The sequence below is a fragment of the Myotis myotis genome, unplaced genomic scaffold, assembly GCF_014108235.1.
Source record: "Myotis myotis isolate mMyoMyo1 unplaced genomic scaffold, mMyoMyo1.p scaffold_m19_p_3, whole genome shotgun sequence".
Lineage (NCBI taxonomy): Eukaryota > Metazoa > Chordata > Mammalia > Chiroptera > Vespertilionidae > Myotis > Myotis myotis.
The window spans coordinates 146,588,220-146,864,309 of NW_023416335.1; the positions used below are offsets into that span (position 1 = coordinate 146,588,220).

General features: G+C 41.7%; 5 protein-coding genes and 1 long non-coding RNA gene across 15 annotated transcripts; 2 read left to right on the forward strand and 4 right to left on the reverse strand.

Moving 5' to 3' along the window:
* The first annotated feature begins 296 nt into the window (after nt 1–296).
* BEST3 (bestrophin 3) lies at nt 297–38,291 on the forward strand. Its single transcript, XM_036301145.1, has 10 exons — nt 297–544; nt 2,402–2,569; nt 6,013–6,107; nt 6,570–6,803; nt 16,402–16,556; nt 18,211–18,288; nt 18,392–18,544; nt 21,939–22,019; nt 25,165–25,316; nt 37,373–38,291. Exons 2-10 carry the CDS (start codon nt 2,418–2,420, stop codon nt 38,289–38,291), a joined length of 2,019 nt encoding a protein of 672 aa, XP_036157038.1. The 5' UTR covers nt 297–544; nt 2,402–2,417.
* A 19,119-nt stretch (nt 38,292–57,410) lies between these two features.
* On the forward strand, nt 57,411–73,829 carry LRRC10 (leucine rich repeat containing 10). The gene is made up of 2 exons (XM_036298080.1): nt 57,411–58,448; nt 73,763–73,829. The coding sequence occupies exon 1, from the start codon at nt 57,411–57,413 to the stop codon at nt 58,239–58,241; it is 831 nt and encodes a 276-aa protein (XP_036153973.1). The 3' UTR covers nt 58,242–58,448; nt 73,763–73,829.
* Nucleotides 63,943–86,038, reverse strand: CCT2 (chaperonin containing TCP1 subunit 2). Its single transcript, XM_036298069.1, is given in 17 exon segments — nt 63,943–64,224; nt 67,416–67,557; nt 68,455–68,554; nt 71,748–71,851; nt 72,036–72,164; nt 72,536–72,655; nt 75,429–75,532; nt 78,261–78,388; nt 78,581–78,681; nt 80,584–80,706; nt 80,709–80,785; nt 82,151–82,263; nt 82,397–82,473; nt 82,974–83,085; nt 83,784–83,849; nt 83,948–84,022; nt 85,883–86,038. Coding segments are annotated over 17 exon segments (1,605 nt in total). The 5' UTR covers nt 85,886–86,038; the 3' UTR covers nt 63,943–64,193.
* A 2,655-nt stretch (nt 86,039–88,693) lies between these two features.
* On the reverse strand, nt 88,694–206,562 carry FRS2 (fibroblast growth factor receptor substrate 2). Of its 9 annotated transcripts, none has more exons than XM_036298072.1 (11): nt 206,412–206,562; nt 145,776–145,870; nt 144,259–144,300; nt 122,571–122,672; nt 122,281–122,338; nt 109,933–110,027; nt 99,152–99,244; nt 97,985–98,171; nt 97,047–97,205; nt 96,001–96,164; nt 88,694–93,803 (listed from the first exon to the last, which is right to left on the reverse strand). In XM_036298072.1, the coding sequence occupies exons 7-11, from the start codon at nt 99,215–99,217 to the stop codon at nt 92,853–92,855; spliced, it is 1,527 nt and encodes a 508-aa protein (XP_036153965.1). In that variant the 5' UTR covers nt 99,218–99,244; nt 109,933–110,027; nt 122,281–122,338; nt 122,571–122,672; nt 144,259–144,300; nt 145,776–145,870; nt 206,412–206,562; the 3' UTR covers nt 88,694–92,852. The 9 variants fall into 9 exon arrangements, with proteins under 9 accessions (XP_036153965.1, XP_036153967.1, XP_036153964.1 ...); XM_036298074.1 differs by lacking the exons at nt 122,281–122,338; nt 206,412–206,562 and adding exons at nt 182,661–182,694; nt 183,605–183,640; XM_036298071.1 differs by lacking the exon at nt 122,281–122,338.
* An 8,178-nt stretch (nt 206,563–214,740) lies between these two features.
* On the reverse strand, nt 214,741–230,450 carry LOC118650147. The gene is made up of 3 exons (XR_004965883.1): nt 230,400–230,450; nt 219,706–219,766; nt 214,741–214,865 (listed from the first exon to the last, which is right to left on the reverse strand). It is a non-coding gene; the product is annotated as an uncharacterized LOC118650147 (long non-coding RNA).
* Nucleotides 230,451–267,195: 36,745 nt separating this feature from the next.
* Nucleotides 267,196–270,524, reverse strand: LOC118650137 (kinesin-like protein KIF18B). 2 transcript variants are annotated; one of them, XM_036298060.1, is made up of 2 exons: nt 268,026–270,524; nt 267,196–267,795 (listed from the first exon to the last, which is right to left on the reverse strand). In XM_036298060.1, the coding sequence occupies exons 1-2, from the start codon at nt 270,484–270,486 to the stop codon at nt 267,689–267,691; spliced, it is 2,568 nt and encodes an 855-aa protein (XP_036153953.1). In that variant the 5' UTR covers nt 270,487–270,524; the 3' UTR covers nt 267,196–267,688. The 2 variants fall into 2 exon arrangements, with proteins under 2 accessions (XP_036153953.1, XP_036153952.1); XM_036298059.1 differs by having other exon boundaries at nt 267,196–270,524.
* Between the last annotated feature and the right edge of the window lie 5,566 nt (nt 270,525–276,090).

Below are 276,090 nucleotides of genomic sequence, written 5' to 3' on the forward strand. Positions count from 1 at the left end.
AATCCTGTTTATATTCTTGTCTGCCCCAGTTTATGGCTTCAGGAGAATTCACTCTGTGTTCTGAGCACACGCAGCCTGTCCTAATTCCCTTTTTTGGCCGGGGGAGCCTCCTCAGAGCTCTTTAGGGGGAAAATGGCTCTTTCTTCCTTGATCCCAGGGCAAAGTCAAAATGAAAATAACAGACCTAACCGGCCCGTCCTCCTTCACGTCACCTCCGACTTCTCATTCAAAGGGGTACTTGGGGCGGCAGGTGGAGTTATAATTATAGATGAGAAAAAAGCCACCTCAGCAGCTGCTGCTTCTGTTTGTTCCCGGCTATAACTGTCATCATTGGGCAAATTGGCATAAACAGGCCTCCACAAGTGGAAAATCATTTAACCCCTGAGCTTGTCTGGGTGCTCTCAGTGGCCACAAAACAGAAAGAAAACCTGACTGTGCACCAGCAAAGGGTGAAACGGAGAGTGCCTCGCCGACCGGGAGGGCCCTGGTCAGGGGGCGCCTGAAGATTTTCTTTCCTGTCGGAGACTCCAAATCACATAAATAGGTTAGTGCCCGGAGAGTACCCCTCTGCGTTTTCATTCTGCCCTCTCCTCTATCTGGTCTTTGTTTTTCTGGCAGAGCTTAACGACAAGGCTGAACTGTTCCATGAAGGAGTTATCTGAGGACTGTTCTTTCAAAAGGACTGTAATCATTTTGAAATGGGCTGAATTTATTACGGTCCTCTCCCAATTTGGGCTGTATTCACGCAGACAAATAGACAAGGTAAAGGTGGAAATATGAAACCGGCGCTGTGGCATGAGTCCCATCCTTTCGTAATGCCACTCGCTCATGCCAAAAGGCCCCGGGTTGTTGTTTTAATTGAAATCGGGAATATTGAAGGCTTAAGTTTGTGATTACCAAAACAAAAAAGTAATCCCGTGAAGAGAGTCCCAGAGTTTTATTTCCTCAGGGAAACAGGCAAATTAGAATTGGATTATTTTCCCAGCTCTAAATAAAAGCAGAACTTTTTCTTGTTTATAGTAAGATGTGTGCTATAGGCTACTTTATACAAGAAATTGGCTATAGGATTTATTTCTTGTGTCTTGCACAATTCTGCCTAAAAGATCTATAATTTCAGTCTAAGTGGCTCCCTAAGACTTTCCTCATGGATCCCTTTGAGAAAATCAAAAGGTTTCAAAGAAATCTCATTTTATCTGTGTTCCATGGAAGAGAGTAGTTGAGCAGGAATTTCATAGATTTGCTTTGGGCCATCTTCCCAAAACCTGAATGTTTAGTCTCTTGGTGAAACGCCATGGAATTCCAAAGAACTCACTGAAAACTGAGTTTTGGGGCCCAGTGCTCTTCCTACCCACACCCCTGGAACAGCTCCAAGTGGAAAGAGTCCTGAATAATGGCCTCAATTTTTTTAGCTCCAAACAGAAAGCGAGCCATCCCTACGAGATTTGTGCTACATTTTTCAACGGGGAAGTGCACCTTTGTTAGTATCACTGCGGCGCAACATTTTGTCTATCTTTTAAAGTACCTAGAGTGCCAGCTATGCACTTGGAGCTCTATTAGAGAGACACCCACATCCAATTAAAACCAGCACAAGTAATCCAGTAATCAACTTCCCACAAGGGCTTGCTTCTTTTTTTGTTTCTTTTTAAAAAAAATATTTTTATTGATTTCAGAGAGGAAGGGAGAGGGAGAGAAAGACAGAAGCATCAGTGATGAGAGAGAATCATTGGTCGGCTGCCTCCTGCACACCTCACACTGGATCAAGCCCGCAACCCGGGCATGTGCCCTGATTGGGAATTGAGCCGTGACCTCTCAGTTCATAGGTCGATGCTCAACCACTGAGCCACACTGGTGGTGTGGGGCTTGCTTCTTTCTAACAATGTCTCCTGATTTCTAAAAAGAGAGCCATACTTCCCCTTTGGAGGTTTGAGGGTAAAATAAATGAATACCTCTGTACATACTTTGGCAAACGAAGGCCGAAAGAATAAGTCTGGTCACTGCTTTTGAAGATGTCAATCAATATAACATATGAATACCCCAAATCTTCCTGTGGGTTAAGAAAGTATATGATAGGTAACATGACAACCTACCTCATATATTTCATTTATTTATTCAAATATTTAGGGAGGAATGGCTATGTAATCTAAAAATAATACTTAGCAATTAAGGCAAGCTTACAATTGCTGATATTATTCTTTCCAGAGATGATTTCCCTCCTTTTTCTACTAAGCACTTTAGCACCAAGATGGTGGTTATGTCCAAATTCCAAATTGTGCCAACTGAGAAAGGCAAAAAGAGGGGGAGTGGGCCGACTGGTCGAGGGTGTGGGTTTCCTTTGAGATGCAGCCTTTCGCTTGGTCTTCAATGTGCTTCTTACTTGTATTTTGTCTTCTTGCTCTTCTAGGAAAAAACTGTTCACGATGACTGTCACTTACTCCAGCAAAGTAGCCAACGCGACCTTTTTTGGATTTCACAGGCTTCTCCTCAAGTGGAGAGGCAGCATCTACAAACTGCTGTACAGGGAGTTTATTGTTTTTGCTGTTTTTTACACAGCGATAAGTTTGGTGTACAGGTACTTGCCTTTGCATGTCTCCCTCGGTGGCCATCAGGTATCACGTGAGAATACAGTCTCAAAAACCTGAGCCCTGCCGTGGCTGCTGACTTTGGCGTATGTAATGATTCTCCTTTGCATGATTCTCTCTGTTGCCTTCTCCCCGGGACAGGGTATTTTAATCCACACCAACGGTTTTTAGGATGGTAAATAGACTCGCACTGTCATGTTCCGCTGGTTCTCACTCCAGCCCCACATGAAGTGATCGTGACGAGGCATTAGTTGCGTGTCAAGAATGTTGCTAGAGGCACAGAATGGAAGAGTTATACTTACTAGTAGATCCTCGCTACGTAATGATTTTGAATGGCAAAGCCCACAAATGAATAATTTCTGGTGCCTCTCTCAACTATGCCGCTCATAGTTTGAATTTGTGAGTTGAGGGCCGATAGCAACTACCATGGTAATGAACGTGTTTGTGGCTGGTGTCTATCAGGCATATAGACCTAATCTAGGAAATTCCCTTCCTTTTGCCTGGAGCCCACCAACCTCCCCAATATTTCAATTAAAGAAAAGGCCAGAAAACTCACTGATTGTCTTTATATCTTCTGAGCTCAGGCCGTGCTATATTTACAAAAGGGGGTGTTTCTTCCTTATCATTTCACAACCTGTGCCTGTCAGATGGACAGGAAATGTGAGCAATATTATGTCCAAAAAATACGTTTATGACTAAAAATTAGTCTTAATGCAATTTTACCAGTATTATAAAATAGACGCTTTTTTAGCTTTTTAAAATTAAAATTGGTTGCGTACATTTCTTCTCTGGGGGGAATTAAAACAAAATAGAAAAGCTAAAGGTTTTTGAGGCTGTATTTCCACCTTTTCTATGTACATCCGTTTGTTATTTTTCTTCTGCATACAAATGAACACATTTGTATAGCATTGCTCTCACCTACATTCTTCCTTGCAGCAATAGGACCCCACTTGAACAAGAGGGATATTGGTTGGCTGATAATTTTCAAAAGTAAAATAGGAAGACCTATGTAGCTAAATATCAAAATCACTATTTCAATAAACGTATATATTGGTATACATTTTGGCCAAATGTCTTTAAATGGAATGTTGTATTAAAAACCTCTAATAATTCTTCAGATATCTCTTGTAATAGTATTTTGACAACTTATTTATGTCTTACCTAATCCTTCAGAATATGAGATGATGAAAGACACATGACATGGATTGTCTCAGTTTATTTTTACTAATGTGAATTTATTGCTGCTACTGCTGCTTAGAATAGAATAGCCCTTAGAATGGTTGCATTGTAGCCAGAAATGCTCCATGGAGCTTTAACTCTTGCTCCAATATCTTATTTACACCCCACAAAATTATATGCATATATTTTTTCTAAAAACCAAAGAGTGCTTACACTTATAACAATAACCATTAGTTCAAGTCATTCTTCATTCTTTGAAGTCCAATTGTAAAAGCTTGTTAAAATAGATCCTTATATCTTGATCAAAGGTACACCAAGAACTATAGGCTGAATTTGTCAAGAATGTCAAGTATACATGTAGAAAGATATAGACATAGTTTTCTTCCCGTGTCTACTAATGACCCTAAGTTTTTTTTATCCTATTAAAAGCAAATAAATATACTTAGCAAAAGTCATAAGACAGTGCCAGAATTCATTAATTTGATTACATCTCTTCCTAATTTTGTACGGATTTGACAAAATCACCGCTGTAGTACTTTCTAACTAGTAAAATTTCTATACGTGTCTATTAGTTAAATATTTTTTCCTTTGGCCAATTATTAATAACTAGAGGCCCGGTGCATGACATTCGTGCACTTGGGGGAAGGTGGTCCCTCAGCCCAGCCTGCGCCTCTCGCAGTCTGGGAGCCCTCGGGGGTGAGCCCAGCTCAGGGCTTCTGGCTGAGCGGTGCTCCTCCTATGGGAGCGCACTGACCACCAGGGGGCAGCTCCTGCATTGAGCGTCTGCCCCCTGGTGGTCAGTGTGCATCATAGCAACCTGTCATTCCTCTGTTAGGTTGATTTGCATATTAGCCTTTTATTATATAGGATAACAATCATTTTGTTATTAAGTACAACACCATGTGTTACGTTGTTTTATATATTATTTAATCCTCATAACATCCCTGATGCATAGTTATTATTATCCCCATTTACTAGTACACATGAGAAAATAGAGGCTCAGAGAGATTTTAAAATATGCTCAAAGTTCAAATCTGTAAGTGGCAGATCTGGAATTCAAACCCAGCTTCCCCTGACCCTATGGCCTGTGCTTTCCACAATTCAATCCTCTTTGACCATTTCTATTGGAGTATCCGAAACCATTCTGGCTGTAACTTTCCATCAGCATGACCTGATGGGCTCTGCAGAGAGGTGATGCCTCTCTTGTCAGCTTCTCCTGACTCCAGAATTTCTGACACCTCTTCCAAAGCTGAGGCCAGAACTCCAAGCCCACCCCACGCCCCATACCCCACGCCCTGCTTTGTCAGTGCCGCTCCCATTTCTTCATCTGTGATCTGATTGCTGGCTCACTGTTCCCTCATTATCCCTCTACTTCCTTTATCAAAGTTCTACTGACCCAAACAGGCCTCTGAAGCATGTTAACATGGGCCTCTCCGAGGGCTTCCCTTCTCCTTTGGAACAGCTACACTCATTCCCTGAGGCAAACCATCTCTGTTGCTTCTCTTTCCAGATTTTGATCATTATTAACCTGGAGACATTCCTTCTGACTCTGCATCTCCTCCCTGCAGCACAAATATTAATAATAATTCCATTAAATGAATTTATGTCTAATAGTATCATGAAGTGAATTTGGGTCAGATCTATAATATAAATATAACATATTTATATTATGTTAATATAAACCCACCAAATGTAATAATAAAAATTTCCACTTCTAATTGTTAAATCTGTTATTTTATATTTTAAATAATTGCAGCCTTTAAAATAAAGTTATAATATCCCTTGAAATACAACACAGAAAATCAAGAATGTGCTGAGTAGTATATTCAGGAGAAAGCAAGATCAAGGTGTTAAAATCAGGGTGATTATTCAATAATAACTTAATAACTGTAATCCTCTTAATCAAGATTTTTTTCTCTTTGAGTATACCTGATGAATGATTGAAAAAGAAACTATTTTATGAGGTATTGTGCTCCAAATCCAATGCATTAATCATATAAAAGTTTAAAATATAAAGTCTTTAAAAATAAAATGTTTAATAAATCTAATGGCCAATAACATTTATGTACTAAAAACATTCGTACTTGAAAGATTCAGCTTTTGAGATACATCAGCTTAGGTGGAAAAGAAAAAGTTATTGCTCCTTGAAAAAAATTTTAAGATTATTTGTGCTTAATTGTTTGCACTGAATATCACTTGCAAAGCAGGTGCAGAAGTATAATATAAAGGGCTGTGCATTTTATTTTTGCTCCAGATTGTTACTTACAGGAGCCCAAAAACGTTACTTTGAAAAATTATCAATTTACTGTGACAGATATGCTGAACAAATTCCAGTAACCTTTGTGCTTGGTAAGTATAGGTCACACGCAGAATGCAGCCACACAACTGTCTCCGTTAGGATGACACCGATGACTGCATGGGAGTGTTTCTGAGCTGCAAGGCATGCCTGAAAAGCCACCGCTTGCAACAGAACCAGAATCATCCATAAGGTTCACCCTCAGGGCCGCTTCCGCTACATTAATCCCAAACAAGTGTGAGGTAATGATCTGCTATTGGGCAATGAAGCTTTCTCTTCACTAACCCTCCATTTTTGCTGTCAATTTTTGAGTTCTAATACCCACTTACTGGGTGCTATGGCATTGCCAGGCACAAATGATGTTTTTTTTTTTTCTGGAGGGCAACATCATAAGGTCTGGATAACAACGTATTTTTATACCCCAAACCGTAAAAAGGCTAAAATTCTGCTAAACGCATCAATGTTGAGGTGTCTGCTCCCAGAAAGTGCTTTATCGTTTTCCTGCTATTCTACAGGGTTTTATGTTACTCTGGTCGTGAACCGATGGTGGAACCAGTTTGTGAACCTGCCCTGGCCAGACAGGCTGATGTTCCTCATCTCCAGCAGCGTGCACGGCAGGGACGAGCGCGGGCGCCTGCTCCGGAGGACACTGATGCGCTACGTCAACCTCACATCCCTGCTCATCTTCCGCTCGGTGAGCACCGCTGTGTACAAAAGGTTTCCAACGATGGACCACGTGGTGGAAGCAGGTATTGTGAATGGCTTTTCCTCCCATGGGCTCCTCTCAATCTAGATGGGAACCTTCAAAATTCCTTTGAAAATCCCGTTTATTCATTCATTCATTCACGAAATATTTATTGATTAACTACTATGTGCTAGAAACAGTCTTCAGAGGGGAAAATGATAAGACATGGCTCCTGCCCTCAAAAAGTTTACTCGAGGGTTTGGAGGAGAAGAAGCAGCAGTCACATGGCCTTTAGGTAAATATGATCATTATTATCATCTTTATTTAAACCAGCGGTTCTCAACCTGTGGATCGCCACCCCTTTGGGAGTCGAACGACCCTTTCACAGGGGTTGCCTAAGACCATCGGAAAACACATATATAATTACATATTGTTTTTGTGATTAATCACTATGCTTTAATTATGTTCAGTTTGTAACAATGAAATTGGGTGTCACCACAACATGAGGAACTGTATTAAAGGGTCGCGACATTAGGAAGGTTGAGAACCACTGATTTAAACCATCCAGCCCCAGTTGGTTTGGCTCAGTGGAGAGAGCGTCGGCCTGGGGAATGAAGAGTCCCAGGTCCGATTCTGGTCAAGGGCACAGGCCCAGGTTGCAGGCTCAATCCCCAGTAGGGGGTGTGCAGGAGGCAGTTGATGGATGATTCCCTCTCATCATTGATGTTTCTATCTCTCTTTCCCTCTTCCTTTCTCTCTGAAATCAATAAAAATATATAAACCATCTATAATATTACCTTACATTTTCTACCACTTTACAATTAATCCATTTTCATAAATATTATTTTCCTTGGACTTTAAAAAAAAAACGAGAAAGTAGGAAACAGTCTCAGAGAGGTTATGACCTGCCCTGGATCACACAGCGCACAGTTGTAATCCAGGCTCAGAACTCCTAAATTAATGCTTTTCCCAAAACATTAGGAGATTCTGGTAGGAACCAGCAGTGTGGGTTTTATCTAGGCTGACCCAGAGAGCTGCAGTAAAAGACCACTTCGGTGTGGGTCTATTGTCTTGTTATTTCTCAAAGCAGATGCAATTATCCTACCTGGGCTCCTAAATACACTACGCTGAGTAAAACTTATGTTGGAAGATGGTTCTCTTTGGTGTGTTAATATTTAGAGAAGAAGCTGTGAGTTAAACCAGCCTTCAATGGGATGAGGATTAAATGAGATGAGTGTTGGCATATGCTGAATACATATTGGTTGTTGTGCTGGATTCTTGTTAATAGATGGAAGTGTTTGTTGGAATGGATTAACCAATGTGTACCAGACAAAAAGAATCATGAGATGATTCCATTTTTATATTGAGTATACTCTCAAATTAGGTTGCCGTGTCTATTCTTCTCTAAAATGTCCTTGAAAATACATTTTTTTAAAGGATACTATTTTTGGTTTGTTTTTGGAGGGTTTTTTTGGGGGGGCGGGGGGGCTTTGGTTTGGTTTGGCTTTGCCTTGTTAGATGGGCAATATAGATAGTGACTAAAAACACAGACTAAGAGTTCAAATTCTTCCTCCACCACTTACTAGCTACATGACTTTGTGTGCATTTCTTAACCTTTCTATGCTTCAGTTTCCTCATCCATAAAATGAGTTTATGGTAATTTATAATACCACCTATCTCATATACCTCATTGGCTTCTTGTGAGGATTAATCAAGTTAACATTTGCAAAGTGTCTACAGCACTATCTGGCACATGGTAGATGTTACAGGAGTTCTTGCTAGTAATAATGAAATCACCTAGTACAACAGCATAACATGGCTCTTTGGCCACTTTAGAAGACTTGTTTGATGTGGCATCCTCGGTCTTCTTGAACTAAAGGACCAGGTGGTTGAGAAAGTCAAGGCAGAAATCAATAAGGAGGGGTGCAGAGGATGTTGTTGGGGTTACAGATGTGAGAAAGTTATAATGGCTTAGCAAATGCACAGATATATTAAGATGTAAAACCAGTAGAAACTTTTAAAAATTAACTGCCACACCCCCTCCAAATGCAAGAGGTGAATAGTGCTTCAGAATGACCAAGTTGCAAACGCTACTTGATAACTTAATTTTCTTACCCCAACATCTATAGCAGTGGTTCTCAACCTTGGCTGCACATTAGAATCACTTGGGAATCTTTTTAAAATCCTGATTTCTGGGCCTCATCCTCCGGAAATTCTGTTTCTTTGTTGCTGATGTTGTGGCCCCACCCCATAACAAAGAAACAGAATTTCCGGAGGACGAGGCCCAGAAATCAGGATTTTAAAAAGATTCCCAAGTGATTCTAATGTGCAGCCAAGGTTGAGAACCACTGCTCTATAGGATCAAGTGCAGCAAGAATTACCACATCTGAAGAAAGACCTAAAAATAAATGAGAAAGGTTTGACCCATTCCACACTGATGAGTGAGAGCTAAAGTTGACTCGGATGGATAAAGGTGATCTTTCTCTACTCATGATGCATCCCTGAAATGAAGAGAATGCACTCTGACAGGAACCAGACACCAGGCGCAATTCTCAAAGCAAATCTCCTCCTCTCAGCGTCATCTCCATATTAAAAGCAAATCAGGAGGAAGCCAGGATGACTGGGGATGGAGAGGTTTGGGGGCCTCTGGGCAGACTTGAGCTCAAGAAGGCTGAGTTGTACCCCTGCCGGGTTGCTCAGTTGGTTGGAGTGCAGCTGTAAGCAAGAACAGATATGGCCCATGTCCTCAAAGATCAGTAAAAATTATTACAAATCTTTTCTTACATGAATCTTTTTCAGAGACAATCACAAGTACAGCTAAATTTCATATCTCTATGATGTGTTTCTCTAAAGTAATTTCCTTCTGTGCCCATAAGAATGGTGAGAAGAGAGTAAAATTTGAGGAAAGGGCACTCTACTTTTCTTAAAGCCCTGGAATCTTTATATGAAGTTTCTTGAGCTTCTTCTACGACTAGAAAGAGCTTAATGAGAGCCCTAGGGAATTTCGTTCAATGCTGATCGTTAACAGACATTAATACAACTAAGCAAGCTCCCAATTGTCAAGTGGCCAGTGAGATAAAGATTCTAACTTTAGATGCACTGGCTGGAAGGCGAGCCCCATTGGAGTTGCTAGAATAATTTAGATAATTTAATCTGTGATCTTCTCTCACTAAGTAAAACCAAATGGATTTTGTGTTACATTGACTTTCTGCCCTGTGGTCTCCTGTTCACGTTTCCCTGGCGCATTGCATGGCTCTGGGGCTCCTTGGTCTCTGAAATCTCCAACTGCTCTGCGTTACAGGAGAGATGATCAAGGGACAGTGGTATTCACAGCTGTGCCAGTTTCCCCTCTATTGGCTGAACTTCTACAGGCTGAGTCAGTTTCCTTACAGCCTCACATGATGAGCCCAGACAGACAGAATGTCATCCTGCGAGTGAAACCTGACGCACCCGTGTGCACTGGCATTACCCAGGGGAGAGAGTGCACAGGAGAGCTAGCCCTCCTTGAGTCAGTGCCACGCACGGGCAGTCTCGGCTGGTCACTGTCTGAAGGCTCCCCACAGCTCTCTTTCAGGAGTTAAAGCAAGGCTACCCATTCAGTGTTTCTCAAACTGTCAGTGTGACCATGCTCATTGAATTATCAGAGGTACTTATTTCAATGGCAGGTTCCCAGGCAATGGACGGAATCAGAATCTCTGGGGTTTATGAGCTAGGAATCCGCATTTTTAACAAGCTCCCCAGCAGCACTGCAGGATCTGACCCGGACAAAAATGCTGACATGGCCAGCTTGCCATGCTCAGGGTCCTTGTGCTAGTTGGAATCACTAGAGATCTTCTAAAAATACTGGTGTCTGACTCTCCCTCCCAGGAATTAGGTTCAATAGGAATAGGGTGCATCAGTGGTTTTTAAAGCTCCCAAACCATTCTAATGTGTAGCAAACTTTAGGAACCATTGCACTAGACTAGGCACATCTATTAACTCCTCAACTTTATCTGCAAATCGTCTCAAATCTATTCACAGAGGGCTAATGAAATTCTTGGCTACCTGGGCAGGTGAGGAGGTAAGAGCACTGACTTGTGTGTGATAGTTCCTGTGTGTCATGTGTGCAAGGCAGTGAATTACTGATTCACATAGGATACTGATTGAGGGGTGGGGAGATGGCTGACTCATATAGGGAACACAGAGGAGTTTCTCTGTCTTTGTTCAGCATAGCTGTTCCAGAAACTGATATTACTCAACCATTTCCTATTTTGAGCTGCTTAAACTGTGAGTTGTAACTTAGTATTGGGTTCTTAAGTCATTTTTTAAAAAATATATTTTATTGATTTTTTACAGAGAGAAAGGGAGAGGGATAGAGAGTCAGAAACATCGATGAGAGAGAAACATCGATCAGCTGCCTCCTGCACACCCCCCACTGGGGATGTGCCCGCAACCAAGGGACATGCCCTTGACCGGAATCAAACCTGGGACCCTTCAGTCCGCAGGCCGACGCTCTATCCACCGAGCCAAACCGGCTAGGGCTTAAGTCATTTTAATGGCATGGCTTACAACCAGCATTTTAAATGGAATGGAATGGGATGGAAAACATCGGGTAGAAGAGCCAATCATTGTTTTGTGAACCACACATGTGTTACTGTGGTTCGTGGTATAAAGTGTCTGACAGACAGCCCCACACAATGCCTTCACAACGTGACTCCATCTCAGTCTCATTTCGCCTCCCCTTGATTTTCCCACTTGGCAGGGATTTCTAAACCTCCACCATTGAATTTAGAGGACAGCTGTAGTTGAATCTGGTGGCTTCCTGCCATTCATATGGGAAATACAAAGATGAAAATGAGCCAGGCACTTTGCAATGTTCCTGAAAAAGTCATCTCTCTGAGAAGGGCTCAGTTGCTGAATCACAACTTTCTCTTTCAGAAAGAACTGGCAACAAACCCATCCTGCCTTCAGGTTCTCAGATGCAGAGCTTGTAGCTCTTCTGGTAATAGAGCCTCATTTGCACACTCTGCTTTAAAGGCAAGACATCTGCCTCAGCTGCTACCGAGGAAAAATAGATCAATTGTACAGACAAAATCTATGACAACTGGAATACTGTTTGCCAGTGGACTGAATTAGTCCTTTGACTTGAGGGCAATAAAATTTGCCTTGAAGTAGCAAAACTTGCTCCATCAAACCACAATTCAAGTTGCAAGCAAATACAAACATATGTGCGTGTGTGCGTGCGTGTGTGTGTGTGTGTGTGTGTGTGTGTAGATTTTTATTTACTTTGACCTGAAATACTAAGGAGGGTTCTTTGGGATAAGCAGTAGGAAAATTGCTGAGCAGAGCTATACCAGCCAGAAAGCCAGAAGGAAAGGTATAACAAGAGAAACTCCAGGCAGGTGCAATGGCGAGATAAAATAGCAATGTCAGGAGTATGGATAGGGCCCCGGGAGCATGGCGTGAAGACTGACGAGTGAAGGAGACAAAGATTGTGAGGACTAGCCAACTGATGCTGCTGCCAAACGGTAGGAAATCAATACCTGTGGTTAACTTAGCCTTAGAGATGCGGATGAAGACCACATTCTGAACAAGATCACCGGTTTCTGGTTAAAACGGCCTGAAGTACTGACGAGGCTAACACGTCCTTTGATAGCAAATGCTCTTTGAATTGATTTGATCAGCAATCTAGAGATTTTCTTCCAATTGATCGGAAACTTGATTTCCAGAGACAGGGTTACTTTGGCTAAGATGTGTGACCCCGCAGGGAATAACAAAAATTATTCTGCCTGTGCACTCTTGGCGGACATATTAATGTCTGGTTAATCATCTTTCAATATATTTGGGCTAAAATTAAAAACCACCAGCTTTCCTTGCTTTGCATGACCGCTTCCAGTCAGTGGTAAGTGTGCTACATGGTGGGGAGGTGGGGGAGGCCTGACTTCAGCTTTGGCGTTTGCACTAAATAAACCCTCACTCTTTTTTAATGCTGTTGTGAATCCTCATCTGAGGATATTTTTTTCATTTATTTTTAGAGAAAGTGGAGGGAGGGAGATAGAGAAACATAGATGTGAGAGAACACATCAATTGGTTGCCTTCCACACGAGCCCTGACTGAGGCTCAGGACTGAACCTGCAAACCATGTCTGTACCCTTGACCAGGAATCGAACCCTCAACCCTTCAGTGAGAGGGCTGGTGCTCTAACCACTGAGAACACTGGTCAGTGCTAAACCCTCACTCTTCATATTTGCTTTCGGCTAAGAAGCCAAGAAAGGACTTGCCAGCAGAATTTGATCCATATTCCTGAATAAAAAATAACTAAAAGTAAAGTTATTTCTTGGTCAAATGACAAAGATTGCAGCCAGTATACAAATGGCGATTTTTTTGAAAATTGCACTGTAATCCCAAGAATATAACTGAGAAGTAATTGATATGAAATGTCTGAGAATAGGTTTCCAGGTAAAGGATGATGCATAGAACCAAGACAGGTCAAGTTCATCTATTACATTCTTTCTTTTAAAAAAATGGTTTTTGGGGGGTTTTTTTAGGGAGAGAAGAAGGGAGAGATAGAAACATTGATTGAGTGCCTCCTGCATGCCCCGTACTGGGAATTGAGCCTGAAATCCACGCATGTGCCCTGACCAGGAATTGAACCTTGACCTCCTATTGCACGGGACAATGCTCAATCCACACAGGCCAGGCCATCTATTAACTTCTTGTAATAAGAATCAATCATGCTCTGCGAGTTCTGGGCGGGGTGGGGAGGAAAGCATAGTTATCTGGCTCGTGCAACGGCTTTGAGATGCACTGAGAAATGAGAACAGAATTATCAGGCTCATTTTGATTTCTGAACTCCGAAGAGAGTCCAATTTCCCAGGCATGAGCAGAACCCTTCTAAGCTAATATAAATAATCTATTACCTAAAACTAGTCTCCTGTTAGTAAATATTGGCTTTGTAGTTGTTACTCTGTTTGTTTCAAATATGAATAAACAGAATCTTCTGTCGGTGGGGCAGTGATTTTCAAACACTGCTATAGGTCAGTGTCAGATTTTCCTGTAGAGCTTGGCAAACATGCAACTTCCTGAGCCCAGTTCCATGAAATCACCCAGGAAGACTGAAAAGCATGCTGATGCCTGGACCTCACTCGAGAATCAGGCTCTAGAATCAGGCTCTGGGGGTAAGGCCAATACATTGGTATTTTCTAAAAGTATCCACGTGAGACTCTGCGCTATGGAGTGCGTTAGTGGGTGAGGCTGGGGCCCAGCTCCCTCCAAGTACAGGTATCACAGGTGCTTTCGATACCCTTGATCCCTGGATCTTATTCTCAAACACACTGGCCTAGATCATATCAAAAATCTAGGTAACTCCAAAGCTCAATGAATTGGTGACTCTCAAAATGGCCAAGTCTCACTTTTCCCTTGACTTCTTTGTGCTACAGCAACACCTCTTAAGTAAAATTCAGCCTTCGTGTTTGGGAGGGAGGATTACTTTAAACAGGATGGCCAGATTCATACACGGATTGAGATGCTCAAGGATAAAACTGTGTTACATTGGGGCAAAAGTAAATTTTTATCTAAATGTGTTATCAGAATTTCATAAGTAAATGGTTGCATCATTGAGACAAAAGTAACTGGAAAATTATTATTTCACAAATAATCAGTTTTTGAAATAAACTTTAATTCAGAAAATATTATTTATACTAAATCATAATGAACATTTAAAAGTCCACTTAAAAAACCAAAGGGGTGCCTGGCCAGCGTGACTCAGTGGTTGAGCCTTGACCTATGAACCAGGAGGTCAAGGTTTGATTCCCCGTCAGGGCACATGCCTGGGTTGTGGGTTCCATCCCCAGTTGGGGGCGTGCAGGAAGCAGCTGATGGATGATTCTCTCTCATCATTAACGTTTCTATCTCTTTCTCCCTCCCCTTTCCTTTCTGATATCAATAAAAATATATATTTTTAAAAGTCAAAGGGTTAAGTACAAGGATAGTCATGGCAGCATTAACTTTAATAACAAAAATTTTAAAACTACTTCAAGTCTATTCAAAAGAGGACTCATTAAACAAGTATTGTATACAATTAACTAGGATGCAGCCATTAAAAATAAGGACACTGCTCTCTATATATTAATAAATAATATCTTCAAGATATAACTGAAAATAGAAGCAAACAATAGATATGTGTGTCATATAAATCCATTTGTGTTTTTAAAAATTAGGGCTATGTGAAATTCATGATATTTTTCTGGAAACTATGTGGCTGGGAAAATGAGACTCACTTTCCCCATTAATATTCCTTTGGCCCTTTGGGGTTTTTGCACCATTTGAATTATTCCTTTTTTAAAAAATAAAAGGTTAAGTGTAAACTGTAAGCTTTTAGTGTGAATCTTTGTATGAACAAACCCTGGTCCATAGTAGACATTCAATAAATGTTTGTTTATCAAATAAACCTGCTACGTTATTCCTCCTACTATTCAAATCTCTCCTTTCCTTGGTGTGTAGATGGGAGGGGGTGAGTAGCTAAAGTTTCACATAGTACATTATGCTTCAGCTCTTACTGAGTGCTAAGTGTGTGCTAAGCATTGTCAGCCTCTTGGCACGTGTTCATCATCTCAGGTAATTCTACATCTCAGTGAAGTACATATTATCATCCCTCTTTTACACATAAGAAAACCGAGGCTTAGAGAGTTCTCTGCAAACTCAAGCAAATTGTGTTACACACACACACACACACACACACACACTTAAAGAAGCACCTTTCAAGTAGATGCAAAATGTTGTGAGAATGATGAAAATAATATGCTCTTGTCCTTCCCAAGGAGCTCTGCAGGGGAAGCATTTCTGTGTAACATGCCATGATGCACGGCAAGAGAGAGCCGGTGGTGGGAGCGCCGAAGCGGAGAAAGTCGGGGAGGGAGGCTTCACAGATGAGGATGATTAATTAAGACTGGGAAGGGAGTGGTCAGGGGAAGAGTCATGTGGCCATGTTTCCACACTACACTAAATGCTTTGTATACATCATCACCTTTTATTCTTTTAATCCTAGCAATTCTAAGTATTCTCATTCCCAATTGTGGATGAGTAAATCAAAACCTAAAGAAGAAACCTTCCCCAGATGCTTGGGCCACAGTCAATATGGCCTTACTCCCTACTGGCCATCTCTGTCAAGGATTGCCAACATGCATTGCCTCATGTAGTGAAGCATAAGTTGTGTGTTCATGCACCGTGTGTGTGTGTGTGTGTGTGTGTGTGTGTGTGTGTGTGTGCGCTTATGCATACACATTCCTTATCTCTAACACAAGTATAAAGTACTTGTGACAGGAACCTCAATATTTCTTTAATATTCCTCCATTAGCCCGGGCTGGTTTGGCTCAGTGGATAGAGCATCAGCCTGTGGACTGAGGAGTCCCTGGTTTGATTCCTGTCAAGAGCACATGCCTGGGTTGCAGGCTTGATCCCCAGTAGGGGGCATGCAAGAGGCAGCTGATCGATGATTCTCTCATCATTGATGTTTCTCTCTCTCTCTCCCTCTCCCTTCCTCTCTGAAGTCAATAAAATATATATATATTTTAAAAAAATATTCCTCCATTATACACTCACATAATAGACACTGAAATACTTATGGCAATGTATTAGTGCTAAACTAAGTCTGTATAATCCAGCTATTTTTATTTTGTACAAAGGTTTTATGACAACAGATGAAAGAAAATTATTTGACCACCTCAAGTCTCCACATTTGAAATATTGGGTTCCATTCATCTGGTTTGGAAATCTGGCAGCGAAAGCCCGGAAGGAAGGTAGAATCAGAGACAGTGTTGATCTGCAATCATTGATGACTGTAAGTACATCATAACCTGTCACACACACACACACACACACACACACACACATACACACACACACGATGCTAATCAGAGACCAAGAGGGAGCTGGATGTGACAGGTTGGACCAGGGCGAATCTGCTTTGCTTAATTCAGAACCCTCAGCATGCAGGACAGGACAGCACACAGGCTCTAACTCAGGTTGATTGGCATTTGGTTGCTTGGAAACTCTGTGCTAACAGTATTGGGCTTGCATTGTGCTCTGTAGGAAAGTGTCCCTTGATTGATTGGCAATGTCTGCCAAGGGTTCTGCAGGATCTGGTGCCCACACAGCATATTTGCATCCCTGGCTCCAGGACCACCCCAGTCAGTTTCCCAAATTGGAATAGTTCAAGGTTAAGCCAACTTTTCAGATGCTCCAGGAAACAAAATTGTGTTTTTATTCAACAAAATAACCCTGAATTCACCTGAAGAACAAATTAATGTAAGAGCTAGATAGATTTGTGCCATGACAGTCTCCTGCCTGGATTAGGCTAAGAGGAGTGAATGATTTAAAAATAGCTTCTGAATGAAAGTGAACTCTTCTTTCCAGTCTCAGATAATAATTTATGTGCAATTGGGGGTTGGGGGTGGGGGGGGTGGGGAGGGAGTCAATGGATCCCAGTCCTTCCTGCTTCAAAGAAAGATAGATTTTCTGTCAATATAAGCAACCTTATTTGGCAGGGATGGAGGGTTAGGATAGATTTATTTCTTTTTTCTAAGATCTATGGTAAGCATGTTTTAAAAACAGAAAAACAAACAAAAATGTCTCCACATAATATACCAAAATGGCTAGAAATGACTTATCCTATATAATAAAAGCCTAATATGCTAAGTGTCCAGTCAACCAGTCGGCTGTTCAACCAATCAAAGCGTAATATGCTAATGATATGCTAAGGCCACTCAACTGCTAACTATGACATGCACTGACCACCAGGGGGCAACCAGTCAACCAGTTGCTATGACGTGAACTGATCACCAGGGGGCAGATGCTCCAACCAGTAGGTTAGCTTGCTGCTGGGGTCCCGCCAGTCGAGACTGAGCAAGACAGACTGAGCATGCCCTGGAGCCCTCCTGCAGTCCCTTCCCAGCTGGCCAACCTCCCGCATCCCTCCCCGGCCCCAATTGCACACTGGTGGGGTCCCTCGGCCTGGTCTTCACCCTCTCAAAATCGGGGACCCCATGGGGGATGTCAGAGAGCCAGTTTCAGCCCGATCCCATAGGCCAGGACGAGGAACCCCACTGGTGCACGAATTCATGCATTGGGCCTCTAGTTTAAAATATTAACCACTGCCTTCCCATCACCACTTTGGACCAACATCATTTTGGAAATTATGGATTCAATAGAGTAGGAGATATTTCTATAAAGTCCTAATTTATCTGAATATTTAATATATATATATATATATTCAAATGTACTTCTTTTTGTACATTGTTGAATGATGTTCATGGCTTGTTATTTTTGGAATTTTCCTTGTGGGGTGGTGTTCAGAACCAACTTATTAGCTTTGCAAAGTCCCCTTGTTTCACAGATATAGTCATAAAAGACATGGCCACATTCCTAATCCTACTGAATATTGATTACCACACCCGTCATTTTAGTAAATCATGTTTCATCTGTTTCTGACTTAGGAAATGAACCGATACCGCTCTTGGTGCAGCCTCTTATTCGGTTATGACTGGGTTGGGATCCCGCTGGTTTACACCCAGGTATCAAATGCCGTGCACGTGACTTTTATTTCTGCTTGCTCCCTCTGGCACTGGCTGTGGGCCACCAGCGCTGTGCTCTCACTTGGGTTTCTCTCTATTCCAGGTTGTCACTCTGGCTGTCTACACCTTCTTTTTTGCGTGCCTGATTGGACGCCAGTTTTTGGATCCCACCGAAGGCTACGCTGGGCATGACTTAGATCTTTACATTCCAATCTTTACTCTCCTACAATTCTTCTTCTATGCCGGATGGCTCAAGGTAGTCAACGGTCTCAGAGTCGTGAGACCCACTCTGTAATCTCTCTCATGTGCCAAACTCTGCATGCTGATCCTTCAGTGAGTCTCTAGCCAGTCATTCCTGCGTGAGTCCAAGATAGATTTAACATTTAATGGCTCAGAGATGTTATTCCCTTTCATCCAGGGATTAAAGTGTCAGGGATGTGGTGAGTACCTATTGCAGCAACTGAAGCATCTCCTTTATGCAAAGAGCTTACAAGAAGACTCTTTATGGCTATTGATTTTTTAAGTCTTTTTGTGCTCCCACTAGGATTACAATAATGTAAGTAAAGCAGTCACTGTATCTTCATTGTACTGTGAAAAGCAACTACACAGTAGAAGAGAGTAAATAAGAAGCTTTGTATCTTGGTTCTGCTCGACTCTGCAAATAGTTCGCTGTGATTCCCTAAAATCCCACTAGCTGTCTCACAATATTAAGTGCACCCCATTTTCAAAACCAGAATTGAGACTCAGAGAAGAATTCATCGAAATCAAAACCAGAAACACAAGAACTCATGACAACATCTGGTTTGCCAGTGAATTGAAAACAGGTTAGGACAGTGAGGACGACTTGTCTAGTCATCAGTGTCAAGTTTTCACTGTTCCCACCAGCACCTCCTCCTACTCCTCCTGGAGGTATGGGTAGATATCAGAGTTCTGATCCTTCCATCTCTTTGGGGAACGTCCAAAATAGAAGTACAGTACGTGATGAAAAAAGAAATTGGAGTCTTTGGCTGCATTAGGTTAATTGAAATCTAATGACAGTTTGAAGATGGTGTTAATAACATAGACTTTCCAGGTGTCTGACTTTCCAAACAGCCGCTTGTTGGAGGGCATCGGTGAGGTCTTCCAGGCTGTGGCAGCATTTTCCCTGCAGGTGCCTTTACTTTCATTGGTTTAAATCTTAACCAGAAAAACAATAAATTATGTTGGCTTTCAAATTATACTCCAAAGAGTAAAGGCATATTCTTTACAAATGGCAAAAACATTTTTAACCAGATGACAGATTCCTTTTTTTAAAAAAACTTGTACACATTTTATTACACTGCAGGGCTAACACATGTTACCCTCCTGACAAGATGCTTAAAAAGTACTAGTTGACTTACATGTATTTCTCAAATTTTCTTCAAAATACAAAAATTGCCAAAATGATGAATTTTATCCCATTGGGAGCTTTGATATATTCAAAAGTCCCCATACATATATAAATATAGATAGATAGATAGATAGATAGATAGATAGATAGATAGATAGATAGATAGAGATGTGAGAGAGAAACATCTGTCAGTTGCCTCTTATACTGGCCCCAACTGGGGAATGAACCCAGAATCTAGGTATGTGCCCTGACTGGGAATTGAACCCCCAACCTTTTGGTGTACAGATGATGCTCCAACCAACTGAGCTATCCGGCCAGGGCTAGACTCTATTTTTATAAACAGAAAAATCACCAAAATTGGCCCAAATGTTTAATCATTCTGTTCTTTCCCCTGAGTAGTGCTGAGATTTGTAGTCTTGCTTTGTGTCCATGCGAGGTGTTTGGCCAGCCTATAAGAAACAGTTAGTTCCTGCCTTCTCACAGTCTCTCTAAAATATTAATGTTTTTTTCTTTTACAATATTTTTCAATATATTTTTATTGATTTCAGAGAGGAAATGAGGAGAGAGAAAAAGAAACATCAATGATGAGAGAGAATCATTGATCAACTGCCTCCTGCACGCCCCCTACTGGGGATCGACCCTGCAACCTGGGCATGTGCCCTGACCGGGGATCAAACTGTGACCTCCTGGGTTAATAAGTCAGCGCTCAACCACTGAGCCACACCAGCTGGGCTCTTTTATAAAATATTTTTAAAGAAAAATATGAGCCAGGCCGGCATGGCTCAGTGGTTGAGCATCAACCTAGGAACCAGGAGGTGACAGTTCAATTCCCAGTCAAAGCACATGCCTGGGTTGTAGGCTTGATCCCTAGTGTGGGGTGTGCATGAAGCAGTCGATCAATGATTCTCTCTCATCACTGATGTTTCTATCTCTCTCTCCCTCTCCCCTCCTCTCTGAAATCAATGAAAATACATTTTTAAATAAATAATTGATTCTTTATTTTAAAATATATATACATATGAAAAGCCAATCTTAGCTCCATTAAGAGAGAGGCAGCCCTAAGAGAAGTGAGTTTTCTCACCACAGATTTTATCTCAATTTCTAAACAGCTGTTTTATCTACACCATTCTAATACTTATCACTCTTTTCACAGTGTAGAAAATTCATCTAACCTTATGAACAGATATTATTCAGTTATTTGCTGGAAATGGAGCCTTGGGGGCTTTACCCAACACTGAGGCCTGGGTTCAACCTCTCACCCATTAAATGAGAATTTGGGGGGGAGGGGACCCAGGCATCACTCATTTAAAAGCTCCTCAGGTGATTTTTGATGTTCAGCCAAGGCTGACAACAACTGCTCTAAGTGCTTAGACTTAAATCCTAAAATATAAGTAGGTAGATTTTCTACCAAATAGCCTCAGAATCTAGAAACTACTAATCAATGGTGCCTTTATTTTATACACTTGTAAATTTTTCCCATTTAGGCCCAACGAAAAATCACTCACACACCCAGATAATAAAAATCAAAGGGAATTACTCAAAAATGAGACTAACAGGTGAATCATATTTGGCATCTAAATCTCTCATCAAGAAGGCTATTCAATTCAGGAGCATGGTAAGAACATATAATATTGACCAACTATTGTAAGATATATAAGAAGCTCCTAAACTGTTCCCAGTGGGAAAACTAACTCACTAAATCCTTTAGGGTAAAACTAAGTAAGACAAATTCCAGTTTTATGACTTACTAGCTCTTGGACTCATTCATTTAACAGTTATATCCAATAATTATAAAGCTCCTTGTACTATTTTCATTCATTGTGATTTGTCTTTCTCTGCTGTTTGAACCTTCCCCATGTTTACATTTTGTCTCGACACCTGGTCCTTCATAAATTCCTTAAGAGCACAGGCTGTGCACCCCTCAAAGTGCCTGGTGCAGTGCCTCGCACACTGTCAGGGCTCCTTCCATAGTCAGTGGTTTGATTTGTACCTGAAAATCGATTATAGGCCTTCTAACAGCCCTGGCTTCTCTGCACAGGCCTGCAGTGCCACCGGGTAAATAGATCCGCTGAGGACCTGCCCATGCAGGTGCGTCATTCCAGGTCTGAGAGTCGGTCTCGTTTGTTGGTAAATATCTGCATCTATACAGCAACCCACTCCCCTCTAGGCTTCATCTGATGGAAGGGACAACAGAAAGCAGAGTGTGAAACAGGCATCCTCTTCAACTTCACTCTGAGTCCTCACAGCATCGTGGCTGACTTGGTCTGTGTTCTTACTGCAGGTGGCTGAGCAGCTCATCAACCCTTTTGGAGAAGATGATGATGATTTTGAAACGAACTGGTGCATTGACAGAAATTTGCAGGTAAGATGAGCTTTCCTTTCCTTTCCTTTTATATATAAATATATATATATATATATATATTAGAGGCCCGGTGCACAAAATTTGTGCATGGGGGTTGTCCCTCAGCCCAGCCTGCACCCTCTCCAATCTGGGACCCCTCGGCAGATGTTCGACTGCCAGACATCCCTCTCACAATCCGGGACTGCTGGCTCCTAACTGCTCACCTGCCTGCCTGCCTGATTGTCCCCTAACCACTCCCCTGCCAACCTGATTGACACCTAACTGTTCCCCTGACGGCCCGATGACCCCTAACTGCCCTCCCCTGCCAGCCTGGTCACCCCCAACTGCCCTCCCCTGCCGGCCTGATCGCCCCCAACTGCCCTCCCCTGCCGGCCTGATCTTGCTCCCTACTGCCCTCCCCTGCCGGCCACCTTGTGGAGGCCATCTTGTGATGACGTGAGGGCAGCCATCTTGTGGTGGCCAACTTGTGGCAGCCATCTTGTGATGATGTCACATGTGATGCCATCTAGGCTTTTATTATATAGGATAGTCATCTCTATATATAAAAGGCTAAGTGACCATCCGACCGGTAGCTATGACAAGCACTGACCACCAGGAGGCAGATACTCAATGCAGGAACTGCCCTCTGGTGGTCAGTGTGCTCCACAGCAGGAGTGATGCTCAGCTGACCTACAGGCACCAGACACCAGGCTCACAGCTGGCAAGCACTGCTGCTGCAGTGGCGCAAGCCTCTCCCATCTCCGTGGCAGCACTACCAAGTAGCGGCAGCAGCAGGTGTAGCAGGGGCCGGGATGAGTGGGAGTAGCACCCAGCCCTGGCTCGGGCTCTTCCCTGGTTGCCTTTTGCTTCACGCACTGCTACATCCCTTGGGAGATGTCAGACTGCCAGTTTCGGCCCGGCCTGCAGGGATTGGGCTGAAACCGGCAGTCCAACATCCCCTGAGGGGTCCTGGATTGCGAGAAGGCACAGGCCAGGCTGAGGGACCCCCCCACCAGTGCACAAATCCATGCACCGGGCCTTTAGTTAATAGTAAATTACTTGTGCCATTTTAAATCCAAACAGATCCTGAATGTAGGCCCTTGAACTTTGGCCCAACCATTAGCCACAAATAAAAGGAGTTTGGCCCTTTGGTATGTTGCCCGAGGACCTTCTGAAACCTCACAGCTCCTGAATCTCAGTTCCAGAGAAATGTAGCCCCTTTTAAGTAGAATTTCAAGCCAGTTTTCTTTTTTAAGTTTTATTATTAACTAGAGGCCCAGTGCACAAAATTCGTGCATGGGTAGGGTCCCTAGCGGCTGCCAGCTGCCGGCCGCCTGCTGGAGCCTTCCTTCATTCTGCACTGCCCCCTGGTGGTCAGCACATATCATAGCAAGCAATTGAACTCCCGGTCAGTTAACTCCCAAGGGGACACTTTGCATATTAGGCTTATATATATATAGATGTTATACAGCCTCTTCCACCTCAGAACAAAACAATATATTAATGCATTCTTTAATCTGTTTTCCATTGCCACCCAGAGAAGTTAACAGTGACATAATGGCAGCCAGACGCAATCTGATGTGAGTTCCCAAACTCACATCACGTAGGTCCCTGCCATTGGATGTCCATCAGCTGGACACTGGGAGCCTGGACCACACTGGCCCATATCTCAGATCCGCCTGTATCGCACCAAGGGGACCTCGGCCCCTTCCCTGAAGCATTATCCCACAGAGGTTTTCCATGAAGAGCCAGCATAAGATAAGGAGAATGGTCTCCTCAGACCATTCTCTCCCCTGAGAACCACAGCCTGTGGAAGGCCTTCAACTCATCTATTTGTTTTGAGCCCTTACTCAGCTCTTAACCAGGTTCAAACATTTCACCATCAGTCACTGTTGGCTCACAAACTGGCCCCCGTACAGGGAGGGCAAGGAGAGACTGGAGGAAGAGGCAGGCCACTCCAGATTGGCGGGCAGCAGGTTTAATAAGCAATGGGTCACTTACATACATACGAGGCTTGCCTTGGGTGATCACCAGATCAGCATATGTTCTCACCCACCTGGCAGAAGCTTCAAAGTTTATCCAGAGGCCTTAACTGGCTGGGTGCCATCACGTATATTGTTCTGATGGTCTCAACAACACATTGCTCTCTCCAGCCTGCATCCCTAAGAGCAGCTCCACTGTGACCAGGACATTCATTCCAAGGACAGGACAGTCAGGTGAGGAGCCTCCAACTGCCCAGGTCCAGCTCCTGGGTCACCTGGTGGTCACATCGTCTCCATCGCCTCCCTCAATAATCACACTGTCAGTCTGCTAGGGAGGAAGCATAAGCCACTCACTCTGTAAAACTTGGATTCCCAGAGGGTTAATAAGTCACTCATGCATCAGATTGTCAAAGAGGAGAGACCACTATAGCCCCAAGCAGGATAGGGTGTTGATACACTTTTCCAAACAAACAAACAAAGTTCAAGGCATATAAGAAATTATATCTATACTAATAAAAGCCTATGTGGTCGTCACGCCCTCACGCTGTGATGCCCCCATGCCGTAACAGTCCATCACCAGGAGGCTGCGTGCGGGTCCCGGCAGCTTCGCTCAGTGCCGAGGCAAGACCCCCGGCTCCGGCTGACCTCTTTGGGGCCATCCATCAAGGAGCCCCGGATGGGTGGGTGGGGCCTACCTCTTATGGGAGATGGATCGTGGGGCTCCCGCACTGTGAGGGGGCACAGGCCAGGCTGGGGAACCCCTCCCTCCCCCAAGTGCACGAATTTCATGCACCGGGCCTCTAGTCAAGTATAAAGGTGTTTATGAAATCCACAGAGTGGGATATTGAGGATCTTCGGCTTCCTGCAATATCTGGGAATTGTGGGTGCTGTCAGGAGAGGCAGTGTGGTAACTCTGAGCAAAGAAGACGGTACCTCTCATTCCTCCAGGTTAGAAGCAGCTCCACTCGGAGACATGTGGCTTGATGAGCCCCGTCTGGGCAGTTTCGCAGCCCCACTCTCTGCAGCGGCCCTGGTTGCAGCAAATACGAACCACAGACATTTGTATTTTCACTCACTGGGTTGTGCTCCATCCCACTCCAACTCCCATCCACCCTCCGAAACGTCTTCTCTTTCTTTCTACAGTTCACATCTGGATGATTCTAACACTGCAACAATGCTTTCAGGTCTCTCTTTTAGCTGTGGATGAAATGCACATGAGCTTACCCAAGATGAAGAAAGACATCTACTGGGACGACTCTGCTGCTCGCCCCCCATATACACTGGCAGCTGCTGACTACTGCATACCCTCATTTCTGGGGTCAACAGTCCAAATGGCGTAAGTGCATTTTTAAAAAAGTCATCATTGTTTAGAAAATAAGTGATAATTTTTTTGCCATGTTCTTGACGTTACTTTCATTACAACTTTTAGTTAACAGTATCCTATAAATTTTATATATAATTAATATATCCAAGGGAGTTAAACAGTAAAGAGATGTAGTTTCTGGTTTAAATATGGTGTGTGTGTGTGTGTGTGTGTGTGTTTGGGGGCAATTTGCATTTTTACATTGCTTTTGTACCACAGCAAACTTTTCCAATAGTTGTGAAACTATCCTTTTTTTTCCCCCGTGCAATTTGAAGATAGTTTAATTATGTAGTCTTTTATTACTTAACTCTATCATAATTAAATGCATTAATAAATGTTTATTGAGCATGTACCATGTGCAGGCACTGTGTTAGACTACTTGGAGACAAGTAAATCTTAAAGAATTAAATGAGTTTTATCAAAAGTTTTCCCTAAGATTATAATTCAACCTACCCTGGTCAGCTAGCTTAGTTGGTTGGAGCATCATCCTGTACACCAAAAAGTTTCCAGTTCGATTCCCAGTCAGGGCACATACCTCGGTTTTGGGTTTGATCCCTGGCGGGGGCACATGCAGTAGGTAACCAATGGATGTTTCTCTCTCACATCCATGTTTCTCCCTCTCTCTTTTTCTCTTCCTCTCTCTAAAATCTATAAACATATCCTTGGGTAAGGATTTTTTTTAAAAAGATTATAATTCAACCCAACTGTGTTTAGTATATAGTAAATCAATCTCTGTTCCCTGGTTTTAACAAAACAATCTGTCCTTATATACAAGCTTTAAATAAATGGGCTGAGGCCTGAAGTAAATCATGCACAGTTCTTGAATAATTTTATTAAATCGGATAATGTATTTGATTTTTAAGAAATGTGTGAATAGTGGGGAAGTTTAAGTATTTTTGCTGAAGGCAGATGCCACAGTTTCCCAGTAACTTAAAAAGAATATGGACAAATTTAGAAAAGTAAAGAGCCTTCCCAAACATTACAGAAAAAGGAAAAAAAACTTGTGGAATTTTTCTTGTAACTTTTGGACAAAGTGTGGCTTGTTGTTCCCCGAGGGAACAGACTTGGGTTTGCATTTTGTAGTTGCCACTTGTGACCTTCATTCCCCTCCCTCCAGTTTTTAGCCCTCCTCTTTCCCTATCATTTAAAAAGCAAAATTCAACTGAGCACATTTTAAAGATCCTATTGGCTTTACTCAGTGATTCATGAATTAGGCAACGTTCAATCTAACAGGTAGAAAGGAGCCCCGAGGAGCTGACTTTATAGACAGAGGGAGCAGGACCAAGGAAGTCCTTGCTCTAGGCAGCTGAGCAGGTTGGTTGTTGTGACATTTCCTTCAGGGGGTAGCAGGGGCGTAGCAGGCAGATTATCTAACGAGTGCTCTCCTGGTGAGTCCAGATGGATTGGTTGAAGATCCCATCTCTGCAAGAGCTAGAACTACATGTAAGGCTCCATTTGGTGATGTGGGCTTAGCATAAGTAACTTGAAGCTTGTTGTCTTGTTTTTATTTCTTTTATTTCTTTTTTATTAAATTTATTGAGGTGACATTGGTTGATAAAATTATATAGGTTTCCGATGCACAATTCTATAATATATCATCTGTATACTGTATTGTGGGTTTACTACCCCAACTCAAGTCTCCTGCCATCACTATTGATCCCCTATACTCTCGTCTACCTCCTCCACCACCACCCCTTTGTCTTGTTTTTAACACTGTATCAGGATATCTCACTTCAGTCCTATTTCTGTAAGGCTTTCCTCTTAGCCGAGTGTCTCCTGACCCCATAAGCTGTGATTTGTATGCTCCTCCCAAGGAGCCTCTGAGGCTGAAAGCCCTTCAAGACCCAGAGGAAAGGATGACGAAGCGGAAAGCCAGGTGCTGTGGTATATGTATAATAAGACCATTCAGGAGCCAGGAGATTTGCCCTTTCCTCAAGAACACCTTAGCGAAAGATGCCTACGCTAGACTAGCTCCTGCCTCCAGAGAGACTGCTGAGCCTGGACTCTGCTGTCCAGAGCTCCTTCCAGGCCAGAGAGCTCTTCCCCACCCCAGCCAGTTGCTCAGTCTCCTGGGATAGAAATGTCCTGTTGTTTGCACTACTCAGCATTTTTAATGCATTCTGCAGTGGCAGTTTCATGGATGTCTGGCAACCTTTGCAGTTTTGAAAATTAATAGATGCTCTTCTGTGAGTTTGTTTTTAGGTCATTAAATATGCTCTAACCTTCCCCTCCACTCCCATCATTGATTAACGCAAAGTATTTGAAGAACTAATGTGTAAATAAGAGAACCCAGCCCCACTGGCGGGCAGGGGGTTCTTGGGGGGCCTCTGGTTAGTCTGTAGGTGCTACCAGTGCTCCAGTTCAAGTGTCTACTTAGTTGTTTTTCCCTGACAGTTAAAAAGATTTTTTTTGGTCTCATGAAGTCAAGGGCGGTGGTATGTTTTTTAGTGGTTTTATAACACTTCAGGGTGGGAAAGGGGAAGCTGCCTCCTCCACCCTGCCACTGTTCCTTACAATTGCCTTATGCCTTGTTTGAACAGATCCATAAAGACTCCTTATGCTATTTACTGTAGGACTGTCCACTTTATAACTTAGCAGACCTTTCATCGGGGAAAAATTATCTCAGACATCAGGGGGCAAGAAGAGAGCTTTGCCTCTTCTGGGCAACCTTCCACTATTTGTTACAGACTCTGAGTTTTATCGTTGATGATGGTCTCCTTTTCCTTTGGCTGCTGACAGCTGAAAAGCAAATTTGTAGCCCACCTTTAGAAAGTCTGTGAGGCTTGGGGGCTGCTTTCCTAGGTGCTGTGTCTCATCTTGCCATTGTTCCTTATTCTAGCTCTCCTATCATAGCCTAACTTCATACATTATTGCATTGTATGTGTTTTTATAAGCCACTTCAAGTCCTTTATAAGATGAAGCAAGATGTAATAAAGAAACAAAATGATAAATATTCTTGCTCTGGAAAAAAGACAGGCTGAGCAAAAGGAATCCACTGGAGAATAAGGAATTCACAGGAGACAGAGGTTGACAGAGCAAGGTCCTAGAGAAAACACAGGAAGGCAGGGGCGGGCTGGTCCCAGGAGGGGGCCGGGGCACCTGAGCGGGAGGGAAGGAGCTGAAGCCGGATGTGGTGAGGGGGCTGGGAGATGGTGCCTGTGTAGCTAGTGAAGCAGGAACCTGTGTGCTCACCACAGCCGATCTCCATCATGTCTTAATCCAAAGGAAGTGTTAGCAAGGCCCATCTTTCTCTGTCCAATCTGAGGCCAAAAAGCTTGTTTTAAAACTATATTTTATAATTTCTAACACAATATGAATGCTGAACTTCTATCTCCCAATCTTTGTATGGGGCATATTAAAAGTCAACTTCAGAATGACCACTTTCAGTGAAAAAAAGGCCAGTTGAAAATATGAACAGAGCACCCAAAATAGAAATTATAATCACAAAAATATTAATTTTCATAAATACACCTGTCTTGAGCATCTAATAAACAGTGTTGATTATTCTCTGGCCAGTACTGTCCACTTAATAAACCATGTTATGAATTAACTGAGCAATGAAAAGAAGTCTTTCTGGTTGATCTCTTTTTCCATTACACAGCTGAGATGATATCATTTGAATCTGATTAGTATATTCTTTTGTCATAATGTAAAACACTTTCTGATCTGCTGTTTTAATTAAGGCATCTTTTCATTAGCTTAGCTATGGAGACCCTATTAACCAAGATTTTAAAAATGCCTGAAAACAATCAAAAGAAGAGTTGTTCATAAAATACACCCAAGTTCTAAAATGAAAATGGGTCTTCTTTTACAACAAAACAATTATATAGTAGATCAGAAGTATTATTAAGGATATTAGTTCAAATATACCAAATATACCAGAAGCAAACACTTCTGTTTCATGGACCTCACTTCACCAAAACAAACTTAGAATGCTTAAACTCAAGCCAGCATTGCTGAAAGTAAATTTCTGTTTAAAACAAACAACAAAAAATAAGGTGCAGGCCTAGCCTACCACACAGCTGGCTTGGGGTAGAATGCTTGTCCTCAATTATACAGCCACGAGTTGCTCCAAAATTCTTATCATTTTTTAAATGCTTGGGATTATCCATTAGCACAACTTGTTAAGTCTCTGAGGAATGGAATATATGGAAATTAAAAACTTGAAGTCTCATAACTCCCTTTAATCCTGTCTTGAAAAATCAAAATGACCAACAGTGTAGAAGCAATAATTTCTTAAAGGCATTGGTAAACCCTAATAAAATGCCCAACCATAGCAACTAAAGGATTCAAAATCCTGGAGAAGGCTGTCGCTGATTATGAAATGGATCGCTCACGGGTGTCATGAGGATATGAGGTGTACACCTGGGGCTGTGCTCACTCTGTCTGAATCTAAAAGCACTCGCTCTGCCTGTGAACCTTAGACTGCTGACTGCAATCCTGTTTAAAGAAGTCTGTTCTATTCGGCTTTCTGCCATGACTCAAACATGTCAACATCTCATACTTATAGTGATCTTAAGCAATGTGTCCATGAAGCCAATTAAGGATCCACTTAGTAAAGAGGAAAAATATTCAAATTTTTGTGGAAATTTATTCCTATTTGGGAGTTGAGGAATTTAAGATTTATGTGTTACTGTGAAACTGTAAACACTTACCCAGAAATAATGACTTCTACTTCTCTATATTCATTCCAAAATTCTAAGAATATGTAGCAACAATACAATTACCTTTTTGCAATTATACAAATATGTACAGAGCATTTAGAATTATATAGTAGATCAGAAGTATTCTTAATGATATTAGTTCAAATATACCAAAATATGTATTTTAGCAAAGAAAGACTTTATTAAAGTACTAGATGCCCAGTGCACAAAATTCCTGCACTGGCAGGGTCCCTAGTGGCTGCCACCAGACGGGTCCTCCCTCTCTTCCCCCGGCTGGCCCCACGCCCTAGTCGATCTCCCGGACAACTCCCAGTCAGAGGGGACAATTTGCATACTACGCTTTTATTATATAGGATGATTGAGTATATTTCCAGATGGATGCTTTATTGGGTAATCTTTTCTTAGCCAACTGTTTTAAAATTTTTCACTTTACAAGGAAAAACATAATATTGCATCAGTGTATCACAAACAACCAAGAATATCTTGAATTCTGAATTACTAACTTGAACAGAAATGTATTCTTGGAACATTGATTTGCACTTAATGCACCAGAGAGAAAGGAGAGACAGAACCTCCCAAGGACATGAACATGCATTAAGCTTATAATTTTATAAATAACTCAGGGGCTCTCTCATATGCCGACATGGGGGCCACCATTGGTGCTCTAACTTCCTAAATGACACGAGAGGTACAGATGGCTTAATTTTCTTCTCTAACAAAACTATAGAGCACAATGGTATTGAAAGGTGGGGGCCATTAGGTGAACCTCTATTTGGGGCCATTATTTCTCTTTGCATCAGCCAGTGGAGGTCAGAGGAGCATAGCCAGAGTTGTAATGCAGGGCAGGCATGATATGTTTATGCTTTAACCAGATTTGCCATAATGCTTGGTCCCCTGACTTTGGGGACACTAGCAATTGGCAAACAATAAATCTGCAGTGAGAAGAACTCATATTAAGTATCATTTTCCTAAATTTCTCATTTTGCGAGCTCCAAGGTGCAGTAACATTTTTTAAAGAACACGCTTGAAGGAGAAAAGAAAGAGACCTTGAAGCAGAGGTAACGGAGAGGCAGCGGTAGGGTTGCGAGCCCTGTTGGCAGCTTTCTGAGCTAAGCGTTCCTCTCACGATGCTCCACTGGCTTGAAAGTGTCCCCAGCAGGGGAGCGGAGAGGGGGGCTGGGAAGATACACCCTTCCCTTCCGTCCACTGGACTGTCCCCACAATGCTCAGCCCCACCCCTCCCAGCTCCGTGTGAGGGTTACCTTGCCGTCTTACAAATCCTTGGCTACAGCTTTGAGGTGACTCTGCGGTGCAGAAGGTTAAAAATAACAGCTTGGCCTCTAATGGGTTTGAAGAGGACATTCCCCCTTGCCGGTGAATAAACGCTCCTCCGCACGCTGTGCCTTTTTGTCCGGACAGATTTTCAGACAAATGATCGGCTCCCTCCAACGCAGTCGCCTGACTTTGGGGACTCTAGCAATTGGCAAATAATAAATCCGAAGTGAGAAGTATCATTTTCCTAAATTTCTCATTTTGATTCTTTTAAAATGACCTCCTATTATTAGAATTTAAATTGTCAAAACACCGCTTTCACAGTGGCACAGAGAAGAAAAATTAAGCGTCATCCAGTTTTATCCCTCCGTCTTTTGAAGCTTATATTTCCCTAATCACTCTAGGACGAGGGTTGCGTGACAGAAAGCTTGCTTTGAAAAAAATGCATTCGCTCTGTGAGTGTCATCCGCACTGTTTTTGGTCTTTCCATGTGAGACACCCAGGCAGTCTGAAAAGGGGCTGCCTGTCTCCTGCCTCTTCTTTGCTGTGGCCACAGGAGGCACACAGTGTTCTGCACCCCTCACCAGCCCAAGCACCTTTGCAAGAGGCCTTCATTAAACTGCTGCTGCTGCTGCTGCTGCTCTCAGAGATCTGTCATTGGCAAAGACTGTGGGGCTTATGGTTTTGTAGGTGCTCAATAGAGATTTTTTTTAAATTGGGTGGCTGTTTTTTTGATACTTGAAATTAAAGTAAGAACGCAGACACCAATCCAAACAATGATCTGACCTATAGAAATAAGTGACGCTTTCCCTCCTTCTAGCCTGACAAGCTTAACATCACCTCTTCTTTCTCCTGCACCCAGCCTTCTTGTCCCTTTCAAAAATAGCCCAGTCTGGCCCATGTGGCTCAATGGTTGAGCATTAACCCAGGAACCAAGAGGTTGCCGGTTCGATTCCCGGTCAGGGCACATGCTCAGGTTGTGGATTCGATCCCCAATAGGGACAGTGCAGGAGGCAGTTCATCGATGATGAGGCAGCTGATCAATGATGTTCCTCTCTCATAGATGTTTTATCTCTCTATCCGTCTCCATTCCTCCTTCTAAAAATCAATAAAAACGTATTTTTAAAAATAGCACCATACATGGCACAACCTTTCCCATGCTCACTTTTTCTATATTTCAGTGTGGATGATTAATATTGTGCAACAAATGTGTGCTGCAGGGTTTGGCAATGGCTGCAAATGGCACAAAACACAACATTGAGAGGCAAAGTTAGGGCAGTCCCACCTGACTGGTTCTATCTCCCTTCCCTCAAATAGTCCAGCTTCCTCTCATCCTTGTATTTCCTCTTCATTTCCCCAGTGCCCAGTGCCTTAGTCTTACTATTAAATGACTGTTATGGTCATCCCTTCTAATGTGTTCATTGTTAGATGGCAGCTCCAAGGTGTAGTAACATCTTTTAAAGAACACGCTTGAAGGAGAAAAGGAAGTGACCTTGAAGCAGACGCTATCATTTCCTCCAATCACATGCAAGATGTCAATGATGATTCGAAAACCGCCTCTGAAGGTTTGCCAGTCATTGAAAGAGCTCCTTTTATACCCATCCTACTCTTCAAAGCTTTTCCACATACAGATGACTCCCAAACAACCTGCAAGGCCGGTAGAGTAAGGTAAACCTGTCACCAGATTACCAAAGTCACAGAGAGGTTCAGTGGGCCTCCCAAGGTCACACAGCCTGGACAACAGCAATCCTGGATCTGCAAGGTCCCAAAATAAATCGTTTTTCTTACCAGAGAGGCAGTTCTCAAATTCCACCTCTGGGCACTAATGGCTGCACGGTACTTTCCATGAATGTCCCCCTATCTCTAATTACCTGCCTACCTCAGTCCAAGTGGTAGTGAATTCCAGAATGTAAGACCCAGCTTTTTGAGCTGGCCTTCTCTAATAGATAGCAATATAATGAGGGTTCTGACATTCTATCATATAATATTTCTGCTATAATTGTTTGGGGGTATTTTAAGTGGTACTGTATTTGGGCCTCAGAACTGTATTAACCCTATACTACGGGTACACATTAAAAATCAAATACGGGGAAGTAGAAAGTCTAAATGGACCTAAAAAATACACCCAAGCCTCCCAACTGGGAAATAAAAAAATATTTTCAAGTACAGCAGGTCCTTGAAGAATGTCATCTTGTTCAACATCATTTTATTATAAAGTTTATGAGATGCTGTGGGAACTTAACTCTTGTTTCTATCAATTAGCCTATAGGAAAATTGGTTTCCTTGTCATTTCACTTAAAGTTATAGGACCTATTGATGGTGTTAAGTTACATGCTATTCTCTATGCTCTAAGCCTTAAACTCTTTTGCTCTTAAGCCACAGTTTCTGCTGTCCTGTTGGGAACCTTGGCTATTAGACACAGGAGAGGGGCATAGTGTGTGGGCAGTGAACCCTTTGTGGAAGGTGTCATTTAGAAGAAGGTTCGTTCGATTCATCATGGGAGGGGGTCACACTGCTCTTTGGTAGCAGAGAGCCTGGAGGGCTGCCCTCATCACTTCAGCATGAGATTCATAAAACTGCCCCCCAGATCACAGACCACTACGTGTCCTTCTGAAGACCCATTTTCTGACTAACAGTTTGGAAAGTTCCCCAGTCATGTTTCTTATTCAAAACATGTCTGTTTGACAACTCTCATTCATGCTGTTTTCCACGTAGCTGTTCCTGCTTGGACACTGCTACCAAATGACACACTCTAGCTCTGCTGTCCATTCTCAAAGATGATCCAAGCTCTCCACTGCCTCCTCCAAATCCCTCTCCCTGTCATGTAAGACCCTTCATATCACAGCCCGAGGCGACCTTTCTACCTCTATGCTGACACTATCCTGTGTGCTTCACACAAACTCAAGTATTTCCTGTTCCTCACAAACACCCCAAGCCAGTGATGGCGAACCTATGACACGCGTGTCAGAGGTGACACGCGAACTCATTTTTTTGGTTGATTTTTCTTTGTTAAATGGCATTTAAATATATAAAATAAATATCAAAAATATAAATCTTTGCTTTACTATGGTTGCAAACATCAAAAAATTTCTATATGTGACACGGCACCAGAGTTAAGTTAGGGTTTTTCAAAATGCTGACACGCCGAGCTCAAAAGGTTCGCCATCACTGCCCTAAACTGTCCTGCTACCCTGTTTGCCCAGTCGCTTCTTTCACCTGGAGTACTCCGTCCTTTCTCTGCCTATCTGATTCCTACTCAGTATCAAAAGTCCAGCTCAAACACTTTCTTTGCTCCAAATTCAGTTATTTATATGCAATTAGCCCTGGAACAACACATGTTTGAACTGCATGGGTCCACTTATATGGGGACTTTTATTCAGTAAACGTTATTTTCCTTATAATTTTCTTAATAACATTTTCTTTCTTCTAGCTTACTGTATTGTTAGAAGATAATATGTAATTCATGTAACATACAAAACATGTGTTAATTGGGTGTTTGTTACCGATAAGGCTTCTGGTCAACAGTGGGCCATTAGCAGTTAAGTTTTTGGAGAGTCCAAAGTTATAGGTAGATTTTCAGTGCCCTTAACCCCCACGCTGTTCGAGGGCCAGCTGCACATGCCTTCGCCGTCCTTTTAAATAGTGTTATACAGGACTTAATGCAACAAATTGGTTCCTGGTAGGTGCTCAATAAATTTGGCTGGGTAAGTGGCTAGATCTCACGTGTCCACACCACTGTTTCACGAGGCAGGAAGGTGCAATAGGTCTCAATGTCGGTTGGTAAATCAGTAGATCATTAGCAAGAGCAGTGGCCTTTTTGCAGTTTGCTTTTTCCATCCGGTGTATTTTTCTCCACTTTGTGACCCAGGGCCTTAATCGTTTTGCCTCAGTTGAATGTGCATATCCACCACATCAATGCAGAGTAAGAAAGTTTGGGTGTAGAAGATTTTGTCATTCTTACAAGGCTGTGTGGTTTAGAAGGCGCTAAGGCAAACAAATCCTGAACAAAAAGTTCAGGTCCCAAATGGAGGGTAGAGGCCTGTCCACCTCGATTCCCAGAGCCCATCCATCCAGCGAGGCGATCTTAGTGAACAACTGCGCTTGTCGCTCCTCTGAACTCCCTGATGACGGGCTCCTGAAGTGTGACTGGAGATACGACCCAATGAAACCCAACCAGCCGGGTCACCGGGGCTGCTGAAGCATGAGTCTGCATTTCTCAAGTCAATGTAACAGAACCTGAGCCACGCAGAGTGGAGAGCGGGCCAGAGGCTATCTGGTAGCCAAGGGCACTGCTGGGGCTTTAGAATAACAGCGTGAGGCTGTAATCGGATGCCATCCCAGGACATTTAGCCAGTTAATCATCTCAATCACCCATTCGTTATTCATCAACACGAGAAACCAAGTTTTCTTTTGGCTGCCCTTTTGCCCTTTCGGGTTACACCAATATTACGCTGTCCTTACCTTTTCCTTGTGTCGCATAAAATGCACCTGGCATAGTAAAGCATCTTGTCACCATGGATGTCACTGTGAACACTGGCCTGGGACGGCCCAACACAAGCGCTGGCAGTTTAAGGGCACGGCTTTCAGTAGTTCTTCAAACCTCATTAAGACTGTAAATCCACAGAGACGTGAGACCAACAGCCATGTAGCCTGAGGCAGGAGAGGGCTTACAACCCTATAGCCCTTACTGTTGTCTCAGTTATCCATTTTATTGCAGCCTTGGAGGAGAAGATTAAAGAGGGCAAGGCTTTTTGTGTCTTCAATGTTAAAAATTCTCAACAATAGCAAATCTATCAATCTAATCACATGAGGAGCCCAACCTCAGTGTGAGTCCTTCCACAGGCCCACACTGCCTCTTCAGGCTTTGTGTCAAGGGGAGTAAAGACAAGGATTTTGGAGTCAGACTTCCGGGTCTGGCCCTCTCTACTACATCGCCTTAACGATTCTCTCTGGGCCGGCTCCCTCATCTGTAAAGTGTGAGTGGCAATAACACCGCCAACCCACATGATTCCTGTGATAATTAATTACCACATGGGAGGTCAGTAAATGTTAGCTCTTATTTGCACTGTCTTGAATTTAGCTATGATCCATTGTTTGGGGAGTTTTATGGGTCCTGGGAAAATATGACCTTTGTTCATCTGTAATAAGGGAGAAAGAACACATACTATATCTTTTTGTTTAATGTTCAAATCTCTACATCAGTGATTCTCAAAGTGTGTTCTGGGGACTCCTGCAGATGCCCAGCACCCCAGTCCTTAAATTGATATACATCACTGTATAAGTTTAAAACACACAGCATGATGGTTTGATTTATACAGATACAATAAAGAGAAAAAAAAAATAAGAAAAAAAGGACAAACTTTTCTCCTTGCGATGAGAACTCTTAGGATTTACTCTCTTAACAACTTCCCTATATATCCTACAGCACTGCCAGCTCTTGCAAAACCGCCTTTGTAATAGTAAAATGTTATTTGCCTTTTTCACTCTCATGAGTGTGGAGTGCAATTTTCCAGAGGCTACATGCTAGGTGATGATGTTATCACTTAACAGGTGATGGAATGTGTGCTTGTATATTCTTGCCTGTGGTGTGTTGTTGTTGTTGTTGTTGTTTTGTTTTTATCCCTCAACTCTTTCTAATGGAGTAAATAGCAATAGCTATAACCCACATAAACAAATCTCTTGGGGGTGCTCAATCATTTGTTTTGTTTTTATTTTTTTATTTCAGAAAGGAAGGGAAAGGGGGAGAGAGAAACATCAGTGATGAGAGAGAATCATTGATCGGCTGCCTCCTGCACGCCTCACACTGGGGATCGAGCCCGCCATGCCCTGACCTGGAATGGAACCGTGACCTCCTGGTTCATAGGTCCCCGCTCAACCACTGAGCCACGCGGGCTGGGCCAGTTTATAAGAGTTTAAAAAAGATCCCGTGGCCAAAAACTGAGACCCTCCGCTAGACTATTTCAAGTCAAAGTCACCCTCCCGACCACCTCCAAATCCGTAACGCAAAAATGCCAACGCGTCCTCCGCTTTGAGACTCTGCCCCGGGACAGGCCCCAGAGGCACTCTGCCCACCTCTGCCCTCCTGTCTTTCAGGCTGTCTGGGTCCGACTTGCCCGGCGAGGAGTGGCTGGACTACGAGAAGCACGGCCATCGCCACTCCATGATCAGGAGGGTCAAACGGTTCCTGAGCGCCCACGAGCACCCGGGCAGCACGCGCGGCCGGCGCTATGCCCGACAGGCCAGCGAGAGCTCCGCCTTCCTCCCGCCCGGCGACCTCAGCCCCCCCAGGGACCTGCTGGACGTGCCCTCCCGGGGCGCCCGCCGCGCCCGGCAGCACCTGGCCCCCGAGGGGAGCCCCGCGCTGCACTCCAGCCTGGGGGAGCTGTCCACCATCAGGGAGACCAGCCGCACCAGCACCTTGCAGAGCCTGACTCCGCAGCCCAGCCTGAGGGCCTCCCCCGTCAAAATGCCGCAGGTCCCCGAGGTGCGGATCACCGCCCCGGGGCCCGTGGCCGAGGACCTGGGGGACTCCACCGCCTCCATCCAGAGCTTCGAGTTCACCGGGGTGCCGCCCATGGGCCCCGGGGTGCCCGGGGACCCCCTGAGGCTGATGGTGTTCCCCTCGGGGGAGGGGACGCCTCCCCGAAGCCCCAGTCCCCAGAATGTCTTAGCCCCAGCTGAGCAGGACCTGTTCCCGTTCGCCCCCGAGGAAGACCCTTTTGCGAACGACGCGTTCCCCAAAAGGTGGAGCCTCCCGGGGTTCCTGGAGTCCAGCCACACCTCCCTGGAGGGCCGAGTGCCGGAGCCCGCCAACCCCGAGCCGCCTCCGTTGCTCGACCCGGAAACGTCCTCCGAGACCAGTGGCATCAACTTCGTGGCTGGCCCGCGAGCCTCCTCCGACCTGCTGTATTTGATGGAAACTCTGGACACCAAGGAAACGGACATCGTAGAATTTAACAACGAGTGCACGGACGGGTCGCCCGGAGGAAAGCCAGCGAGCGCCAGGACCTAGTGCTCGTCTCCATCCTTCCCTTCCCGGAGGTTCAGCATGAGTTGCAGGACATGCCAAGGACTGGTCAGTTTCTAAACAGCAATCACACTGTATAAGCTATTTAAAACTCTGAAGGGCATTATGATCCGGACGTTTTCAACTAAGAAAATCCAGCACATCTGCATCATCCACCACCGCGGGGCTTCCGTGGACGCTACCCTGACCGCAGTGATGTATCTTAACCAAATAAGGAGCCTTGAATACATACATGATTTATAAACCCATAGATTGTCAGCTTTGGGAAGCACCTTAGAGATCATAACACAATCCCCTGGCTTTGCCAAATAGGAAGACAAAGAACTCCCTATTTGTTTCCTTTTCTTCTTCTTTTCTTCAATTATAAAGACAGGGAGGTGGCTCTTAAAATGCCTCAAACGCTGCCTTCTAATGACGAGCTTTTGTTTGAGGCTTTCCTACACTTCACTCCCACCTTCTAACCTATTATCATCGCTTCCATGTTCTTAAGCTCCAGCTTCATCTCCCATTTCCTCTTCTCCTTTCCCCGCTTCATTTTTCTCTGTTCCCACTTTATTCTCCCGTCTTTCTCTAGTTCCCTTCTTCCTAGTCTTCCTCCTTCCCTAATACTCCACTCTGACCCACCTTGCAGGTTATAGTATTTGCTCCTGCCAACTCGGCTGCTTACTTTTTGCCGTGATTTTCCAAATGTGAGGCACTGGCAACGCCTCCCACAGAATAACCGAAGATGTCAACAAATCCACTTGACACACTTCCAGCCCCTCTGCGGAGAGGGTGGGAGTCCATGGAACCCCGCACCCTGGGCAGCCATGGCCGTTTCTCTCCGCCTCCACTCTGAGGCCTGGAACACTGGACAAAACTGAAGTCAAGATGGGCATGAGACTTAAATAACAACAGGCTATGGAACCAAAGAATACCAAAGCTTGAACGTGTTTAACTCGAACTCTTAAAGCCAAAATCCCAACCTTGTCACAGCATGGGACCAGTTACTGTGTCTGCCAGGTTGTTTGGGATGAGGTAGGACGTTGGAGCTGGGAGGTTTAGGGGGTCCAGGACTGCACCATGGGGATGGGACTGGGACTCACTCACTCCAAGGAGCTCTTGGGGTGGCTGCCAGTGGGGGGCTCCCAATTTTGTCTGGAAAGCCATGTCTTATGAGTGCTGCTCTCACTATTTCTGTCATGTGATGAAGCTTGACTACATAAGGTTTAAGAAATAAAATAACCCTAATAGCCACCATGTACTGAGTGCTCACAGTGTTCCAGGCAGCAGCACAGAAAGTTCACAGATGACCTCACTAATCCTCACAGGAATCTTATGAACTGATATACTGTCGTCTCCATTTTCAAGATGAAGATACCAGAGGCTTTGGAGAGGTAAAATAATTTGACTAAAACCACATAGCCAGGAAGTACAGGGCTCAGATTCAAACCCAGGTTTCTGACTCACAAGCCCATACTCTTAGCCGGTGAGCTCCCTCCCTGTGCTGTGCCGTCTGCAAGGCCCTGAATCTGCCAGCAATTTGCCCAGAATGCCGGAGGGAGGGTGCCCTGAGAGAACCATGCCTGTGTTTCTCCAGCCTTGGAGGCCTCCTTCGGTCCTCCCTGCAGAAGTCTACCTGCATCTTTTTTTTTAAATATATTTTTTTATTGATTTCAGAGAGGGAGGGAGAGAGAGATAGAAACATCAGTGATGAGAGAGAATCATTGATCGGCTGCCTCCTGCACTCCCCACACTGCAGACTGAAACCCGGGCATGTGCCCTGACCGAGAATTGAACCGTGCCCTCCTGGTTCATAGGTCGACTCTCAACCACTGAGCCAAGCCAGCCGGGCTACCTGCATCTTTAATACATGCATACAAGAGGGCATTGCTCCATGTTGGAGGCCCGGCCATGGTCCTCTTCATTTTCCTGAAAGAAGAAAGTTGGCAACCCCGCCCCCCTCCCCCCGCACCTCCACCCCCTCCCTTGCCCTCCCACCCCCCCTCCCCTTCCCAACTCCTCCTGATATGCAATGCTATCATTAGCACATTTTCACAAGGCATTGCAGCATCCCAATGACCACCCCAGCTGCACGACAGCAATGGCATTTACCTTACCTGGCCTTTCTCCAAGGACTAAAAGCAAATGCTATTGGAAGAAATGCTATACATGGATGGTTTTCTATGTTGGTTGACAGTGTTACTACCTGGGAAGGCACTGATATCCAAAGCATTACACAGACTACGGGATCAAGCCCCAATATAACACTTGTAAAATGCAGAAACCTTGCCCTAGCTGGTTTGGCTCAGTGACTGGAGCATTAGGTCCCGACTAAAGGGTCCTGGGACCTATTCCAGTCAAGGGCATGTACCTTGGCTGTAGGTGCGTGCAGGAGGCAACCAACTGATGTGTCTCTTTCACATCGATGTTTCTCTCTCTGTGTCTCTCCCCCTCCTTTCCACTCTCTCTAAAAATCAATGTAGATGCCAAAACCGGTTTGGCTCAGTGGATAGAGTGTGGCCTGCAGACTGAAGGGTCCCAGGTTTGATTCCGGTCAAGGGCATATACCTTGGTTGCGGGCACATCCCCAGTAGGAGGTGTGCAGGAGGCAGCTGGTCGATGTTTCTCTCTCATCGATGTTTCTAACTCTCTATCCCTCTCCCTTCCTCTCTGTAAAAAAAAAAAAAATCAATGTAGAAAATATCCCCCAGTGAGGATTAACCAACAAAATAAAATAAAATAAAAATTTAAAGGCAGGAACCTTAACCTTCTCTTAATACTCTTCTCTTTAATGTTTCAACTGAAGTCCCTCTACTCTCTTCTCTTTGGCTTTATCTGTTGTTCAAATGCAAATGTTTGTACTTAGCTGCTTTTAAAATATAATTAATTTTTGTCCCTAAATGCAAATGATAAATTACACACAAATAGAATCATGCATTTTGTGTTCGTTTATCTCTGCTTCCATCCATCTCTCATGCACCTTTGTGCAGGGAATTAATGTCCTTGATATTTCATCAAAATCTGTGGTGGCCTCCCCTTTCCTCCATGCACCAAAAAATGAACAATGATTCGTTCAACAAGCCTATCACCTAGACTGCTGGTTTTCAGTTAAACAAATGTAAAGTGACATGTAACTACTGTTTAATTGGCACTTACTTGCCAATTACACATCACTAGTTACTGTGTAGTATGATAGTTATCTGATTTACTAAGGATATTTAGCATCCCTTCATATACTCCTTAATCCTCATGGGACTCCTATTTTAAAAATTGCCTTTTCAAGTTCTTTTATCTATATTTCTCCTGTTGGTTTCCAGGAGTTCCTTCTATATTTTAGAATGATAATAGGCCTCTGTTGGTTTTGGACATCACAACAGTCTTTTCCAATCCTTTGTGTGTCTGTTAAAAGTGTCAGTGGTGTTCACTGTTGAATAGAAAGCCTTACTTTTGGTATAATCAAGTTCATCAAATTTTTTTGTTTTATTCTTTTGAAGTTTTGGGGGAGAAAGTCTTTCCCCACCCGTGTCATAATTATTCTCCTACAATTTTTTCTATTATCTTTATAACATTAGGTAGGGATCCAGTTTTCTTTTTCTCCATAGAATGAGCTGGTTTCCCTACAACCCCTCCAATTAAAAGACCAGTTATAAGTTCCACGTATTTCTTGCAAATCAGATGCACTGGTATGAAACAAAAGAGCATCTGATAGAACTAAAAGATAGGGTGGTATCTATATATATAAAAGCCTAAGCAACCATTTGACCGACTGGTGCTATGATGCACACTGACCACCAGGGGGCAGATGCTCAATGCACAGGCATGGAAACATAGAACAGACTGATGAATCTCAGAGGGAAGGAGAGACGGGGGAGGTCAGGAAGAGATTAACCAAAGATCTTATATGCATACTAAAGGCCTAGTATGCAGATTCATGCACCCGTGGGGTCCCTCGGCCTGCCTGCAGAGATTGGGCTGAAACCAGCAGTCCAACATCCCCTGAGGGGTCCTGGATTATGAGAGGGCACAGGCCTCTAATGAATGAATAAAAGAAAGCTGAATCTTAACCACATAAAATTCTACCTCCTCCCCACTGAATACAAACTTTCTCCAAATGCATCTCCTCTCTTGTCTTCCAACTGGTGCTTTTCCTCCTTTCGGTGCCTGGAGTGTGTAAACTTGTTACCTTCCTCTATGCAAAAACCCACTAAAAACAGGCCTGTCTGTGATCAGGCTGAGCCTAAACTGCAGGAGTAAAGCCTGGTACATACGGAGCTCTTGCTAAAGAACAGTGATGGTGTTGCAGGACCCTTCAACACTCAGAAGAGGGCAGGATGGAATCCAGACAGCTGGAGCCCACCATTAAACTATATTTAGGGCCCGGGATCAGCAGAGGTGGGGGCAGCACACCAGGAGGCCAGCATCTCTTGTTCTTGTGGCTGAGACCTGCCCTGTGTCTCTGGGACTTTCCCATTGTCTCCGTCTTTGCGCTCCTGGAACAGGCTGTGCTCAAAGATGGGTGGATGTTGGGTGTTTACTGCCACACCTGGGACACTTGCAGATGGTTTCAGAAGAGAACTTAATCTCATCTGCTCTTTATTGGTTGATATTTGGCTCTGTTGACTAATGAGTTTGCCGACTACTGACCTAATCCAAGACCCCAACCTCTCTCCACGTGGCCTGTCAGAGCCAGCAACAGTGAACAGAGAGCATCCGCCTCTCCTCCACCCCCACCGCCCCCCCAAGCAGCAGAGACCTCGGGCTCACTCACCTTCCCCTTCTCGATCCCTCATCCCTGGGAGGCCACACACACACACACACACACACACACACACACCCCGTCCCATCCTGAGGAGAGAATGCCTGCCCTCCTTACCGGTAGGAACTCCAGAGGAAAGATCAAATGTGCATTCCTGGGAGCAACAAGATCAGCTTCTCCTATTGCTGGAGAAAGTCAGCCACTTCCAACTCTAAAGCTCATTTCTTTCTCAGCGCCCGGCTGGAAACTTAGGCGTCAGCATGCAAGGAAGGGGCATTTCTGTGCCGTCCCCTCACACCCGGCTACCTCGGAGGGCACAATACGGAATCCTGGTGTCCGAGGAAGGGCGGACGCCCTGGCCGGGAGTGCTCTCTGCCGGTCATAGTAACCGATGCTCATGAGGACAGCACCACTGTGAGCATTTATCATGAACCAGATTGTAATAAAAACTTCACCCAGAGCCGAACCCGTTTGGCTCAGTGGATAGAGCGTCGGCCTGCGAACTCAAGGGTCCCAGGTTCGATTCCGGTCAAGGGCATGTACCTTGGTTGCGGGCACATCCCCACTGGGGGGCGTGCAGGAGGCAGCTGATCGATGTTTCTCTCTCATCGATGTTTCTAGCTCTCTATCCCTCTCCCTTCTTCTCTGTAAAAAATCAATAAAATATATTAAAAAAAAAAAACTTCACCCAGATTATCCCATCTCATGCTCATCCTAACTGTACAAAGTCCCACTGCTCTGCTATTTCCCATTTTACAAATGAGGATCCTAACCTGATCAAAGCAGTTAGGTGACTTACTCAGAATGACAAAGGAGAGAGGAGATCAGCTGGTCTCCTCCTGGTCATCTACCCCTTCTAACTCCTCAGGACAGACAAGAGCCATCCCAGAAGGAAAGGGGGAATTTAAACATATATGTTTTTCATTATAAAAGTAAACCTTTTGAAAAAATGGGAAGAAAAATAAACTACCTGTTATCAAAACCCCTGTTAGCATTTTAAAATTGCTTCCTTCCAATCTTTTTTATCCTTTCTATCTTTTTTTCATAATTGCAATCTAGTTATAATATAAAGTCTTCATAGAGGAATATTTTTTATTTTTTTTAATCCTTACCCGAGCATATGTTTCTATTCATTTTTAAAGAGAGAAGAAGGACTAGAGAGAAAGAGAGAGAGAGAAACATGAATGTGAGAGAGAAATATGGTTCAGTTGCCTCCCATACGCACCCCAACTAGGGATCAAACCCACAATTTAGGATGTGCCCTGAACAGGAATCAAACCCACTACCTTTTGGTGTATGAGACAATGCTCCAACCAACTGAGCCACCAGGGGAAGAATATTCCTAAAGATGTTTTTCCTTTAAGAATTTTCTATTCTTAGACGTGATTTCCACCCTTTTAAAATTAAAACAACAGGAATTTGCTTTGGGGACATCCAGGAAGAAAGAGTGTGACCCATAGATCCATGCCGGGAGTTCTTAAAATCTCAGTCTGCTCTGTGCTTCCAGGAGAGCCAGGGTTGCTATGGAGACCGAGTGTGAAGTGAAGCCTCAGGACAGGCAGGTCCCTGGAGAGCACTGCCTTCGGGGCGGGTCCCAGAGGGCACGTTTGGGAACTGGTGGCTGACTCGCTTCCAACAGAGGTTAGCACAGAGGTCCAGGTGTGGGGAGCCCCAGGCAGTCAGCACAGGGCCCGGGGTTCTTGGGAAGGTCCCTGTGGCTGCTGGAGGGACAGGACTATGTGGCAGCGCTCTCCGTGGGCTGTTTCCCGTTTCCTGCTCTCTCCCGGGACAGGGCCTCCCTGCTGAAGCCTCTGTCCCTCTACCTGAGCCCTAAGATACTCCCCACCCATGTGGTGCCGGCGGGTGGGGGGGGGGGGGGCTGCGGCCTCTGAATCACACCCCCAACTCTGCCTCTTAGGAGCCCGTGGCCTGGCACCCCTTAATCTCTCAGACCCGATTTCTCATCAGCAAGCACAGTATAGACGTTGTTCATGCTCAGAGTTGTTAGGAGAGGTAAATGGACATTTGGCCGAGTACTGAGCACATGGTAAGAACTCAGAAATGGTGGCCGTTGTTCTAGAAACTGTCTCTACATAGACGGCTCGTGAAGAAAGGTGAAGAGCAGCTGTCCGTGCAGCAGGTAGCGGGAGACCATGTGTAAACAGCTCCTGCCTCCTCTTAGTTCTGAGCAGGTGCCGCTGCTCCCGGCACCACCCCTGCTCCTCCTCGCCTCCCCCCTCTCCCCTGTGCCATTTCCCAAGAACACAGGAAGGACTGTACTGGGGGAATACTCGAAGTGCAGTATGTAAAGACTCAGGCTGAAGCGATCCATGAGCCGTAGTGCTAACACAGGGCGTGGAGCCTCCTGTTGCATCAGGTGTGACCACCTTAGTTCCTGGGTCGTGGGGAGGTCAGAGGTCCCATGATTGGGGCAGGGGAGCTGGGGTAGTGAAGAGAGTGCCCAGCAGGCTCTGGGCAAGGGTTCTTGACCAACTGATACGGAAGTATGTTGACATTTTAAAATCAATATGGCCAAACCACCAGGTACCTATGGATTTATCACCAGTTGAGACCCCGAGAAAGTCACCGTGGGACCACCATGAAGAATGCAGGGGACCACAGACTGGATTAAGCCCATTCGGTCCTTGCAGGGTGAGTGAGTCGGGGAGAAGGGCTTTAGAGCTCAGGAGGCTACTCAAGGGTTAAATCATCCCTATCCACTGCCTGCCTTGCTGATGCAATAGGAGAAAGGGGCCCAGAAGATGGACAATCCCAAGTTAAACAGCATGGGGAATTCCTGAGGTTAGGGCCGATGCTGATAAAGCCACAGTCCTGGGCTCGGAAGAAGAATACACCGAACCCAATGTTGCAGCCCAACACCAGCCTTTCATGGCCGGTCATTGAGCCATTCATTCCACTCACTAATATTTGTTAAGCCCACATAGCTGCCAGGGGCGGTCCCGTGGGCTGTGCATACAACAGTGAGCAAGGCCCATAGGGTCTCTCCACACATTGGCTCAGTGCAGTAGAGAAGCCAAACATAAAATTACAATAAAGGGTGATAAGAGCTGTGGTGGGAAAAGACAGGGTGCTAAGAGGTCAAAAGGGGGCACCTAACCCAGAAGTCTCATTGCTGGAAGTAGTGTCTAAGCAAAGAACCGAAGGCTGAGTGTGAGCGGGTCCGATGGAGAGGTGGAAGAAGTGTAGAGCAACATATGCAAAGACCAGAGGTTGGCTGAGCCATCAGAAGAACAAAACAGTTGACATGAACTTTAACACAGTCATTTTGATATGTCAAATGTGAAGTGCAGTTAATACTAACGCATAGGCCTGCCTCCTTGCCTATTTAGAGAATGGCTTGGAGAGACTATAACCCCGTAAATCTAAATTTCCAAGCCCAAGGTGCAGGTTGGCAGGGAGAACAAGTTAGAAGGCAGTGTCACAAGGGGCTAACGGTTGGACTTGGGTATCACATAAATTCAGGTTCAAGTCCCAACTCTACCTCTTCGGAATCGGGTGACCTTGGGTAGGTCAATTCGACCTCTCTGAGCTGTAATTTTCTTATCTAAAAATGGATAATAATGCTGGAATCTACTCTGCAGCATAGTAGTGATATTCCAATCAAACAGCATACAAAGTCCTCAGCACAGTAAATGGCAGGGGTTCAACTCTTATTAAAAATAAATTCGTGGCCCTGGCCAGTTTGGCTTAGTGGAGCATCAGCCTAAGGACTGAAAGGTTCCGGGTTCAATTCCAGTCAAGGGTTCATGCTAAGGTTGTGGGCTTGATCCCCAGTAGGGGGCATGCAGGAGGCAGCCAAGCAATCATTCTCTCTCATTGATGTTTCTATCTCTGAAGTAAATAAAAAATATATTTAAAAATATATAAATAAATAAATATTCCTTCCTTAAAAAAAAAGTAAATAAATAAAAGTAAATTTGTGGAATCCACCCCCAACCTAAACATCATTTGGTGCCCAAGAATTTCAAATGTTTTTTAGAAAAGAAATCCAACCTACTCCAAACACCATAGCTAAGGTATATGGAGAATTCACACTCCCCGTCGGTCCTACATGCCATACATGAGTTACTTTATTAAATTCTCACGACCGCAATGGAGGGGCCACTGTTTTCCAGCTTTCACAAACTAGGCAACCAAGGCAGAGAGGTTTGGTGACTTGCCTCAGGCCATCAAAAACTAAGAGGAAGCAAACACCGTCTTCAGAAATCCAGAACGCTGACACCACCAACCACTGGGGAGGATGTGGAGCAACAGGAGCTCCCATTCCTCGCTGGGGGCGCTGCAAAAGGGGGCGGCCACGTTGGAAGACAGTTTTTTACAAAACTACACGTGCTCTTCCCAAATGATCCAACAGTCGTGCTCCTTTGTATTCACCCAAAGGAGTTTAAAACTGAATGCCCACACAAAAGCCTGAGCACAGGTATTTATAACAGCTTTATTCGTAGTTGCCCAAACCTGGAAACAGCCAAGATGCCCGTCGGCACATGAATGGATAAACTGCAGTACATCCAGGCAATGGAATATTAGTCAGCGCTAAAAAGGAAATCAGCCATTACGCTATGGAAAGACATGGAGGAAACACACATGCACTTTACTACGTGAAAGGAGCCCACTTGAAAAGGCTACACACTGTGTGATTCCAACGTTATGACACTCTGGCGGGACACTATGGAGACAGGTGAAAGATCGGAGGTCGCCTGTCAGGGGAAGGGAGAGATGATTAGGCAGAGCCGGGGGCTTTCGGGCAGGGAAATTACTCTGTGTAGTACTACGGCAGGGGTACATGTCATTACACACTTGTTCACGCTCATGGGATGTATAGCACCAGGAGTGAACCCCAAAGTAAGCCATGGACTGTGGGAGATAATGATGGGTCCGTGCAGGTTTGATTGTAACGAATGTACAGCTGTGAATGACGGTAGTAGGTGAGGTTGTGTGTGTGGCGGGGAGGGGAAGGGGTATATGGGAACTCCCTGCTCTATTTTTCTGTGAACGTAAAACTTCTCTAAAAAAAATAAAATATATTAGTTAAAAAAAAAAAAAAAAAAGCACAGGCTTTTAACCCAGGAAGTTTGGCTTCAGAGCACACCCCTTTAACCACTATGCTATACTATCCCCGAACTTCTAATGGAAGGAGAAATCCAACTTTTAATAGAAGTAAAAAAGAAAAAAGTATGCCCGTGCAAAGTGAAGCAAGGAGATTGCTGGGTTTGGAATGTGCTTACAGCTAAGGTTCCCAGCCTCCCTAATCCGTTCTAGAGCCAGGAAGACTTCAAGGCTGATTAAGCCGCCTCCGCCTCCTGGGCAGTGTTTGATGAAAAGCACTTGACGGGTGGGTGGCGTGAGGCCAGCAGCCCCAGGGTCCTCTGGTCTGGAAAACAGCTGTGAGGAATCTGGGGCGCGTGGAGCAGAAGGCTTTATCAGCTGGCTGTCCCAAGGCTGTCGGGGAGACTATCTGCTGGTGCAGCTATGCCTCTAACTGCCCTATTTTTAGAGAAAGGCGTTCTTTCCAAGGCCCTGCTTCTGACCAAGGAGCCAGCCAGCTCTGTCCCCAGGTACAGCCTGCGAACATCTAGTCACTCCACTCATTTTCTGCGGGTTTGTGGACCAACATTCAAAGCATTTGACCAAAGGATTTATAAAATGATAGCTCGTTCCCCAGCTGGGGTACCCAGTGTGGTATTGCTTTCTGCCCCAGGAAGGAAGACATAAGACATTGTCCTGCTCAAACAAAAGCATGTAGCCAGCATGTCAAAGAGGACCCCTCATGGTCAGTAAAAAAGCCTTTTTGTTGTAAGAAGCAAATACCACCACACGATTAAGTTCTGATATAATACATCATGGTGGGAGGAGGCATTGGGACAGTGACCCAAAAGGATATAGCGTTGGCCTGGTCTGTGTTAGACCCTCCCAAACCCAAACCAGGAGGCCAGATGGGCCCCAGGAATTGAGAGAAACAGCCCAGAGCTGGCTCGGGGCGCAACTCACTTGCACATCCATTAAAACTCCCTGGAATACGCCGAAACCGGTTTGGCTCAGTGGATAGAGCGTCGGCCTGTGGACTGAGGGGTCCCAGGTTCGATTCCGGTCAAGGGCATGTACCTGGGTTGCGGGCACATCCCCAGTAGGAGGTGTGCAGGAGGCAGCTGATCGATGTTTCTCTCTCATCGATGTTTCTAACTCTCTATCTCTCTCCCTTCCTCTCTGTAAAAAATCAATAAAATATATTTAAAAAAAAAAAAAAAACTCCCTGGAATAATCCCAGCCCAATAGCTAATAATAACATTAATAACAAAAAGAACAATAATAGCAACCATTTTTCAAGCACGTTTTGCATGCAAGATACTTTAAGCACGTTATCTTACAGACCTCAGGACAACCCATGCAGTGGGTGTTATTATTGCAATTTTGCAGATAGTGAACTGAGGCTCAGGGAAATTGTTAAACTTGCCCTAGTAAACGGCAGAGCTGATAAAAGCTCAAACTTCTCGAACTCCAAAGCCCATGTATTCTCTTTCCATTTGTCATGCTGGCCGCTCTGAGTGTCTTTGGGAGGGGTGAGGGAGTTACACAAAAGGAAGGCAGGGTCAAGGTCCTTTGCCAACTTAGTGTTCCAGAATTCAAACTAAAAAAACCCACGTTTTTCTCAAGCACAGCCCCCTCCCCATTTGCCTCACCCCTAACATACATTTGCAGCTGAGTGACACAGAGTCACACAGTGGGAGGTCCTTGCTGCCTAGCTTGATGGGAATCCCAGGGACCACCTAGTCCCGTGGTCGGCAAACTCATTAGTCAACAGAGCCAAATATCAACAGTACAACGATTGAAATTTCTTTTGAGAGCCAAATTTTTTAAACTTAAACTATATAGGTAGGTACATTGTTATTAACTTAATTAGGGTACTCCTAAGCCTTAGGAAGAGCCACACTCAAGGGGCCAAAGAGCCGCATGTGGCTCGTGAGCCGCAGTTTGCCGACCACGGATCCTAGTCCAACCCTCTCGTCTCCAGATGAGGAAAAGGAGAGCCGGAGAAGTTAAACAACAGGCCCAAGTTCCCACCGCAATTAGAGAAATTCAAACAGATCTTGAGAGTCTCAGTCTGGGACTCTTCCCACAGCACCATCCCACCCCATCAATATGACTCCATCTGGGCAAGATTCAGCGAAGTGTTCAGACTGAGACCTGCTGTCGGAAAGGCACCTGCAATAAGGCAACATCAAACCAATGCCACTCCTTCTCCCAAAGGAGATGGGAGAAACTTCCCAACCAGAGAGACACACAGACCATCCTGGACCCCTGGGGAGTCAGTGGTTTGCAGCTTTTCCAAGCCAGATCCACATGCTACTCACATCATCACGTAGCTGCTCATTGGTCATTCTCTCCTATACACGCACTTCCTGGGGGGAGCATCACAGCTGTCGGCCAGCAAACCTGCAGCTGGAGGTCTTTCCCAAACTCCTCCAGGGTCCCTGCTTCTCCAAGCTGAGGCCTGCTGGCCTGAACTTCGCTTAAAGAAACTCTGAAAGGCTAGAGAGGGATGAATGAGCGAGCGTGTGGCGTCAGTCCATCCCAACTGTCAATTCATCTCATTCCACTATCAGCTCAGAGGCGGGTGGGGAATGAGAGGCGACGTCAAGGAGAGATGACGTCACCACCGGGCTGTGGCACGGTTCCCTTAGCTCAGTGGTTCTCAACCTTCTGGCCCTTTAAATACAGTTCCTCATGTTGTGACCCAACCATAACATTATTTTCGTTGCTACTTCATAACTGTAATGTTGCTACTGTTATGAATCGTCATGTAAATATCTGATATGCAGGATGGTCTCAGGCGACCCCTGTGAACGGGTGGGTCGTTCGACCCCCAAAGGGGTCGCGACCCACAGGTTGAGAACCGCTGCTAGCTCTTCATGCCACCAGGACCTGAAGGCACACCCGAGTCACCAAGGTAAGCCTCACTGTCCTTGTCCAGTGGCCACTCACTACTCACCGGGCTTTGTGATGGCTCATTAGTCTCCAAAGTTATGAGGCTGCTCCCTCAATTCCAGGAGGTTCTACGTTGCCAGTTAGTGGCCTGTCTGGGCAACTATTGACATTTCTTAAAGACATGGGGTGGTTTCAGGCAAGTATTGATGAGCGAACGTTTACAATGGGAGGGGAAAGCTGACATGTATTCAGCTCCTACTGTGTTCCGGGCATTTACTGTCATTTAATCCTCACCGTGACATTGTTAATTATCTTCATTTGACAAATGTCGAAGGACTTCCCAAGAAGTTCAGCAACCTCACCAAGGCCATACAGGCAGGAAATAGTGGAACTAAAATGCCACCTCAGGTCACCACCTGCCAAGCTGCACCCACCAGATGTTCCCATGGCAGAAACCGCTGGTTTTCTATGGAACCTCTCCTTTCTTCCTTGCTGCTAGGACCCTGGTTGCACTGAGACAGCAACATGCCCAGCTCCAGGTGGCCGCAGTTTAGTAGTAGCTACCATCTGCTGAAATCACCTCCAGCTACTAGGCCTGCTGCTCGAGCTGCAGCTCAGATTTATCTTGTTGAACCCATCTTACACACAGCAGTCAGCAAGACAGCAATTGCTGTTATTACTGTGCTTCTGCTGTCCTACAGTTATGCCAACTCCTGTGGATTAACCCAGGATACCACCATTTATAGCATTGTTTCCACTGGAAAATGCATTATAAGATCCACCCACCCCCTGCGGCCTCCCCTCCCCCAACAAAACCAACAACTTAGAAGAGACTTAATGAGTCCTTTATAAGATTTATAGTCCATTCAAATTTCACAGGTCTAGTCCTGGCTGGTTTTCTCAGCAGTTAAGCATCAGTCCATGAACTGAAGGGTCCCAGGTTCAGAATCAATTCCAGTCAAGGGCACGTGCCTTGGTTGCAGGCTCAATCCCCACCCGTGGTCAGGCACGTGGGAAGGCAACCAATCGATTTGTCTCTCTCACATCAATGTTTCTCTCTGTGTGTCTCTCCCCCTCCCTTCCACTCTCTCTGAAAATCAATGGGAAAATATCCTTAGGTGAGGATTAACAAAAAAAAATTATTTTTCACAGGTCCAGACCCAAAGCTGCATTTACATTATCAACCCTTTACTTGCCTAGGAGATCTGGGAAAATCAAGAATGCCAAAGCGCTGAAAAGTATAGTTAATATGAGGTATTTCTCTACTATCCAACCCACTTTATCAAATTAAAGGAAAATTTTCCCTATGGGCTTAGAAGTTTATTTCGTTTAGGGGGAAATAACATTATGACTACTCCCCTTTCCCCAATGAAAGACAACTTTTATGTGTGAAACTACCCATATACTACTAGTATATCTCACATTATATGTACAATCATATATGTAAAACTAGGTTTTTGCCCGGGGTACTATCTGTAGCAGTACTAACGAGGGACAATAAATGTGTGGTTTTCCTGTTTCTGAAGCTATCCTTAAGTATTTAAAAATAATTTTCTGTGTGTAAATAAATGCCTGCTTCACTAGCCAATTAGCATCAGCCCCTTTATTCCTGCTGGCTGAGGACCTATGGGGAGCCAGGCACTGAGGCAGAGAACCAACGACCCGACCCAACGGAGGGTGTCCCAAAGGAGGGCATCCCAGCTGACCTTGGCCTCCTGGAGGCGACAGTCCCGTGGAGGATGGGCAGCCAGCAAATGTGTACAGAGAAGTACTGACTGCACATTGTAACGTCACTAACTCCGTCTGAGGGCCAGGAAGTGACCTGAGGGGGGACAGCACAGATGAGCCATAGGAGAGAGAGGGTGGCGAGTGGGGAGAGCATCCAGGCGGGGGTGGGAGGGGGTGGGGGAGGGGGCTGCATGTGGGAAGCCCTGAGGAGGAAGGTTGGCCTGTGGGACCCAGCAGGAGCCAGCCAGAGGAGGAAGCCCATAGTCCCCGGTGCACAGGGCCAGGTCCTGGAGGGTCCTGTAAGCCTCGCTGAGGAGCCTGGGCTCCGTTCTCCCTTCTTCGGGAATCAGAGGCCCTGCCCCGGCTAGAGGTGGGAGTGACGAAGCTTTGTGTGGCCCCAGAGGCCCCGGGAGGAGGCGTGAAGCTGACAAGTGAGAAATGAATAGAGTGGGGGCAGCGGGAGCACAATGAAGAGGCCAGGGCTCTTTTTAAGAAAATTATTGTTATTTTTTATTATATTTTTATTGATTTCAAAGAGGAAGGGAGAGGGAGAGAGAGAAAAACATCAGTAATGAGAGAGATTGATCGGCTGCCTCCTGCACGCCACCCACTGGGGCTCACGTCTGCAACCAGGCATGTGCCCTGACCAGGAATCCAACCGTGACCTCCTGGTTCATAGGTCAACGCGCAACCATTGAGCCGCACCGTTTGGGCTGAGGCCAGGGCTCTTTTCCTGAAGCCTCAAGGTCTCAACCCAGGAGCCACGAGCAACGGGGGCGGGATCTCCGCCTTTCACACTCGCTGGTTTTCCTTAGTGTCTGCCCACACGTAGGGGCTGTCGGGAAAGTGCCGAGGGACAGGTCAGGGTGTGAGGGCAAAGCCTGTCAACTGGTGTGACCAGGAGGAGCGCCCACCACACACCCGCGTGCTCTCGTAGAATCGCACACGCTGTGAGATCAGGTGCTGCCTGTCGTCTTGGCCACCAGACTCCCTGCATCTGGAACTTAGTGGGGCTCAGTACATGCCTGATGTGAGTATTAAACCTCTCTGGGCCTCAGTTTTTCATCTGAAAGTGGGGGATGAAAACACTTCTCTGGCAGGGGTTGTGAGAAGCAGTATATGTAAAGCGCCCGGCACAGTGCTCGGTTTCACAGATTAGTTACCGATAATGAGCACGAATCGTTATCATTGTTATCATTTCTAGAGATGACAGCGGGGCAGCTGCTTCATGACCATTTGTGGTCACTACTGGCCACACTAAATATAGAGGCGAAGCACAGTACCTGTTGAGAGAGGCTGGTTATTACAGCACAAATCAACAAGCAGGGAGAGGACTCAAGATAAAAGCCCTTGACATTCAACGTGGAAAGTCCAAGGGCACCGGCTTCAGGGTGACTGAGTAGGACACTCACCCCCAAGTACTCTGCAGGACGGCCATCCCGTGGGGTGGTCCTCATCGCTCTGTTCAGTAAAGGAGCCCAGGAGGTGAATGGGTGTGCCAAGCCTCCCCCCCAAACTCGGACACTATCCAGACCAGAGGGTAGGCAGACTAATGGATTGTTTCTTGGGGACTACAGCTTTAAATTTAAGGGGATGTATGTCTATAGTTTTTTAAAAAATCAAACAGTACAAGAGAAAATAGAAAAGTCAGCCTTTCTATCATCCCCAAACCGTAAGGCAGATTCCCCAGAGATAATCACTGTTATTTTTTAGATAACTTTATGCATATACAAGAATATATGCCTATTTTTTACAGATGGGATTATAAAAAACTGTTCTGAAACTCACTCCCCCCCCATTTTATCCTGAATATCTTTGCATATCAAAATATGTAGTTTTACCTACTTATTTTTAATAACTGCTCTATTACGATGCGATAAGCCCCCAGATCTGGAGGGCTTAACATCATTGAAGTTTATTTCTCATTTACCTAAATCCAAGTGGTGGTAGGAGTGTTTGGGGAGGCAGGAGGTGTCCTGATCCTGGCATTTATTCAGGGGTCCAGGATGACTAAGGCCCTGCCAACTTCCACATACTTGGTGGCTCCTAAGGTCACCCTGGGTGTTGAAGCTCAGCTAGCAGATGGGGACCGTGCGGAGGAAGGTGAGGTCTGTTTTAAATGAGCCAGGCCCTGAAGTGACATATATCACTTCTGCCCACATTCCAGGGCCAGAATTAGACTCCCTCCCTGCCCTAGGCGGGTGCTAGAAAATGTCCCAGCTGGCCAGCTGCTTCCGACAACCCCGCACCACGGCCGGGCGCACGAGCCTTTGATGAGCAGTGAGCCACACCTGCCGCAGAGGCACTGTCGGACTATGTTCTCAGTTACGTAAGCTGGGGGAGGCTGGCGCTCTTTCCTCCTCTTTTTCCTGCTTTCCTACTTGTCTTTTGTCATAGGCATTTTTTTAACCTTTTAGAACTATGTCTTTACTAGTCATTTACTTTGTTATAAAAGTAAAAATACTCTCTGTTATACAGGTTTTGTTGAAACACAGCAGGGAGCAGAGACTAAGGGTAGGGGAAAACAATACAGACTTACCTCATTCAAATAAAAGCAACACGGTATTCCACAGATGAATTGTCATTTAGTCAACCATCCCCCTACTAATAGTCAGGTGTGTTCTAGTTTGTTTATTATTGTAACCATAATGAAATAAGCAAATATATATATATATATATATATATATATATATATATATATATATATATATATATATGCTGGTATTTTTATTTTTATAAGTCTCCAAAGTGGAATTTCCAAGTCAACATGTAAGGAAGTGTTGTGTGTGTGTTTTATTTTTATTTATTATTTTAATTTTTATTGGATTTATTGAAGTGACATTGCTTAATAAAAGTATATAAGTTTCAGGTGTCAAAGGCAAATTTTTAAAGTGTGGAAAACTATTACCTGGTAAGAGTAAAGAATAACAAAATGGACACCTGTAGAGTATGAACAATGGTCAGACTTGCCGGGGTAGGGAGGAGACACCATCAATGAGAAACCTTAAGAGGATACATGTCTTTGACCCAGAAACACTTGTAAGGATCTTTCTTAAAGAAATGAGTGGATTACTGCTCACATTTTACTTATGAGGATATTTATAACAGTAACACACTGTAAGCAACCTAGATACCCAATGATAGAGACCTGTCTAAATTACAGTGCATCCACATTGGGACCCATGTGGCTCAATGGTTGAGTGTCGACCCATGAACCAGGAGTTCACTCCAGTTCAATTCCAAGCCAGGGCACATGCCTGGGTTGCAGGTTTGATCCCCAGTAGGGGACATGCAGGAGGATGATTCTCTCTTATCACTGATGTTTCTCTCTCTCTCTCTCTCTCTCTCTCTCTCTCTCTCTCTCTCTCTCTCTCCACTTCTCCCTTCCTCTCTGAAGTCAATAAAAACATATCCTATATAATACAAGCATAGTATGCAAATTGCCTCCTCAACTGGGAGTTCGTCTAGGAGTTCAACCAGGTGATGGGGACAGCCAGGGGAAGGGAGGGATGCCCTGGCTGGCTGTGGCAGGCAGCTGAGGGAAGGGAGGGAGTACCCGGCCAGCAGCCGGCAGCTATTAGGGACCCTACCAGTGTACAAATTTCATGCACTGGGCCTCTAGTATATATATATAATTTAAATTACATCCATATATATATTTTTTTAATATATTTTTTATTGATTAAGATATTACATATGTGTCCTTGTCCCCACGTTACCCTCTACCCCCCACCCCCCCACCCCCGCTCATGCCCTCACCCCCCCGTTGTCCATGTCCATTGATTAGGCCTATATGCTTGCATGTAAGTCCTTTGGTTGATCTTTCCCCCTTACCCCCACCCTCCCCTACCTTCCCTCCAAGTCCCGACAGTCCAATCAATGCCTCTCCGTCTCTGGATCAGTCCTTGTTCATCAGCTTATGTTGTTCATTATATTCCACAAATGAGTGAGATCATGTGGTATTTATCCGCTCTCCAGTTCCATCCATGCTGTGGCAAATGGTAAGAGTTCCTTTTTCTTCTTCCTCTTCTTAAAGAATACCTTTCAGCATTTCATATAATGCTGGTTTGGTGGTGATGAACTCCTTTAGCTTTTTCTTATCCGTGATACATCCATATATTTTTTAAATGTACATCCATATGATGGACTCTGCAGGTGTTTATAATTGTATAGATACCTGCAAACATAAATATATGTCCACATGTTATGATAAAACATAATACTCCTGAACAGGATAATTTTTTTAAAACAAATTGATTACTTGTGAGAAAAAGACTGGAGGACAATTATTGTTTACAGTATTTATCCTTGAGTCGTATGACTATGGGTGTTTTCCACTTTCCTCTTTTACAACCTTTATGTAATGCCTCACTGTTTTTATCATTAGAAAAAAACAGTGCAGCTATTTTCAGCTTGAAACAAACAAATAAAAAAATGCAGATAAAGGAGATGGGGGTTTAAGGGACTGAAAGCAAGTATGTGAGGCAGACCTGGGCTCCTGGACCTGGCCTGCTATTGGGCCTGTCACCCGACACTCAGGCTGCTATCAGAAGCACTTTCCTCTGTTGAAGTGACTGGCTGCTGTCACGCCACCACCCCCCTCGGTTATAATGGGAGGGGAGGACAGGCCTCCAAGCAGTGGGCAGCAGCCCCATCGGTTGGTGGGCCGGGCTCACCATGCCTCCAGCCTCCGCATGGGGAACACCATCAGGGCCCTCGTGGCCTTCATCCCTGCTGACCGCTGCCAGAACTTCGTGGTCAGAGACCTCCGGGAGATGCCGCTGGACAAGATGGTGGATCTGAGTGGGAGCCAGCTCCGCCGCCTGCCCGTGCACGTGTGCTCCTTCCGGGAGCTGGTCAAGCTCTACCTGAGTGACAACCACCTCAGCAGCCTGCCTCTGGAGCTGGGGCAGCTACAGAACCTGCAGATCCTGGCCCTGGATTTCAACAACTTCAAGGCACTGCCCCAGGTGGTGTGTACTCTGAAACAGCTCTGCATCCTCTACCTGGGCAACAACAAACTCTGCGATCTCCCCAATGAACTGAGCCTGCTCCAGAACCTGCGGACCCTGTGGGTCGAGGCCAACTGCCTCACCCAGCTGCCAGATGTGGTGTGTGAGCTCAGTCTCCTGAAGACTCTGCACGCCGGCTCTAACGCCCTGCGTCTACTGCCAGGCCAGCTGCGGCGACTCCGGGAGCTGAGAACCATCTGGCTCTCAGGCAACCTGCTGACCGACTTCCCCCCTGTGTTGCTTCACATGCCCTTCCTGGAGGTGATCGACGTGGACCGGAACAACATCTGCTACTTCCCCAGCCTGGCCCACCTGTCAAGTCTGAAGCTGGTTATCTACGACCACAACCCTTGCAGGAATGCCCCCAAGGTGGCCAAAGGCGTGCGCCGCGTGGGAAGATGGGCAGAGGAGACACCAGAGCCTGACCACAGAAAAGCCAGGCGCTATGCTTTGGCCGAGGGAAGCCAGGAGGCACCTGCCCCACCTCCTCCACTTCCTCCTACCAACTCCTGAGGAGCTTCGGCGGTAGGTCAATGCCAGGAGCCCAGCTGGCATCTCCGGAGACCTCTCCAGTGCTCTGGGACAGTTAGGGCATCTCCGCCAGCAGGAGCCAGTGGAGTCGGATGAAATCCCTAAATCACACCAAGAAGAAAAGTCTGGCAAATCTCTCTCCCAAAGGGCAGCATGACAACTTCCTTGCCAGAAAACCAGTCTTTCCAAGTAGGTATTTTGAAACAGTGAAGAGCAAGGACTGGGGCTCTGTGGCCTCCTCCACTCTCCAGAGTGGCTGGTCAGGAGGCCGTGAGCACCTCAAATAAGGACTTTGTAAAGAACTTACCGAAAAAGACTGTCTCCAGCCCTTTGCAAATGTATTTTCTTACTATGAGTGACCACAAATGGTATGAAAATATGACTAATTCAGGCCTCTTTAAAAGGACATTTCTACCCAGTCAGTCACTCACAGAAAGACCGTGCTGTTGCAAAGGCTGCCACCTTAAACTTGACAGTGGTTCGTGCTGACTTGGCTCATTTTTCCTAAAAGGTTTGACCCAAGGTCTGCTCTGAACTGTTTCCTTCGCTGACAATGCTAGAAGTCATGTCGGAAGTGGAACCTCTCCATGGCAATGTGGTCTCATTCATCCAGCCTTGTGGTAACCCTGGCTGCCTGTGGAGAGGCCCCACTGTTTCCCTGCCATGGAGGGAAACCACGTTTCCAGAATCTACCAGGTTAAAGGGAGTAGGTGGGGGATCTGTTCACTTGAAACAAGCACTTGGAAATTTGGATTGCAGGTTGTGGTATAGAGGCAGCTTTTGCCTCTTTAGCCTCAAGTACCTCTGATTTGATTTGATTTTTGTAGGTAGGGTCCTTTTGATGATCAGTGTATAAACGTAGGAATTTTGGACATTTTTAAAAGTATGTAAATTGTGACCTTCTTCCCATGGATACTTTAAAGAAACTGCTCATTTCATTCATTTGAAACAGGGGGAAGTTGTTCTATTGGTGTTTGTACAGACCAGTTTTAGTCAGTAACGTATCTCAATTTTAATGACTCCTTGCTGTTGGACGAAAGCTCATGAGAGTAAAATGTTCCTTTGCTACTTGGGGGGCAGCAGGGAAAGAAGCTGCTGTCAGTGGGTGATTTGAGAACACAATTCTTTATGTAAAAAGAATGACAGAAATTCTTTAAACCTTTTTCAGCAATCAAGGACACTAAAATGTCATCTTAACTAAAACATACTATTAGCTTTTTGCCATAAAAGCATCTTAACCCATCAAAGTTTGGTTCTCAAATGACATTACACAGCAGGCTGTTTTCATGTTTTCCTACCACGGATATTTCTTGGTAAACCAGACGAAGTTTCATATCACAGTCTTCCTGTCACCACTCCCAATCTGTAGAGTACCTGCAACCCACTGATTAAACTTTAATCATTAAATGTAATAGGTTGCCAAACATTTAACTCCTTTAGTAATGAGCCCAGATTTCTATTAGACAGGCAGTATTTATAGTCTATTTACTCATTCCTAATGATTGAAACTAAACTATACTCAGTTCATGCTAGAAACTTTCTGCCCACAGGCAGCCTTATGATGAAAGTTTTGACTTTTTAAAAATATGGTTTTATTGATTTCAGAGAAAGGGAGAGGAAGTTAGCAACATCAATGATGAGAGAGAACCACTGATCGGCCACCTCCTGTACACCCCACCCCCTACTGTGAACAAGCCCGAAACCTGGGCATGTGCCCTGACTGGGATTCAAACTGTCATGGGTCATACGTTGACGCTCAATCAGAGCTACACCAGTCAGACTTGACTTTAATGCTCACCTGAGAGAGAAACCAATGTGAGAACATCCATTGGCTTTCTCCTTTACTTGGCCTTACCAAGAATCAAACCCAAAACCTTTTGGTGTACAGGATGACGCCCCTTGTTTTGGCTTTGACTTTCTTTTGACCCTGTCTTCCCCCTCCTAAGACTAACAACCCACCTTTTCCAGTGTGGCCCCATGACCTACGGCTACAAGCCATAAGGCAAAGTGAAACCACATGAGCTACACAGAGTTCCCATATAATGAGCTACCCAGTCTGAATCAAATGTTAAATTATAAACATTTGCACACAAACCTTTTTCTTTTAAAATAATACATAATAAACATTTCTCAAACAATATGATTAAGAAATCACCACTGATTTTGCTATACAAAATATTTACACTATAGGGTTTCAATCAATTTTAATATAGTAACTATGTAAATGCCTATTTCCACTTCCATTACTCTTTTTCTTGAAATTCTGACACAATTAGAAAGTTAAAAAGCAGAAAATGTTGAAGCACCAAATGTAACTTTACTTATGATTTTAAAAGTCCGGAACCTTAAAGTGTTATGCATCAGAGGAAAATCTCTTCCAGAAGTTTGTACAGAATTTTAGCTTCCATAAATGAGTGATGCCAACCAAAATACTTTAATATGCATTCTATGGAAATAAGCCAATTTTTTTTTTTTTTTTTGGTCCTAACATGTAACATGTAATTTCACATTTAAAAAGTGGGCATGTGGCATAACAGTCATGTAGACTCAAATTTTAACTAAAAGCGCAGTGTGGTATGATGATTAAGAGCCTGGCCTTCAAACTACCTGAGGTCAAATCCCATGTTTGGCATTTACTGGTTACCATCTGTGTACCTCAGTTTTCTCATCAGTAAATGGTTAAGTTCCTACCTCTCAAGTACTACAAGGATTAAACTAATACTGTGTATAAAGAGCACAGAAAAGTGCCTGGCAGGCGACAGTTGATGTTTACATACCACATTCTTATGCCATGCAGCACAATACTTATATTTACCCTACTATTAGTATAGTTCCTTGCTTGAAGGAAAAAACATAAATGCCATAGAAAAAACTTTTCCGTTTTCAATAAAATTTTCAACAACAGTATCTAGTCTTGAATAGGAGAAATAACTGCCATGTGGTCAAATGCTTCTGGCTTATCTAAATAGGAAAACACAGACATAATACTAAAGACTTCACTTTTAAATTTCTAAATGAATAGACTTTGCCCTTTCCCTATGTATTCTAGAATCAACAATATCACCAAGTACAGTTAAGTCCTCACTTAGCATTGAGAGGTTCTACAACTTTAAGCAAAAGGACATATAAAACCAATTTTACCATAGGCTGATATAAACAGGAGTTAAGTTCCTACAGCATCTTATCCACGTCATGAAAAATTGAAAAGAGCATGAGGAACTGCTGTACTTGAAAACATGAGGCTATTCCTTGGCACTAAACCCTTGTGAGTCCTGAGGGGCAGGAGGCCTCGGACTAAAGACATGGGTGTGTATCTGCTAGACACTTTACTCTCTGGCCTTTATCACTATAAAAAAAATGCATACACCTTTATAATCTCACTACCATAGAACGGGTATTAACACTGTTAAAAAAACAACTAAGTTTATGTTTTTCCCTTCTGGACTACTTCTGAACAGGAAACAAGTGATATTTATCTGTGAATCTCCAGTGCCTAGTACAATTCTACCAAGTTACCTGAATTTTGGAGATTTTATCAGGCACCCAGCCCAGGCATGGTATGTGTACTATCCTCAGGGTCTTGCGTAAGTCAATTCATATAACCTTTTCAATACCTGTATGTACTGTATAGCTCACAATTTAAAAATGAAGTTGTGAAATCACGTTTGCCGTATTCTTCCTATTGAGAAGCTGGAATGTTCTATAGTAATTCTAATTTTATTTATTTTTTAATATATTTTTGATTTCAGAGAGGAAGGGAGAAACATCAATGATGAGAGATGCCTCCTGCACACCCCCTACTGGGGATTGAGACCGCAACTCGGGCATGTGCCCTTGACCAAAATCAAACCCGGGACCAACACTCTATCCACTGACCCAAATAGGCCAGGGCAATAATTCTAATTTTAAAAACATTAAGTCCTCTTTACACTTGTTCTATGAATGTTCTACTACACTAGTCTAGGCAGACTTTAGGAAATAATTCTATACAAAGAGTATTCTGTTAACTTTTATCAGTCAGGTTCCTGGCAAAAAAATTCATTCACATCCCCCCCCCACACTCCCACCCCTGCCCCATACGGTTTACACGGGGAGACTTTAATACAGGAACTATTACTGAACAGGATTGAGGGAGGGAAAAACCAGTACTGAGGTGGTAATACTGATACACAGAAACCAGAACAGCAGCAGCTGTCATGACCTATATGGCTAACTGAAAAGGTAACAGAAATGTTACCCAAATCCAATAAGAGCTGAGAGCCATAAGAGGGGCTGCCCTGTGAAGCAACTATTGGTACGTCTCACAGGGATACAGCCACTTCCACAAGGAGTGAAAACAGGGGGAAATAGTGATTCCTTCTCCTACCATTGCCTCCTGAGTTAAATCACAGGAAACAAGCACACAAAGAATTGTGAAGCAGTCATACAGGGAAAGCCTCAAGGTGTCCAAGCAGGCCAAGAACAGACCTTGGCTTGAGGAGAGCTCAAGAGAGTAATCAGCACACATTCTCCTGCAAATAAAACCCTGAAGGCTACTAGAAGAAATTTTAAAATCCTGAGCATTTAGACTATTTTCTATGCAGTGATTATTAATGTACATTCCAAATCTCTATTTCCATGTTACAGAAGTCTTGTGAAAATAAAGATCACTGCTTCCATATTTTGTTTTTGAGTTAACAAAAACTCTATTCTAAAACTCACAGAAATTAGAAGGGCCTACGTTAGAACTTCACCTCCTTGTTAACTTGGGCCCTAACTGGTTTGGCTTAGTGCACCCGTTCTCAACCTGTGGGTCGCGACCCCTTTGGCAGTCGAACAACCCTTTCACAGGGGTCGCCTAAGACCATCCTGCATATCAGATATTTACATTACGATTCATAACAGTAGCAACGTTAGTTATGAAGTAGCAACGAAAATAATTTTATGGTTGGGTCACACCATGAGGAACTGTATTTAAAGGGCCAGAAGGTTGAGAACCACTGGCTTAGTGGATAGAGCTTCGGCTGCAGACGAAAGGCTCCCAGGTTTGATTCCGGCCAAGGGAATGTACCTTGGTTGTGGGCTCAATCCCCAGTAGGGGTTGTGCAGGAGGCAGTTGATTGATGTTTCTAACACTCCATCTCTTTCCCTTCCTCTCTGTAAAATCAATAAAAACATATTTTTTAAAAATTTTGTTAACTTGGAGTATTCTAGGGCAATGACAATAAAATCTGTAAGGGCTTCAAGGTTCCTGAGATCAGTCCCCAGTGTGGGGCGTGCAGGAGGCAGCCAATAGATGATTCTCTCATCGCTGATGTTTCTCTCTCTCTCTCCCTTGCTCTCTGAAATCAATAAAAATATTTATATTTTTAAAATGACTCTTTCCCACTTGAAGTAACAAAAACCATCATAAATTTTCCTACATAAGAGAGCGCGCTTAGGCTATACAAAATTAAATGAGTACTGAAGACTAGGTATTTTCACTAAATAAAAATAAATGGTTAGTTAATAAAGGTTATGTATAACTGAGAACCAAAAAATTTGTGTATGTGTATCACATTTGACTTGGACGTATGTTAACCAAGATCATTATTTCATTAATGTTTAAGGTCAATCAGTAGTTAAGTTGAAACAACTCTATACTGAAAGTACAATCATCCATACCCACTAAGTGACAAGTAACAAATCACTAAAAAAGGTAAGATGTAGTAATTGTTCAAATTTTTATTTTGATGCACAGTATGAGAAATGTACTTTTAAAACAACTGAATTTTATGGAGCATGAACAGCAAATAAGTTAGACCCATGTTAAAATGAAAGGTCAGCTAAATGTCTAAATTTAAGGATATAAGAACCACAGATCAATTTCGATTCCATAGTCTTCTTTAAGAAGTCGAAGTCTTTCAAACAACTTTGCTATGAACTGGTCCAGAGCATAACAGCATATAGGAATGCTTAACAAGGGTGGTGATCAGGGACACGTTTCCTGCAAGGATTATACAACATACACTTTAGAAAAAAGTCAATGTGAGAATGAAAAGCATGATTGTAACCTAAAGTTTATATTATTAAGACCATTATAATCCAATTCTCTACAAGATGTTTTTACCTAACATCCCTCAATTATCATTTTATTAAGAAGACTTTATATATCTATGAAATATGGTCTATAGTAATTTAGCAGTTCTTAACTTCTTGTCCAAACAACCTACTTAAACAAATACGTCATTTTCCAGAAAATGATTAATATGTATTTTCCAAAAAATGGTTAATTCATGTTTGCAACTACTATGTGTTAGGGAATTTTACTAAAATAGTCAAAGACAGTTACTCTTAACCAGAAACTGTAAAATGACAAGGCGTAGGAACCTCCAGATGAAAATCTCTGGATCACTATTCTAACTGAAGGAAAAAAAAAAAAATCCAACAGGTAAGGTGGTGATGGGGTCGAGTAACTCGCCAATAGTACCTCTTACATGTTAAACTTTTATTCTCTTGTAACCATATAGTGAATGGCTCAGGAAGGTGGCATGGTAGGGGTACTAGTGAAATTATTTACTTAATGCCTGTTCAAGAAGCTAGGACTTGAGAAACACTGCTTCTAATAAACACAACAGTTACTAGGAAGAGAAGCAGAAAAGCATGAATACAGACTCAAGGAGAATAGACAGCATACTGGAATCATATAAAGAGATAAATCATAATTGCATTTAGTCATCTTTGGTGGCACTACTTCCAAAAAAAACTTTCTGTCATCTTCTCCTTCTTACCAATTTTCTATTTCAAAATATGGGAACTGGTGAGGGAAGTGCTCCTCATTATCCTATCTTCCTAGGACCAGAAGCAGGGAATCTCTAGATTTTTCATTCCAGTCCTCTTTCTACTACATCACAGACTTAAATACCATTTCATCTGTTCTCTCTACATCCAAATCACTATTCTCTACTCTTTCCTTCCTCTAATAGTATTATGATAGTTGCCTCTCACAGAAGTCAATGAAATGAATAATGCAGGGTTCTGCACAAAAAAAGTCATTTGTAACTTTGGGCTTTTAAGGTACAATTTCCTATAGCATTCCAACTTCCTTCCTATTACTCCAGATTAACTCCTTGTGCTCCTGTCTAAAACCAACTCCTGCTCTTATTCTCTGATCTCCCATTCACAGAACTCCTCAAAAAAGCAGTCTATATACACTTTCTCCAATTCCTCTTTTCCCACCCCCCTCCATTCCACTAAAACTATTTGTCAAGATTACCAATGGCCTGTGATTAAACAATTTTTTTCTAATATTTTTTAATTGATTTTAGTGAGAGGAAGGAGGGATAGAGAGAGAGAACCATCAATGAGAACTATCAATCGGCTGCCCCTACTGGGGAACGAGCCTACAACCTGGGCTTGTGTCCTGACCAGGAATCGAATCATGACCTCCTGGTTCATGGGCCAACACTCAACCACTAAGCAATACCAGCTGGGCATTAAATCCAATTTTTAAGGTCAATTATCAGTCCTTATTTTACTTGACCTATTTGCATCATTTTGACAGTTGATCACTCCTCCTTCCTAAATCCTTTCTTCACTTGGCTTCTGGATACTCATTCTCTTGATTTTTCCTCCCACTGTAGTAGCAACCCCCCGCTATTCCCACCTTTTGTATTATGAAAAATCTCAAATATAAAAGCAGAGGTTATACCATGAATCCAGTTTGAATCTTTCCAAACTGGAATTCTTCAGTGTTCAGTCCTTAAAACTGCTTTCCTTTTTTAACTACATTCATTCCCTTGGGGATTGGGCCAGTCTAATGGCTCTAAATAACACACATAGGCTGACAACTCCTACATTTATAACTATAGCTCCAACTTTCTCCTAAACTACAAAGTCAACTACCCAACTCAACTATCAAGACATCTCAAATTCCCCAATTGAAATCCCCTTCTTCCTTCCCAAAGCCATCTTAGATAAGAGAAATTCTATTTCTCCCTACAAAAACCTTGAATTAGCCACAATTCCCTTTCCTCTCACTTCTTGCATCCAACCCATAATCAAATCCTACCTTCAAAGTATGTATCTTTTACCAACCACTTCTCACCATCACCTTCACTTCTACCTCCTGGTCCATGCCACCATTCCCTCACATCTCCCTGAACCATCACTAACAGGTAAAAAGAAATGATTTTGGTAACTATTAATAAGAGTAACTAAAATTATTAACTGAATATTCAAAAGTTAAAATTTTCTTGCCATTTAATCATTTTAATGTGAATGACTTTTAAAAGAATTTGACATCTTAGAAAAGCTGATATAGGAACATGCAAGAAACTCTGCTCATTATGTGCTTAAGAATGTCGGTATGGCCCTAGCCAGTTTGGCTCAGTGGATAGAGTGTCGGCCTGTGGATAGAAGGATCCCGGGTTCAAGTCTGGTCAAGGGGACATGCCTGGGTTATGGGCTCAACCCCAGTAGGGGGCATACAGGAGGCAGCCAATCAATGATTCTCTCTCGTCATTGATGTTTCTATCTCTTTCTCCCTCTCCCTTTCTCTCTCAAATCTATAAAAATATATTAAAAAAAAAAAAAAAAGAATGTCAGTATAGCTCTAGCGGGTTTTGCTCAGTGGATAGAGTGTCGGCCTGCAGACTGAAAGGTCAAGGGCACATGCCCAGGTTGTGGGCTCGATCCCCAGTGGGGGGCATGAAGGAGGCAGCCGATCAATGATTCTCTCTCATCATTGATGTTTCTCTCTCTCTCTCTCCCTTCCTCTTTGAAATTAATAAAATAAAGGAACTACAGGAAACTCATCGTTCTAAAAAAGAAAAATAAAATAATGTCAGTATGGAAAAGTGTGCCCAGGACAGGAAATGAGTGGAGCTGATCCATTATAAGATATCAGCTCTTCCCCTGCCCCCAAGCTCTCTGGTTCTTGACCTTTCCAAACCTGGCTTTTTATGTGCCGTTCAATCCTGAGAGCTACCCTGTGTCACCATACCCTACACCCCTAAGCTTTTCTGGCTTAAATCTAAGAGTTGTGATTACATATTTTAAATAACTTGCGTAATACTTTTATCTAGGCAAAAATGGCTACACTTTCTATCAACTACCATATCAAATATATGCAGCTACCTGTTTGTTCCCATGTCAATAATTTTTTTCTAAGAAATGTTTTATAAAGTGCTCCAATACCTTGGTGCTGCTTTGATGATATTATCCACACGCAGAATCACCTCTGCTGCTTCGGCTGCACTCAGAAGAACTTGCCGTTTCACTTGGAAACTTTCTGTTATGCCCAGTATTGCCATATCGCCAATAGTACCTTCCTTCATATCTGGAAAGAAAAAGTTTATACTAAACAAACTATGGTTTTAACAAGTATCAAAACATCACTAATGACTTTTAAGAAATGAAATTAATCCTGTCACAAATAATAAAATTACAGCACCCAATGACTCGTCTATGACTCAAGAAAAGCCTTTTAAAAAATCAAAACATCAACTACTGATTATTTGTATTAATGGAAAACTCCTAAGTCAAATAATGAATATTTTATACAAAATTTTATACTAGATCACCTACCTATCTTGAACATATATATAAAATTATTATAGAAAATTTGCTCACTAATTATCATAATTCTTAAGCACTAGAACAGAGAATTTAGAAATCAAATAGGTTTCTTCTTGTGAGAATCCTAACCTCATCTTCATACAGATCATTATTCATCAGCTCTCTTGTCCAATGGCCAGATTACTTACCCTCTAAGACTGTTTCTATAACATCCTGAGTAGTTTGTTGGGATATTTTTCTATCTGAATTAAATTTGCCTTTTTGGCCACTTTTATCTATGTGTCAGAGATCTGCATTCAAGAATGTGTCAGAATAAGTCTACTGTGAGATTAGGAATTGATACTGATTTTATTACAATAGGTATAGCGAAGTTTACACTTATTTCAGAATGTAAGTACTGTTTATGTACTTAAATTCTATAGTCATAATATAACAAACTAGTTACAAGTCTTTTAACTAGATTTATGCCTTTTATGGAGTAACAAAGTTTGGCAGTGTTGAGAATATGAAGTAAAACATTTTCCTAGATTATGTAATGCTTACAAAAGGGCCACAGGAGTCTTTTATATGGTTACCATGATAATTCATTTTTTTAAAAAGGTAAAGAACTTGGTAAAAGTTACTCTTAACTACTACAAGGTCCCAATTGATTTCTTACCCAGTCCAGCAGTTGTATTGCCTTCACTATGGGCAGCTCGGAGCTGTGCCACCAGATCTGCACTGTCATAGCCTGCGTTGTCAGCTATAATAGTAGGCAACTATGAAGTAGAGAAGACAAATGGTTATTATCTATTCTAGTATAATTCATTTACGCTTGCCCTGGCCGGTGTTGTCCAGTGGTTAGTATCAGCCCAAGCACCAAAGGGTCGAGGGTTCAATTCCTGATCAAGGGCATGTGCCTGGGTTGTAGGTTAGATCGCTGGCCCCGGTTGGGGCAAAAAATATCCTTGGGTGAAGATTAACAACAACAAAAAAAAACATTTATGCCTAACTAGGATAGCTTTTTTTTTTTTTTAAATATATTTTATTGATTTTTTACAGAGAGGAAGGGAGAGAGATAGAGTTAGAAACATCGATGAGAGAGAAACATCGATCAGCCGCCTCCTGCACATCTCCTACTGGGGATGTGCCCGCAACCCAGGTACATGCCCTTGACCGGAATCGAACCTAGGACCTTTCAGTCCGCAGGCCGACGCTCTATCCACTGAGCCAAACCGGTTTCGGCTAGGGTAGTTTTTTAAAAATACATTAACACTGTAAAATCTGCTTCCCTTTAATCACTACTCAAAGAGGATAAACTCCAGAATCAAATTTGTTTTTTTTAATCCCCACTTGAGGATATTTTCCCATTGATTTTTAGAGAGTGAAAGGGAGAGGGAGAGACAGAGAGAAACACCGATGTTAGAAGAGACACATCGATTGCTTGCCCTCCACATGCCCTTGACCAGGAACAGAGCGTGCAACCGAGGTACATGCCCTTGACTGGAATTGAACCCAGAACCCTTCAGTCCGCAGGCCTACGCTCTATCCACTGAGCCAAACCAGCTAGGGCCAGAATCAAATTTTTTTGTTTTGTCAATCCTCATCCAAGTATATTTTTCTATTGGTGTTTAGAGAGTGAAGGGGGGGAAGGGGAGAGAAAAAGAAACATCAATGTGAAAAAGAGACATCAATTGGTTGCCTCTAGCACAAGCCCTGACCGTGTGCAGGGTGATGCTCTAACCACTAAACACACCAGCCAGGGCCAGAATCAAATGTAAAAGTAGTGTGAACCAGTTCTTTTTCTTAAAGGCAAGAAAATAAACATTTTGTGTCCAAGTTAAAAAATACTAGTGCCCTATTGCACGGATTTGTGCACATTAAAAGGAAATTACATAGGTGACTGGCGGGGTGGGACTGGGTGAGACAGACGGGACATGCCCTGGAGCCAACCTCCCATGGTCCCTCCCTGGCGAGCCACACCTCAAAGGGCGTCTGCAGAGTGAGCGGGGTCCCTCTGGCAGGTGGGGTCCCTTGGCCTGGCCTGCGGGGATCAGGCTGAAACCAGCTCTCTGACATCCGCCAAGGGGTCCTGGATTGCCAGAGGGCAGTTCTCGGGTGTCGCACCCCAGAATGGGCTTCCTCCTCTCTGGTGCCAGGGTGCGTCACCCAAGAACCGCAGCTGCCCAGTCACCACAGCTGCCAAGTCACCGCAGCTTGGCAGCTCCTGCGTTGAGCGTCTGCCCGGTGGTCATCGGGTGTCATAGCTAACGATCAGATGGTCAGATGGTTGCTTAGCCTTTTATATATATAGACTAGAGGCCTGGTGCACAAAAATTTGTGCACTCGGGGGGGGAGGGGGGTCCCTCAGCCCGGCCTGTGCCCTCTCACAGTCTGGGACACCTCAGGAGATAACGCCCTGATGGCTCAGGCCTGCTCCCGGGTGGCAGAGGGCAGGCCCAATCCCTAGGTGCAGCCCCTGGTCGGGCTCAGAGCAGGGCCGGTTGGGGGGTTGGGGCACCGCCCCGTCACACTCAAGGCAGGGTCGATGGGAAGGTTGTGGCGCCACCCCGTCACGCACAGAGCAGGGCCAATCAGGGGGTTGGGGCGCTGCCCCGTCACTCACAGAGCAGGGCCCATCAGGGGGGTTGGGGCTCCGTACCCTGTCATGCACAGAGCAGGGTCGATCAGGGGGTTTGGGAGCTCCCCCCTGTCATGCACAGAGCCGGGCCCATCAGGGGGTTGAGGAGCTCCCCCCTGTCACGCTCAGAGCAGGGCTGATCAGGGGGTTGAGGAGCTTCCCCCGTCATACACAGAGCAGGGCCCATCGGGATTGAGGAGCTCCCCCGTCACTCAGAGTAGGGCCGATAGGGGAGTAGGGGCACCGTCCCCTGTCACACACAGAGCAGGGTTGATCAGGGGGTTGGGGCGCCGCCCTCTATCACCCACAGAGCAGGGTCGATCAGGGGGTTGGGGCGCCACCGCTCTCACACTCAGGGCAGGGCCAATGGGGAGGTTATGGCTCTACCCCGTCACACACAGAGCAGGGCCTGTGGGGTGGGGGGGGTTGGGCGCCGCACCCTGTCACATACAGAGCCGCAGGGGGATCAGGGGGTTGAGGAGCTCCCCCCATCAGGCACAGAGCAGGGCTGATCAGGGGGTTGGGGCACCTTCCCCTGTCACGAAAAGAGCAGGGCTGATAGGGAGGTTGTGGCCCTGCCCCCTGTCACACGCAGAGCCGCAGGGCTATCAGGTGGTTGGGGCGCCGCCCTCTGTCACGCTGATCCAGGTGCTGGGAGGCCTCGCGGCTCTGCTGATCCCGGTGCTGGGAGGCATATTACCCTTTTACTATATAGCATAGAGGCCTGGTGCACGGGTGGGGGCTGGCTGGTTTGCCCTGAAGGGTGTCCTGGATCAGGGTGGGAGTCCCCACTGGGGTGCCTGGCCAGCCTGGATGAGAGGATGAGGGCTGTTTTCAGGCTGGCGGGTGACTGAAGCTCCCAACCACTCCTTTTTTTCTTTTTATTCTGGGCCAGCTTTAGCTCTGGCTCCAGCTCTTAGGCCTCCACTCCTGAAAGCAGGTATCTGGTTTGTTTGGGTTCTATAATCGAGACACTGTATCAACTCCAGCTCTGAGATCCCGGCTAGCTGAAAGCAGGTTTCTGGGGTTTTGTTTAGCTTCTATATTTGTAACAATGTTTCAAACTGCAAGCTCAAAGGCCGGCAAGGCAGGCGGGGAACGTTGGAGTCCTCCATCACTGAAGCAAGCAAGCCTCATGTTCGCTTCAAGCTGCCTGGCTGCCGGCCGCCATCTTGGCTGGCAGTTAATTTGCGTATCGCCGTGATTAGCCAATGGGAAGGGTAGCGGACGTACAGCTAATGACCATGTTTCTCTTTTATTAGCTAGGATATTTAATTAAAAACCATCAAAACCAACATAATTTAAGTTCAGATCTCTTATTTTTAACTTACCATTCTCAGTGCTTTAGCATAAGACTCCATTGCAACAGCTTCTTTACCTGGTGTTTTATTGGCAAGCTGTGACACAGCATGAGCCATCAGCATCTCTGAACAGCCTATGGATTAAAAATTAAATAAAATACTATTATGCTTAGTTGTCTCGAAGACACTAAATTACTGACTTCCCTTAGATATATCAAGCATTTGAAAATTAAGTGCAAAGGCAATATATAGTTTCTATAAGAACCATTAAAAACCACTTACAATTTATACTATACTTTAAGAAATAAAATGTTTTACCTCCTCCATAAACTGTTCTAGAATCCTTCACAGTTTGTGCAAGAACACAAAGAGCATCATGCAAAGATCTTTCTGCTTCATCTAAAATTTGTTGAGTGGCACCACGAAGAACAATAGTGCAAGCCTCACCTAATGTTAAAAAATAATATGTCACAATGAGCATTTAATTATAAAACATAAAAATTTGCCTTCTATCATTTATGTAAGTGTTGGTTATATTACTTTGTTTTGAAACTGCTATGTCTTCCACTGTTACACATTCTCTACCAGCAACCCTTGTTCATAACAGTTCTAAATTACCTAAAAAAACAAGTATGTTGAAAATGCACTGTTCCCAAAGATAAGAATATAAGGCTGACCTCAAAAGAGATTACTTCACAAGAATTAAGACACATCATATTCTAGTAACTATATAACTGTTTTTTGTGTTTGTTTTTTTCATTTCAACAGAGCCTAGCAAAGATTTAGGAACCTAAACCAGGATCTACATGATCACTCACCAAGGGCTACCCCAGAAAAGTGAATGAGCGTGTCTTCTCCAATCATGACTTCCTCAATAAGCTTGCAACTTCCAAGCTTCACAAGTTCTGGGTGGTCAAAGGTAGAGGCAATTTCACCACCTATGAACATAATTAAATACAAAACAGGTTTAAAACTTGTTTTTTAACAAGCAGTAATGGACAGATAACATTTTAAAAAATTGATTACTTATTATATGCCAACCACTGTTTGAAGCACCTATGAATTGGTTTAGACTTTATAACAAACCTAATGAGATAGGTTCCATTATCATTTAGAAATGATAAAATTAAGGCAAAGAGATGTTTCGTTTCTTATCCAAGGCTACACAGCTTGAACAAATAAGGTAAAGCTAGGTAGGATCCAAGTCCAAGCAGTCTGGCCTCAGACCTATATACACATACTGTATACTACAACCCACACCCTGAAAGGTTAAACTGAAACTTCAACATTTACCTTTAAGTCAGAATTTAAATACAGATTCTCTTCTGAATCTAGTCTAGAAGACCAGTACTCCTATGACCCAATTTCTCAAAACAACAATGAAAATATTTGACTAGTCCTATTATGTCAACAGTATTATGAGAACAGATGTACAAATTTTGGAACCAGCTTAAATAGTGAGCACTTGATATGTGCTAATTATCACAATAATTGAAATGTCTGAGAGTTCCTGTAATGCCTCGAAAAGGGGGAAATATATAGAGAATTTCCAAGAGCAAACTTAATTGAGGTGTCAACAAAATAAACTGTTTTCTAGACTTGAGACCATATCCCAAAAATGAAACTAATTTGACTTTTGAAAATTTTCACTTATCCTACACTCATTCATCTACATCTGCTTACAAGGTACTTGACATTTGTAAGAACCAATTTCACACACTTTGACAACATACAAGCTAATAGAATGGGAGTCACCCTGGGGTCAAATTCAGTTGGTGTGCTTAGTGCAGCAAATTTTTTTCTGAGTATGTGTCTCAATTTCATGTATAGGATCAACTTATGATATCAACTTATCCCATGAATGTGCTGTCATTCACATTTCTTATGTCTTTAATTTTGTTGCAATAAAGGAGCAATTACATAAACATGAGCACCTCAAGTTTAATCACCTTAAGCATCAAGTGTGCAATGGCTTTAGAGAACTTTAATTAGAATAGGTAAATCCACTTCAAAGCAATTAATAAAAGAAAAATGCTTCTTTTTAGGTCAAAAGATTATGCTTCCCAGATTATTAAAAATGGCTGAAGAAAGGAAACAAAACAACAACAAAGGGAAAAAAAAAATGGCTGAAGAAACAACAAAAAGAGGAAAAAAAATGGCTGAAGAATTCTGAGACTAATTCTACTCTACATTAATTAGTACCCTTTACTTATTTCTAATACTCATGGCAGTTCCAAACTTAATTCAACATTCCTGGTGGCTTTACCTCCCAAACCCCAATCTCCTCAATTCTCACTGCCAGATCCCAACTTTCCAACCTATTCATTCATTTTCAAGAACATGAAAATTCAAATAGAGGTTTTTAATACTTAACCTTATCTGTAAACACAATTTCTATTTCACACAACTGGGATATCACTCATAACTGATGTTGGAATATACTAACTTTTCATCATACATTGCCGAACTGTTTCACACTTATTTCAACATTTATTGCTTTCAGAAATGTTTAAAAATAATAAAAACAATGTTTAAATTCTTGACCCACTCTCTGGTATATTGTTAAGTGTTCAGTAACTATTCTATCATAATTGTACCACCATGCAGGGCACAAAGCATTAAACTATTCACTTAGCACTAGAAATAAATACGTTAATAAACTAGATTAAGACATATCCTTTTTTGAAGCTCCAGCTTATATATAGACTTTATGTTTAGAACAGTGGTCCTGTGAGTTTGAGAAATAATGTAGTATGAATCTTTAAAACAATACAACAAAAAGAAATCTATACCAACAGTAAGCCTGACATGTAATTTAATTTCTGTAATAAATAAAAGCATAATACGCTAATTAGACTGGATGGCCTTCCGGACGAGGGCTGCGAGGGAAGGCTGGGTCCAGATGCCAGAGGGAAGCTGGTGCCGGCAGCCAGGGCTAAAAAGGCCTAGTCTTGCACAAATTTCATGCCTCGGGCCTCTAGTGTTAAATATAATGTGTTGACCAGCATGGCTCAGTGATTGAGCGTCGACCTATGAACCAGGAGGTCATGGTTCGATTTCTGGTCGATCAGGGCACATGCCCAGGTTACTCAATCCCCAGTGGGGGGGTGTGCAGGAGGCAGCAGATCAATGATTCTCTCTCCTCATTAATGTTTCTCTCTCTCTCCCTCTCCCTTCCTCTCTGAAGTCAATAAAAATATATTTTAAAAATAATAATGGGGGTGGGAGCAGGTGGGTAGAGGTCAATGGGGGGAAAAGGAGACATATGTAAAACTTTCAACAACAATTTTAAAATAAATAAATAAACAAACAATGTAACTAAAGATATCCAAAAAGTTTAAATCAGGTTTCAGAATAACAGTTTATATTCCAAACTCCTTAAAGGGATTTCTTTGTACTCTCAGCAATGAGTTATATAGTTGACCCTTGAACAATAGTGTTTGAACTGCATGGGTCCACTTATGAGTGAACTTAAAAAACTGGATACGTGCAGTTCAAACCCATGTTATTCAAGGGTCAACTTTTTCCATTGCAGTTGGGTGCTAACTATTATGTTTTTGTGAACTTAAGTTATATGGGATTTTTGACTGTCCGGGGTTGGGAGTTGACTCCCCTAACCTGCCCTGTGTTGTTTGAGCCAACTGTACTAAAACTCAATAAATCCAAGAATGATTATTATGTCTGAAAGAAATTAATGACTTTTTCCCATACCTGTGACAAGAGCCAGGCGTTCTACACCTGCAAAATCTGCATGTTCAATAGCCATAACACCAGCAGCACCAAAGAGCTGTTCAGGATAATTATAAATTAATTGCCTATAAATAAAACACATAAATACATTGTTACTTCACAAGATAAAATACATTAAACTAAAAAAAAAAAAAAAAAAAAAATTTATTTACCGCAACAGAAATCAAAGAAATTAGAAAATACCATTAAAAAAATTAGAAAATTAGAAAATACCATTTCTCAGCTATACAATAATTTATAAACTGTAATACATCCCGGCTAGTATTAAAAACAGGTGTTCCTTTACACCAGTGGTTCTCAACCTTCCTAATGCCGTGACCCTTTAATACAGTTCCTCATGTTGTGGTGACCCCCCCAATTTCATTGTTACAAATTGAACATAATTAAAGCATGGTGATTAGTCACAAAAACAATATGTAATTATATATGTGTTTTCCGATGGTCTTAGGCGACCCCTGTGAAAGGGTCATTCGACCCCCAAAGGGGTCGCGACCCACAGGTTGAGAACTGCTGCTTTACAGTCAAACTTCAGTTCTTGAATGTCTTCCATCTTGAAAAATTTGATTCTGGACTAAGTTGTTCAGGGAAAAAATGTGTTAAGTAGTCAAGCCAAGCTTCTTGTTGAGGAACCAAACTTTAGAACTGACAACCCTTTCAGCATGACAAAAAAGGTCTCAGGTAACCAAGGAGAGAATGCTTTTGATGCTGGGTAAGTCTATGATTAGCACAATTTTAAAACATAAAGAGGCCATTAAGAGTGCTAATGTTGCTAAGGGTGAGAAAGAAACGGTGACAGGTAATTGAAGAGGTAGAAAAACTGTTGATTTGGATAGCAGTTAGCCAGTGACAGCATTTCAGAGGCAGCCATATATGAAAAAGCGAAGATGCCTCATACTGACTTCCTGAAACTCCTGGAATGAGTGCTAAAAGTTATTCATGTAAGGCAAGAAGGGGCTGCTTAGATAAATTTTTTTTAAGAAAAGTGATTATATATTAAACAATACATTAGACATGTACTATATAAAACAAAGGTTAAAAAGGAATCATTTGAGAATCTGGAACTAAGGATTAATTCAATTTACATTATTTCTAATGGGAAAAAATGATTTCGTTTTTGGAAAAATCACTTTCCAAACAGCCTTCCAGAATGAATTAAGTTTAAGAACCAAGGTTCCACTGTATTGCTACTGGTAGTATAAACTGGAAAGCAATTTAACAGTAATGCAACAAAACCATGTCAATATTCATATGCGTTAATTCCACTCCTAAGAATCTACAACAAGAAAATTTGGTATTAAAGCATGTAATGAAGATATTGTAATAATTTTTACATAGAATAACAAAATTTGCCAGTGATGCAATGTCCACTAGGAGAGAGCTTGTATAAATCACAATTTACAAATTACAGAAAGTCTGTAATTCTAAGTAAAAACATATAGATTTAAAAAGTGAGGTATAATGCCCTAACCGGTTTGGCTCAGTGGATAGAGCATCAGCCTGCGGACTCAAGGGTCCCAGGTTCGATTCCGGTCACGGCCATGTACCTTGGTTGCCGGCACATACCCAGTAGGGAGGTGTGCAGGAGGCAGCTGATCGATGTTTTTCTCTCATCGATGTTTCTAACTCTCTATCCCTCTCCCTTGCTCTCTGTAAAAAATCAATAAAATATATTAAAAAAAAAAAGTGAGGTACAAGTTTACAGCTTATGAAATTAGACTACCACACCTACAGACATACACAAAAGTCAACTTTTGTAAAGGAAAGACTTTCTGACTAAGACCCTAGATTATTACTTCTTTATACTTTTCTATTTTCCAAAATGAGCATATGTTACTTTTACAACAGGAGTAAAAAGAACATCGGTTTAAAAGTTTGTAAGTTTTTTAAAAAGCCCAATTATAATTAGTATACAGTAATGTACTGCTAGGCAAAATGTCTTATCAGATTCACAGATTACATAGTTTAGAAACTTACTTTTAAAAAGCCCACATTTAGCCTAAAATAATTATTTTTCATTAAACATTATCTCTCAAAGTTAACTGCAGCCATTTCACTGAAATGTGATGTTCCTCTTGGTATTTTCCCCATTCAAAATAATCCATAAAAGCTTTCATTACTGACAATTAAGAATACATGAAAAAGGTTTACTTATATTTTTTCATTCAAATTAAAAGAAAAGCCCTGCCCTAGCTGGTTTGGCTCAGTGGATAGAGCATCAGACTGCAGACTGAAGGGTCCTACGATTACTGTTCTACGATTCCAGTCAAGAGCACATGCCCAGGTTGCAGGCTCGATCCCCTGTAGGGGGTATGCAGAAGGCAGCCGATCAATGATTCTCTCATCATTGATGTTTCTCTCCCTCTCTCCCTTCCTCTCTGAAATCAGTAAAAATAATTTTTTTTAAAAAAGCCCTAGAAATTCTTAATATTTTCATCTCTTCATTGTTTTATCTCTATGCTTTTAGTTTTTTGCTACTTCAAACTCCCATCATTTAATACGAAATTAACTTTCTCCTCCAAATGTATGTATATTATAGCCAAAACTATAGCATATCTGCCAAACAGAAAATTGTTACTGTTAACATAAAAAGGGTTAGTAAAGTATAATCATTAAATATCACTAAAATCATTGTAATGCAAATGCCTTGTGTACAATTATATTTCTATCTAGGAAAAAAAAGCAGTTCCTAAATAAATCAATAATTCCATATAAAGGATTTCCATAAGTCTTTTTAGGAAAAAAAAATCCTTTCCTAGATCGTTACAAATATTGTTGGCACAAGAATGCACAGACCTGTTAATAAAGCAATTTATCCCATGCTTAAGAATACGTTCAACTTTCTCCTTCATTTTTTCCTTTTCTGCTTGTTCTATTTCAGCAACCTTTGCTGTAGAATCAACTCTTACACGGGAACCAAATATCTAAGAGGAAAGCAGAAAAATAGCATCACTTTCATTACTCTTCAGAGTTCTGTAGCATATACATTTTTATGTTAACACACCAAAAAACGTGCATGTGCATATATTCATATATATTCTAACCTCTATGGTATAATGGATTCCCAGCCCAAGTTTATAGCAGCTAGCAACTAGTTTCAAGAAATGTAAACATACCTTTATTTTGTCTGTATCCATACCAGTATTTGCAATAAGAATTTTAGCATTTTCAATTCGCTTTGGTTGATTTACTCCAATTTTTTTATCCAATAGAAAGCCTACAATGTAAGGATAGTAAAATACTTCAAGGTTGAATTAATAACTCTTACGAAGTTGTTGCTTTATCAAATTACTTTCAAAGAATGCATTTAAATCTAAGACTTTAATGCTTAGACTAGATCCTATAAAGCAGTGGTTCTCAACCTTGGCTGCACATTAGAATCACCTGGGAATCTTTTTAAAATCCTGACTTCTGGGCCTCATCCTCCAGAAATTCTGTTTCTTTGTTATAGGGTGAGGCCACAACATTAGTAACAAAGAAACAGAATTTCCGGAGGATGAGGTCCAGAAATCAGGATTTTAAAAAGATTCCCAGGTGATTCTAATGTGTAGCCAAGGTTGTTGATTTTTATCACTGTTCTAGTGGAATGCTTTATAGCAGTGGTTCTCAACCTTGGCTACACATTAGTGTAATGTGTAATTACACACGGACAACGGAGTCTGACAAACCTGGCCCCAATCATACCCCTGCTGCATATAGGCTATGTATGCAACCTTAGACAACTTATTCAACCTTAGTTACTCATCTGTACACGGGAATATAACCAGTGGCATAGATTATTAGTTACCAGCATAGGACCCTACTGATTTAGAACTATCATAAGAACACAGTCTCTCTCTTCAGGCTTCTTTCAGATGCATATGTAACTTTTATTTTATTAATCCACTAGAGGCCCTGTGCATGAAAATTCATGCACTTGGAGGGTGGGAGGGGTAGGTCCCTCAGCCGGGCATGCACCCTCTCGCAGACCAGGAGCCCTTGGGGGGGATGTCTGACTGACGGCTTAGTCTGGCCTCCCTCTGCAGGAGGCGGCCAAAGGGCGGATCAGGGGACTGCAGCAGCTGGTGAGTGGCCAGCCCTGCCCTCCCCCATCACCCCTCCACCACTGCCTGCCACCACCACCCCGATCGCCGTCCCCTCCCTCTGCCCACTGGCATCCGCCTGCTTGCCAGCCCCACCCCCTGCCAACCAGTCATTCTGCCGTTCAGTCGATTTGCATAGTAGGGTTTTATTATATAGGATTATCATCTTGAGTTTTCTGCTCTATTAAGCTAAACCTAATTCTCACTATCGTAAGGAATGAGATTTTAAGTAAAATTCCTATGAGAATGCCTGGCACAGAGCAGACATTCAAAGAATGGTAGCTATCCTTGTTTTATCTTTCCCTACCACCAGCCCCTATTAGAAATGATAGAGCCCTTGCACATAAATTCAACCAAGAATATTTTCATAATTATTACTCCCTTTGGAAGATAAAAATGACATGCAGCAATCAATACCTGGAAGCTAAATCACTGAAAGCAGAAATTGGAAAGCACAACTTATTCTTTTTTCCTTCTCTATAAAAGACAATGCCTACTCCACTTTCTACAGGCCAGCTTATGAAGTAAACACAATGGTAAAGGTACTTGGAAAATTCCTACTTTATGAACAAAATACATCAGTATAGGGAAATAGCACTTGCTAAGACTCATTTATCACTCTGAGAACACCAAGAACTATATCCTCAACACCTGCCAACTAAAAATGATCTGACATATTAACCCAGACCCTTCCTGAGAACCCAAGTAATCCTGGAAAATGCACCATTTGAAAACAGCTGATTTTAGTAAAACTGTAATTTCTCTTTACTAGAGACTGAAAATATCTTCATGGTGTAAAGTAAAATCTGGATATTATCAAAGAATGCTGAGATGGTGTGAGGTGAAGGACACTGTCAATTTAACAAATGGATTGAAATGACAAAAATGGTTGCAATATAATTTTTGTCCTTAAAGACAGGTTTTCTGGCTTTGAACAGTCACTTGTCCCGACTCGCTAAAAACAGGATTCACAGTATTTAGCCTTCAACCTCCCATCAAAGCTTGTTTTCCCACATTCAACATATATACATACATACCTTCATCTAAATAGGAATCCACCAGACTTCCTCCTAGCTTCTTGATGACATGAATTGCCTCCAGATTACCAGAGCCCTTCAATCAGAGAACAGCTTCTACAGCTAACTTTGTAGAGTGATCTTGTGATGAGTAAGAAGTTTTAAGGATAATGTTGTTCCTGCAATGTTCATTAAATCTTGGCAGGATTTATCTTCATCAGAACTATAAAACCACCAAACAAAAAAATCATGACTTTTCTCAATGAAATGCTCAAGTTGCTTCTTCATTCTTAAATGCTTCTTCCGAGGTACCAACCCTAATTTACTTTGCAAAATTTATCAGGATACATGTCAGTCAATTTCATCCCAGTCAGGACTCACGTGATAAGAATTAAACCACACCAATAAGCAAGAAATGCAAATTAAAGAATACTATTTTCCCCACTAAACTGGCAAACTACTAAAAAAGAAACACAAGCACACAAAAGCATACCAAATGTTGTCAAGAACATGGGAAAAAAAGGCACCGTTACACAGGCAGTGAAAGGGTAAACTTTTTCCTGGACAATTACTTGTAATGTAAATTAAAGCATGCACATTTGCCCAGCTAATGTTGCTCAGTAGTTGAGCATCGACCCATGAACCAGGTCAGGGTTAAACTCCTAATCAGGACACATGCCCCGGTTTCAGGCTCAATCCCCAGTAGGGGGTGTGAAGGAGGCAGTCAATCGACGATTCTCTCTCATCATTGTTTCTCTTTCTCTCCCTCTCCCTTCTTCTCTGAAGTTAATAAAAACATATTAAAAGAAAAACAAAACAAAACAAAAACCACATGTTATCTTTGAATGCAGCAATACTTCTTGAAATATTTTCTGAGTAACAAGTTTGCCACAACATAAAAGTTAACACTGCATGGGTCAATCAATAACCTCTTAAACTGATAATGGGTAAATATCCTGGATGGCTATTTGGCAGTATCCATTCACATTTTTCCAATGCACACACCCAAGCAAACCTTGGTATCTACTCCTAAACTCCAACTACAGATAGGTAAATTACACTGTAATGATATAATCAAATGCATACCTCGTTTAAAAATGTTGTACAGATACCCACAAATCTGGTTGTTATTCAACTGTGTTAAAGAGGCTCATACCCCTCTACACAATGCTATCATTTGTTTTACTTATGATTAGGCAAAAAATAAAAACCCAAACTTTAACTTTAATGGCTATCTCTGGAGCAGTGGTCGGCAAACTCATTAGTCAACAGAGCCAAATATCAACAGTACGATAGAAATTTCTTTTGAGAGCCAAATTTTTTAAACTTAAACTATATAGGTAGGTACATTGTTATTAACTTAATTAGGGTGCTCCTAAGGCTTAGGAAGAGCCACACTCAAGGGGCCAAAGAGCCGCAGTTTGCCGACCATGGCTCTAGAGGGTATATGTGGGGTTTTAGGCTGGGGCAAGATGAAGCAGCAGGATCATGTTTGTGTATGTTTTTCTTGTTCTCTAGACTTCGTGCATGGAGCATACTTTGGACAGAATGTCGACTGTTTAAAACAGTACTATTTTGGTATACCAACCCATGATCAACTGCAGAATCCAACAAAGACTGTCTTGCTGCCTTTGTGGCTTCTCTCCAACCGGCAATGATGGTCTGAGGATGAATCTTTTTTGCAATTAAAGATTCTGCTTCCTATTAATAAACAGTGGAAAATACTTGTCAATAGTAAAAACGTAGGATGTAAGGACTTGATTATTTCTGACATTCAAAACCACAGAAGCAAAAAACAATTAAAATGACATTAAAGTTGCTCAGATAGTCTTACCCTTAGTAATTCTGCTGCTAAAACAGTAACAGAGGTAGTGCCATCACCAACTTCATCATCCTGAACCCGTGACATATCTAGAAAAAAAAGTTATTAACTCACTTATATTTGATTCTGCCTTTTAAATTACTTCTCTGTAGCTTAGCTAATCCTCCAAAAATACCCACTACCAATCCAAGTCTCACTTAACTAAGTCTCCTCACCTGATAAATTCTTTGGAACTCTTCAGTCTGAAATGCAATACTTTTACTATCAATAATTAATGGCACTCCAGAAGCTTGCATTTTAATAATGACAATAATTAAAAAGTGGACAACAGTTCATTAAAAGTACAATTGGTCAACACAGCCTATTTAAAATTTATTTCAAGCCCTGGCCAGGTAGCTCAGTTGGTTAGAGCATCATCCCTATACAGCAAGGTTGCAGGTTCAATCCACGGTCAGTGCACATACAAGAATCAACGAATGAATGCAACAGTAAGTAGAACAACAAATTGATGTTTATCTCTCTAAAACAAATAAAAGTAAAAAAAAAAAGTTTCAAAATGTTAACAAATCAGAATCATCTTCAGACTCACCAACTAAAACTTTAGCTGCTGGATTATCAACACCAATGTTTTTTAGAATAGTTGCGCCATCATTGGTCACCATAAGAGAGGCATCTCGTCCACTGCTTAAAAGAATTTTATCCTAAAAGGAACATATTTGGCTCAAGTTAAGATCTAATTACAACTTGAACCCTACATGGGTCAATCAATACCCTCATATACTGCTAATGGGTAAATCTCCTGGATAGCTATTTGTCAGTATCCACTCAAATTTTTTCAGTGCATTCACCCCACAAGCAAACCTTGGTCTCTACCCCTAGAAACACTAGAAGAACAAGGGAGATAGGAACAAGGTTATTTCAGCATTGTAATAGCCAAAACAATGGAAACAAACTATCACTCAACACAGTCATAAATGTAACCTATAAACGAATCAAGATGCTGAATACTATTTGACACTTAAAAGAGGCAGAATTTTAACAAAGCAAGCTGCAGAAAAACTACATATGAATAATATCTACGATAAAACAAAGTATTACCTTGCGAGTATAAGAAAATACACGATATGTAGGATACACATGTATTTACCGAAATGAACAAAAATACTGGGAAGATTTACATCCTAGTGGTAAAAGGGGTGGGGGGTAGGAACGAATGGGACTTCAGCCATATGACTACTGTTTTGATTTTTAGTAAGAAAAGTATATCCATGTCTTACCTGTATAATTAAGAGTTAAATTTGAAAGATTAAAAAGCATTTAAAAATGTTATTTACTATGTATGTTTCCATTAAGGGCTCTAAAACAATATCAAAACATAAAAATTCCCCATTTTTCTCACCATGCCTTTGGGTCCCAAGGTGCTCTTTACCAAGTCTCCAATAGCAATGGCACCAATAAAAGAAGACTGGAATAAAGATCAAAGAGATTGTAAAAATCAATTCTAGTCTTAAAATTGTAAAAGTACAACTTTATCTTTAAATGAATGAGGAAAACAAGGTTTACCAGACGAGCTGTCTCTGCTCTCTCTTCATCAGCGCCAGCCTTGAAGATGTTGACAGGTGCAAGAGAAAGGGACGCCTAAAAAGAAAAATCAAAAATCAGTTTGAACACCAATAATCTTTTAAAATATTTTTAATTTCATCTTTTATATTTCAACTAGTGGCCCGGTGCATGAATTCGTGCACATTAGAAGGAAATTAATTAGAAGAAACATTTTAATATTGCTATTCGCCCTTTCTCTACAATAGAAGAGTCAACCAAATTCACAATCAACAATGACAGATCGAAACACACGTGTGCGATTGGCACCAGTGAGAGCTTTTATGTATCGCATATGTGAGAGTCAACTTAGCCCAGTGGTTCTCGACCTTGGCTGCACATTAGAATCACCTGGGAATCTTTTTAAAATCCTGATTCCTAGACCCCATCCTCCAAAAATTCTGTTTGTTATGGGGTGAGGCCACAACATTAGTAACAAAAAAACAGAATTTCCGGAGGATGAGGCCCAGAAACCAGGATTTTAAAAAGATTCCCAGGTGATTCTAATGTGCAGCCAAGGTTGAGAACCACTGACTTAGCCTTTTATAGTATATAGAATAAACTTGCTTAGTTAGACCTGCTTTCTGATTTAGCTAAACTTTTCCCAGCTCAGTGAAGCACCCCAACTTCTCTTTCAGGTAATTGTCAGCAACACAGCAGTAAATACCAACACAAAGCAGATTATTATTGTAGATCATGCAGGGAGAACAAAGGGTGAAATATTTAACTGCAGCAGTGTTTGACTATATTCTGCACAGTGAGAAAACTGAAGTCATTTTCAAGGTCCACCATTTCTTACTTCTTTTCAGCCGGATCAAGTTTCTAAGCTTTCTAAATCTCCGTTTTCTGGCTAATGAGAAAATAGGATTCTACAGAGTCTCCTATCTATCTACTCCAGGACTTCTGTGAGGATCAAATGAGATGAGGCACGGGAAAATGCTTCACAGACATTCGGTTCAAGTGTGAAATGTTTGCACCTGGCTACAGAGCAAGTGCGGTCCTGGGCTGAAGAAACTGCAAGGAGGCTAGTCGCTAGGGAGAGGAAGCCAGGTGTTGCTATGTGACGTCATTACCAGGAGGAACACTTAGGGTATTAGCCTTTTATACAGAGTTGACAGTATTATTTTACATTAGTTTCAAGTGTCCAGCATAGTGGTTAGACATTTATAGAATTTAGAAAGCGATCCACGGGTTAAGTCTAGTACCCACCCGAAAGCCAATATTCGTTAATACATATACTTAGATGTCTTCCGTTAGACTTACAAGAAAGTAGACAAGAAAAAATTAATTAACAGGACTGTACTTTTTCAAACAAATGGAAGTTCCTCATCATCCAGGCAGTCATTTATTAAAGGGGGAGGCGGGAGGGACTTCTAAAAGCTGCATAAGGAAGGCGACCTTTTATTTTGGATACACAACTGCTCCAGGAATAAAAATTACACACTGAAGAGACTGTCAAGAACAGCAAGGCTAAGGATGATTTTAATCTAAGAATAAATCAGGCAGGGCTGTAGGCCGCTAACGGACCCAGCGCCAGGCGAGGAGGGGCCGCTCCCTCCCCGCTGCTCCGGCTCCGCCCGAGGAAGGTGGGGCCCGTCTCGCCCACCCGGGCCCTAGAAATTTCTCCGCGGGAGGTGCGCCCCTGGCCTCGGAGTTCCGGGGCTGTGGAGAGGCCGTGTCAGAGTAGGCCGCCGGCCGGGAGGCCCACCCCAGCCGCTGGCCCCCACGGAGGGCTTCACCGGCGGAAGGGGCGCAGGCCACACGCCACAGCCCGCACCACGTGCGGCGGTTCCGGGGCACTGAAACAGGGAACCGACAGCGCTGGAAGGACAAAGGGGGGCAGCGGGGCAGCAGGGCACGGCGGGGAATGGAAGGGCAGGCCAGTGAGGCCAGGCTCACCATGGTTCCGAAGAGGTGGCCACTCACGCTACTCCCTCACACCTCGCGGCCGGAATCCGAGGGGGAGAGAAGCCGGATGTGACGCCACACGCTCTGCCGCAGGGGGCGGAGCCTCTTCCGGCGTGCCGCTCCGGCTGCGCGCCGCTCGCGGCGGAAGGGAAGGGAGCTGGGACGTAAACCTGCTCTTCACACTGGGGGGCGGGGCCCCGGCTCCGCCCCGCCCCCTGCGGCTCCAACGGCTCGTGTTGAGGAAGGGGCGGGCCTGACGCTGTGGGGGGCGGGGCGGACTGGGAGTAGAAGCGCCGAGGAGACAGCCGCTGCGCCCCAGGGTTTGCCGCAGTAACGGAGTTCCTGCTGGCAAGTTTTTCTTAATCTTTAAAAATTTGACTGAAATTACCACGTATACATATTAAAGTGTTATATACTAATAATGAATAACCTAACTCACCAACCTCACTTCCTCGCCCCAGAGGCCACCACCCTCAACTTTGTCAACTTTGTTTGGGGGGGGGGGGGGTTCCTTACCATCAAATACCTAAATAAGATTGTTATTGCTATTTTAATTTTAATATTACTGAGCATTAGGGAGGGAGACTTATGTTGCTTTACTGAATTTTAAAATGCCGTTTTTAATTGGGCGTTGACTGTCCAGGACTAGGCTCTCTGAGCGCGGCGGAGACATTAGCTTTGCCCCGCTGGCGCAGGCAGGAGGTTTGGCATTTCCCTGGTCCCCCTGCCCCTTCTAGAGATGACTGATACAGACCCGCGGTGTCTTGGTAGAAATCAAGAGCAATCCCAAACATTTCAGTTTATCAAAACCAGTTTTGTACTTTCTCTAAATTGGCCCTTAAAAAAATTCGTTTTCTATCTCCTGATACCCTTTTCTCCCTTTGATTAACCAAACAATGAGCAAGCTCTTGGATGCTTGGCAGTTATCGACAGATATTTTCCATTTTTAACTGATTCTACCCAGTTAGTTTACACTAGGGATTGACAAACTATGGGGAGCCGAATCCCTCCTGCCTACCACCTTTTTGTTTGACAAGAGTAAAGAATGAGTTTTACATTTTTAAATGGTTGGAAAAAAGTTGATTCTTTCGTGATACATTAAAATTATATGCAACATATTTTGGTGTCCATACTTGGTTGGAACACGAGCGTACTCATTCATTTTTTATCCTGTGCAGTGCAATGGTTATACAGTGGCAGAGCGGAGTAATTGTGACTGACTGTATAACCCATAAAGACTAACGTATTTATGGTCTTACCCTTTATAGAAAAAGTTTGCTGACCCTGGTTTACACTATTCCCAAGGCCTATGAAAAGGGGTGTTCAGACTGGATATCAACTTGTTCCACTTATTTATGCATTCATTGGTTGATTCTTGTATGTGCCCTGACCAGGCATCAAATCCAAAATCTTGGTGTATCTGGACAACACTCATTACTAGCATAGCACCCAGTTCAGTGATGCGAACCTTTTGAGCTCGGCATGTCAGCACTTTGAAAAACCCTAACTTAACTCTGGTGCCGTGTCACACATAGAAATTTTTTAATATTTGCAACCATAGTAAAACAAAGACTTATATTTTTGAAAATTATTTTATATATTTAAATGCCATTTAACAAAGAAAAATCAACCAAAAAAATGAGTTCGCGTGTCACCTCTGACACGCGTGTGTCATAGGTTCGCCATCACTGACCTAGTTCATGCTCATTCATTACATAAAAACATGTGAATAGCTATTGTCTTCTAAGGAACTCAAAGAAAAAATACATGAATAATCCAAAGTTCTTAACTTCTGAGAACAAATACCTACACTTCCCAATATTTGGTTTCTGCCACATCTTTACCAATTATGTGTTCCATGGTGTCTGGCACATAGTAAGCACCCAATCGTGTGTGGACTTGTCTTTCCCTCTCGTTGTGTAAATGAATTCCATCTGGAGTGTATCAAACGGGCTTTGCAGTGTCACTCAGTGACTAAAAAACAGGTTTGGAGACGCAGAGCTGAGAACTACTAGTTTGAATGACCACACATTTAAAACTGTGAGTCTGTCAAATACTTAAAAAATTTCATTTCACTTTGATGAAACATAAACCTTAACCCATTATATGTTCACTTTGAAACGGAGGCCGTGGTATGAGACAAAGAAATAAAACCTCTTATCATAGTTTCAAGAAATGTGTGAAAAATACAGTAAAACTATAAGTAGGTATCCAAGCTTTTATTGGGGCTTTATTGCAATCTACTTTCATCAGTAAGAGGAAAGTAACCATAAGAACTCCAACCAGACTTCATTCAACAAAGCAGTTTTTCATGAATGCTTAAGGTCAGTGTATAGTCAGCTCAGCTTCCAGTATCAACTTGAGTAACTCATCATGGAAATTTAGGCCAGAATGACAACAGTAAGCCATCACAAGATCCTAAATCCTCTAAGATTAAACCATATTGTACATTTAATTTTGGGACAGTATACTAATACTCTATAATAAGTAAAGATTTAAAAAAAAAATTTTAAAAATGTGTTGCTTAGCCCTTGTTGAACTAAATTCAATTATTAGCATACTCTTTAAGTACTGCAGTTACTAAAGGTTTGATTGTACTTCAAGAACTCTGACTTTTCCAAAGATTAAAAAATTAGTTATTTGTTATGACAAAAATTAAGCTTAAAAGCACATTCACACTTGTCCTTAAAAGCATGTTTACATCATACGAGATAACTTCTCATGCCTGGAGACATGGTTCATATGGCAAAAACCAGAGGGTAATTCTCCCATCTCCACATCCTCCAAAAAGCCACACTCGGCCTCAGTGTAAAAGTTATATTTTATTGCCATGCTACAAAATGTATGAAGTTGGCACTGATAGGGAGAAACAGAGAACAAAGGATGGGGAGGAAGAGAGAGCAAAAGATGTTGTTACATATACAGCAAGGTTTTAATCAACAGTGGTAAATTTTGCCAATATTAAAAATGCAAACCAAATTTAAAATGCTGTTATGAAACAGCATTAAAATACAATTTATGCATAGTACAGTATCACTTATGTCTTTTATTAGAGAAATGTGGAATGTTTATAAAGAAATTAACCATAGGGGGTAAAATTCATATTTCATATACAATTTGGCAACGGTAGTCCCACTGTTAGACAATTTTATATAAAAGAAAAAAATTAAAAATCTAATAAGCTACCTTTATACAAAGTTGCTATATTTATGCCTTTATGTAGGAAAAAAAAACATTTATAATGCAAATTAGGACATACAATAATCTTACAATATTATACAATGTAATGAAAATAAAAACATAACACAAAATTTGTCCTTTATAAAATGTATATTTTGCATTTACTAATGCAAATGTGGCACACCGGTGACTACTGTACTATTAATACCAGTCCATCATAGAATTGCAATCATAATGATGCTACAAAAGAATTGTGTTATACCCCCAAAAACTGAGAAAGTAGAAATGGGGAATAGGGATATAAAGAACAGGAAAGATAGATATGGTGCTGGTTTGGGCAGAGTATATTGTGGTATGTCATAAAATAGTTGTTCATTTTTCAAGCCAAAAACATTTTGTATACATTCTGGAATTTCGTACCAATGCCTTTATTCAAATTTGGCAAACATCAGGGAAAAGGTAATTAGTACCATATACCTCACATATCAGAAATATGAATGAGATGCCAATACATCAGTTACTTCTGAATGTTGTCTCTGATGGTATGTCTATTTCAAGGATAAATATATGTATATGTGTTCATATACATATATATTTACACATACATACTACACATTGCACAAAACACTTGGGCATTAGGGGTTAGGAACAGCACAGGGGGAAGTGGGAAGTACTTCTTAGCTTGTTAAAACTTTTACCTTGAGGCAAAAATATGGTGGCACATTATTGAGAAATTATGAAAACATAAGGCCCCTGTCCCATTTTTAATAGAACATTATTGAGGTACATCTTTATATATTGTGCCACAGATTTCTTTGGGGGCGGGGGTGATAAACACTAGCTTGACTTATAACATTGAATTGTGGGGTTAACATCAATAACTATAAAAACAAAGATTGCTTGGCAAATTTTCTTAAGTCCCAAATGTGACCTATTCTGGATATACTGGGAAGTGAAAAGTTTTTTGCTGAATCTTCTAGAGTAAAGTGCATATCTCATCACTCCACAGCAGCAGTAAATAAAAGGAACTATTTGCCAATCTTCCTGGAGGGAGAGAAGGCACCATAATTTCATTTTTAAAGAAAGATGAAACTGGGAAGTAAAACGCACTAAGAAAAAACACAGTCAATATCCATATCTGTTTCCAACCCTGGTCTGGGATAAAAACTGTTATGATCTATAATGATAAAAGAGGATTCTATTTAGGAAAATATATGAATAATGATTATATTTCCAAAACTGAAAAGTAGGATCACATAGTCTAGCAACAGAACAGAATATCTAAAATTAGGTCTGTCTCAGAAAATCTGAAACATATGGCCACAATTATATCCCAATAAAATATCTCATTCTAAAATGTACCTAGTAATAGGTACATTCTTCCAGGGTAGAGCTTATTAATGCCCATTACTAGACTACTGCAAAGGACAAGGAGTGTTCTACATTACTTTTTATTAAATGGGAACACAGGTGATTTCCAGAGACATCTAGAAATTAACACCAGTTGTATGTGTACACCTTCCTAATACTCATAGTACCTAAAATCAAATTCTTAGCAGACAAATTGGTCCCATTTTCATTTTTAAAGCACACAGTATTTAAAGCATAAACTGCAATGATTACATTGGAGTGACCTAAAAAATATAAAAACTAATTAGAATCTGGAAGGAAAAATGAAAAGGATGAGAAAAAGAAAATAAAGTATCCAACCTCCAAAATGAATAAATAGGTCAGCCCTTCCATTTGGAGGTTAATGTTCTGTCTCGACTGCTTATTTCAGAGAAAACCATGTATACTAATTCCATCACAATTCTTATTCCACATTACAAAAATCACATAAATTTGGCACGATTAGCAAACTACTCAGAAGAAAACATAAATGCAACAATATATTAAAAATGGAAACTGCACACCTATACCACTGCTCTCTTTTTAGAGAACAGTGAACACTTTAGTAAGCACCAAGTTCACAGAAAAAAAGAAAAGAGATTCTGCTATGCACATAAACCAATGGCACTGAAAATAATAGACACCTTTAATAATTTATTTTCTTTATAATGGTCCCATTCTAATAATATTCCTAGTCCATTCACTGTCCTATAATTGGTTTTTTTATTGAACAGGTTGGATGCTATATGACTGAAACTTTTTCATGCTAACTTAATCTTAGTTACATCTGTTAGATACAGATCATAATCTCAAACTTCCTCATATTAGAGAAAACGGTAAAATATTTTGCAAGGTTACCTAACCTTCTTTTCACTCTACCTTCTCTTGTCTTCTCTAGTGTTTGGGAAATGGGAACACTCTTGATTTCCAAGAGTTGGACATATGACCTCCCGTCAGTTTATAGAAGCTTCAATTCATTTTAAATCCTAAATTATAACAATCTCATTGCTACACGACTTCCACTGTACTTGCTATGCTGGCAATAACCTTAACATTCCATTGAAATCAGGGATAATCAAAGATCCAGCTACGAGTGAAAGGACAGCAGAGCTGAGGAGCACTGCAGTGGGCAAAGTATAACTGCAGCCGTGTGACTTGAGGGAATCACTGCTAAAGTGCTGGGGAGAGTGCCCAAGAGAAAACACAGTACCTTTCGGGAACTTTGCATGTTAAAAGTAACTTCCTTTTTTTTCTCAGCTGCTAAAGAGATCACCTATGGACACAAGTAAAATTTAAAACTGAGAGAATGTTTTTATCAACAACTTGAAAAGTAAACAGCATATAAATAAATACTGGACAAGGGCAACCCTGTTATAGAATAACAGTAAGTTCTAAATGAACCTTCAAAACCACAATTTGACAAAAATGCAAACTAAACAACAATAAACACATAATCCAATTTGAAAACTATATACAAACTCAAACATTTTAAATTGAAAAAGACATTAAGCAACAAAATACAACATCCCAAACACCAAAGGAGAAAAACTGAAGGTAAGTGGCAACCTAACGGCACAAATGCCTCCAGGACAATGTTATTGTTAATAATCCATAGGAGAGACACTTTCAAAAGATCGTGGTTCAGATTTTCAAATGCTTTTGGATAAAGTGACCTGAGACTGATTCTTGAGCCTATGTAATTCTGATTAAGATATCTGGGCATGCCCTTCCAATGACATCATGAGATGAATAAACAGAAAGTATTGTCTCCTTCCCTGCCTCTCAACACACCAACAGCAAACCATATTCACAGACACAGGACTCTTTCTAGTAAGATGAAGGCAAAGGAGCTGACTGGTATATAAGGAGTGTGGTACTTCTATTTCTTTTACATCTGGTTTGGCTCAAGTCAAAAAGCCTACAATTAATGAAATAAAGGATTCTTCATGTTACATGCTGAACACCACATACCATGAACAGTGAATCTACAAATATTACTTTCAAAGCCTAGAGTTATCTGTTAGCAATGCACATTATCAAGAGGCTTTATAAAATGTTTGAAATGCCAACCATGACTTAGGCATGAATGATATGCATAAGTCCAGAATATTGATAAAAATCAACCAGCATGTCACTCACTTCAACTCTCATTTTAAATAGGCACTGTGAAAATGGGAGTGCTGCTGTACAGTAATGAGTAGTATATAATGAAATTAGTGTTCTTTAATGAGTACCTGCTCTACATTAATTCCCTTTAAAGAAGCACATGAAATATTAAAAAAAATTTATCAGTCTATAAAAGAAGTTAGTGTTTAGAAATGAAAATGAAGTACTTGCATCTTCATTTTTTTTTAAGTTCACAAAGGTGCAAACAATGTAATGCTTTCCAGGCTCACATAGGCAAATCAGTACTATTATGTCTAGTTTTCCTAGATGTACCATCATCTCGTGGTAGTGCTTTCTGCAAATTTGACATAGCAGCAGTTTTCTCGATGTCTATCACAGCATACAGCTCTGTGCGCCTGGTAGGGGTCTGTGGAAGAGGAGTTGTAGGCGTTTTTGGAGTCTGAGGGTTGTCGGAGTCACTGCCACCTTCCAAGTCAACCTGTATGTAATTGAGCTGCCTGTGTTCTAAACTTGGGCGTCTGATATCAAAGTTAAAGACTGTCGGTATACAATCCCGACGCCTTGAATATTCTATTTTGTGAGCACTTGCTGGCACTGTTACATTCTCTGTATTTACATAGTTATGCATTGGATCTAGATTATTATGGTAGCCATTTAGAGATGGGGTCTTTGGTCCTAAATTGTCATCTTCATCCCTACTTAGTTTGCGGGCTTCCCACACAGGAGGCAAAGATGGTAAATTTTCGTAGTTTAATAATGCAGTTCTTCTCTGAGCTGAGTTGTTGATATTTTGGGTATCTGAGGTACTGGTGGATGTGAGACGACCTCTCCGGACCCCTGAGGCACTAGGGATAGATAACCCATTTATATTTTCATATACTAGCTTGTTAACAGAGGGTGCTTCTCTTCGTTCATCACTGTCATATCCAGTGTCCCATTCTGTGTTATTTGCACCACTTCCGCTGACTTGATCTCTTCCAATTTTCTCCAGTTTCTCTTTTTCCATTAATTGCTTTTGAACAGGAGTTGGTCCTAAGACAAATCTAACTACTTCAGGTTCAAGAAGAATCTGAGGGTCCCTGTCCTCAATACTACTTGGTTCTTCTTTTGGAGTGTTGCTTTCAGCATTAGAAATCCTCGCCTCCAACGGGACATGCACAGCTGCACAATTTTTCCGCTCTTCTTGCACACCTGTAGTATTGACATAGGTATGTACCTAAAACAAGAAAGTAAATCAGTAACTTGCTTAAAACAATAAAAATACCCAGCCAGGGTGTGGCTCAGTGGTTGAGCATCTACTTATGAACCAGGAGGTCACGGTTTGATTCTGTCAGGGCACATGCCCGGGTTGCAGGCTCAATCCCCAACGGGGGGGCGGGGGGGGATTCAGGGGGCAGCCAATCAATGATTCTCTCTCATCACTGATGTTTCTGTCTCTCTCTCTCTTCTTTGAAATCAATAAAAATATATTTTTAAAATGTCTGATCTTAGCAGTTAATTTTATTAACTTTCTGTCTAAAAAATACTTTTGCTTTGAAGCTTTTGCACCTGTTTTTTACTAATAAAAAGGGGTGTATAAATGTACTTTCCTAATTTGATAAAATAATAACTACTCTAACATGAAACCTTATATTTGATAGTGAAACATGAAAAAAAAAAGCATTCTATAAACAAAAAACAAATAGGGAACAAATAGGGATTAGCATTTTGATGGTGTCTAGAAATTTTCATGATTCATAAATAAGTATTAAAAAGGAAAGACAGTATTAGCCAGTGCAGCTCAGTGGTTGAGCATCAACCTATGAACATCAGGAGGTTACGGTTCGACTCCTGGTTAGGGCACATGCCCGGGTTGTAGACCTGAACCCCAGTGGGGTTGTGCAGGAGGCAGCCAATCAAAGATTCTCATCATTGATGTTTTTCTCTCTCCTGTAGAGAGCGGCTATAGGGTTAAGCCTCAGACTGACCTGTTGGCAAAGCCACAAACAAGTCCCAGCTTAGAGGGCACAGCCCTCTTAGCATAATTAGGCTTGACCTTCTGACTCCCTAGATCTTATCTGGGTAGCTAATGGGCTGAGGGAAGTGCAGCAAGTGCTGCCAAAACAAGTGAAACTCAGAAGAACATTGTAACTATGGTGACCACTACCTTGTTTACCTCTGGCTATAAAATAAAGGCTCAGTCAGCTTGCCTCTGGATCTCTCTCTGTGGCCTCAGCCAGGCACAGGAGATCCACCTAGACCAGGGGTGGGCAAACTTTTTGACTCGAGGGCCACAATGGGTTCTTAAACTGGACCGGAGGGCCGGAACAAAAGCATGGATGGAGTGTTTGTGTGAACTAATACATGTTAACACTGCTGCTGGTGAAGGAGCGGAGGGGAGAGCAAGAGAACCCTCCTCTCTTTCGGCTCTGCAGGCCGGATAGAACAGCCGAACGGGCCGGATCCGGCCTGCGGGCCATAGTTTGCCCACGGCTGACCTAGACCCAGCTTATTCTCTCTGTCTTTTCTGCATCCTTTGCCGCCCCACCTCAGGCTATCTGAACCCTTGGCTGAGCTGGCACACCACGCTTTCCCTCTCCCTTTCTCTCTGAAATAAAAACATTATATTTTTTTAAAAAGACAAATTTATCATTATTTGCAAATGATTTGACTATATAAAGAAATAAAACCTACTAGATTTAAGACTTCTGTAAAATGCATGGACATAAAATAAATACTACCTACTAAGAAATAATCACTAAAATGATAATAAAAAGCTCAATGGTATTTGGGGAGACAATATAAAAAACATTTAGTAGCCTCTACATAAAATTTGAAAAACTCAAAAATAAAATGCAAAATTGAGAGAAATGTAATTATAGTAAATGATGTAAGAACTCATGTACTGTGTAAAGAACACAAAGAAATGAATTTTAAAACAATAAAAATTTCTTAATGATAAATGACAATGTGATTTACAAAAGATAAGTATATAACTAATTAATACATAGATAATGTTTAACCAGATACTTCATTCCTCAAATGAAAAACAGAATAATCAGGAATATTACATAGCTCTATAAAAACATTGACAACAAAATCTACCTTTCTGCTAGTAGTACACTAACTATAAAAGCTATAATATAAACAGTAGCATAAATTCTGAATTGACTGAAGGTTATTATAATGGGAACTGGCCACTGTTATGCCTGTCTTTATCTACAGATGCACCTCTCCTGTGAACCCACAAACTATTCTAATGCTAAGTTTCCCTCAACACCTGCACATATTTCAGCATATGTCAACAAATATATGATATTTCCTCTGATTCTTCACTATAAAAATCATATATAAACAGTGAAAGCTAAATTCAAACTGACTAAAATCTTCAACTCCACACAAGCCATTACCTGTTAGACAGTAGCACGGCTTACCTGTTCCTCGGCCACAAGCAAAGGATGTGTGGATTCTTCTCCCACTGAAGGCAAGCGAGCACTTCCCACAGAAGGGTGCCTGCTTGAAGGATGGGACGAAGCATCTCCAAATGAGGGATATCGGGGATATCCATTAGGTAAGTTCTGAGCAGCAAACCCTGGAGCTGAGTTTTTGTTTATTTATTGGTTTAAGAAGAAAAGCAGGATACAGAGGCAGGGGAGAGAAAATAACAATGAATGAGAATCCAATCTACACTGACAGGTTTAAGGAAGGTGTTTCTGGCAAGATATAGCAGAAACCAGACTTACCATTATTTAGATACTGATAAGTATCCTATCCTATCTAATAAAGAGGGAATGTGCTAATTACTGCCCTGCCCTCAAAGATGGCGGTGCCCACAGCCAATAAGGAGGGAATATGCTAATTGACTGCCCCACCCTCAAAGATGGCAATGCCCACAGCCACAAGATGGCGGCACCCAGTCCCCTCAGCACCACCAGGGCGGCAGGTGTGCGGCTGCCTCCGGAGTCCCCCAGACCCCTCAGCCCCCCAGCCGCTCAGGGTCAGCCTGAGGCTCAGGTAACCAGGGCCGGCCGAGGCTTGTGCTGCCGGCAGTGGCAGCAGCAGAGGTGTGACGGGGGCGTAGCCTTCCCCTGATCACCAGGTCGCCTCCCACCCCTGACCCTGAGAGCTCCCAGGCTGTGAGGGGGCAGATGGGGCTGAGGGACCCCCCCTCCAATGCATGGATTTCCATGCATCGGGCCTCTAGTATAACTAATAAAAAGGAAAAGAGAGGCCTGGCCGTTGTTGCTCAGTGGTTGAGCATCAACCTCCATGTCAACATTCCATTCACATTTTAGATACTATGGAACAGTTAATGTCATTATATTTAAAATATTAAATACATTTATAATTATAGTTAATAGCTTTTTAAAACTGACAACCATTACTCTTACATTTCTAACATTTTATAGATTAAGTATCCACAGTCTATAGTTTATAAATGGCTGTTAATCAAAATACAAGAAGGAAAATGGGTACTTACTTGTAGGTGTTCGAGGTGTTCTGGGGACTTCCAATTCTGTCTGATGATTACTCCTTTCAACAACTGGCTCTTCCACCACATTTATACTGTTATTTTGCATTATCTCCTGTAACATGTTAAATAATTCTTCTGCACGGGCACACTTAAAGGCAAAGATTCCTACAAATATAGAACAGAAGGGAACACTGGTTACCACATCTTTTAAAAAAATACAGGAGCACCTGTCAAAGAATAAAATTGTAAAATAAGCATTCTGTGTACCAATAACAAGAAAGGCCATTTAAATAAATGATAAATTATTGAAATTCCCTGTTTCAAAACATAAACCCAAAAGAAAGTTCACAGAATAATTTTCATTTGTCTAAGGGAGATGGCCCAAAATAAGGCAGATAAAAATAAGATTTGCACACTTGCTTCAGTTTGCTTTTTAACAGCAGGGGGAGCCCAACTCACCATTACCAAAGTGATCCTTTACCATATGACAGGCCCTGGCTCTGTTATCATGTTACATCATTATAATAGTTGTAAGGCAAGGATTATTATTCACCTCTGATAGAGAAAAACAGAGGTAACTTGTCCACGGCCTTTCAAACTATAGGCAGCAAAATAATCAAAGTTGCACTATTGGACTCCAAAATTTAGTTTCTTTCCCCAACAAGTTATAATAGTAAAAACATAACCCTGTTTACTGGGCTGGGACTAATCATTTACAGAAAATCTTAAAGCTAATATGAGTCAAAATTCTGGACACAGAGAATGTGCTTACTAAATGCTTGCTAAATGACTAGTTTACGATATCTCTTTTCTTAATGAGGCGCTTATTTAGGTAATTTTTTTTATCAGAAAATAAAATATTAAGTATTGTATATAGAATAACTGAAAGAATAGTATTTCAAATGTGACAAGGTTTGTAGAAAAAAGTTAAAGGCTCTACCTACCTTGTCCAGTTTGACACCGTCGACCACTTTCAAAAGAGAAGAGATTTGAATCATAGCCATAGCGTCGCAGGCAGAGGTAGTGCCATTTCACCGAGTCACGTTTGCGAGTGTATAAGATCAGTTCTGTCTCTGTAAGTTCCATTATGCCAGAACCTAACTCATTCCCATCATCATCCACATTAATGACCTAAAAGAGAAAGTTAATTAGTGCCAACTTAACACTTTCACTTAACAGTCATACTCATATTTCACAGATTTGTCAGGAAAATACACTGTTGCTGACTGGTTCAGTTACTTACTCCTTTGTTAGTTTATTCACCAACCAATGTGTGTATAGGATTATGTAGCAGTATAATACCTGGTTCATATCTGCCAAGGAACTCACATTACTACTGGGGAAATAAGTTCATGTTAAGATAAGGCCTTGTACTACTGAGTTTCAGAAAATGGCCAGAGACTGTGAAGAACAGATATTGCTTAGGGAGAATTTACTACACCCCTGGAACTATACAGTGTTGTACATGTATCTTTCCCACTTAATCCTCATAACACTCCTAAACTGAAGGTAATCGTGTAAAAATCAAACAAAGACATAGTGACAATCCAAGATCACAGAGTTATGAAGCAATAAGGTTATGACCTATACCTAAGTTTGTACAATCCAGAGGCTATGATTTATAGCAGACTGAGGCCAAACTACAAGAGACACAAAATAGCTGTGGATGAGTAAGGAATAGAGCATTTAGCTTCTAGGTAACAGAAAACCACAGACATTTCAGAATGATGAAAGAGTAATTTGATGTCAATTGCAGGAAGGATCACAGTGGTGACTCAAGGTAGAGTCTAGTTAAGAAATTATCCAGGCATGAATCAATGACTGGAGGTGGTGACAGGACTAAAGAGGAATCCATAAAATGGTGTTTTAAAGAAAGTAATATCAGAACTGTGTGGCTAATTGAATACAGAGGACCAAAAGGAAAGTATAAGATGATTTCACATTGTCAGTGAAAAAATGTCATCGTCATTTGTTAAATGAGAAAAGGCAGAGTGAACAAAAAGGGAAATAAAGGATCTGGAGATAAAAGTGAAAATGTAAGATACATTAAGTGAAATAAAAGAATATCCAAGTAGGCAATAAGAGAGATAATTCAAGCAGTTTTTACTGACCTTAAACTTGTTCCGATGGTTATCTGGGACAGTGTCTTTATCTGGACAGCTACAACAGCTACCCATGGCTTCTTTCAGAAGACCATGTGAGCACTACATGAAAGATAATTAGAAAAAATTATTAGATATAGGATATAAAAATCATAAAATTAAAAATGGTTTTAGACATCATTTAACACAGCCCTGAATTATTTTGATGAGGAAAATTAAGCCCAAGAAAAGTATAAGGCTAGAGGAAGATTTCACACAACTAGCTGGTGATTTTGCTCACTGACAATAATAATTTTGTGAGGTAGACATTGCAGAAATCTCAAATTTCCAGTTTAATTTGCAAAGGTCTGCCTATTTTTAAATTATCTTAACAAGCAAACCAATTTAACGTCTCATATGTAGCACTATTTAAATAAGTCACTCAAGGAATTAATCATTTATGGCTTACCAGGAATTTCATGTCCCTTTTTAATAAATTTACAAAGGATGCTAGACTTTTGACTTGGTTGTAGTATCTTTATGTACTCCACCAAACTAGAGTTCTTTGGTAAATCCAACACAAAACCAAATTTGGAATAGTTCACTAAGAAAGACAACTCAAAATTCACGCAATAACCTAAAGAGAATATTGGCAAAACTGATAGAGTGTATCTATCTAAACTTTCCTTTCCACTGAAGGTTACAGAAAAGAGGTTATAGGTGACATGAATTGTTTAAGAACATGCCAAATGAACAAAGGAAAAATCCAAAATGTCACTTACAAAGGAAAGAGAATGAATGTGACAATATTTGAAAAAAGCAACAAGAAGCTACAAAACACTAAAAACATAAATTTGATGAAAACTTGCTTAAAATTCTTTAGTGGCTCTACTACATTCAGGAAAAAAATTCAGAGCTTATCAGTATGCCATGAGGTCCTTCCCAGTCTGGTTCCTGTCTACAGGTCTCGACTAAACTCTCCTCCTCTCTGCTTCAAGCCCTACCCAGGCATATTAAACAGCTTCCCCAGAGTATCTTGTTCTCTCACACCCCTCCATGCTGCACCTCTCCTGCTTCTTTCTTTCTCAAGATTCAACCCAGACTACTGTGTGTTCAGGAAGCTTTCTCTGACTCCACCCAACTGGGCGAATTATACTTCTTATGTAACCCCCTGCCCTCCCCCCCCCCCCCCAAAGCACCCTGGGCTTCCCAGTATATCACAGCGTCTTTCATAGTGTTTACTTAGTAGAAACTGTGGTAGATTGTCTGTTTACTTATCTACCTTCTTCCCTACATAAGGAGCTCCTTTCCAGCAGCAATGAACCTTATTCATTTTTGCATTGCCCATGCCTAACACAACACCTAGCACACAGTAAGTGCTCTAAGTCTCTTGTAAGCTGAATGAACTGTACTAAACAAAGGTAAAGAATGTCTGACAGGCATAAATATTAAGAAGGTGAAAAGGCCCAGCTGGTGTGGCTCAGTGGTTGAGTGTCAACCTATGAACCTTCCTCTTTGAAATAAATTAAAATATACTATATATATATATATATATATATATATATAGAGAGAGAGAGAGAGAGAGAGAGAGAGAGAGAGAGAGAAAGAAAGAAAGAAAGAAAGAAAGAAAGAAAGAAAGAAAGAAAGAAAGAAAGAAAGAAAGAAAAAGAGAGAGAGAGAGAGAAAGCCCTAGCTGGTTTAGCTCAGTGTATAGAGCATTGGTCTATAGACTGAAGGGTCCCGGGTTAGATTCCAGTCAAGGGCACATGCCTGAGTTGCAGGCTCGATCCCTAGTAGGCAGCATGCAGGAGGCAGCCAATCAATAATTCTCTCTCTCTCCCTTTTCCTTCCTCTCTAAAATCAATAAAAATATTTTTTTGAAAAAAGAGAAAAAATACTTTAAAAAACTATGAACAATACAATGGAAATAAATGCATATCTATCAAAATTGAATCTAAACAAGTGAACAAGGAATCTAATGAACAAAATAAACTAATGAATAAAATAGAACCAGAGGCAGGGAAGCATGGAACAGACTGATAAATCTCAGAGGGAAGAGGAGAGGGGGACTGGGGAGAGATTAACCAAAGAACTTACATGCATATATGCATTACCTATGGACACAGACAATAGGGTCGTGAAGGACTGGGGTGGGGCGGGAAATGATAGATGGGAGCAATGGGAGGGAGCAGGGGGAAATATCTGTAATACTCCCAACAATAAAGGTTTAAAAACATTTTTTTTTTAAAGGTATGTGCACTGGCTGGTGTGGCTCATTGGTTAGGGGTGTTCCCATACACCGAAAGGTTGACGGGTTCAATTCCCAGTTAGGGCACATGCCTAGGTTGTGGACTCAATCCCCAGTAGGGGGCATGCAGGAAACAGCCAAGTGATGGTTGCCTCTCACTGATGTTTCTCTCTCCCTCTCCCTTCCTCTCTCTCTAAAATCAATAAAAATATATATATTTTAAAAAGAGTAAGAAAATATGATACTTGAGTTACTTACTGTTTTAAGATGACATAGATGTATGCAGGTTTGTAATCAGTAGGTCATGAAAGGTTTTAAAATATAGGGGAGGATTTTCCCCGGAGAGCAGGCCTTGGAGGTGGTAGTGGCTGCCCTAAGCTAGAGGCTGCAGGGCAGAATTCTGCCATTCCTAGTTTCAACTTGGGGGGATGGGGGGTGGGGGGTGGGGAAGGAGCACCCAAGGCAAAGGACGCCTAGGTCCAGGTGTGGTCTCCACCCCGTCCCCCCAGGTTTTAGTTAACCAGCGGAGTGTCTGAACCTCCTGACAGTGGCTGTATTTCCAATCTGGCCAGCTTCTCCCACATAGATGCTTTCTAGTTTCTGGGACTCTAGATAGAAGGCTGGGCCTCAATTTTGGCCTGGCTTCTCTAACAAGCAAGAAGGGGGAGATGGGGATGGTCAATGGGGACTTGCTCTCCCTCTCCAGAGCCTTTCCCTTCCTACTCTTGCTCCCAGGAGCCTTGCCTTTGCCTTTGTCTCTTCTAAGCTCCAAGGGCCCTTCAAAGCCTCTGTAACTTGTCTCCTGAGCCTTTGCAGCCCAGCTGGCTCACTTCTACTACCCCTATAACTTTCTAAATAAATTGTTATAATTTGAAAAAAAAAAGAAAAGAAAAAGAAGGGGGCAATGGGGATACCCAGAGGACGCCTTTCCTTTTGGCTGGTTCTAGCACGCTGTTTCATATCCCCTTTTTAAACCTGGGGGGGGGGGGGGGCAGGGGGCGGGGGGAGAATATCTTCTGTTTATGCCAGACATGTTACCACAACACATGTACTACGAATCCAGGTAAGTCCCCAGTGGCCCCAGAGTCATTACTATCTGGTGACATTCTAATAAGTAATCTTTTTGCCAAACACTTCACAAGTATAGTCAGCACTCCGTGGGTTATAGCCCAGCAGACAGTGGAAGTATGAATATTAGGCCAAGATATACGACCTCGATAGATTTAGGGTGTGGTCCCTTTAGGTACTACATCTGGTCAAAGTTGGGAAAATATCTGTATGATTTCACAAACAGTATTTGACACAGGCAGGTGGCTGGGATGTAAGCCAATCCTGAAGCCAATCCAAGGCTTTCTGGGAGCTGTAGTTGCCTTTGGTTAAGAACTATTCCAATAGGGCTTTTTGGGAATTGTAGTCTTCCTAGACCTACACTTCCAAACCTAGTGATTTTTAGCTTTCCTGAGGACACGAACCATTTCCCCAGACCAAAAATGCCCAAACATAGGCTCCTGGGGGAAAAAATTAAATTAAAAAAAAAATATATATATATATAGAAAGAGAGAGAGGAGGAGGAGGGGGAGGGGGAGGAGGAGGAAAGAGAAGGGAAATAAAGGATGGATCAAGACAAAGGGGAAGACGAAAGATGAGTTCCAAAGTGAGACATCTGACCGGAGGAGGAGGAGGAATGCCTCATGCTGTGAGGAGAAAGGGAAGAGAATAAGGACATGTGGCACATAGTAGAGAAGCTGAAGGAGATTAACACTCTAAATTCCCTTTGTAAAATAGAAGGCAAGTTTGCAAAATGAGAATGATAGGGTATTTCACTGAGGAACTACCCAAGAAAGGTTGCCAGATTATTGAGTAGGCTGTGCTGATAACTCAGAGAGGCTACAAAGTAAGATTATGCTGTTTTTCTAGCTGTGCTCAGCAGTCCAGAAGGTAGAAAGTTCAACTGGTCAGGATCAGTAAAGGTAAGAGGACAAGAAAATTAAAGAAAGAATATTGGCAACACGGGGTTGGGAGGGAGGTGTTGAAGTGGTCTATTCGGGATAGAAGAAGAGGGCTCACGAAATGGGAGAAAATGCAGGCAAAAAGGAACAGGAGGCTTTAGTAAAGTTGAAAAACAGACTTAGTATTGAGTGAGAGACTGAAATAACTGCAACAAAAGGCAGTGTGGTCAATTTCTAACATAAAAGGAGACTTTTTTAGTGTGGAGTTTTCACCCACATCTCTGACTGCTCTTCGTGAACCACAAACTCCTAGGCAAAGAGAAAGGCAAAATACTAGATATTCTGCATTTACGACCACCAGACTAATACTTGGAGACCACATCTGAGTTATGTAAGACCTAATAATATGTGCTAATACTGTAACACTTGCTGAGAAACCATATGATCTCATCATCTCACAGTGCCAAGTTCATTACTCAGCAAAAACACAAATAGACTTACTATGCTCCCTTAAGAAAGCACCTTAGGAAAGTAACTAGGGTACATTCAAGAACAAAAGATAGCTACTGTTTGGGAGGATCAATATTGCAACAAGTTTGCTGAATATTTTATATTAGTAAACACTGTCTTAGTTTAATTAAAGCCCTTTGTCCTTATTCCTTGGAGGTGACAGCAAATCAGCAGGCAAAATGAGTGCATTCAACAAAACATTATTATGGGACAGATCGATAGTAATACAGTCTTAGTAGAAAATGTTAGCACCCCATTGGCATCTATGGATTGATCTTTCAAACAAAAAAATCAACAAGAAAATAGTGGCCTTAAATGATACACTAGACCAGATGGATTTACTTTCAGAGCATTTCACCCCAAAGCAGCAGAATATGTACATTCTTTTCAAGTGCACATGGAACACTTTCTAGGATAGACCACATGTTAGTATACAAAACAAGTCTCAATAAATTTAAGAAGATTGAAATCATATCAAGCATCTTCTCTGACCACAATGGTATAACACCAGAAATCTACAAGAAAAAAACTGGTAAACACACAAACACATGGGGGCTAAATAACATGTCACTAAACAATGAATGGGTCAACCATGAGATTAAGGAAGAAATCAAAAGTTACCTTGAAACAAATGAATGTGAACACACAACAACCCAAAATCTATGGGACACAGCAAAACCAGTCCTACCTAAGAGAAAAAATCATAGCAATACAGGCCCACTTCAAGAAGCAAGAAAAATCTTAAATAAACAATCTATACTTACATTTAATAGAACTAGAAATGGAACAACAAACAAAGTCCAAAGTGAGTAGAAGGAAGTAATAAAGATCAGAATGGAAATAAACAAAATAGACTGAAAAGACAATACAAAAGATCAATGAAACTGTTCTTTGAAAAGAGTAACAAGATTGATAAACCTTTAAAGAGACTCATCAAGAAAAAAGAGGATCAAATAAATAAAATCAGAAATGAAAGGAAACAACTGACACCACAGAAATACAAAGGATTATAAGAAAATATAACAAATAAATTGGACAATCTGGAAAAAATGGATAAATTCCTAGAAACAATCTTCCAAAACTAAATCAAGAAAAATCAGAACATAGCAATGACAACTAATGAAATTGAAGCAGTAATTAAAAGACAAACAAAAAAAACCTCCCAGCAAACAAAAGTCCTGGACCTGATGGCTGGCTTCACAGGGGAGTTTTACCAAACACCGAAAAAAGAACTAACACCAATCCTTCTCAAACTATTTCAAAAGTTCAAGAGAGGAATCCCAAGCTTGTTTTATGAGGCCAGCATTATCCTAATTCCAAAACCAGATAAAGACACTACAAAGGTGAACACATATGCTAAAATCCTCAACAAAATATTAGCAAACCAAATCCAGCAATACACTAAAAAGATCCAACACCATGACCAAGTGAGGTTTCTTCCTGGGATGGTAGGTTGCTACAATAACTACAAATCAATTAATGTGATATACCACATAAACAAAATGAATGATAAAAATCATATGATTATGTTAAGAGATGCAGAAAAACCATTTGACAAAATCCAGCATCCATTTGTGATAAAAAGTCTCAGAAAAGTGGGGACAGAGGGAAAAGACCTCAACATAATGAAGGCCTTCTATATATAATATCTAGAGAACCCTAAGGACTCCATTAAAAAACTACTGGAACTGATCAATTCAGTCAAGTAGCAGGATACAAAATTAATATTTAGAGATCGAATTGTCTGAGACCCCCAACCCATTTTGGTTTGTTGCTCACAGAATAATAGAGGCATTTTTTTTCCTTTGCTTCATTGGTGGAGATGTCCTGGAAGTTGTAGGATATCTTCCTTTTAATTTTTCCTAGACACTCTGATTTTACTTATGTCTCTCACGTTTGCTTTCCCTCCATCCCCCACCGCAACAGTAACTTGCTCCAGGCTCACTTTGTTCTAGTGTCTAGGACAGTGATGGTGAACCTTTTGAGCTCGGCATGTCAGCATTTTGAAAAACCCTAACTTAACTCTGGTGCCATGTCACATATAGAAATTTTTTTATCTTTGCAACCATAGTAAAACAAAGATTTATATTTTTGATATTTATTTTATATATTTAAATGCCATTTAATGAAGAAAAATTGAAAAAAAATTAGTTCGCGTGTCACCTCTGACACGCATATCATAGGTTCGCCATCACTGGTTTAGGAGATCCGTCTGTGACCAGAACTATGATTCCCAGAATTCCTGGTGCTCCCCACGCTGGGAGCAACTGAGGGAGCCACGTCCCCCCAAGCTGCTGGCTCTCCAGCTTCTGCTCTCTGCCTGGCACCTGTGTATGCAAATTAACCCACCATCTTTGTCAGGTTAATTTGCATATTCACTCCTGATTGGCTGGTGAGCGTAGCGGAGGGATAGTCAATTTACATGTTTCTCTTTTATTAGATAGGATAGTGAACTATCAGGAAGAGAAACTAAAAGAGCAATCCCATTTATACTGCATCAAAAATAAATAAAATACCAAGGAATAAATTTAACCAAGGCAGTAAAAGACCTGTCCTCAAAAAAAATGGTAATACACTGAAGAAAAAAATTGAAGAAAATAAAATAAATGCAAGCATATACCATGTTCACAGATAGGAAGAATTAATGTCATTAAAATGTCCATTCCACTCCAAACAATCTATAAGCAAACACAATTCCTATCAAAATACCAATAGCATATTTCAAAGAACTAGAACAAATAATCTGAAAATTAATACGAAACCATAAAAAAATCTGAAAAGCCTCAGCAATATTGAGAAAGAAGAACAAAGTTGGAGATATTACACCACCTGATATCAAACTATAATATAAGGCCATAGCAATCAAAACAGACATGCAGATCAATAGTACACAAGAGAGAGCCAAAAAATTAACCCGTGACTATGGTCAATTAATATTTGACAAAGGAGACAAGAACATACAATGGGGTAAAGATAGTGTATTCAATAAATGGTGTTGGGAAAACTGGACAGATACATGCAAAAAAATGTAATCAGACCCCCTTCTTACACCATGTACAAAAATAAACTCAAAATGGATTAAAGACTGAAATATAAGACTTGAAATCATAAAAATCTTAGAAGAAAACATAGTAAAATCTCAAACATTTCTCTTAGCAATATTTTTTCTGATATTTCTCCTTTGGCAAGGGAAACAAACAAACAAAAAATAAACAAATGGGACTAAACCAAACTAAAAAATTTTTCACAGCAAAGGAACCACAAACAAAACAAAAAGACAACCTATTAAATTGGAGAACATCTGATAAGAAGAGGATATACAGAAGACCAATAGACATATGAGAAGATGCTCAACATCACTAACCATCAGAGAAATGCTATTAAAACCACAATGAGATATCATCTCACACCTGTCAGAATAGCCATCATCAATAAATGCACAAATGACACGTGCTGACAAGGATGTGGAGATAAGGGAACACTGGTGCCCTGTTGGTGGGAATGCAGACTGCTGCAGCCACTATGGAAAACAGTATGAAGTTTTCTCAAAAAAAGAAAAAAGAAATTGCCCTATGACCCAGTGATTTCGCTTCTGGAGATTTATCTAAAGAATACCCCAAATCACTAATTTGAAAAAATATATGCATCCCTATGTTTACTGCAGCATTATTTATGATAGCCAAGATGTGGCAGTAATTCAACTGCCCATCAACAGAAAAATTGATATATTGTGGATAAAAAAGCTGTGGTACATATATATAGCATGGAATATTACTCAGCCATAAAAAGAATGAAATCTCACCATTTGCAACAGCGTGGATAGACCTTGAGGCTATTATGCTCAATAAATTAGTCAGAGAAAGACAAATACCATATGATCTCCCTTATATGTGGTATCTAAAGAACAAAATAAATGAACAAATGAAATTGAAACAGACTCATAGACACAGAGAATGGACTGGTGGTGGCCAGAAGTGAGGGAGGTTGCGGGGGACTAGGAGAAAGAGGTGAAGGGGATTAAGAAGTACAAACTGGTAGTTACAAAACAGTCACAGGGATATAAATTACAGCATAAGAAATATAGTCGATAATACTGTAATAACTATGTATGGTGCCAGTTGGATACTGGAAATATCTGGAGGTCACTTTATAAAGTATGTGAGTATTGAACCATTATGCTGTACATCTGAAACCAATCCTATCTAATAAAAGAGAAACATGGTAATTAGCGTACGACCACTACCCTTCCCATTGGCTAATCAGGGCGATATGCAAATTAACTGCCAGCCAAGATGGCTGACGGCAGCCAGGCAGCTTGAAACTAACATGAGGCTTGCTTGCTTCAGTGACGGAGGAAACCAACATTCCCCGCCTGCCGCTGCAGGCCTCTGAGCTGCAACTCTAAGCAACTATGTTACAAATATAGAAGCTAAACAAAACCCCAGAAACCTGCTTTAGTCCGCCCGGGCTTCAGCCAGCAGGATCGCAACATTGTTTCAAATACAGAAGGTAAACAAAGGCCAGAAACCTGCTTTCAGCAGCGGAGGCCTAAGAGCTGGAGCCAAGCCTCAAAGCTAAAGCTGGCCCAGAATAAAAAAGAAAAAAAAGAAAAAAAGGAGCGGTTGGAAGCTTCAGTCACCCGCCAGCCTGAAAACAGGCCTCAGCCCCTCACCCAGGCTGGCCAGGCACCCCCCACCCTGATCCAGGACACCCTTCAGGGCAAGCCAGCCGGCACCCACCCGTGCACCAGGCCTCTATCCTATATAGTAAAAGGGTACTATGCCTCCCAGCACCAGGATCAGCGTGACAGGGGGCAGCGCCCAAACCCCCTGATCGCCCTGCGGCTCGGTGTGTGACAGGGGGCGGGGCCACAACCTCCCTATCCTCCCTGCTCTGTTCGTAACAGGGGAAGGCGCCCCAAGCCCCTGATCAGCCCTGCTCTGTGCCTGATAGGGGGGAGCTCCCCAAATCCCTGATACCCCTGCGGCTCTGTGTGTGACAGGGGGCAGCGCCCCAACCCCCTGATCGGCCCTGCTCTGTGTGTGACGGGGTAGAGCCATACCTCCCCATCGGCCCTGCCCTGAGTGTGCGAGTGGCGGCGCCCCAACCCCATGATCGGCCCTGCTCTGTGGGTGATAGAGGGTGGCGCCCCAACCCCCACCCCAAGGGCCCTGCTCTGTGTGTGACAGGGGGCGGTGCCCCAACTCCCCTATCAGCCCTACTCTGTGAGTGACAGGGGGGAGCTCCTCAACCACCTGATCAGCCCTGCTCTGTGCGTGACAGGGTGGAGCTCCCCAACCCCCTGATGGGCCCTGCTCTGTGCATGACAGGGTACGGAGCCCCAACCCCCTTGATGGGCCCTGCTCTGTGTGTGACAGGGGGTGGCGCCGCAACCTCTCCATCGACCCTGCCTTGAGTGTGACAGGGGACGGTGCCCCAACCCCCCAATCGGCCCTACCCTGAGCGTGACTGAGGGTGGCATCGCAACCTCCCAATCCGCCCTGCTCTGTGCATGACAGGGGGCGGCGCCCCAACTCCCCAATCGGCCCTGCTCTGAGCCCGACCAGGGGCTGCACCTAGGGATTGGGCCTGCCCTCTGCCACCCGGGAGCAGGCCTAAGCCAGAAGGTCATTATCTCCTGGGGGGTCCCAGACTGCGAGAGGGCACAGGCCGGGCTGAGGGACCCCCCCTCCCCCCTGAGTGCACAAATTTTTGTGCACCAGGCCTCTAGTATAAAATATTAGTGAAAGTAAACTATAATTGAAAAATTTAAATTTATAAAAAAAGAAAACATCAAATTTCTTGTTTAAAAATATAATTTGTAGACTTAATGATTTTTTAATGCTATTTTTTAAAATATATTTTTATTGATTTCAGAGAGGAAGGGAGAGGGAGAGAGAGAGCAACATCAATGATCAGACAGAATCCTTGATTGGCTGTTTCCTGCACGCCCCCTACTGGGGACTGAGCCTGAAACCTGGGCATGTGCCCTTGACCGAAATCGAACCCGGGACCCTTCAGTCCACAGGCAGATGCTCTATCCACTGAGCCAAACCAGCTAGGGAGATTTTTTTTTTTTTTTTTTAAGATAAACTTCAACTCACCTAGATCTGGCCATGAATATGCTTAACCTTTGCTGCAGCCGCAGGAGTTTAATCATACTTCAGAACACCATGTTTTCTTCATTTGATGACTTAACCTAAAAGAGAGGAGAATTTTTTATTTCTTTTAAAACAATAATTTTCCTTATGAGATTTCTGGCAGCACTGTTAGTTCAAATTATCTATTTAAACTCAAAATATCTCAAATTTGATTTAAAATTATTTTTTTGTTGTTAATCCTCACCCGAGGATATTTTTCCATTACTTTTTTTTTAAAGTGAGTAGAAGGGAGGGGAAGAGAAACATCGATGTGAAAGAGACATATCTATTGGTTGTCTCCTGCAGATGCGCTGATGAGGGCCAGGGATTGAGCCTGCAACCTAGGTATGTGCCCTTGACCGGAATCAAACCCGGGACCCTTCAGTCTGCAGGCTGATGCTCTATCCACTGAGTCAAACCGGCAAGGCTAAAAATCATTTATTTAACAGATAAGATATATTTTTAAAATATGATGTGTAGATGTTATAATTTCTTAAAAGAGAAAGTAAAAATGTAATAGTTTGAGCTCTATGTTTGGAAATATCAGGGCTTTTAGAAGCCACTGATTCTGGCTTTTCCACTATAGGTATGACTTTGGATAACCCACTTCTCTATCCCTACCTCCTCAGCCATAAAATGAGCAGTAAACTAAATCACCTCTAATATTCCTTTCCAGTTCTAAAACCCTATTTTAGCCAGTGGCAGGCTAATTCTCTACCTCCAGTCACTTTTCTAAAAACTCATCATCACCCTTCCAGAGAGCAATCAGTGACTCTCTTTAGAATCCCTCCTCTGCATCTTCCTATTCTATGAGAAGCCAGAACAAAATCAGAGGAGTCAGTCATCACTAAACAGTCCACATGAACAAACACGCCAGAGTCACAGGACAATATAAGTTATAGAAATCAATTACAATCTAGAGTTTCAAGAGATTTCAATACACTTTTGAAATTTTTCTGGTGAATTTACTCACTTTTTTAATTGATTTTTTTTTAAGAGAGAGGAAGAGGGAGGGAGGTAGGATGGCAGGGAGGGAGGGAAGGAGGGAGAGGGGGAGAGAGGCAGAGGGAGTGGGGAGAGGGAGGGAGGGAGGGAGAGGGAGAGGGAGAGGGAGAGGGAGAGGGAGAGGGAGAGGGAGGGAGAGAGAGAGGGAGAGAGAGAGAGAGAGAGAGAGAGAGAGAGAGAGAGAGAGAGAGAGAGAAAGAGAGAAATATGGATGTAAGAAATATTGATTGGCTGCCTCTCTTATCGACAACTGGAGACCAAACCTGCAGTCTAGGTATGTGCCCTGAACAGGAATTGAGCCTGCGATCTTTCGATGAACAGGATGATGCTTCAACCAACTGAGCCACAGCAGCCAGGGCATTTATTCACTTGTTATAGTACAGAAAAAAATTAAATTCACTCAAACACAGGCACTAACATTTACTGCTATACTGTATCAGGCATTATGTTAGAGGTTTGTGAATTGTCTCATTTTAATCTATATTAACTAGAGTTAAAAGAATATGACTGATAACCAAAATGAACATTTCCAAAACCATGAACCCATACTCAATCAAAAATTTCAATTCTGGATTTCAGGCTCACATCTATAATCAGTTCAGCCAGGTATTTGCTCACACCCCTCATTGCGGGGGGGGGGGGGGGGCAGCGGAGGCGGCAGCACCCTAGAGTCTCTTCCTTAGCACACCCTTCTTTTTTGTCTCTGGATTGTAAAACTGTCCTAATTCTACCATAATCCATGCTTTTTATATAAAATACATATTGTTTGCCTATTTCTCTCTTTTAAGAAAGTTTAGCCAATCAACTCAGGAAACCTGTCTTCCTCTTTTTATTTATTCCACTTATAAACACCCCATAACCCCCATCCTGAAATGAGTTTAAACATAGTAAATATAACTCAGACAAAGAGAGTGATCCATCTTTAACCCTGTATTAAGGAAGAGTCCTAAGTCTTGAAATGAAACATTGAAGAACCAGTGTACCAATCTATAAAGCTCCTGAAAATACTAAAAAGCCTCCATTAGAATCTCTGGAAACTTTATTCTATCTAACCTTCAAATCTCTTTTTTCTTTCTTTTTCCAAATTTTTTTAATTGTAGTAAAATACCCATAACATAAAAGTTGCCATCTTTCCCACTTTTAAGTATACATTTCAGGACTGTTAAATATATTCAATATTATTGTGCAACCAATGTCCAGAACTACTTCATCTTGCAACATTGAAATTCTACCCTTTAAACAACTCACTTCCCCAGACAACTGCCATTCTTTTTATTTGTATTATTAAGTTTGACTACTCTACTAGTAGATACCTCATATAAAAGATGATACAGTATTTATCTCTGTGCCTGCCTTACTTAATATAATGTCCTAAAAATTCATTCATGTTGTAGCAGGTGTCTGAATTTCTTTCTTTTTTAAGGCTGATTAATATTTCATTTATGTATATACCAAACTTTGCTTATCCATTCATCTGTTGTTAGACATTTATCCACCTTTTGGCTATTGTGAATAATGCTGCTATAAACATGGATGTACATATATGTCTTGGAGACCGTTTTCAATTCTTTTGGATACAGACCCAGAAGTAGTATTGCTTCTGGGTAATGTTATTAACTAGACCACATGGTAATTCTATTCATAATTTTTTGAGAAACCGTCATACTGATTTACATTCCCACCAGCAGAGCACAAGGGTTCCAATTTCTTCATATCCTTACTAACATTTGTTGTTTTCTGGTTGTTGTTTTTTTGTATCAGACATCCTAATGAGTGTGAGGTGATATTTCATAGTAGTTTTGATTTGCCTTTCCCTAATGATTAGTGATGTTGAGCATCTTTACATGTGCTTATTAGCCATTTGTTATCTCCTTTGGAGAAATGTCTATTTAAGACCTTTCTTAAATGTCCATTTTTTAACCAGGTTGCTTGTTTTTCTACGACTGAGTTTTAGAAGTCCTTTATATACACTGGATATTGACCTTTATCAAATACTAGGAGCACAGCACGTGAAATTGCGCAGCCCGCCCACCCACCCACTGCCCTGCCTTGACACCCAAACCTCTCCACGCAGAGCTCCAGGGCGCCTGGCCTAGCCCCCTGACCCCTCTGGCCTTCTCTGGATGCTTCAAGCCCTGCCCTCAGTCCCAAGTTGCCTCGGGCTGGTCCTGCCTTCTCCGGGCGCCTCCCTGCTTACACCCTTTCTCCAGCACAATGTGGTGGCTCCGCCCCGTCATGGTGCCGGAGGAGAGCGTGGAAACCTCCTGCCTGCTGCGCTGTGCTCCTTCCCCAGTCAGGTGAGTGGCGGGGCACTCTGAATGTGAGTGGTGGGTGGCGAAGGACTGGTGAGGGGGGCACTACAGGCTCCCACCCTGCCCTCCCGGGCACGGGCCTCCTCTGGGCCCCTCCCCACTTCCACCCCGTCTCCGGGAGCAATACCCGCTGTGCACACACAGGCAGCCTCCTCCTTAGCGGTACTATGACACTGTTAGGACCAATTAGCATATTACCTTTTTATATATAGATAGATACTAGTAGCTGGGTGCACAGATTCGTGCACATTGAAATGAAATTAATTAGAAGGTGACGGGCAGGGCGGGACTGGGCAAGACGGGCCGGACACGCCCTGGAGCCAACCTCCCAAGGTCCCTCCCTGGCTGGCTGCACTTGGGGCGGTGCCGTGGCTCGAAGGGCATCTGCGGTCACTGCAGCTTAGCAGTAAACCAGATTCAGGGCCGACGGTGCCCTAGCAACAACATAACCCACAGTCAAAGGTGGAATCAGGCTCCCTCCTCTCTGATTCCAGGGTGCGTCAACCAAGAACCGCTGCTGCCAAGTCACCATAGCTTGGTAGTTCCTGTGTTGAGCATCTGCCTCCTGGTGGTCAGTGTGCATCATACCTACTGGCTGGTCACTTAGCCTTTTATATATGTAGATAATTTGCAAATATTTTCTCCCATTCTGTGGGTTGCTCTCAATCACTCTGTTTTTTAATTTTTATTTATTGATTGAGAGGAAAGACAGTCATCAATTTGTTGTTCCACTTATTTTTTTCCACTTATTTATGCACTCATTGGTTGATTCTTGTATATGCTCCAACTTGGAACTGAACCCACAACTTTGGTGTATTGGGGTGATGTTCTAACCAACTGAGCTACCTTGCCAGAGCTGTTGACAGTGTCTTTTGATGCACAAATATTTTTATTTTTCAGGAAGTCCAATTTGCCTATTTTTGCTTTCGTTACCTGTGCTTCTAGTGTCATATCCAAGAAAGCACTGCCAAATCCAATGTTGTAAAGCTTTTGGCCTATGTTTTCTTCTAAGAATTTTATTGTTTCATGTCTTATATTTACATATGTGATTCATTTTCAGTTAATTTTCATGTATGATATTAGATAAGGGTCAAAGTTCATTATTTTGCATGTAGATAACCAGTTTTCTCAACACCATTTGTTGAAAAGACTGCCCTTTTCTCCATTGAATTGTCTTGGCACTCTTGTCAAAACATTTTTGAACATGAGTTTTTTGGTCATGTGAGGGCTTATTTCTGGGTTCTTTATTTATTCCATTGATCTACAAATCTATCTTTCTGCCAGTACCACACTGTTTTGATTATTGTGGCTTTGTAGTAAGTTTTGAAATCAGAAGTGTAAGTTATCCAGTCTTGTTCTTCCTTTTCAAGATTATTTTGGCTATTTGTAGTTCCTTGAAATTCCATATTAAATTTGTTTTTGTAATTTCCTTTTCAGATTGCTCATTGCTTGTGTATGTAAATGCAACTAATTTCTGCACATTGAGTTTGTATCCTGCTACTTTGCTGAACTCATTTATTAGTTCTAAGACTTTTTTGTGGAATCTTTAGGGTTCTCTAAATAGAAAATTTTGTCATCTGCAAACAAAGATTAAGTTTACTTATTCTGTTCCAGTTTGGACACGTTCTATTTCTTTTTCTTGCCTAATTGCTCTGGTTAGAATTCAACAGTGCAATGTTGAATAAAAGTGGTGAAAGTGGGCATCCTTGACTTGTTCCTGATCTTAGAGGAAAAGCTTTCAGTCTTTCACTATTGAGTATGATATTCACTGTGGGTTTTTCATATATAGCTTTTATTATGTTGAGGTATTTTCCTTCTATTCCTAGCTTTTTAGTGTTTTTATAAAAAAGTGTTGAATTTTGTCAAAAAAGTTTTTTCTGTACTAATTGAGATGATCATGTGTTTTTTATCTTCCTGCTGTTAATGTGTATTATATTGACTGATTTTTATATGTTGTAAATCTTTGCATTGTAAGAACAAATCGCACTTTGGCTGAACTTAGTTTGCTAGTATTTTGTTGAGGATTTTTGAATTAGTGTTTATAAGGGATGTTGGTCTGTATTCTCCTTGTGGTTTCTTTATCTGGCTTTGATATCAGGGTAATGCTGGCTTCATAGAATAAATTAGCAAAGTGTTCCTTCATCTTCAATTTTTTGGAAAAGTTTGAGAATTGATATGAGTTTTTTAAATGTTTAGAAGAATTCACCAGTGAAGCCAGGGGGTTTTCTAATCAAGAGATTTTTTTATTACTCATTTAATCTCTTTACTAGTTATAGCTTTGTTCAGATTTCCTATTTCGTTTGTGGTTTAGTATTGGTAGGTTTTATGTTTCTAGAAATTTGTCTGCTTCATCTAGGTTATTTAATTTGTTAGTGTACAATTGTTCATAGTAGTTTTACAATCATTTTTACTTTGGCAGAATCAGTAGTGATATCCCCACTTTCATTTCTGATTTAAGTATTTTGAGCCTTGTATATGGTCTATAGCTATTTTCTTTGTAGTTGCCATGAGGATTACATTTTGAATCCTGAAGTTATACCAGTCCAATCTGAATTTACACCAGCTTGACATCAATAATATACAAAAACTCTGCTCCTTTAACAGCTGTCCTCACTCCTTTCAGTTATTGATGTCACAAAACTACACCTCTATACAGTGCACCCAGAAAAATAAACAATTCTTTTAAATTATTTGTTTCTTAAATGATATAGAAAATAAAGAGTTGCGAACCAAAGTTAAAATACTAGCTTTCAGATAAGTTATTTTTTCTTTAAATGTAGTAGCCCCTCAAATACTAAATCAGAAAACAAGAAGTGCAGTTACAAACCTGTTATAATAGTACTAGCTTTTAGAATTCCCCTTGTGAGTGAGATCTTTATTTCTCCACATGGCTTCAAGTTAGTGTAGAGTGTCCTTTTGTATTACCTTGCAGGACTCCCTTTCTTAGAAAATGCATTTCTTAATGGCAGGTCTAGTGGTAATAAACTCCAGCTTTTGATTATCTGGTAATATTTTCCTTTCTCCCTCCCTCATTTTTGAAGGACAGTTTTTCAGATACAGGATCCTTGGTTGACAGTTTTTCTGCGAGTCTTTTAGCATTTTCAATATATATGTCTACCTCTGCCTAGCCTCCAAAGTTTCTGATGAGAAGTTTGGTAATAATCTTATTGAGGATTCCTTGTATGTACAAAAACAATAATTTGCTTCCCTCTTGCTGCTTTCAAAAGTCCTGTCTTTGGCTTTTGTAATGTAAGCTAGATTATAATGTGTCTTGGTAAGGGTTTCTGTTGGGTAATCTTACTTGAAGTACAATGACCTCGTTAGGTGTTTATATTCATCTACTTCTATATTCTCTGTGCCCCTTTCTCTCTCTCTTCCCCTTCTCGAACTCCCACAATATGTGTTAGACCACTTGATGGTGTCCCACAGATCCCTTAGGCTCTGTTCATTTTTCTTCAATCTGTTCCTCAGACTGAATAATTTCCATTGTCCTATCTTCAACTTTGCTGATTTGTTGTTCTGTCTGCTCACATAAGACTTTGACTCCTTCTACTCAATTTTTCATTACAGTTATTGTACTTTTCAGATCCAGAATTTCTATTTGGTTGCTTTTTATGTTTTCTATTTCTTCATTGATATTCCTTTTAATCATGCATAGTTTTCTTGACTTTTTCCACATCTTCCTTTAGTGCTCTGAACATCTTTAAGAGAGTTGTTTTAAAGCTTTTGTGTAATATATCTGCAATCAGGTCTTTTTCACCAGTGGTTTTTATTGATTTTCCCCCTTTTGAATGAGCCATACTTTCTTATTTCTTTGCATGCTTTGTAATTTTTGTTGTTGTTAAAAACTGAATATTTGAATCTAATAATGGGGTAACTATTTGTTAGGTTTTTTGTTTGTTTGTTTTTGACAGTTACAGGCTATCTCTGCACCTACTGTTCGCCTGAGGTTTAAACCTAAGGTGTTCTCAGTTCTTTTCTGAGCCTTTCCTTGGATGCACATGGTCACTTTCTAATTTTTCCTGTATATGCAATGTCACAGTCTTTAACTTCTGGCTCCCAAAAAGGGGAAAAGGAGAAAAATGAATGAAGCAAAAGAGGGTACTAGCTCTATAAATATCCTGGAAGTCATTTCAGCTGGAGGGGAAGGCAACAATGGGGAGGCACAACACAATGGTTGCCCATCTCTTTGTCTGCTCCTCTACTATCAAAAGCAATAATCACGAACAGATTCCTGATATTTGGAGAGGGACCTTTGGACCTACCCTGGGTCCTATACGCTGTATATAAGATGTACAGAGCTGGGAGTAGATGATGGGTAGCTGCTACTATGTTTAAAGTTGAAATTGATCAAAATTAAGTGCAATTTACATCTAAGGCTTTTCTCCTAAAAGCTACAAATCCTCGATAGCTCCGGAGTTCTAGAATAATTACAGCAGGTTCTGCCAGTGCAGGGGAGATAGATTCTGGATGCTTGCTACTCCACCATCTTCACAGAATCCTCTCCAGACCTCTTTGTAAGGATCAATATATATTCAGTTTATTGTTTTAATTACTTTGATTATTGGCACTGTCAGTGTATTGTTTTTGCTTGTTTTTACTGTTTTTCAGTGCAAATATCCACCATGTCAGTTTTATCAGGGATTAAAAGAATTCATATACCTCATTTAAAAAGATACTTTCTACATGAAGATATGTTTGGGTTCCAAATAACTGACATACCACAGTACTTCTGGAATGAACATAACCCAATGGACTGAAGGTGTCCTGCCATTGATTTTGGAACATGGATACCTTAGATATTCTCCATGACTTCTTAACTCTCTTTGGTTTTTTCCCACTAATGGAAGGTTTAGAGTCAAAAGGTTATTGGGAAATAGTAAAAGGGAAGTGGTAACTATAGTCACTATATGAAGCTATGATCTTGTTGTAACATGGATGTTTTTCTATAAAATAGGTATATATAGCTGCATATCCTATGATTATATTACTCAAGAAAAATACAATGATTTTAACAGGATAATCATCAAGAAGCTAAAACTTACACTAAAATCTGTTTGATAACACCTTATTTTTCAATAGTAGACTGATTTAAAGCCCTCACTGTATGACAGACACATTCATTTGGATTATCTCAATCCATACACCCACCCTATGAGGTAGGCACTATCATTATTTCCTTGTTCCAAATGAGGAAACCAATACTTGAAGAGGTTAGGTAGCTTTCCCATGGTCAACAGCTAATAAGCAGAAGAGCCAGAATTAATCCAGAACTTACCCTTAATAATTAATACATGTAAAAACCTTAAAATAGTGACTAGTATATGGTAAGCAGTTAGTAAATAGTAGCTACTGAACTAATGATGATTTATTTTAAAACAATGTTATATGCCTTTGGCAGTTGGTCAAACTTTCTGTGCCTCAATTTCTTCATTTATAAGGATAGGATACCTATTTCACAGAGGTATTGTGAAGACAAAATAAATTCTGGCTATGAAGACATTTAGAAAAATACATACTTTAAAAAACAAGGCATTATTATATTATTACTAACAGCAAAATCCTGTCTCTAGTATCACAAAGAAGCCTTTTGCACTATAAACATAGAATCCTAAAACTTAAGCACCATCCTCATAACAAGAGTTACATTAATACATTTAGTAAAACTATCCTAAATTATTCCAATTCTTGCAGACTGACAAGCAAAGAGAACACTGAACTCTATTCATAAGGGTGATTATAAATTTGGTGCTCAGGAAGGTATATTTGCTCTTTCAGTTCACTAGCATTGAGGGTGAATTTGACCTTTACTACAGTAGTTCTGTTCAAATACAGCCAGGATAGAATATCTATAGTTAAATGCTTAGCAATATAACTCTAAATTTTGGGCAGAGCTAACTGTCATGTTTAATTACATTAAAACAATCAAGAGAATGGCATTCGATTCCTGTTCTTTGTGTCAATGGTCTGGCTGCACTGTTTTTAAACTATCAGGTAGGTCTTTTTTATACTGATACACAATAGTTTTAGACTTATTCTTAACACTGCTAAGGATTTTTCATCTATAATAATAAAAGTGTGGGACTGAACCAAGATGGCGGCATAGATAAACACCTGAATTTGCTGCCGTGCACAACCACATTAAAACTACAACTAAAAGACAAAACGAATATTATCCAGAACCACGGGAAGGCTGGCTGAGTGGAAATTCTACAACTAGAAGGAAAGAGAAAAGCGCATTGAAACCGGTAGGAGATGCAGAGGTATGGAAGTGTGGAGGTACAGAGGCGCGCACGACAGGGGCTGACAGCTGGGTACGCTGTTGTCTTTTTCAAATGGGAGGGAAATAAAAGCTCCCTACTGCTCTGAACTCCAGTTCCGGGCAAGAATTTGGGGATCCAGACTCATACGGAGAGAAACTGTACTGTCTGGCATCAGGCCGGAACGCAGGGCGGCTTTCTCGCAGAGGTGCTTGCAGCGTTCATTGTTCCTGCATGGAGCCGTGGAACACAGACACCAGGACCTCTCCAAGGCAAAGCAGACTGGCAGCCATTGCGGTTTGCTCCGCCCTGCTGATTCCCTGAGACCCCGCAGACCCCGCCGCTCCCAATTTACAACCCCACCCAAGCTGTGCCCAGAGGCTTTTGCATACGAATGACCTGGCCCAATGCCTAAAAACCTGTCAAACTATAGCTGGGTCAGAAAACCCCAGAGCTTCCAAAAGAAGGCCTAAGGCTCATCAGCAGCCTGCATTACTTCATAGCTGCACTTCATCTGGGCACCTCCAAACCCCAAACAAAGAGGAGGAATCTGCAGATCTCTCTGTAGCTCCTGCTGGGTAGCCTCAGGCAGTGGATGACTTTGCACTTCCTTGGAGATTCAAGAGCCAGTGTACCCAGTGGTCAGAGTGAGACCATCCAGATTACAACTCTTCACACCCATAAGGGACACACTCAGGGGGCAGACTCAGTGAGCACCAAAGACACACTGAAGCAAGTCCTGCCCCATAAGGGTGTCTCCAGCACAGAAGTTCTCCCATTGTAGACACAGCTGGTCCTCACAGTTGGCCTGGAGGTCAATTCCTCCCAGTGATACTAACAACAATCAAGGCTTAACTACAATAAGACTGTGCACACAGCCTACAAAGGGGTTCACCAAGTGTGTCCACTTCAGGTAATTGGGGAGGCTGAGCCACTGGGCCCTATAGGACACCTAGCATACAGAGCCACTCTATCAACACAGGGAAACAGTCAAAATGCGGAGACAAAGAAACAGGTGACAGATGGAAGAAATGAAGGAAAGCAAACTACTGGATATAGAGTTCAAAACCACGGTTATAAGGTTACTCAAGAATCTTCTAGAAACCTCCGAGAAATATAGTGAGACCCTCAAGGATATGAAAAAGGACCAATTAGAAATTAAGCATACACTGACTGAAATAAAGAATAATATACAGAGATCCAACAGCAGACTAGAGGATCCCAAGAATCAAGCCAAAGATCTGAAATACGAAGAAGCAAAAAATACCCAACTGGAAAAGCAAAAAGCAAAAAGAATACAAAAATATGAAGATAGCCCTAGCTGACTTGGTTCAATGGATAGAGCGTCAGCCTGCAGACTGAGGGGTCCCGGGTTAGATTCCAGCCAAGGGCACATGCCTGAGTTGCGGGCTTGATCCCCGGGAGGGGGGGGCGTGCAGGAGGCAGCCAATTGATGATTCTCTCTCATTGATGTTTCCATCTCTCTCTCCTCCCTTCCTCTCTGAAATCAATAAAGAAATATATTTTTTTAAAAAAATGAAGATAGTGCAAGGAGCCTCTGGGACAGCTTCAAGCGTACCAACATCCAAATTATAGGGGTGCCAGAAGAAGAGAGAGAGCAAGATATTGAAAACCTATTTGAAGAAATAATGACAGAAAACTTCCCCTACCTGGTGAAAGAAATAGACTTCCAAGTCCAGGAAGCGCATAGAACCCCAAACAAAAGGAATCCAAAGAGGACCACACCAAGACACACCATAATTAAAATGCCAAGAGCAAAAGACAAAGAGAGAATCTTAAAAGCAGCAACAGAAAAACAGTTAATTACCTACAAGGGAGTACCCATACAACTGTCAGCTGATTTCTCAACAGAACTATGCAGGCCAGAAGGGAGTGGCAAGAAATATTCAAAGTGATGAATACCAAGAACCTACAACCTATATCTTTGCTGGGTTAGGGTAATCCTAACCCAGCAAAGATATCATTTAGAATTGAAGGTCAGGTAGAGCTTCACAGACAAGAAAAGCTAAAGGAGCTCATCACCGCCAAACCAGTATTATATGAAATGCTGAAGGGTATCCTTTAAGAAGAGGAAGAAGAAGAAAAAGGTAAAAAGAAAAATTATGAACAACAAAGTGACAAGAAATACATACCTATCAACAAGTGAATCTAAAAATCAAGTAAATAAAAAATCTGATGAACAGAATAAACTGGTGAATAGAATAGCATCTGGGGCATAGAAAGGGAGTGGACTGACAATTCTCAGGGGGAAGGGAGTGTGGGGGGTGCGGGAAGAGACTGGACAATAATCGTACACCTATGGACGAGGACAATATGGGGGGTTTGGCAGGGGGGTGGGGTGGGGTGGGAACCGAGTGAAGGGGAACTATGGGGGGAAAAAGAGGAACAATGGTAATAATCTGAACAATAAAGATTTATTAAAAAAATAATAAAAGCATAATATGCTAATTAGACCAGACGTCCAGAAGGATGAAGCCAGGACAAAGCCGGGGCTGCGAGGGAAGCCCAGGTCCCAGGTGCCTGTCGGCAGTCAGAGGGAAGCCGGGGTCCTGGGTGCCAGAGGTAAGCCAGTGCCAGCAGCCAGGGAAAGGAAGGCCTACTCTTGCACTAATTTCGTGCATCGGGCCTCTAGTTGTATTATAAGAAAGAGGAATTTAAAAAAAAAAAAAAAAAAAGCTAAGGAAGGAGATTATTCAGTACATTCTGCTTCTCACCTAAACAAACCAGAGCCATTCTGTGAAAAGGACACCTCCAACATAGTTTCCTTGTTAGCTGAAAATTTAAAGTGCAAATATACACACAATACCAAAAAAATATCCAACTCTTTTTTAAGCTTTTATCCATGAATATGGTTGTGTCTGTATATTACAAAATAGATTTTTCTTCCCTTAGGTTTTTTTAGTCTATTGAGGCTAATGTTTGTGAACCAGTTTGCAATTCATAAACCTCCATCCACACCCCATTATTTAACTCTAAAGAAAAAAAAATCAATTCAACTACTTACAAATCACTTCAATATTTGGTACTTTCTTTTCTGGAAATTCTTAGTCTTATCTAAATTCCTTGTACTGTAATTTAAATGAGATTCCTCTCATTTCTGTTTCCTCTGTAAGAGACAAGTAAAAACAGGATGATCAAGAAAGCTTAAGGACATGCTTACATGTATTTAAACTGACATCGATTCATTTTCCTATAGATAAATCTAAAATATTAATAAAGTAACATTTCTATATTTCAGACATAGTTGTTTGAAATAACAAAAGGTTACTTAATAGATAAAAAATTATTTGTAGCTCTAGCTGGTTTGGCTCAGTGGATAGAGCATCGGCCTGCAGACCAAAGGATCCCCTTGATTCTGGTCAAGGGCATCTACCTTGGCTCAGGCTCCTCCCCAGCCCAGGCCCTGGTTGGAGCTCCAGCAGAAGGCAACCAATCGATGTGTTTCCCTCACATCAATGTTTCTCTCTGTCTTCCTCTCTCTTCCACTCTCCCTAAGAAAAATGGAAAAATATCCTCAAGTGAGGATTAACAACAACAAAAATAATTTGTAAAGTTGTGAATATTAAGGAGAGAATAAAAAATGAGTTCATTCATTTCTTCATCTACAACAGGGCTGGGGAACTTTTTTTCTGCCAAGGGCCATTTGGATATTTGTAACGTCATTCGCTTAATATAATTTGCTTAGTATAAATTTATGTTTCTATGAAAAAAGCTCCTAGATTTATAGAATTTCAAGTCCTGCCTGCAGTTGCCTTGGCAGGGCCAGACCAAATTATTTTGAGGGACTTATACAGTCTGGGGGCCGGACATTCCCCAACCCTGATCTACACCACTGAGGCATTCAACAAATATTTTCTAAGCACTAACTCTCTTTGCCAGGCACTGAGTTAAAATGCTAGAAATAAAGATACACATTCCCCAGTTCCAATGAGCTTACTAGTTACTAAAGGAGACAGACAAGAAAATTAATATATGGCAGAGTTGCTGACCCATGCACCACTGCCATCAGAACGTTTAACTCAGAGCAGAAGGAAAAAAGTGATAAGAGAGGCTTCCTGGGAAAGGTGACCTCTAAGTCCTGAAAGACAGATGGGAGTTTGCTAGGGCAAAGGCAATCCAGATCAAGAAGACTGCACACAAAAACACAAAAGTCTGCCCTGGCCCATATGGCTCAGATGGTTGGGCATTGTCCCATGCACTGAAAGATTTTCAGTTCAATTCCCGTCAGGGCACATGCCCAGGGTTGTGGGCTCAACCCCTGGTAGAAGGCATGCAGAAGGCAGCCGATCAATGTTTCACTCTCACGTTGATGTTTCTTTCTCTCTCCCTCTCCCTTCCTCTCTCTCTAAAAATCTATAAAAATATATGTTTTTAAAAATCTGAAAAAGCATAGCCTGTTCCAGAAGCTGCAAGTAGTTCCTTATAGTTGAAATGTAGGAATGCATGGGAAAACATTAGGAGATAGGCGGGAAGGTAGGCTTATACAATTTCATGAAGAGTCACTTTGCAATACTGTGGGCAGTTCACATTTCCTTTATAATCTTAAAGATACCACTACTGGCCTACCAAATACATTCTTATAGGGGCAGAAAATCTATGAACAAAACTTCCCATTTATATGAATAAAATTAACGGTGTTTTATTATGGATGATGTCCAAAGTCTAATCTAAAAGTAACAGCTTCCATCCATAAATATTAACATTCTCCCAAAAGCATCTGGACCTGCAGTGTCATTGTAGGATGATGACATAAACCTCAGATACCACTTCCAAACCTAGAAAAGTCACCCACTTTAACCTTATATTTCACAATGAATTTCACAAAGTCTCTTTAAATTATGCATTTTGGCTTTTAGGAACAGAAATTTAAAAATCTGTATTTGTATATCTTTATCTACCATCTATCAATCTATTAATCAACAACTGTCTGTACTTAGCAAACACTGTTAAAATGGTACTAAAATGATTTGCAAAAATAAAACAAGAGAAAGCTGCAACTGAAAATGATATAAAAACACAACTATGCAGGGCAGGGGCGGCCTGCCCCTGCTGACCCAAACCCCATCTCCCCTGCTGGTGTTCATGCTTCTGAAAAGTGTTAAGTTATGGAAGCCCCTTGGGGCCCTTCCTGTCCCCAGCACCTCTTATTAAAAAATAAATAAATAAAAATTAAAAAATAAAAATAAAAACACAACTCTGCCTTAATTCAGTCCTAGAGTCATCTATAACCTTGGAAAATACTTATATCCAGAAATACTAGTGATGAAATTTACACAATTAAGTCAGAGTGCACATAATCTCTGTCCTAAAATATAAAAATGTGCCTACGGATGTGCAAACCCAGCAGATGAGTCACTACACCTTAGCTAATTCAATAATGTAATCAGTACTAGATGGCAAAACTCCCAGCACCTTCAATCACAGGAAAAAATATCATCAGTCTTGGGGACTCTCAAAGAAACTCTTAGCCGAAACCGGTTTGGCTCAGTGGATAGAGCGTCGGCCTGCGGACTGAAGGGTCCCAGGTTCGATTCCGGTCAAGGGCATGTACCTGGGTTGCGGGCACTTCCCCAGTGGGGGATGTGCAGGAGGCAGCTGATTGATGTTTCTCTCTCATCGATGTTTCTAACTCTCTATCTCTCTCCCTTCTCTCTGTAAAAAATCAATAAAATATATTTAAAAAAAAAAAAAAAAAAAGAAACTCTTAGTTTAGTACTTCACGTTGCAATATAAAAATATGTACAAGGAAATCAAATATTGTCCTCCAGCAACATAAAAGTTATAAACATTCTGTATTTCAGATCATGGAGCTCTCCTCACACAACTTCACAGACTGCACCATAAAAATACAAGTGACTGTAAGATAGCAGAAGAGAGTACAAGCATTCTCCAAAAAGTAGTTATCATTAATTCTGAAAACTGCAATGAATGTATTTGATCTTAGAAAGATAGTGCATTCAGCCCTGGCCAGTGTCGCTTAAGTGGTTAGAGTCTCAGCTCGAGCACCAAAGGGTCAATTCCCGGGTCAAGGGCACATACCTGGGTTGCAGGTTCAATCACAGCAGGGTGCATGCAGGAGGCAACCAATCAATGTGTCTCTTTCACATCAATGTCCCCGCCCCCTCTGTCTGTGTGTGTCCTCACTCCCTTCCTTCCACTCTAAAAATCAATGGGAAAAAGTATCCTCAGGTGATTAAAAAAAAAAAAAAAGATAGTGCATTCAATTTTCTATAATTATTGCATATCAGAAGCCCATATTTGTGTTCTTAAACTATTATTATTTCTATATATTAATAACATATAATTGTGTCAAATTAATAAATGACTGCTTAACCCTCATAATAAATCTCTAGTTTATAAATTTATTATTAGACACTAGTCCACTATCAAGGACTGAATCTAGCATAAAAAATGTTTAACTTATGAGGTTTTAGTAAACTGAGCATCCCTCTGACCTTACTTCATGTTAAACAAATATAAAACTTAATATCAATCAAGCTATAACAATCAACTAAATACAAGGCATGCAAGAAAATATCTAGACATCTTCACTTTTTTTTTTTTAATATATTTTATTGATTTTTTACAGAGAGGAAGGGAGAGAGATAGAGAGTTAGAAACATCGATGAGAGAGAAACATCGATCAGCTGCCTCCTGCACATCTCCTACTGGGGTTGTGCCCGCAACCCAGGTACATGCCCTTGACCGGAATCGAACCTAGGACCTTTCAGTCCGCAGGCCGACACTCTATCCACTGAGCCAAACCGGTTTCGGCTATCTTCACTTTTTATATAATACTAGAAGCCCAGTGCGAGAAATCACGCGGCCCCGCCCACCTGCACCCGCCTCGCTGTGCCCACCCACCCACCCGCCAGCCTTGCTGCGATTGGAGCTGGTGGGGGAGGGACTGAGAGGTGCTCCATGCATCTCCTGGTGATCCGGGCTGCTTCACTCCGGCCACCGCCACCACCCACCCGGTTCCCTGTCCAATTGTTGGTCGTTACAGCATTATGGCCACGGGCCTTTTATAATATATATGCTTAACCTAGCACTAAATAAACAATTAAAGGTAATAAAAAAAATAAAAAAAGGGTAATTTAAAAAACTAAATATACAAGTGCATAAGTAGAATATACCATAAATCTGTATTTCCAAACTCAGGTGACTATCATCTTGTTAACTAGACTCATATTAAAAGCCTAAATATTAACTGTGTGTGTGTATAAAATGTACACACACACACACACAACCTGCACAAAATAAATTAAGCCAAATGCCAAGCAAATCCAACCCTCAAAACAAATTACTTCATGAATAGCTCATCAGTTTCTGCATTGAACTCAATTGAAATGCTCTTAAACATATTCTCAAAGGAAAATAAACTGATTATTTTCTTTTAGAGCAATGCATTAAAAATTCTTACAATCTAGCAAACTCACCTGATTCAAATACACCACTAATAAAAATGGTTTGATGTATGGGTGTGTTTTCTAACACTTCCCACCCTCACAAAATGCCACAAAAAAAGTTAACCAGAGATATTTACAACAGAATACATCTATCCATTTGATGTACATTTATAAGGCCATTAATAAACATTATTTAAATAATATTTAATTGCAAAAAATGTTCGTAGTATAAAGTTAAACAAACAAACAAAAAAGGACAAAACTGTTCTTTTAAAATGCAATATGGTATCCTGAATTGTATCCTGGAACAGAAAAAAAACATTAGTAGAAAACCTGGCGAAATCCAAATAAAGCATATAATTTAGTTAATAATATCATACCAGTGTAAATACTTAGTTTTGACAAATGTACCATAGTTGTGTATGATTAACATTAGGGAAAGCTGAGTAAAGGGTATATGAAAACCTCTGTACTAGCTTCCTAATTTTTTTGTGATTCTAAAATTGTTCAGAAAATAAAGTTTATTTTAAAAAATTACTCTTGCCCTGGCTGGTGTTCTCAGTGGTTAGAGCATCAACCCGTGCACCTAAGGATCTCAGGTTCAATTCCCAGTCAAGGACACATACCTGGGTTGCAGGTTCAATCCCCGGTCCCAGTCAGGGCATGTGTGGGAGGCAACCAATCAATGTGGCTCTCTCACATCCCTGTTTCTCTTTCTCTCTCTCTCCCCCCTAGCTCCCTCCCTCTTTCCTACTTTCCCAAAATATCAATAGAAAAATTATCCTATGGGATGAGAATTAAAAAAAAAAATTTTAAATAAATAAACTAAAATAAAAATTGCTCTTAGTGACCAGTAGCAAATTTGAAAGGATTCTTTCTTAGTTTTAAAAAATAGCCTTCGCACTTATCTATCTCTCTTCTACCCCTACAAAAATACATAAACCCAGGAGGGTGGGGGGACTAGACTAAACCATACTAAAATGTTAATGCTGGTTCGTGTGGTGGTAAGACATTTTCTACAGTGTGAATTGCTTCTATAATCAATAATAAGTTATTAGCTAAAGAATATACAAATCAATATTTATTAAAGGCTTCTTTAGAAAGAAAAGCTATAAATGTCTAAGCAGAGCCCAAAGGCAGACTATATACTAAACAGGTTAGGGCAGAGTGTGGCCAAGAGAAACTGCCAGGAGAATTTAAGTAGGCAAACCTAATTAGTAAATGCTGGAAACCTGCCAATGCACAGAACTTAACATCTACTCTTAGGCTAAAGGTGCTCAAAGCCAGCAAAGTTATTCTCAGAATCCACATGTCTCAGGGGAATGTCCCGAAAGGCCCCCTAATACTAAGAATTTATGAATATACATAGCCTGGGTTGATTCCAAACAAAAATAACGCAGTTGGCCATCTGGTGTACAGCTGCCCACTGAGAGCTTCTAGAAACACTCTTCAGTACCACAGTCTGTCCTCTAAGCTTTTCTCCTCTGCGATGTCTTTCCTCTCCAACACCTTCCTAACCACCTCTATCCAGCCCTTAGCCCTAAGGCCTAAAAATGGCACTCTAGTGTCATTGAGCAGCAAGGGTAGAAAGATCATGGTCTAGACCAGGGGTGGGCAAACTTTTTGACTCGAGGGCCACAATGGGTTCTTAAACTGGACCGGAGGGCCGGAAAAAAAGCATGGATGGAGTGTTTGTGTGAATAAAAATTCAAAGTAAACATCATTACATAAAAGGGTACGGTCTTTTTTTTTTTTTTTTTTTTTTAGTTTTATTCATTTCAAACGGGCCGGCCCGCGGGCCGTAGTTTGCCCACGGCTGGTCTAGACACCACTGGGATTACAGAATCAAATCCTATTTCAGATGCTTGAAGGGTGAGTATCAAAAGTTATTCCCCCCAATATTTTCAGGACAAAATATGTTCTAGGCAACTCCATGAAGCCACAAGAGGGGATAAATAATCATCAAGTGTTCCCCAGTCAAAATGAGAAAATAAAATACATTTTGTCCTTTAAAAAAAGTGCCGATGGAATTAGACAGCCTGCATTCTGATAAAGAATCTTTCCAAGCTGTAATCGGTGACATATGTGTTGTCAGGCTGTCTGCCTAGTTCTGGGTTTTATGTTGTTTTTTTAAATAGTTTTTAATTCTACTTTGTTGGTCACCCTTATTCTTAGCTGACAGTATATACAGCAGGTCCTAGAACTGTCACTTAATAAACATGTATTTGTGTTTTTGTTGTGTTTGCTTTTATTTTTAGTTTACGCTTTTGAATCCTTATGGACTCTATAATCAGACATCCAAGCCTATTAAACTAGATGCAAGTTCAGCCAGTGTGGCTCAGTAGTTGAGCATCAACTTATGAACCAGGAGGTCCTGGTTCAATTCCCGGTCAGGGTGCATGCCTGGGTTGCAGGCTTGATACCCAGTAGGGGGCATGCAGGAGGCGGTCAATCAATTAAAAAAATTTTTTTTAAACTAGATGCAAAACAATAAAGCCCTATACTCAGAGACAAAAGAATACTGTATGCTAAAGTATATAATCTTTACTTTATGAGATTCATAACAACAACTTTTTAAAGCACCAGAAGCCTTTTTTGCTTACTTTCTAGTTCTTGGACATGTTTAAGAAAACAGTCTTACCAAAACAGTAATCCTCATGTATGGAGGCCACTAAAGTTATTGTTGCTGTTATTTTGAATACTAATGGAGATATATATACTGTTTTTCATCAAAGCTGAGATACAATTGATTTTGAGGCTGATTTTTTTATACTTTTTTAAATTGATTTCAGAGAGGAAGGGAGAGAGAGATAGAAAATATCATTGATGAGAGAGAATCATTGATGGGCAGCCTCCTGCACGCCTCCTACTGGGGATGGAGCCCACAACCAGGGCATGTGTCCTGACCGGGAATCAAGCTGTGACCTCCTGGTTCATAGGTCAATGCTCAGCCACTGAGCCACACCAGCTAAACACCAACAATTAAGGGAACTGCAGAGAAAGAGAAGCCCCCAAAGGAAATTGAACAGGCACTGTCCAAGAAGCAGAAAAAAAATCTCCATAAGTGTGGTATCACAGAAGCCTAGGGAAGAGAGTGATTCAAAATGAAATCGGGTAAGAATGGTCTGATCCAGCCGTGGGCAAACTACTTATTTTACTTGATTGGACATATTAGTTACTAAACCAGGACTACGACTTTGCCTAGAAGTGACTAAAAACTCTTTGTTACCTATATGTGACGAGCAAAATTGGGAACTTTCCCTAAATTTTTCCAAAGTCAGGGAAATACCTAGTCAGTAGGAAAGATGAAATTGATTTTGATTAGATGTCATGAGTTCTGCTTCCTCAATTCTAGGGCTTTACTGGCCTGTTATACTGCAGGAGAATTGCTGCTACCAAAAGATGAATCCCACAAAAGGAAATTACCCACGGGCGACTCACTTGAAGGAATCATAGCAGTATTTGAACACTCCTCCCTACCCATTATCTACTGGCTCCAGAGAAAAGTAAAGCAGATACCCATGACCCATTTATCTCCATGGTGGGTTCGGTAACCTCTGGGGGCCAGTTGACTCGGACAAGCTTAACATGGCATTAGAAAGCTGGCTTTAGGTAATACCAGTTGTCCTAGAATGGGTGGCATTCTTTTCCCTTTTTCTTAATATACAAGCCAGAATGTCCGTTTAAAAGAATCTTCTCTTAAGGCGACAGTGAGCAAATTTAGGAAACAATCAGACATGAGGAAATGATTTTGACCATCTAATAAATATGGGTCTAGTGCCATCCGTGGGCAAACTATGGCCCGTGGGCCGGATCCGGCCCGTTTGAAATGAATAAAACTATTGAAAAAAAAGACCGTACCCTTTTATGTAATGATGTTTACTTTGAATTTATATTAGTTCACACAAACACTCCATCCATGCTTTTGTTCCGGCCCTCCGGTCCAGTTTAAGAACCCATTGTGGCCCTCGAGTCAAAAAGTTTGCCCACCCCTGGTCTAATCAGTAAGGTAAGACTGCAAAAACAACAGAAAGTTAGTTTGGAGAAAAAAATATTTAGCAGTAAAGAAGAGTAGGGCAGCTCTAGCCAGTTTGGCTCGGTGGATAGAGAGTCGGCCTGCAGACTGAAGGGTCCCGAGTTCAGTTCCAGTAAAGGGCACATGCCTGGGTTGTGGGCTCGATCCCCAGTAAGGGGCGTGCAGGAGGCAGCCGATCAATGAGTCTTTCTCATCATTAATGTTTCTATCTCTCTTTCCCTCTCCCTTCCTCTCTGAAATCAATAAAAATATATTTAAAAAAAAGAAGAGTAGGGAAGAATAGTCAGCTGTCTTCAAATTTCTCTGTTTAAGGAATAACCTGACTTGCTCCTGGAACAGAAGTTGGACCAAACCATAGAAAGTCTACAAGAATAAAACAAACTTCCATCTAATAAAGAATTGAATTCCTTGAAATGTTGAGTTCCCAATCACTAGCAATGTTCCATAGATTCCACTACTAGTTAAGAAACTGGATGAGATGACTTGAGCTTTCTTTCAATGTAAGTAAATTTCAAGGACCAAACTAAATCTGAAATACTTTGCATTAAAAAGAAGGGAAAGGCACAACAACAAAAAACCTTTTAAATATTTAGAATTATAAAGTAATGGTTGTATAAAGTTTTAAAATTAAATTAATTCTAAGTAAAACACATAAAAAAGATAAAGGGATTTTTATAACCTTGTGAGTCCAAAGTAAAACATTTTACATGATGTAAAAACTTTTATGATTGATAATAGTGTAATACTTCTGTCCATGTCATTAAAACCTACTGAGTTTTTATAACTTTTTACAACTAAAAAATTATGTTCTTTCTTTTCTTCATTTTAAAGTTCAGGCACATCGGTCTGTTGGTTTGCTTGTTTATTTTTATGTTTATTTGTTTACTTGGTTTTGTTTATTTGTTTTTATATTGGCTGTATGGCCGAGTTTATAAAAATATTTTTGCAATGTTGGATATTTTCCATCTGTCCTCCAGAGTCACCTGCTCTGGGCCCTGGGGGCCTGACCTGCATGGAGCACCAGCAGACCAGGTGAGCTATGGCTCCATTCCTTACTGAAGCTTCTCTACTGATGGCTCCTATCAGGCAGCCCTCTCCTATACCTACAGCTCTTGCTGGTTCAGGTGATCACTCCCTTCCCCTGTCCCTTTTAGACAGAGGTGGTAACAGCTTCTGCTGTTACTAGCTAGCCTGGTCATCATTTTTGCTTGCTGGTTTCCTTTAACCTGCCTAAACTATGCAAATAATCCCTTCATTAAATTCTTTTCTATTAACACTGTCAGTGTTCTGTTTCCTACCAAAACCTGACTCAAAGTTGTTACTGATGTCTTCAATTCAGTAATTACATATACCCTATAATAAAGAATAGGCAAATTAACCCTCATGCCATAACATCATCACAAGATGGCAGCGCACACAGCAGGGGCGGGGGCCGGCTGCTCCACGCGCTTGCTGCCGCAGTTCCTGCAGCCCCACGGGGGGAGGGCGGAAGGCCTGGTGGCCGCTCTGCACACCTGCCACCGGAGTTCCCTCAGCCCCACTGGGCCCGGCAGCCGCTCCAAGCGCCTGCCGCTGGGGTTTCCACAGCTGCACCAGGGAGTGGGGCCGGTCGCTCCGCGCACCTGCCACCAGAGTTCCCTCAGCCCCGCCAGGGGGCGGGCGGGTCCCCATTGCTGCTCTCCACAGCTTCCCTGAGGAGTTGAACATCCCCCGAGGTGTCCCAGATTAGAGAGGATGCAGGCTGGACTGAGGGACACCCTCCCCAGTGCACGAATTTCGTGCACCAAGCCTCTAGTTGTACTATAACCACTATAGAAAATAGCATGAGAAAAGAACCGTGATCATCCGCTTTTACATTTCTTGTCAAACTAAATTCTTAAGAATGAAAAATAAAAATTATCAACATAAAAAAGGATAAAAAAGGAAGTTATTTGTAAATTTTACTACGATTAATACCCAAAAATCTTGCAATCATCCTTAACCACTCATTCTCACATCCCATATCCAATCTATAAATCCTTTCAGATCTATCTTCAAAATATATCCCAGTTTAATAGCTAGCTGTTTACCATCACCACCATTCTTCTCAGGTTCAAGCTACCATCATTTCTAGTCTGAATTTTTGCAACAGCCTTCTAATTGACTGAAGGCTTCTGCTGCCTCTGCTCTTGTCCTCCAACAGAGCAGCCAGAGTACTTCTGGTAAAATATGTTATTACCCTAGCCAGTTTGGCTCAGTGGCTAGAGCGCCAGCCCACAGACTGAAAGGTCCAAGGTTCGATTCCATTCAAGGGCATGTACTTCAGTTGCAGGCTCGATCCCAGCCCTGGTAGGGGTACGTGCCGGAGGCAACCAGTTGATGTGTCTCTGTCACATCGATGTTTCTCTGTCTGTGTCTCTCCCCCTCCCTTCCAAGCTCTCTAAAAATCAATGGAAATATATCCTCAGGTGAGGATTAGCAACAACAACAACAAAAGTGTTACTTGATTGGATACATTTTTTAATGGTTAAAAATCATGACTGTTACAAACGTGGTAAAATGAACATATGTCAAAGATATTATTTAATTCATTAATTAAGAAAGGAACCATTAAGATGTTATAACTAGTGCAAAGGAGAGTTCTAAGAGACACTCGTATACAGGGTGTCCCAAAAAATATGTATATACACTTTGTATAATTATTAATTCCAACGGGTTAAATCTGAAAAGAAAGAAACATCAATTGAGCTATCAGCTGGTAAAGTGTGTATACATTTTTTGGGAACACCCTATAGCAGTAGTTCTCAACCTTCTGGCCCTTTAAATACAGTTCCTCATGTTGTGACCCAACCATAAAATTATTTTTGTTGCTGCTTCATAACTGTAATGTTGCTACTGTTATGAATCGTAATGTAAATATCTGATATGCAGATGGTCTTAGACGACCCCTGTGAAAGGGTCGTTCGACCGCCAAAGGGGTCGCGACCCACAGGTTGAGAACCGCTGCCCTATAGCATACACTCTATAGGGCCTATACCAGTGATGGCGAACCTTTTGAGCTCGGCGTGTCAGCATTTTGAAAAACCCTAACTTAACTCTGGTGCCGTGTCACATACAGAAATTTTTTAATATTTGCAACCATAGTAAAACAAAGATTTATATTTTTGATATTTATTTTATATATTTAAATGCCATTTAACAAAGAAAAATCAACCAAAAAAATGAGTTCGCGTGTCACCTCTGACACACGTGTCATAGGTTCGCCATCACTGGCCTATACAAAGAGGAATTTGTATAGGAATGAGGAATGAGGAATTCTGAAATAAATTTACAAGTAGATGTAAAGCAGTTCTTATGCACAGGGTAATAATCAATTGCATTCCACTGGACACAACTCATTTGCATCTCTATGGATAAGAATCATGTGCATTTTTAAGTTTCTACAAATTACAAAACTATAAAATAACTCAAAGAAAATGAGACAGAGATAAATCCAATGGATGAACAAGACAGAACCCCCATTCATCATTTTCTGCCCACTTCAAAGTCATTCACAATTGACAAAATCTTGCATGGCTCCCCTGTTCCCTGAAAGTAAAAAGTAAACACTTATTAATGGCCTGGCCTACAAGGTCCTAAATATTTTGGTAGCATTTCCTGTTCTTCTGGTTCAACTACTGGTTCATGTGCTCTCCCCCTCCACACTCAATTCCAGCCACACTGCTGTTTCTGAATACACTAGGCATGATACTACCTCAAGATCCTTTGCCAACTGTGGTTCTATCTGGAACACTATTCTGCCAGATACCCACAGAGCTCCCACCCTCACCTACTTCAGATCTTTGCTCACAAATCAATTTATTAGAGGACTTTTCTGAGCATCCTATAAAAAAATACTAGTAGGCAGACTCCTATCCTATAACGGTACTCCCTTTTCTGCTTACACTGCTATATTATTCTCCAAATGACTTACTACCAACTGACATACTATATATTGACTTTCTGTTGTTGCTGTTAATCCTCACCCAGGGATATTTTTCCATTGATTTTCAGAGAGGATAGAAGGGAGGAGGAGAGACAGAAAGAGAGAAACATCAATGTGAGAGACACATCAATTGATTGCCTCCCACATGTGCCCCAACTAGGGCAGGGGATCAAGCCTCCAACCAAGATATGTGCCCTTGTCTGGAATCGAACCCGCAACCCTTCAGTCTGCTGTCCAACGCTCTATCCACTGAGCCAAACCAGCTAAAGCTATATTGACTTATTTTTTGAGTCCCTCTCTCTATCCCATAGCCCCCACAAAATGCCTCCATTGAGGCAAAGACTTTTTCTTCATTGCTATATCCACAGTGCCTGCCATGCTGAACATATTAAATGATCAATAAATTTTAGTTAAATGAATACCCTAGTATTAGATAATGTTTCAAAACAGCAGCATACTTTTTGTTGTTGTTGTTCATCCTCACCTGAGGACATTTTCCCATTGATTTTTAGGGAGAGTGGAAGAGAGAGGGAAAGACAGAGAGAAACATCAATGTAAGAGAAACACATCAATTGGTTGCCTCCTGTACAAACTCTGACCCAGGCCCGACCCCAGGCCTGGGAGAAGCCTGCAACTGAGTACATGCCCTTGACCAGAATCAAACCTGGGACCCTTCGATCCACAGACCAACGTTCTATCCACTGAGCCAAACTGGCTAGGGCGGCAGCTTACTTATTAGGGATAAATCTTGTCCCTAAACTTCTACAACAAGAAAACATCAATAAAACTACAACCAAATAATTTTACATTTTCACGATTAACATATTACTTCAAAGTCATTTATAGATTACTTTTTTAAATAGAGCTCAAAATTATCTCTTAGATTTGCCTATACCAGGGGTGGGCAATCTTTTTGTGAGTGCGTGCCAAAACCAGCAAAATCTCTGACTCAAAATTCTTCTGTGTGCCAACCCTAATTTTTTGAGAACATGTTACGCCTACTTGATATCTCTTAACGTGTACGTATGTGAAGAACCTTGAAGAAATAATAAAATTCATTCGAGCGATAAAAACACAGATGATGATGAAAAATACATTCATTTTTTAATGTATACATGTACACTGATAGTCCGACAGAAAACTTTATGACTCCGTTTGATATTATCAGTGGGACTTTTGCTGCTGCATCACTGATGACAGAGATTTTACATCAGGTTTATATTTCGTGACCTTCAGAGATATGCACGAGCTACTACTTTCATCTGTCAGGGTACTCCTATTATGAGACTTAACAAAATTCATCACTGAGAACAAAGATTCACAAGCATATGTGGATGAAACCAAAACACTGGTCGGATCTAGGAAGGCAGGGAGAGTTAAGGCAGAGGTATAGAAATTGCTCTTCCCCTCTCTCGTCAATCCATGTCTATAGTCTTTAAGATAACTTGTTATGTAAAATTATTTATTTATCTAAGATGCACCTACACTGAATTTATCTGAAAAATAAAAAAGTCGATATTAAGAAAAAAAATGTAAATGGAAGATTTTAAGAGAGGGTTTCGCATGCCAGCAAAAGTTACTGGCATGCCATGTTTGGCACGCGTGCCAGGGGTTGCCCACCCCTGGCCTATACACTGACAGCTATGTCATGCAAAATGCTTTGAAATTCAGCATGTTGTATCACACATTTCTCTTAGACGCAATGCTTCTAAGCAATTTGACTGTCAAAGTGAGCAAGTACATTCACAAGACTTAGCTGCCACCAGATGTCCTCCTTTTCATGCTACAGATTCAAAGACTGTCATTTGGACTGTAATTATTATAGCAGATGAAATGTCTAAAGATTCTATCTGGGCAAGTCAACTGCCTAAAAGTCATTTTCCAACCTGTATCACTTCATCCAAGCTAGGTCACTCCTTCAAGTTGAAGGTGAGTAACTCTAGGGCTGAGACTACAATTATTTGGAATTCTGATCAAAACTCTTTCCCTAAGTTCTTTTCATTTTTAACCTTAAAAGGTACCTAATATTAACTAGTATTTTTTTTAAAATATATTTTATTGATTTTTTACAGAGAGAAAGGGAGAGGGATAGAGAGTTAGAAACATCGATGAGAGAGAAACATCGATCAGCTGCCTCCTGCACCCCCCCACTGGGGATGTGCCTGCAACCAAGATACATGCCCTTGACCGGAATCGAACCTGGGACCTTTCGGTCCACAGGCTGACGCTCCATCCACTGAGCCAAACCGGCTATGGCACTAGTATTTTCTTTGAATAACACTTGAATCACCTGCCATATACAATTCCAACACCAACATCTTTGGTTTAATTATTTGGTATTTCTTTGATAGTTATTTCAGCTAAAAGAGGAATATGTAAGTGAAAAGCACAAGTGTGAAACATCACAGGCTACTAAAATAATGGTTTAACTATTACAACATTTGTTTCTCCAAATGCTTTCTTTCTGTACCCTAAACACTCAGAAATTTGTTTAAGAATACAAGAATAAAAGAGGTCATCTTTTTCTTCTTTCATCTATAAATAAAGGTAAAGCTAACAAAGTAAGGCTTTAAATTCCTGTTGATGATGCTAAAACTGTTAAGATTGACTTTGCTAGCATTTTTACTTTTTAATTAAAATGCTACAAATTAATGTTTATTTAGTCAAAAATAAGTGTGTCTGTTGTTTAGTAAGGAAAAATATCAAGAACATACTCTACCCCAGCCCAAGAAAATACCTGGATTGGAGGCAATAAATGCCATTTTCCTAATGAAGAGTGTGACAAAAGTAGGTTTACAATTATTCGTATGGAAAATAATACAATAAGTAATAGATAATAATACAATAATAAGCCATGTTTCGCATATTCACAACTGTAAACCTACTTTTCCCCCACACTGTATATGGCCTCAGTGATGCTTGAGTAATAAAAAGAAAACCAAACCATCATTCAAGTGCCTAAGGCAAAATTACTCTGAAAAACAAATTACTTATTTGAAACAATTATCTCTCTTTAAATTATTAAAAAATATGTTAAGATTATACCAAAGAATAAGAAAGGACTTTTAGGTTAACAAATTATACTTCCAAAAGTATAGTCAATATTTTTTACAAAAAATTTTGGTTGGTCTGAAGACTAAAAATTTCAAATGATATTAAAGAACTTAAGATTATAATAAAAACAACTTTCTACTTGTGGGGAGGCCTTTAGCTGGCAGCAAACGCAGCATAAAAATGTTAAGCCTGTTTGCAAGAACCAGTTATGCAATACCCTCAAGCAAATTATTCTGTTACCAAATTTTTAAAAATTGGGTTGCTCCAGGAGTAGTACGTATTAAAGAATGAAATACGAGCAAAAATCTGGTAAAAGTTGTGAAGCACATGATTTCTGGATTTAAAAAAATACTTGAGAACCCTGGCCTGTGTAGTTCAGTTGGTTGAGCATCATCCTGTGCACCGAAGTGTTGCTGGTTCAATTCTTGGTCATGGCACGTGCCCAAATTTCGGGTTCAGTCCCAGGTCAAGTGCATACAGAAGGCAACTGACCGACTGGTATTTCTCTCTCTCACATCCATGTCACTCTAACCCCTCCCTTCTTTCTCTCTCTAAAATCAATAAAAACATTTTTAAAAAATAAAATAAAATAAATTTTGAGACTCCATATCTTTTTTTGTTTGTTTTTGCTTTAATCCTTACTGGAGGATATTTTCCCATTGATTTTAGAGAGGGTGTAAGAGAGAGGGAAAGACAGAGAGAAACATCGATGTGAGAGAAACATTGATTGGTTGCTTCCTGCATGAGCCCTGACCAGGGCCTGAGCCAGAGAGAGCCTGCAGCTGAAATACATGCCCTTGACCAGAACTGAACCCAGGACCCTTCAGCCCGCAGGCCAACACTCTATCCACTGACCCAAACCGGCTAGGGCGAGACTCCATATCTTTTAATTTGTTACAATTAAAAAACCAATATAGATACATTATTATTAACTAACGTCCACACTTATTCACATTTCCTTAGTTTTTACACAATGTCTGTTTTTTTGTCATTCCAGGATCCTATCTAGGATATCACACTACATTTAATCACCATATCTCCTTAGATTCCACTTGGCTATACAGAATATCTGATTTTTTTGATGCCACTGGCAGTTTGGGAAACTACTGGTTTTGAGACCCTTTATTGGAATTTGTCTAATGTTTTCTTCATGAGTAGGTTATGAGTTTTGGAGAGGAAGGCCACAGAGATAAAGTGCCATTTTCATTACATCATATCCCCTGAAGCCTTGATAATGTCTGAGGACCCCATTACACTTCTAAAAATTATTTAAGAACTTTATAAAGAGCTTTTGTTTACCTGGGTTCTATCTATTCATATTTACCAAATTAGAAGTTAAATCTGCAAAATGTTTTAAATATTTATTAGTTTATTTTAAACAATAAGCCTTTCACACATACATAATATATTGATTTTTAGAAAATAACTGTTTAAAAAAACCTATTTTCCAAAAAACTCAGTGAAAAGTGACAGCATTTTATATTTTTGCTAATATCTTCAATGTCTTGCTTTATGAAAGGGGGTTCTTACGACATTCTGTGATATACTGTTTCAGTTAAAGTATATAAGCATATGAAGATATATAGTTGCAAAAGAGAATATTGAAATAACCTATTTCAAATAACTTGATATTCTTGATACTATACCTAAACTCAACAAATGGTAGTTTCTTGAAAGTTAGTTAAATTTGGATTCTAAAACCGTATCAATAAACTTTCATACTCTACTACAGCAGTTCTCAACCTGTGGGTCGCGACCCCTTTGGGGGTCGAACGACCCTTTCACTGGGGTCGCCTAAATACATCCTGCATATCAGATATTTACATTACGATTCATAGCAGTAGCAAAATTACAGTTATGAAGTAACAACGAAAATAATTTTATGGTTGGGAGTCACCACAACTTGAGGAACTGTATTAAAGGGTCGCGGCATTAGGAAGGTTGAGAACCACTGCTCTACTACATTAAAATCTACTGGTTTATCTTGTACTTTGCAACTTTACCCATGTGATTGTATATCATCATACATTGGTTATTTGGTAAATACTGGTTCATTGAATTATGCAGATATTCCAAACTAACAATTCAGAATACAATTATCAAGGGCATATAGAGGATAAATGGTGATGGAACAAATAAAATAAAAAATAAATTTAAAAAAAGGTATACCTGAGAAATGCCAAATAACCAACTGAACTCAAAGATGGAATTATTTTAATCTTTTAATTTCCCTCCACAATGCTGTGCCTATATCTCATTTCAAATTAATCAAACACCAACCATGTCAAAGCAAGGAGACTATCTGATTAAGAAAAAAATAATGTGATGCTAATATAATACAGAGCCTCCAATGTTCCATCTACTTCACATCCTAAATGTATTATACTTTTATGGCCTCATTAAAGATCAGCATGTTATTGTAGGGATTTGTTAACAAGAATTTAAAAAAACAAAAAAGCTCATGGTTTAGTAAGTGCCTAAGGATATCAATGTCTATGCCTATATCTCATTTTAAATTAGCAATGGTAAAATCTTAATAGTGCTTCAAGTAAGTGGGGTATTGCTTTGACCCATCCCATTGCTCCTTGAATCATATTTTTTACCAAAAGTCAGAACCTCTCTTTGGATGCTTCAGGGGAGATAAGATCTCCTTTGGATAGAATAAGAACTTTTTCTTTTTAAATAGACAACATATTCCTAGGACTTTCAAATAATTCTGAAATTCAAAGGAAATAAGCGCAATAGAAGGAATAAATGCATTATTCACTTGTGAAATTATTAACTATATACAGTATATATGACAAAGGGATGAGTTGGTAAAAACATTTATCCCAAGATAATTTTTTAATAATATGAAAGTGTCAATCAAGCAAAATAAATTCATGCCCATTTCTTTTCTTTTTTTAAAATTTATTTCAGAGAGGAAGGGAGATAGAAACATCAATGATGAGAGAGAATCATTGATGGGCTGGCTCCTGCTCACCCTGCACTGGGTTTTAAGCCTGCAACCTGGGCATGTGCCCTGACTGGGAATCGAACCGTGACCTCCTGGTTCATAGGTGGACGTTCATCCACTGAGCCACACTCGCCGGGGTTCATTCCCATTTTATCCACCACCAAAACACCCTCCCTTTCTCCAAAAATACACACATAAATACAAAGTAGATATTTTCAATCTAAACTGTAAACCTCAGGCTCACATGAAAACAAAATGATTTTAACCACACAAATTCCAGCACTCAGACTTGTAATTTCGACACGCTGCCCACACAGCACTTTGGGAGCATGTGATTAGGAGGAATGATGCACAATCACACCACATTCCTTCCCTCAGCTCACACATCAAGGACTTGCCCTCTGCAGCTGCATTCTTCTCCAAACAGTCATGGTCACCTTAGCAACCCTATGCTCCTAATATGGACAGCTGGTCCATTTAAAGTCAGCCCTTCTTGGCAGGGAAAATGCTTGTTCTTCAAACTGGGGGAGAAAGAAGAGGTTTTTTTTTTCAATACACATTACAGGGGTTGATTCAACTTGATCAGCACTTTTGTTATGTGGCAACAAGTTGTGTCAAGCTTCAACCCATTCTGAGTTTGTTTGTTGTTTTGGTGTTTTGTGGGGGGAGGGGGGGGTTAATCTAAAGCAAGTGGCTAAAAATAAAGGCAGCTCATATGGAATTATAAGGAAGAGTAGAACATGAAAAATAATTATATTATTTTATAAAATGATAAAGCCAATCACAATTTTGAAACTTCAAATTTACTTAAATTGAACTGTAACATCTGAAGCCTTAATATGCAATAAGAAATCAGAGTCAGAAGACCTATTTTAACATAGTTTTTGTTATTCTTGAACAAAAACATTGCTAAAATTCCAAGTCCTATAATTCCAATCTATTCAATACACTGTGAGTCAATGGATTTATCCTACCACCTACATGTAAATCTCACAGTCTTTCCAAAGGCTCAAATCTAAACTAGGTTTCAAAACCAAATGGCTATTACATCTGAGAATACTTTAGACCAGCCGTGGGCAAACTACGGCCCACGGGCTGTATATGGCCCGTTTGAAATGAATAAAACTAAAAAAAAAAAAAAAAAGACCGTACCCTTTTATGTAATGATGTTTACTTTGAATTTATATTAGTTCACACAAACACTCCATCCATGCTTTTGTTCCGGCCCTCCGGTCCAGTTTAAGAACCCATTGTGGCCCTCGAGTCAAAAAGTTTGCCCACCCCTGCTCTAGACCTAGAATGACCTAGGATAGCACTGGATTACTCAAAACCAATCTTAATCTTATGCTTATACCATGAAAGCTGAGCCTGCACCAAATTAATTCTCTTGGGATAAAAGATACAGTTTATAATATGTATTCCTGGTTTTTATACTACAGATAAATAATTTGGAGATTACCAAATTATTTTGGGGATTAGCAAAGGATTACCATATTCTGCAATATGTGAGATCAAACTACTTATTCCATGCCCACAAAGGGATTCTTATCTGCCATCCATCAAAATTAGACATCTAATCTTTACAGAAAGTACACAGGCATGTTCAAAACTAAAAGATATCTAAATTTATGGCCTTCATTGTAAATGGGAAATATTTATGAAATACATTTCTATATAACAGTGGTAGACAAAATCTATATTAATTTAATAAATGCTTAATGATAGACATATAAAGTCAGTCAATATATTAGAAAGTTGTACATTAAGAATAATTGAGCCCTGGTTCATAGGTTTCTGATTCAATTTCCTTTGTTTTTAGTTGTCAGGATAAAAATTTCATGTCATTGTACCATGCATTGCATTAATGTGGAAGACTTAAATTTCATTTGCCAAAAGAACAGAGACAAAGATGTAACAGATCAGGTTCACTAAGATTAGATCCTTTGAAGTTTCTGTTTTTGCTTTAAGCATTGTGGTCCAGGAAAAGAAAGATCTGGATTTCTCCTGCAATCTTTGAGCAGTGCCCTGGAAGATCAGATAGTGCTACATGCAGGTTCAGGATCCCCTTCCTTAACACCCAGAAGTAGAAGGAAAAAAACAGGAAAAAAGAGTTTCACAAGAAACCTGAAAATGAAAACTACTGGTGATTTGCCCTCCTTCCTCCTCATTAGTTCCTTTACTTTAACCCTTTGTTCTCAGTTATCAGACTAAAGACTGCCCTGATTAACTAAACCAGTGGCAGTCTCAAAACTAGGTGGAAAAGATATGATTGAGAGACTGCAAGTGCCCCTCAGGACATAGTATACTGGAAAAAGTGAATAAATAAGAAAGTTATTGATCTGAATAATTAGCTAAATAAGTATTTGAAGTTAACTGGTTGAATTAATCTACAGTGATCACCACTACCTATACTAAAAAGTTCCTGAAAATTTCTAACCAAAGTAACTTAAGGTTGCCAAGAAATTGATTTTAAGTTCCTGGCACAGTTGGTAAGCACACCAATAAGGAGATTTTACTATTGACTCACTTGAACATTTCAACCTTCAAAAGTCAGGAGTATAATAATGTAAATCAATGATGATTTAAAATCCATTGTAAAGGTGATCATTCAGTATTTTTTTTTAAAATACTAGATATTACTCAGTCTTTTATTATCTACCTGGTAAAAAAACATTATACTTTTTTTTGTAATCCTCACCTGAGGATATTTATTTTTTTCATTGTGATTTAGAGAGGGAGAAGGGAAGAGGGGAAGAGGGGAAGAGGGGGAGAGGGGAAGAGGAGAAGAAGGGGAGAGGGGAAGAGGGGAGAGGACCCTTCAGTCCACAGGCCGACACTCTATTCACTGAGCTAAACCAGTTAGGGCGAGCCTGTGTCTTATTAGCCAATACTGAGGTAGTAAAAGTTTGCTAATAAATCTGTGAGAATCTTGTAATAATCAAGAAAAGATGTTAAATAAAGATTAGAAAAGAATTTTAAAATCAAGAACAATTGCCCAGCTGGTGTGGCTCAGCGGTTAAGCATTGACCTATGAACCAGGAGATCATGGTTTGATTCCTAGTCAGGGCACATGCTCAGGTTGCAGGCTATATCCCCAGTAGGGGGTCCGTAGGAGCAGCCAATCCAGGATTCTCTCTCATCATTAATGTTTCTATTTCTCTCTCCCTCTTCCTTCCTCTCTCTGAAATCAATAAAAACACTTTTCTTAAAAATGTCAAGAACAATTAAGCCTGTATTCACTATATTTGGTTTATTACTACATTAATTTCTTACCTTGTGGAATTCTCTTCTGAGGAAAATAGATACACTTTGTTCCTAAAAAAATTTCAGGTAGAAAAGTTGAAATATTAGTTTCAAAACAGAAAAGTCTCTTGAAAGTGAAAAGTTACAAAATGCTAACATAGTACATACAGACTACTATGACGCTTGGTATTACCAAAGCTTAAGTAAGAGACAGTAAGTCTCTAACAATAAAAGTACTTTATTATTTTTATGAAAATGTCTACATATATAGAAGCCTAAGCGACTGTTACGACCAAACGACCAGTCGACTGGTCGCTATGGCAATGCACTGACCACCGGGGAGGGGGGGGGGGCAGACGCTCAACACAGGAGCTGCCCCCTGGTGGTCAGTGCGCTCCCACAGCCAACCTCCTGGGGCCAGCCAACCTCCCGCGGCCCCCCCTTACCCTCCTGGCCGGCCCCTATCACCCCATCACCCGCCAGGCTGAGGGACCCCACCTATGCACAAATTTGTGCACCAGGCCTCTAGTCTATTATAAAATGTATTTCTTATCATTAAAAAAAATACTTATTCTACTGCCTATCAAATCATTTTTTCTAGGTACATAATATGGCACATTTTCCTATTCTACAATATTATTACTCAACTGGGTTTACTTTAGTCAAAATTTGATATTCTGAAGGGTGCTTTTGGGGTTTAATCTACATGTCGTAAAATTCATCCTTTTAATGTAAAAAATACAGTGGTTTTTACTATATTCATAAAGTTCTGTAACCTTTACCACTAGTTCCAAAACATTTTCGTCATCCCCAATAAAAAACCCTGTACTGAAGCAAGCATTTTTCCCCCCAGGGAGAAACATCTGAAACAATTTAATTTTAAAAAATACACAAGAAGCATATTCTACAACACTATGATCAAAATCGTTTTCTTTTAAATGTGTAGAACAAAGACTGGTAGAGAAAAACAAATATTCTAAAATTATAAGAGTAGTTATGTTGGATAATGATATTATAGAGACTCTTTTTCATATATTTCTTCTAAGGCTATGATTGTATAATAGTACCTTTATTGTTCTTAAAAGGTACAGCACAGCCCCAGCCAGTCTGGCTCAGTGGATAGAGCGTCAGCCTGCGGACCAAAGGGTCCCGGGTCTGATTCCGGTAAAGAGCATCTACCTTGGTTGCAGGTTCCTTTACAGCCCTGGCCCTAGTGCAGGAGGCAAACACATCGGTTTCTCTCACGTGGATGTTTCTCTCTGTCCTTTCCTTTCTCTTCCACTCTCTCGGAAGATCAATGGAAAGAATATCCTCAGGTGAGGATTAAAAAAAACAACAAAAACAAACGAACAAAAAAACGTAAAACACCGACATCATTTTCTAGAGCTATATGCTAAAATTTGTACTATAATCCACAGTAAAAAACAATAAGACAAATACAAATTGAAACTTTTAAAATATCTCACTGTATTTTTTTTTTTTAGTAAATGTTTTTCAAAGTAGATAAAATAAGTATAAAGTTAAAGAAAAAAGTTGGCCACACTTACTAATCTGGTTGAAAAGCCACAGCTGCATTTTACTTTATGACAAATTGGCTGTTTCATCACTTTGCATCTGGGCATCTACTTCTCCATGGTCATTTCTGAAATAAAGATACAATAATTAAGAATATATTATAACAAACATGAAATCTTGAAGGGCAATTATCGAAACTTCAGTGACTACAGGGAACCATCAAAACAGTTCTTGAGCAACCTCTTAATAAAAACAATAACAGGACTGAGGGTTAGGTGGGATGGATGAAATACAGGCTATTGTCCCACAGACCCAGAATTCCATAGTTATGTTACAATTACTGCATACAGAAATCCACGACCTCTTTTAAATCCTAAATCCCTTTCACCTACCAGGGTCTTGCAATTCCTAAGAATGCCATTTATAGGCTGAAAAAAGAGAAAAGGAAGATGCAGAAGAGAAGTCCTAAAACTGCACAGTTGAAAACAATAAATTGCTTGTTTGTTATGCTTGTTTGTCTATTTCCTCCTCACATTTATAAAGTAAGCTCCAGAGATTTTTGTTAGTTTAATTTACTGATATTTTTCAAGCACCTAAGAAAATGATTGCCTGAGTTAAGTGCTCAGTAATACTTATTGAAAAAATGAATAAATTGATGAATGATTTAACCTTACAGTATTTCAAAACAGCCAAGTGTCAAAATGGCATCTCTTCTACACATACACCACTGATGCTAATGCCAACTACATCATCTTTGTTGCTTTGTTGTCCAATAAACAAAGTCCCTAATTAAAAGACAAGACATGATCCCAACCTTCAAGGAACAGAAGAAAGGCATGTGTCACTTTGTAATTGTATTAGTGCAACTTTTGGGAAAGACTACTGAAAGGGGAATTGCTGGACATGTGATTGTGCTAAAATTGTCAAATGGTGTGGGTGAAGGTCTTTTTCTTTTTAAAATATGTATGTTCCTAAAATGTGCTGGTTGTTAAGACAGTTAAGAATTTAAGAGAAAATCTTTCATACAGAGTGAAAGGTTGACAGGTCTCAAAAATAACCCTCAAGGAAACTTGGGAGCTCCTTTCTATCCTATAGCTCATCAGTATTCCACAAAATGCTACACTTCTTGTAAAAATTGGGGGAATGCAAATATTGATACAAATTTGCTTTTTTTTCTTTCAAAAAGAAGCAATGGAAAGATAAATTGAAACCATTTTTAAACAGTTATCTATTAGAGAAAAGAGAAAAGAGGGTAGAAGGGATAGAAATGGAAGATGTCTAAGAATAAACCTTGTTTTATAATTTTTACTTTGAAGATGTATTTTAAAATCAAATGAACATCAAACTACCATTGATTGAAACATTAAACACATAGGGCATCTTTGGATGTTGCAAGGGCACTAACTTATTATCAGACATTTGATAAAGGGGAATAATCAAGTATTTATCCTGGCTTTCTTGTATGAAAAATACCCCAGGGTAATCAAGAAGTCAATAATCCTTTTTTATAGGATTCCAAATCCTATCTAATAAAAGAGAAACATGATAATTAGTGTACGAACGCTACCCTTCCCATTGGCTAATCAGGGTGATATGCAAATTAACTGCCAGCCAAGATGGCAGCCGGCAGCCAGGCAACTTAAATTGAACATGAGGCTTGCTTGCTTCAGTGACAGAGGACTGCAACGTTCCCCGCCTGCCTTGCCGGCCTCTGAGCTTGCAGTTTAAGAAGCATTGTAACAAATATAGAAGCTAAAGAAAACCCCAGAAACCAGCTTTCAGTGAGCCGGGATCTCAGAGCTGGAGTTATACATTGTTTCGATTATAGAACCCAAACAAACCAGATACCTGTTTTCAGCAGCAGAGGCCTCAGAGCTGGAGCCAGAGCTAAAGCTGGCCCAGAATAAAAAAAGAAAAAGAAAAAAAGGAGCAGTTGGGAGCATCAGTCCCAGCCTGAAAACAGCCCTCAGCCCCTCACCCAGACGGGCCAGGCACCCCAGTGGGGACCCCCACCCTGAAGGGTGTGTGACAAGCTGCAAACAGCCATCATCCCCTCATCCAGGCTGGCCAGGCACCCCAGTGGGGACCCCCACCCTGATCCAGGACACCCTTCAGGGCAAACCAGCCAGCCCCCACCCATGCACCAGGCCTCTATTCTATATAGTAAAAGGGTAATATGCCTCCCAGCACCGGGATCAGCGGAGCCGCGAGGCCTCCCGGCACCGGGATCAGCATGACAGGGGGCAGTGCCCAAACCCCCTGATCGCCCTGCGGCTCTGTGTGTGACAGGGGGCAGGGCCACAACCTCCCTATCTGCCCTGCTCTGTTCATGACAGGGGAAGGCGCCCCAACCCCCTGATCAGCCCTGCTCTGTGCCTGATAGGGGGGAGCTCCCCAACCCCCTGATTGACCCTGCTCTGTGCGTGACAGGGGGGAGCTCCCCAACCCCCTGATTGACCCTGCTCTGTGCGTGACAGGGGGCAGCGCCCCAACCCCCTGATTGGCCCTGCTCTCTGCGTGATGGGGTGGCGCCGCAACCTCCCCATCGACCCTGCCTTGAGTGTGACAGGGGGCGGTGCCCCAACCCCCCAATCGGCCCTACCCTGAGTGTGACTGAGGGTGGCATCGCAACCTCCCAATCCGCCCTGCTCTGTGCATGACAGGGGGCAGCGCCCCAACTCCCCAATCGGCCCTGCTCTGAGCCCGACCAGGGGCTGCACCTGGGGATTAGGCCTGCCCTCTGCCACCCAGGAGCAGGCCTAAGCCAGCAGGTCGTTATCTCCCGAGGGGTTCCAGACTGCGAGAGGGCACAGGGTGGGCTGAGGGACCCCCCCCTCCCCCCATGTGCACAAATTTTTGTGCACCGGGCCTCTAGTTTAAATACAAAAGGAATGGGAGGATTGGAAAATCAGCATTTTGCCCAGCCAGCATGGCTCAGTGATTGAGCGTCAACCTATGAACCAGGAGGTCATGGTTTGATTCCTGGTCAGGGCATATGCCCAAGTTGCAGGCTTGATCCTCAGTGTGAGGCGTGATTCTCTCTCATCATTGATGTTTCTATCTCTCTCTCCCTCTCCCTTCCTCTCTGAAATCAATAAAAAAAAATTTTAAATAAAAAGAAAATCAGCATTTTGTAACCCCTAATGAAATAATAGATATTTAAAAATGATCAATGAATGTTAAAACCATTAGGTAATAATAGGCTGATGGGAAACGTTATAATGGATAAATCAAGTTGACAAAACTTGAACCCAGTGGTTAATCCTAACACCATTAAAAATGGTTCAACCAGATATTATGTGCAGAAGTACTCATCACTATCCATTAAGTGTTCATTCTGGGAGCTCGTTCCAAATGATATCCACCATATTACCACCCTATCACCATGGACCAAGCCACCTTATTTCTCACCTGCATTACTATAATGGTTTCCTATCTGATCTCCCACTCCCTTGTTCACCTCAACAAAGCAGTCAGATTAGTCCTTTTCAAAAGAAAGTCAGATCATGTCATTCCTCTGCTCAAAACCCTCTAATTGAATCCTCCTCACTAGTATAAAAGCCAAAGTCCTTAAAAAGGCATAGGACCATGGTGTGAAATTTCCCTTCCCCATCTCTCTAACCTCACTTCCTACCACTCTCCATGTTGTTCAGTCCATTCTAGCCACATTGGTCTCTTTCCTGTCCTTAAAGGCATCAAGCATGTTCTCAGGGCCTTGGGATTTGTCTTTCCCTCGGACTATGACACCAGATACCTCTTGGGCTTATTCCTCCTCCACCTCCCTTAGAACTGTTTTTACAAGTTATCTCAAAGAGATATACCCTTGTTCCCTAGGCAAGCCCAAAACCTCTGCATCAGATTTTCCTATCTGGGAGAGAATATGCTAGGAAAAATCAGCCATAAATTTTGGAGACGACAATCATTTGAAACACAAAGTCACCGATTTTTGTGTCTAAACATCTATAGAGCTACTGTCTAAACGATTCTTAGGGTCCCAACTTCAAAGAATTAATGAAGATACAGCTACTACAGTGTAGATTTTTGTTTTGTTTTTGTTTTGTTTTGTTTTTAAATCATCTATATCATAACACTAGAAAGGAGGGGGTTAAAGATTTAAATCAAATGGCTTCCATTATAAAAAAAAAAATAGCAAAATAAATAGCATTCCCTTTCCTCCTACTCCTTTAAGGATTTCTGTAGGGATTACATGATAAAGTTCCAATTAATCTCAGGAAAAGTTTAACTACTTTCAAATGTATGTGCTACCTCAGGCACCATGACCACCAGAAAGAATCAAAAGAACTCACTAACTAACATGACTAGACTAGCTATGACATAGTTGGGATGTTTGAACTTAATTATTTTTCTTTAAATAAACAAACTCCCTCTGGAGTAAGGCCTACTCTGTTTTAAACATCTTATGGCTGCCAAGCTCAGGGTCTTAAGAGAGATAGCCAGGGGACAGAGAAAACAGCAAGTATGACTCAGTGATCACATTTAATAGTCTCTGAGACCAAAACAAAGATACCAGTTCTGGCAAGAGTTCTCTAGAATTGCCCCAAAACTGACTTATCCACATACCTTTCATCTGAACAATTTCTTTTTACTTAGTTTAAGTTTCACAAAGCACTTGTTATGTGCCTATGGACCTTAGGTACAAAAATAAACCAAGAGGACAATGAAAACAATCAGCAGGGGTTCTAAGAGTTGGAGGATGAAATTTAATGTTAAAATCTGTTTTGTTTGGGGAGGAGGGAAGAACTCTTGAGTTTTTTTTGCAGAAATGCCCCCACTCATTTGGAAATCAGACTTTAACAAGTCCAGTCACTTGAAAGAAGGTTAGTAATTTTAAAGTATCCTTTATTGAGAAACTCTGTGTGCCAAGTGTTTACATTAGTTGACAATTCTCAGAATTTCCCTATGGGAAAGGTATTAACAAAGCATGTGGAGTGGTTAAATATTTTGTCCAAACCAGAAAGAGACAGTGCCGGGATACAAAACGTCAGTCTTTCTTTTTCACTATTATAGTCTGCAGTAAACTGGAATAAAGATATTAGTCACAAATATCACATTTGCCCCACAGGAGTGACATAAATCCAGGCTGCTCATTTAAGAAATTTTGTTCCATTGTTCCAAAGTTGCTTTAGATAAAAAGGCCAAAGGGAAAGGTTTACTGTTACACATTAATAAGTAAACTGTGGCATTGTAGGAAATAGGCCTCTGTGACCCATCTTCAGCATACTCAACTTTTTTGTTAATACATATTTTATTGATTTTTACAGAGAAGAAGGGAGAGGGATAGAGAGTTAAAAATATCGATGAGAGAGAAACATCGATCAGCTACCTCCTGAATGCCCCCTACTGGGGATGGAGCCCACAACCAAGGTACATGCCCTTGACGGGAATCGAACCCGGGACCCTTCAGTCCTTGGGCTGAACCAAACTGGTTAGGGCACATAATCAATTTTTAATGGAGGAAACTAACAGCATGTTGCCAGTTGGTTACTGAATTTTCCCAGGGCAAACAGGATGTAGGGAAGAAGGGAAAGGGTATAAGAACAAAGAACTGTATACTAGGTTGTACCAGTTAATAATGCGGATTTTTTTCAATAGGTAGTTACACATATGTTGATATATATGCGATTTGATATGCATACTATTTTGTTGTATTTACAGCATTTAAAACTTCATATGTCAAATTTGCTGAAGGTGTTAACATCATAGATATTTTTACGCTTAAAAATGTAGAATTTCAAGCCAAAAAAAGAGCATTTGCAGGAAGTTTTAATTAAGTTGTCATATATTTCGGGAAGCTTATGGTGAACATGTTCCATCTCAAGATACTTGTGAATGCTGGTTTAAATGCTTTAAAAATGATGATTTCAAGGTGAAAGATAAAGAACGTCCAGGTCAACCAAAAAAGTTTGAAGACCAACAAATGCAAGCATTATTGGATGAAGATGCATGTCAAACTCAAAAACAGCTTGCAGAAAGATTAAACGTTGCTCAGCAAACAATTTCCTATCATTTACAAGCAATGGGAAAGATTTTAAAGGAAGGAAAATGGGTGCCACATCAACTGAACGAAAGACAAACGGAAAACCGAAAAGTCATCAGTAAAATGTTGCTTCAACAGCACGAAAGAAAGTCCTTTTTGCATCGAATTGTGACTAGTGATGAAAAGTGGATTTATTTTGAGAATCCCAAAAGCACAAAATCATGGGTTGATCCAGGTCAACCATCAACATCGACTGCAAGGCCAAATCGCTTCAGAAAGAAGACAATGCTCTCTGCGATTGGTGGGATCCGGAAGGTGTGGTGTATTATGAGTTTCTAAAACCAGGTGATACCATTAATATGATCGCTACTGACAACAAATAATCAATATGAACCATGCTTTGATCGTGAAATGACCAGAATGTGCCAGAAGACACGGCAAAGTAATTTTGCTTCATGATGACGCACCATCAAACACTTCAAAACCAGTTAAAGACACGTTAAAGATCTTGCCTAGGAAGTATTAACCCACCCACCGTATTCACCAGATCTTGCTCCTTCAGATTGACATCTGTTCCAATCGATGGCACACGCACTTTCTGAGCAGCACTTCAAAACATACGAAGTGGAAAATTGGGTCTGAGTGGTTTGCCTCCAAACAAGAAAAGTTCTATTGGGACGGTATCCACAAATTACCTGAAGATGGAGGAAATGTGTAGCTAGCGATGGACATTCCTTTGAATAAAGCACTTTTGATGTTTCTCTTGAAATTATGGTGTTTTCTTTGATTATAAAATCCGCCATTATTAACCGGTACACCTAGTACATGACCAGCAACACATTTTCCAGGAAGATCCACCCACCACAACTAGACAAAGGGAGGTGGAGACAACTAGAAAAGGCCTCAGCCCATTATTTTTTTTTAAATAACCCAATAGGAGGCAATAAGACCTAGGTGAAGTACAGGTAAAACTATTAACCCATAGTACTCAGCCCATGAGAAACCGGGGGAGGGATTCTTGCACACTAGGAATAAATAGCCTGTGATCACTGCTCCGTGTAAGCCTGTTCCACCGGACACCCGCTTTTGCAAGACCACATTACAAGTCTCATTTTTGCCATACTTTGTGTCTCCGAGCCTGTTATTTGAATTCAGACAGGTGAGCATTTCTCATAGCATTAAAGGGATGAATCACAAGAATATGCTTCATTTAGGTCTAAGGAACTAGTAAGAGTAAGTTAGGCATAGCACAGCTCACTACTTACTATTCATTCATGATTAACCTAATCACTTCTAAGTGATAACTATTCCATTATTGGTTTCCAACAAATAGAAAAGTAGAATCCATGTCACATGAAAGAACCTTCAGTAAACCCATATCCCAAATATTCAATATAAGCTATACCTGTTTTCTCTACCTGCAGCTATATAATTCTTTCTCCTAAAATACACAAAACTTTTAGTTACAGCCATCGGATAATTCAAAGGAATTCAGTGGCCCTCCATAATTTGTGTCTCCTTCATTATACATAAAGAACTTAATAGTCTATATTTAAGTAGCATGCAGGGGGGTGAAATGCTGGGAAGGAGGATAAGAAAGACAAAACTCATAAATTGGCCATATTAGAAATAAAAGAAAAGATTTTGAGAGTAGGAAACAATAAACTTGTGAAATCACTTTATATTTTACAGGTGGAGAAACTGCAGCAGCTTATAAGTAAGGACAGAACTTTAGTTCACATTATAAGTGGTATTTCCCCCCCAGAATCATTTATTCCAACAAATCTATAATAGGTATTTTAACTTAATGCATACATAACATATGTAACCAGACAGACTGCAATGTTGAAGAGTTTAAATGAACGCATGAATTCTGAGTATATAAGTTAAGGGAGAACAGAAAATGTCCCATGAGTCCTTTAGGAATGACAGAATTCAGTAAGTAACCTGTTTCCTTGGGGGTAGCTCTTTAGCACAGGCGGGGCTAGAGGGTTCACTGCTCTGGCCCAGCATGACATTTCTTCTATGACTAATTAAACTCATCATTAGCTAATGTCCATAAAGATAAGAAACTGTGGCCCTGGCAGGTGTGGCTCAATTGGATGGAGTGTTGTCCTGTGAACTGAAGGTTCAATTCCCGGTCAGGGCACATATCCAGGTTGTAGGTTTGATCTCTGGTTGGTGCAATGTACGGGAGGCAACAGATCAATGTTTCTCTCTCACACCAATGTCCTTTCTTTCTTTTTCTCTCTTTCTCTCTCTCTCTCTCCCCGCCCCCACCACACACACACCCTTTTCCTCTCTCTCTAAAATCAATAAAAACATGTTCTTGCCCCAGCCGGTTTGGCTCAGTGGATAAAGCGTTGGACTGCGGACTAGAGGGCCCTGGGTTTGATTCCAGTCAAGCGCACATGGCCGGTTGCGGGCTCGATCCCCACCAGGGGACGTGCAAGAGGCAGCCAATCAATGATTCTCTCTCATCACTGATGTTTCTATCTCTCTCTCCCTCTCCCTTCCTTTCTGAAATCAATAAAAATATATTTTAAAAAATAATAAAAATCTAAAAATAAATAAAAACATGTTCTCTGGTGAAGTTTTTTTTTTTTAAAGAGCAGCTGACTGAACATACATAATGCCATTAATATATTAAAAAGCATGTCATGAAAAATAAAAATCTTACCTAGTAATAGACAAACATGTAAATTAACCATCCCTCCGCTATGCTTGCCAGCCAATCAGGAGAGTATGCAAATTAATCCAACAAAGATTGCGGTTAACTTGCATACGTAGGGGCGAAGCGGTGGAGCAAAGACTGAAGGCTCCGTCCAGAGCCGCGAAGACTGAAGGCTCCGACCGGAGCAAAGGCCTGGGTCCCGGGTGCCGGAGGAAAACCGGTGCCAGCAGCCAGGGGAAGGGAAGGCCTATTGCACGAATCTCTTCGTGCAACAGGCCTCTAGTAAATAAATAAAAAGATAAGAAACTGTATATACCAACATCCTGGATTCAACCTAATAGCTTAATAAATGGACTATTGCCCTAGCTGGTTTGGCTCAGTGGATAGAGTGTCAGCCTGTGGACTGTAGGGTTCTAGGTTCGATTCCAGTCAAGGGCACATGTCCGGGTTGCAGGCTCAATCCCCAGTAGGGGGTGTGCAGGAAACAACCGATCAATGATTCTCTCTCATCACTGATGTTTCTATCTTTCTCTCCCTCTCTCTTCCTCTCTGAAATCAATAAAAATATTAAAAAATACAATAAATAAATAAATGGACTATTGCCCATTTGAAGATTGCTGGTCCACTAAAACAGTTCAGGTGGGGAGGTAAGGACAAAAAGCATAGTATATTGAATAATAAAAATGTAATGCTTAAAGAGGACAAAAATGACTTTTCATGTCATGGACATTTACCTTATATCAAATACTTCTCTAACACTCAACTCACAAGTGGACAGTCTACAACAAGCATGTCAAACTCGTGGCCCACATTCCACATGCCTCATTTCCTCATTTATTTGGCCCGTGTTAGCCTTTGAGTTTGACATGCTTGGTCTACAATAATGTCTGTGTGGAAGGGCATTTGATCTACTCACTTTAACAAAAATTATAGCTGCCCATTTAGTCCCAAAAGCACAAGTGAATAAAATTACATCATTATAAAATGCTGCTTTGGTAGCATAGAAAAATCTGCAGTACAGACAGACTTGTACTAAATGAATAATTAACAAGAAATTTATGAGGAATAGTCTAGCGTGACTGACATTATAGTAACTTACAGGAGTTTCTTTACAACTTTTCCCCAAAACCAAATTGTACATGTCCCAAGTTAAATAACAGCTCCAGTTTATAACTCCTAGATAGCAATTTTTTTTTTAGTTTTCAAATAGAAGTACACCAATCGATTTAAAATACAAACTGGTACAGAGGCTTAAAACTTACGGTTTATTCTAGAGATAGCATTAATTCTAACTTAAAAAAGGGGGGGTGGGGGGCCTCAATGACTTTCCTAAAGCAGAGGGAAAATTTCATTGTTTTTCAACCATTACAAATAACAAAGGGTACCACTTGAGCTAAGCCGGTGTGGCTTGACCTATGAACCAGGTCAGAGTTCCGGGTTCGATTCCTGGTCAGGTCACATGCCTGGGTTATAGGCTCAGTTCCCTGTGGGAGGCGTGCAAGAGGCAGCCTATTAAGGATTCTCTCTCATCATTGATGTTTCTATCTCTCTCTTCCTCTTCCTTCCTCTCTGAAATAAATAAAAAATATATTTTAAAAAACTACCACTTTGTAGGATAATGTGTTCCCAGTCTTTCAATATATATTTGTCTGACACTCCCGTGTGTGTGTGTGTGTGTGTGTATCACTATGGCACTTAGTACATTGCATCTTACTTATTTACATATTTGTCTTCCATACTAGGCCCTGCCTTGGTCTTGGTCATTCTATGTCCCCTCTCCTTGATGACCTGACTCTCTTACATTCAATAAATGGCTTCCAAACACTGATACTCAGAGAGACAGGATTTTATCAGGCTAAAGTGTGTGGCAAAGTGCCTTACAGTAAGTTACTAAATGTAAAAAAGAATCAGAAATTATTCAATTAGTTAAAAATAGATAAAACTAAAGCCACAAATTTTCAACTACCTTTAAAATGCCTAAATACGTATACATGCCATACTTAAGATTTTAATAAACTTAGTAGAGTCAACTTGACAGATTTATTTATAGGATTTTGAGCTAAATATGTCAGGGGGAATTAAAACAGTTTAATACAGAGGTTATGAAATCATAGTCTTTGGAATTAGAGCTCTGAGATTGTGTCCCAGCTCTGCCCTGATTAACTATGATCTTGAATAGGTTACTCTCTTTTGGCCTATTACCTCATGTCTAATGTGGGGATGATGTGCAATAATCTTGTAAGACCCTTAGCATAGTGCCTAGCACATAGTGAAGGCTCAATACATATCACAGCTAAAACATCAGATGCACCCTAGCTGGTTTGGCTCAGTGAATAGAGCGTTGGTCTACACAATGAAGGGTCGTGGGTTGGATTCTGGTCTAGGGTGTGTACCTTGATTGTAGGCTCAATCCCTGGCCCCAGTCAGGGCCTGTGCCCATGTGTCTCTCTCACATTGCTGTTTCTCTCTGTCTCTCCCCATTCCTTCCACTTTCTCTAAAAAAATAAATGGAAAAATATCCTCAGGTGAGGATTAACAAACAAAAATAAATTAAAGCATTGGGTACATGAACATCTTTCATTCTGTCTGCCTTTCTCTTCATGAGTTTGGGAACTTCCCCACTTTATGATTTCAGAAGGTCAAATAGTTTTCTACATCTTAAATTTGAGAACTTCCTCTCATCTTATAATTTCAAATGGTCAAACACTTTCCCACATGTCCTATACATGGACTCTGCCAAACATATATGCCCAGCCCAGACTAGAAATGGGCAACTAGTGAGCAAGAAAAGTGGAGACCAGAAGGAATTCTCTCTCATACTAATAGTGGAATAATTGCAGCCAGGTCAAGTCCAGGGCAGAGGTGACAGCATTTACAGTCATCCAGAGCTACAGTCACTGGGGCAGGCTGTGGCATCCATCAGTCTGTCTCTAGATGGTGCTGGCATCCTCGTGGGAATCATTGTGCAATGTGATTTAGGGCATTGTTTCTGGCTGCTTAAGTCCTAAATCTGGTTCTCTAACCCATGCAACAATTTGATGAACCACTGAGCTCTACCCAATATCCTTTTTAAATACATGATATGCTTGAATTGGATTTTACTGCCACCAAGAATTCTGACACACATCAAGTAGGGGTAAGATTTACTCTTATCTGCCTCACCTCCACAGGGAAAAAAAGATTATTTTTAATCTCTCCAAAGAAACACAAAAGTGTTGTTCACATTCAAGCATGGATTTATCCTGTGCAGTCTTGGAAAACTGATTTTTATAAATTTGAATAATCATTTTCCTAATTTAGAATATGAGAAATGTCTAACCAATTTTAAATTTATTTCAAAGGAACACAGTTAAAGAGAAGTGATGACACAGGAAAACACCTATATGTAAGCAGTAACTACCACTGAGGCAACAGAAATTATTCCAACGTCCCCAAAACCTCTCTACAGCTTTCTTCCAGCAGGAGCTTTTCACTTGAGGTTCTATAACCAAGGAATTCCCTCTGCCTCTTGAGGATCATTTTTGGGTAAAAAAATGTTTAAATTATTATCAAAAGGCTTTAAATATTACTCTTTTGTTTTAACAACTCAGTAAAGAATCCACATAACAAAACTATTCAATTCTTTGTTAAAACCATACATAACAAGTCAGTGCCTCATTGCCATAGGCTGATTTTTTGGTATGTAAAACACATACCTCGTCTCTGCTAGATTTTTCTGCAGGGCTATTTCACAGTTCAGTATTGCTTTTTCCACTGTTAAGAATGTTAAAGCTCAAATCCGTTTACTTTTTATTTATTATTCATTTATTTATATTACTTTGTCAATATAAATGTGATACAAAGTTTATAGGGAGGGTGAAACTGGAGGATTAGATGTGTTTTTTTCAAAATTTCAGAAGCAAGTCACTATATAGAGCTGAAACTATCCTATCTAATAATAGACAAACATGGTAATTAACCGTACCTCTGACACGCTTCCCATTGGCTAATCAGGGCGATATGCAAATTAACTACCAACCAAGATGGCGGCCGGCAGCCAGGCAGCTGAAGTGAACGGAAGGCTTGCTTGCTCCAGTGATGGAGGAAGCCAAGGTTTCCCGCCTGCCACTGCCGGCCTCTGAGCTGCACGCTAAGAAACAATGTTGCAATTATAGAAGCTAAACAAACCCCAGAAACCTGCTTTCAGCCAGCCAGGCCTCAGAGCTGGAGCTGCAACAGTGTTTCAATTATAGAAGCCAAACAAACCCAGATACCTGCTTTCAGCAGCCGAGGTCTCAGAGCTGGAGCCGAGCCTCAGAGCTAAAGCTGGCTCTCAGTTCCAGTGACAGCCATAGAAGGTAAATAAATCCCAGAATAAAAAAAAAAGAAAAAAAGGAGAGGTCGGGAGCTTCAGTCACCTGCCGGCCTGAAAACGGCCCTCAGCCCCTCACCCAGACTGACCAGGCACCCCAGTGGGGACCCCCCACCCTGAAGGGGGTGTGACCAGCTGCAAACAGCCATCATCCCCTCATCCAGGCTGGCCAGGCACCCACGCAGGACTGCCACCTTGATCCGGGACACCTTTCAGGGCAAACCAGCCGGCCCCCACCCGTGCACCAGGCCTCTATCCTATATAGTAAAAGGATAATATGCAAACTGACCCTAACAGCAGAATGACTGGGAATGACTGGTCACTATGACACACACTAACCACCAGGGAGCAGATGCTCAATGCAGGAGCTGCCCTCTGGTGGTCAGGGCGCTCTCACATGGGAGGAGCTGTGCTCAGCCACAAGCCAGGCTGATGGCTGCCAGTACAGCGGTGGTGGTGGGAGCCTCTCCTGCCTCCTCAGCAGCGCTAAGGATGTCCGACTGCAGTTTAGGCCTGCTCCTCACTGGCAAGTGGACATCCCCCGAGGGCTGCCGGGCTGCCAGAGGGATGTCTGATTGCCATCTTAGGCCCAATCTCCTGGGGAGCGGGCCTAAGCCAGCAGATGGTCATCCCCCATGGGGTCCCAGAGAGGGCACAGGCTGGGTTGAGGGACCTCCCCCCTCCCCACAACCGAGTGCATAAATTTTTGTGCACCATGCCTCTAGTCCTATATAATAAAAGGCTAATATGCAAATCGACCAAAGAGTGGAAAGACCGTGCACTCCCACAGGGTGAGCACCGCTCAGCCAGAAGCCAGACTCATGGGCCTAAGCTGTCAGTCGGACATCCCTTGAGGGCTCCTGGACCACGAGAGGGCACAGGTTGGGCTGAGGTACCCACCCCTCCCCCCGAGTGCACAAATTTTGTGCACCAGGCCTCTAGTGTTTTAATAAATAAAAGAACAATCTAAACAAAACCAAACATAGCTTTATTTTTTTAAAAAGTGATTGTCTTTTCAGAATAAAATTAAAGGGGAAAAAATCAAGCACTGGAAATGTATGTTGATGTCTAATATCTACCTAACAAAAATACAGTAAAAAAAATGAATTTGGCAAAGATTTGGGGTGGGGGGAGAATGCCATAGAATGTTAGGGTTCCTGACAATTCTGCATCAGAGCTATGTTAGACAGTAGTAGTCCAGGTCTTGAGAGTTAGCAACTTACCCAAGGAGCCTATCTTCTGATTACTAGCATCTGATTAAAACAACTTTAAAAGGATGAAGTTTCCTCAAAAAGTTAAAAATGGAACTCCCATTTGACCCAGTAATCCCACTTCTAGTACTATATCCCAAGAAACCAGAAACATCAATCAGAAAGGATATATGTACCCCCGGTGGGGTCTGATCCGGGGTGGGAATGACTGGGGGGTGAGAGGAGGGCAATCGGGGAAAAAGGAAACATATGTAAAACTTTAGACAATAAAATAAAATAAAACTGTAATCCTATTGCTCTCCCCCACTAAAAAAAAACTTTAGCTTGTCCTTCAACTTAAGTCAAAATAAAGTCAATTGAATACCATCTGATATTAATGCCTGCATTTAAAATAACCAAAAAATTAGTAAATCCAAGGCAAGTGATTTCAAAATCCAACTGTTAATAACCTTCAATATAAATAAAATTGATTTATGTTAATTTATAAATACTCTGGACTTATCTATATAGATAGTCACCAAAAACATAAAACCTGCCCAGCCAGTATGGCTCAGTGGTTGAGCATTAATCCATGAACCAGGAGATCATGGTTCAATTCCTGGTCAGGGCCCAGGCCCAGGCCTTAGGCTTGATCTCCAGTAGGGGATGTGTAGGAGGTAGCCAATTAATGATTCTCTCTCATCATTCATGTTTCCATCTCTCTCTCTCTCTCTCCCTCTTCATTCCCTCTGAAATCAATAAAAAAATATTTTTTTAAAGTAGAACCTTTTTATGGTGTCTGTAATTTCATTTCTATGTAATTTCCAAAATGTGTTAAAAAGTAAAATCATTTTTGCATTGTATACTAAGGGCTATTTCATTAACCACCAATTATAATTTATTGGTTGTTATTACTACATACCCTCAGAAAAACAAAATTAAAGTTTATGCCATTTAACACAAAAAAATTTTCTGGTCATAATCTATCTCCCCTAAAAGGACACCATAATCCCTTATAGAAAAGTTCCTTTACATTTGGTTACCTATACTATACAGAGCAGGAATTTTCTACTCAGGGGAGTAAGAAGAAAAAGTTCACACAAAATCTAATCTTCCTTAAATGAGTCATGACCAAGTCAAACCAGCTATATTTGCATTTCATAAGAGGTCTATAAGCAGCAGGGCTAAAAAGGACCTAAGGCTAGCACTAGATTACTACCTTATTATGAAGAATAATTCATGCTATAAAACAACAACAGTTACAGCCAAAACATTTTTTTTAAAGGTACAAGAACAAAAAGTAGATAAAACCCAAAAGAGAACAGGGAGAAAATCCTATACAAGAAAAGGCTAACATGCAAATTGACCAAAAGGTGGAACTACCTGTTGCTATGGCACGCACTGACCACCAGGGGGCAGATGCTCAACGCAGGAGCTGCCCCCTGGTGGTCAGTGCACTCCCACAGGGGGAGCACCACTCAGCCAGAAGATGAGCTCACGGCTGGCAAGCACAGCAGCAGTGGCAGGAGCCTCTCCCGCCTCCACGGTAGCACTAAGGATGTCAACTCCTGGCTTAGGCTCGCGCCCCTGTGGGGAGCAGGCCTAAGCAGTCAGTCGGACATTATCCAAGGGCTCCCGGACTGCGAAAGGGCGGGGCTGAGGGACCCTCCCGCGTGTATGAATTTCGTACACCAGGCCTCTAGTATGTGTATAAAGAGGCAAAAGAAGTTTTACAGCAAGTATGGCAATTCCAAGGCACATGTACTGCTATTTCCCTTCCTTCAAAACTGGCCAACACAGGTAACAGGTGACAGCTCTATGGAGCTTGGCAAAGCATCAGAAACCTCTAGAATGCTACTGCAAAGCAATGGAAGTTGTCAGACCAAACAAACATTGCCATTCCTGACTTGGACTGACTAGATGAAGGGTACGAAAAAAAACTATTAAGGAGGGAATGGGTATAAGGTACAGTAAGAGTAATGGGTACAGTAAGAGTAAGAGCCTCAAATATTTCTGAGCTATTTCTTATTTTATATTTCTAGGTTGCATATACTTCTTCATTTAACAAACTTCATAATTACTTATTATGCCTGTTTTATACACAGAAAAAAACTGAGGTTTATAGAATTTTAAGCCACCAATATGTTAGAGTCATACATAAAATAAGTGATGGAACTGAGGCTCTACCATGATATGATCACTTTACCACTCCTTTTAGATAGTTGATCATGGAATTCAATCACTGGTCTACCCTCTATCCACCCGCCCATGAAAATACACCAGAACGAATTTTTTAAAAGAAAATTTTAATTATGTAAGTAATAACATGTTTCTTATTGAAAACCTAGAAAATATAATGGAAATACTAAAATTCATTTCTTTTCATTGCTTTTATAATTAATATTTTAATGAACACCTTATACATATAAATCTCTGTGCACATTTTTATTCCCTTTATAAAGCATTATAAATGGAATTCTGGGTCAAAGAATTGTGAATACACTCTGCCAGAACATCTGATTTTAATATTACTGAAATGATAAACAGATAATGGTTCCTTGAAAGAAACAACCATGCCTTACTCTCCCTTGTATCCAAAATGCCTAAGCACATGAGCAAGTGTTCAATGACTGCTGAATGAATGAAGAAAGTTTCTCTTCCCTCAGCACAGGGTCTGAACAGAGAATTAAATTATCCCCAACTAGAAGACAACAATCGTGCCAAATATCAAGTTCATTAATGGGCTGCATAAAACTCTTTGCTAGGGGGAGAGGAGAGAGGATTACAGGGTTTGCAACAGGCCTCAGGAATCAAACCCCTGCCAACACAATGGTAACCAGCGATAAAAAAAGGTGCCCATCTATCAAGCTAAAGTTTATAGCCAATATAACTATATGACTGCCTTTGTTTGGCATACCTATATTTAAAAACCCCAAATTTTCCATTCCCTGACAGACATCCAGTCTCCCTTATTGCACCGCTTTACTCAGATTAGACATTTGCGCCAGACTGTGAAGCCACGCCCATCAATCAGGGTACTGTGCAGTAACTCGTCAGGGAATAGATAAAAAGCAGAGAGGAATCCTCATTGTGTGTGCTTGCCCGCCATGTTGCTGGTGCATTGCACCCTTTTGTGCAAAAGTAAATCTGCCTTGCCAACCCAAATAAAATAAAAAATCCCCAATTTTTAAAATTAATAAGAAATGTAGGGGGAAAGCAGGCCTTCAGTTAAGCATGACTAACCTGACTCCTTCCTGATACCTCACCTTAAAAAATCAAAGTTGTTTTAGAAGTACAGAATCCATAAGGATACAGAGAATAAAGAAAGACATAACAGCAAATGAAAGAAGTTAACAATATTTGGGAAGCTAGAAAGGAAAAAAAGTGGTATTAACCTAACAAGACCAAGAAAGGTGAAACCTAAACCTGAGAGAAAGAAGCCATCAAGAAGCAAGCTGAGCCGAGGCCGGTTTGGCTCAGTGGATAGAGCGTCGGCCTGCGGACTGAAAGGTCCCGGGTTCGATTCCGGTCAAGGGCATGTACCTGGGTTGCGGGCACATCCCCAGTGGGAGATGTGCAGGAGGCGGCTGATCGATGTTTCTATCTCATCAATGTTTCTAACTCTCTATCTCTCTCCCTTCCTCTCTGTAAAAAATCAATAAAATATATTTTAAAAAAAAAAGAAGCAAGCTGACTATCCCGCAGTAGGGCTCAGTAGTTGAGGTCACTGTTCCATTCCTGTAATACCCAGGTTTCAGGCTCAATCCCCAGTAGGGGGCACGCAGGAGGCAGCTCATCAATGATTCTCTCTCAGCATTGATGTTTCTTTTCTATCTCTCTCTTCCTCTCCCTTCCTCTCTGAAAATCAGAACAAAGAAAAAAAAATTGAAGCTGATTGCCACTAAAGATTGGGAATTGGAGGTCAGAAAAGAAGAGATGGGTAACCACTGTTTTAATAATCCTTGAATTATTCAACTTTTAAAACTACATATATACAAATATTTTCAAGATAAAAATTTAAAGAGATAAAAGCAGATTTTGTCATGATTGGCCGAAACCGGTTTGGCTCAGTGGATAGAGCGTCAGCCTGCGGACTGAAAGGTCCCAGGTTTGATTCCGGTCAAGGGCATGTACCTGGGTTGCGGGCACATCCCCAGTAGGAGATGTGCAGGAGGCAGCTGATCGATGTTTCTCTCTCATCGATGTTTCTAGCTCTCTATCTCTCTCCCTTCCTCTCTGTAAAAAAATCAATAAAATATATTTAAAAAAAAAAAAAGATTTTGTCATGATGTTAGAAAGATCTAAAACTGTCTAAATTCAGTATACATCATTTTTTCCAAACTATTATATTGATTTCTGTCAACTAGAATTTTCAGTAGTATTAAGGTCAATAGTACTAACTACTTTTCTTATAACACAATTCATGAACTGACACAGTATGCAATTCACAGAAATACTTTGGGCATGTAGCAATTCTAAAGCCTAATTGTATAAAACCACTCCATAAATACCATGTTTTATTTATTCCTTCCCCCTAAGAACATCTATTTGGATGTATTTATATAAAAAGTTTATATTATTTGTAACTCTTGGGTCAAATCCAAATTTTGACATTTTGAATGACTAGCATTTGTAAGCATCAGTGATGGGAGAACTGAAAATACAGTTGGAATGTCAAATTATACAAATGGACACACTGAAAGGCTACTTCATGGAAAAAAAATATGAAGTACTAAATATGCAAAAGAAAACAGGAAACAATCTTATCTGCAAGAACTATAGCAACTTGCAACATTTTAAAAGTCACATTCTTGTGGGCACAAATTCACCAACTAAATATAATCTAATTAACATATTTCTTCTACAGCCAAAACCAAGAATTTCATTACAGGAAGAAAAAAAAACAAACAAACTTCAAAGCACAGATTAAAAGACCATGAGCAACTACATCAGAATCCATTGAAATTTTTTTTAATTTAGTGAAGTTCTCTTCATATAAAAACTATGAGACAGCTCTTTCAACAATACTAATGGACTGTGCTGATCTATAACATATAGTTGTCCAATTTTACATATCAACTATGTAACACATTTACAAATGATTAAGCAACTGCTAGAAAGGCTTAAGAGCATTAAAACCATGTTATTTTACATTGTACATCCACATAATCATATGAGAAAAAGAGTCAGAAGTACAGCAACCAATGAAAAGCAAGTATTTATCACTAGGAACCCACATGTCAGGGAATATGAGAAAGAAATGCATAGGAGGCAAGTCCTGCATTCAGGGAATTTGAAATTTACAGTGCAGAAGGGGTAAGAAGTGTATGGTGATAGAGATGCCAAGGCTAAGACATAAGAAAAAAAAAAATGAGCAATGTAAAACAGTGAAATGACTGAGTACTATACTATCCTATATAATAAAAGGCTAATATGCAAATTGACCAAGCAGCGGAACGACCAGTTGCTATGACGTGCACTGACTACCAGGGGACAGACGCTCAACGCAGGAGCTGCCCCCTGGTGGTCAGTGCGTTCCCACACCGCTCAGCCAGAAGCCAGGCTCACGGCTGGCAAGCACAGTGGCGGTGGTGGGAGCCTCTCCTGCCTCTGCGGCAGTCAGACATCCCCCAAGGGCGCCCGGACTGCAAGAGGGCACAGGCCGGGCTGAGGGACCCCCCCCCCCCCCCCAGTGCACAATTTTCATGCACCGGGCCTCTAGTTAAATATAAAGGATAATGATAAATTTAGAGAAGAAGAAAACAGTGGGCTTGAAAGAGGAAGTAGGCACTGAACTAGGTGGCCCTCAAAAGATTAGAAAAACATTTGAAGAATTAAGGAGAAAGATCAATTCCATTCTCTCCCTCTAGATTTTGCTGTATATTTAAAATTTTTCATAATGGTCCTGGCCAGTTTGGCTCACTGGATAGAGTATCAGCCTGAGGACTGAAGAGTCCCAGGTTCAATTCAGGTCAGGGGCACATGCCCAGGTTGTGGGCTCGATTGCCAGTAGGGGGCATGCAAGAGGCAACCGCTCAATGATTCTCTCTCATTATTGATGTTTCTATCTCTCCCTCTACATTCCTCTCTGAAATAAAAATATTTTTTTAAATAAATTTTTTCATAATGAAATTCTAGGGGCAAATGTATATAAAATCAAAAAAGGAAAATAATATGAAAAAGAACTGACACAGACAAGGAAAAATAAACAAAGTAGTAAACAGGGGAAATGATCCACAACTTCAAAAAATAAAAAACAAAGGGGAAAAAAACAAATAACCATACATCTTGTGTATCAATAAATGTTCACACAATTTTGATTAGCCTCATTCCATTACTTGAGAGAGAATAAGAGTAAGAGCTTTATAATCCCACTTCCACAATGATAGAATGACAAAAAAAAATAAAAGTTTTCTTTAGCAACAAAATTACATAAGGACAGCTAAAATTTCCTGATTCCCAATCCTATCATCTATCCATTACCCTACACATTACGTATTAAGTTTTTTATACTGGACTTACTTCATTATCAACTTCAATTTCCCATAAAAACCAAAAACATTAGGACACTATAGCTACTATTTTTTTTAAATGTCCATTTTAAAGTGTGCTGCAATACATAAGAGCCTAATGGGTCTCATTTAAACCACAAAACTTTTATGACCAAAACCTTGTGGCCTTTCTAGTAAATTGAGATGTTACTATTCCAATGTGTCCTCTAGCCAACAGGCCATTCTAATGGTCAGAAGAAGAGAGGACGATACTCAGGAAAATTTCAGAGCTAGTCATAATTCCAAGGAATTCATATACTGTATAAAACTTTTTCAATGTTTTATCTAAATTATTCTGGTTGGCCCAGCCAGTGTAGCTCAGGGGTTGAGCATTGACCTATGAACCAGAAGGTCATGGTTCGATTCCCAGTAAGGGCACATGTCAGGTTGCAGGCTCAATCCCCGGTGCTGGAGGCAAATAATCAATGGTTCTCTCTCATCATTGATGTTTCTATCTCTCTTTCCCTTTCCCCTCCTCTCTGAAATCAATAAAAATATTTTTTAAAAATAAATAAATAAATTATTTTGGTTGCACGCCGACTGACAGCTGCATAGATAGGGACTAAAATGCAAGTACATACTTAATATATGTAAATGAAACACTGTAAAATAATGAACTGAACTAGTAATTATGCCATATTAGTCACAAACTTACAAGCTTTCTCGGGAATTACAATAAAATATTACTTTTAACACCTACACTACATTTTTCCCTCCTCTAAATTAGTAAGACCTTATTAGTTTTTCCACATCTACAAATAGGTATCAATGTTTATTAGTGTTTGCCAAACCAGATTAACATTTGTCATAAACTGGAAAACACTCATTGGTCCAGCATCTAGGAGCCAGGGTGCTTTATATTCTCTCACTTCTTCCTGTCTTCCCCCACCCGAAGGCATTAGAGGGTCTCATGCTCTCCTATTATACTCCCACCCGAAACCCCCTCGCTCCCCTGGCCCTTCCACAGAGATCCACTACTGAATTAACTTCCCATTTCCGTAGTATACAGAAGGGTGTACTTAAGTAATCCAATATCTTTATATGTGTTTATGTGTGACTGGGAAAAGTAGGAAGTTTTGAATGGAGGCACAGAGACAACCTTCAGCCCTCTAAAGCAGCTGTGGCATATTACAAAGCAAAGTACCTGGAGTAGAAGAGCAGTCTTAGTCTTGACTTTCTCAGCTAAGTGACCTCCTTCACCTAGCCTAGCATCTCAACTTGCCTGTTCAGCCTCCAAAGGCACACCTAGGAAACCACTTACCTTAGCAGTCTTTGATACTAGCCTTGTTCTTAATCACTCCACTAAGCAGCCATACTGTGGTGGATGGATCATTTTTTCTACTTTACCTTTAGATATGTTCTGTGATTTTTAGCATACTTTTCCTGATTATGTCTGTCTTAGATTAACATTTAAAATTATATTATCTGAGCCTATCAACAAGGAAATAATTATAGTGAGCATCAAGAGCAAAACAGGAACTGGAATCAGTGTTTTATCAATCACATTCAGAAAATCAATAATGAATAATAACATTCACTGAAGTACTTCATTAGCCATTCAGGAATTCATTACTTTTAATTCTCTGATAATGTAATAGTTCATGTGCACCTGCTCACACACACAACATGAACTACTATGTCTTAATTAGTCTGTTTCAATAATCATGTATCAGACTAGTTAAATATATCAACCAACAAAATATGTCCTAATGGACAGTTAGATACCATTTAACTTTAGTTAACTATAAAAAAGGCTATACAAATTTCTATAGCTCACCCAAAATTATATCACAAAATATATTTCTTGCTGCCACCACAAAGTTTTATCTAATAGTTGCATAAAGTATTAACATTTATTAAACAGTCTCTTTAAATATATTCATTATTAACTGCATTAATATTTCATTAAAATTATTTTACCTAAAGAATGCATATCACTACTTTCCCAATTTATCAGCTTAACTGTATTTGCAGTACTATTCTAAAGTACTGAATAAATTAGAAAGAAGACTAAAAGTTAACTATAACTTTCTGAAAGATCTAGGATCAAACCAAATGACGCAGAGCCCCACTAAAACAATAAAATCCAATCTATTCTTTGGGGATACAGGACCAAAAACCAGACTTCTGGAAATCTTATTATCATTAAGACAATAAACTGAATTTTGAATTTTGAAACAATTCCCAGAAGTATTAATGCTAGAAGTAACTCTTCTCCTTGAAGATAAATTTATGCAAAATAAGCATGTCTTAAAAGCCAACTCAAACAGTGTTAGAGTGGAGATAAAAGACATTTGAAGACAACTTTACTGTCCCATAATTTTTAAAAGCTCTAGGAGAAAATTTAAGCTTAAAGTACCATAAAAACATTAATTAAAGAAAGTATGAAGATAAAAATAAGAAGAAAAACCAATGAAACACTTCTGGAACAAAAGGGAGAGTGGCACTCTAATTAACCAAAGATGAAAATAACAGAGCCCTGGCCTGGCAGTTCAGTTGATTAGAGCGTCGTCCCAATACACCAAGGTTTAGGGTCAGGGCACATACAAGAATGAAGCAATGAATGCATAAATAAGTTGTAACAACAAATCTATCTCTCTCTCTCTATCTCTCTCTCTCTCTCTGTCTCTCAGCTCCCCCCTTCCTCTCTCTCTCTCAAATCAATCAATAAAATTTTTTAAAAAGAAAACAGAAAAAAAGTCAAGGAATTCATATGGAGAAACATTTTTGCAATTTACATCAAAAATTAATCATACATCCCTAGCTGGTTTGGCTCAGTGGATGGAGTGCTGGCCTGAGGACTGAGGGGTTCCGGGTTCGATTCTGGTCGGGGGCAAAAACAGCAGGTTGTGGGCTCGATCCCCGCTGGGGGGCATGCAGGAGGCAGCCGATCAGTGATTCTCTCTCATCATTGATGTTTCTATCGCTCTCTCCCTATCCCTTCCTCTCTGAAATCAATAAAAATATATTTTAAAAAATTAATCATACAGAGTAACCACCAGAAATGAGGACCATCTAGTGTGCTAAAAAGTATAAAGAGTTGTATCATTTTTCCATGCACACTCTGTGAAGACTTTTCCTCCACCATAAACACACAAAAGGTTTTTGTTGGTGCAATTTACTACGCCTATCCCCAGCCCTAGGATATTTTTGTACCCAATCTCAAATTGGAAATGGGATGCTATCTGTCCTCAAAATGTCGAGTTATTGGCAGAAACACAGCTCCATGTCTAATAGAACGTTTATGCTCCACTAGAAGTCTTTTAAGTGGTATTCTTCTTTAGATTTAACTAAGACCACCTGTATATTTTGAAATAGAAATCAAAACTTATGGGACACATTGTTCACTGATATAACCAATCTGAATGTTTCCCTAGTATGAGAATACAGTCTTAGTACTTATTTATCACTAAACCGTATCACTAGTGTAATTCATATTATGTATATCCTTCATTTCATGAAATTTCCCACCACTGTAAAAGCAGAAAATGTTCCTACAGAAATAAACTCCCAAAACATTAAGCCAAAAACCATTCACTACAAAAGAAAGTCGACACTCCTCTGCTTCCATTTCTTCATTGGAATATTAGGTACCACGTGAGATCCAGTACTTTTAAAGAATGCAAAATGGAAACGTATTAAGAATTAGAAATTTTCTATAACCAGATGCACATCTGTGAGCAACTTAAAAAGTGTAATTGAAACTAGTTGTCCATTTACTCCCATCAGGCTCTGTGATTCTACTTTGAGGAAGAAGGAAAAGTTACATGTATGTTTTTAGTTATAATATGCATTAAACAAAAAGAACATTTTATTACATCATAAGAATCTATCTAAGAAAATATATTTTATAAAGGGATGTACTTGCTAACATAGTAGACTTGGTTTTTTCCTCTATAACTTATAATTTATTTTCTTAGTCTTCCTAAGTAAACTCACATTTCAGTCTCCCAGATTTATGCTTTAAATTCCCCCAAAAGCTTTCTATTTTTAAAAAATCTGTAACAACATGTAACTAATACTAATTTTCATTTAGGGGGAGGAAGATGTCGCCTAGCATTCTCACTTCTATAAAACAGCTAAACTCTGAGCCCTGGGGGTGAACTAGGACTTGAGAACCTAACCTTCGACTCTGCCTTCTCCCCTGAGCCACCATTCCCCATCTCACTCCTAAGCACTGACAAGGAAAACGTAGACACCACTCTGACCACTTACTACTTCTGCCCAAACTTTTCTTAGAAGAGAGCCCAAAGAGAAATCTATTACTACTACAGCAGAAGCTCATGACCTCTCTGGCCACAGATAAATGTACTAAGGAGGGCTGCTGATGTTCCCCCATGCAATGGGGACTGTGGTGGGCTGAATTCTAAGACCCAAGAACCCTGGTTCCTGGTGCATACACCCTGCATAATCCTTGGGACGGAGAATTTGATGGGATTTCACTCCAACGATTAGGTTAACTTTAAGAAAGTTACTTAAGAAAGGGGGGCTATCCAGGTGGGCCTGAACTAAACATACAAAGCCTTTAATCTGAGTACAGAAATAAAGCAGAAAAGTCAGGGAGATTGGAAGGTCAGAGAGATTGCTTTTAAAGAGGGGGCCAAGTGGCAAAGAATATAGGCCACACCTATGAGCTGAGAGTAGCTCCCAATTGATAGCCAGCAAGGAAATGGGATCACAGTCCTACAGCTGCAAAGAATAGAGTGCTGCCCATAATGTGAATGAGCTCTGGAAGAGCCTCCAGACAAGAACTTGGCCCAGTTAACATTTTTATTTCAACCCTGTGAAACCCTGAGCAGAGAACTGTGCCACACTAAGCCCAGACTTCTGACAAACAAATCTGTGAACTAATAAAAAGGTGCTCTTGCTCGGCCAGTGTGGCTTGGTGGGTAACAGGTTCGATTCTCAGTCCAGGCACATGCCCAGGTTGCGGGCTTGGTCCCCAGTGTAAGGCATGCAGGAGGCAGCTGATCAATCATTCTCTCTCATCACTGATGTTCCTCTCACTCTCTCCCCCTCCCTTCCTCTCTGAAATCAATATATATATATATAAATATAAATATTTTTAAAGGTATTCTTGCCCTGGCCGGGTAGCTCAGTTGGTTAGAGTGTCATCCCAATAAGCCAAGATGGCAGGTGCGATCCCCAGTCAAGGCACATACAAGAATCAACCAAGAATGCATAAATGAGTGGAACAATAAATCAATTTTCTCTCCCTCTCTCTCTCTCTCTCTCTCTCTCTCTCGCTTCCTCTCTCTAAAATCAATAAATAAAAATTTTTAAAAATAGATGAGTGTTCTTTTAAACGACTGAGTTTGTGGTAAATGGTACACAGCAATAGAAAACTAATATACGCCTTGAAAGAATGTAGGCAATAAGGTTTTTTTTATTGTCACATATAATTGTCCTGGCACACAGGCATGCAATAAGTATTTCCTGAATGAATAATCAATAACCAAAACTCAGAGTAAATTGTGCTACATATGAGATTTCTTAAAAGGAAATGAAATAACTACATTATAGATTGGGCATGCTGCAACCAACAAAATCCATCCTAACAACTAATCTCCCTTTAATACAAAAAATATGTGTTCTTTCATAGATGGCTTTTATAAATGCCTGCAGTGATATCATCCGTTTAGAGAATGCTTGTAGCCTGGTAAATATACCAATAATAATAGAATGGTGTTTTAGTAAACAATATAATGAATGAAATATTGATTAGGATGAATTTATTTTCAGTCAATGGAGCCAATTCAAGTCATTGCCTCTTTCCATACAATTACCCTACACCCTGCAGAACCAGAGTTAAAGAATCCTAATAGGCTTAAAGAAATTCAGAACCGGAAAAATCTACTGATGAGCAGCAGGGTATATTTCTACAGAAGGGATCACATTCACATTTAGTTTCTTTGTTGTGCTAAGTCGAATGCTGCTCAAAGTAAGTTTAGAATCCCTAATATAATATAAAAGAATACATTAGTAATCAATATTCAAGAATATATTAGTAACTTCTACTAGATATAAACTACAGACTCAGACACTTTCAAGAGCAGATGATGGCAAAAGAGATATCCAATTCTCTTTTAACATATCTCTTTTCTGCCAAAATCAATTACTTCTACAGTAGTTCCCAATTTAAACATGGTACATTCCAAAAATGATTTGTGGGCCTGTCACTTGGGAATCATGAATGCCTTTTGGCCCCACAGAATCACTGTTATAAATGGTGATTAGGTGATGGCGGTACAGTTCTGTACTACAGGTATATTATAGAGTTTTGTGGCCTAGCAACCACCACTATGTGTTTCATTTATTTAGATTTTGTTTCATTTATTAAAAGGGGGGGGAAGGATTGACACATATGTGACAATTTAATGATTTTTTTTATACTGAAATTTCTAAACTGTCTTTTTAATTGAAAAAAGTTAATATTAAATTGGGGCCAACCACCTAAATTCAGCCTGAAAATAAGGTATGAGCCTGGTGTGGCTTCGTTGGGTTGAGGGTCATCCCATGCACCCAAAGGTCACTGGTTCGAGATTAACTGGTCAGGGCACATGCCCAGGTTGCGGGGTCCATGCCCAGTAGGGGGCGTGCAAGGGGCAACCGATCAATGTTTCTCTCTCTAAAATCAATTTTTAAAAAATAACGTGTGTGTGTGTGTGTGTGTGTGTGTGTGTGTGTGTAATGTTATCTTTTATAAAAAGAAAATAAGGTATGAAAAAATGTGTTCTTAGATATGCTTTAAAATGAATTTTATAATGCAAAGAACAACAAAGTATGTATCATTATGGGTAATTCACAAAAAATTAGAATTATTTTATCACCATAAATTCAAAGAACTTCTAAAATATATTCAGAGGTCAGGGACAAATTTTCATTTTAATGATAACAAAAATATAAATAAACTGTTACTACAGTCATTTTTCCCCCAACCCACCCACCAAAAGTAAAAAGTACTTTTCACATCTGTGACCAGTGTTGGTTCATATCCTGGTATATTGCTTAGAGACAAAAACTCTACAAAACTATTCTTCAAAATTATTCATACCCAAGACAGAATCTCTAAGGTGGCACTTGGCTGAGTTCATTGCAGTTATTGGGGTGAGGCACATTGTCCAGATATGGGGTTCTTGATTTGGAGGCCATGGTTGGCCATCATGGAGGTTGTAAGGTAGTTTGAACTTGAATGTAAAATATTTAATACTGTAATTTTAACAATGTTTGCACCTTTCTTCAGATAATGAAGGGATAATGATGACACCAACCAGTCCCTCTCCCAAAATACAGAAAACTAGGGATTTGTGTAAAGAAGTCAGGCTTTGGGTTTGGAACACCTGACTGGTTTCAGGACACAGCATTGTTCTAGCTTCCTCCTCACAGCAAGACATTTAGCCCCATATTACTGTCATGTGTCCCCAAAGCAGGCCTCATTATCTTTCTGAGGCTTCAGTTTCCAAACTGTAAAACAGGGGACTATTATTACTACACTACTATTTGTGGAAATAAAGATTATCATCTGATGAGAAAAAATATTTTTTCATATCTCTATGACGATATACAATCAAATTTCCTCAAAGTAGGTCTCAAAAGGGGAGGGAAAATGCTTCCTCTTTAGAGAAAGTGTGTGTGTGTGTGCGTGTGTGTGTGTGTGTGTGTGTCCATATATAGCAGCCTAATTCATGTTTGTGGCTAAATCTAAAAATTTCATTTATTGAATTATTATTATTGAATTAACTAAGCCTATTAAGTCTCAATCAAAAAAAGAAGAACATGACCAAAGGATGTTCTAATAGTTACTTATTTGAAAATCAGGAATGTATTTTCCTCATTATTGTCACATGCCTTCTCCACACTTTCATTCACTCATTCCAGATGAAACTGCTAACACATCAAGAAAGAATTTATCAATTCCTATATGATGATCAATGTGAGCTGGCTAAATCCAAATATGTGAGAACCACCAGAACACAGAAACTTCTTGGTGTATATTAACAGACAGTATCACATATTGATAATGCAAATGATCACAAACCTACCCCTGAATTTTTTTTAAGTCAGCCAATGACATTTTTCTTTTCTTTTTTTAAATATATTTTTATTGATTTCAGAAAGGGAGAGGGAGAGATAGATAGAAACACCAATGATGAGAGGGAACCATTGATTGGCTGCCTCCTGCACACCCCCCACTAGGAACCGAGCCCGCAACCCGGGCATATGCCCTTGTCCAAAATCGAACCCGGGACCCTTCAGTCCGCAGGCCATGCTCTGCCCACTGAGCCAAACTGGCTAGGGCTCCCTGAATTTTCAAAAGCACCACACATACCTTTTAGAAACTCCTACCTCCCCTAAGACTTTCTGGACATCATACTCTCTCCTGGTTTTCATTGATCTGATCACTAGCTGCCTCACTTTTTACAGCAGATTCCTCTTCCTCTGGCATACCTCAGTATCTCCCAAAGCATAGGATTTATACCTACTTTAGGTGGCACATTCTATATAACAAAACCCTAAGATGCAAATCGACCAAATGGCAGAACGACAGGTCGCTATGACCTGCACTGACCACTAGCGGCAGATGCTCAACGCAGGAGCTGCCCCTGGTGGTCAGTTCACTCCCACAGGGGGAGCGCCGCTCAGCCAGAAGCCGGGCTCACAGCTGGCAAGTGCAGCGGAGGTGGCCAGAACCTCTCCCACCTCCACAGCAGTGCTAAAATCCCTCAGGGGATGTCTGCCTGCTGGCTTAGGCCCAGCGGGCCGGCGGACATCCTCCAAGGGGTCCTGGACTGCGAGCGGGCACAGGCTGGGCTGAAGGACCCCCCCCACCCCAGTGCACGAATGTCATGCACTAGGCCTCTAGTATATAATAATGAATCATGTCATAAGAAAATTAGCTTGTCAAGTGCTCAAGCTTTGTAATTATAAAGTCTTACTGTTTTTCATTTCCTTCTGCTTTCTTATTTAACAGGAGTAGACTCACGCTCAGAGGATTTAACAGGCAACAGTATCTAGCTAAAATTCAATACAATTATTTGTTGCCATCACTTAATTTTTCATTGCCAATTATTTAAAGCAAGTGATACTAGTTTGACATTTGTAGTTCCAATATAAAGTTTCCCTTTAAAATAAACATATTTGCCCAGCAGGCGTGGCTCAGTGGTTGAGCGACAACCTATGAACCAGGAGGTCACAGTTCAATTCCAATCAGGGTACATGCCCAGGTTGTGGGCTCGATCCCCAGTGTGGGGCGTGCAGGAGGCAGCCGATCAATGATTCTCTCTCATGATTGATCTTTCTCTCTCTCTCCCTCTCCCTCTCCCTCTCCCCCTCTCCCTTCCTCTCTGAAATCAATAAAAATATTTTTTAAATTTTTTAATAAAATAAATGTATTTAAGTAAAAGAGTCATTTAAAGAAAGATACTACATTTTGGAGTGGTCCTCAAAAAACAGATGTATCAGAAACACTGCTCTGACCCAAACTGTGGCTATTTTGAAATTCAATTATTGCCCACATTTTCTCACTTGTGTGATAACTCCAAATTCTCAGCAAAGCTCCAGATTTCAATATAGTACCAGTACGTGTAATTCAATACCTCCAAATGAAACCCATTCTCTTCTGGATCACCCCACCACCACACAACTCTCAAAACCTAGGCATTATCTGGCTCATCCCTCTCTATTCTGTTTTATTTGTGTATTATTCTAGCAGTTACTAATTCATTAATTCCACAATTCATTCATTCATCCACAAACACCTGTTGGGTTCCTGCTGCATATGAATAAAACTGTCATTTTAGAAAGCTATTTCTTTAAAAACTTCATGATTTATGAGAAGAAACATGTAGCCTTGTGGACTCTTCCAAAAATTGGGAGCGGGTGGAAACAGGAAAACATAAGATGGGACAAGCATCCTAATCTCAGACTCTCAATGTCTTCTGCCTGGCCTCTAGTAACCTTTGTAAAGGTCATTGTCCAATACATTATACATACTGTTGGCAGAATAATATTTCTTACAATTTACCTTTACTAAGTAAATTATTCTTCTATTTGACAATCTTTAATGGTTCCCTACTGCCTATAAGAGTTGCTTACTCTGACAGCTTTTCAGAGACTTCTATAATCTAGCCACAATTCTATGTGTATAAAAGAATTTTTAAATAGCATTATCACAAATTAAATATTAGTGTTTTATCAGAAAGTTAAATATAAGCCAAAACTACTTAAGACTTAAAAATCTGGCATATTATTTATGATTCTGTTGGGCACTGTTAATACTCCTAAAATTCAGGTCTTTATTACATCCTCCATTTTTCAAAGACTCCATTTTAGAGAACCTAGATTGTATTTAGGAAGCAAGCTACAGTCCAATTAATCAAAAGGTATTAATAGATTTATCCATTAAGGATATACTTATATTGAAAGAGCCATGGGGAAAAAATGGGATTTTAATGGTATAAAGTCAACACTAGCGGGTAAGTGCCAGGCCACCAGGCACAAAATAAATTAAGCTGAGTATATCCAATGTATAGTTTTTGCTCTAAGTTCTCATTAGGTTAAAGCAATTGGTATTTTTGTTCTATAACTTATCACCTCAAGGTTCTTAGTTCTGTAATATTTAGAAGGTATTTGCTTAGCCCTTATAAATGCCATGTTATTAGTCACTTTGCCCAAGACTATGTGTTCTTGGATGACAGAGGCAAATGATGCAAAAAGTTCGTGCTCATTAATGCTCTTCAGCTCCCAAGGAACAGCCAAAAGCCTAGGGGATTTACTGACTCAAAACCTAAAAGCAATAGGCTGGCATGGGAGAACCTTCTCAGATATTGTGAGGATTAAATGCCAGGTCAGCACTTTAAAGACAGTGAGAGTGACTCCTTAATATTGTTCCCTAGTGCCTCCTTCTTCACCCTAGTCCTGGCCAGGAATAGAGACAGGAATAGTGCTAAACATCCTACAGTGCATAGGACAGTCTCCCAGGACAATTACCTGGCCCAAAATGTCAACAGTGCTAAAGTTAAGAACCCTGGTAATAAAAACACTAAGTGAGAAAGAAGCCCAGCTCCCATAACATAGTAGCTAAGTGACCTTCAGCAAATCATATAACCTCTCGAAGATAGTATCCTCGTGTATAAAATGGATAACATCTTATGTCGAAGGACTTAGGAGGATAAACTGATACAGAAGCTTTTAGACACTCTACAAATGTTATCTGCCATTCTTCAGAATGAGTACAAAAATCTTCTCTATCAAAGGGAGAGCTCTTGCCCTTTCAAAGATCATTTTAAAATATAAATGATCATGGTGCTATAATTGATATATTGTATGATCTCCTATCAAAGTCTAAGCCAGTGGTCGGCAAACTCATTAGTCAACAGAGCCAAATATCAACAGTACAACGATTGAAATTTCTTTTGAGAGCCAAATTTTTTAAACTTAAACTATATAGGTAGGTACATTGTTATTAACTTAATTAGAGTACTTCTAAGGCTTAGGAAGAGCCACACTCAAGGGGCCAAAGAGCCGCATGTGGCTCGCAAGCCGCAATTTGCCGACCACGGGTCTAAGCAACTTGAAGGCAGGGTCCTTACCTTATTGAACTTGGTACCCTCAGCCTCTACAACAAAGTAAGTATTGGGTAAGTATCTTTTAAATGGCCAAATGGGCAAATAAGCTCTCAGTATCTACCCACCACAGAGCATTCATTGCAATACACTGTGGAGAAATATCAAAGAATGCACAAAAACCATTTTTGTCCTGGATAAATTGTAAAATAGTAAGAGATGCCTAACAACAAAACAAAATATACAGGACTCAAAACCATAAAAATCCTAGAAGAAAACATAGGCAGTTAAATCTCGGACATTTCTAGCAGCAAGATTTTTTTCTGATATATCTACTCGAGCAAGAGAAATAAAAGTAAAAATAAACAAATGGGACTTCATCAAACTAAAGAGTTTTTGCATAGCAAAAGAAAGCATCAACAAAATGAAAAGACAACCTACTGAATGAGAGAACATATTTGCCAATAATACACCTGATAAAGGGTTAATATCCAAAATTTATAAAGAACTTATAAAATTCAACACCCAAAAAACCCCAATCTAATTAAAAAAGGGGCAAAAGACCTGAATAGGCACTTCTCCAAAGAGGACAAACAGAAGGCCAATAGACATATGAAAAGATGTTCATTGGCACTCATCATCAGAGAACTGCAAATTAAAACCACAATGAGATATCACCTCACACCTGTCAGAATGGCTATCAACAATAAATCAATAAATAACAAATGTTGGTGAGGATGTGGAGAAAAGGGAACCCTTGTTCACTATTGGTGGGAATGCAGATTGGTGCAGCCCCTGTAGAAGCAGTATGGAGTTACCTCAAAAAATTAAAAGTAGAGCCTAGCCCTGGCTAAAGTGGCTCAATGGTTGAGTGTCGACCTATAAACCAGGAGGTGACAGTTTGATTCCCGGTCAAGGCACATGCCGATTGCAGGCATGTGATTCTCTCTCATCGTTGATGTTTCTATCTCTCTCTACCTCTCCCTTCCTCTCTGAAATCAATAAAAAATAAATAAATAAATAATCAGTGGGGCCCTAGCTTGTTTGGCTCAGTGATAGAGCATCAGCCTGAGGACCAAAGGGTCGCAAGTTCTATTCCAGTCAAGGGCACATATCTCGGTTGCAGGCTACTCCCTGGCCGGCCCTGGTCAGGGCTAGTGCAAGAGGCAACCAGCGGATATGTTTCTGTCACATCAATGTTTCTCTGTCTTTCCCTCTCTCTTCCACTCTCTCTAAAAATCAATGGGAAAAAATATCCTCGGGTGAGGATTAACAACAACAACAACAAAACAAAACAAAAAAAAACAGTGGAAAAAAATACACAGGTTTAACACAAGGAGACACTCAAAAGAAGCTCAGGGATTGATGAGTAAAATTTACATAAACAGCTGAAGTCACAAATGAATACCAACGAGATGCACACAAAAGTTAGAATTAAATTAAACAAATTTAATCAGGGAGGCCTATTTTTTAATTAGTGTAATCCTTTAGAGTACATGCAGCTAATCTTACAAAGGCAATGAAACAGTACACTTAAAGAACAAACATCAAAATGACAAGTTCTATCATTTGTCATGTTAGCAATACTCAGCCAAATTCCATAATTCAGATAATGGTAGCACATTTTAATAGGTTCAAAGGCGATTTTAACCAATTTTTTAAACCACATTAGATTTTAGAAACTAAAAAACTGAACGGACATCACCCAGAACCACAGGAACGCTGGCTGAGTGGAAGTCCTACAACTAGGAGGAAAGAGAAACGCATACGGACACTCAGAGGAGGCGCAGTGCTGAAGTCAAATTCTGAGGTGCGGAGTGCGCGGTTGGCGTTTTCAATCGGGAGGGAGTCGCAGACTCTGAGCTCCAGATACAGGCGAGTCTTTAGCGACCCAGACTCAAACGGGAGAAGCGGGACTGTCTGGCTTCGGTCAGAGTGAGTGCAGCTTTCTCTCTGAGGTCTGCAGCGGGTGCTGGGACTCAGAGAGGCAAAGCCCCTGGGGACAGGACTGAGAGCCGCCATAACTGCTCTCTCCGGCCCACCCTGTTGATCCTGTGCAACCGCCCGCCCAAGCCCTGCACACAGGCATTTGCCGGATAGCCTCAGGCAAAGGCTAGATTAGCACCTCCCTAGAGGACAGAAGTTCTCTCACTGCAGACACAGCTGATTCTCATAGCCACTTGGCCTGGAGGTCAAACCCTCCCTGGTATTAGCTACAACAATCAAGGTTTAACTATAAGACTGCGCACAAAGACCACTAGGGGGTGCACCAAGGAAGCATAACAAAATGCGGAGACAAAGAAACAGGACAAAATTGTCAATGGAAGATATAGAGTTCAGAACCACACTTTTAAGGTCTCTCAAGAACTGTTTAGAAGCCGCCGATAAACTTAATGAGATCTACAAGAAAACTAATGAGACCCTCGATGTTATATTGGGGAACCAACTAGAAATTAAGCATACACGGACTGAAATAACGAGTATTATACAGACTCCCGACAGCAGACCAGAGGAGCGCAAGAATCAAGTCAATGATTTGAAATGCGAGGAAGCAAAAAACACCCAACCAGAAAAGCAAAATGAAAAAAGAATCCAAAAATGCGAGGATAGTGTAAGGAGCCTCTGGGACAGCTTCAAGCGTACCAACATCAGAATTATAGGGGGGCCAGAAGATGAGAGAGAGCAAGATATTGAAAACCTATTTGAAGAAATAATGACAGAAAACTTCCCCCACCTGGTGAAAGAAATGGACTTACAGGTCCAAGAAGCACGGAGAACCCCAAACAAAAGGAATCCAAAGAGGACCACACCAAGACACATCATAATTAAAATGCCGAGAGCAAAAGATAAAGAGAGAATCTTAAAAACAGCAAGAGAAGGAAACTCAGTTACCTACAAGAGAATACCCATACAACTGTCAGCTGATTTCTCAACAGAAACTTTGCAGGCCAGAAGGGAGTGGCAAGAAATATTCAAAGTGATGAATACCAAGAACCTACAACCAAGATTACTTTATCCAGCAAAGCTATCATTCAGAATTGAAGGTCAGATAAAGAGCTTCACAGATAAGGAAAAGCTAAAGGAGTTCATCACCACCAAACCAGGATTATATAAAATGCTGAAAGGTATCCTTTAAGAAGAGGAAGAGGAAGAGGAAGAAAAAGGTAAAGATACAAATTATGAACAACAAATATTCATCTATCAACAAGTGAATCTAAGAATCAAGTAAATAAATAATCTGATGAACAGAATGAACTGGTGATTATAATAGATTCAGGGACATAGAAAGGGAATGGACTGACTATTCTTGGGGGGGAAAGGGGTGTGGGAGATGCGGGAAGAGACTGGACAAATATCGTGCACCTATGGATGAGGACAGTGGGTGGGGAGTGAGGGCGGAGGGTGGGGCGGGAACTGGGAGGAGGGGAGGTATGGGGGGGAAAAAAAAGAGGAACAAATGTAATAATCTGAACAATAAAGATTTAATTAAAAAAAAAAGATTTTAATGGAAGCTTATCAAATTCCTGACATCCACAATCTATCTTAATTATCTTACATGGCCTGAGACAGAATAAGACCAACAGGGCTGATGCCCAAGTGTCTGAATACTTTACTGAAAGGCTGAGCTCAAGCATACCCAAAGTGTGTTAGAAGCAACTTTTTAAATGCACAAATATAACAATTATTTTTAAACCAATAATTTTAGAAAAATAGTAGCTGCTAGCTAAAGCTTATATAAATATGACACTAGGTTTGCAAATGTCAGCAGAGTTTTAAGATCCCTTTCTAAAGTAATAGTCTCCTTCTGTTTTGCTTGGTATCTTAATTTGCCTTTAGTTTCAAAACTAAACTTGCCAACACTATTCCTCTCATAACCTCAGGAATTCCATTACTAGTTTTAAGCTAAATTAAAGGAAAAGAGACGCATTCAACCCATGGCAGAAGTATTCACAAAGTGTTTGTTGATGCTCATAAATAGCCTGAGAAATTTAGACATGTCTGAAGAACAACGGCTGTATAGTCAACTCTGTTTTGCTCCACCATGGAACTGAATAGAAAAAGAATTATTGCTACTACTTCATGTGAGACCAGCACAGATACCTTTAAACCAACTAGGATATAATAGACAGAACATTCTCTTTAAGTCAGAGCCTATGTGCATGCCTCACTTCAGGGAAGAATGGTAAGAGTACCCTTAAAAAAAATCCACATGGAGCCAAGATAGTACTGTCCTCTCCTCCAAAAACAATGCTTAAATGCCCTCAACACTGACCACCTACTTGCCTAAAAAAATAAAATAAAAAATGAATAGTAAGATTTGGGTTTCTCTCTCACTATGATTATTTCTCTCATATCGATGTGTCTCTCTCACATTGATTTTCTCTCTCCCTAAAAATCAATTTTAAAAAAAGGAACAAACTATAAATGTTTAACATACAGATAGATGGTTCTTTGTCTTAGCACTATCTCTTCTTTTCCATTCCGTTTCCCTATTTTCAGACTCTGTAAACCTTCCTGACAGTTATAGACACTGTTACTCATTATCCCTCTCCATCACCTCCAACAAACCCTAATTAATCTCAACTCACCTGAATCGCAGGTATCAGGATCCCTTGAATGGAACTATTAAAAGACAAAGTTACTATGAAGGAACATCCATCTTTCCCATTTCCCTGCTTCCTCCCTTACCCTGTCCCAGCCCCACAGAGAAGCAACAAAGGGAAGGAATAAACCACCTTAAGTTCATTCAATAGCTGTTTCCTTAATTCAGTTCACTGCTCCCTTTAGGCATCTGCTTCTTGGGCATCACCCTACATGACTCTACTCCCCTGCCTCAGGTAATGGAAGTCACAACCAGGAGCCTCGATTTTAGGAAACCCCAGTTCCCTAAGACAGGGATGCAGCAGGATGAACTGGTTTCTACCAGTGTTAAAAAGGGTAGTTTGAATATACTGTGATATAATGGGTAACATTCTTTTTATTGCCTGACCTAGTAAGCTAAACACCATTTAAATATATATATATGTTTTTATTAATCTGAGAGAGAGCAAGGAAGGGAGAGGGAGGGAGAGAAAATTGATCAGCTGCCTCCTGCATGCACCCAGGCCGGGGATCAAACCCGAAACCTCGGTATGTGCCCTGACCGGGAATCAAACCAGGACCTTTGGTACATGGGACAAAGCTCAACCAACTGAGCAACACCAGTCAGGGCTAAATACCATTCTTCTATGACTTATTGGAAAAACAGACTCTTAATTCCAAATTCCTCTTTGTAACTACCAATTTCCCCTACTGCTAGCCTCTAGCCAAAATCCTTTTTAAACAATTCCTTTACAAGATAGAGGCTACCTATATAAAAGTAAAATTACAGTAACTACTAGTAATTAAAACAATACAATTTTGAGAAAATAAATGAATACCAGTAGCTTGTGCAACATGAGTGACCCATGCTTAAAACCACATAATGAATAAAAATAAAGTAAATCTAATACAATAGAATATTACTTGACCATAAAAAAGAATGAAATCTTACCATTTGTGACAGCATGGAGGGACCTAGAGAGTATTATGGCTAAGTGAGTAAGTCAGTCAGAGAAAGACAAATACCATATGATTTCACTTATATGTGGTATCTAGAAAACAAAATAAATGAACAAACAAAATTGAAAAAGACTCATGGATACAGAGAACAGGCTGACAGTTGCCAGAGGGGAGGAGGCTTGGGGGACAGGCAATATCTATCAAAAATCTTATGCATGTATCTTTCGGGCACACATATTCCACCTCTAAAATTTAAAGTACTGCTATATTTGCACAGATGTGAAATATGTATGCAATACTTGTTGCCACATCCTACATAACAAAAGCCTAATATGCAAATCGACCAAACGGCGAACGACCAGTCGCTATGACGTGAACTGACCACCAGTGGGCAGACACTCAACGCAGGATCTGCCCCCACCCCACAGGCTCCAGGCCAGCCAAGGCAAGTGCCAGTGGGCCCCCCCTCACCCCCCCGCCCCATCATCCCGCCCGTCGCCCCATAGATTGGCTCTGTTCACGCAGGCCAGGCCTAGGGACCCTACCCATGCGCGAATTTTGTGCATCAGGCCACTAGTTATTTATAAAAGCAAAAGATAAGAAACAAGCTTAATGTATAGTACATTAAATACAATGGATACTATTCAACCAATAAAAAGAGTAGATAAGGTTGTAAATGTAGGAAGAAAACTTGCTACAAATAGCAACTGCCCCAGGGGAGGGGACCTAATAGAGAGGTAATGAAAAGAGACTTGCTTTTTACAATAAATCTTTCTGTACCTTTAAATTTGGGGGCATGCCCTAACTGGTTTAGCTCAGTGGATAGAGCATCAACCTGCGGACTGAAAGGTCCCAGGTTCGATTCTGGTCGGGGGCATGTACCTTGGCTGCAGGCACATCCCTAGTGGGAGGTGTGCAGGAGGCAGCTGATCGATGTTTCTCTCTCATCGATGTTTCTGGCTCTCTATCCCTCTCTCTTCCTCTCTGTAAAAAATCAATAAAATATATTTAAAAAAAAAAGTTTAAAAATAAATAAATAAATAAATTTGGGGGCATGTACACATTATTACCCTTTTGTTAAAAATTTGTCAAAGAATTTAGACCATTTACTCCAAGCCTCTGATGCATCATGCATACATAGTTCTACTATATTCATCTGCAGGCAATGTTCATTAAAACTGAGAATCTAAGCTACTAGAGGTTACCAATAACCAATATACTAGGGTAGGGGACTCATTTCCTCCTTAGTGCAGAGAGGTACAACTATGGCAACTTTACATCAATTGAAACAGAGTATAATAGGTAAAAAATAGATGAAGAATTTATCTTAACCAAGCAACCTTTATTACAGAAATAAAATTGGATGCAATAGAATTTTGTCAGCACTCTAAAAACCATCCTTTGTCTAAAGGAAAAAAGTATCTGGCTGGATTTTCTGGTTAGGGTCTAGATCTCAATGGCTACATGCACCAGAAATATTTTGTAAAAACCTAAGAAGTCCTAAAATCATTTGAACCCAAAATGCAGTTCAAAACAAGGGGGGAGACAAAGTCACGGGCAGTTAAGTTTCAAATGCCAAAGAAATACAAACCTTTTTTTTAACAAGTGTTATAACAGAGCTGACTGTATTCTTTAACTGACTGGAGGGAGGGAGGGAGGGAGGTCAATATAAGAAACATCCATCAGCTATTTCCTACACACACCTTGACCAGGGATCAAACCGGCAACCTAGGTATGTGCCCTGACACGAAATTGACCACGGAACGTTTTTGCTGTATGGGATGACGTTCCAACCAACTAAGCCTCACAGCTGGGACAGAACAAACGTTTAAGATACCATTTTTCTAACAGAATTTTTCTCTTTATCTCTTAAATTCCAAGTAAGATGAAAACAAAGTTGTCTCTCAGTTATTAAAACTCAAAAAAGTGATTGGAGCCCTAACCCGTTTGGCTCAGTGGATAGAGCGTCAGCCTGCGGACTGAAGGATCCCAGGTTCGATTCCTGGTCAGGACACATGCCCAGGGTTGCAGGCTGGATCCCGAGTAGGAGGCATGCAGGAGGCAGCCAATCAATGATCTCTCATCATTAATGTTTCTATCTCTCTCTCCCTCTCCCTTCCTCTCTGAAATCAATAAAAATATAAAAAATTAAAAAATATATAAAACATGAAAAGTAGTGGAAATAGTATAGTTTAGTTTTTCTAAAGATTCTAAAAAAGCAAAATGCAAACTAAAAATACATACCAGACTCTACATATTGACAAAATGTTTATCAGGATAAGGTTCATGCTGGGTTCGAACAGAAAGACACATGAATTATAAATATATATACTAGAGGCCTGGTGCACAAAATTCATGCGGGGGGGTGGGGGTCCTTAGCGCGGCCTGCGCGCTCTGGCAATCCGGGAGCCCTCGGGGGCTGTCCGACTGCCACGGAGGCAGGAGAGGCTCCCGCCGCCACCACTGCGCAAGCCAGCTGTGAGCCCAGCTTCTGGCTGAGCGTTGCTGCCCCTGTGGGAGCGCACTGACCACCAGGGGGCAGTTCCTGCATTGAGCGTCTGCCCCCTGATGGTCAGTGCGTCACAGCGACTGGTCATTCCACCATCAGGCTGAAACCGGCTCTCCGACATCCCCCTAGGGTTCTCAACCTTCCTAATGCCACGACCCTTTAATACAGTTCATGTTGTGGTGATCCCCAACCATAAAATTATTTTCGTTGCTACTTCATAACTGTAATTTTGCTACTGTTATGAATCATAATGTAAATATTTGATATGCTATATGTGTTTTCCGATGGTCGCGACCCACAGGTTGAGAACCACTGCCCTAGGGGTTCCGGATTGCAAGAGGGCGCAGGCCAGGCCAAGGAACCCCATCGTTGCACAATCGAGGCCAGGGAGGGACGCAGGAGGTTGGCCAGCCAGGGAGAGACCACAGGTGGGCTCCAGGGCGTGTCCAGTCCATCTCGCTCCGTCCAGATCAGCCGGACCCCAGCAGCAAGCTAACCTACTGGTCAGAGCATCTGCGTCTTCCTCCTGGTGGTCAATGCACGTCATAGCAACTGGTCAACCAGTTGACTGTCTGTCCCCTGGTGGTCAGTGCATGTCATAGCGAGCAGTTGAGCAGCCTTAGCATATCATTAGCATGTTACGCTTTGATTGGTTGAATGGCCGACCGGAGGACCAGACACTTAGCATATTAGGCTTTTATTATATAGGATTATCCTTTTCTTTAAATCCTAAAGGCTCAATTGATGTCTTAAGAAATAGCAAGTGCCTGGCTGGTGTGACTTGGTTGGTTGGGGGTCGTCCGTGCACCATAAGGTTGCTTGTTTGATTCCCGGTCAGGGCACATGCCCAGGTTGCAGACTCAATCCCCAGTAAGGGGCTTACAGGAGGCAGCTGATCAATGTTTCACTCTATCCCTCTCCCTTCTTTTCTCTCTAAAAATCAATTTAAAATCTTTTTTTAAAATAACAAGTAATGATAAAGGATAAAGATGACTGATCAGATCCCAAACTATGAAGGAAATTTAACAGAAGGATGAATTTATGTCTGTGTTCTCCAACTCCATTTTTCCTCCTTACACTCTTTTATTTCACAATTACCTCAGCAGTTACAATTTTGCAAGATCTGCAAGATTTTAGCCACAGTTCTCACCTACACATATCCAATAAAAATAAAAAAAACTATAAGCCTAATTTTCACCTTGGAATGCACCCTAATTTTTTACACAGCATTAGTGCGAAAGAAACACTAAGGAGCAAAATGAAACTAGGATCCAAGATGTGAGATAACAGCAAGAACAACACTACCCCAAACATGACCTGAAGAACACTCAAGAATACTGAATGACTGGGTAAATCAGCTGGCATCTAGGTATCTAGCACCTGAACAGCAGGTAAGGGGACATACTACATGTGAACCTCTACAAATCTGGATACAAATCCTGGGCTCCATCACCTATTATCTGCCTGACCTTTGGAATATGACTTAACTTTCTGAAGCCTTAGCATTCTCATCTAAAACATGGAAATAAGAAAAATAATTTAGTAGAAACTCTTTTAACAGACTTCTACTTTACCAACTTATAGAAATACAGTTCTTCAATCCCTCAATAAATCACTCCCTGATGCCTACCATAGGCTGATCATTTGCACCTGGTAATCTTCTAAGTAGACCACTTTCTTAATATATCCCCACTCTTTTGATCTCACCAAATGAGCTGGACGGTTAACAAGAGCCAGCTGTTTGTTCCCAAACCAGTTTATGCCAACTGGACTTGTTATTGTAATTATGTAATTTAAGATTATGTAAACTAATGAAGTATGAGTGTGAAAGGGATTGTTTCTCTGAAATTCTGTTGAAAAGTTCAAAAATTCAAAGGCTAATTATTTTTAAAAAGTTATGAAATTAGGTGTATGTAAAAGCTTTAAAAGAATAAAGAAAAAAGCATAAAACTGTAGAAGGATTTTTTTAACACACTAAAAGTGCTTTTTAATTCTCTCTTCTATAAGAGATGCTATTAAGATAATTAACAGATAATACCTCATGGGTGTGGATTCTGCTAAAAAGACAATCCAGAACTCTAGCCAAAGGACCTATCCACAAAGAAAAACCATAATTCTATAGGGGGGAAACGGTGAAAGAATGTATATCCAAGTTAAAGTTAAAAATACGTATCTTACTTATGATTCCCTGCTAATCAACTTTTCAACTATCTACTCAACATCACATACGAGATCTTTAAATGTAGCTACTGCAAAAATTTATAGGAATATTACTAGTATAAAGACTAAATAAAGTACTTAAGCATAGTGCCTGGCACTTAGCAATATTCAATTAAAAACTTCTATTTTACTTTAAAAATTTTGTTATTACTCTGATGGTCTACTGCTCTAAGAATACATATAGGAAAGTAAACGTTGCACACTGTCAGTCTGTCATTTTTGTATTCATCTACATTATTTATACTCCATAGATTATTAGCCATATAACTTCTGTAGTGGCCATCGAAAAAGTAAAGATAGCCAATACGCCTTAGAGCCCCAGGTGAGTAGTCATTCAGGGTTATACTCAACTACAAGGAAACATCACAATAGTGCATTAACATGTCAGCATGAGCTGACAAGAACACAAGAAAAATGAACGAGAGAGAAACCAAGATGGCGGCATAGGTAAACACATGAAATTGCTGCCTCGCACAACCACTTCAAAAATACAAAACGGACATCATCCAGAACTACAGGAAGGCTGGCTGAGTGGAAATTCTACAACTAGAAGGAAAGAGAAAAGCACACTGAGACTCATAGGAGGTGCAGAAGTAAAGTGCAGAGGTACGGAGGCGTGCGCTGAAAGGGCTGGCAACTGAGAACGCGGTTGTCTTTTTCAGTTGGGAGGGAGACACAAGCTCCCAACGGCTCTGAACTCCAGTTCCAGGCGAGTCTCTGGGGACCCAGACTCATAAGGGTAGAAACTGGATTGTCTGGCATCGGGCGAGTTGGAACTCGAGGGCGGCTTTCTCTCAGAGGTGCTTACAGCGATTACCAGGACACTGAGACCCAGGGCTTCTTAGGGCAGGACTGAGGATCAGCCATAGCTGTTTGCTCTGCCCTGTTAATTCCCTGAGACCCCGCCCCACCCAAGCTGTGTGCAGAGGCTTTTGCATATGAATGGCCTGGCCCTCTGCAATCTAAAATTACCTAACAAACTGCAGCTGGGTCAGAGAGACCCAGAACTTCCAAAAGAAGGCCCAAGGCCCCACAGCAGTTTGCACTGCTTCACAGCTAGGCCTCATCTGGGCACCTCCAAACCCCAAACAAAGAAGAGGAATCTGCAGATCTCTCCGTAGCTCCTGCTGGGTAGCCTCAGGAAGAGGCTAAATTAGCACCTCTTTAGAGATCCAAGAGCCAGTGTACCCAGTGGTCAGAGTGGGACCATCCAGATTACAACTCCTCAGATCCACAAGGGACACACTCAGGGGGCAGACTCAGTGAGCACCAAAGCCCCACTGAAGCAAGTCCTGCCCCATAAGGGTGTCTCCAGCACAGAAGTTCTCCCATCATAGACACAGCTGATTCTCACAGCCAATTGGCCTGGAGGTCATTTCCTCCCAGGGATACCTGTAACAATCAAGGCTTAACTACAACAAAATTGTGCACAAAGCCCACAAAGGGGTGCACCAAGAGTGTCCACCTCAGGTAATTAGGGAGACTGAGCCACTGGGACCTATAGGACACTTAGCACACAAAGCCACTCTATCAACACAGGGAAGCAGCCAAAATGTGGAGACAAAGAAACAGGTCACAAATGACAGAAATGGAGGAAAGCAAACTCCTGGATATAGAGTTCAAAACCACGGTTATAAGGTTTTTCAAGAATTTTCTAGAAACCGCCAATAAACTTAGTGAGACCCTCGATAAATCTAGTGAGACCCTAGAGGATATGAAAAAGGACCAACTAGAAATTGAACATACACTGACTGAAATAAAGAATATTATACAGAGATCCAACAGCAGACTAGAGGATCGCAAGAATCAAGTCAAAGATTTGAAATACGAAGAAGCAAAAAACACCCAACCGGAAAAGCAAAAGGAAAAATGAATACAAAAATATGAAGATAGTGTAAGGAGCCTCTGGGACAACATCAAGCATACCAACATCTGAATTATAGGGGTGCCTGAAGAAGAGAGAGAGCATTTTGTTGGCAACAAATCTGTTAACTAAAGAGGTTACAGGTGCCTTAGCTGGGTTTGCTCAGTGGATAGAGCGTCGGCCTGCAGACTGAAGTGTTCCAGGTTCAATTCTGGTAACGGGCACAAGCCTGGGTTTCGGGCTCAATCCCCAGTAGGGGGCATGCAGGAGGCAGCCGATCAATGATTCTTTCTCATCATCATTGGTGTTTCTATCTCTCTCCCTCTCCCTTCCTCTCTGAAATCAATAAAAAATATATTTAAATAAATAAATAATGCTGCAATGAACATAAAGGTACATGTATCTAAAAAAAAAAAAGAGGTTACAGGTAAGGTATAGGGATAGATCTGGTGATTCAACCTCTTGCTCAGAACTGTTGAATACTGGACACAGATATTAAAATCCTTTTCCAAATTACTTACTAGTAAAAGCAAAAGCACATCTTTAATAGTTCATGTCATTTTGACATTACAATCAATTTTACTTTTCATGGAAATTGTTACATAAAGAAAGGCACTCTAAAATTAGAACAATGAAGTACCTTATTCACGTATAAAGTTGGAGGTGGGTAACTAATATCCACTCTAACAAGAATACAATAAAATAGTACATACCATCCTTTCAACAAACAACTGACCAAAAGTTTCAAGGCTAAAAACCTTCATATCCTTTGGTTCAGTATCACACATCTGGGAATCTACTCTAGGAAATAACTAAAAAAACAAAGAAATCTATATGCTAGAAGGTATTTTTTGCAGGATTTTTTGTATTTTAGAGAGGAGGGGAGAGAGAGACATCCATGTGAGAAAGACACATCGATTGGTTACCTCCAACAGCACCCTTACTGGAGCGGGGGAACCTATAACCAAGGTATGTGCCCCTAACCAGGAAATGAACCCGAGACCCTTTGGTCTGCAAGCCAACCCTCTTACCACTTAGCACACTGGCCAGGGTTTTACTGGCTAACCTTTTTAAAACGTTATTTTACTTTTAGAATTAAAACAAATTATATTTAAAATATGCACCTTGCCGAAACCGGTTTGGCTCAGTGGATAGAGCGTCGGCCTACGGACTGAAAGGTCCCAGGTTCGATTCCGGTCAAGGGCATGTACCTGGGTTGCGGGCACATCCCCAGTAGGAGATGTGCAGGAGGCAGCTGATCGATGTTTCTCTCTCATCGATGTTTCTAACTCTCTATCTCTCTCCTTTCCTCTCTGTAAAAAATCAATAAAATATATAAAAAAATAAATAAATAAATAAAATAAAATATGCACCTCAAGGTTACCTACTGTACTACTCCATTCATATAATATTCTCAAAATGACAAAGTTAGCGGTAGGGGATAGGAATACATAGAGGTAACACCAGGAAGTTCTATTATCTTGACTGCGGTAACAGTTACACAAAACTATTCATGGAATAAAATTTCACAGAAGTACACACCCACACCCACAGCAATGCAGGTTTTAAAAACGGTAAAGTCTGTATATGGTCTACAGCAGTGATGGCGAACCTACGACACGCGAACTCATTTTTTTGGTTGATTTTTCTTTGTTAAATGGCATTTAAGTATATAAAATAAATATCAAAAATATAAGTCTTTGTTTTACTATGGTTGCAAATATCAAAATTTCTTTTTTCTTTTTTTTTTAATTAAATCTTTATTGTTCAGATTATTACATTTGTTCCTCTTTTTTTTCCCCCCATACCTCCCCTCCTCCCAGTTCCCGCCCCACCCTCCGCCCTCACTCCCCACCCACTGTCCTCATCCATAGGTGCACGATATTTGTCCAGTCTCTTCCCGCATCTCCCACACCCCTTTCCCCCCCAAGAATAGTCAGTCCATTCCCTTTCTATGTCCCTGAATCTATTATAATCACCAGTTCATTCTGTTCATCAGATTATTTATTCACTTGATTCTTAGATTCACTTGTTGATAGATGCATGTTTGTTGTTCATAATTTGTATCTTTACCTTTTTCTTCCTCTTCCTCTTCCTCTTCCTCTTCTTAAAGGATACCTTTCAGCATTTCATATAATACTGGTTTGGTGGTGATGAACTCCTTTAGCTTTTCCTTATCTGTGAAGCTCTTTATCTGACCTTCAGTTCTGAATGATAGCTTTGCTGGATAAAGTAATCTTGGTTGTAGGTTCTTGGTATTCATCACTTTGAATATTTCTTGCCATTCCCTTCTGGCCTGCAAAGTTTCTGTTGAGAAATCAGCTGACAGTCGTATGGGTATTCCCTTGTAGGTAACTGAGTTTCTTTCTCTTGCTGCTTTTAAGATTCTCTCTTTGTCTTTTGCTCTTGGCATTTTAATGATGATGTGTCTTGGTGTGGTCCTCTTTGGGTTCCTTTTGTTTGGGGTTCTCTGTGCTTCCTGGACCTGTAAGTCTATTTCTTTCACCAGGTGGGGGAAGTTTTCTGTCATGATTTCTTCAAATAGGTTTTCAATATCTTGCTCTCTCTCATCTTCTGGCACCCCCATAATTCTGATGTTGGTACGCTTGAAGCTGTCCCAGAGGCTCCTTACACTATCTTTGTATTTTCGGATTCTTTTTTCATTTTGCTTTTCTGGTTGGGTGTTTTTTGCTTCTTCGCATTTCAAATCTTTGCCTTGATCCTTGCGCTCCTCTGGTCTGCTGCTGGGAGTCTGTATAGTATTCGTTATTTCAGTCCATGTATGCTTAATTTCTAGTTGGTTCTTTATCATAACATCGAGGGTCTCATTAGATTTCTTGAGGATCTCACTACATTTATCGATGGCTTCTAGACAGTTCTTAAGAGACCTTAAAAGTGTGGTTCTGAACTCAATATCCTCCATTGACAGTTTTGTCCTGTTTCTTTGTCTCCGCATTTGTTATGCTTTCTTGGTGCACCCCCTAGTGGTCTTTGTCCGCAGTTTTGTTGTAGTTAAGCCTTGATTGTTGTCGGCAATACTGGGGGTTATTTGACCTCCAGGCTAACTGGCTATGAGAGTCCGCTGTGTCTGCAGTGGGAGAGCTTCTGTGCTGGATCTCTAGGGCGGTGCTAATCTAGCCTTTGCCTGAGGCTATCCGGCAAATGGCTCTGCGCAGGACTTAGGCGGGGCAGGTCCCTGGGGATCTACAGGGTGGGCCGGAGCGAGCAGTTATGGCTGCTCTCATTTCCGTCCCTAGGGGCTCTGCCTCACAGAGTCCCAGCAACTGCTGCAAACCTCGGAGAGAAAGCTGCCTTCAAGTCCCGACCGAAGCCAGACAGTCCCGCTTCTCCCGTTTGAGTCTGGGTCCCTAGAGACTCGCCCGGATCTGGAGCTCAGAGTCTGAAACTCCCTCCCGATTGAAAACAACAACCGCGCCCTCTGCCTCCAGCCCGCTCCACGTGCACTCCGCACCTTAGTATTTCACTTCAGCACTGTGCCTCCTCTGAGTCTGGGTATGATATTCTCTTTCCTCCTAGTTGTAGAATTTCCACTGAGCCAGCCTTCCTGTGGTTCTGGATGATGTCCATTCCGCCTTTAGTTGTTTTTTGAAGTGGTTGTTCGAGGCAGCAATCTCCGGCGTTAACCTATGCCGCCATCTTGGTTTCTCCCCGCAAATATCAAAAAATTTCTATATGTGACACGGCACCAGAGTTAAGTTAGGGTTTTTCAAAATGCTGACACGGCGAGCTCAAAAGGTTTGCCATCACTGGTCTACTGTCTAGTTAACAGTAAATATCAATTTCCTGGCTTTCAAACTGTATGACTGATACATATGATGACACACTGGGGAAACTAAGTGAAGAGGATATAAGACCCTACTATTTTTTTTGACATTCTGAGCCTCTACCTCAAAATAAGTTTTTTAAAAAGTGCACTTGCATGTATAATAGTTAGCTTTCTTTTGAGCAGGTAGGACATAAGAGAATGTAAAATGATCCACATAATCCTATATAATAAAAAGCTAATATACAAATTGTCCCCTCAACTGGGAGTTCAACCAGGAGTTCGACCACGGGGCGGGGCCACAGACGGCCAACCGTCTATGGCCCCTCACCCCGGCTGGCCCCGCCCCCGGTCGGCCCCCTCCACTGGACCCCACCCATGCACGAATTCATGCACCAGGCCTCTAGTATACTTCCAACACACCACTACCCACTAACTATTCATAAAACTCCATATGAAACAAATGGCAGTCTTTAAATTGAACATAATTTACTTAGGTCAGGTCTGAATAAAAGGCTTCAATTTAAATGAAAGTATCACTCAATTTTCAGAATATGCTTAACTGAATTGATTTGAATCTCAAAGCTTATATTTTATAGTATATCCATTAAGCAATAGCCCTCAAATTTTTCTTACATGACAGCAACCACATCCTTTTTTTTTTTTTTTTAATTTTAAAGAGAGAGGAAGAAAATGGGACAGGCAGAGAGAGAAACACGAATTTGTTGTTCCACTTATTTATGCATTTGTTGGTTGAATCTTTTATGTGCCCTGACCAGGAATCGAACCTGTGACCTCTCAGTGCATGGGACGTGGCTCAACCAACTGAGCCACACTGGCCAGGGCCAGGACTCTATCTTAATTCAGCATTTTAACCTCAAAGCCTATACTGTTCTTGATACCTACTAGGCCCCCAGTAACTATTTACTGAAGTAACGAGTCAATGGATGAATTCATGCTCTAGCTAAGATTCAATGGATAAGTTCCTCCAGCTTTAACAGAATGGGAGGTAGGAGGTAAGAGGTAGGAGGTAGGAGGTAGGAGGTAAGAGATAAAAGGAAAAAAAGGGGGCCTAGCTGGTTGCTCAGTGGTTAGAGCATCGGCCCACAGACTGAAGGGTCTCAGGTTCCATTCTAGTCAAGGTTACATACCTCGGTTTCAGGCTCAATCCTCGGCCTGGTCTGGACGCATGCAGGAGGCAAACAATCGATGTCTCTCTCTCCCCCCGCCCTTCCCTTCCACTCTCTCAAAATCAATGGAAAAAATATCCTCAAATAAAGATTAACAACAACAAAATTTTTAAAACAGGTATACATTTGGATAGGGTCCAGCTTCTACCAATTCACCAGGGCAAAAGATGACATTAATCAACACTGCATACAAGCTAGTATCAATGCAAAAGTTGACCTTAGGAGACTTTAAATCATTTCCACTGATCCCCCAAATCTTAAAGATATGTCTAAGAAAAGAACTGAGCTAGTATCAGAAAATTTTCCTCACTAATCTTTACCACAAAATGCTTTCAAGAAAGCCAAATTTTCTTTGCTATGTGCAAATCCATCAACTTTTTTATCTGAAAAGTCTTAGCTTGTAATGCAAAGTTCAAAAAACCCTTTCACGTGAGCTTTTAGCTCTCAGCAACAATATAGATTACATATGCTTACACAATATGTATTACGCCTATCTATATATATAAAAGGCTAATATGCTAAGTGTCCCTCCGCCCATCCGACCAGTCACTATGACACACACTGACCATCAGGGGGCAGGAGCTGCTGAGCTGCTGTGACTTGGCAGCAGCAGTTCTCAGGTGACGCACCCCAAAACCAGAGAGGAGGGAGCCCGATTCCTCACAGGGCCATGCGATTCCACCTTCGGCCATTGGTTATGTTGTTGCTGGGGCACTGTCGGCCCAAATCTGATTTACTGCACGCTTGCCTTTGCGTTCCACATCCTGTAAGACAGCAACTTTGCAGAGTGCCCTCTCGCACTCCAGGACCCCTTAGGGAATGTCAGAGAGCTGGTTTCAGCCTGATCCACGCAGGCCAAGCTGAGGGACCCCACCTGCTGGAGGGACCCCGCTCACTCTGCAGATACTGAGATGGATGGTGGGAGGTTGGCTCCAGGGCATGTCAAGCTGGTCTCGCCCAGTCCCACCCCACCGGCCACCTTCTAATTAATTTCCTTTCAATGTGCACGAATCCGTGCACCGGATCACTAGTATTCATATCTAATCTAATAAAAGACAAACATACAAACTGACCATACCTTTGCTATGCCTTAAGCCACGCCCACCAGCCAATCAGAGCAGCTATATGCAAATTAGCCCAACCAAGATGGCAGCCGGCAGCCATGGAGCTGGAGCGAGTAGGAGGCTTGGTTGCTCCAGTGATGGAGGAAGCCAAGCTTTCCACCTGCTGCAGCCGGCTCTGAGCTCCACTGAAGGCAACAAAGTTTCAATTATAGAAGGTAAATAAATCCCCCTCCCCCCCCCCCCAAAAAGGAGAGGCTGGGAGCTTCCATCACCGGGGGGCTTGGCCAGCCTGAAAACGGCCCTCAGCCCCTCACCCAGACTGGCCAGGCACCCCAGTAGGGACCTCCCACCCTAAAGGGGGTGTGGCCAGCCTGAAAACAGCCATCAGCTCCTCACCCAGGCTGGCCAAACCTCCACGGGGTGAGGGTCCCCACTGGAAGGGGGGGGCTTGACCAGCCTGCAAACACCCATCAGCCCCTCATCCAGGCTGGCCAGGCACCCCAGCGGGACCCCCACCCTGATCCGGGAAACCCTTCAGGGCAAACCAGCTGGCCCCCACCCATGCACCAGGCCTCTATTCCTATATAATAAAAGGGTAATATGCAAACTGACCCTAACAGCAGAATGACTGGGAATGACTGGTCACTATGACACACACTGGCCACCAGGGGGCAGACGCTCAATGCAGGAGCTGCCCCCTGGTGGTCAGTGCGCTCCCACAGGGGGTGCTCTGCTCAGCCACAAGCCAGGCTGATGGCTGCCAGTACAGCGGTGGTGGTGGGAGCCTCTCCTGCCTCCTCAGTAGCACTAAGGATGTCCGACTGCAGCTTAGGCCTGCTCCCCGCTGGCAAGTGGACATCCCCCGAGGGCTCCCGGGCTGCCAGAGGGATGTCTGATTGCCAGCTTAGGCCCAATCCCCCAGGAAGCGGGCCTAAGCCAGCAGGTGGTCATCCCCTGAGGGGTCCCAGACTGCGAGAGGGCACAGGCTGGGCTGAGGGACACCCCCACCGAGTGCACAAATTTTTGTGCACCGGGCCTCTAGTATAAATATAAAATATATAAATAAAGAATGTAATTACACTATGTCTATGCTGTTTATTCAATAGTCCAAGGTAGTTACAATATAACAATGAACAAGACACAGATCATATCTAAGTTTACAGTCTGTCTAGTAATTTAAAAGGCAACTATAGCTAGTAAAAAAATCTTAAGAAAACCAGGGTTTAAATTCCAAAGCTACCTCCTATTAGCTATGTCTCTTAGTCTTAGTTTCCAGAACTATAAAAGGTACTATTGCCATGACTATTAAAATGAAATCATAAAAAAAATTATAAAATATAAAAATGGTTGGCAAACTGAAAAGCACTATACAAATGTAAGGTATACTATCACTATACCTAGCTTTTCATTAAGAAAAAAACAAAACACTCTGATACCACCCTGCATAATGCTTACTAGTTGCAAGGGGGGTCAGAGGGGAGTAATTGTATAGTGAATAAACCAGGTAACATCTTGATCTAACTTAAAATCATTAATAAGGGGCAAATGGACATTATATATATCCATATGTGATATCCTGAGAGGAACACATCACTTTTGTAGTAGTCTGACTAAAGATAAATAAATAGCCTGAATCAAATCACAAGAAAATCAGATCAAATCAGACAAAACCAAATTGAAAACTTTCTATAAAATAACTGAACTGTATTCTTCAATTAAATGCAAAACAAAGAAAGGCTGAGAAACTCTTCCAAATTAAAGAAAAATAAAGAGAAATAGCAACCAAATACAATACATGATCAAACTGACAGAACTGGAATATAAAATATAGATTAAAGTATCAACGTAACATTTCTGGAATTTGATAACGGTACTTTAACTGCATAAGAAAATACCCTTATTCTTAGGAAATATACCCTGAGGTATAAGAAGTAAAAAGACATACAACCCATTCTTCAATGATTCACAAAAATAAATGTGTGTGTATATATGCCATAAGACAAATATGACAAAATGTTAAAAATCTATTTATGAGTATGGATAAAAGGTATAAAAGCATCTACTGTATCATTCTTGCAACTTTAAGTTTTAAAATTATCTCAAAATAAAAAGTTTAAGAAACAGGATACTAACCTCCAAGGATTTAGTTATAAGCTCGAAGCTACACAATTTTAAAGTACTTTTAAAAATTACTCTGTAGCCCTAGCTGGTTTGGCTCAATGGATAGAGTGTCAGCCTGCGGACCAAAGGGTCCCAGGTTTGATTCCAGTCAAGGGCACATGCCTGGGTTGCAGGCTAGATCCCCAGTGGATGTTTCTATCTCTCTCCCCATCTCCCTTCCTCTCTAAAATCAATAAAGATATAAAATAAAATATAAATAAAAGAAGTATGTGTCTATTCAGTTTACCTTTAAAAAAATTACTCTGTAAAATTAACACAGAGAAAGTTCGAAGAAACTTCATATTTAAATTATAAAACAAACAAGAAAGCATAGCACATGAGCAAGAGCCAGGAAAAACAAACAGCAGAATCATATCTGCAAAGATATTAGAAAAAATATATAAGATAATATATTTAATAGGTTTATAAGAATCTATTTCTTGAGAACATGATCAAGAAAAGGAATAATGCTCTGGCCAGGTGGCTCAGTTAGCTGGAGCGTCATCCCATATACCAAAGGTTTCAGGTTTGAATCCCAGTCAGGGCATATATCTAGTGCCCAGTCAGGCCAAGCATGGGAGGCAGCCAATCAATGTTTCCTTCTTTCCTTCTTTCTTTCTTTCTCTCCCTTCCTCTCTCTAAAATTAATAAGTATACCCTCCTGTAAGGATTAAAAAGAAAAGGAATAAGACTACAAAAAAGGAGAGTCTTAAAAAGGAATGAAATAAAACTTCTAGAAGTAAAAAAAAATATAGTACATGAAACCTTTAAAAACTCAATGAGCCCTAACCGGTTTGGCTCAGTGGATAGAGAGTCGGCCTGCGGACTGAAGGGTCCCAGGTTCGATTCCAGTCAAGGGCATGCACCTTGGTTGCGGGCACTTCCCCAGTAGGGAGTATGCAGGAAGGCAGCCTATGGATGTTTCTCTTTCATCAGTGTTTCTGATTCTCTATCCCTCTCCCTTCCTCTCTGTAAAAATCAATAAAATATATTAAAAAAATAAAAATAAAAACTCAATGAACATACTACAACATAAACTTTGAAGATATCATGCTAAGTGAAATAAGTCACACAAAAAAGGACAAATATTGTATGAGGTACCTAAAATAGTCAAATATACAGAAACAAAGTAAAATAGTTGTTGCAGAGGTTGGTGGAAGGGGGAATGGGGAATTATTAAACACAAATGGTGAGGAGTATAAAGGGCTTCAAAGATGCTGGCAGTGTTCTAAGCTAATTAGTGGTACATGGTAGCTCATTTTATAATTACTTAAACTGTACACATATTATACTGTATGCTTTTGTAATAAAAGTAAATTTTAGGTCCTGGCCAGTGTGGTTCAGTGGTTGAGCATTAATCTATGAACCAGGGGGTCATGGTTTGATTCCAGTCAGGGCACATGCCTGGTTTGCAGGCTCGATTCCCAGTAGGGGGCGTACAGGAGGCAGCCAATCATGGTTCCCTCTTATCATTAATGTTTCTCTCTCTCCCTCTCCCTTCCTCTCTGAAATCAATAAAAATATATTTTAAAATAATAATAAAATTACCTAATCAAAACACTCAAAGGAAATAAATAAGTCTTAATTTTAACAGTCACTTAGGCAAGGTTTGCACCTTAAATTCCCCCACACACACACCCTCTAAGTGAACCAGGGAGTCAATAAACTTCTCAGCTAGACAACTGAATATAATTTCAATAAACACTTATGCTAATAACTGGTCTGTGTCCCCAGGAGGACTTCTGTGGCTCCACTTACATAACCCATTATGCAAAGTGCTGAACTATTCTTTCTCTAGAAAGCATTTTGAATACTGATATTTGTAGTACAAATATATTTGCTATGCTAAATTTAAAAAAAGCTTTTCTTGCTGTAACTTCAAGGATCTTTCCTGCAGAAGAGGTAAAAAGGAAAGCCAGTTTTTACTACTCCACTATGCCAAAGGCAAGTTATTTATCTTGTTGGCTAATCAACAGAGTAATGACTTACAGCAGCACCCTCAGGCAGCCCCTACGGTTAGCCAGTTTACCCCTGGGACTCTGTTGAGAAACACAGTTTTCTACAAGTCATTTGGAGCAACTTGTTTGAACTCAACTGAAAACTATCTGAACTATCCCTTGAAATGTGCTGTAATGTAAAAACTTGACAAAATTAAATTCAATGGTGGTGAGAATCACAATCCCTTAGCGCAGTGGTTCTCAACCTTGGCTCACATTAGAATCACCTGGGAATCTTTTTAAAATCCTGATTTCCGGGCCTCATCCTCCGGAAATTCTGCTTCTTTGTTATGGGGTGGGGCCACAACATTAGTAACAAAGAAACAGAATTTCCGGAGGATGAGGCCCAGAAATCAGGATTTTAAAAAGATTCCCAGGTGATTCTAATGTGCGGCCAAGTTGAGAACCACTGCCTTAGCGTAATAGAAGGGCAGACTACCACAAATCAAACTTGAATATGCATAAATATGTTGAATGAGTACTCTCCCCCAAACCCCTGGTTCTGTTTAAACCAAGATTATCAGATTTCATAGAACCAAAAATCTTAAAAAATCAAAGGTACCACCTTTATTTTGCCAAGGACATTTAAAAAGAAAATAACTGCCAATTACCGTCACCATTATTTCATAAAAGAACTAATATGCTTACACCAAAAATGATAAAAGATAATTTTAGAAAAAAGTCTTTTAAATTCAATAGATTTAGCTTTCAGAGAAGCTAACTCATTCTCATTCTCACTTCAGACAAGTGAAAACGTTGTCATGGACTGACACCACTCCACAGTGCAGCATTTGGGAATGGCAGGTCTAAGCAACTAACTCCCACTTGAAGAAAGAAAGCAGCAGTAGGGCATGCCCACACAGAATATTCAATAATGAGGAAACAGAGGCTTGGAGGGGTTTAGGGACTCTCCCAAGGTCACAGACCAAGAATTTGACACAGGACTGTCTAATTCCAGAATCAGAGTTCCTAACCATTATACTAAGTTTCCTCTAATATTCTTCCAGTGCTAAAAAGATCCGCCCTAATCCAGTCACCTTTGTGACCAATGACAACCGAGGAATTTCCAAGACAGCTGGTGGGAGTGAGAGGTAGACTGCCTGGCCATCATTCAGACTGAAGCTAAATGGAACTCCTGACCTTTGCCTCATTAATACCAGGCTCACTGCAACTAAGCCAACCAGCCCAGACAAAGCACACAAACCCCTGCCTCCAACAACCCTGACACAGGGCTCTTAGGGTATTCCCACGTGCCTGTAATATAGTGAGAAACATATTCCTGAAAAACAAAACAACATATTAATTTCAAGAAGGAAACAAACACTTCCATAGTAACTCAGTCTAAAATTAACAAAACTTTCCCTCAAAAAGTTACAACTGTAAGCCTCATTCTGCAAACAATAACAGTCTTCTACACATTAATACACAGATTCCCCCTATTTAAATATCTAAACAGAAAACCACACAATTTTATAATTCCATAGTTCTTAAAGTTTCCAAATTAAAATAGACTTTACATATGTATCATTACCTGATGGTTAAAAGTATCTTATCATTCTTTCCCTCTAAGATATAAAAATATTACAGGCAAAACCATTCATGTTAATCAAAAGTACTTATTAAAAAATTAGAAGAAAAACATGTAACTAAATGCCATTTTCTATAAAAGACACTATTAGCAGCCGGTAGTAATAGAAGGTACAAAAATTATATTTGAATATTTAGGGGTTCTTGGTATTGAAACCAAAATTGAAAGTCATACATACAAATAAACAGAATTCTGTATCAGAGATTTGCTTCCAAATCCTCACATATCACTTGCCAGCAAGTGTCCAAAATAAACAACCAAACAGCTCTTGAGTGACCAAAGTTTGATAGTCAGGACCAAATGAGTGTGAAATAGTTTGTCCTCCCTGAAATAGGGCAATGATAGCATAGTATTCTTGAAAGCAATGGCAAGAAAATTTTATTCCCAATTGGATTTTCTATCCCCCTTTTTTTTTTTTTTAAGAGAGAGAGAGATCAATTTGTTATTCAACTCCTGATCGAACCCACAACCTTGGCATATTGGAATGACGCTCTGACCAATTGAGAACGCGGCCAGGGCCCCACTTGAATTTTCAATAATCAGATTCTTTATATCCTATCTGAATCTGCAATATGAGGGAGCAGTACACAGATTATCAAGTATTTTAACCACTATATAAAATTATCTTCTTAGTGTCTTTTCCTCCTGTTTTAAACAGATGCCATCTAAGAGAATTTTTTCTTTCCCCTCTAAACTCTCCCTTCTTTCATCTCCTTATACAGACTCAACAAGTACATGTATTATTTTCTACACGCATTTAATACATGCCTAGCACTGCCCTCTAGCATGAACTACAAACCCACTTTTACAAAAGCCTCTGGGCAATTCCAGTGTTTGGCAAGTATATAAAAAACATATTCAACAAAACTGATCTCATTAAGCATCCCCTTCCCCATATTTCTAGTACTAGTACCACCACTGCCATCACTCACATTTAAAGTAAGTATAGCCTTCAACTTCAACTTCCTCCAAACCTTTCCCAACAATCCTTCCTTCCACCACCTACTAAATCATCCCAATGCCATGAGGCTTGCCCAGTATTTATACTACTGTCGATCCTTGAGCAATGTGGGGGTTAGGGGTACCAACAAATCCCCAAAAGTTGAAAAACCACGTGTAACTTTTGACTCCCCAAAATCTGAATAGCCTGTTGACCAAAATTGTTATCAATAACATAAACAGCTGATTAACATAAAGGGTGGGGCAAAAGTAGGTTTACAGTTGTTCATATGGAAAATAAAATAAATAATACAAGAATAAACTCTTTTATATATACACAACTATATGGAAAATAATACAATAATTGTAACAAAAAAGTAAACCAGAGAAAAAATGTTATTAAGACATTTCATTTACAGTACTCTATATATTTATTGTATATAAATGATACCACGCAGTTGCAACCCATGTTTTTCAAGGGTCAACTCTATGTATTGAAAGTCAGCTTTCTACAACAAAAAGTTCTACACACTACACTTTTAGACCTTAGAAGTTTCTCATTACCTCCCAAGTGTTGAACTCCTAAGTACAGCATTTAAACATGTTCCAGCTCCAAAGTAAATATCAAACCTCAGCCCGACTGGTGTGGCTCAGTGGTTGAGCATCGAGCTATGAACCAGGAGGTCACGGTTTGATTCCCCGTCAGGGAACATGGCAAGGTTGGGGGCTCCTTCCCCAGTGTGAGGTATGCAGGAGGCAGCCGATCAATGATTCTCTCATCCTTGATGTTTATTTCTCTCTCTCTCCGTCTCCCTTCCTCTCTGAAATCAATGAAAATATATTTTAAAAATAAATAAATTTCAAACCTCAACCCTTATTCCCCAAAATGAACATTCTATTCTAGGTAACCTGGTCCACTAACTTTTCTCTGAGTACACCATGAACTTTTCCCTCCTCCACACCTGTGCTCACATCATTCCCTTTATTGGAAAAGCCTTCTTCATCCACCTATTCCCAACACCTAAATTTTTGTCTGAGAAAAGTCTTACCCTCTGTAAAGTTGAACTCAGGTTACCAGTTTATTGGAAGATAGCATGATGTAGTGGAAACACACAGGCATGGCATCGGGCAGATCTGGATTCAAATTAGGGCTCAGTCACCTGCTAGCTACATAGTCCCCAACTAGCAGAGAGCCTGGTGCTCACTTAGTGCTCAATAAATAATAGTTTCAGAGTTAATTTCAGAAGTATTACTGTACCTCCACTACTCTCCATAATTACTGCAGCTAAAAATGAACCCATTTTCCTTTCAAACAACTCCAAACTTTACATCAAACCTCTACATGTACATATATTTTTTTATGTAGTAAATGTTTATGCAAATATCTTACATCCCCTCCTAGATTTCAAATTCCTAAAGACAGAAGGCTTCATCTCTGTACCCTATAAAGCCCAATAATGCTTTTCATGAAGCACACACTACCACCAGCAATTAGAAAAATTGTTTAATATACTTCAACAACACAATTCATCTCTTCATGACTTGTGACACATCATTACCAAAAGTTGTTAGGGCTGTATCTTTATTTGTTCAGTACATGGCTATCTAACATAGCAAATGTTCAGTATCAGTTGAATTGACTTGAATAATATAACTTACAATGCAAATGTTCAGTATCTACTGAATTGACTTGAATACAATAAGATTTCCAGTGCCTAAGAAAAAGATTTTCCCAAGCATCTTTTTCTGCCATTACAATTGTTGAAATATTTCCCTTCAAAACACATTAACTACCATCAGTACGGATCCATGACCAAATCTAACTTGACTCCTTTTCCTCATTCTCTCAATTATAATCCTCCAACCGTAAGCTCTATCTAAACAAGTAACCACTTCAAATGCTTAAGAATCTACAGCTTCTATCTAAATGTAAATGTCAGTCAACTAACCTTTCCTCCACAATCTTTTCTAGGAACTTAAAAAATCATCCACCCTCTGCCCGTTGAAGAGCAACAATCCTGAAATAACTTTTCTTTTGCATAGGAGAGCTCACTGAACTTGTCACTTCGGTCTGTTTTCCCTAATTCCTATTACCTCCCCTGTCAGCGGTGGGAGGAGAATGAGATAAGTACCCAAATAACTACAGTATAAGTCCTAATAGAAGCACCAGGTGAAAAATGCAGGCAAGTGTCACTTGCTTCACAAAGGTGGCTTGTGTGCACTTGACACTGCAAAAACACCGGTCACCTGCCGACAGTCAAATTCTGCAGTCACTGCATCCCCCTATGATCAAAACTGAAACATCACTATTAAATGTGGAAAACCCTCATTTCCTACAAACTTTTCATCTGTTTATTATCTAAAATCTATTCATTAAAGATACCTACTTTACTTTTTCCTTTAGGAAAGCCTCAATTTATCTGCGCTAAGCACTTCATAACAGAAGTTTTTTAAATAAATAAAAACGAATCACCTGTGCCCATCCGTGTGCACTCTCTGCATTGCAACAACAGCTGTACCAGTAAAGGGAACCTCTCGGGCGTTACCGAGAACAATTCTCCTTTAAAAGTTATGGAAAATGACAGTTCCAAACATGAAGTCTATACAAACTTCGGGGAAGGGAGAGACTAATAACTCTCCAAACCTCTGCGATCCATTCGTGCAACAACCGCAGACTGAACTCATTACACAACCGTAACTTCAAATAGCCACAGGAACGAGGAATACAGATTAGAGAACAGCATCGTTTTGTGCGTCTGCAAGAAAATAAGGAAACGTATCTGAACCGATTTCCCTCAAATTGTTTGTTAAGAAGCGACTTGAACAATAGGTTGAGCAAGCTTTCCAGTCGCTGAAGATCGCGGGAGGCACGCCGGTGCCACACTGACCGACCCAGAGCCGGTCCCAAGCGCGGTCCGCGTCGATCCCGGGCAACCCGCAAGCGCGTCGGGTGGAAGCGCTTGGCAAAGACCTCGGGCATCTCCACCCGCATCGCCCCGCCCTGGGGCTGAGGGGACGGCACCTCGGCGACCCGGGCGAAGAACCAGCCCGAAGGCAGACCCACAAGACGAAAATGTGGGGAACTCGGTCCCGAGATTGAGTGCGGCGTCCAGGTCCCCAGCCCCACGCCGGTGGGACACAGAAAACCAAATCTGGGAGGCAGTGCGAAGATGTGGGGGCGCAGAAAAAAGGGGGTCGGGGGGGAACCGAGGCCCAGCCCATTCCCACTCTCCAGTCCCAGCAGCAACAACAGCTCCGGGAACCCGGTCCCCGGCTCCGCCCCGCCCACCCCGCGGCCGGCCGCCCGCTCCTTCCCGGCCGCCGGGTTCGGCCCAGACCGCGGCGGCCGACAACCCGCTTCCCCGAACCCCGACAATCCAGCCCAGCCCAGCCCGGAGCCCGGAGCCCGGAGCGGGCAGCGGGGGCCCGGGAGCGCCAGCCCGACACGGCCCGCCCCATCCCAGGCCGTCCCCCGGCCACTCACCGTCGGCCCGGGCGCTGGGAGGGGTCAGGGCTCGGGGCGGCGGGCGCGGACCCCCGGGCTCCGATCCGGCAGGAACCCCTAATCGGAGGCGATCGAGCCCCAGCGGCTGTGCCTACCAGGCCTCTCTCCGGCCCGAACCTGGGAAAGCACTTCCGGGGGAGCGGGTGAGGGACGGGCTTGGCACCGGAACTGCTCGCGGGCAGGAGCGGCCGGGCCTCCCAGGCGGGGCGGGGCCTCGTGTCCCCCCCTATTCTCTCCCTCCCCAACCCGCCCCCGGACTCGTCGGTAACCCTTTGTGCCCCGCGGCCCCTTGGTTCCCGGGCTCCCGCTGCTCCTCGGGGTCCCTTCCATCCACCTAGTTTTACGGCGGAGGAAGCCGAGGCTGCAAGAATTTAGGGGACAAGGGTCCAGCGCATACACCGGCCTCTGCTCTCTCGCATGTTCGCTCCACTCCAATCGGCCTTTTGTAGAAAGGATAGTTAACTGTCACTGGTGGCGTCCTACCTGGTAGGGACCCTGTGAAGCGCTTTCAGCGGTTCTCAACCTGTGGGTCGCGACCCCTTTGGCCTAAGACCATCTGCATATCAGATATTTACATTACGATTCATAACAGTAGCAACATTACAGTCATGAAGTAGCAGCGAAAATAACTTTATGGTTTTGGGTCACAAGGGCCAGAAGGTAGGTGCTTCCCTCAGTTCACCATCCCCAAGCGCCTTGAGAGGGGTGCGGACATCTTGCAGAAGAGGAAACCGGTGAAAGGTGCCAAGCTCCATACCACAGACGCTGGTGCTTGGTTGTAACTTGTGTTGTGTGTAAAAATCTGCTCAGCTACCCCAACCGGATTTTTTAATTCTTGAAGTGCGGGGACCAAGTTCTGTTCCCATATTCCATCGTCACTTGGAGCTTCAACGGAGGCCGAGAGCTGGGGGCTCGGGCTCTCATTGCCTGGGTCCTGGTGCTTCCCTTTGCTTCTTCACCCTGGGCAAGACGCTTGACCTCTCCACGCCTCCCTTTCTTCGTTTGTAATACATCTGACGTGTGTGTTGTGTGTGTGTGTGTGTGTGTGTGTGTGTGTGTGTGTGTGTGTGTGTGTGTGTGTGTGTGTGTGTGTGTGTGTACCTAGATGATCACCTCTGGGTTGTTGTAGGAATTCAAAGTGAAAACGCATGATGAACAATTCCGTGTACCTAGGACCAACATAGGACTGAATAGAAGTACGATTCTCGTGCCTGCACAGGAACAGTGTCTCTTCCAGGGGAGTCACTCTGACAGGAAGCAGTTTGGAAAACTGTGGATTAGCAATAGGCAACAGAAAAGGTTAGTTAAGGAAATAAAAGAAGAGTAGAGGTTTTTGCAATGGGAAAAATGAAGGTAGGTGAGCCAAAGAATGTCCTGTGGCCAGCCTGGAGACTTTCGACACTATGAGCCAAGACAGTATGAGGACCCACAGTCAGTTGCCAGGCAGGGAACGGAGGGAAAAAAATAAAATAAAAAAGGGATTCCTCAGCCACAAAATCAAGAAGGCATCAAGCATCGGAGACAGAGTCTATATCTCAGGCCAGATAATGGGGGAGGGGGGACGCGCAGGGTGAGGATAAAGCCTCTTAGCATGGGTACTATCTGCCAAACAAATTTGCAAGCATCTCTTAAAACTGTGGGGGAGGAAGATTTTTAAAATCTTCTGCTTAGAAGGGCAGAAGAAATGGAAATGTTTTACAACCGTTATCAGGAATTTAATATGCAAACAATGCCTTTGCTATTGGCTTTATTTATTTGTTTATTTTATAGTTGTGATCACAGAAGTGTTTGTAAATACTTCCCTAATACCCAAGTTTAAGCAGCCTTTCGTACCTTGGAGTGTGAAGGAATAAAAAACAGAGCCTGGGTTGGCAGGACTCACTAACTTCTCTTTCCACCAGGGGCCAAGGGCTTAGGGCAGTGGTTCTCAACCTTCCTAATGCCGCGGCCCTTTAATACAGTTCCTCATGTTGTGGTGACCCCCAACCATAAAATTATTTTTGTTGTTACTTCATTAACTGTAATTTTGCTACTGTTATGAATCGTAATGTAAATATCTGATATGCAGGAGGTATTTTCATTGTTACAAGTTGAACATAATTAAAGTATAGTGATTAATCACAAAAACAATATGTAATTATATATGTGTTTTCCGATGGTCTTAGGCGACCCCTGTGAAAGGGTCGTTTGACCCCCAAAGGGGTTGTGACCCACAGGTTGAGAACCCCTAGCTTAGAAGAGTGAGAGGAATCCTGAGTCACAGGTTCTCAGGCTCCCCGAGGGACGCACAAGTTCGAGAGGTTTGTCATTGAACCTTGTCATCTAACTAGTAAGTGGTGCAGTCAGGATCTGAATGTGGGTCTGTCCCCTCATGCTTTCCACCACTCTACCAGTGGTTCTCGAACTTGAGAGCGCATCAGCATCACCTGGAGGCCTCGATAAAACACAGATTGCAGGGCCCCGGCCCCAGCCCCAGAATTACACATAACCATGCCAGTGCTTCTCTGAGGTCTGATCCCTGGACTCCCAGCATCAGCAGCATCTGTGAACTTGTTACAAACGCAAATCATTAGGCCCCACTCCAGACCCTGTGAATCAGAAACTCTGGGGTGGGGCCCAGAAATCTGTGTTTTAACAGGCCTTCCAGGTGATTCTGGTACATTCTCAAGGTTTAGGACCATTGCACTCTACTCTCTTGTCTTCCACATATTCCTCTTTCTTTTTTTCTAATTGCCCTGAATAGGAATAATTCTACAGAAACAAAAGTTCTTGCCATTGAACTAAATGACAGATTTTTATTCATATTTTTGCTGTCTACAGATGAGGCTAGAAAAAAATTAGTATGAATGTGGTTTGTTTTTTTTTATTACTTTATATTTGTACTGAAATTCAACCAGATAATACCGGGTGGAACTAATCTTATTTGAGAACTATTCTGTGCCAGGGCTTAACATGCATTTTCTAAATTAATCTTCACTACTCTGCTATGAGGTTTTATGATCTTAATTTTACAGAAGAGAAAAACTAAGATGAAGGAACTGACTTAAGGCCACATTCTTATTAAAGGGCAGAAATCAGGATTGTTCAAACAAAGATCCCTCTAATTCTAAAATTCATGATCTTTCCACTCCGTGGCAAGATCTTGGAGAACCAAATTCCAGTGTGGGCTCCACCACCCCAACTATGCAACATTGAGTAAGCGATTTCATCTCTGTTTCAATTTCTCCATCTATAAATAATGTTATCATAAATCTGCCCCTCCCACACTGGAATGTTAGAACAAATGAGGAAATAAAAGTGTAAGCGCTTTGAGCTTTTTGAAGAAAAACAGTAAAAGAGCAAGTTATTATAGTACTGTATGTTTAGCTGAGTGTTGCTATGTGAGCCTGAGCATTGCATCTTTCCATAGTTATCTCCTCATGCATGCATAAGAGGTCCGAAGGCTGTACTTGATGCCAAAGAAAAGTTGTTTGACTTCATTTGTCAGTGTCTTCTGAAGGTTAAAGAAGATGACAGATGGTTTTATGTGTTGCTTTTCAAAATTACAGGGACTCTCTCACCAGGTTCATAGGCTCCAGGTAAATTACTGGCCCATCCTCATCCTAGAAATGTTTTCTCCAAACCCTTTTTTTGTCTCCCTATTACAGGCACCCCTCCACCCTCCTGCCTCTACCCACTAGGTAAAGACTTAAAATTCCTCTTACTTTATTTTTTTCCCCCCTCTTCCTTTATTATGTAGAAGAATTTAGCTCTCAATCCTCACTCAGGCCAGATTCCAGGCCTGTGTTTATTGACCAAATCATCCAGGTAGCACAATTGGGGGGGGGGGGGGTACCACTCACAAAGAATACAACCTGAATGGTGCTCAAGGGAGCTCCTCTATGCATAGCTCTCACCCCCAAAATCCATTAAGGTGTTTTGTTAAACAAAAGAGCCATCTACAGTACTTGGGTATCACCATTTGCCAAGCTTTCAAATAATGGGTTTCTTTGTTTATAGTTTTTTATAATGGGCCTGATCAAATACATAAAGCCTTAAGTCCTGGCTTCCACAGTCCGCTGTGGCACTTTTCACTCTGTACTATGACACTATGGTCTATCTCCCCACTAGACTTGTGAGTTTTGTGAAGACTTGGTCATATTTTGTCTTCCTCACCTTGTATCCATGCCTTGACATAAGTACTTGAAAAGCATTTGCTGATATAAATAACAGCACACAGTACTCCCATGTAGGTACTAGTTTAATTGGCAGAGATTTGAAAAATGTCCCTCAAGTGTGTTGTTTGACCCACAGTGTTTTGCACAAGAAATATATTGAGACAAAAATTTTAAATTGAGAAATGTTACATAAAAAAAAAAAAAGCAATCCCAGTTTCTGGAGTCCCTTGAAAAGTTAGACGCTGGCAGACTGGGCACGCATCAGTGTCTTTATTAAGGTTGTACAGTGAGTTGGCCTCATTCACATGTAAAATCTTGATGGTGGGCGCTGAGTTTGGAGCCACTGGGATCATATGGTTGTTTTGGAGAAACAAGTATAAAATTTTGCCTTAGAGATTTTACACGTGCTCATAACTATGTATTCCAATGTATTTTGAGGTCCTTTTAAATTGTTTTTCTGGGGTAGAAAATTGTGTTGTACCACGTTGTACCATTTCCAAACAAGCCAGGCAAGTGCAGACATCAAATTATAAATATCATTATCACCAACATTTTAATAGAGTTATGGCTGATGTTATTTGTCAACTGCCTTGGAATAGAAAAGAAATAATAGCATATACTTGAATAAATTTCATAATAAGTACCTGTATGGAGTGTGATCCTCTTTCTTTCTTCTTCTGGATGGAGAAGCAGAAGCACAGCTAGTTCAGATAACTAGCAAGAAATGTAGCCAGATTAGAACCCAGGTAGTCTGTCTCTACAGACAGAGTCTTAACCACTAAATTAATGTTTATTGAGCCTTTCCCAGGTGCTATGGTCATGACTACCTCCCAACTGAAAGAGACTACCAGGTTTATGGAAGAGTGTCTATTGCTTCCAAGCCTTTTATAGGGTGCTGCAACAAACCCACACAGCTCCCTCTCATCTCGCTCCCCCTCCCACCCCAAGTCATACTGACATGTTTATAATCTTCAGTTTTGAAGTGTACAAACTGTCAGACATCTAAGACTTCCTTTACTCCCAATATAATTCTTGCACAAAGTTTGTTGTTATTGTAAGTTATTACGAAGAGTCCTATGCATGTGATGAGCAAAAGGCATCTCTTAAAGACAATGGAAGCAATTTGAAGCAATATAATATCGACACTGAAAACCAATATCTGTAGTCAAATTGTGCTTGTGTGGAGAAATGGGAGACAGTAAGGTTGAATTAGAACAAAACTGTCACATGACATGAATGCAGTGAAAGCTCAAAAAATAGACAACCTAAAAGGAAATGGTCATCAACTTTTAGCATTTTTTACATTTTATTTTTAATTGAATGTTGAGAAAAATATTGGAAGTGAAGTCTTCCTTTAAAAAGGTTTAAAGGATAAACTTCTGTTTTGGCCAGATTGAGCTGTTTCTCCGAGTCTCAGAAATTTAAGACATTGCATTTTACCTTCACTTTTTATTATGAAGAGATGTAGCTCATCTTATTCTGGTTCAGTTTCTCTTCTGCAAAGTATGCATGGTAAGTGCATCTTTATATGGTAGAGATATTGTGAGTCAAGCTAATAAATGATCATAAAGCACAGTTCTTTGAAGTATAAAGCACTGCATAATTGCTAAATACTATAATAATACTATAATAATCATCTTCATAATAATAGTAATTTTCAACCAACACATCAGCCAGACCTAGATGCCTTTACTCAGCTCCCAATTAGACAAAAGTGTATATGCCAACTATGAAATGAAGTGAAAATCTTAAACCACAGACTAGTTCCACTCCCCTCTTCTTTCCTATGCAGAATATAATGTTAGCCTGCCAGACACATCTCAGCTCCATCACTTGCTAGCTGTGAGACCCAGCTCACAGGAGACAGTCAAACCTCTCCAGCCTCTTTTTCTTCAACTATATAATGACAGTAATAATAATTCCCACCTCTCAGGGGTTGCTGTGAGAATTCAGCCTAACAGACTGTAAGAGCTCAATGAATGTTAGTGGTGATGATGACTGGCAGTAATATCAGAAAAAAAACCAATAGTGGGCAGCTATCTAACCATGCTTTTGAATGAAAGAGGGAGGAAAAAATCAATACTCTCAATTTAGGTGCCTCTCAATTACGTTAACATTTATCAAATATAAGCACTGTAATATTAAACTTAGAAAAAAGCAAAGGTGAAATGTTTTACTTTCCCAGTGTATTTGTTTGTTTTTAATAATTGTGCATGAAATAAATGACTATATTTTGGTTATAGATGATTAGGGAAAGAAATTGAGTAAAATAGAATGCTCCAGCTCACTCCTTTCTGTAGGTGTAACCATAGTTAATGTTCCTTTCCAGACCTTTTTCTGTGTTTTTACGTTCACTGAAACAAAACAGAATTACCCGATGGGTGGATGAAGTATGTACTTCAGGCCCCAGCAAACCATGACCAAAAAAATTTTTTGTAAAGAATTTGATGTTTTAAAGGAACCCTTCTGCACTGCTGGTGGGAATGCAAACTGGTGCAGCCACTGTGGAGAACAGTATGGAGTTTCCTCAAAAAAACTAAAAATGGAACTCCCATTTGACCCAGTGATCCCACTTCTAGGAATATATCCCAGGAAGCCAGAAACACCAATCAGAAAGGATATATGCACTCCTATGTTCATAGCAGCACAATTCACCATAGCTAAGATTTGGAAACAGCCTAAGTGCCCATCAGCAGATGAGTGGATTAGAAAACTGTGGTACATCTACACAATGGAATACTATGCTGCGGTAAAAAAGAAGGAATTCTTGCCATTTGCAACAGCATGGATGGACCTGGAAAGCATTATGCTAAGTGAAATAAGCCAGTCAGAGAAAGATAAATACCACATGATCTCACTTATTTGTGGATTATAGAGAACAACATAGACTGATGAACAGGGACAGATCCAGAGATGGAGAAACAGTGATCAGACTGTCAATTCCCCGAGGGAAAGTAGGGGAGGGTCGGGGTAAGGGGAAGAGATCAATCAAAGGACTTGTATGCATTCATATAAGCCAAACCAATGGACACTGACAACAGGGGGATGAGAACATGAGGTGGGGGGGCGGGGTAGAGGGGAGGTTAATGGCGGGATGAGGACAATAAAGAAATTATAGATAAATAAATAAATGAATGAATGAATGAATAAATAAATAAATAAATAAATAAATAAAATTTATCCATGTAATGTCATGGAAAAAAAAGAATTTGATGTTTTCATAAAGGTATAGACATTTTAAAAAATCTTAATTTGTTGTGACTTCCTTATATTTATTTAATTTTAAAATGGTTTTAATCTTAAAGTAAATAATAGGATATTATTTTATATACACCATCAGCTTGTCAGTGCTCAGGACCTTCCTGAAGATCCTAATCCAAGCTTACTTTATAAGTATATTTGCACCCATATTTTTTAGAACATAAATACATTCATATTGTTTTGCAACTTGCTTTATTTGTGTGCGTGATTTTAAACAGTAGTGTTTACTTAGCAGCAAACTAAACGAGAAAGAACTTTCACCACATCTGCCATTTTACTTCACTAAGAGTTATCTCCGTATAAGGATCCTATTAGAACAATTTGAGCTTTAAAAGCTCCCTTTCGTGGTACAGCAAATTTCATTTTCCATCACATTTTCAAGCCAATGTAATACAATCCTTTTTTTAATCGCCACAGAGTGTATGATGGGGAGAGATCCTGCCGACCAGGAGCTTTCTAAATGGTGACGATGGAGAGATGCCAAGGAAATTGAATGGTGCCAAGTGCAAAACCCTCAAGTTGCTCCCTACACCAACAGAAATCCATTTGGGAGCTAGATTTCACTAAGGCAGGAAGTATTTCACCTATGATAGAGCACATGCGGAGATTATATCTGGGAGCCAGGGACTAAGGAAGAAAAAGTAAAGCTACATTGTATTTCAGGAGACAGTAAGAAGAGAACATTCCCTGGAGAAAAGCCCAGTGACCTTTTGTGAAGGAAGAAAGAATGCTTAAGCAATAGTTCAAAACTACATGTTTTTACAATATTTCCCTGATAGTAAATAACTGCTGAAGTGTTGTTATTCTTTCCATAAACTCAATGCGCTAAGAAAATACAAATATATATGTAAAGAAAATACTGCAAATGTTTATTACACACTTACTGTGAACAAGACACAGTGGCTCAGGGGATACCAAGACAACGCATGTAGAGCTTTGTACCAGTGTCTGGCATGGTCATACAATACTTGTTTAATCTCCACCAACTGTGACTCTCAGTCACAGAACCTGTGCGCTGAGAAACAAAAATGTCAGTCAGGGAGATAAGTTGTGAACTCACAGAAAAAGGACGACAATACAAAGCATCCTGTGATCGATGCTGGATGAATAGCAGAGCCACTAATTTTCGGAGACCTCTTCCATTATTCATGGTCTTAGGGCCAAGTAAGAGGTAGAATCTGAACAGTGTCGCCAAAGATGTGCAGACATGATAGGGAAAGGAGGAAAATGAAAGGATCCCAGCTTTCACACAAGCATAGAAATAGGAAGTATAGAAGGACATCCAGAAGACACTGAGCAATCCCTTTTACTAAAACAAAGAGTTTGGGCCTCTGGACTAAAGGGTCTTGACCACTAAATTAAGATATTTGGGCATTGCCCTGTCTGGTTGGGCTCAGTGGATAGAGCATCCGCCCGCAGACTGAAAGGTCCCAGGTTGATTCCAGTCAGGGGCACATGCCTGGGTTGTGTGCTCGATCCCCAGTAGGGGGCGTGCAGGAGGCAGCCGATCAATGATTCTCTCTCATCATTGGTGTTTCTCTCTCTCTCTCTCTCTCTCTCTCTCTCTCTCTCTCTCTCTCTCTCTCTCTCTTTCTCTCTCTCTCTCTCTCCCTCTCCCTTTCTCTCTGAAATCAATAAAAATATATATTTTTAAAAAAGATATTTGTGCATTACCTTCAAAGGCAATAAAGAATCAAAGCTGGTTTCCTGCCTGTGAAGCAACATAATTAAGGTACACTTTTAGAAAAACCATTTATTTTTCATGAAGGAAATTTACAAAACACAGAAAGCATAAAAAATATATAAGTCACCTGGGAACCTATCACCCAGAAATGTTACACTTTTGATGGATAAACTTTAGAATTTTTTCCTGGTTGTGTGTGTTTGTGTGTGTGCACGCACATGTGTACACATGTTTGCGTGTAAATTGGGATTATGCTTTATTCACTCAACATTATTTTGCAAGTATTTTATTAAAAATCATAATTGTGCTGCATTTCATCCGATAAATGCAATATATTGTACTTACCCATTTTTCTGCTGTTTAGCCAGGCACAGATAACTAAAATTAACCCGAGGTTAACTTAGAGTGGTTTGGAATGAGGATAAGCTGAGAACAGGAGGAGCAGTTGTACGAAGCTATTGGTAAGGGACTGCTTGTATAAATTAGAGCATATTCACACAGAATAGATGAGTTTATAACTGTTATCTTGAAATAGAACTATTATTTCCAATGCTGCTGCTCCTGGTGTACTATTATGGAATAATTTCTCAAACATATTTTCTCTTCTCCCTAGTCCCTTAAATTTGGAGTGCTCCAAAGTTAGTCCTCTCCTCTCCTCCAACTATGTTTACTCCCTTGATGATCTCATTCAATCCCAAGATTTTAAATATTGTCTACGTGCTGGCCACGTGATGATGCATTATGGAAAGGGGATTTTATATGCAGAGGTAAATACAAGTTTTCTGGAAAAGAATTCAAAATTTTAAGGAAGATGGAGAAGAAGAGGAAGAGAAGGAGGAGGAGGAAGGGGGAAGGAGGATGAGGAGAAGGAGAAGAAGTTTGCTCCACTCACATGCTTTGCAATAGGAAAAAATACAAATACAGAATGCTGGCGTCCTGCTCTGGGAGGGGCCTTGGAAGAGAGGGGCCTTGAAGCTGGGTGAATGCTACTGCTTAAGCAAGGGCGTGGCGACAGGAGCAGAATGATATGAAGGAATCAGTAAGGGGACATGGCTATTTAAAAGTCAGAAGATGATAAAAAAAAAAGGGGGGGTGGTGGGTGGGGAAAAAATCACCAAATTTGAACCATTTGCTCTTTGACCTCTATTCATTCCAATATTTGTAGTGTAACAACCTGAAAACATCATTTGATTTGGGTTTCTGAAAAATGGTACATAACTCATTGTAAGCGGGACAAGGAGAAAGTCTCTGTGGGCTAATTAACAACATGCTCCCGAGATAGAAAGCAGACACACAGGCCTCTTCATTTTCAATACCTTTTCCACGTTCAAGTTTCTCTCATTGTTTCTGTTATAAGGTCTGCGTTTCACCAAGTAGCACCCTCAGCGAAAATTTGTCAAGAATTCTTTCTCTCCATATTGAAAAGGCCTGGCAGCTTTGAAATGACTGTAGCTTGTGCGCGCGCGCGCACGCGCGCACACACACACACACACACACACACACACACACACACCCCATTCTATGTGAGTACAAACATGTAAAAATATTTATACACCTCCCCAATCTATAGAACACCATTTTGGGGTCTTGAAAACAGTCTCTTTACAGATGGAGAGAATGTGAGAGAAATGCCCTCAGTGTGCTGGCTAAAAACTGTAATGCCTGCTCAGCACTGTGCCTCCTCTCATAACAGGGGATGCTCTGCTGAATGAGCCCTTGTATGTCAAGATTCAAAACGTTCTTGTTTGCTCTGGGTGAACAAAGCTCTCACAGACAGTGGGATCTGCAGGGTAGCCACCAAGTGTGTTAAACCAATGTTCCCTCCACCGCACTGCCGAATAGTTTATCGTAATGGCAGTTCTCACCTTCATGTATAGAGGCCGGTGTTCACCTCGCCGTCCTGCACAGAGCTCCCACTGACATCAAAGGAAATGACATAGAACAGAACCCCATGGTGTAAGGAGAAACAAGCAGCATCTGATCAGAATCAGGCCATATTTTTTTTTTCATTCTCTCTGTATAACTGGCTAGATTCATATACAGAGTATCTAAAGGCCACCTTTCACTTCAGCAGTTTATTAATTGTCAGACATACATGCACTTATTGGGGAGCTCGACACTGAACTGCTTATTACGTAGGAGGGGGAGGGAGGGGGTTGTGTTGTAGAGAAATCCATCCCAACCCCAGCCCCACGTTTTTCTTGGTCTACGGGATCCCCAAGAGACCCAAGTGACTGGAGTAGCTTAGTGGCTCGTTTTACTTAAAGCTGGCCTTGAGACAAGGAGGAGAAGGAGGAGAAAAAAAGGAGAAGCAGAAGGAACGAGAGGGAGAGAGAAAAAAATGTAAGCATGTTTAAATCTCTGGATAGGGAGATCCCTTTCTAAGCTTAAAAGCAAGTCACTAAAGATGAGTAAATTTAACTACAAAAAAATGAAAACTTCTGCATGTCAAAAATTAAGATAAGATCGGTCTAAATGGCAAATAAAAAGCTGGAGAAAATATTGGTGACAGTTTTGACAGGTAAAGGATTAATATTCTTAGAATTTTCTGCAGATTGGCTAAAAATGTAACAAAATAAGTTTCAGGTGGATAAAGAAATGTTTAACCTAATTTCTAAAAATGCTTAACAAAAATGTTCAAGAAGATTTCTAAAAATGTAAAATTTTTTTCCAAATGTTTTTATTGATTTTTTTTTTTTTTTTTTTTTTTTTTTTAGAGAGAGAGAGAGAGAGGAAGGAAAAGGGATAGAGAGGTAGAAACATCAATGATGAGAGAGGATCATCTATTGGCTGCCTCCTGCACACTCCCTACTGGGGATTGAGCTAGGGCATAAACTTTTCAAATTTAAAAAGCGGAATTTTTATTCTGCAAAAGGCACCATAAATAAGTGATAGGACAATTCACAAACTTCTCTTTGCAATGAAAGAAGGTATTATAACAACATATATTACATCGCTGGACCTAGACAAGGGGTAGGCATCCTCCTTACATCGCTGTTTCTAAACTTTCTCATTTCTTCTAACACTCTCTGTCTTGATTAACGTTATCTGATTATATACATCACTTTGCTCTTTGCTATACCCATCCTCCTACCCTGAGATTTCTCTTTCCTTTAAGATTTCAGCTGGTAATTCAGTCATTCCAATACTATTCTCACCATAATTCTTGCTAACGTCAATACCCACTTACTGATAGGGTCCTTTCACTCACCTAACTTCTAAAGTTTTTGTCCTTCTTTTTTCCAATAATGTTGACTTCCATCTTAGCCACTCACTAACATGGTCATGTCTCTAGAACTGCACTGTTCCATATGGCAGTTACTAGCATCATGTTGCTTTTTCATTTAAAATGTATTAAAATTAAATATAATTTAAATTTCATTTCCTTAGCCCATTATCAGTGCCACTAATGGCAACAATAATAGATAGCGGGTATCAATGCTCGGAATCTTGTCATTACCTATAACTGCAACTCTTCCATAATGTCAATATTAAGTATCACACTCTCTGTGATGCTCAATAATTTAAAAATTGTGTTAACTTTATTGGAGTCACATTGGTTAATCACACTATATAAATTTCAGGCTTACAACTGTGCTTTTTTGTTGGTGTTTCGTTTTATTTTTTATTTTTTATATATACATTATTTCAGAGAGGAAGGTAGAGGGAGAGACAGAAACATCAATCATGAGAGAGTATTAGTGATTGGTTGTCTCCTGCACACCCCCCACCAAGGATCAAGTCTACAACCCAGGCATGTGCCCTGACCAGGAATCGAACCATGACCTCCTGGTTCATAGGTCAACGCTCAACCACTGAACCACACCGGCCAGGCATGTTGTTTTTCAATCCTCACCTGAGGACATGCTTAGAGGGAGGAAGGGGGGGTGGGGAGACAGAGAGACAGAAAAGAGGAGAGGAGAGGAGAGGAGAGGAGAGGAGAGGAGAGGAGAGGAGAAGAGAGGGAGGAGGGGAGGGAGGGGAGGGGAGGGGAGGGGAGGGGAGGGGAGGGGAGGGGAGGGGAGAGGAGAAACATTGATGTGAGAGAGAAACATTGATTTGTTGTTCTACTTATTTGTGCATTCACTGGCTGACTCTTGTATGTGCCCTGACAGGGGATGGAATCCGCAACCTTAGCATATTGGGATGACGTTCTAACCAACTGAGTTACCTGGCCAGGGCTCCACTGGATCTTTTCTACCATCCTAAAAACACAGGTTTATTTCTTCCATCTTAAAAAAAAAAAAAAAGAAAAGACTATTGACCTCAGTTTTCCCTCCAGTGACTCCTGCATTTTCTTCCACCACCTTTTAGCAACAGTCCTTGAAAAAGCAGTCTGCTCCTATGAACCAGGAGGTCACGGTTTGATTCCTGGTCGGGGCACATGCCCAGGTTGCTGGCTCAATGCCCAGGGGGGATATGCAGGAGACAGCAGATCAAAGACTCTCTCTCGTCATTGATATTTCTATCTCTCTCTCTCCCTCTCCTTTCCTCTCTGAAATCAATAAAAATATTTTTTTTAAAAAAAGAAAGAGCAGTATGCTGCACTCCCTATCTCTATCTTCTCTCCTACTCTCTTTTGAAACACATTGATCAAGTTTTTGCCCTACACCGTGTCATCAATTCTCTTGTCAAGATCACCAAAGATTTCCGCAAGGCTAAACCTAATAGCCAATCTCTGTCCTCATCTGGTTTGACCTATTAGCAACATGTGACACAGTTGATCCCTCCTATCTTCTTGCAATGCTTTGCTTGACTCCTAACCTGACTTTTCTCCCTATCTTACTATTTGTCCTTCTCAGTCTTTGCTGGTTTTCTCTATCTCCCTGACCTCTGAACATGGGAATATATCAGTCTTTGAATTTCTTCTCTTCAATGTCTACACTCTATGGTAAAGTAAATGATGGTTTACAACTATTTGCTCCTTCCTTCTATGAGTATTGTGTACCCACACCCTTTGGATTTGTTGTGATGTGCCTCTTCTGTGCATAATATACATCCTGGTCCTATTGTAGGGCTGGACTATGTGACTTTCTTTCTTTTTTTCTTTTTTTAAGTGTATATTCCTTTTCATTTACTTATTTTTATTTTTTTATTTATTTATTTTTTTTAAAAATATATTTTATTGATTTTTTACAGAGAGGAAGGGAGAGAGATAGAGAGTCAGAAACATCGATGAGAGAGAAACATCGACCAGCTGCCTCCTGCACATCCCCCACCGGGGATATGCCCGCAACCCAGGCACATGCCCCTGACCGGAATCGAACCCGGGACCCCTCAGTCCGCAGGCCGACGCTCTATCCACTGAGCCAAACCGGTCTCGGCTCATTTACTTATTTTTAAATATGTTTTTTATTTTATTTATTTCAGACAGAGGAAGGGGAAGGGAGAGAAAGATAGAAATATCAATGATGAGAAAGAATCAATGATCAACTGCCTCCTGCACAACCCCCATTGGGGATCGAGCCCACAACCTGAGCATGTGCCCTCACAGGGAATGGAACCATGACCTCCTGGTTCATAATCAACCGACACTCAACCAGTGAGCCACACTGGCTGGGCCATCCCCGATTTCTTACTTTTGCTCATATTTCTTGCCCAATTTATCAACAAATCATATTAGTTCTACTTTCAAAATAAATCTAGAATCTGAAAACTTCTCACTTCCCATTCACTGGTGCCACTAGCGCAAGCTGTTGTCATTTCTACCTGTTTACTGTTATAACCATACCAATCCCCCTACCAATGGGTTGGTCACCTTCGTTTTCTCCATCCATACTCTCAGCTCCTAACATTACTAGAGAAAGTTCTTCTCAAGTGGGAAAACAAAATTAATCAGTAACTAACCAGCAAATACCCCCTGACCTCAGCTAGTCATAGTTACTCACAAGTTATCTTTTAATTTTCTCTAATCACTTTTTACCACCTCAGTATCACCTTAGTGCAAGCCACCATTATCTCTTCCCCGGAGAATGCTTTTTGACAGATACAAATGTTATTTTTCATGCTAAAATTTTTATAAATTTTATTGTGTCAGACACAATTCAAGAGCAACAGTTACAAGTGAACTAAAAAGTAGCTCTTCGGGGCACTTCTATTCATTTTACTATCATAAGCATGTTTTGTTACATGCACAGCAACAATAGTTATAATTTATAGAACTGTTCAACTTGGAAATTAAGTAAGTGTGCTATGCCCGGCCGGCATGGCTGGGTGGTTGAGCATCGACCCATGAGCCAGGAGGTCAGGTTTCAATTCCTGGTCAGGGCACATACCCGGGATTATTTGCTGATTGAAAGTGACAAAAACAAAAACAAAAAAACAAAACAACACTGGGGAGAACTGGCTGTTGCCTCCTTCACTCAGTAATTAATATTAGCATCACTAAACTGTACACAGCATCAGCTAGGAATATTCCTGACAAAAATGTTTAACTTAAATTGAAATCTCCAGTTTACAGGGAATGAGGGGTGGATGAACATGTTAAATGACATAAAACAAAGAAACAATCAGACAAATCCAGAGGTGAAAGATTAGATAGGGACCATGGGCCCAGTTCAACAACTCAGTGACATAATAAAGAGGGAAGGGAGCATTGTTGAAGTCAAAAGAGAATTAAGCCCTGGCCTGTGTGGCTCAGTTGGTTGGAGTGTAGTCCCACACAGCGAAAGGTCAGAGCTCGTGCAGGAGGCAATCAATTAACATCCCTCTCTCCCTTCCTCTCTCCCTAAAATTAATTTTTTTTTAAATACACACACACACACACACACACACACACACACACACACACACACACGTTCTTGGGTGAGGATTAAGAAATAATAATTTATTTTTATTTTTTGTTAATCTTCACCCAAGGATATTTTTCCATTGCTTTTCAGGGAAAGTGGAAGAGAAAGGAAAAGACAGAGAGAAACATCGACGTGAGAGAAACACATCGATTGGTTGCCTCCTGCACCAGCCCCGAACCAGGGCCCAGGCCGGGGAGGGGCCTGCAACCATGGCACGTGTCCTTGACTGGAATCAAACCCAGGACCCTTTGGTCTGCAGACCAATGCTCTACCCACTGAGCCAAATCGGCTCCCCTACCTTCCATTCTCTCTAAAAAATCAATGGGAAAGTATCCTCAGGTAAGGATTAACAAAAAAATAAAAGAAAATAAAAATAAAAAACAAAAGAAACAGGTGAAGTTTATTTTTTTTAAATGTCATTTCTTCTATAATTTAATTTAAAATACTTCAGGAAAACAAAGATGAAGCAAATAAGGCAAACTGTTAAATCTACATGCAAGTATATTGGTACCTGTTATGTTACTAGACTTTTCTGTATATTTGAAATTATAATAAAATTAAATGTAAACTTAGTGGTAGAAAGAAAGTGATAAAGGAGTAGTCTGAGATGGTAACTGAATCTAGTGGCTTTTACTGTGAATATGTTTATAAGCTGAAAGGAGGCAATATGGAGAGAGAGGGAGAACTGATTGAACAAGTCAAACAAGTGGGATAGGATAGAATATAAGGACAGGTGAAGAGTTCAGACCCAGAAATGCTGATCAGCACCCATTTCTGAGAAAAGAGGGGCAAAAAAATAATGAGTGAAGAGATGAGAGGATTCTAAAGTGGAGACAAAAGAAAAAAGTGGAGAAAGGCAATATAGGGAATGGCCTTTTCGTGGAGGAAGGTTAAGAAGGTTAGATCAAGAATAGTGATGGGCCCTAGCTGGTTTGGCTCAGTGGATAGAGTGTCGGCCTACAGACTGAAGGGTCCCGGTTCGATTCCGGTCAAGAGCAAATGCCTGGGTTGTGGGTTCAATCCCCAGTGTGGGGTGTGCAGGAAGCAGGCAATCAATAATTCTCTTTCATCATTAATGTTTCTATCTCTTTCTCCCTCTCCCTTCCTCTCTGAAAAAAAAAAAAAAAAAAAAAAAGAATAGTGATGGGAGACCAGCTGGCATGGATCAGTGGTTGTGCATTGACCTATGAACCAGGAGGTTGTCGTAAAATGCACAGTTCCCAGTCAGGGCACATGCCTGGGTTGAGGGCTTGATCCCCAGTGGGGGATGTGCAGCAGACACCCAGTTGATGATTCTCTCTCATCATTGATGTTTCTATCTCTCTCTCCCTCTCTCTTCCTCTCTGAAATCAGTTAAATTTAAAAAAAAGAAGAAGAAGAATAGTGATGGGGATTTGAGAATGAGAAAGTTCTGAAAATGATGCTGGATAAATTCTGCAGGAATGCAATGCTGAAGAGAAGTGTTACCCAGATGAAGTTAGATAGCATTCATTTATAGAGAACCCAATCAGCATGATTTTTATGATTTCCTTTGGAGATGTTCAAAAATCTGGAAATGATAGGAGGGATAAATGCTGATGGAAATATATATATATACATCCCTGACCAGTTTGTCTCAGTGGTTAGAGCATCACCCTGCAGACCGAAGGGTTTGGGGTTCAATTCCCGGTCAATGACCTGTACCTTGGTTTCGGGTCACGCAGGAGGCAACCAATCGATGTGTCTCCCTCACATGGATGTTTCTTTCTCTCCCTCCTTCCCCATCCCTTCCACTCTGTCTGAATATCAATGGAAAAAATATCCTCGGGTAAGGATTAAAAAAAAAACCCCAAAAACAAATACATATATTTAAATCTGGAAATGGAGGAAAACCACAGAATGCTAGGTTTACCCTAGAGTGGAAGATGAAAAGGTGATAATCCTACAAATTAAATGGGTGATTGTGGCTGTTTCTAGATTTTAAATTAGAACTAGCAACTAGCGACTTATAGGAAGCCCCCGGTATAACATAAAACATTGAGCTTGCTCACAACTGGCTTTGGGTGAGACTGGAAGGGTATGAATAGATTAAAACAAAAAAGGCTAAAAGGAATAGAAAGTCGTTAACTGTGAAGGAAGGATTAATGGGAGTGAAGGTGTGGAACAAGTAGAGGAAATAAACTGTAGTCAAGTCAGGAAGCACAGAGGGAGAAAGTCTGGAGAATATAAAATTTCAAGTGATGGTGAGGTCCCAGGCATGGCCAGGCGATATGTAACTGAAGAAGACGCTGTTAGCCAAGTTATTAGATGAATACTAGAGGCCTGGTGCATGAACTCATGCACTGGTGGGGCTGATCGGGCTGGGCCGGCCGGGGGAAGGGGACACGGAAGGTTGGCCAGCCGGCCTGCCCCCAATCAGGGCGTGGGGTCGATCCAGGGTGGGGCTGGCCAGGGGAGGGGCTGAGGGCAGTTAGGGGGTGGGTCCTACCTCCTGGTTGAACTCTGGCTGGACTCCTGGTTGAAGGGACAATTTGCATATTAGCCTTTTATTATATAGGACTAGAGGCCCGGTGCAAGAAATTTGTGTACTCATGGGGTCCCTCAGCTCAGCCTGTGCCCTCTCACAGTCCAGGAGCCCTCGGGGATGTCCCTCAGCCTGGCCTGTGCCCTCTCACAGCACCACCAGCTGGGTAGCCTGGGCCTCTCTCTGTGGGGCGATTGTGGGGCCCCCAGACCAAACACATCACACCTGCCTTGGCTGGCCTGGCACCAGTGCGTGTCATAGTGTGGTCATCCGGTCGGTCATTCTGCTATTCAGCCATATGGTCAATTTGCATATTATGCTTTTATTATTATTATAAACTAGAGCAGTGGTCGGCAAACTCATTAGTCAACAGAGCTAAATATCAACAGTACAACGATTGAAATTTCTTTTGAGAGCCAAATTTTTTAAACTTAAACTATATAGGTAGGTACATTGCTATTAACTTAATTAGGGTACTCCTAAGTTGGCCTTTGCTAAAAACGTCCTCAGTCTGATTGAGGTACGTTCCCTGAGGTCGACCCCTTCCCACTCTCCCATCCACACTCGTCTTGTATACTTGTTTCCTCTATCTCTTTTCGTTCATCCTCTCTGTATGTCCAAACCATCTCAACATACCTTTCTCAATCCTCGACACTACATCTTCTTTCACTCCACAACGTTCCCTAAAATTAACTTAATAAACTTTACTTAAAGTTTTAAGTCAACTTTGCACTGTATGTGCGCACCCGCACATGGTATTTTGTGGAAGAACCACACTCAAGGGGCCAAAGAGCCGCATGTGGCTCGCTAGCCGCGGTTTGCCGACCACTGGACTAGAGGACCAGTGCACAAAATTCGTGCATGGGAGGGGGGGTCCCTCAGCCCGGCCTGCACCCTTTCCAATCCAGAACCCCTCGGGGGATGTCTGACTGTCCCTCACAATCCAGGACCACTGGCTCCTAACCATTCGCCTGCCTCCCTGCCTGATCACCCCTAACCCCTCTGCCTGCCTGCCTAATCGCCCCTAAATGCTCCCCTACTGGCCTGATTGCCCCTAACTGCTCCCCTGCTGGCCTGATCACCCCTAACTGCCTCTGCCTCGCCCCGCACCTGGGACCCAGGATTCCCTCCTCCAGCCAGTCGCAGGCACCCAAGACCCGGGCCACCTTCGCCCGGGGCCGGCCGCAGCCACAGGGGACCATGGGCAGGCGGCTTCGCCCGGGCCACAGCTGCTGGCACCCGGGACAGCGGGGCGGGAAGCTTGTCCCTCTCCCAGGCCACAGGCACAGGCACAGCCGCTGGCACCTGGGACCTTGGAGCGGGCGGCTTGTCCCTCTCCCAGACCGCGCCTGGCTGGTCCCCATTCCTCTCTCCCCAGTGTTGAATGTCTGAGCTTTCATGGTGTGACAGGGTGAGGGCGTGATGACCATTTGCATATTAGCTCTTTATTATATAGGATGAACACGGGTGTAGTAGACAGTCTATAAGATAGCCCCCAACGATCCCCACCTCCTGTGACTCACACCCTTGTACAATCCCCTCCCCTGAGTGTAGACTGGGCCTAGTGACTTACTTGTAACAAATAAATAAGGCAAAACGATGGGCTGTCTCTTCTGAGATTATGTTCCCAAAGACTCCCGCTTCCATCTTGCTTGCCCTCTCTTGCTTGTCCCGTTTGCTCTGTGAAGCCAGCTTCCATATTGCGGAGAGACCAATCAGGCAAGGAACTGAGAGGGGCCTCTGGCCAGCAGCCAGGAGGACATCAGGCCTGTCAACAGCCACCTGAGTGAACCTGGAGCAGCTCCTGCCCACCCAGCTTCAGGTGACTTGGGCCCAGCCGACACCTTGATGGCAGCCTTATGAGCAACCCTGACCCGGAAGGTCCAGACAAGTTTCCTGATGCACAGACACTGTGAAGTAATAAATGTTGTTTTAAGCTGATAAGTTGGGACGATTTCATAGATAACTAATACAATGGATGTTGCCTCTTGAGAATAACAGAAGGCAAGATAGAGAGGAAAACCATGAGCCAGGAGCAGGGGTTCAGAAAGATTTAAAGCTTCTCCACATTTAATGTGTGTGCAAATCCATTCAGGGTCTTGCTGAAATTCAGATTTTGATCCAGTAGTTCTGTGACCTGAGGTTCTGCATTTCTAACAAGTTCCCAGGTGATGCTGATGGGGCTGGTCCTTTGAGAAGCAGGGAACTAAAGTGCCCTGAAGGCCCTAACCGGTTTGGCTCAGTGGCTGGAGCGCTGCCTGAGGACTGAAGGGTCCCAGGTTCGATTCCGGTCAAGGGCATGTACCTTGGTTGTGGGCACATCCCCAGTAGGAGGTGTGTAGGAGGCAGCTGATCGATGTTTCTCTCTCATTGATGTTTCTAACTCTCTATCTCTCTCCCTTCCTCTCTATAAAAAAATCAATAATATATATATATTTTTAGAAAAAGTGCCCTGAAGATTAGCAGAGGTTTCGTAGAGAAGATGGGTAACAGGTGAGTTAGGAGAATCCAAATAAAAATGCTCATGGAGGGGGTTGAGTTGTTCACTAAAATAAGGAGGCAGGCGAACAGTGAGCCAGGGCTTGAAGTGAGGTCAGAAAAGAATATAGATGGATCAAATAAGCAGATGCATCTGGGTGAAAATGTAAAGCATTGAGTGTTGCCTACAGCTGGTTCTCCATGGTATCATGTTTAAACAGGTGTCTCAAAGTTAAGGGACAATTTCTCTCTCTCTCTCTCTCTCTCTCTCTCTCTCTCTCTCTCTCTCTCACACACACACACACACACACACACACACACACACACACACTTGCTCTTAATATCTATCTATATCTATTTTAATAGAACCTGACTTAGAAAAGGTCATTAGGATAAATGGAGAAATAAGTTCCTTCCTTACTTCATCATCTCATTCATTCATTCATTCATCCATTCATTCATTTGTTCTGCAACCCTGAACTGAGCAGTTATTATGTGCTAGGAAGGAGGAAACAAAAGTGAGTAAGAGAGTCTTTGTCCCAGTTATTAAAATAGCAGGGGCACAGGTACATGGAGAAGTATGAGATGACAAGGTGCTCGGTGCTATAACAGAGGTATAAAAGTTATGGTGGCCTGGCCAGGCAAGTGATTGATTTTTCCCAAAGGCTCAGGGCTAGGAGAAGGCTCACAGAATAGGTTAATTCCTCTTTACGTTTATTGTTTCACTGTGTAGAGATGAGGAGTGAGTTGATGGTTAGGAAAGATTGGCCTTCTAGATTTCTGCAGGGAGGAGCAGATATGGAAAGGGAATCGGGGAATTCTAGGTAGATCAATTTGTAAATAAATCTCTCTCAGACCCTGTCCTTGTACCAATAACTTATGCTTGCACAGCAACAGACTTCTAACCTTTGTTTGGTTTCCTCTGTGGGAAGAAAAACTTGCAAACTGGCCAACATAAATATATTGCCCCACTTGGCTGTTACAATTGTAAATGATTAAATTGATTTTCTGATACAAATCAGATTCACATGAGTTTGGGATGCAAGGGCCAGTTTTTCTTGGGCCTGATCAAGCCAGGAGAAGCCAAGAGTGAGGATCCAGACAGACAAAGACAGAAAACCAGGAGAAATCTAGAAGGGCAACATCTTTCCCGACCATCAATCTCTACACAATGAAACAGTAAACGTAAAGAGGACTCCATTAATGATTACATTGTCTACTGAAAAGCACTAAAAAGGCAAATGCGGTAAGATTTCGGCTGGGGGTAAGGGAGAAAAACTTAAAAGCGAACCTAAAAATACATTCATGAACATATTTGAATAGATACTAAAGTTCGGGAGCTTCGGCCATTTGTGTGCATTAATAGTGAGCGTCAGCACCATGCTTTTATGCCTTCAACCGTGACAAATACGGATAAAGAGGAGAGGGTTTGGTGAACTGCTCCTGGGCCTCTTTGAAATTGTACATAGGGTCAGTTTGACATCACACACTAATGTTCTGCTTGATCGAGTCCGACCAGTTTTTCTCTCAGTTAATAGGGCAATTCCCTCCCTCCTCTGTGAATCCTCTCTAGCCGTGAACTGCTGCGGCAGCAATAACTGGTCAGACTCGGGCCAAATTTGCACGTACACGAGCATCCTAAGCAAGGCTGAGGTAGGCTTCCGTGCCCTGCCTCATTTGACTTGACCCAAACACTACATCCCATCAAGAGCCTGCCCTGTGTCCTTAGCTCACCTGGATGTACTGAGGTCCTAAGGTTCTAAGTTCCACGTCTACTTTACTCTTCACAGTATACATTCCTATGTGAGTGGCCCCACAAGAAAACCCCAAAGGCATTATTTTCCACAATTAAATGTTTTATGTCACACTTAATCTGAAGATCTAATTTACATACAACACCAAACATTTGATCAGTTTTTGTCTAGTCTTTGTCAGTATATAAGTGCATATTTTTACAGAGTTGAAATCAGTGTGCTCATTATCCTGTTTGTTATTTTTTTAAAAAAATATATTTTATTGATTTTTTACAGAGAGGAAGGGAGAGAGATAGAGAGTTAGAAACATCGATGAGAGAGAAACATCGATCAGCTGCCTCCTGCACATCTCCTACTGGGGATGTGCCCGCAACCCAGGTACATGCCCTTGACCGGAATCGAACCCGGGACCCCCCAGTCCGCAGTCTGATGCTCTATCCACTGAGCCAAACCGGTTTCGACCTGTTTGTTATTTTTTATTCCACATTTACCTCCTTGAGATCCACATAGTTAGACACACGCTCATGCCTCAGTGTAGAATGGATTCTTATCCGTTAAAATTGGCACAGAGGCCCTGGCTGGGTAGCTCAGTCGGTTAGAGCATCATCCTAGATACCAAGGTTGTGGTTCGATACCCAGTCAGAGCACATACAAGAATCAACCAATGAATGCACAAATAAGTGGAACAACATATTGATGTTTCTCTGTCTCTCTCCTTTCCTCTCTCTAAAAATCAACAAATAAATATATTTTTTTAAAAACGTAGGCACCAGAGTATTCAGTGTATTGACAGAGCAGGCTCTGCTGGGTTTGGGGTTGTTTCCAGTTTTTTTAATAAAGCTGTTACATACAGCCTTCTACAGATTGCACTCTCTTCTTTTAGGCTGTTAACTTAGAACATATTTCCCCAAGAGGGGATGAATAAGCCAATGGCTGGACAGTGAGGAAGCACTGAAGGTTGATAAACGGCTGAAAGGCATGATCAGATTTTCATATTTAAAGGTCTGTCCAGTGAGGATAATACCTATTTCGGGGTTTATTATGAACACGAAATGAGGTCAACAAGGTGCAAGAACAGTAAAGAAGAAATTGTGCAGCTATAGATGATTATACTCAGAATTTTATCAGGAAGGCTAATTATTAATGTCTAATCAGTGTTAATTGAAGGTCACCAATTTAGTCACACACTCAAAGTGTTTTTCTAGGGTTCTTATTTTATCTTTGTATGCTAAGGATAATGCAGTGCCGCGAGAAGCAGTGAACTTCCACAAATAACCACTAAAAACAGGCCTATTCTTTATCCCATGGACAAATGCCTGTTTCCGGAACCCAGGCCTACCTCGAAACTACTGAAGTGGCCCACTCTGCAGCTTGACAATTTCAGTGATCTGATAAAGAAAAGGAGACATTATGTAGTCTAGACACTGGCTTAAGGGCCAGCTCCTCACATTTCTCTTCTCTCTTTTCATTTTATCCATGGTAATCCTCTTATTATATCGAAGTCCTGTTTTTGCTTCTCTTTCTGTTCTTAAGGGCTCACAATGCCCTTGTGTCCCCATCGCTGGGCTCCATTTTCTCCTCTGGAAAATGAGGAGGTGGTCTTGATGGTCTCCTCCAGCCCTTGCAGTGTAGACCTCAGAGGGTCTATGGTTCTGTCCACTCTCTCTGGATGACAAGGCCAAGTCTGGCTCCAATCCAGTGTCTTGTTGCTTCAATTTCCCTAAACCACTAATCACTGGCTCTTTAGGGAAATCTTTGTCAAAGTGTGGCATCCGAGTCACCTTAAGGCACACTAAACTGCAGATTTCCAGGCTCCAGGCCTCCCTAATCAGAGTCTCAGGGGTGAGGCCTGAGAAGCTGCTTTATAAAAGACAAGCATGGCCCTAGCCAGGTAGCTCAGTTGGTTAGAGCATTGTCCTGATACTACAAGGTTGTGGGTTCAATTCCCAGTCAGGGCACATACAAAAATGAACCAGTGAATGCATAAATAGGAGGAACAAAAAAACCCCAAACCGATGTTTCTCTCTCTCTAAAAAAAAAAAAAATAAAATAAAGACAAATGTACTCAATACAGATGATCCTGAACCAAACTGTGAAATGCCACCTTAGAGTAACTCTTCCCCTTGCAAATTCCTTCATTCTTCACCTTCCCAGTATTTACCTCTTGTTCTTCAAGGTTCTACTTCTAAAACAGTCTCACCAGAATCACATCAAAGACAACAGGTTCACAGGACTGGCAGGCATCAGAGAGATGCACAAAAAAGACCTTTTCAATCCCATTGATCCTCAGTCCTATCTGGTCTACAATGACCTAATCTACTGCCATTAAGGCTGACACTAAATGTGGCATCAGAAGATGTCCATGGATTGACCTGTGACCCCTTACCCCAAATGCATATGTTGAACTCTAATTCTCAGTACTTCAGAATGTGACCTTGTTTAGAAATAGAGTTATTATAGATGTGATTAGCTAAATTATGATGAGGTTAGACTGCAATAGGGTGAACCTCTAATCCAATATAACTGGTGTCTTTATATAAAGGGAACATTTGGAAACAAATAGATACACGCACAGGGAGAACACCATGTGAATGTGAAGGCAGAGGATCAGGGTGAGGCATCTACAAATTAAGAAACAGCGAAGATGAAGAAAACCACCAGACACTAGGGAAGAAGCACGGAGCAGAGTCTCTCTCCCAGCTTCCGAAGGAACCAACCCTGCCAACACCCTGACCTCACCCTTCTAGCTTCCAGAACTGTTAAGACCATACATTTCTGTTGTTAAGCCACTCAGTGCTTCATTAGGCGGCTCTAGCAAATGAACACAGAGACCTTGGCTACAATCAGGGCTTGGTCATGGGGACCTTAGGCTACCACTAGCTGCTCTGAGTTGCACGGTACCATCTCATCGGAAAGACAGGAAATATGTGATGTTTATTAGAAGATGAGTGTTGAATGAGATCTGTGTGAAAGCACCTGTGACATGTTGACTATTAGTGAGATTATTGTTCACCAAGTACCCAACAGCGAACTGCTTAGGGAAGATCATAAAGGAATTCTTTGGTAACCAATAATGATTTTTCCACTACATACAAAGATAGGCACCAGGTTGTAGGTGCCTTCAGTTATCCAAACTGTGTTATTAGTATAGATTAACTCCTTGTGCTCTTATCCAAAGCCAGTGCCTGTAAGTGTACGCCACATTGCATCCCCTCTCACATCACTTTAGCATTCTCGTCTTTCTGAAATCTTCCATATTCTCCTTCCATCAATGTATAAATATACTATTATTATTTCTCCCAGCTTAAAAAACCCTTTCTTTAATCCTCCTTCATCTGTGAACTACCCTTCATTTCTTCCCTCTCCTTTGTCTTGTTTTTTTTTTTTAATATATTTTATTGATTTTTTACAGAGAGGAAGGGAGAGGGATAGAGAATTAGAAACATTGATGAGAGAGAAACATTGATCAGCTGCCTCCTGCACACCCCCTACTGGGGATGTGCCCGCAACTAAGGTACATGCCCTTGACCGGAATCGAACCTGGGACCTTTCAGTTCACTGAGCCAAACTGGTTAGGGCTCTTTCCTCTCCTTTGTAACAAAACTTTATGAAAGAGTTGTTATAACCTCTGTCTCCAGTTCCTCTCTTACCATTTTTAACTTTTATAAAACTTCATTTTGCACAAAATCCTCAACTCTCAGTTAATTTTGGCCAAGTGAACAATCTTGCTGATGAGCACCCAGATCAAGGATTAGAATATCACTGTATTGCATATTTGAAAGTTCTAAAAGAATATATCTTAAAAGTCCTCATCACAAGAAAAAAAATTTTGATAGCTATGGTGGTGGATGTTAACTAGAAAAAAAGGAATTAGAATATCATCAGCACCCTAGAAGCTCATGTCCTGACCCCTCCCAGTCACTAACACTAAGGGAACGATTATTGTAATTTCTAGCACCAAGATTAGTTTTCCTGTTTTTGAACTTCATACAAGTAGAATCATACAGTGTATACTCTGCATCTGGCTTCTTTCCCTCAACATTGTATTTGTGAAATTAGCCCATGTTGTTCTGAATACCAATAATCCACTCATCCTGATGACTCCCATGCAGGGATTGGCAACTTAGAGTATTGGATAGTAAATACTTTAGGCTTTGTGGGCCAGAAGGAGTTTAGCACAACTACTCAACTCTGCTGCTGTAGCCCATGAAAGCAGCCACAACAATACTTACACACATGGGTGTGGCTATGTCCTAGTGCAACTGTATAAAAATAGGGCCTGTGCTGAATTCGACTCTTACACTGTAGCTTGCTGACCCCTGCTTAGTCTATAATATTATATTGGATAAATAGGCCATGATTTATTTACCCATTTTAATGTTGATGGACATTTGCGCTAATTCTTTCTTCTTTTCTTGTTTTTCATGACCCCACAGGCACAGAACAAGGGAACATGAGCCGTGAGCACGGAAGGCCTTGTGTTATTTCTAAGTTTTGGTTTTCCTATTTCACACCTTCCCTCTTTTTGTGCTTTTCAATCAACTTTATTAAAATATAATGTATACATAGTAAATAAAATGTACTCATTCATATCTAAATCTATTCCAGTCTGGATTTCCCTACCACTCCAACAAAGCATTTGTTAGCAAAATCACCAAAGATCTTCATGTTGTTAAATCCAATGATCAATTCTTAGTCCCCATCCTACTTGAGTTCTGGGCAGCATTTGACATAGCTGATACTTACCTCCTCCTTGACACACTTTCTTCGTTTTGTTTCCAGAATTTGACATTTAGGTTTTCCTCCTGCCCCTGATCATCCATCTTGCTCTCCTCTGCTGAATCCTCTTTTTTCTCCTTAAAAATTGATGTGAGAATGCTGAAAGGCCCAATCCTTGGACCTCCTCTCTATCCACACTCACTTTCTTGGTGATTTCATCCAGACTTTGGCTTTCAATACCATCTGAATGCCAAAAACTGCCACATTTACATCTCCAGCCCTAACTTCATCCCTGATCTCCAGACTCCAATATTCAACAACCTGCCCCACTTACAGATTTCTCTCTCTTGATGGTTGTAGTGATCTAACTCGTCTTTCCCCCCCCCTGTATAAACCACATCTAATGTATAGCAACTCTAACTGACTCTACCCTTAAATTCTATCCCAAAACTGACTAACTGACTACTTTCCACCAACCCCACTATCACAATCCGATCTAAGCCAGCATTGTCTCTTTCTTGATCATTGTGATTGCATTCTATCTGATTTCCCTGTTTCCACTCTTTTTTTTTTTTAAATATAATTTATTGATTTTTTACAGAAAGGAAGGGAGAGAGATAGAGAGCTAGAAACATTGATGAGAGAGAAACATCGACCAGCTGCCTCCTGCACATCTCCCATTGGGGATGTGCCCGCAACCCAGGCACATGCCCTTGACCGGAATTGAACCTGGGACCCTTCAGTCCGCAGGCCGACGCTCTATCCACTGAGCCAAACCGGTTTCGGCCCTGTTTCCACTCTTGCTCTCATACAGTCAACAGGCTGTGAGTGATTTGGTTCTAATATAAGAGAGAATATGTCACTCCTCTGCTCAAAACTCTTTAGTAGAGTCCCTGCTCATTCTGAGTTAAAGTCTTACAATGTAAAAATAAAAGTCCGAAGGCCTAGGGCAGGAGACAGGGGCAGGCTGGCGGGGGCCAAGGGGGGGAGGGGAAGAGGGACATATGTAATACTTTCAACAATAAAGATTTATTTAAAAAATAAAAATAAAAACAGAAGTCCCTACAGTGACCTACCAGCCTGCACACCATTGGGTCCTTGTTATCTCTTCCTGTCTTCCACAATCCACCCTTCCCCTCCCACTGCTCTAGCCACCCTGTCTTCCAGCTATTCTTCAAACACACCAGACACACTCCTGCCTTGCTCTTTCCTTTGCCTGGTAAGCTCTTTCCCCATATGTCTTTTTGGCTGAGCCTCTCAGCTCCTGCAAGTCTTTGCTCAAATGTCACCTTCTCAATAAGGCCTACCCCAACTAGTCTATTTAAATTGCAACCAGCCTTGCCTGGCCAGCATGTTTCAGTGGTTGAACGTCAACCTTTGAACCAGGAGGTCACAGTTCGATTCTTGGTCAGGGCACATGCCTGGTCCCCTGTGTGGGGCATGCAGGAGGCAGCTGATCAATGATTCTCTCTAATCATTGATATTTTGTTGTTAATCTTCACCCAAGGATATTTTTCCATTGATTTTTAGGGAGAGTGGAAGAGAGAGGGAAAGACAGAGAGAATCCATGTGAGAGAAACACGTTGATTGGTTGCCTCCTGCACAAGCCCCAACCAGGGCCCAGGCTGGGAAGGAGCCTGCAACCAAGGTAGGTGCCCTTGACTGGAATTGAACCTGGGACCCTTTGGTCCACAGGCTGCTTTATCCACTGAGCTAAACCAGCTAGGGCTAATCATTGATGTTTTTGTCTCTCTCTCTCTACCTTCCTCTCTGAAATCAATAAAAATACATTTTAAAAATAATGATAAATAAATAAATTGCAACCAGCCTTCAACACTTTAAATCCCTCATATTTTGCTCTACTTCTTTCTTTTTCCATAACACTTAGACCTTCCTAACACACTATATAATTTACTTACTCATTATGTCTATTGATAATTATCTATCTCCCCACGCTAGAGTATAAATCCTTTGCGGGCATGAATCTTTGTTTTGCTCATTGATGTATTTCTTTTTTTTTTTTCTTTTTTTTTTTTTATCTGTGCATTTGATCTTGTATGTTTTTTTTTTTAGCATCTATTTTTTTTTTAAATCTTTATTGTTCAGATTATTACATTTGTTCCTCTTTTTTTTCCCCCCATAACTCCCCTCCTCCCAGTTCCCGCCCCACCCTCCGCCCTCACTCCCCACCCACTGTCCTCATCCATAGGTGCACGATTTTTGTCCAGTCTCTTCCCGAATCTCCCACACCCCTTTCCCCCCGAGGAATAGTCAGTCCATTCCCTTTCTATGTCCCTGATTCTATTATAATCAACAGTTCATTCTGTTCATCAGATTATTTATTCACTTGATTCTTAGATTCACTTGTTGATAGATGCATATTTGTTGTTCATAATTTGTATCTTTACCTTTTTCTTCCTCTTCCTCTTCCTCTTCTTAAAGGATACCTTTCAGCATTTCATATAATCCTGGTTTGGTGGTGATGAACTCCTTTAGCTTTTCCTTATCTGTGAAGCTCTTTATCTGACCTTCAATTCTGAATGATAGCTTTGCTGGATAAAGTAATCTTGGTTGTAGGTTCTTGGTATTCATCACTTTGAATATTTCTTGCCATTCCCTTCTGGCCTGCAAAGTTTCTGTTGAGAAATCAGCTGACAATCGTATGGGTATTCCCTTGTAGGTAACTGAGTTTCTTTCTCTTGCTGTTTTTAAGAGTCTCTCTTTATCTTTTGCTCTTGGCATTTTAATTATGATGTGTCTTGGTGTGGTCCTCTTTGGATTCCTTTTGTTTGGGGTTCTCCGCGCTTCTTGGACCTGTAAGTCCATTTCTTTCACCAGGTGGGGGAAGTTTTCTGTCATGATTTCTTCAAATAGGTTTTCAATATCTTGCTCTCTCTCATCTTCTGGCACCCCTATAATTCTGATGTTGGTACGCTTGAAGCTGTCCCAGAGGCTCCTTACACTATCCTCGCATTTTTGGATTCTTTTTTCATTCTGCCCCTCCGGTTGGGTGTTTTTTGCTTCCTCGCATTTCAAATCATTGACTTGATTCTTGCGCTCCTCTGGTCTGCTGTCGGGAGTCTGTATAATACTCGTTATTTCAGTCCGTGTATGCTTAATTTCTAGTTGGTTCCCCAATATAAGATCGAGGGTCTCATTAGTTTTCTTGTAGATCTCATTAAGTTTATCGGCGGCTTCTAAACAGTTCTTGAGAGACCTTAAAAGTGTGGTTCTGAACTCTATATCTTCCATTGACAATTTTGTCCTGTTTCTTTGTCTCCGCATTTTGTTATGCTTCCTTGGTGCACCCCCTAGTGGTCTTTGTTCGCAGTCTTATAGTTAAATCTTGATTGTTGTAGCTAATTCCAGGGAGGGTTTGACCTCCAGGCCAAGTGGCTATGAGAATCAGCTGTGTCAGCAGTGAGAGAACTTCTGTCCTCTAGGAAGGTGCTAATCTAGCCTTTGCCTGAGGCTATCTGGCAAATGCCTGTGTGCAGGGCTTGGGCGGGACGGGTCGCACAGGATCAACAGGGTGGGCCGGAGAGAGCAGTTATGGCGGCTCTCAGTCCTGTCCCCAGGGGCTCTGCCTCTCTGAGTCCCAGCACCCGCTGCAAAGCTCAGAGAGAAAGCTGCACTCGCTCTGACCGAAGCCAGACAGTCCCGCCTCTCCCGTTTGAGTCTGGGTCCCTAAAGACTGCCCGGATCTGGAGCTCAGAGTCTGCGACTCCCTCCCGATTGAAAACGCCAACCGCGCCCTCCGCCGCCAGCCCGCTCCGCGCTCTCCGCACCTCAGAATTTGACTTCAGCACTGTGCCTCCTCTGAGTGTCTGTATGCGTTTCTCTTTCCTCCTAGTTGTAGGACTTCCACTCAGCCGGCGTTCCTATGGTTCTGGGTGATGTCCCTTCCGTTTTTTGGTTTCACTTTTGAAGTAGTTGTTCAAAGCAGCAAACTCCGGCGTTAACCTATGCCGCCATCTTGGTTCTCCTGTTTTGCTCATTGATGTATTTCAATCTCCAAGAACAATGCCTATCACATAGATTTGTTCAATGAATGAATGAAATGTCTTTCCCTTTAAGAAGCATTAGTCTTGTTTTGGGGTGCAAATTCTCATCCTGGATTGAAAGCTAAAGGATTCATGTGTCAAGTTCCCAGCGAGTGGTTTGGCAATTATATCAACTACAAGCAGGTCCTCTTAGGTCGGTAGACACCTGAGGCTATTTATTTTATTGCTGAAAGTTTGGTGTGAGAGCATTTTGGTCCAGTTTAGGAAAACAGCAGTGTTCTAACCAGCAGCTCTAATAAATCTTGCACATTCTTGAGCCCATAAGGCCTGGCCTCTTGCCTCTCTACACACCTATTCATCCAACGAAGAAGAAGCTCTTGTTGGAGCACACAGGGGCACTTGATTAGTGAGAGCGATGGGAAGGAGCATAATCTTCTTCCCTTTCTGCCCCGGGGACAAAGCCTCAGAGCAAGCAGCTCGTTGCTTAGGACGCGCAGAATGTGACAAGGAAGACTGCATCTCTCCACAGCTCCCAAGTGGCTTGCCCACTGTCCAAACCCAGGTCAAGTCAACACATGGAGCCAGACACTAACACAGTCTTATGCCAAGGCAAGTGGTATTTTCTTCTGGGACTGAGAGTACTACATGAGCATCAAAGTCTATAGAGACTAGTCGGCTGAGAGATGCTTCATCCAAAAGAATATAGCATGATTATTTTCTGATTCCATGTCCCTTTTTACGTAATTTCTATTACAGTACTGTTCACATTTCCACTGTTTGTTTATATTTTGTAGTTGTTTATTTATAACAAGTAGTTAAGGGCATGAACTCTGAAGCCAGACTGTATGGGTTGAGTTCCAACATCAGCACTTATTAACTGTATGAGCTTGGGCAAGTTATTCAACCTCTCTGTGCCTTAATTTTCTTGACTGTTAAATGAGTATAATAATACTAGCTATCTCATGAGATTGACATAAAGAGAAAAAGAATTAATATGTACATAAATCACTTAGCACAATGCCTGGCACATAGGAAGTATGGATATATGCATAAATGTTATAGATAGATATAGAAATAGATATAGATATAGATATAGATATAGATATAGATATAGATATAGATATAGATATAGATATAGATATAGAAATAGATATAGATATAGATATAGATATAGATATAGATATAGATAGATATAGATATAGATATAGATATAGATATAGATATAGATATAGATATAGATATAGATATAGATATAGATATAGATATAGACATAAATATAGATTGAAGCAATTTGTGTCTTGGAAAGGTGACATAAATAATCCAGGATTTTCTTTCATTCTGACCCCTACACTGGAATCAGGAATGAGACAGGTGTTTGTCTGATGAAGATTCTAATAACATGTTAAGGAGAAAAAAATAATTCTGACCCTGTGCACACACTCCCAGCATGCCTTTCTCCTTCTAACAGGGCTGAGCCAGTCTCACGAGACAAGCTCCCTGGAGACATTCTGGAAGGGAGACCTTAGAGGACCAGAGATTTTATGTGACACTACCAGGGTGTACAGGAGGTGGTGGCAACGTTTAGGACACGTTTTATTTGCTTTGTCACACTTCCCCAGATGTATATTAAATCCCTGTGGTCATCATATTCATACATGCCGTCGCCTTTATTAGTTAGGTCCTTTCAGGTTGGCCAAACCTTATGGACTAAATTGTGTGCCTCTTCTCCAAATCAGTATGTGGAAGCCCCAACCCCCAATGTGACTGTATTTGGATATAGAACTTTTAGGTAATGAAGTTCCACAAACTGGGCTTAAAACAATATAAATTTATCCTCTCATTGTTCTGGAAGCTAGAAGTCCAAAATCAAGGTGTGAGCAGAGCCAAGCTCCCTCTGAAGGCCCTAGGGCAATGGTCGGCAAACCGTGGCTCGTGAGCCACATTCGGCTCTTTGGCCCCTTGAGTGTGGCTTTTCCACAAAATACCACGTGTGGGTGCGCATGTACAGTGCGATTGAAACTTTGTTGCCCATGCGAAGAAGTCCATTTTTGGCCTGGGCGAGTCTATTTTGAAGAAGTGGGGGGTGGACATATAGAGAGGATGAATGAAAGGAGATAGAGGAAACAATTATACAAGACGAGTGTGGATCGGAGAGTTGGAAGGGGTCGACCTCAGCAAACATACCTCAATCAGATTGAGGACGTTTTTAGCAAAGGCCAGTTTAGGAGTACCCTAATTAAGTTAATAACAATGTACCTACCTATACTGCTTAAGTTTAAAAAATTTGGCTCTCAAAAGAAATTTTAATCTGTGTACTGTTGATATTTGGCTCTGCTGACTAATGAGTTTGCTGACCACTGCCCTAGAGAATCACCTTTCCTTGCCCCTTCAAGCTTCTGGTGGCCCCAGGCAGTCCTTGCCCTGTGGCAGTAAAACTCCAATTTCTGCCTGCCCTTGTCTTCATACGGCCTTCTCTGTGTGTATTTCTTGTGTCTCCTATTCTTATTAAAAAACACCAGGCATTGGATTAAGCCCACCCTAATCCAGTATAACCCCATTTTAACTAATTACACCTGCAGCTCCTATTCCCAAATAGGGTCACATTCTAGGGTTCTGGGAAGACATGATTAGGGGCAATGGGGAACACTATTCAACCCATTATATTGCTTTATTTAATTAAGACGCTTTAGTTAAAAATTACAGAACAAACATTGAGCCATATTATGGGAAAAGACAGATTTTATTAATGGGACATGGGAGTGTTTCCCAGAACCCCAAGGCAATAAGCAGTCGGTCCTCAGGAGGAAGAACCTGGAACTGCACAGCTACCAGAAGTATCGTCCTCTCCCTCCCCTCTCATCTCATTCCCCCCTGCCTGGCTTTCTCTGCATTTCCATGCCCTCAGAGACAGAAGGTGACCAACCCACTTATCCAGAGTTTACATTTATGTTCAACTGACCAGTGCACATTGGGTAACCTTGCTTGAATTATAAATCATCAGGAGAGAGAATCTGACTGGCCCATTCAGAATCAGGTGTTCAACCCTGGTCCAATCAATTGTGGGTAGGTGAGTACAGGGATACGGAATAGTAAATGCAACTGGGGGAGTGGAGTCATCCGTGGACAAGGAAGGCATCCCTCAGGAAGATGAGTCACTGTAAGCTGGATAAATACCCCCAAAAGGTCTAAAACACATCTGATGGCATTTAGCAGCATACAAAGTGTTTTCATGTATATTCTCATTCGATTTGTGCCAATTCATCCAGAATAGGTGTAACTGGCATTCTGCTCATTTTGCAGATGCAGAAACAGACTCTGAGAGATGAGATGACTAACCCACAATGATGGTCATGTCAGAGACCAGACACAACATTCTGTCGTCTGCCTCAGCCTGAATTTCGCCTCACCATGCAGTATAGTCTACAGTTCCTTCACAATTCTACTCTTTCCCCTACCCCCCGCCCCCAAAATCACTATTCTCCCTGAATGTTGTCACTGATTTAGCACACAAAAATGAAAAGACAAATCATTTCTGTGTAACGTTTAGACTCAAATCCCTCCTCCTTTGCATTTGATGATCTTCTAATTCTGGAATCTGATCAATTCCCCATGTTTGGGGAAAGTGAGATAATCCTTTTTATTCATCTCCTGTATTTTCTCTGAGGCTTGTTTCACAGTCACCAGTTCAGGCTCCCTCGTCTCATTTTTTCACTCCTTGGACTCCCCAATCCTGTGGCCCCACAGTGAATGATCTTGCCTCCTGTTTACTGAAACTCCATTCATTTCTTTGGCCTTAATTCCCTTGAACTTTCTGTTTCTATTTTCAATTCATTTTCTTTCCATTATGTAAGGACAAAACCATTCCTCCTCTCATTAGAGGTAAAAGTTTTCTCTCCTAAAGCTTCCTAGAACCATTAATCTCATATAATTTCCTCTGTAAAAGTTAAATCTTTCTTTCTCAACTGCTTCCTTCTCTCTCACTTTCATTTTTAGCCTTTCTTTTATTTTAGGAAAGAATAACAACCCAAGCCTTTGCTAGATCTTGCTGCCCCTTTCTGTCAGTGCGGCCATACTTCTTGAAAAAATGGTCTTTGCCCACTACCTTCATTTTGTCCTCATCATTCCTTCCCTTTTTTCAGTCTGCTGTCCTCTCCACCAAAATTGGCTGAAATTTTATTTTTTAAAAATTAGCTTCCACTTATCTTCTCGCTTTGTTCATGTTTTCATTTAATTAGTCAAACCGTTATTGTAGCTGCTTTAACATCCTTGTCTGCTAATTCTATCCATCTCTATCATTTCTGGGTCTGTTTCCTTTGAGGGATTTTTTTTTCTTCTACAGGTCATGGTCCTGCTTTTTGGCATGTTTAGTGTGTGTGTGTGTGTGTGTGTGTGTGTGTGTGTGTGTGTTTTCAACCCTCATTTGAGGTTATTTTCCCATTGATTTTTAGAGAGAGTGGAAGAGAGAGGGAAAGACAGAGCTGTGAGAGAAACGACATTGATGTGAGAGAAACACATCGACTGGATGCCTTCTGCACCAGCCCCAACCAGAGCCCAGGCCAGGGAGGAGCCTGCAACCGAGGTACATGCCCTTTCCCACAATTAAACCCAGGACCCTTCAGTCCACAGGCTTATGCTCTAGCCACTGAGCCAAACTGGCTAGGGCTGGTTTTGTTTTTATTAGTTGCTAGATACTGTGGGTATTACGTTGTTGAGTTGTCTAGATTTTGCTGTCTTCCTTTAAAGATGCTCACATTTTGTGGCAGGCAGTAAAGATACGTAATCCTTTGGGGCTTGTATGAAGCCTTTTTAGGGCAGATATAAAGTAACCTTTATTCTAGGAATCATTTAGTAACACTAGTAAAGCATGGCCATTTTAGGACATGGGTGAAAAAGGGTTCTACAGAAAGTTAACTCACAGGGTAATCTGATCATAAATTCCTAGCTGGGCAGGTCATGGTGAGTAGTCATGCCCCAGGCACATCAGTAAAAGGTTTCTCTTTGCCTTAAGCAAGCCCTGTTCGCTGTTTCTGTGCATCTAGGTCAGTCGTGGGCAAACTACGGCCCGCGGCCTTGAATGAATAAAACTAAAATAAAAAAAAGACCGTACCCTTTTATGTAATGATGTTTACTTTGAATTTATATTAGTTCACACAAACACTCCATCCATGCTTTTGTTCCGGCCCTCCGGTCCAGTTTAAGAACCCATTGTGGCCCTCGAGTCAAAAAGTTTGCCCACCCCTGATCTAGGTTAACACACCTTTGAAATGCCTCTTTCAGACCCCTCAGAAGCCACCCTCAAGAGAGCACATCATCTTAATTATTCTGTAATCCAATCCCTGCCTTGCTTCCTCCCACCACCATGTAATCTTTCTTAGTTTCCTCTTTAATTCAAAATGCGTAAAAGAAGCTGTAAACTGCCATGCTAAGAAGCATTCTTCTCGGCCTATTGAGATCTTGCTTCCAGGCTTATCTTCTGATGGGCTAAGATCAGGAACTGTTCAGTTCACAGCTCCCAGTCTCTATCCAGACTGTGGAGTTTCACTGTACTCCCCCAAAACTCAAAATGAGCCCATGCTGATCTCTGGAGCTCTTTTTCTAGGTGCCTTCCCCCTCTCTGCCACACTACCCTACAACTGCCAGCAGCTTCAGCTCTCGGAACTCCTACCTTCATCTCCTCAACTCAATAAGACCACCGTATTTTACATGGGATCCCTTCCCTGCTTCATGGCCAAGCCTGTGTCTGCAGGCAGAAGCCAGGGTGATCTTAAGGCCACTTTCGCTCAGAGATCACAGTCCCACACTACCTGCTGTCTGAACGTAAAATAGTTGTTTCATATATTTTGTCTACTTTTCTAGTTGTTCAGGGCTAACCCAGGTCCAATTATTCCATTATGGCCAGAAGATTGAGTGTCTGAAACTTCTCTTTTGAAGAACAACACTAGTGACTACTTCTAGGTAAATCTAAAGGCTTTTCCTTATTCCTCTTGTTCTTGGGACAACATTTGGATCACTGTCTTCTTTAAATTCTCCTTCTATAAATCATCCTGTCTCCCTTACCATTCCTTCCCCATATCTTCTCTTCTCCAGAGGGGCTTGGTGATTAGGCAACTTGTCCGAGTAGAGCAGTGATGGCGAACCTATGACACGCGTGTCAGAGGTGACACTCAAACTCATTTTGGGTGACACGCATCGACAGAGACAAAAAATTGCATTATTCAAATATTTGTCTCTTGCAACAGCCAGAATTTGGGCATCACTCGAGTAATATTATTACTCTAGTTACTCATGATCAATAATGCAATTCTAAAACCGGATGTAAACATGTACATCGGTGTTGCGTAGCAAAGATACATAGTGAAAACATCCAAGATACATTGTTCCAATATTGACATTAATATAAAAAGGTTAAGAATTGCACTATAAAGAGATGAATCTTTACTCATGACATTTTATTTTTACTCGAGTGACAAAATGCCCAATTCTGGAAACGGCCTCGTTATTGTCAATGTGGCCTCGAATAAGCTTCCTGTGCGTTCGGGTGCATTCGGCAAACGGACGCGTTTGATCGCCATGTTCGTTAGGAGACAGGAGTGGGAGGGTAAAGTGCTTGAGCGATTTGTGGAGTGCTTTGAAGACATTACGGTATTTATTGAGAATAAGGATCTGGCAAACTTTCCTCAGATCAATGATCATAAGTGGGTCAGCATTTTGATGTTTTTTACAGATCTCTCTGTTCATATGAATGAACTGAACTTAAAATTACAAGGTTTTGGCAAAAGTATTGAGGTTATGTTTGGATACATCAAACCTTTTGAAAGTAAACTTAAAATTTTCAAGCGAGATATTGAAACTAAAACTTATAAGTATTTTCCTCGGATAAAAAAGTATTTCGAGAAGGCCACTACAACGAGTGTAATGGAGTCCATACTTATGCACCAGAATATAGTAATCTCGTTATTTGAACAGTTCAGCGAAAATTCGGACAATTTAGAAGCCTAGAACAGACCATTAAAATGATTAAGTATCCGGATGTAGTTGTTTACAGTACTTTGGAATTAAAGGATTTCCAATGGATGCAAATTGACGATTTAGAGAGGCAATTTGCAGATTTTCAAGGTAGCATTTGGACTCATGTGTTTGTCGACTTAAGGTCGAAACTTGAAAATCTGGAACGAAATCGTTTGAATAATGAAGAAGAGTGCAACTACGAACAAGAAATTCTGAGTGCTTGGAACAGAGTACCTGACACTTTTAGCGACATAAAAAATCTAGCGATGGCTTTGCCAACAATTTTTTCATCAACATATTTTTGTGAGACTTTGTTCTCAGCATTAAATAATATTAAAACGAACAAAAGAAACCAGCTAACAGATGAAGTTAGTGGCGCTTGCTGGGCCTTGAAGTGCACCAGGTATGAACCTGCAATCGAAGCATTAACAGACAAACTTCAGCACCAAAAAAGTCACTAATTTCTAGTTTTCATACCATTTGATTATCATTGTTTTTATTATTATTTTTTCCTAAATGTACATTGTTTTTCTGTTTTTGTTCATTTTATACATATTTTTTGGTTGATTTTTCTTTGTTAAATGGCATTTAAATATATAAAATAAATATCAAAAATATAAATCTTTTTTTTTACTATGGTTGCAAATATAAAAAAAAAAAAAGAATATTTCTATATGTGACACAGCACCAGAGTTAAGTTAGGGTTTTTCAAAATTTTGACACGCCGAGCTCAAAAGGTTCACCATCACTGCAGTAGAGTATATGGGGTGTTATCCAAGGCGTCCCTTGAGATAAACTTAACTGTGCAGGTGTTCAGACATTAAGTAGTTGCTAGCGCAGAGACTATGCTAAGCAAACAGGACTGAGGGTAGGCATTATCATCTGACCTTATCTATACTAATAAAAGGGTAATATGCTAATTAGACCGGAGATCTTCTGGAGATCTTCCGGACATCCTTCTGGACAAAGCCATGGTGGCAGGGTGGAGGGAGAGGCAGTAAGAGGCAATCAGGCTGGCAGGGGAGAGCAGTTAGGGGGATCAGGCCAGCAGGCAGGTGAGCGGTTAGGAGCCAATGGTCTCAGATTGCAAGAGGGATGTCCGACTGCTGGTTTAGGCCTGATCCCTGTGGGGCCTAAACTGGCAGTAGGACATCCCCTGAGGGGTCCTGGATTGGAGAGGGTGCAGGCCAGGCTAAGGGACCCACCCTCCCGGTGCATGAATTTAGTGCACAGGGCCTCTAGTATTAATATAATCAAAACTGCCAGAGGAATTACACCACATAAATATATGCAGTTGCAAATCACACAGCACTTTATTACTCACACGAATTCCTGTTGCCCTGGGTACAGGCTTAACGGGATCCCAAAGAGTGGCTTCCTCTGGAGGCAGCTACACTACATTGTCTGGTGGCTGGCAAGGTCCGGTCAGGAACTGGGTTTCGTGGCTTTACCATCCGAGATCTCACAAAGTTGTATTGCGGTTCAATCAGAGGCTTCAGCCATCTTCTGCCGTCTGGCGTGGAGCAGAGCAGGAGCGTGAATCAAGTCGATTGATGTCTGAGATTTGGGACCCGTTATTATAGTCAGATTGTTTACCTCACGGCAATCCAGGTACTTATCAATCAGGCACAGGGATTCAAGGTGTTAATCAATCAATTACGTCAATGGTACAGGTGCATATCAGTCAGGGCAAGTGTTAATCGATCAAAATATTCTTCCAAATTACACTTTAAACCAAAACAAGTTCTGGACTTTCCAGGGTGAGTCATGTTCGTACTTCATGTCTCTCTGACCAGTCCTTATCTATGGAGTGCACTCCCGCTCATGTATTTTCCGCAGCAAATCTTTATCTATGGGTGCATTCCTGTCTAATTACTTTCTAAAACATCATATTAAGTGTCACACAAGTATTTTTCTACATTTCCTATAACACTCTTTAATTATTTTCTATTGCTATAACATTGTAACACTCTCTACTTATTTCCTATCATTATAACTATCACTATTACTATGACACAACTTCAATTATAAAGCAGGTCATAGTTGATGCTGGCAATTTCCAGTTTGGTCAGGGAACGTAGTTGCAGGAACCTAGGCCGTGGTCTCTAGGCAAAATCGCCATGATTAGCATTTAACAACCATTTGCTGATTGATTTGGGAAGCACTGTACCCTCACCCATTAAGATGGTTGAGAGCTGGCTGTGTTTAGCATGTATATATTTCAGGATGAATGCTATTATTTTCCAGTCTCATTTAGGAGAGTTCTGATGATTTTTCTATTCTCAAGAAAATATGAAATTAAATTTATCAAGAATGTAATCTTTGCTCTAGCTCAGTGGATAAGCCTTCTCAGACTAAAGGATTCCGGGTTAGATTCTGGTCAAGGGCATGTACCTTGGTTGCAGGCTCAATCCCAGGCTCTGGTTGGGGCAAATGCAGGAAGCAACCATCGATGTGTCTCTCTTACATCAATGTTTCTCTCTCTCTGTATTTCCCCCTCCCTTCCACTCTCTCTAAAAATCAATGGAAAAATATCCTTGGATGAGGATTAATAATAATAATAATAATAATAATAATAATAATTTTTTGCCAAATTTATTATAGTTGATGATTTTTTTCTTGATGGGTCCCTTTCAACTTGTACAGCTCCCCTGTTGGCCCTTCCCAGAGCAGACACAATATTTATTCTTTTTTTCCCCTTTCAGTTTGTCCATGTGCTTCTGTCCTGGGCAGTTTAGCAATATGCCACAATGTTCTGTCTTCTTTCTTTCTTATATCTCGGACAAGATAATGTAGGTTAATATCTTTATTGTAAATTATGTTTTTCATTTATCTTGGTTAATGACTCCAGGTCCCTTCAGGCAGAGACATCCATAAATTCCAGATGATTATGCTGCCCTTGAGATTGAACCTTCATTTCCCCCCTCCCTGAGGACATTTCTATTAATTATATGTAACTCCTGCAGGTATTCAATATAAACCAAATTTAAGTACATCAAAAAGATGTCTGTGATTAATAGACTATTCTTAGGAAGTAATACAGTGCTCCACACCTGTCAAAAGGCAATAACTCCGGTCCTCTGACCACTTGCTGTAGCTTTTATTGATATGAGATGGCATTAAGGTAACCAAGCGTCAAGTAAAGGATAATTGCGCACCTTCCATTGACTCTCCCAACTCTCTTTCAAGAAACTTGTCCTTTGATGCCTTGAGAAATAATATCACGTTAAAGGAATCAGTATCAAGCACAAACTGACATCTCAGTGTTCAAAATCAAGGACAATTAAATTCTTGCTTATCCTAGGAGTTAATTGACTGCCCCTGAGACCTCCTTTCGAGTGTTTAAAAAACGGACAGATTGGTTTTTAAGAAATTCCCCTCGTGAATAATGGTTTCCTTAAACAAAAAGAGCTTTTAAAAATCCTGTGCTGTTCTGGCATTCCTGGCTGCCTATGTTTGAAAGAAAATTTAAACTGAAGTGGCATCCACAAATATACAATGAGAAAATTGGTTTTGAATAATAGCTGTAAGTCTTTGTCTTAGCCTAGAACACAGAGGTTGAGGCCAGGGTATATGCTAATGTTACTGGAAGGAAGGGGGTACAATTCCAGGGCAGCAAGAGTGAGTGGAAAGGAAGTCAGTCAGGGATGGAGAAATAGCAAATACAAAGTGATGCATAAGGGCATTGGCTACGGCGTCATGAGAAAACACAGTGAGTTACTTGGTCAGGCCATACGGAATCATATGCACAGAGCAGTCCATCAAGGAGAAAGGGGGAGGAGTTAATGTGCTGGTTCCTTTTCACCTTTGGTCTCACTTTGGTCAAAGTAGACCCCCAATAGGGCTGATAACTCCCTTGCAGCCTGGACTTGTACCCAAGACCTCTCCAGACATCACTGGGGAAGTCACAGCACTGCCTAGAAGTGGTGGGAGGAAACAGAAACCCCGTGAGTCAGGTTGATCTGGCTTGACACTCGTGGCCGCGCCGCAGCTCCTATTGTGTGTTGCCATGGAGGCCATGCCTGAGATGGTCCTCACACCGGGGGAAGTAACACCACCAGGACTCTCCATGTAGCAAGCAGCTTGGAGGCCAGTGAGGCAAATCCGGGGAAACATATAAAATAGGCCCAATATTCTTTTATTGTTATTCAAGCCCCCTATCTCAAAATTCCACTTAAAACACATTTTTTGAGCATCTATTATTGATCAGCCTTTGTGCCAGGGGCACACAGATAAAGAAAATAAGACCCATGGCCTCCTAATCCTATATAATAAAAGCGTAGTATGCAAATTATCCCCTCGCCGGGGAGTTGTCCGGGAGAAGGGAGGGAGGTCCAGGCCAATAGCCGGCAGCCACTAGGGACCCTACCAGTGCATGAATTCCGTACACTGGGCCTCTAGTTAACTATAACTTAATGTAACAAATGCCAAGACACTGGGATTTTAAATGAGGAGAAATGAATTCTATTTGGGAAAAAGCAAGGAAAGCTACAAAGAAGAGCACAAGGATGAGTAAGGCAGCTTTTCCTACTCCAGGTGGAAGGGAAGGTAAAGACTGGTGAGAGAAGTAAAAAAATGAACCCGAGTATGCATCTCATCTCCTGCGCACAGAAATAGGACTCTACATGAGTATAGTCTCTTAGCTGTTTAGGAACTCTTGCTCTTTAAACTTTCTACTGTGATGGCGCCATACAAGGCAGTGTGGCAATTAACAAAAAAATCCAATTAATCATGATTTAATCAAGTCACTCATTATTGGTTATTGACTTGGTTAAATTTGAGACAAGCCATCCCAAAGTAGTTTTGGAAACAGAACAGTGTCACCAAGTGTTGGCTCACAACCTGTGTAAAATCCGAAGTGCCCACCTTACAGGGAGGGGAAGGAGAGATGGGGGAGTGAGGCAGACCACTCCAGATTGGCAGGTGGCAGCTTTAATAAGCAAGGGAAATTACATTTGAGGCTTGTCTCAGGCCGCTGCAAAATCAGTAGATCTCCATAACCACCAGAATGCCCGAATCTCACAAGAGGCTTTGGGATTCAGTCACAGATCACCAACACATTCCTCTCTCAAAGTTGTGTCCTTCAAAAGGCTCTGGCTATCGGAATGGTGGGCAGAATGCACATTCCAAAGACAGGGAAGGGTGAGGAGTCTCCAAATGCTGGGGTCCAGCTTGAGGGTCAGCTGGCAGTCACATCCTCTCACCGACCTCCTCTGACACCAAGAGCCCATGGTTTTTCTTCTGCGCTGCCATTTCCAACTTGTTGGCTTTCATCCTTGTTGCCTCGTAATCTTAAAATAATCGCTACAGCTCCACACATTAGATCTTTACAGTGCAACAAGCATAAAGAGAGGAAGGAACGGGACAGTAGAAACTTTCTTCTTCTGTATCAAAGAACTCTTTCCCAGAAGCTCCTTGTAGAATCCTTTTATACCCCATTAACCTAAAGTGGGTTGCATACCTGAACTCCAGGTCAATCAGTGGATAAGGAGATTAAGATTGTCCTCAGTAATTTAAATAAATCAAGATGCATCCATTGTGTTCAGGTACACAATCGCCCATCAGTGTTGGCCTCCTTGATCTTCTTGCTTCTAGCCAGTGTGCTCTTTCTAATAAACAACCTGGTGACCTAATTGTCATGCTTGAAATTCTTCTATTCCTTTCTTTGTCTATAGGACAAATCCAAGTTCCATGACCATTCGTGCTTCTTTGTGTTAACCTTCAATTTCACCTCTGACCTTGCTAAGGGTACTCTATTTCAGACACATGGTACTAGCTGAAACTCCAAGAATGACCATGTTTGTTGTTACCTCTAGTGTTTTGTATAATTATCTTTTCTGACTTTTCCCCATTTTTTTTCAAAGTAATTAGAACTTCTCTTTCAAACACAGTCTTTAAATGCCCCCTCCTCAGAAAGCCTTCCAGGATGTTTCCCCTCTTTTCTCAACAGGACCTTGTTTATAGCCCTTTTAGGACATGTACAGACTTGTGATAATTATTTATTACTTCAGCTATCTCCCTAACTTGACTGGAAATCCCCAGGGCTTGGCCCAGTGGCTAGAATGTAGAAGTCACTTTAAAAGTATTGAGTACCTGGCCCAGCCGCTATGGCTTAGTGCTTGAGCGTCAACCCATGAACCAGGAGGTCACAGTTGGATTCCTGATCAGAACACACGCCCAGGTTAGGGGCTCAGTCCCCTGTGGGGGATGTGTAGGAGGCCAAAATCTATGATTTTCTCTCATTATTCATGATTCTCTCTCTCTCTCTGAAAGCAATTAAAAAATGTAAAAAAGAAAAGTATTGATTACATGGAAAATCCCAGTGGATGTCTGCTAGCAATCCTAACCAGGTCTTTATTTGTTTAATTTATCACTTCTTAAGTGCTGACCCTGGAGACTGTTGCAAACACTACCCACCCTTCCATGGCCCAAGTGCAGTCTTTGCCTACTACATCATTTAATCTCAAGATCGTCTTATTAGAGTTTATTGATGACATTAAGTTTATAGTCCTGAATTTCCCCTCATTTACCTCACCTCTCATTGCCAACATTTAACATCTCTCTGTTTTTCACTCTCTTCATCTCTCTCATCTGAAAGGAAAAGGTATCTCTTCTCCCTAGAAGCCTCATGCCTTCTGCCCCCTCCTTGGGCCTCTCTCCCCAAAATACTCAACCTTCTCTTTGACACCTACTAGCACTTCAGTCTTGAAAACACCCACCAGTTGTTCTTGCACTGCCTTTCATCTCAAAAGATTCTTGTCCTGTCATCAATGCCTTCAAGCCTAGCAGAGGTTGCTAGAAATGGTGACTCAAATGGCGACCAAATACAGCCTATAAACTTGACTGTCATAGCGTTTTAAAATTAGAAAATTTCAGTGAAAAATAAGGATTTCAGCCCAGTCACCATGGCTCAGTGGTTGAGCCTCGACCTATGAACCAGGAGGTCACGGTTCGGTCGGGGCACATGCCTGGGTTGAAGCTCAATCCCCAGTAGGGGTCATGTAAGAGGCAGCCAATCAATGGCTCCCTCATCATTGATGTTTCTATCTCTCCCTCTCTCTCTCTTTCTCTCTCTGAAGTCAATAAAAACATTTTTTTTTTCAAAAAGGAAGACAATCCAATTTTAAAAATGGGCAAAGGACCTAAATAGACACTTCTTCAAAGTGGACATAGAGAAGACCAAGAGACATATGAAAAAATGCTCAAAGTCATTAATCCGAGAGATGCAAATCAAAAGACAATGAGATATCACCTCACACCTGTCAGAATGGCTATCATCAACAAATTAACCAACAACAAGTGCTGGTGAGTACGTGGAGAAAAAGGAACCCTCGTGCACTGCTGGTGGAAATGCAGACTGGTACAGTCCTTGTGGAGAACAGTATGGAGTTTCATCAAAAAGTTAAAAATGGAGTTCCCATTTTACCCAGTCATCCCACCTCTAGGAATATATCCCAAGAAACTTGAAACACCAATCAGAAAGGATATATGCACCCGTATGTTCACAGCAGCACAATTTACAATAGCTAAGACTTGGAAACAGCCTAAATGCCCATCAGCAGATGAGTGGGTAAAAAAAACTATGGTACATTTACTACCTGGCAATAAAAAAGAAAGAACTCTTACCATTTGCAACAGCATGGATGGACCTGGAGAGTATTGTGCTAAGCGAAATAAGCCAGTCAGAGAAAGATAAGTATCACATGATCTCACTCATATGTGGAATCTAATCAACCAAATAAACTGGTGATCAAAAATAGACCCAGAGTCATAGAAGCATGAACAGACTGTTGTACCTCAGAGGGAAGGCAGGGGAGGGTGGGTGGGAAGAGATCAACCAAGGAACTTGTATGCATATATGCACAACCCGTGGACACAGACAATGGGGTGGTGAGGGCTGGGGGGGGGGGGGTTGCGGGGAGGGCAAGAGTGGGCTGGAAGAGGTTAATGGGGGGAAAGGAGGACCTATGTAATACTATCAACAATAAATATATTCTTTAAAAAAATATTTCAGTTGTTTTTTTCTGTAAAGGTCAGATAGCTGGCTGCCCTGAGCCACCCTTTCCACGGGGCAACAATGGTCTTGGCTCAGCTGCTACTCGAGGTTGGGACATGTGATCACCCAGTCACACAGTCTCCTCTGACTCTCTTTGCTCACCTATTACCTATCAGGTCCTTGAAAGCATTTGAGTTTGCAAGATTTGCTAGATTTTTGGTTACCTCCCTATCTTGCAACTGGAAGTACCCTCTGAAAACTCACCAGTGATTTTCCAGTTATGAGATACACAGATGTTTGCTCCATCCTCATTGTCCTTGAACTTTCTGCATCTCTCTGTCACCTCTCTAGCACCTGTTGTTCCTGGCCCTCTTAGACCCCCTCATGCCAATTTTGCTGGTTCTTCCCCTCTTGCTCCCTAAATGAAAGCTTTTCCTAAGTTTTGGTTCTGAAATTTTCTATCTAGGACTCACTCACCTCCAAGGGCTCACCAAGTCATGTGGCTTTTGTCATCCATACCTTTATGTGAAGAAAAGCAAATTTCTCTCTGTCTCTTTCTCATGTTGTTTTCACATATCTCCAACAATCTATTGGAAGAATCCTCCGGGATATGTTTCCAGCACCTCAGATTTAATACATCTGAACTACACCTCCTCACCTTACCTCTTGCTCCCTCCCCCTGACCAAACCAGGTCCCTCCCAACTAGTTAACTGTTGATGGAGGTTTTTTTGTTTTGTTTTGTTTTTTTAATCCTCACCCCCAGACATGCTTAGAGAGAGGAAGGGAAAGAGAAAGAGAAACATCGATATGAGAGAGAAACGTGATTGGTTGCCTTCCTTATGTGCCCCAACTGGGGATCGAACCCACAACCCAGATATGTGTCCTGACCGGGAATTGAACGGCAACCTTTTGGTGCACAGGACAACACTCAACCAACTGAGCCACTCCAGCCGGGCTGATGGAGTTCTCACAGTGATCCAGGCTGCAAATCACTTTATCCCTTTCTTTGGACCGACTAAGCATTTCTTCAGGTCTTCAAAGCTCTTGGCCTCCCAACTGGCCCTCCTCCCTCCTGACCCTCATCCAAATCTCATTCCTCACACCTTGGCAAAATCACCCTTCTAAAACACTGCTGTGATCATGTCTTTCTGCTGCTCTGCATCAGTAGCTGAAAGAATGAGACATGCAATTTAGTCAAGATTCCTTTCCAAGTTCTTCACAGCAATCCAGTTAAATATATATATATATATATATATATACAGTATTTAAATATTTTTATTGACCTCAGAGGGGATGGGAGAGGGAGAGAGAAACATCAATGATGAGAGAGGATCATCTATTGGCTGCCTCTTGCACACCCCAAACTGGGGATTGAGCCTGCAACCTGGGCTTGTGCCCTGACCAGCAATCGAACCGTGACCTCCTGGTTCATAGGTTGATGCTCAACCACTGAGCCACACTGACCAAGCAATCCAGTTATATTTAATCCTCAAAGTATTGACAGTCCACCCTATCCACAACATTCTTGGTGCATCAGAGACTTTGACTAAGTTCTCCATCATTTGAAGGAGGAAATCCAAAACTTATTGAATGACCTTCAGCCATCTAGCCTCAACCAGGTTTCCCACCTTATCTTCCACTGCTCCCTGATTCTTACCTAATATCACCTGGACAGCTTCAATGTCATCAGACAACTTAAAGATATTGAAAGTGTTCTTCCTTTGCTGATGCAGGTCCACTTTGGAACAGCGGTTCTCAACCTGTGGGTCGCGACCCCTTTGGCGGTCGAATGACCCTTTCACAGGGGTTGCCTAAGACCACCCTGCATATCAGATATTTACATTACGATTCATAACAGTAGCAACATTACAGTTATGAAGTAGCAACGAAAATAATTTTATGGTTGGATCACAACATGAGGAACTGTATTTAAAGGGCCAGAAGGTTGAGAACCACTGGTTTGGAAGGTCCTTCCAGCACCCTTTAAGGCCCATCTCAAATATTTCACTGAAAATGCCGCCTGTCAGACACTTTCTTACACTGTGTTTATAGCCAGGTCTTCCCTGGCCCCACTACATTGTATGCTTCTTGAGAGTAGGGACTGACTCCTTCTTCATCTTTTATCCCATCAGAGTGCCCAGCATGTGGCACCTTTTCAATCAACAAACATTTAGACAAGCCTTGTACAATGGCAGACACTGAGCCAGGTGCTGTCCTATGAAGATGGATGAGGCACAGCCCCTGCCCTGGTGGGGTTCTCACTCAAACCGGGGAGAATGACACATAAACACGTGACTGTCAAGTGTGATGATCACAGCGGAAGTATATGCAAAGTAAAGGAGAATTTACTCGTGGAGGGGTGATTGGGAATGGGAAAGTGCGGCCTCAAAGGATATGACACTTAAATTGGGCACTCAGGGAAGAACGGTCAGAGAGATGAGCAGGAGAAACGACTGAAGTGAAACTTAAGTCAGCTATATTGACAACGTATTGGCCATTACAATGCTGGTAAGGTAACAAGGCTGCAGGATTAGCTCAAGTGTATTTAGATTATGTAGGTTTTGCTTTGGTATGAAACAGATAAAAGAGAGTTAACTATTACACAGGATTCTACCAAGAAGAAATATGATGGGGTGTTGGGGGAGGGAGAGACTGAAAAATCACTCATTCTTGGCTGTTGACTCCCTCCAACACATACATCACATTGTTGACAGGCGAAGGTTGTAGATGAGCAGGTATTTATTACTGACATTTTAAAAAGGGAGAGAGTTGACCGTCAAGAGTTGGTGCAGATCAGGAAACTAGTAAGAAGCACCTTACACAAATTGCAAGCACGGTATCTGCAGTCCAAAACCAACTTGGATTTTGGACCTCTTCCACTCTCTGAACATGACTCGAACAGCATTATCACCTGCCAACGCTGAAGTCACTGCTTACATGCCTTCCCTAATACAAGACAATCCCCGGGATCTTCCTTTATCAGAACAATGACCTTTGATTTCTCCCTGAGAAGACACAGCTTTATTTGACTAAGATTTTTAAAAAGCCAGAATCTTTAAGTATAACGGATTTCATTTGACCGTCTTAACTAAAATCTCTTTCTACATGAGAAAAGATTCTCCATCAGCAATTTGTTGTGTTTTTTTTAAGGGACATCTGGCTTCAAAATCTTTTCTTGCTTTTTTTTTTTCTATTGTAAAAATATTAAGTCAAGCATTTCTGGGGAGGCAGGCCACAAAAATGCCAACATCAAACGAAGTCCTGCTGGTTTCCACTGGGACTGTCTCCACAACAACAAGTGCTTGCGGTTGTTTTTACAGAAACACCAATAAATAAACAGGCTTAGAAACACATCTCGTGCACAGTGATCAAAAAAAACGAAACATTTCTCCATTTTAAAGCTGGTTTTAAAACATCGCAGAATTATTAGTGGAGAACACAAATAATTAGCCTTGAAAAGCAAAGGATTTATCGTCACAGGAATTTTGGCCTCCCACCCACGCAGCCTTTCTGCATCAGCCGTTGGTCATTCTTTCTCATCTGCTCAGAGGTTTGGAAGGTATTCAGCCGAGATCTTGGTAATCCAGCCCTAACCACCCATCTCCCACCAAATGCGTTCTTATCAAAATTTAGCGTTGGAGGTCAGTCATTGCACACTGACGTAAGTGGGAAGTGGAGTCGTAGAGCCTTGTAATTTCAAATCCAGACCGGGGTGAAGCCAGCCTCGGTCATCCAGTGGTGGTGGGAGGATTGCAGGGAGGTAGACAGGAGATGTGACTCACTGTGCGTCTTGGGCTGCCCTTTGAACCAAATCGATGGAAATGTTTCCTTACTGTGACAAATACCTCCACACACTGATAAGCGTCATTTGGAAATCTTCATTCTGATAAACATCACTAGTTCACAGTGTTTCTGAGTTCTGGGTCTTTCCCTACGGCCAATCACTTTGCAATATGCCTCTTGGGCAAACTCCAGTTCCCTAGCTACAGGGCTGTAAATGTAAAAATCAGGAGAATTTATCTTTTTAAAAAATTATTATTGCTTACTAGGTAACAAATTAAACACATCAGTCGATGGAAAAGCCTCTAAGTTGTTTGTTGTTGTTATTGTTGGGGCGGGAGAACAACTGATTAACCAGGTCAATTTCTTCCTACCAGTTTGCTCTTTGAAGCACAGTGTATGGGTAAGAGTTAGTGGGGCGACTGAAACAGTATTGAAGCTGGGATGCAACTGGGTTTTCTCCTCTTCTTCCACTGAGGAGGGACAGAGGGCCCAGGGGGTGCCAGACCTGGAGGATCCAGCTGCCTCCGGCTCCAAGGCTAGGGTGATGGCTGTGTTCTCACAGAAGTGCTGACAGAACATGTCAAATAGAAAACAGATGTGAACTGACCTTCCGAAAATGTATTTCAAGGCTTCTTAATCTTCATAGGAATCCTTCAGGGTGAGAGATGCCACCTTCAGGCTATGATGCGCATGGCATTTAAGGAAGGGCTGCTGCTCCTGCCTGGACCCCCAGGACAGGCCCCCTCTTAGACAGCGCTGGCCTCAGCATCCATTCCACAGCTGCTTTCCCCCATCTGTCCCCACACACACAGTCTTGGTTTTCATAGATGTACCACTTTTTACCAAGCATTGAGGCCACGTCTCTCCCATGTTTAGACCCATACTTACTTTGAAATTGTCGTTGTCACTAGGCCATTACTAGCTCCTCTTTGTGACAGTAAATGTAAGTTGGGGATCACTAAGTACACTGGACTTTTGCCCACTTCACAACTTAAGCCAGAAATCCTGGAATAGAGAGGTCCAAAGGCCGACGGGGGAAACAAGTTCTCATGCTTCTCTCTTACGGCCCTGGGTCCCTGGCTCTGAGGGCAAGGTCCCGCTCCCTCTGCATGAGTGCAGGCTTGCACCAGGCATGCTTCTCTGCCTCTGAACTGCTCTGCTATGTTCTTGTGGACACCTGTCTGCATCCACAAGAATTTGGGGGGGGGATTTCCCAGAGTTTTTCCCTCACAATGACTACAATACTTTGTAGAAGACTTTCTTTCTTGTCAAGTTGTTAATATCTCACAAAGCAATTAATGACAACATTTCCCCTGGGAAGGAAAGCCATGCAAGTGCAAGGCAGTACAAATTCATCCCCATTTCCACCGATGAGCAATCAACTACATCACCCTGGTTAATCCCCAATCAGGCTGGCTTCAATGTCCAGGACTTCTCAGTGGGCCAAGCCAGCTCTCACTCTGGAAGTTCGGGGATTCTCTGAGTAAGAAGTCAGTGTATTCTCCTACTTTCAGGCATCAGATGCCAAGAAGTTCCCATCTTATTATGAAGTAAATTAAGTAAAAAGTTTTGGTCAAGAGCAGATAGAATTTATGGAACGCAAACATTTGAATCTTTTCCCTATTCCCATTTCAACCATTTGTCCCATTTCTGGGATAATAAAAAAAATAAGTGTTCTTTATTAGAACATGCAGTTGTTGTTTAGATATCTGAGTTTTGCAAATGAATAGAAGCTGTCAAATATGCAATTTGTATGCATTAGCTCAGCTGAGTGTGAAGATGAGCTGATACAGTGGGTAATAGCATGCCAATTTTACAGAGTAGAGAAATGAATTTTACTGATGTGAAAGAACCCATGTTATTTCAAAGCTAATCAATAATAGGACAGGGTTTAGTTAGGCTTGACCGACATCTGATGGAAATGTGGGCAGGGGACTTTCTCTGAAGTTGTGTTTGCATCGATTTGCTTAGTGTATTTATTTGGGTTAGATCGAAGGGGTGATGGAGGTCAGGGGGCCTTTAGCCTCTCCACTGCAAACTACTTCTTGGGCTGCCGTTGCTTCTTTGACTCCAAGAATCAATTCTCTTTCAATTGATATATTTGCAATGTGAGATCCCAGAAAGAAAAATTTAAAGATAAATATGTGATTATTGATCCATAGATTTATTAACCCAAAGTTCTATTCTCTGGCGGTTTTTCATTCTAAATCACCACAACCACCTCTCACACACTTGGAGATTCAACAACATCGTGGAGTTTTTATTCAGTCTTTCCTAGGTCTGTATTTGTATATATACAGTATATTCTTCCCTGTACCTGGAACACTTCCCTTGTACCCCCGTTTCTCCTTTACCTACACCAACCCTTCTGGGGAGGCAAACAGCTATTAAGTTTCAACTTCAATGTTATTTCCTCCATCCCATATCATCCCATGATAACCCCCATCACATCCAATATCTTTAAGGGAAGCACTGCGGAGCCCAACCCTGAGCACTTGACTTCTCACTTTGCCTGATGGTGCACGTTCTGGCCATGTACTAACCCTCTCAGTTTTTTACTTTCCTCACCTTTCCATGGGGACGACAGTGGCACCTGAGCTTTGAGTAGGTCCAGGGTCACTGAGAGAATACCTTCCAAGCGCTTAGAGCCAGCCTGACTTTCGGCAAGCCCTCTGCCTGCCTTAGCCATTGCCATTAATTGTTTACAGTAATAGGGGAGGCACCATCACTGGGATGGTCCCCACAGCATCCCTGCGCATTGCACAGTGCCTATGAAGATTTGCTGGGTAAATAAATCTCCAGACTACATCAAAATAAAAACCTTCTGCACAGCAAGAGAAACCACCATCAAAATGAAAAGGAGCCCACTAAATGGGAGAACATATTTGCCAATGATACAGCTGATACAAGTTTACTATCCAAAATATATAAAGGACTCATACAACTCAACAAAAGGAAGACAAACTATCCAATTTAAAAATGGGCAGAAGACCTTAATAGGCATTTCTCCAAAGAAGACATACAAATGGCCAAGAGACATATGGGAAAATGCTCAAAGTCACTGATCATCGGAGAGATCCAAATTAAAACCACAATGAGACATCACCTCACACCTGTCAGAATGGCTATCAACAAATCAACAAACAAGTGCTGGCGAGAATGTGGAGAAAAGGGAACACTAGTTCACTGCTGGTGGGAATGCAGACTGGTGCAGCCACTATGGAAAACAGTATGGAGTTTCATCAAACAACTAAAAATGGAACTTCCATTTGACCCAGTGATCCCATTTCTGAGAATATATCCTAAAAACCCCCAAACACCAATCAGAAAGGATATGTGCTCCCCTATGTTCATATCAGCGTTATTTACAGTAGCTAAGATCTGGAAACAGCCCAAGTGCCCATCAGTAGATGAGTGGGTAAAAAAGCTGTGAGACATTTACACAATGGAATACTATGCAGCCATAAAAAGGATCTCCTACCCTTTGCAACAGCATGTAGGGACCTGGAGAATATTACGCTAAGTGAAATAAGCCAATCTGAGAAAGACAAATTTCACATGATCTCACTTATTTGTGGAATCTAATGAACAAAATGAAATGACCAACAAAATAAGACCTGACATGCATGGAGGCATGGAATGGACAGACATATCTCGATGTGGGGGAGGGGAGACAAGAAGAGATAAACCAAAGAATTTATATACTTATATGCATAGCCCATGGGCACAGGCAATAGGGAGGTGAAGACCTGGGGGAAGGGCTGAGAGGACGGGGAGGGAAGGGAGGAAATGGGAAATAGCTGTAATACTATCAACAATTTAAAAAGAATATTTAAAATAAAATAAATCTCCAGTTGCACAAACATAGCATGTCCACGGATCCTGATGACAAACACCACTATCTCTTATCTGGGTCCTGAACTCAGCTCCTGACTCAGGCTCCTGCTCCCTGTCTCTCCCCTCCAGCCCAGCCAGAGGGGCCGTTTCCAAACTGAAGTCAGATCAGGTTGCTCTCCTGGTCTCACATCTCACTGGGAATAACAACTAAAGTCCTTGCAAGGACACCAAGAGCCTACGTGGTTTGGCTCCCTGTTGCCCACCTGACCTCATCTTCTGCTACCCGCCTGTCGCTTACTCAGCCCCAGCCACACTCTTGGATGTTCCTCCAACACACCAGGAATGCGTTTGCTTCAGGGAGCTTACCTGGCCGTTCCTTCTGCCCAGACCACTCTTTCCAGCAATAACTGCTAACTCTCTCCCCTCCTTCATGTCTTGCTCTAATGCACCTTCTCAATCAGGCCTACATAAATTACCTTATTTATTTATTTATTATTTGTTAATCCTTACCCAAGGATATTTTTCCATTGATTGTAGAGAGAGTGGAAGAGAGAGGGGAAGACAGAGAGAAATATCTATGTGAGACAAACACATTGATTGGTTGCCTCTTGCATGCGCCCTGACCAGAGCCTGCAACCAAGGTATGAGGTATGTGCCCTTGACCAGAATCAAACCTGGGACCCTTTGGTCTGCAGGCTGACTCTCTATCCACTGAGCCAAACCAGCTAGGGTTTTACCCTATTTAAAATCGCAACCTCAGCCCTCGCCGGTTTCGCTAGAGTGTTGGCCTGAAGACTGAAGGATTCCAGGTTCAATTCCAGTCAAGGGCACATGCCCTGGTGGCAGGCTGACCCCCAGTAGGGGGCATGCAGGAAGCAGCCAATCAATGATTCTCTCTCATCATTGATGTTTCTATTTCTCTCTTCCTCTCCCTTCCTCTCTGAAATCATGAAAAATATATTTAATATATATATATAAATTAAAAAAATAAATAAAATCGCAACCTCATCACAAATAAAAGAAGAGAGAAAACCATGAAGAGGGCAGAAAGAGACGTTTGGAGGTGATGAACACATCTATGGCACAGATGGTGTTGCTGATGTGCATGTATCTCCAAAGTTATCAAGTTGTAGACAGTAAACATGTACAGTGTGTGTATGTCAGTCATGCCTCAATCAAGTGCCCTGTTTTTAAAGTAAAAGACAAAATTGCAACCTTGTCCATGCTTCCCTCCAGCACTCCAAACCCTCCTACCTTCTTTAATTTTATTTAACACTTTCCAACTTAACTCTTTAGCTGAGCCCTTTATTATGCTCAGTCTGTATTTTCTGACTCTCTTCTAGAATGCCAGCTCCACAGGCGCAGACGCCTTTGTTTATTCATGATGTATCCCAAGTGCCTGCTCACACACGGCCCTTCGTCATTCTCAAATAAGGTGTTACATATGCATGCACACCTACACATGGTTTTAGTTCCTAGTCACTAAGGGCTGGTAAGGTTAGCAGGGGGCCATTCTTCTAGGTGTGAAAGCAGACTTCTTCATTTGCAGCTTTGACATATTGGCCTAGGTCAGCGGTTCTCAACCTGGGGGTCGAACGACCCTTTCACAGGGGTTGCCTAAGACCATCGGAAAACACATATATAATTACGTATTGTTTTTGTGATAAATCACTATGCTTTAATTATGTTCAATTTGTAACATATACATCCTGCATATCAGATATTTACATTACAATTCATAACAACAGCAAAATTACAGTTATAAAGTAGCAACGAAAATAATTTTATGGTTGGGAGTCACCACAACATGAGGAACTGTATTAAAGGGTCGCGGCATTAGGAAGGTTGAGAACCACTGGCCTAGATAGATTTCAACTAAATGGATCTTTGGCAGTGTGGATGCTGTCTGTCTGGGTGTGGCCCTGAGCACGTGGTCTAGATGGAATGTCTTGATTAGCTATCAGATGTGCCTGAGCAGCTCTGGGGGAATAGCTTGTCAGTTCAGGTCTCACCATGAAGAAAGGGTTTCTCATGAGCAGTTCTATTGAAATCCTTCCTGGGTTATCTCTATCCTCCTGCAACTCAAAAAAGCATTCTCCCTCATAGTCTCAATCTCTCTCTCTCTCTCTCTCTCTCTCTCTCTCTCTCTCTCTCTCTCTCTCTCTTTCTCTGTGTGTGTGTGTGTTTTAATATATTTTTATTGATTTCAGAGAGGAATGGAGAAAGAGAGAGTGATAGAAACATTAATGATGAGAGAGAATCATTGGTCTTCAAGCCTGCAACCTGGGCATGTGCCCTGACCGGGAATCGAAGCGTGACCTCCTGGTTCATAGGTTGATGCTTAACCACTGAGCCACGCCAGCTAGGCCCCCATAGTCTCTTTCTACAACCTTTTCCCTTATTGATTGCAAAAAAGCAGCGATCGCTTCTTATTGTATGATTACAATAGTCATTTGGATGGAATATTTCAGTTCCAGCTATTCTGTGGTACATGCCATGAATTTGTCTAACCTATGTTACACCTATCTGTAATAGGAATATGTTACTGTGTAGAAGTCACAGGGCAGTACATTTGGACCCAATATAAGAAGTTTTGTGGGGATAAGGACACATATGTCATAACTTAATCAATAAAAAAATTTTAAAAAAGAGGTTTTAACAGATAATCATGATATAAAATTTCCTAATCATTGGAGAGGATTTATATGAAATGTCCAGAACAGACAAATCTATATATAGAGAGGGAAAATTAGTAAATTAGTGGCTGCTTGGGGGCTGAAGGTGGGAACGGGAAGTGACTGCAAAGGGGAACCAGTTTTCTTTTAGGCATGATGAAAATATTCTCATATTAGATTGCACAACTCTGTTAATTTAACAAAAATAATTGAATTATACATGGAAATGGGTGAATTTTATGGTATGTGCGTTAGTTCACTAGGGCTGCCATAACAGAGTACAGTATCACAGACTGGAGGGCTTAAACTACCAAAATTTATTTTCTCAAATTCTGGAGGGTGGAAATCTGAGATCAAGATGTCAGCAGGTTCATTCCCTGTAAGGGCTGAGAGGGAAGGGTCTGTTCCTGGCTCTTTCCTTGACTTGTAGATGGTCTTCTCCATCTTCACACCCTCTTCCCTCTGTACAGGTGTGCATCCAAAAGTCCTCTTCTTATCAGGACACCAGTCATATTGGATTAGGGTCCACCTAATGACTGCATTTTAATTTAATTATATCTTAAAGACCTTATCTTTAAATACAGCTCTATTCTGTAGTTGGGGTTAGTATTTCAACATATAAAATTTGGGGGTGACAAAATTAATCCCATAACAATATGTAAATTATACTTCAATAAAGCTGTTTAAAAATAACTTATATGGCCTAACCGGCTTGGCTCAGTGGATAGAACGTCGGCCTGCGGACTGAAGGGTCCTGGGTTTGATTCCGGTCAAAGGCATGTACCTTGGTTGTGGGCACATCCCCAGTGGGGAGTGTGCAGGAGGCAGCTGATTGATGTTTCTCTCTCATCAATGTTTCTGACTCTCTAGTCCTCTCCCTTCCTCTCTGTAAAAAATCAATAAAATATATTAAAAAAAAATAACTTATATGAGCCCTGGCCAGTGTGACTGAGTTGGTTAGGCATGGTCCTGTGCGCCGAAAGGTTGCCGGTTTGATTCCCAGTCAGGCACACAAAACTCATGTTAGATAATTCAACAGAGGGAATATAGGAATTACAAAAACTTAGAGGCAAACTAGCCTACATCCAGAAGGTGGTGATCCAGGGACACAGGCAACCCCGCACCACAAGGCACAGGCAGGAGGGGAGTTGGGAAGGCAGGGTCAAAATTACTCTATTGAAGGTCATTGCTTCTACTCTCTGCTTCTTTTTATGTATCAATTTTAATATCTCTGTTGACCAACCTACCATTCTTCTCCATGCGCATAGCTTCACCAGTCCCAGATTAAGCTGAAGATAATCCCAGGAGTTAACCTGATGGATCCAGATGGGTTAAGTATCCACCCAAATTCAATTATCTCTAGCCTGGGGGAAGGGCCACAGGACTCACCTCTGAGTGGGGATTGCAGTTCTCCCTAGAGGGGCCTGGGCTGGGGAGATCCCGTCTACTATTGATGACATGGGAAACTGGATGGGTACTGATGCCATGACCGAGGTGGGGAATTCGTGATGGGAAGATCAGGATGGAAGACGATAACTTAAGTTTTGGACTTGTTCTACTGAGATGCCCATAGAACACCCAAATACATTGTCTAGGAGGTAAATGAATAGAGAGCCCAAAGTTCAGCATGGGAATTTGAACTGGAAGTCTAGGCTTGGGACAATAAAAACAGAATTTTAAAACCATGGGTAAATAAGATAAAAATAGTGCGGAGTCCATCTAGAACTCTAGAGAATAAGAAATATTTACAGGATAAACAGGGCAATAAAACATGAAAAGAGCCCTGACCGGTTTGGCTCAGTGGATAGAGCATCGGCCTGAAAACTCAAGGGTCCCAGGTTCGATTCCGGTCAAGGGCATGTACCTTTACCTTGGTTGCAGGCACATCCCCAGTGGGGAGTGTGCAGGAGGCAGCTGATTGATGTTTCTCTCTCATCAATGTTTCTAACTCTCTATCCCTCTCCCTTCCTCTCTGTAAAAAATCAATAAAATATATTTTTAAAAAAACATGAAAAGAGACTGCGAAAAGCTGGCCAAAAGGACTGGTGAGGGGTAAAAATCATGAAGAGAAGAGACATAGTTTCAAGGAAAAGAAAATGGTCAGTTTTGTTAAATAGGATAAACCCAGCAAACTGCCCAGTTGGACATGGCCCCAAGGTCTCTGATGATGTGGGCATCAGAGTGCAGAAAGAAACCAAATTGCAATGAGTTTAGAAGGTTATAAAAAAAAAATTCCCCATGGCATAATGCTTTTGTGGCCTGTCATGAAACAGCCTTGGTGAGATTAAGTAAAAGAAATAAATCAGGTGCTTCAAGGTTCTTCTACAATTCTCTCTCTCTACAGCTATCCTTTGAATAGAGATCGAGTAGTTTGCACTATGACTAACCTAGTCAGCTCTGGACATTTAAAAAGGCCAAATCTCAGGTTTTTACCCTGAATTCAAAGAGTAAATTACTCTGAAATCCTAGAGCTCCCTCTAGAGGTTGATGATACTGTATGTTACTAGCCCTGGAAACAGAAGGATCCTTCCTGGGCCTGTCTCTGGCCCTCTCTCTACCCGTTTTTGTATAGCCTGTGACTAAAGATTTTTTTTTTTACATTTTTCATTGAAAAAATATAAAATGAAGGAAAATGTTTTGTGATGTAAAAATTATAACATGCAAATTCCAGTGTCATTAGGTAAATGCATGGCACAATGCTCCTTTGTTTAGGTTTGGTTGCTTTCAGGATACATTAGTAGAGTTGAGTAGCAGTGAAAGAGACTGTACAGTGGGGCCTTGACTTACGAGTTTAATTTGTTCCGTGACGACCTCGTAACTCAAATTATTCGTATGTCAAATCTTAAAGTGAACGAGTGAGACATGTGATGCTGGGCTGATGTTGTGGCGTTCACTGTGACACTTGCTGTGCCAACTAGCGGTGGGGTATCTGAAGCTGGCTCATAACCCGAATTTTAGCTCTCAACTCGAAGCAAAAATCGGCCAAGAGACAGCTCGTATCTCGAAAAACTCGTTAGTCGGGATACTCGTACGTCAAGGCCCCACTGTATATGTATAGCTTGCAATGCCTAAAGTATTTGCTATCTGGCTCTTTTCAGAAAGTGTCTACTGTAGATTGGACAGGGCAGTCCTGGGACTTTAGGTTGCTTTTAGTGATCTAAAATAGCTTAGTTCTGGTCACCAAACCTTAATGAAAACTTACTATAAATGTGTCTAATCTCTTCTTTTAAAAAATGTTATTGATTTTTAAAAATACATATATTTTCATTGATTTCAGAGAGGAAGGGAGAGGGAGAGACATAGAAACATCGATGAGAGAGAATCATTTATTGGTTGCCTCCTGTATGCCCCCTACTTACTGGGGATTGAGCCCACAACCTGGGCATGTGCCCTTGACTGGAATTGAGCCTGGAATCCTTCAGTTCTGCGGGCCGATGCTCTATCCACTGAGCAAACGAGCTAGGGCCAGAAATGTAATCTTAACCAGTGTGGAATTTTCTGGTCAACACCAATGAGGTCATCTGTCATGTGAGCCCTCTTCATCCCCTCCCCATCACCCCAGAGAAGAGGCAATTTATGAGACTGAAAACCCTTGCCCTCCCTTAAAAGATGTCCTGGTCTAAAAAATGATTTTTCCTTTTGTTAACAGCTCCCCTGCCTCACCCTGCTCCCTACAAAAACCTTCCATTTTGTTCACACCTTCTGAGTACCCTTCTAGATGCTAGATGAAATAAAGCATGGTTCATGAATTGCTTCATAAAGCCAAGTAGAACTTCAAATTTACTTGGCTGAATTTTGTTCTTTTGTTGTTGTTAATGCTCACCCAAGGATTTTTTTCCATTAATTTTTTTGAGAGAGTGAAAGGAATGGAAGAGAGAGAGAGAGAGAGAGAGAGAGAGAGAGAAACATCAATGTGAGGGAGACATATCAATTGGTTGCCTCTAGCAAATGCCCACTTGCAACCAAGGAATGTGCCCTTGACAGAATCGAACTGGACACGATTCAGTCCGTGGGCCGACACTCAAACCACTTAGCAGAACCAGCTAGGGCTTGTTCTTTTTATTTTATTTTTTTAAATTGTTTTATTGCTTAAAGTATTACAAAGAGTATTACATATGACTCCTTTTATTCCCGCCCTTGACAATCCCCTGGCCTCCCCTACCCCCCAGTGTCTTATGTCCATTGGTTATGCTTATATGCATGCATACAAAACCAGGAAGAGCCAAGCTGGGGCTCCAGACCAGGCCCCCTCCTCCTCGTCATCCCTCCTCCACTGCCATCATTAGACAGAGCCCTGTGTTAGACTGGGGACGCGGAACAAAGACCTCCAGCCACCTGCCTGCAGGGAGAGGGTTATAAACTGAGGGGGGGGGGGGGATGGGGAGCACCTTTAAAATAGCAACACATTAACACTCACAAATGTATATATACATGCTGAGAAGCTGAATATAACAAGAGATGAATAAGAGCGCGATTAGCAGAATGAATGACTAGGAGAGGAGGGTGAGTAAAGGAAGAGGGTGTTGGCGTTCATTGCTTCAAGCTGAGGAAGGCAGGTCAGGGCTCCTGGTGCAGGCTGCTCCAGGATCCAAGAGGGGACAGCAATCAGGACACCCTGGCAATGCATCTCCCGGCTGACAGCACTTCCCTAACCCTCATCAGTTCCCTCTGGCTCTGAAGGTTGCCAGGGCCATGGGGACTGCAGGGGGACTCTGCTGGCCAGTGGGGGGAGGGGGGGGGAGGCAGGGAGAAAGGAGACAAGTCCGGCTTGGTCCCACTGTTCTCTTCTTCCATCCCATCTCCCATCTCTCCTCAGGATTCCTGAGATGCTTGGAAGTACTCCCAGGTCCTTGGGTCTCTGCCCACCTTGTCACTTCCTACTTCCTGTTTTCATTGGTCACGGTAGCCAGCCGAGACCATCCCTGTTCCCAGCGCTAGTCACCTGGGGCAGTGAGGGACTCCCCTAGCCTCTTCAAGGTGCTGCTAGGGAGGCGGGCGATGCGGCTGCGGCGGGCAATGGAGGAACTCACAATGCACCTCTTCTTGCGGGATGAGGTCTCAGGGAAGGAAGAGGCTGGCTTGGGGCCCTTCATGGTGAACAGGGGCACGGGTCCACTGGGGATGAAGGGCTGATCCAGCCTGTTCTGGGGCACATTTTCCCAGCCAGCGCATTCATGGAAACCCAGCTTTGAGGGGGACTCCTCGGAGGAATCAAAGGTAATGTTGAGGTTCTGAGCGGGCAGGGCCACCGGGGTGGAGCAGTTCTGCAGGGCAGAAGGGCCCAGAGGCACCCGGCTTTTGATGACTGTGGCTGGGCAGAAGCGAGGGGAGTGGCAGGGGGAGGAGACCCTTCCCTTTTTTGGGGGGGTGGGTCCCAGTGAAGGCTGAGTCTCAGGCAGGGACCCCCTTCGCAGGCAGGGCAGGAAGGACTGGTGCTGGCGCTTGGTCCCCAGCCTTGGGGCTTGATGACTGTCTTGCTCTGAGGGGCTCAGTTTCCTTCTTCTCTTCTTCTCCACAGACTGCAGAGCTGCCTGGGCAGGGGTGCTGTCAGGCCCAGGTGGGGCCCCCAGACCGTGCATGAGGCCACTCAGTTGCCTTGCCATGGTCCGGGTCACAGGGCCAGAGTATCCTGGAGGCTTTGGCTCTGAACACAGCTCCTGAGCCAGAGGTGCCTCCCTGGCTGGGCCAGAAGTCCTGGAGGCCTCAGTTCCAGGCCCAGGTTTTTCCTCTCGCAGCAGCTGCTGCAGGGTCTCAAACTCTGCGATCATGTCAGGGGTCAGGAGGTTGGCTGCTTGGAGCAGGGAGTGCTGCCGCTGGGCCAGGCACAGCACCTTCAGCGCCAACTGCTTAGAACAGTCCCTTTCCAGGTTCTGTGGTGAGAGGTGGCCCACGGCTTGCTTGGCCTCCAGGGTCAGGCCAGGGGACTCCAGCCGTGACTGTCGGAGGCTCTGTTCTGACACCCGGATCGGGACCTCCTTGGCCGGGTCTTTGTCTTTGTCCTCCGAGGGCTGCTCCTGGTCTGAAGAATTTCCTTCCCTGACCCTCTCCACCTGGACCTCTGCCCCCAGGCTTTCCTCTTGAAAAACTGCAGCTCCTGGGTGGAGCTCTGGGGTGCAGGGCTGGCTGGGAAGATGAGATGGTGGGGAGGAGCTGGAAAGGGGAGGTTGTGGAGTGCCTGATTTGGGAGGCTGTGGAAGGTCCTGTTGTGGGGCCTGGGCTCCTGCCTCATACATTCGAAGCTTCTCCCTCAGACTGGCCACCTCAGCCTGGAGCTGCTGGCAGATAGTGGCGTACTGGCTGAAGTGACAGTCCAGGCTGACCACATTGCTTTTCAGAGAAAGTTTGATCTCCTTGGCCCGGTCGGCGTACTTGAGGGTGTTGTACGTGTCCTCATACGTCAGGCTAGAGGGGCTGATGGCAGCAATCATCACTGTGCGGCAGTTGCCTCCAATGGAGTCCTTGAGCAGGCGGGTTAGCTTGCTGTCCCGGTAGGGCACATGGGACTTGCGACCCTTGGCATCGGCCAGGGCATTGAGGACATTGATCAGGGCCAGCAGGGAGCGGTTGATGTTGGCACCTTCTCGCAGCCGCTCCCCCTTCGCGTGGGTGCTGGACGCCCGCTCGGAGCCAGCCAGGTCAATCAGGCTCATCTTGGCCACCTGAAGGGCCTGGGTCAGACCTGGAACGCGGTCCTGCTGCTTCACGAAGATCTGGAAGATGGCATGGGAGCGAGAGGAAGTAGCGTTGGCATCAGTGGGGTGCTGTGTGCGGTTACGGTTCCCCCTGGTCAGCATCTCCAGCAGCTGCCCAGCTGAGGTTGGCTGGTGGAAGGAAAGTCCTTGTACCACCACCCCCTTGTCGGGATCCTCATGGATGACAAGGGGTCCCTTGGGCTCCAGAAGGTCGTGGATCTGCTCATTGTACACCTCCTGGTAGCTGATGAGCACCTCGAATTGCTTCTCCTCCTGGCGGGCCTCCAGCCGCCTGTACAGTTCCATGGTGGTCAGGTACATGATGCCGGGGTCCCCCTCTCTTCCCAGCATGGTGTGTGTCTTCCCGGCCCCCGTGGCCCCATAGGCAAACACGGAGCAGTTGTAGCCCTGGAGGAAGCTGTCCAGGATGCTGTGGGTGGTGTGCTGGAAGACATCCTGTTGGGTGGCCGCCTGGCCAAAGACCCGGTCAAAGACGAAGGTCAGGTCTTTGCCCTTCTTCTTGGGGCCGTCATGGACGCTGCCCCATTTCAGGCCAAGGAAGCCCCCATCGGGCTCTTCAGGGTCAAACACCAGAACCCTCTCATCCACCACCCGAATCACAGGCCTCCGCTGGCTTTCTAGCTCCCGTGGGGTGGGGGGTCGGACCCGAACCACAACCTGCACCGCGCTGTCCTCCACTGCCATCGCCATGGCAACACCTTTCCTCGGTTCCCTGCCGCCGCCGCCGGTGTTGCCGCTCGCTAGGGTTCCTCTGCCGCAAACACTGCGCCCCGCAAGCTCCCCTTCCTTCAAGAAAACCACTGCCCCCCCCCCCCCCCCCCCCCCCCCCCCCCCGCGCTGCGCTTTTAAATCAGCCGGGTCGGTTCATCCGCGCTTCCCATTGGTCAATGCCTGCGACGCTGATTGGCTGTTTCCTAAGTAACAAAGGACTGCGCCAGCAGTGCGCGTGCGCACTTCCCGTTACTGCTGCTCCAGGCAGGCTCCGAAGCTGGACGGATTACAGGATTACCGGCAGTTACCAGCGCGTTTGAGATCCGGGGGTGAGAGACGTGGGGGGTAGATAGGGGGACGTGGTCCCTGGGACTGGATTCATCACCAATTGCAGCAATGAGACATCAAACCCGTTTTCAAACCTGCTTTTTCTGTGGGCATCTGCTTATCCAAGTCACTGTCCAGGGTTTCTCCCCGTCCCTGGACTGCTCGGGTCCAACCCCAGCAGGTCCAGGGGTTCCCAAAGGTGTGGAAGGAGTCTTTGAAGAAGGAATGACACGGAGACAGCGTTCAGTTGATCAGCAGCCTAGCCAGGATCTCTAGCCAGGATCTCCAGCCAAGTTCTATCTTTTATTGTCTTGTTACATCTGTATTTATACCAGTTGATTTTAATCCTGTCAATTTCTATTCCAAAGGTTAGGGCGTTTCTTATCTCCATTACAGGGAGTAAAGATTATGTAGCTTAAGGGTGGTTGTTCGTAGTTAAAGTGATTAACTACCCACCTGACATTTAGTTAAGAGGTTTTATTCCCTCCCTAACTTCAGGGGGAAATCCTTACCTGGAGAAACAACCTTTCTCGGAGAGGTGACCTTGGTTAAAACACATAGTGCCAAGAAGGGGAGCAAACATATTAAGAACAGTATGCCATATACGCCAGGTCCCTTGAGACATATGCTGTGCAGATGTTTCTTCCCTGCAGCGACTGTGTCAAGCAGCAAGGATGGACCGGCTTCCGGCACTCAAGGATCCCTAGAATGAATTTCGAGAGCAGCCTTGGTGTGGAAAAGTTGGCGGAGGCAGAGAATGACGATTCCATCCGCTTGGCTCTGACAGTGGTAGGAGTGTCGCAGACTGATTGTTGAATGAGGGTTGACCCCTTAGGGCATTGCTGGGTAGCCCCGTCTCCATCCGCCACAGCCACCTGCTGCTTGGATTCTGGTGGGCCATCCTCATGCTGATACCCATCACCCGAGGTTGTAAGGGTCAGAGAGTTTTGCCTGATTCCAATCACTAGTGGCTGAGAGTCAGTTTACTAGCCTGTAAAATGGGGCAAATAGCGTGCTATTCCTACTGACCTAGAAGACCATGGATGAGACAGTGCTCCAACCCCCCTGCCTATGTAAAGGGATAGCTTTCTATGACTCTGATTAGGGTGACATGGGTGATGGCCCCCAGCAGCCAGTTGCTCACCACTTTCATTAAATTGATCTGAGGCATGCAAGAAAACAAGAGGCAAAATCAGGGCTTGTTCTTTTTAAAAGAAATATGCTTCTATTGATTTTAGAGAGAGAAGGAGGGAAAGTTATAGAGAGAAACATCTACCAGCTGCCTTCTGCACACCCCCTACTAGGGATCAAGCCCACAACCCCGGGCATGTGCCCTGAGGGGGAATGGAACAATGCTCAGCCACCTGAGCCACACCAGCCAGGGCTGAGTTTTGCTCTCACCATGAGTAATTACATATCTATAGTCATGCTTTGAATAATGTTTCAATCCACTGATGAACCACATATATCACAATGGTCCCATACGAATATAAGGGAGCTGAAAAATTCCCGTCTCCTAATGACAACACAGCTGCTGTAAAATGTCTGTGGTGATGCTGATGTGAGCAAACCTACTGCACTGCCAGTTGTATAAAAGTGTAGCACATACAGTTATGCACAGCACACGATATTGATAAAAAACGGCTGTTACTAGTTTATATATTTACTACATTACACTTCTCGTCATTTTGTTTAATTGATTTCAGAGAGAGGAAGGGAGCGGGAGAGAGAAACATCAGTGATGAGCGAGAACCATTGCTCCACTGCCTCCTGCATGCCCCCTACTGGGGAAGGAGACCGAAACCTGGGCATGTGCCCTTCTGGTTCATGGGTCAACGCTCAACCACTGAGCCACAGCGGCCGGTCCTCATTGCCATTTTAGAGTGTACTCCTACTTAAAAAAAGGTTTGCTGTAAAACTGTGCTGTGTTATGTGTGGGCATCAGCCTCAGACGTTTTGTGTACCTTTTCTGAGTGCAGATATACAAATACTTACCATGGTGCTACACTTGCCTACAGTATCTAGCACAGTAACATGCTGTGCAGGCTTGTGTAGCGTAGGAGCAAAAGGCTATACCACGGGGCCCAGGTATGTAGCAGACGATACCATCTAGGTTAGTGTAAGTGCACACTGATGTTTGTATGACAAAACCCCTTAATGGTGCATTTCTCAGAAGGTATCCCTGTGACACATGACTGTACTTTAAAGCAAATCTCAGGAGATTCCTAAACTCATTCAATTTGGAACTCAGAACTTTATGATTTCTGGGTTTCTCACTGTACTTTAAAAATTCTTTGCAATTCTAAAAACAGTATTTACTCCTGTTTTTACTCCTCATTTTCCTTGGTTTCAATCTCAAGAGTTTAAAGTCTATTACTATTTTTTTAAAAACCAACTGGAGATATTAGTGGGATATGCTAAGGAATGTCTTGTACAAGAGATTTCAAATATCTATTCTTTAATATTCCACCCACCAGAACTTAACACCAGAATCTTCTTACATGTTACTAATGGCTAGCAAGCTTCTTATCTCAGTTTTATATTTATGCCACCTGATGTTCAAATTTGACACAGTCTTAAATTACTCCAGGGAAAGAAATTTGCGAAGTATTTAGGCATGAGCTAATGCTTTGAACATGAGAAGAATTAAGTGTTATTGAGGCAGAAAGGCTGTAAATTACTGGTCTGAGTCACATTGCTAGATGACTAACCCCTTAATCTCCTATCTCTTACATGCAAAATATGGATAGCAGCCCTACCTACTTACCACACTGTTTAGAAAAATGAGACTTACACTTTGCTCTTCTTAAAGAAGTGAGCTACCTAATTAGCTGACTTTACTTGTTCTTAGTCGTTATCTCAAAAGTAATTAACCCTTGGTAAACACATATTCTCTTCCACTTGTACAAGAATGGAGAAATAGAAATCAAAACCTTGTATTTTTAATGTTTGCTTTAAAATTCTAAACAAAACTTGTCATGTTTTACAAATGTTGAGATAAATTTACATAGTATTAAAACCATGTTTAAATGTACAATTCAGTGTTTTTAGTATATTCACAAGATTGTGCAATCATCACTACTAACTCTAGAACATTTCATCACCCCAAATGGAAATCCCCTTTGCCCCATCCCCTGGCAACAAGTAATCAAGTTTCTATTTTTAAGAATTTGCTTATTCTGGACATTTCATATAAATGAAATTATATAATACGTGGCTTTTGTGTCTGGCTTTATTCATTTATATTTGTTTTCTTTTTTTTTTTTAAATATATTTTATTGATTTTTTACAGAGAGAAAGGGGGAGAGATAGTCAGAAACATCGATGAGAGAGAAACATCGATCAGCTGCCTCCTGCACACCACCCACTGGGGATGTGCCCGCAACCCAGGTACATGCCCTTGACCGGAATCGAACCTGGGACCTTTCAGTCCACAGGCCGACGCTCTATCCACTGAGCCAAACCGGTTTCAGCTTATATTTGTTTTCAAGATTCATTCTGTTGTAGCAAAATTAGTACTTATTTCCTTCAGGTTGAATAACATTCCACTGTATGGCTATGCCCCATTTTACTTCCTTCATCGCTGATGGATATTTGGGTTGTATCCTTTTTGGCTATTATGCATAAGTCTGCTACAATCATGTACAAGTTCTTGTGTAAGCATGTTTTCATTTATCTTGGGTGTACACCTAGAAGTAGAATTGCTGGGTCATTAGGATAACTAAGATTAGCTTTTTGAGGAATTGCCAAACTATTTTTCCAAGTAGCTATACCCATTTTACATTTGCACCAGCAACATGAGGGTTCTAATTTCTCCACATCCTCACTAACTTATTTTAAATATATTTTTATTGATTTCAGAGAGGAAGGGAGAGGGAGGGATAGAAACATCAATGATGAGAGAGAATCATTGACTGGCTGACTCCTGCAGGCCCCCTAACTGGGGATCAAGCCCACAACCCGGGCATGTTCCCTAACCAGGAATTGAACCATGACTCCTGGTTCATAGGTTGATGCTCAACCATGGAGCCACGCTGGCCAGGCAGAAACATCGATTTTGTTCCACTTATTTATGCATTCATTGGCTGCTTCTTGTATGTGCCCTGACTGGAGATCAAACCTGCAACCTTGATGTATCAGGATGATGCTCTAAGCAACTAAGCTACCTGGCAAGAGTGTTACTTACATTTTCAAAATACTTTCCTATCTATTGTTGTCCCTCGGTTGCGAAGATAGTTCAGCCAACATGGTCTTAAACATTAAGTACTACTAAATGCTCAAATCACAGTAGGTGAGTCCAAAAGTAGAGGGCTCACCATGTGGATGTGAACAGAAGAGGCTGAGGAAGAGGTAGAGAAATTAGGGGTAAATGTGATGGTGATGCACCGGTGCTTCCGGTGCGTCTTTGGGACAGGATGAGAGATTAAATTGTTCCCTGTGAAAACTAGTGACACTACAGGGTAGTCAGGCAGAACAATACTTAAGATGTGATCGTTGCCATCAAAGATCTTCTGTTACTACAATGGATGCCAATAAAAGATGTGTGATCACAATACTATGAAGACTAATTGTAATGAGAGAGCTCCAGTCATCAGAGAAAGGAAGAAACATTACAAGGCAGGAAACCGGTCAGTAAACTACATTTATTGAGTACTTACTGGATACTGGCACATCAAATACAAAAGAGTCAGGATGAACAGGAACAATAACCCCTAGGAGCATCTCCATCTGGGAGAAAGCCACCCCTGAATTCCTGCCCTGATGTCAGACAGTTCAGTTCCTCCCTGTATGTCCCTGGTTCACCCAATGCCGCCGCCCAGCGCTGGAGCTCGGAGGAAGCGGGACCGTTCTCAGCATGAAAAGGAACAGTTAAAGAAATATATGGAGTTAAACCTATCTCTGCAATATAGCTTGCATCAAGAAATGAAGAAAAATGGTGAATTAGAAAAAGAGATTACCAGAATGATGATCTTATAGCAAAAGTGCAACCTGCATCTTCAAAATCTATACATCTGGATGAAAAAAATACACTTCAACAGAAATGTGAAAAACTAAGGAATATAAAAGAGAGGTGGAAACAAGCAGCAATAAACCTCAGAAAACATGGAAATTAATATGGTAGAATACTGTAAAGTAAAACAGTATAAACAGAAGATTTAAGAAAGAACAAGACAGAATGTAGCAGAAAAATTAGAACAAGTCAATCTATTTTTACAGACACAAGCATGCCGGGGTCCAACCCCAGCAGGTCCAGGG

Excerpts from the sequence above, each read along its gene's own strand:
- LRRC10 (XM_036298080.1), top strand. The coding sequence starts at position 57,411 with ATGGGGAACACCATCAGGGCCCTCGTGGCCTTCATCCCTGCTGACCGC.
- LOC118650137 (XM_036298060.1), bottom strand. The coding sequence starts at position 270,486 with ATGGCGATGGCAGTGGAGGACAGCGCGGTGCAGGTTGTGGTTCGGGTC. Across the intron at positions 267,796-268,025 it reads GGAGTCCCTCACTGCCCCAG|AGTCCCCCTGCAGTCCCCAT; the intron begins GTGACTAGCGCT and ends ACTGGCCAGCAG.
- FRS2 (XM_036298073.1), bottom strand. The coding sequence starts at position 99,217 with ATGGGTAGCTGTTGTAGCTGTCCAGATAAAGACACTGTCCCAGATAAC. Across the intron at positions 98,172-99,151 it reads ACCATCGGAACAAGTTTAAG|GTCATTAATGTGGATGATGA; the intron begins GTCAGTAAAAAC and ends TTTCTCTTTTAG. Across the intron at positions 96,165-97,046 it reads AACACCTCGAACACCTACAA|CTCCAGGGTTTGCTGCTCAG; the intron begins GTAAGTACCCAT and ends ACAAAAACTCAG.
- BEST3 (XM_036301145.1), top strand. The coding sequence starts at position 2,418 with ATGACTGTCACTTACTCCAGCAAAGTAGCCAACGCGACCTTTTTTGGA. Across the intron at positions 6,108-6,569 it reads TCCAGTAACCTTTGTGCTTG|GGTTTTATGTTACTCTGGTC; the intron begins GTAAGTATAGGT and ends GCTATTCTACAG. Across the intron at positions 6,804-16,401 it reads GGACCACGTGGTGGAAGCAG|GTTTTATGACAACAGATGAA; the intron begins GTATTGTGAATG and ends TTTTGTACAAAG.